Raw genomic sequence first — 288,358 nt, 5'->3', positions numbered from 1 at the left:
TAAAGTAGTACCCAATCGAATGAAGGAAGTTTTGATCAGCTTAATTGAAGATCACATTGCAGAGGGTTCCATTGTAATTTCAGATGGTTTTTCTTCTTATAGGGATTTAGTGGAAAGGGGTTATCGGCATCTCGTAGTTAATCACAATATTGAGTTCAGATCATTATCCACAGGGGCTTGCATAAATAGCATAGAGGGTTATTGGTCAGCTGTGAAATCTCTTGTAGCGGAGGGGAAACGCCGGATTTCCACACTTCAAAGTCATTTAGACGAATATTCATGGAGGCGCAGTATTCCCCAAACATATTGCCAGTTTAAATGTTTTGTTAAACGTGTTGGGCAGATGTACCGTCCGAAATATGTTAGCTAATTTCACATTAGGATGAGGGGTGAAAGCGGGTGTGTGTGTGTGTGTGTGTGTGTGTGTGTGTGTGTGAGTGAGTGTGTGTGTTTTCGTAATGTTTTGTTTGTTGTGTATGTGGGTATGTGATTTTTGTTGATGTCTTTCTAGGCGATCTTCGGTTCTTTCAAGAAGTTACCGTGTGGTAAGTTCAGTTTTCCATTTTTTCTTTTACTGCATTGCACTATTTTGACTATTTCATTGTTGTATTTCACCATTACGTATGTTTTCGTGTACTCTAGTATGTAATAGAAATTTCGGAGCCGTCGTTCTTCTTCCGTTTCCCAGCACTATTATCAGTACGATTTTTTCGAATCAGTACTAGCAATATTAAAGGCGATACGCCCGACACAACTAAAATTTGTTTCCCGTCCTTCAGTTGACTTTTACACTGACACTACCTATTCGAAAAGAACGACATATGTAACACTGATGAGATTTACCTATACATGTCAACTGGAGAACAGGATACAAATGTTTTGTGTAGCTATATAGCTCAACTAAAGAATGGGATACTATTGTCACTGCTGTGATCAAATTATAACTTTCAGCATCGAAGGCGAAAAAAAAAAAAACTGTAGTGAAGTACGGGATACAAACTGTGTATCTGCCGTCTTATTGCCTCTTCGCGTTGTTCGCACAGGTTGAAAATGTAACGTACGTCCATTTCCACGTTTTCGTTAACAGTGTACATATATATAGGTCAACGGAAGTATGGGATACAAATATTATGTACGTAGCTCCTTCTGCCATCGATAGTACTACTATCTACGTAAGAAGAGACTATTAGTGGTAGCGGCGGAGAAAGAAACAACACATGAAAAATTTGTATCCCGTGCTTCAGTTGACCTATATAGTTCAACTGAACAACAGGATATTAATGCTAACGAAAACTAAGAAATCGATGTACTCTAAACTTGAATCGTGTACTGCAGTTAACCAATACAGTTGGAATGAGTTTCGAGATACAACCCATATATATGAGACGTGAGGTGTTCTATGCTACCAATATTTCCATCCATTTTTCCCCTTCATTTTCCACAGAAATAATACGATACAAATACGCGATATCCTTAACGTGAAAATACTACTTGCCTTGATTATGTCAACCATATTTTTTGTCTCTCGTATTCCTTTGTTTCTGAACACACTTGTCAGCTGTTACATCTGTGTAATAAATATTCTCTGGCAAATTCTGATGACATTGGCCAAAGCCGACGGGTTGTATCCCGTGCTTCGCTAGACCCGTGAATCCTCGTTTCTTGCCAAATTTCATGACTCGGGGCCATCGGGAAATACGCTATATGTTTTCGTGGGTGAGTTTGCGAGTATCAAAATACGTGGCATAAATGGCCGTATCTTTTGGCTGCAGTGACTAGGAAACTTAAATGTTTTACATTGCCAAGGGACTAGAGCTTAATATAGGAGATAAATGTCAACTTGATACGTGTGCCCGTTTCTGAGAAGAGGGGCTCTTAGCCGAGGGACGGATAGACAGACAGCCAGACCTCGAATGACAAAAATTTCTTTTCGTGTGATATAATTACAAATGAACAATTTTCGTATTTTTGTCCCTCTTAGTTGTAGTGTGAAATCTTGCTCCTTGCCAAATTTTATGATTATAGATCAATGGGAAGTGCCCCATAGATTTTGAAGATGAGTTTGCGTGTATCAAAAAATGTGACATAAATGGGAATTGCATTCACTTATAAGCTTACATTTTTTTACAGTGCCAAGAAACTGTGAATATCAGTATGTGACGTAAATTTGAAACTGATAGGCCTACCCGTCCGGAGAGAAAGGGATCTTAATAGTACAGAATGACAGGCGGATTTTCAGGCAGACAGACAGACAACAAAGTGATCGTATATCGTTTTTGTCTTACCGACTGAGGTACGAAAGCGTAAAAGCGATCCGGCGACGATAGAACGGGCTGTGGTGTCTGAGGCGGTGCCCCCAAGGAAAGCAACAGAAAAAGCAACAAAACATTGAAAAGGGAAGGAAAAGTGCGAAAATTCGTAAAACTGATCAATCAAGGGAAGTCTTTTCTAATGTTAAAATAATTAAAGGTTTTTTGGAAACTTCTGAGTTTAAGGTGTGGGAATCATTTGTCTCCTGCGTACAAGTCAAAGGTCAATCTCGAACATCAGTTACACTCCTGGAAATGGAAAAAAGAACACATTGACACCGGTGTGTCAGACCCACCATACTTGCTCCGGACACTGCGAGAGAGCTGTACAAGCAATGATCACACGCACGGCACAGCGGACACACCAGGAACCGCGATGTTGGCCGTCGAATGGCGCTAGCTGCGCAGCATTTGTGCACCGCCGCCGTCAGTGTCAGCCAGTTTGCCGTGGCATACGGAGCTCCATCGCAGTCTTTAACACTGGTAGCATGCCGCGACAGCGTGGACGTGAACCGTATGTGCAGTTGACGGACTTTGAGCGAGGGCGTATAGTGGGCATGCGGGAGGCCGGGTGGACGTACCGCCGAATTGCTCAACACGTGGGGCGTGAGGTCTCCACAGTACATCGATGTTGTCGCCAGTGGTCGGCGGAAGGTGCACGTGCTCGTCGACCTGCGACCAGACCGCAGCGACGCACGGATGCACGCCAAGACCATAGGATCCTACGCAGTGCCGTAGGGGACCGCACCGCCACTTCCCAGCAAATTAGGGACACTGTTGCTCCTGGGGTGTCGGCGAGGACCATTCGCAACCGTCTCCATGAAGCTGGGCTACGGTCCCGCACACCGTTAGGCCGTCTTCCGCTCACGCCCCAACATCGTGCAGCCCGCCTCCAGTGGTGTCGCGACAGGCGTGAATGGAGGGACGAATGGAGACGTGTCGTCTTCAGCGATGAGAGTCGCTACTGCCTTGGTGCCAATGATGGTCGTATGCGTGTTTGGCGCCGTGCAGGTGAGCGCCACAATCAGGACTGCATACGACCGAGGCACACAGGGCCAACACCCGGCATCATGGTCTGGGGAGCGATCTCCTACACTGGCCGTACACCATTGGTGATCGTCGAGGGGACACTGAATAGTGCACGGTACATCCAAACCGTCATCGAACCCATCGTTCTACCATTCCTAGACCGGCAAGGGAACTTGCTGTTCCAACAGGACAATGCACGTCCGCATGTATCCCGTGCCACCCAACGTGCTCTAGAAGGTGTAAGTCAACTACCCTGGCCAGCAAGATCTCCGGATCTGTCCCCCATTGAGCATGTTTGGGACTGGATGAAGCGTCGTCTCACGTGGTCTGCACGTCCAGCACGAACGCTGGTCCAACTGAGGCGCCAGGTGGAAATGGCTTGGGAAGCCGTTCCACAGGACTACATCCAGTATCTCTACGATCGTCTCCATGGGAGAATAGCAGCCTGCATTGCTGCGAAAGGTGGATATACACTGTACTAGTGCCGACATTGTGCATGCTCTGTTGCCTGTGTCTATGTGCCTGTGGTTCTGTCAGTGTGATCATGTGATGTATCTGACCCCAAGAATGTGTCAATAAAGTTTCCCCTTCCTGGGACAATGAATTCACGGTGTTCTTATTTCAATTTCCAGGAGTGTAATTTTTGGCCTCAGCATTCTACAGTGGTGAGAAACGATATGAAAGCGACTTTCTGTTATTTGGGAGTGGGGTGGAGTTGATATGCAGGATGGAGAGGGGATCTCATGTACTTTCTCAGGGCCCCCAAGACTTAAGTTACGTCCTTGTGGTGTGCGATAGGCTTCAAGGAGTCCACAGTTGTGAAGACCCCTTCGATTACTACCACAGATCCCATGGTAGCCCAGGTGAAAGTCCCCCACCGGCACTACACCCCAACGGCCTGTATACCTGGCGAGCTGCACGTTTTGACCAGCTATTCGCTTGTATGATGGCGTATCCATACACGCCCATCGACCGTGTGTGACAAGAGACGTGATTCATCCAGCCAATCGACACGTTTCCATCGACTCACTGTCAAACGTCAATTGCCCCACACCCACTGCAACCGTAATATACTATGTGTCTTCTACGGAGCTCCACGTTCAACAATATGTGCTGAACGTTCTGCTCTGGAACATTTGTGTGTCCATCAGAACCGTACTCCATCGTCGGATTCGCCACAGATTGCCGCCTATCCTGTTGTACAGAAGAACCAATCCTATGACTTCCTTGTTCCGTTATGTAGCCTGAAAGTCCACCACATTTCACCTACTCATGATTTCACCATCCTTCAACCACTTTCCATAGATTCTTACGACAGTAGCACGAGAACAGCCAACTAGCTACGCCATTTCCGAAATGCTTGTCCCCAGGCGCCGGGTCATGACAATGTACCCTTTGTCAAAGCGCTTACGTCGGTGGACTTCCCATTTGTGGTCGTATCGTCGCTAGAATCTTCCCCATTCGTTCCTTCTCCACTTACGTAGTTTCCTTGCCGCATCACGTGCACGTAATGCACTGGGAAGCGATGGGCAGTGGACACAATGTTTCGGCTCGTCAGTGTAATATAACAGTTGTCAACTCGCCAAAACGCGTCGTATCATCGTGTAACGTTCGCTGGCCTCTGCCACAGCGTCGGAATATCTATGGAGCCGGCGTAGCCTATTACGCATGTCGTCAATATCAAACTAGAAATATCGTAAGACTTTAACATAGAATATAACACTACTTGTTTACATTTTGCCGAAACTTAAATGTTGCACTTATGTAACCTTTTCCTACACATTTATTTATTCGTAACAGCAGCGGCCAACAATTCGTGCTACTACGGATGCAAATCGAAATACACTATTGGAGAAAAATTAGTGCACCGTTTTAAAGATTCTCAATTCACTCAACATTGATTGTTGCAACAGTGTACATGGAGTACATGGAATGATTACATTTACAGATCAATAGCACAAGCGGTTCTGAGGTACCAGGTATCGACCCATGTTGAAACACCCAAATTAGGACGTGGCGTAGCATCCTCGGACGGCAGGGCAGATGGAAATTATTGGTTGGTTTTTGGGAAAGAGACCAAACAGCGAGGTCATCGGTCTCATCAGATTAGGAAAGGACAGGGAAGGAAGTCGGCCGTGCCCTTTCAGAGGAACCATCCCGGCATTTGCCTGGAGCGATTTAGGGAAATCACGGAAAACCTAAATCAGGATGACCGGACGCGGGATTGAACCGTCGTCCTCCCGAATGCGAGTCCAGTGTGCTAACCACTGCGCCACGATGGAAATTATTGTCCTGGGATAAGTTACGCCAAGCCTGCTCGACCTGTTCACGTGGTTCTGTACGAGTTGGTTGACGAGTCGCACGAGTCACCTCTCGTTCCATCATATCCCACATGCACTCGATTAGAGACATGTCCAGAGATCGTGGTGGTCACGGAAGTTGCTGCATATCTTCCACAGGACGTTGAATGGGTGAACGTTATCTTTTGGAACAACACTTCACCTTGCAAGAACGGCACAAGAACGGGTCTAACAAAATTCTGCACTTACCGGTCGCTGTTTAGCGTCTCCTCTAGAAACACCAAAGGTGAGCGGCAGTTGTAGCTTATCGCATCCCAGACTACACTACTGGCCATTAAAATTGCTACACCAAGAAGAAATGCAGATGATAAACGGGTATTCATTGGACAAATATATTATACTAGAACTGACATGTGATTACATTTTCACGCGATTTGGTTGCATAGATCCTGAGAAATCAGTACCTAGAACAACCACCTCTGGCCGTAATAACGGCCTTGATACGCCTGGGCAATGAGTCAGACAGAGCTCGGATGGCGTGTACAGGTACAGCTGCCCATGCACCTTCAACACGATACCACAGTTCATCAAGAGTAGTGACTGGCGTACTGTGACGAGCCAGTTGCTCGGCCTCCATTGACCAGACGTTTTCAGTTGGTGAGAGATCTGGAGAATGTGCTGGCCAGAATAGCATTCGAACATTTTCTGTACCCAGAAAGGCCCGTACAGGACCTGCAACATGCGGTCGTGCATTATCCTGCTGAAATGTAGGGCTTCGCAGGGATCGAATGAAGGGTAGAGCCACGGGTCGTAACACATCTCAAATGTAACGTCCACTGTTCAAAACGCCGTCAATGCGAACAAAAGGTGACCGAGAGGTGCAACCAACGGCATCCCATACCATCACGCCGGGTGATATGCCAGAATGGCGATGACGAATACACGCTTCCAATGTGCGTTCACCGCGATGTCGCCAAACACGGATGCGACCATCATGATGCTGTAAACAGAACCTGGATTCATCCGAAAAAATGACGTTTTGCCATTCGTGCACCCAGGTTCGTCGTTGAGTACACCATCGCAGGCGCTCCTGTCTGTGGTGCAGTGTCAAGGGTTACCGCAGCCACGGTCTCCGAGCTGATAGTCCATGCTGCTGCAAACGTCGTCGAACTGTTCGTGCAGATGGTTGTTGTCTTGCAAACGTCCCCATCTGTTGACTCAGGGATCGAGACGTGGCTGCACGATCCGCTACAGCCATGCGGATAAGACGCCCGTCATCTCGATTGCCAGTGATACGAGGCCGTTGGGATCGAGCATGGCGTTCCGTATTACCCTCCTGAACCCACCGATTCCATATTCTTCTAACAGTCATTGGATCTCGACCAACGCGAGCAGCAATGTCGCGATACGATAAACGGCAATCACGATAGGCTACAATCCGACCTTTATCAAAGTCAGAAACGTGATGGTACGTATTTCTCCTCCTTACACGAGGCATCACAACAACGTTTCACCAGGCAACGCCGGTCAGCTGCTGTTTGTGTATGAGAAATCGGTTGGAAACGTTCCTCATGTCAGCACGTTGTAGATGTCGCCACCGGCGCCAACCTTGTGTGAATGCTCTGAAAAAAATGGTTCAAATGGCTTTGAGCACTATGGGACTTAACATCTATGGTCATCAGTCCCCTAGAACTTTGAACTACTTAAACCTAACTAACCTAAGGACAGCACACAACACCCCGTCTTCACGAGGCAGAGAAAATCCCTGACCCCGCCGGGAATCGAACCCGGGAACCCGGGCGCGGGAAGCGAAAACGCTACCGCACGACCACGAACTGCGGACTGAAAAAGGTAATCATTTGCATATCACAGCATCTTCTTCCTGTCGGTTAAATTTCGCGTCTGTAGCACGTCATCTTCGTGGTGTAGCAATTTTAATGGCCAGTAGTGTATAAGGCCTGGCGTAGCCAGTGTGTCTTGGACGAATGCACTCAATGAGACAGCGCTTACCAGGTCTCCGTCGTACGTGCAAACGACCATCACTTGGGTGCAGGCAGAGTCTTCTTTCATCGTTGAAGACCATGGCGCGCCATTCCATTTTCCAAGAGATCCGTGGCAGCACCAGTCGAGACGTGCACGTGGATGCTGTGACACGAGTGGAAGATGGGCTAGAGATGTGCATGCCCGCACACCCACAGCTAATAACTAGTTCACAACAGTTCGTGTTGACACGTCTGGTTCAAATGGCTCTGAGTACTATGGGACTTAACCTCTATGGCCATCAGTCCCCTAGAACTTAGAAATAATTAAACCTAACTAACCTAAGGAGATCACACAACACTCAAAAGCTCTCTTACCAATGTTGTGGTAGTTGTACGATCTGCCATTGCGGCCCTTGCAGTTTGACGATCCTGGCGGATATCTGTGCTGCGTCCAGAACCTCGTCTATGGGTTTGAGAATTTTCACAGAACCTCTGATACCAGCGTCCTTGCGCATCTGACGCAGCACCTCACCTTGTGCGGTAGTTCTCCGAAAGAGCCACACCATTACTCGGAAGGCCACTATTTGAATCCTTTCAAACTCGATCGATTGGTTGTAGGAAAAACGAGTGCGTCTCCGCGGCATGGTTGCGTGCTTACTTCAAACGTTTGCACCACACTGAGTCTTCCGGCTGTTAGCATTTCCTGTTCAAGGTAGACACAGATGGAGCTTGGTAGTTACATCACAACGCTATCCGTGTCGGACAGTACCATTACGAGTACATCAACCATCACCCAGGTGGCACATGCCGTCATCGAATCAAAACTGACGTGTCTTTCCAGGGTCACTAATTTTTTTCCGGCAGTGTAAGTCAAAGCAAGGAAAGATACTAATTTTTATGTAACTAGCAGATAAACCTGGCTTTTACAGCATGAACAGCAGAAATGTAGTAAGCGATAAATATTTTTCCTTTCGTCAATGCGTGGGGGTTTTCATGGATAAAAAATGTTGTAAACGTTTGAAATTATGTGTAAAGTTCTTTGCAAGTCACTAAGTGCTCTCGTTCTCAGATAATTTATGAATGAAGTCTAGTAATTCACAAGTCACAGACTACGCTTCATTTTCACTCCCCCCCCCTACCCCCACCCCCCCTTTGCTATATAGATGGTTCTTGCCCCCACAGAGGTTGTCGCCTGACATAAGATATATATGTATCAAGTTTGGTGGAAATCCATCGAGTAGTTTAGGAGGAGATATGGAACACACACACACACACACAAACACTCTCACACACACACACACACACACACACACACGAGCGCGCGCGCGCGCGCGTGTGAAGGTATAATATTATAGTTATCATAGTAGTAAGAGACGCTGTATGTGTTAAAAAAAATCCATGACACTGTGTAATAAAGAGTTAAGATTTTTTTTATTAATGGGGAAAGACTCATAGACTTCTGTAAACAATTTAACCTAAAGCTAATGTCGACATTGTTCAGGAAACTTGCAAGAAAGAAGAAAACGTGGGTATCCCCTAATACAAATCAAGGGGAATATCAATTAGACCATGTGGCAACAACGACTCGTAACTACAAAGAAGAGGAACGGCCTAAAGATAGACTCAGACCATTATCTGACTGTAACAAAGACCATGTTCCAACAGAACAAACCTAAACCAAAGCCCAAAAGATTTCCAAGAGTAAACACTAAATGTCTTACGCAAAAACAGGACAAATCCTGTGATATATTAAACACAAGAAAAATGGATGATTGGCAAGAAATTAAAGAAACAATGCCAGAGTCAGTTAAAGAAATTGAACAACCACGAAGAATACCAAGACACAGATGATGAAACGAGCTGTGTGATGAAGCAATCGACAGTCGACTAAAGGCATGGAAAAAACGGAACAGTAATAAGAAACATGAATATTGGGAAGAGTTTAAAGAATAAAGGAAAAAGACAGCAAAATCATCAGATCAGTGAAAAGAAAATATGACAAAGACAGATTAGAAGAAATGGATTCAGACTTTAAAAGGAACAACACTAGAGACTTCTATAAAACTTTCGAGGAAGTATTAACAGGATTCCAGTCACGAAGTTTACATTTTAAAGATAAAAATGGTTTTAAGCAATAAAGAGAACTACCAAATTTTAGCTGAATACTTTGAAAATCTATTAAACTGTGAAGAGCCTAATGACAGTTTACAATTTCAAAAACCACAACATGAAAATCCACCATCGGAACCACCTACAGCAGAAGAAATAGAAAAGATTATGAAAGCATTGAAGAATAACGAAGCACCAGGGTAGTAGTAGAAATGTGGAAACTTTTGTATCGCGCTCTTGTTCGGCTTGTGGAAGCCAAACGAACACTTTTGGCAACGCCGTCTCTGGCAGGATTTGGCTGACCAAACGTCGCGGTTTTGCCTCGATAGTCCCGGTTTTCACATAAATGTCCTGACATATAATTGACATATAATTGTCCCTATTTTTAATCTAGAAATAAAATGCGCACAATAATGTTTCTCATTTGATTAAATATTTGTGAAAACAAATTTCCTTGAAATAAAATGCGCACAATAATGTTTCTCACTTGATTAAATATTTGTGAAAAGCAAATTTCCTTGAAGTAGAACGCTGCAAAAATATATATATATTCTCAATACCACCTACAGGTCTACCGCATTTGGTTTAACTGATCTTACACATAAAGAAAGAGCTATGTTGAAAAGAAAAGTCCGCAGCTCGTGGTCGTGCGGTAGCGTTCTCGCTTCCCACGCCCGGGTTCCCGGGTTCGATTCCCGGCGGGGTCAGGGATTTTCTCTGCCTCGTGATGACTGAGTGTTGTGTGATGTCCTTAGGATAGTTAGGTTTAAGTAGTTCTGAGTTCTCGGGGACTAATGACCTCAGCAGTTAAGTCCCATAGTGCTCAGAGCCATTTGAACCACTTTTTGAAAAGAAAAGCAGGTGTTACCTACCGCCGCACCTAACTTGCCAACCTTCCACTTTATGGATCTCGAGACAAGTAAGTCAAAACATATGGTTCAGATGGCTCTGACCACTATGGGACTTAACTTCTGAAGTTATCAGTCCCCTAGAACTTAGAACTACTTAAATCTAACTAACCTAAGGACATCACACACATCCATTCCCGAGGCAGCATTCGAACCTGCGACCGGAGCGGTCGCTCGGTTCCAGACTGTAGCGCCTAGAACCGCTCGGGCACTCCGGCTGGCAAAGTCAAAACAAAAAGATGTATAAAGCAGCATCACTTATATCATTTCTCCTACTGGGACCGCAGCCATATGGTAGTTATGTAATTTTGTGAAGAATGTGAGAGATGCGACGCGTGTTGGCAGTGCTTATTGAAAAGTATTTGGCATGTATGCACGCTTTCCCTAAGGTTCTGCAGTCATACGAAATCTTAAATTTTGATATGAAGTGTATAATTTGTATGTTATGAGTAATATTACACTGGATGTTCCCTTCCAGTTCACAAAATGAAGCTAAATCCCTGCTACGGGGTTCTCAGCTGCTACATCGTCATAGACCTATTATCGATTTCAAAGTATCACGATAATTGATACGAAAGGTATGTTTAAGTGTAGTAATGAAGTTAAGTACTAGGTTTAAACGCAAGTGTCCCGGTTTTTTCTCTCTGAAATCTCCTCAGCCTAGGCAGGGTGCTTGAATCTGCACGTGCAACGACCTGACTCGCTAACTTCAATGCTAATGACATTGGAAACGATCCAATGTACCGAATTTTTTTTCTTTGCAATTATTTATCAGCACATCCTACGCTGCAACATCTTTAAAAGGTGTTCAGATTGTTTCTGACCACCGCGTATACACGTTTGGAAAAATGTTCACCTACAGAGAAGCTCTGCATACAGAGTCCAAATTAGTTAAACCAACAAACTCTAGGAGGTTGCATGGGACATCAAAACAAATATTTTGTCTAATGTCATAATTACCTGTGAGCATTTTTAATCCGGAAGAAGGCGCAACCGCTCTCAGCAGTCGCGCAGTTGCGCGTAACACGGGAACGAATCAGACGAATTAAGGAACATGAGTAATTTCACTTACTGCGCGTGCGCAACCTGGAACTAGATGGTTATCCACTCAGAGCACAGTTTCAGCAGTTGTACCCGTAACAGTGTCAAATGCATCCTATATTGAAATCCTTCGTGCTGTTAACAGATGAAGCAACGTTAGGGCGTGTGGGGTCTTTACTCGCGCTCAGTTGCGGTCCTACGTGAACGTGTGAGCAGATGTCGTTGCTGGCTGTTTAACTGGGCTACGTTTCCTACCTACGCCATTAAATGGCAGGCGTCATTACCATTTCCTCACCAGATCATGGTCAGAGTTGTACGACGTGCCACTCGCTACAAGACAGGGCATGTGGTTTCAGCATGACGGGGCGCTGGCACGTTTCAGTCGCCCCGTGCGTCAATTCATGAACCGACAGTTTCCAGAAAAGTTGACTGGCAGTAGTGGTCTTGTACCGTGGCCTACTCGATTCCCTGCTTTGACCCCTCTGGACCCTTCTATGTGACGAGAGATGTGAAACCTTGTTTACAAAATGCCTGTTGAATCAGAAGACGATCTCGTTGTCCGGATAGAAGTAGCAGCAGAAGGAATTAAGGACACTTCTGCAGTCTTTGACCGTGTTAGATAGAACATGAACCATCGCTGGAATCTCTGTTTACGTCGCGTGGTCTGGGCGCCCTGCCACGGTTCGCGGGGCTCTCTCCCCCCCTCACCCCGCCCCCCCCCCCCCCTCTAGGAGGTTCGAGTCCTCCCTCTGGCATGGGTGTGTGTGTTGTCCTTAGTTTAAGTTAGATCCAGTAGTGTGCTTGCCTAGGGACCGATGACCTCAGCAGTTTGGTCCCGTAGGAACTTACCACCACCTCTGTTTACAAGTCAATGGAAGCATTTTCGAACCTCTACCGCAACTGAAATAATTGTGTTGCGTTGATGTTATTGTCTCTTGGTAATAAAGAATTGCCGGCCGAAGTGGCCGTGCGGTTAAAGGCGCTGCAGTCTGGAACCGCAAGACCGCTACGGTCGCAGGTTCGAATCCTGCCTCGGGCATGGATGTTTGTGATGTCCTTAGGTTAATTAGGTTTAACTAGTTCTAAGTTCTAGGGGACTAATGACCTCAGCAGTTGAGTCCCATAGTGCTCAGAGCCAATAAAGAATTAAAATCTGTTCGCGTTATTTTTTGTCTTCACAGGAAAACACATTAGAAAAAGTGTTTTCATTGTACCGCACGGCATCCCAGACTTTGTTGGTTTAGTTAATTTGCGTCCAGAGAAAACTCCATCTACCTATTTAAAAAATCCTGATAGGAAAATATGATATTACAGAAAAAAAATAATTTTGGTATCCTGAACAGCCTCCCAGAGTTTCTCGGTTTAAATAATTTTCACCCCTTATGACAATCTGGGTCATTACACAGCTTCAAAACTTTTGTGCTAGATTCAAATTTGTGTAGGAAACTGTAGCAGCAGAGGCTATGACGTGAAGAACGAGTATGTGTAATTAAACAAAAGGTACCAGAAAATGAAACTGGAAGAACTCCGTTTCTAAAATTATTTCACAGTGAGGTAAATCGCTAATTTGCAATATGTCATGGTTAAAAATTAAATGTTTTTCGGGAAACTTTAACTTCGTTGTACTAGCAATTCTTTTCAATCCTACCGCATCATAACTTAGTAAAACAGACTCTGTAATATGATGTCGTTCATTATGAAACAAAAAATATAGCTTCCTTTGGCATAGCAAAAGAAATGAAATCTAAAGTGTACTTCTTTCGTGAACAGGCGAAATGTCCCTATGTTTTCTCGTTGACGTTTCATGGTAAGTTCTTCCCAGGTATCAGCTGTATATTAAGAACCTGCCTATGAAAGGTGAGTACAAAATCCACGGTACTTTTGAATGGGATCCACCTGTACTAGCGGGTTGTTGCGGGTAAACCTCACCCTGTACTGTAGTCAGGTGACTAGAGGCAATACTTGGTGTACCAGGAGGAATAGTCAATATTCATGGATGTGACAGAAAGGATAATTCGAAACAAAGGAGTCTTATAAGCATTAGCCCGAAAATACATACGTTAAGCGCTATGAGCAGTTATTTCTTTATCTTCGACAGTGTTAAACAAATCTCTTCTACTGCAAGCTCTTTGCTTTCCATATTTGTATGATTATAGGATGATGGCATCATCTTGGGTAAAATATTCCGGAGGTAAAATAGTCCTCCATTCGGGTCTCCGCGCGGGGACTACTACTCAAGAGGACGTCGTTTCAGGAGAAAGAAAACTGGCGTTCTACGGATCGGAGCGTGGAATGTCAGATCCATTACCGGATCCTGGATCCCGGATCGGAGCGTGGAATGTCTGATACCTTAATCGGGCAGGTAGGTTAGAAAATTTAAAAAGGGAAATGGATAGGTTAAAGTTAGATATAGTGGGAATTAGTGAAGTTCGGTGTTAGGAGGAACAACACTTTTGGTCATATGAATACAGGATTATAAATACAAAATCAAATAGGGGTAATGCAGGAGTAGGCTTAATAATGAATAAAAAAATGGGAGTGCGGGTAAGCTACTACAAACAGCATAGTGAACGCATTATTGTGGCCAAGATAGGCACGAAGCCCACGTCTGCTACAGCAGTACAAATTTATATGCCAACTAGCTCTGGAGGTGATGAAGAAATTGATGAAATGTATGATGAGATAAAAGAAATTATTCAGGTAGTGAAGGGGACGAAAATTTAATAGTCATGGGTGACTGGAATTCGAGAGTAGGAAGAGGAAGAGAAGGAAACGTAGTAGGTGAATATGGATTAGGGCTAAGAAATAAAAGAGGAAGCCGCCTGGTAAAATTTTGCACAGAGCATAACTTAATCATAGCTAAAACTTGGTTCAAGAATCATAAAAGAAGGTTGTATACATGGAAGAACCCTGGAGATACTAGAAGGTTTCAGACAGATTATACACTCCTGGAAATGGAAAAAAGAACACATTGACACCGGTGTGTCAGACCCACCATACTTGCTCCGGACACTGCAAGAGGGCTGTACAAGCAATGATCACACGCACGGCACAGCGGACACACCAGGAACCGCGGTGTTGGCCGTCGAATGGCGCTAGCTGCGCAGCATTTGTGCACCGCCGCCGTCAGTGTCAGCCAGTTTGCCGTGGCATACGGAGCTCCATCGCAGTCTTTAACACTGGTAGCATGCCGCGACAGCGTGGACGTGAACCGTATGTGCAGTTGACGGACTTTGAGCGAGAGCGTATAGTGGGCATGCGGGAGGCCGGGTGGACGTACCGCCGAATTGCTCAACACGTGGGGCGTGAGGTCTCCACAGTACATCGATGTTGTCGCCAGTGGTCGGCGGAAGGTGCACGTGCCCGTCGACCTGGGACCGGACCGCAGCGACGCACGGATGCACGCCAAGACCGTAGGATCCTACGCAGTGCCGTAGGGGACCGCACCGCCACTTCCCAGCAAATTAGGGACACTGTTGCTCCTGGGGTATCGGCGAGGACCATTCGCAACCGTCTCCATGAAGCTGGGCTACGGTCCCGCACACCGTTAGGCCGTCTTCCGCTCACGCCCCAACATCGTGCAGCCCGCCTCCAGTGGTGTCGCGACAGGCTTGAATGGAGGGACGAATGGAGACGTGTTGTCTTCAGCGATGAGAGTCGCTTCTGCCTTGGTGCCAATGATGGTCGTATGCGTGTTTGGCGCCGTGCAGGTGAGCGCCACAATCAGGACTGCATACGACCGAGGCACACAGGGCCAACACCCGGCATCATGGTGTGGGGAGCGATCTCCTACACTGGCCGTACACCACTGGTGATCGTCGAGGGGACTCTGAATAGTGCACGGTACATCCCAACCGTCATCGAACCCATCGTTCTACCATTCCTAGACCGGCAAGGGAACTTGCTGTTCCAACAGGACAATGCACGTCCGCATGTATCCCGTGCCACCCAACGTGCTCTAGAAGGTGTAAGTCAACTACCCTGGCCAGCAAGATCTCCGGATCTGTCCCCCATTGAGCATGTTTGGGACTGGATGAAGCGTCGTCTCACGCGGTCTGCACGTCCAGCACGAACGCTGGTCCAACTGAGGCGCCAGGTGGAAATGGCATGGGAAGCCGTTCCACAGGACTACATCCAGCATCTCTACGATCGTCTCCATGGGAGAATAGCAGCCTGCATTGCTGCGAAAGGTGGATATACACTGTACTAGTGCCGACATTGTGCATGCTCTGTTGCCTGTGTCTATGTGCCTGTGGTTCTGTCAGTGTGATCATGTGATGTATCTGACCCCAGGAATGTGTCAATAAAGTTTCCCCTTCCTGGGACAATGAATTCACGGTGTTCTTATTTCAATTTCCAGGAGTGTATAATGGTAAGACAGAGATTTAGGAACTAGGTTTTAAATTGTAAGACATTTCCAGCTGCAGATGTGGACTCTGATCACAATCTATTGGTTATGAACTGCAGATTAAAACTGAAGAAACTGCAAAAAGGTGGGAATTTAAGGAGATGGGACCTGGATAAATTGAAAGAACCAGAGGTTGTACAGAGTTTCAGCGAGAGCATAAGGGAACAACTGACAGGAATGGGGGAAAGAAATACAGTAGAAGAAGAATGGGTAGCTTTGAGGAATGAAATAGTGAAGGCAGCAGAGGGTCTAGTAAGTAATAAGACGAGGGCTAATAGAAATCCTTGGGTAACAGAAGAGATACTGAATTTAATTGATGAAAGGAGAAAATACAAAAATGCAGTAAATGAAGCAGGCAAAAAGGAATACAAACGTCTCAAAAATGAGATGGACAGGAAATGCAAAATGGCTAAGCAGGGATGGCTAGAGGACAAATGTAAGGATGTAGAGGCTTATCTCACGAGGGGTAAGGTAGATACTGCCTACAGGAAAATTAAAGAGACGTTTGGAGAAAAGAGAACCACTTGCATGAATATCAAGAGCTCAGATGGAAACCCAGTTCTAAGCAAAGAAGGGAAAGCAGAAAGGTGGAAGGAATATATAGAGGGTCTATACAGGGGCGATGTTCTTGAGGACAATATTATGGAAATGGAAGAGGATGTAGATGAAGATGAAATGGGAGATATGATACTGCGTGAAGAGTTTGACAGAGTACTGAAAGATCTAAGTCGAAACAAGGCCCTGGGAGTAGACAACATTTCATTAGAACTACTGACAGCCTTGGGAGAGACAGTCCTGACAAAACTCTACCATCTGGTGAGCAAGATGTATAAGACAGGCGAAATTCCCTCAGACTTCAAGAAGAATATAATAATTCCAATCCCAAAGAAAGCAGGTGTTGGCAGATGTGAAAATTACCGAACTATCAGTTTAATAAGTCACATCTGCAAACTACTAACGCGAATTCTTTACAGACGAATGGAAAAACTGGTAGAAGCCGGCCTCGGGGAAGATCAGTTTGGATTCCGTAGAAATGTTGGAACACGTGAGGCAATACCTTACCCTAAGACTTATTTTAGAGGAAAGATTAATGAAAGGCATACCTACGTTTCTAGCATTTGTAGACTTAGAGAAAGCTTTTGACAATGTTGACTGGAATACTCTGTTTCAAATTCTGAAGGTGGCAGAGGTAAAATACAGGGAGCGAAAACTATTTACAATTTGTACAGAAACCAGATGGCAGTTATAAGAGTCGAGGGACATGAAAGGGAAGCAGTGGTTGGGAGGGGAATGAGACAGGGTTGTAGCCTCTCCCATATGGTATTCTCTCTGTATATTGAGCAAGCAGTAAAGGAAACAAAAGTTCGGAGTAGGCATCAAAATCCAGGGAGAAGAAATAAAAACTTTGAGGTTCGCTGATGACATTGTAATTCTGTCAGAGACAGCAAAGGACTTGGAAGAGCAGTTGAACGGAATGGACAGTGTCTTGAAAGGAGGGTATAAGATGAACATCAACAAAAGCAAAACGAGGATAATGGAATGTAGTCGAATTAAGTCGGGTGATGCTGAGGGAATTACATTACGAAATGAGACACTCGAAGTAGTAAAGGAGTTTTGCTATTTGGGGAGCAAAATAACTGATGATTGTCGAAGTAGAGAGTGTATAAAATGTAGACTGGCAATGACAAGGAAAGCGTTTCTGATGAAGAGAAATTTGTTAACATCGAGTATTGATTTAAGCGTCAGGAAGTCGTTTCTGAAAGTATTTGTACGGAGTGTAGCCATGTATGGAAGTGAAACATGGACGATAAATAGTTTAGACAAGAAGCGAATAGAAGCTTTCGAAACGTGGTGCTACAGAAGAATGCTGAAGATTAGCTGGGTAGGTCACGTAACTAATGAGGAGGTATTGAATAGAATTGGGGAGAAGAGGAGTTTGTGGCACAACTTGACTAGAAGAAGGGATCGGTTGGTAGGACATGTTCTGAGGCATCAAGGTATCACCAATTTAGTACTGGAGGGCAGCGTGGAGGGTAAAAATCATAGAGGGAGACCAAGAGATAAGGAGATTCAGAAGGATGTAGGCTGCAGTACGTACTGGGAGATGAAGCTTGCACAGGATAGAGTAGCTTGGAGAGCTGCGTCAAACCAGTCTCAGGACTGAAGACCACAACAACAACAATTTGGAAGTTCATTCCGTTTACTCCTTCCCTTCTTCGATACTGTGATACACATCTCCTCTTTGGAACAAGTGCTTATAGCTATTGAGGTAAGCATTTCAAGGCCAGTGCTTATTAGACAACATTTTCTAGCTCAGTCCATACTACCTCCTCCCTAAATATGGAAACCAAGACCTTGTTGTAGAAGATATCTGATTAACAATACTGAATATGAAGACGTTCTCATAGCTCTTAAGGTAAGCAATTTAGAGCTCATGTTTACTAGACTTTTTGGCTTAGAGTAATCGTCCCTCTCAAGTCTCTGAATATTGACTTCTAGCTCAGTACCTGGCATTGACCGGGTGTGTGTTTATTTCAGTTCCGTTGGTCCATCTCCACCTTCCCTCTCTCTCTCTCTCTCTCTCTCTCTCTCTCTCTCTGTCCGTCACCTCTGCCCCCTCTCTGTCGTCTCCTTCTCCTCCTCTCTCTGTCTATATCTTCCTCCTCCTCCTACTCCTCCTCCTCTCTCCATCCATATCCTACTCCACTCTCTCTGTCCACTGCTCCTCCCTACTCACTCTGTCCTTCAGGTCGATCCTTCTCAGCCCATCTGCTCCTTACCCTTCTGTCCATCTCCTCCTGGTCCCTCCAAGAACATCTCCTCCTGGTCCCTCCGTCTCCTCTTCACCCCCACTACCTCCTCCTTACCTCTCTGTATTCATTTCCTTCTCCCTCATCTATCTATCCAGTTCCTCTACACTCCATTCTCTGTCCATTTCCTGCTCCCCGAAATCTGTGTCCATTTTCTCCTCCTCCGCTCCTCCCATCTCTGTGTACCTCCGTCGACCCTGCCCTCTGTCCATCGTCTCATCCCAGCCCTTTCTCTGACTCCCCCACCCTCTCTGTCTGCCCAGCTCTTCCGGCCCCTCCCGCCAGAGGTTCGAGTCCTCCCTCGGGTATGGGTGTGTGTATGTTGTTCTTGGCATAGGTTAGTTTAAGTTAGTTTACATAGTGTGTAAGTCTTCGGACCGATGACCTCTGTAGTTTGGTCTCTTAAGAACTCGCACACATTTGAACATTTTTTTCCAGCTCTTCCTCCCCTCCCCCCCCCCCCCCCCCTTTTGTTGCCATGTTATTACCCCCGTTTAATATTAAGTTGCTGCAGCATTTCTATCCAAATAGTAAAAATACGTGTACTACGTCTGTTTGAATCGATCCAGGGGTTTAGGATGAGTTTTTTATCCCATGCTTTGCCAGCTTACGGGCATGTCGCATATATTTAATATATATTTAACCTGTTTCGCACGTACTTGTACACATTTTTCGGTGTATGGCTAGCCAATTTCGCTTTGCAGTTACGTTCGCATACAGCTCAGTGTTTATGACGTCTTATCCCCTGAACTGTGTCATACAACGACATAATTTTGTAGGTACATTCATCGGCATATGTTGATACTGTCTGCAAAAGGCATTGCGAACGGAGTTAATGTCAATGAAGTAATAAAGTTAAACGTCATAAATGATGCGGCAGTTTTTCACGCAAATCAGTGTATATGACGACATATCTCAAGCGCTATCTATAATACAGTGATGTAATTTTGCAAGTACATTCAGTGGTATAAGTGATACTGTCTCTAATGTGTGTCGCGAATACAGTTAGCAGTAAAGAGGCAATAAATCATAACGTCATGTTGCGACAGAACTGTCTCTTAGTCCACCGTCACTGAAGCAAGCTTCAAATTGATATTCACCTACCTCAGATTGAAGTCTGCTCAGTGTCCCTTCACTCTGCAACATAGATACTTACAAGGTGATGAAAAAGTAGCGTTGATGAAAACAGCACCTAATATCTACAATTACTGAGGCCGCGTAAATCTCGTTATGATTGTTCCTGTAAATATTCATAATAAATTTTCGGGTGGAAAAGCGGAGTCCTGATCTTCATTGAAAGTTCGGAAATCTGGTAAAAGTAGGTTTTATTTTCTTTGCTTAAACATGTATTATCAGCCCACATTTAATATGCAAAACTGCTATTGTAAGTTCCCAGTTTACGTCACACGTAAAGCAATCAGAATTCTCCTAAGTCCATTCCGAAAATAATCACGCGAATATACAGTCACTTTCTACATATAACGTTGATTTCTTACATAAGTCATTCAGTGGATTTCTTTCACATAGATTGTTCGCCGAATATATTCTGTAGTAGAACACAGAACATCGCCTCGCAGAATTTTCTAAGTCCAACAAGTCACACGAGTGTGTCTTCCGAACAAAATATCCCACGACTCTCAAACTTTTACAAAATGTTCGTAGCAACAAAAGCTACCATTTCAAATCCACGAAGGACCGAACATTTCTTCATCTTACACATTTTACGGACGGACACATTAACATGACCTTCGTGTCTGAAAAACTAGTCCACGAGTCCTTCTCTCCAGCTACTGAAGCAACCTAAGTATCTCGCAGTGCGCGGGGACCTTACTGACTTCCGACTGGCTGTTCGAAAAGACCAGCCAATCCGATCATACCTTCAAGATCTAGATCTTACTCGCGCCAAAACTGTTCTGAGCCAATCACTACATCAGATTCATTGGCGTCCCTTCGACAAGCAAATTATTACTATAATGTTTATTAATTGAAACTAAACGAAAAATAATCTTGAGATAACTTTAGGAAACTGATTATATCGTTACCGACTTTCTGGCTGCTTCATTACATAAGCAAACACTCATGGACATTCGTCATCCGCCAGTTAGGATGTTTTACAACTTCCATGACACCCTGGTGGCGTAACACTTGATAGTTACTTAAGGTGTATTATCATTTAAATTTGAAATTTGACGTATGTCTCCCATACTCACTCACATTCACTCTCATTTACTCTCTCCCTAACACAAAATATAAATATTAACTTTTAAATTGTTATTTTCATTACGAAAGAAAAATTATCGAAAGTTTAGAATTGAAAATCTTTATAAAATAAATCGGCACACTGAGAGTGCTATTACTGTTTCCAAATAACAAAAGAAAATATAAATTGTTATGGTTCCTATCTGAATTTACTTTCTTGAGTTTCGGTTAAGTACTTTTTTAATTGGTTTTTCATATCTCCGAAACTATTATAGGTAACAGTATCATATTAGTTTCTTAGGTGAGGTGAATAAGTGGACTCTATGCGTGACACACAAAAACATTCCCACACTCGGCGTGAAGGGCAAGTGGCTGTTGGAATCGGCAGGCCACAGGTCTGCCGCCGCTGGATGCTACTACACTGCGGGCTTCCAATACAGTTTGTCATAACGTAACAAAACGTACTGAAATAATGGCGGTCGTGGATGAACCCGCGACGCTACAATGTCTGATGCAGCAGTATTACTTCATGAACAGCGAAAATGTAGTAAGCGGGATTTTTTTTCTTTTCATCAGTTATCTAAGCAGGGAAGTCCTGTGCGCCGCCTGTAATTAACTACGCAAACTTTGCTCTGTGTGCTATCGTATTTTGCGTATCACATTTTCTGAGGGGGAAATTAGAGATCAGCCCAGCATTTGTCGAACTGAGCTTGGGAAACCGCTTGGAAAGCGACCCACGTTGGGCGGTGCACTAACTGCGGTCGTTAATCCCCCATGATTCGATCCAGGTCTGGCTCACCTTCCCGTCTCACAAGCTAGATCGCTGCACGTTACACAATGCGAGCAAGTCGTGCACTCAACAACAAAGTACAAAAACAATGTGCACTGGCGAAAAAAAAATCGCAACACCAAATAATAATTCACTTAGAGTAATGAAATTTCTGAAATACGTTTGTTTACGTAACATACGTAAATGATTAGTAATGCAAGATCGCAGGTTAATGTAGGCACGAGATAAGCCATTGCAAATGTGACATGCTGGTATATTAATAACCTCTGCAACCGCCAGAATGTTGAATGCAAGCATGAAAACATGCATGCATTGTGTTGTACGGATGCCGGATGTCAGCTTATCAGATGGAGTTCCACGCCTGCTTCACTTGTTCAGTCAGTACAGGGATGGTTAAAGCTTTTGTGGATGATGGTGGAGTTGTTGTCTGATGACGTCCCAAATGTGCTCGATTGGAGACTGATCTGTGATCGAGCAGGCCAAGGCAACAAATCGACACTCTGTAGAGCATGTTGGGTTACGACAGCGGTGTGTGGGCTAGTGTTATCCTGCTGGAAAACATCCCCTCGAATGCTGTTCATGAATGACAGTACAAGAGCTCGAATCACTAGATTGATGTACATATTTCCAGTCAGGGTGTGTGGGATAACAACGAGAGTGCTCCTGCTGTCATATGAAATCGCACCCCAGACCCTACTAACTACGGTCGTAGATCCAGTGTGTTTAGCACACAGACAGGTTGGTTACAGGCCCTCACCTGGCCTCCTAACCAACACACGGCCATCACTGGCACTGACTCAGAACCAGCTTTCATCATAAAACATAACATACCTCCACGCTGTCCTCCAATGAGCTCTCGCTTGACACCACTGAAGCCGCAAATGGCGGTGGTTTAGGGTCAGTCTAATGCACGCTACAGGGCGTCTGGCTCAGAGCTGTCCTCGAAGTAACCGATTTGTAACAGTGCGTTGTGTCACTGCGGTGACAATTGCTGCTGAGACCGCTGCTGCAGATGCAGCATGATGCGACAGAGCCAGTCGATGAAGACGATGCCCTTCCCTTTCGGTAATGCCATGTGACGGTCTGGAGGCCGGTTTTCTTGCGCTTGTACATTCTTGTGATGACCGCTGCCAGCAGTCCTATACAGTCACAACACTCCCCCCAAGTTTTTCTGCAGTACCGCAGAAGGAACATCCAACTTCTCGTAGCCGTATTACGTGATCTCGATCAAGCTCATTCAGGCGTTGATAACGTCGTCTTTGTCGCCTTAAAGGTATTCTTAACTAATATCATCTCCCCTCTTATAGTCTCAAAGGTAACTGACGCCCCCGAACGCTACAGCGTGAATTTAATGGAAACCTGATTTGCATCCTCATAGTGACGGCAATAGCGCCACTCTTACACGACTGAAGCGAAATTTTAACAGTCACCATCTTTCGGATGAAGAAACTCGCCTAGCAACTTTCGTTAATGTCGCACAACTCCTTCTTGGTGTTGTGATTTTATTCCATAGTGTATTTGGTTCTATAAATACGTTAAAGACCTGTTCAGCGTAAATAACACAGCATTTTAAATCCAGTGTGCCTGGTGTACAAACCGCGGGTCGGTGCTGTACGTCACGAGACATATTTGTGTATGTTCTTTTTTTAAAAAAAATATGCATTCGGTCCCAGTAGTTAAAGCAAGACCGAGATGCCGGTAGTCTGGTGTGTCTATCAGAGTCTTAGTATTTTTATGGAGCGTAACATGTAAAGGTAGCAATACATCTCTCTCATTTTAAAATGGAGACGGAATTACTCGCCTAATCACACGTCTCCAACCGCTCCGTCACTTTACTTTATAGTTACATCAGCGCGGCTTTTTAATGGACAATCAGTGCTATATGAGTAGTTTGTGCCTTTAATTTCACTTAAACTTTATCTTACTTGCTGTCGTAACATCTGTAGATAAGAGCGCAGACGAGTGACTAATACCATGTGTAGTATCTCACACGTATGTCGTAGTAATCTTAAGGATAAACAATCGTCAATGAGTAGCACGCGAACGTGTAATCTCGTAATAAAGCAATCTCAATTATTAGCGATCTGTGGTATAGATCTGATACCTCAAGAGATCTGTTACGATTCCTAAAGATAATTTCCTCTCCTTAATTAATACAATAAGTTTTATGCCAGGAAAATGTAACAATTAAGGCTGAAGTATTGCAGCTTAATCTCAGGTGCCTTTAATTAACAAAGGCATGTCACTACCCGTCACTTTACTTTTTTTTCCTTCTTTAAAGATGGTTTTATTTGCCTTAATTTATCCTATATCTAGTCCTGCAGGAGGGAAATTCCCTCAATTTCGGTTATTTATTTTGCCATCTAAACAACTTCACACGTTGTCGGATCAACATTTACTTATAAAGATAGTGCACGAACGTGTGCAGATGAACCTACGTACTTGCTATTGTATAAAGTACAGAATGTTTACCAATAACAAAAAATTAAATGGCTCTGAGCACTATGGGACTTAACATCTGAGGTCATCAGTCCCCTAGAACTTAGAGTTACTTAAACCTAACTAACCTAAGGACATCACACACATCCATGCCCGAGGCAGGATTCGAACCTGCGACCGTAGCGGTCGCGCGGTTCCAGACTGAAGTGCCTAGAACCGCTAGGCCACACCGGCCGGCTTACCAATAAAATTGCAGTACAAAAAGCGAAAGACCCACAAGACCCACAGTCGGAACAAAAAAAATTAAACTGTACGTTATTTCAAAAATAATTGTTAATATATTTATCCCATCGTGGCACAAGACGGTCAAAACCTTCACGGAAAAACGTTTGCTGTTGCATACGGAACCATGGTTATAACCAAGTGTGTATCTCTCCGTCCAAAGAAAATCCACAGCCACGAATGTCTTCCTTCTGGGCTCCCAAAATATTGAAATCACATAGGGAGAATTCGGGACTATGGAGAATGTGTTAGGCATTCTCAGCAAAACGTCAGTAGCGTAGTCTCGCACCTAAAGAAAAACTCGTTATAGTTTACTAAACGAAAAGAATGATGAAATTATAGTTATCTTACGTGGAAGACTATTGTAAACCTGCATAGCAGTGTCTGTAGTGGATGATGTCCTTACTGAGTGGGCATTGAGGTTACCACTCTTGCCTTCTGTTATTTTCGTGTATATTGAAGTTATGATTTGTGTCTTTTAAATTCTTTCTCATACACACACAGTTTTCTAGTATATAGCTACGCAGGAATGGGAAGATTGAAGGCTTTTGAAAGAGGGGCTTGCAAGAAACTGAAGAATCTCTTTATCGAACAAGTTCCATTGCTCTTACATTCTCTTCTGTGTCAAGAAGATGTATATGCTAGTTGACGAATTAGTTCTCTGAACATAATTCTGTGTGCTGAAGAATGCTGTGTAATTGAGCAAGTTAAGCAAATCGGAAGGTGTGAAAACTTTTTTTATCAGAAAGTGAAGGTAGGAGTAAGATATTTCATTACGCTACATTTATTGGCTTATTTGTGTGTCATTTGAAGTCATTTTGAAACCAGATGCATAAACGTTTCGTTTCCAGTGAGGGTGTAATTCTTCTTGAGTTTATTGTCACATTTCTGTAGCATCTGTCATCCATCAAGCACAAATTTAGGAATGTTGTTTTCTTTTTTGTTTATCTGTAACTTATATCCCTCAACCCAGGGGCTTAGTTGGTCTGTAGCTCTTTTTTTTTTTTATTTATTTATTTTTTTTATTTATTTTTTTAAAGCAGCTTGTATTTTATTTAGGATGATTGCCATAAGAATGATGCTGACGTTGCCTACAAACAAGGTATTTGCTTGTGTCTCAGTGTTCAGTTCCAGCTCATTTATATACTGAAGGAAAAGGATTATCCCACTACTGGAAGTTCGTGGAATTCCTTTGTCCTCAGATGTACTGCATCTCAGAAACATGTCTTAGTGCTTACTTTTAGTTCAAATTTTATTCCTGGTTTCTGGTTCCTATTTATCAAGTACAAGACGAATCATTTCAATCCAGTGCCTCTATACTTGGAGCTGTTCCAACAACATTTTGTGGTCCCAAAGGTCGAAAGATTCACTAAAGTCTAAAAGAAAATACCAGTGGCATTTCATTTATTCATCGCTCTTCCTTTTTATTGAGAATCATAGCCAGCACAAGTAGTACATTTATTTTTCGTGGAATCCTTTGGTTTCTATTTTTGCCCAAACATTTCACCAAATTGTTGCACAGTAATTTTTTCTGTTATTTTGCCAAACGCTGATATCAAGGAACGCAGTCTATAATTTTCTCCAATTGATTTGTCTCCTCAATTTCGGTAATTAGGAAATGTGCTTATCGGGAAAGGTGAGTTTAGTCTACTGTATCTGCAACAAGTACTGATATAAAATTGTTTGTAATGCATCACTTCATGATGAAATCTGGAAATCTATTATTTCTTGTAGACTACTTTGGTTTTTAATCAGACTGGTAATGGTTTGAGAAAAACGACCTGTAGGTTTCTTGAAGGTGTTTACTGAAAACAGCAAAGGAAAATGTGATATTTTGTAATCATAAGTCTAATTTACAACACTTCACGTATGTCAAGGACCTGTTCCCTTCAAATTTTATTTTCGCGCTATCTAATGTATTTGATTTGCTGTAGGTACATATATCTGACTACACCATACGGTTTTATAGCTATTTTCGGGTTTACGTCTTATTCGACTTCCAGAGTGTTAGGTATCTCGCCAAACGTGAAACTCGAAATCAGGAACAATTTGCTTTTCTTCATTTTTAATTTTTGTTTAGTCTGTATTTACTTCTTTTACAACAGCTGGAGTGCCAGAAATATCCGTACTACTTGTACTCGAAATCGAACCAGCAACATTTATGCGAAGAATTTATTTACTCTGCCAAGCGTTGTTAGAACAGTGGCTTCTCGTTCTCGCCTTTCCTTCGATAATTTCCGAAATGCCGTCCCACTTAATTTTACACGTTTGCTTTGTTATTCATGTTAAGGCACTTACAAAATTGTCAACCAACAGTCAAAACAAAAGAAAAAATTATAAAATTAAAGAAAGGAAGACTGTATCCAGTTCCAATCGTACTGCACCGCACATGAGCACAGAGCTTCCTACTTTAAACACGACAAGGCACACGAGCACAAAGATTTTTCCTATAAACACGGAGCGATGAAGTGACCAACTCGGATTACTCGACTTAACTGTGCTATGAAACAACGACACTGGATAATAATTTAATGTTATTGTCGCATGTTTCTCTGTAGTCAGTAAACAATAGAAGCACACCTGCCTGCTGGAATTCGTCTCGTAAAGAAAACGGGACAGTCCCTTTTTTGGTTTCTGTTTCCCGCGTCGCCGGAATTTTAGCTGGGATGCAAATACGTTCTGAATGTTACTGAAACTGTCTTTCTAATTTAAAAATCAAGTAAGTTCTGCAGTTTCTTGCAGTGAGGTGTGCTGGATCCTGCAGTGAGGTGTGCTGGATTTGAGCGGTTTCTGTGGGAAGAGAAGACAGACTACAAATTTTAAGTAGTCTTGTTGGCAGTTGATGTGTGTTGTCATTTATGTGAACACTGCTGTTATATCTACTCGTAAATGCAGCTTCTATTCCAACATAAAATAAAAATAACCTTTCCTCGAAGAAAAAAACCTTAATCAAGAAGTTTAATATAAAATTTGCAATGCCACGTACTATTCGATTTCACAGAGTGGGAACTTTGATATCGTGCAATCTGCAGCACAATAAATGAGACAAACGAAAGTTGGCTTCTTGTTCTTTTTTCGCCAAAAGTAACTAAGTAAATAAATAAATAAAGTTTTAACTATTGTGAAGCGTATTTGACACATGATTAGATGTTCTTTTCGTATAATGTGTTTAAAAATGTAAAACATTCCCAGTATCAACATGTCCTGTTAAACGGATGTCATTAAATCAAAGCTCAGATATTGAAGACCACAGAGCTTTCACATTAATTACAGTAATGGAGGGTCGACTTGATACTTCCCCGTAATTTCTACAAGAAATTTAAGTAGAGTTGGGTTTTACATACTGAGGCCCACATATGTTACAGTATTTAAGAAATTGCTGATTAGTTTATCACAGCCGGCCGCGGTGGTCTAGCGGTTCTAGGCGCTCAGTCCGGAACCGCGCGACCGCTACGGTCGCAGGTTCGAATCCTGCCTCAGACATGGATGTGTGTGATGTCCTTAGGTTAGATAGGTTTAAGTAGTTCTAAGTTCTAGGGGACTGATGACCACAGATGTTAAGTCCCATAGTGCTCAGAGCCATTTAAAAAAAAAAAAGTTTATCACAGCTTTTCAGGGGTCTCGGTATTTTCACGGGGAAAATATGGTAGGGTTATGTAGAAGCCGAGAACACTTTCGAAATAATAACGTTTCAAACATTGTATTGTAGATTGCCGTCCCGACAGCTTACTTCAAAATATTTTGAACAATCATGAAGATGATACGAGACAGAAACCAAGTGTTAAATTTCCATTCAGTCACCAAGTAAACTATGTATATTTCCAGGCTTGTGTTGTCAAATTTCGTTCTTAAGGCTTATTTAAACTAGCAAGTTGTTTAACAATATCAAAATTTTTTGTCCGTTGTAAGCGCAGTTATTTTAAAACGTAAAAGGTTAAAATGAGTACAGAACAAATAATGCCGTCTCCCTTAAGGTGCCGCCCCTAGGCCCGGGCCTAGTGGGCCTGTATGTAAATCCGCCACTAATCTGGAGTACATCATCGCACAGCAGTAAATCATGCACCATGGGGATACTGGTAAAGAAGAGAAATGAAGCGTTTTAGAACTGGTGTTACAGAAGGATGCCCACAATTAAATGGTCTATTAATATAAGAAATGAGGAGGTTCTACAAAGAGTCAGCGATGAAAGGGATAAATGTAAAACTCTGTCTAGAAGAAGGGATGGGACGAAGTGGCAGGTGTTAACATATGAAAGTGCAACTTCTGTGGAACTAGAGGGAGCCACAGAGAGCACAAATAATTGAGAACGTTGGGTGTACGCGCTACTCAGATATAAAGTGCTTGGCACAAAGGAGGAAATCACAGCAGGCCTATCAGACCAAACAGACGACTGATGGCCGCACCCAGCCCCTCTCCCCACCCCCCACCTCACAGAAAACCTGTTTCGTTTTAGTTCCATTTGATCCATGCCAAGTCCATATCCATAATGTGTTTGCAGGGCCAGTCCAGTGCACAAGAGTCGCAAGCCGCCACTTGGGGCGCCACTGGCGCCCTCAACTGTAAGATTTTTATACAAGACGTTCACAGTTACACAAAACAATGTATGAACAAAAACAAGTTGTTCTCGGATATTCTACTAACACGTGATCTTCGTTATTTCTGTTTTTATACCCGCAAGTTTATCACTGCAGAATCATTCTTTCAATTTTCATCCTGTTTCGCATCAAAGTCTCCACTAGTTAGAGGCTGTGCTGAAAAGTAATGCCTCCGATTTTTTTACGTGAAAATTCTCAAAGCTTTTAACTAAAAAAAACGTTACTTACATTCTACATCTTTATTCTACGAGTCTATATTTTTCCTGACGTAATCACCCTGGCAACGAACACATTTCTCTCAACAAGGGACTAGTTTATTGATTCCGTCAGTGTAGAACGTTTGACTTTGTTAACGGAGCCACAACCTCTTCTTTGCTTGTACCGCTTAATAAGTGAAGTCCTCGAAAGCATTCCTCAAGTTTTGGTAACAGTTCAAAATCGAATGGTGCCAAGTAGGGACTTCAAAAAATGGCTCTGAGCACTATGGGACTTAACATCTGAGGTCATCAGTCGCCTGCAACTTAGAACTACTTAAACCTAACTAACCTAAGGACATCACACACATCCATGCCCGAGGCAGGATTCGAACCTGCGACCGTAGCGGTCACGCGGTTCCCGACTGCAGTGCCTAGAAGCGCACGGCCACACCGTCCGGCCAAGTAGGGACTGTATGGAGGATGGTCAACGACTGGGAACCCAAGACGTCGGATTGTTGCAGATGTCGCAGCCTTCGTGTGTGGTCTGGCATCGTCCTGCTGAAGGAGTGCTCCATGTGTGGACGAACTGTTCCAGTTAGAAGCGCGATTACAGCACGCTGTTCCTCACGCACCGACATAATACGTTTTACATACCGCCATGTTACAAGCTACAATTTGGAGCCCTGTAGCGGGAGGGGCTGCAAACTTGTGGACATGAAGAATATAGACATTTATGGTATTTAAAAAGGTGTAAGTGTTTTCACATAAAAAATTCGGAGGCATTACTTTTTAATAGGACCTCATCTTTTTAGTGCAATTTGCTGGCAATTAAAGTGCGCGTCATTTATGTTGGCGGCCGAGGTTCGTTCTGCGCATCTGACGTCACAAAACACAGTCAGCCAATGAACAGAGAACGACGTTGCCAGATCTCGACTGCAGTGCAGACCATGGACGAGTGTCTTCAGTTTTAGAAACGTTCAGTCATAAATAAAGTAATAGAACAAAAGCAATGTCTTGATAGCAGACTTTCTTTTATAGAAAGTTTGGGAAAAGCATTCTTTATACCAATTGCTTCATGTTCTATTAATTAATTAAACCAAAGAAGCAATAAGACTCCTAATTCAGGCGATAGCTAGGAAAGGTGTTTGTATCAATCTCACGAACCGATTTTTCGCAATAAAGAACAGCAGTAATTGTTTATTTGCTATTGTACTTCGACGAAGTGTGAATATTCATAGTCATACCAACAGTGTTTGTGAGTATTTTGCGTGACGTGTTATACTTCTCAAGGAGTAACGAACACAGACGAGCTGCGTTAGCGTAATGGTGAAGGTGTTGGGCTTCTACGCGAAAGGTTACGAATTCTATACTTGCGCGGTGCGTAATATTTTCTTTATTTAAAAACAATATTGAAGTGCCATACTTAACGAATTTTATTCGTTTGAATGCAATTTTTTGAAATTTCTAGTGCTTTGTCTCTTCATTAACCCTTTCGCTGCTGCAGACACGTGCTCCCCGCATTCCGCGCTGTGCGCGATTTTGTCATCACTGCACTGCTCGCCTGTGCAAACACATCGTGTTCCCACTGCTTTGACACACTTATCATTCGATTTCACAAAAACTATTTCACCCAAAAATTTGATTTTTACACGTCTTCTTGACTGATACCTTCTCCCCATAAATGACTTAATTTTGTTTCGATGTTCAACGCAGTTATTATGCAGCATTAAATATAGTAAACCATTGCACGAAATTTTGAAGAGTTTGCAGAGGTAAAAGTCCATAGCGTATACTTTCCGTATGGTCGATTTTAGTTGCCACAATGTTGAGAATGAAATGTGGACAAGATACCTAAATTTCATATAAAATTTACTGTATAACAATATCTCATTTAATTTAAGTACCACACAGGTGTCGTATGTAATATTGAGAAATATTCTGTCTTTCGCGACTGTAATAAAAGTTTTATTTACACCGGGCGCGTTTGGCTTTATTTTAAAGCACTTCAATCAATGAAGGGTATGGCACATACACAATGGTACTCATGTTCTCTTTCTTGTTTTTGTTCCACAGTCGCAGTTTTACCAATGGCATTGAAATATATTCCTCTTCTGCAGCTGTAATAAGCGACTTATTTAGACCAGACGCGTTTCTCTCTTTTGAAGCATCTTCAGCGAACAGTATTTTGTCTCCTCTATTGCCAACTCACCTTTCGTAGTTTTGTGCTGCGGTAACACAATATTCAACGTTTGTGTTGGCTGATCAGTGTTTTAGCAAATAAATGTTGTTTGTGTGTGCCACACACAAAAATTATATTTGACATAGCTGAGAGCACTTCACTGATAGACGGTATATTCAAGTCCTAATGTTTTTGTAAGTCCACAGTTTTGTTTAGTGTATTTTGTGTACTGCCTTTTGATTGATTGAAGTGCTTTAAAACAAAGCCAAACGTGCCCAGTGTAAATAAAACTTTTGTTAGAGTCGCGAAAGATGGAATATTTCTCAATATTACATACGACACCTATGTGGTACTTAAATTAAATGAGATATTGTTATACACTAAATTTTATATGAAATTTAGGTATTTTGTCCACATTTCATTCTCAACATTGTGGCAACTAAAATCGACCTTACGGAAAGCATACTCTATGGACCTTTACCTCTGCAAATTCTTCAAAATTTCGTGCAATGATTTACTATATTCAATGCTGCATAATAACTGCGTTGAACATCGAAACAAAATTAAGTCATTTATGGGGGGAAGGTATCAGTCAAGAAGATGTGTAAAAATCTAATTTTTGGGCCAAATAATTTTTGTGGAATCGAATGATAAGTGTGTCAAAGCAGTCGGAACACCATGTGTCTGCACAGGCGAGCAGTGCAGTGACAAAATCGCGCATAGCGCGGAATGCAGGGAGCACGTCTTTGTGGCAGCGAAAGGGTTAATGCGGCCGTGGTGGATTTACTTCATGTACAACGCGCTCCCCACTAAACGTAAGCTTGCGAACTATGCTATATTATGGCGCTGCTTCTCTTGGCGCGTGTGTCGTGTGCAACTGGCATCGCAGCAATCTCCCACGGTTGGGCGGGCATGCGCGAGCCACCAAGATAAAAGAATCGAACTATAGCAGCGGCTGCAACTCTTCACAAAGATTTTTTATATCATGTGAGCAGGTTGGTTATGGAGTTTAAAGATTTCCATGGAATGTAATTTGTTTCTTTTAGAAACAAGGCTTGTAATTCTCTCTGAGATTCCTACGTTTCTTGGTCTAAAATGTACTGTCAGATGTGAAATTAACAAAAATGACAAGAGTACATGAATTTTCGTTGTACTGATCATCGAGTGTCGAGCCAGACATTACAAAAAGAAATAACCTCGTTAGTGATGATCCTGCAGAATGGTGTGTCAATGAATCAACAATCGACATTCTCTTACAACGTGGCATTAATCAAAATTGTAAGGGTGATTTTTCTAATTCAAGAAGATCAATAGGTGATACAACCAGATATTTGAACAAAAATGTATTTTACCATAAACTTTTTAAATGGTGGATCAATTTTGAATTATTTTCTAGTATACTCCTGTAGCACCGGTGCCGTTTTTTGTGCACCATGTAAATTGTTCGGGGGTAAGGCCGCGATTGCTACTAATGGATGCAGATTGAAAAAATATTTCTAATATTTTACCTCATCATGAGAATTCACTCGAACACAAAAATACTGAGTTATCTCTCTTAACAACAAAAAAGTCACTTGGAACAATAGATAACCATTTCGAGTCATATGTCGAGACGCAAAAAACGTATTGGCGCAGTCTGTTGAAAAGGGCGTTTGCAGTAGTTAAGAAGCAAACAGGTCGTGGACTTCCCTTACGTGGTCACGTAGAAAGATTCCATTCATTAAATAATGGTCAGTTTATGATGTGTCTTGAACTTATAGCCGAGTTTTATCCTTTTCTAGCAGAGCACACTGAACAATATGGAAATCCAGGGCAGGGACATACAAGTTATCTTTCTTCAACAATCTGTGATGAAATAACAGAGCTTCTTTCTGAACGAATGAAAACAATTATCATAAATGAAATAAAACAGCTCAAATATTTCTCTATGATAGTAGATTTTACTGCGGACATTTCACATATTGATCTATTATCTTTCATGTTAAGATATGTGAATGAGGATGTTGAACGTTTCCTATTGTATTTACCAAACCCGGAAAACAAGTCCGAAAACTTGGCTGAGGCCGTACTAAAAGTCCTGTCTACAGATTCCATTGGTGTTACTGACTGTAGAGGCCAGTCATATGACAATGCATGCAATATGTCAGGAACCTACACTGGTTTGCAGGCACGCATTAAAGAACGAAATCCGAAAGCGCATTAAGCGCCTTGTGCAGCACATTCTTTGAATTTAGTCGGCACTAGTGCTGCAAGCTGTTGTTGGGAAGCATGTTCATTTCGCAATGTAGTGCAAAACCTTTATAATTTTTCTCTGCTTCTACACAGCGCTGGGATAATCTTTCATTCATGAAACCAGGAAGCAAAACGTTAAAAATTTATAAAAAACACGTTGATCAGCAAGAGAGGAAACGTGTGTAAGTCTGTATGACAACTAGGAGGGCGTTATCAATGCCCTCACACATATTGCCAATAATACGTTTGAAAAGCCACCTGTGCGAAATGAGGCTTCAGCTTTATTCAATCAACTCAGCAGACTAGAAACAGTATTCATGACGACAGTTTGGAAGGACATACTCCGGAGATTTAATAGTGTAAATCTGAAATTCCAAAGTGTAAATATTGATACTAAAATAGTGCATGAATTATATGAATCACTTGTAGGATTTATTGCATCTATTCGTGGCATGTTCGACTATTATAAAAATAAATTAATGGAGATTGTGACTGATAAAGACTATGAATGCATCTATAAAAGATCACGAAAACGCAAACTTCATAATGATGAAGAAGCGGACTCTGAAGAAGTTTTTCTGAGTGGAAGGCAAAAATTTAGAGTTGAAACATTTCTCCCAGTGCTCGACAACTTGTACGCTGAATTAGTGAGGAGGAAGGAAAGCTATAGAACACTGTTGGACTCCTTCACAGTTTTCAGTAACGTTAAGAACAGACCACATGACGATATTGCTGAACGTGCAGCAAAACTCAAAGCGTCGTATGACACAGATTTAGAGACTTCCTTTCTTAGTGAATGTGTAAATTTCACGGAACTTTTGAAATCTTCTGGGACTAGTGGTATACCACTCGAAATGAGTAAATTTTTACGAAAAGAGAGTATACAGTCCGTGTTTCCAAATGTTGACATTGCTCTTAGAATATTTCTATGTATGGCACAAATTGTTCAGCAGAACGCTCGTTTTCGGCTCTTAAAAGACTGAAATCGTACCTACGTTCTACGTTGTCGGGGAAGATTGAACGCCTTGTCCATTCTTCACATCGAAGCCAACCTCCTAACTGATAACAACCTGAACTATGAAGTTTCTGCCGTCAACGCCTGACGCAAACTTTGCAGACTGGTGAGTTTGTTTATTTATTCATATTAGTTTAAAAAATTTAAGATTATAATGTGATTTTTATTACAACTTGGAGCACATTCATTGGATTTACAAACTACGTATTGCCTGTTTATTTTACAATTGCCGATGGCAGAACGGGGAACTAAACCTAAACTTTAAGTGCAGACGTGACCGAAGGCGCCCGACGATACTAAGCAATACCCAAATGACCCAGGCCGCTCGGCGCTGTACAGTCAAGTCATACTGATACTGTAGTATATTACAACATGCGTATCCTTGGCGTCTGCTGAAAAGTATAGTTATCGCGGAAATATACGTTGTCGAAGAGTACGCTCAGATGAAAAAGTGTTAATAAATAACGTAGTTCAGTTCTGCCGACAAATACGTAAAATCTTTGCTAATACCGTTAGAAAGAGCTATGGTGAGAGCAGTAGGTGCAGTACGAAACTGTTCAGCCCTTACGTGGATTAAAGGTATCGTGTAAACTTATTATGCTGCATCTAGCTACACAGACACTAATGCTTTACACGTTAACTATTAGATTATAAAACAAATTTATTTTTCTTTTTTTCTGTAAAATTATGTAATAGCAAATCCAGTTCTGTGTTAATTTCGACTGTATTTAGTTATTAGTTCTTGCACCGAAATCTCTATTTCATTTTCATTTCTTACGCTTTCCTATAGATAAAAGTATTAAAATCGAACGTGTTTTTTAAAAATCTCCTATACATTCGAGTTATTAGATCGTAAAACGACAGTTTAATTTTGATTTTGAACGATCTCTGTAAAAGTACGAATTAATTTCTAATGTATGACATGTTCGCTTCAACTTTTAGATCGTAACACAACTTTTTTATTTTCATTTTCAACGGTTTCGTGTAAAAGAATATATTGGAAGTGAATGTATAACAAAACTCCGTTGTCTCCTACAAGCTCTGCTGAACTTTTAGGACATAAAAGAAAAGTTATTTTCCTTGTGTTCGTTTCTGTTGTCTTTCGACAGAAGAATGTGTTAACACAATGCAGCTTTAAGTTTGTTTTATCCGCTGCCGTACACCAAGTATACTTCAGGAGTACGGAAACAGCACACAGCGCTCCCACCTAAAATGCTAATTGTGAAGTGATCAGGTAATAATTATTATTTAAAACATGTTTTTTTTTGGGGGGGGGGGGGGGCATACAATATGGTGTGCCTAGGGGCGCAAAATTTTTAAATCCGCCACTGCTCCAGATGTATATACTTAGAAAGTTCTTCCTTAAATTAGGGATTATGTTTGATACTAGTGGGCTATTTGCGAGGAATGCCCTCTTCGCTTTGCTAGTCTGCTTTCTGTATCTTCCTCGCTTCACCGTCGGATGCTATTTTGTTCCGTAGGAAGCAGAATTCCTGCACTTCGTCTACAACATGATAGACAATTTTGATGTTACGTTTATAGCTCACTTCACTGCTGAAACGCCTCATAACCGTCCTCTTCATTTAGCTTGTGAGTTGTCGCAGTGGTTAGCACATTGGACTACCATTCTCAAGGATGACGATTCAAATCCTCATCCAGCCATCAAGATTACGGCTTTCCGTGATTTCCTTAAATCGCTAGGGACCGATGGCCTTTGTAGTCTGGTCCCTTCAACCCCACAAACCAACCAACCAATCGAAATCGCTCGAGGCAAATGATGGAATGGTTCCTTTGAAAAGGGTATGGCCGATTTCCTTACTGTAGCAGCCCTTTTCCTGTTTTCGATTTTTCGTCTTATGGGTGAAAGTTTGATTTTATTTTTTACACATTGTCATTGAAGGGTTTTACTTTTATTTAATATGGTCTCGGCTAAGTATCAGTTTGATTACTTTTAAAACCCAATGTTAAACGTGGGTCACAACACGTATAGTCTTCCCAACTCTGAAGACGACGATACTTTAACCTTTCGTTCAATTGTTTTAGTTACGAATCTCTAGTTTGTTCTTGGCATAGATCACGTAACCTTAACGTTTATTAATCTAAGTTAAATTAATGTTCAAGACTTGTATTATGTTTTAAATTAGCAACGTCAGTTTATTGACAAGAATTATTAATAAACGGGTTTAGTCATACGATCTCATTCGACGAAGTTCTTTAATTAGATGTATAAGTAGGATTCCCGCTAGCATAAGAGATGTTAGATAATATCCTGTCACTTTCGGTAAATAAGTTATTTCTATTTAATATCCGTAAACTGTCATTAACTATGATCACTAGTCGCGTGAAGTTAAAGTTTCCCACTATCACAATTCAAAGTCCAAATCCGGATAAAATTCTCAATTCAGCAAAACATTTAAATATTCACACGAATTGACATTAAAGCCAAAGAGATTACTATTCACCTTCCCGTTTACCTAATCTGATAAATGTCCAAATGGAAGTCTTCAATTGACAATCCTCAAAAACAATCTCGTCACGATCTGTTCTTGATTCCAGTTTAATAAAGTCCCAATTGTTGTTCTCTAAACTTGTGCGACCTAAATAACTTCCGAGCTAGAACAGACGAGAGACTGGAGTATCGTAATTACAACGTATGGCTATTTATACTTTAATAAACACTATCATTGGTGGCCCCTACCTACGTTCTATGACTATAATATTGATTTTCTTACGTATTGGAATAACTAATATTTTAATATTTTCTAGTGTTTTTCCCCCTTCACATGTTTCTAAAATTTATAATTAAATTTTCCTTTTCTTTTCTTTTGCTTTCTATACTAGATATTTCCCTCTGTTTGTTTTTTATTTATGTTTCGTAATTACTACTTGTGGAGAGACTTGGGTCATTTTGTGAATTGATATTTTAAGGACATGGGAGCTAATTTGGGAGCTATTTTTGTTTTTTCAACACCGATAGGCGCTGTAGGTGTTAGATTACCCATCCTTTATAACCTGCATTTGTGCTCCATCACTAAAAACCATGCTATTAAAGTCTGGTCTTCCGTCGTCTTTCTTTGGTGTACTTTCGGTGAGGCATGGCTCATAGTTAATGGGTCTAGGTGAAGCTGCTCCAAATATGCACTAAAATACATTTTTCAAACATGCAGTATATACCCTTAAGCCTGAGCCCTGAAATGCCGGTTGTCTCCATGTAGCAGACATTTGGAGGAGTGGCTTCTTTGGAGGATAGTTGTTACGTACTACTAGGAGGCTCAAGAACCTGAGCTTAAGAGAGTCGTACTAACCTCCACATGATTTCGGATTCAACTACTTACAACAAAAGGGGAATCAGCAGACTAGTTGAACCTCACTCTCAAATACTGCCTCTGTATCTCTTAACTGTGCTCCGAGACTTCATTAATGTCGTTTAATTTTCCTGTTTTGATACGATTAAAGGCACTTTTTTATTTATGGTATTCGAAATTCCATTAACTGTAGTACGTGCTTGCCAAGTTTTCAAATGTCTTGCTGTAGAGCGCACCCAGAGAGGATATCACGAGACATTAGATGAAATAAGGGCGCAAGACATGTGTCATTACTTCCGGTTGCTAACGAATTCTTTATTTGCTGATTTGTTATGCTTCATAAAATACGTTATCTACAAGTTTCTTGTAATACATTTTGACGAGTTTTCGACGTTTGCGGTGGATGAAACTGCCAAAACATCTATTTTGAAAAGTAACTGAAGAGGACAAAAACAATCGGTGGAACGCTCTAGTAGTGTAGCTTTAAGGGTTCTGGTCCAGACCTCATTTTTGCCAGATTCCCCCCTCCCCCAGCTAGGATCACAACAGTTATGTATAGTCCAGACGAAAGAGTAACGGTAAACAACAGATCTGATGCAAAAAATGAGGCACTTACGTAAAAACGGTACTGTATTAGCAAAAGCGAATGGAAGACAGATTTGCTGCAATGGTTCTCAGAAATACCATATAATTTAAAGGAAACAGCATAAAAGACGCTACTACAATCAGTTCTAGAGTTTTGCTTAGAGAGCTTATGAAGTAAGCAAGACAACAGATATCACTTGAAAATAGTCATAGCCTGCTAGGATCATGACAGGTATGCATAGACCAAATGAAATTGTAACAGTAGGGAACATGTTTGACATAAAATTATTTGAATTGGGTATAATATTCATTCATTTCACCGCAAAATTTAGCCTATGTAAAAATTCAGTGATTTGTTGTATGTATGGGCTGTGCTGTATTTATGTTCCACATTGCCCAGCAACATAATTATCATTCTGCACCAAATAGTTAAGAGCACCAAACCCTTCTACAACCAATAGCGTTCAAGTCCTATCACACTGCCACAAGATGCTGCCACCTCACATTCTTAACCAGCAGATCGCACCCCTAGTCATGAGGCAGGCTGCTGGCATGCAGAACATCAAGACAATGGTGCGGTGAGGTGCATGGGGTCGTTCTCAGCATGAGTGGCAGTGGCCATTGTTGGTTGTTGGTCTGGCAGGCTACCTGAAACTGGCCCAGCCCTGGCAGTTGGATCTGTTTATGTGCCGGCCCTGTTGTAGACTGAGGTTGCATTCTGGACCACTGCATTCTTCTCCCCTCCATCAGATGGCGCTGTATTTACCTGCAGGTAGCAGCAGAATTTTTTTATCATGGAATGTCTCACACTAATAGGTTACCAAGGTATACTCTTGTGACGTTGTCTTTCTTTTAGACATCTGTATTTGTGTCATTTTGATGGTTACATATCGATGTGTCACTTTGTATAAACATTTCATCTTTTCAATCTACTGTGATCACCAAGGCTGACCTTGAGATCGCAGATGAAGAAGTGGCATCTGAATTAAACAACCATCTGAATTTAGATGTCTGAAGAGCAGTTCCGATCAACAATTACTTGGCACCACACAATTCTTTCCCATTTTTTTCTGCACCAGCTGCCCCCATAGATCTTCTCCTTAAAGAGGGAGCCCTCACATGCCACCAATGCCATAAGGTCCAATCCTCCAAATCCCTTCCTAGCCTCCCAAAACCCCAAACCCTTAGTCTGGTTCCAATTCATTCATGACATCTTCATGATCTGGAACCCTCTGCCAGGCACTTTATTGTGAATAAAAGAGTAATCACGTAGATGTAGATGTAGACTCAGGACCAAATCAACCTATCCTCATTCCTTCACAACCTCAATACTTTCTCTGCCGTCTGCTTCACCTAGTCATCCTCACTGCAGCATGCCACCTTCCTCTCTGATGGATTCATCCATTTTTCTGTCCATATTAAACCCACCAACCAGCACCAGTACCTGCATTTTGACAACTGCCATTCCTTACATATGCTGAAGGTCTCACAGTGGCCTTCACAGACAGGCAATATCCCCCAGACAAACAGATTTCCCATACCTTATCCCCAAACACCCCAAATCCTCCCACCACCCCCAAGAACCAGCTTCAAAGCAGTGCTGCCTTCATCACCAAATACCATCCCAGACTGGAACAACGGAACTACATCATTCTTCAGGAATTTCACTAGCTTTCACCACACTCTGAAATGAGGGACATCCCACCTCTCTTAAGTGGTGTTCCTTCACCTCCCAACAACCTCCACAACTTCCTGGCCCATCCCTATGCCACTCCCAACCCCAACCCTCTGTCACTGGAATCAAATCCCTGTTGAAGACCGCCCACCCAGCACTTCCTGTTCCAGCCTTGTCATAATCTTATTCTACCCCATCAAAGAATGGGCCACCCATGAAAGCAGCTCTGTCACATACCACCTCTGCTGCAATGATTCCACATCTTTTTATACTGGTGTGACTACCAAGCAGCTGTTCACCAGGATGAATGATTACCACTGAACCGTGTCCAAGAGAAAAGTATACCACCCTATGGCATGACATACAGATGAGCATAACATACTTCATTTTAGTGGTTACTTCATAATGGAAGTTGTCTTGGTCCTCACCTGAACCACCAGCATTTCTTAACTGCGCAAATGGGAGTTATCCTTACAACACATTCACTGCTCCCAAAATAATGCCAGCCTCAAACTATGGTAACCTACTGCCACACCCTCCACCCAACAGTTTCTGGCCCCTTTGTCTTACCACCTCTTCTCAAGTAACATCCGCTCACCCTCATTGTGTGCCACTCTCTGCCAACACACCCACCAGTCTTCTCCCCTTCTCTACTACTCTGTGTTCTCCATTACCCTCCCTTCACCATAGCCACCTGACACTGTGCTTGGCGGCCTTGCCCTGCCACCATCTCTCTGCCAGGCAGTGATGACTTCTCTCCCCCCCCCCCCCCACCCACACCCATAATCTGCTATCCCACCCCACCCCCCTTTTCTGAGATCTCTCTGGATTGTTGCTTCTGTAGGACATGACACAGTTGCATTCTAACTGGAGTGACCAGAGATGGTGGTCATGTGTGCATGTGGTGTGTCTGCTTATGTTAATGTGTGTGTGTGTATTTCCTTTTCTGAAGAAGGATTTGGCCAAAAGCTCAGATGTGTAACAATCTTTTTGTTGTGCTTCTTGCAGCTCAATGTGTCGTCTTTATGGTGAAATCTATCCTTTTTATAATATTGCTGGTATTCTAACATGGACTTTCCATTGTTTGATTGGACCAGATGACTATTTAAGAAGGATGCTTAGGCAAATAGCAAAAAATAATGCAGTTGTAAAGAATGCCAGTGAAAAGAATATTTCGAATAGCTAGGGCAGCTATTAGATAGCATGTTAGAAATTGGGTCCTAAACTGAGTTTCAATAAAAATAATATAGCATATAACCAGTATGTCAAAAAGACAGCAGTACAAAATAACAATAAAGTTTGACAATAATTTGGTGAGTTTTTCTATTTAGTGTAGTTGAAGGCAATGACTGGATGGACAGGAAAGAAATAACTATTAGATAATGTTTTCAAAACTAAATTTCCAATGTTTCTGAGACAAAATGTTTACAATCTGTTATATTATCAATTTATGATTCGATTTATTTCCAGCAGCCAATTCATAATGGTTATCACCAGCACATTAACAACTTAACACACAAACACCACAACATCTCAACCAATGCCATCTGCACAATATTTCATTTGTTCTTCTAGAGCAGAGCAAGGAACAATTCAAATCTCAGCTGCCTTTACAAACTGCACATTGTTATTCCCAGGAACTCCATATCTTTTAGTCCTAACAGCTTTGTACATTCTGAGCATAGTTTCTACAGACCATAACTTCTGAATGTTAGGTGACATTCTAATTAATAATACTATAAAGTCCATTGATTGAGCTGTGTCCTATCCTTCCTCTCCCCCACATCTCACTCCCCCACTCCCTTCCCCCCCCCTTGCACATAGCAGGATGGCACAAAAGGTAACAGACATAATACAGGGTGGTTATAGTTTAAACATTTGCTACTTGAACCAATGTAGACAGAAAACTATTTACAATAAGGGTATCCAACTTAATAGGAAAGACAACTTAATAGAAATGCTGTTCAAACTATGCACTGCAGGATTGCATTGTTAGTAATGTGGGTCTAATGGCTTGCTGTTAGGCACCAGTACTGGTATTACAACGTAGGAGTGACTCAAACCTTAATGACTAAGGACATGCACCATGTACAGCACATGTTACTTTGATCTGCTTTGCCAACAAGTGATCCCTGCTCTGTGGGAGAGAGGTGCTTTGGGCTCAACGTTTTCATGCATGATGGAGCTCTGCCTCATATTGCTCAAGAGCTTGCTTGGTTAATCTGTAACACATCTGGGGAAAACCAAATCATTGACTGATTGTGCCAAATTGGGTGGCTGCCAAAATCAGATTTGAAACCATGTGATTTCTGGTTGAGGGCTTATCAACAGGACACTAACACAGTTTGTAGGTTGAAGATGAGCATAGTGAGGGAGGTAGTCAACATCCAATCTGATGTTTCAGACAGCAGTCAAGCAATGTATAATGTGGTTCTGGGGAGTTGCGGATGCAGGTGGTTGTCAGATTGAGCAACGTTTGTAACCTGTAACATAAAAGTGATGCACTATTAACAGATATTACCCTCTCATATGGAAATTAAAATGTTTTTCTTTCAATGAGTTATTTGGATTTTTATTCATCCACATGCCCTTACAAATGTTTCCACAAAGTTTCAATGTCCTACAATACTCGTTTTTCATGTGGGCCCTCTTGAGGAGTGAGAGTTTAATTATAATCCTCCTGTACATTTGGATTTTTCCATTAAAACAAAAGAATTATGTTAAATAAGAGATACGAGCTTCCCATATTTCTTTAAGAAATAATAAAATCGCAAATTATTTGTATATATGTGTTATGTTAGACAGAAAATCATCAGACGGATGCTTCTCTATGGATACAAGTTAGCGTCCTATTACTGTAGGCATAACATAAGGAATGAGAAAGTGACTATATACTGGGATAATGTTCCAGGCCATAAACCAAAATGTGTACCATATTAAACAGCCCTGCTTCAGCAGTGGTCTTGGAAACTTGAGAGATATTGGCTGTGGCAGTGTACCAGCTCACAACAGGAAAATTTTTAAACTTTGTTAAGCAGTTAGAGGGAATACAAATAAGACCTAATAGAAATGAATTAGAGATTTCAATGCTGACTTCAACTTGGATAGTACTGTTATCTAAAATGGTCTGTTCCCCATACTAAGATTCACAACAAAAATAGGACATAGTGCAAAAGTGATTGATAATTTCTAAATTCAGCTGTTTCTGTGAAAGAAATGTTATCCTCCTTGACCATGACGGACATATGGTGAGGAAAAATCCATTCCCATCAATAAGGTTTAGCTAAGAGGGAGAAAATACACTTTCAAAGAAATAAAATGTTGTCTTGGTCATGCAATTCAGGGAAAATGAAGTGGCCATATGAGAGGAAGAAGTTTATTAAGGGAATACATTTGATAATTGTTGGATGCAACTATTTTAATTGTACACAACTTTGGTGGCTTGTGTGTCCCTGATCAACACTTGTTGTCAACTGAGGGAAGCAGAACTAGACTTTAATGTGAGATCCGAACCACATGTCATGCCAAGTGACTATCTGTATCATTGAGAACTGAACATCAGATTAAACACATACTGAAAATTTCCGTGGACTAACAGTGGTTGACACCATGACTTCACAGTTTCCAGGCACACGTTGTACCACTGGACCACCAGCCCAGACTACGTAGTAGATGATAAATTTAATTATTTCTGAGACTTTCTTACAATGTGATAAATCCAGTTTTTCTTTACAACAGATCAAGGACAGTTAGAATGACAGTTGGGAGAGGGTGGCAAAGATCTGGGATCATAGTATCTTGGAGCAAGAAGGGAGCATTATTTAGTGGTGTGGGACAGACAGTATTGAAACATTTTTCACTTTGTCATTCAAAAGGTAAAAGTGTTGAACAATGGAGAAATAAAATCAAAATTTCAGCATAGTCAGTTTGGAGCATTGTTAGACATTAAACTAATAAACTGAATAAGTCAAATGATATTCAACTCCCTAATGAAAGTAACATCAAGAGAGATGATAAATTCAAACCATTTATCACTACGTTCTGTGAACTGCTGCCAACAGTAGCTGAAAACAAAGGGGAAAAATAAACCTTTGAAAGTATATTTATTACATTTTCTTAGACATGCACCGCATAATCCATCACACACAAGTTATGCCAAATCAGCCGCTAGAGATCTCAGAGCTCACTAGGTCACTGAAAAGCAGTAACTGTCCTGCTTACACTGATATTTCAAACAAGCCATCTTGAGATGATTTGATAGTGCCCCCCGGAATTACTTTTGTAGTCAGTGAGCCAGGCTGTATTCCCTGTGAAACTGGAATACACAGCAGTGACATCCATTTACAGATGTTGACATAAGCAAGTGATCTGTAATTATAAAATCATCCCCCTCCTTTTTAGTGTTGTCAAGAGTATTTGAGAAGGTAACTCAAGACAGAGTGCTGAGTCATCTTTCTGACAATATTCTTTCAACACCTCACTTTCATTCCCATAAAGGCTTCCCTACATAGAAATCAATATATGACCACACAAACTCAATTCTGGTAGAACTATGTAAGTAAAATTACCCTCTTAGCATTTTCTGTGATTTTGCCATTGCTTCAGATCTACAGATCTTAAAATTATATTAGGGACCATACTATATTATGGCTTCAAAGTCACTCCTTTTGCATGGAAGGAATCATACCTCGACAATAAAAAAAGATGTAACAGTAGAAAACAGAGGGTCACATTAACACTGATACTGCAAGAATAAGACTATATTTGGAGTGGGGAAACATTAAATATAGTGTCATATATTGTTTAGTACTCAGCCCACTCATGTGGTTGAGCTTCTGTAACAGAGTGAGGTGGAACAATCCACAGGAATATAATTTTTTCGTTAACTGATTTTATTTTTTGAGTGACATATATACAATAATTACATAATTATAATAAAGAATTTCTGGCAGAATGTAACGACTTTAGGAGTAAAAGAAAGCAATCTCTGAATAGCAGAAGTGTTGAACTGTTGACAGACATATGTAAAAGAGAATGAAAACTTTGCTAGCTTTTGGAAGAAATCTTTTGATAAGATAGAATACAAATACACAAAATAATGGGATTGCAGTTTGGCACGTGGACTGGAAAGAGGGTTGTATTTGATGGTATAGGGAGAAAGAGGCAGGGAGCATGATGAGAGGTTAGGGATGGGTAGCTAACATTTTGGAGGGAGGCCGCCAATGTGGAAGACAGGAATGTGATAGTGAGGGGTGGTAGGTGTATTGTCTAGACAACTGTCACAGATGTACCGGATTTGGTGCACAATGATGTAGTCCCATGGATTGAGAGGGATGACAGCACAAAGGAAGGGCAAGAGGAAACTGTTGTATGGAGGGTGTGGGTACAGTGGATTAGCGGAGAATGAGACCACGAGGATTACGGGAGTGAAGAATGTGTTGAAAGGTTAACTCCAATCTATGTAGTTCAGAAAAACTATTGCTGGTGGGCAGCTGGTTAGTGGTCATTTGGCATACAGCGCTGTGTAGTGATAGCAGCAGAGCTGGTATATGACATGACTGCTTTCACAAATTGCTCTGATTGGATAGGATGAACCTCATGACATGACTGGAGTAGGATGTGCTGAGTGAGTGAATCAAGCAGAACTTACATCTGTGTCTTCCACCAGGATATGACCCCTGTGGCAAGGGGTTAGCAGAGAGTGTAGCCCTTTGCCATGCTGTCTGGAGCCTTCTATCCAGCACGAATTTTTCTGAACTATATAGATGGGAGCTATACTGGCAACAAAACCTTCACTCACATAATCCTGCTGGCTTCAGTCACTGTTAACACTCCCCCCCCCCCCCCCCCCTCCTCTCATGTAGCAGTTTTCTTCTTCCTCTGATCATCACCCACTCCCAGTCCATGCCTCCACCACTACACAACTCCCCATCACCAGCCCGGTTATCCATGTGTCACTTGTCTCCCCCATACACCTACTGCCCCTTGCTCCCACATTACTGTCATCCACACCTGCTGCCTCCCTCTCAGCCATTATCTACCCAGCCCCAGCCTCTCCTCCTGCTTCCTGCCTCGAACTTCTCGAGATACAACACCAACGTCAGTCCATCTGCTGTACTGAACTGCAATCTCGCCACTGTGTGTTCTGCCAGCACAATGTAGGGGTGCATATGTGTGTGTGTGTGTGTGTGTGTGTGTGTGTGTGTGTGTGTGTGTGTGTTTGCACTCTAGCTAATCAAAGGATTTCTTCCAAAAGCTAGAAAAGTTTTCATTCCATTTTGTGTGTGCCTATTGTAACTCAAAACATTTGCTATTCAGACAGTGCTCTCCCTTACTCCTAAAGTATTTACATCCTGCCAGGATTTTATTTATTATATTTATGTAATTATAGTACATATGTTACTCAAAAATGAAATAAAATAAATATATTATTTTATATTATATTACTGTCAAGAGTGGTGCAAGAACAAGTGGATTGTTCCACTTCACTCGGTTACACTAAGTCAACAACAGGAGTGGGCTGAGTACTAAACAACATATGAAACCTTATATTTAATGTTTCCCCACTGCAAATTTAGTCTTATTTTTGCAGTATCATTTGTTTATGTGAGCTTTGAGCCTCTATGTTCTGTTGTTACATCTTTTTTACTGTTAAAATATGATTCCTTCCTTGCAAAGGGAGTGACTTTAAAGCCATAATGTGTTACTATACCCAGTACACTTTTAAAATCTGTACATGGAGGAAATAACTGATTTCCTAAAAAACCAACTAGGGATATTAATACAAGAGCAAATAATGAAAACTCTAGAAAAGGAAAGCCACCTAGACGCAAAGACAACCAAAACTGATGGAAACAACATACAAACTAAATACAACAACAAAGTTAAACCAGAGGGAGCAACAGTATACAGAAATCCTCTGCTCCAGCAACAAAATCAGCTACAAGTCCAAATCAATGCACATGAGCAACATAATAAAACCCAAAATCAAGTTAATGAACTAGAGGAACCGACTTGGAGTACTGTGGTAGGGAGGAGCTGGTACAGAAGAAACCAGAGTAATTATAAAACCATAAAGGGTACAAAAAAAGACGGAGAAATGCAAGCAGCAGAAACAACAGCGTGGCTATACATCGGTAACTTAAAGAGAACCACCACAACTGCTACAGTAGTGAAATACCTTAACAAGAACGGAATACTGGGACAACTAGAATGTGAAGAACTGCGGACACTGGGCGACAAAAAAGCTTTCAAAGTAGACATTCCGCTTGAGAAGCTACAAATCACACAAGAACCAGAATTCTGGCCAGAAAACATTAAAGTACGTTGATTTCGTTTCCCAAGACAATCAATGGAAGAGGGAGCAGAGCTCAACTAAACTAAGAAGAAAACCAGAAGAGCAAGAAATAAAAGCAGTCTTGTGGAATACAGAGGGAGTACAAAGTGCTCTTAACCTAACACCAACAGACATTCTGCAAAACTCGGATCTTGAAATTCTAACAGAAACCTTCCTGATAGAGAGCTGGCAACATAAATATTTCTATAATTATCACCTAATGGCAAAGAAGGGAGGAAGAGGATGACCCATGGGAGGAATATCTATCCTACTGATACCCTGGATGACGCCCACCAAAAAAATCATAAAACAAGAAAATAGTATGCTAATAGAAGCGGCAAATATAAATATAATTGCAGCCTATTTCAAACTGCACACAAATGCTGTAGAAATAATTGACGAAATAGTCACACTCATCAAACAATGCGACAGCAAACCCACCATTATTGCAGGCGATCTCAACTTCAGAATAGACACAGAAAACTATAAAACAAAACTAGTCATTGAAACCCTAGAAGAAGATGGTTTCACCCTACTTAACGATAGACAACAATTTAATTTTTTAATTTTAGGCCAACTTTTGCCTGTTGTTTAGGACTGTATTTATTTATTTATTTATTTATTTGTCCTTGTAAATCTCTTTTTAAGTACATATATTGTACACAGGATATTGGACAGAAAATCTTTTTAGCTATTGGATTTTCAAATGTCAAACATACATTTTATAAATTTTTATGACAAATTGGATCTTTACAGTTAATAATTACAAATTTTTTAAATACTGTATATTTATAACTTATTTCTACAATTAAAGATAAAAATTAAATTTTTATTGCATAAGATACTGTGAGATTGAATAGTAGCAGTTTTTCAGAAGGTAGGATGTTACAGACTTTTTAAAGCTTTGTAGTTCAGTAAGAGATTTTATATGTCTTGGTAAACTGTTGTAAAGTTTTGTTCCTGCATGATATACACCTTTTTGGCATAAGATACCTACATACATATGTCACAATGGGAAAAGCACCATTGATATCACATTAACAAGAGGAGACATAGAAGGAAGTATTCAACCAATATTGCATGACTCCATTACTCCTATATGAAAGCACATTCCAATGAAGATAAAATTAATATCGTCACGTCACCGCCAGCAAGAAAGACCCACCAAATCGCACAAAGAAAAATTGATATAGAAAAATTAACAAACCAGCAAGAACAATTAACACAAATAGAAACTTTCATAGAGGAAGGAGACCTTGAAAAAGCAACAGGCCAAATAGAAGACCTCCTAAAAAATTCAGTGATACAAACAATCTCCAAAACAAGGATGGCCAAAAGATGGTTCGATGCTGAATGCTACAGCACAAGGAACGCTGTTCTAAGAACCCTCCACAGACTAGGAAACCAGCATGACGAGGAAACATACAAACTGTACGCAGAAGAGAGGAGAGTCTACAAAAAAACTAATAGAAGAGAACAAAAAAGAATACATAGAAAGAGAGGCAAAAAGAGAAGCAGATGAAGCAGAGAAAGACCCATACATAGCTGCAAGACCAAGAAAAATGGCTCATACACCAAATATAGACCTGAAGGAATGGGAATACCACTTCAGTAAGATACTGAACAAATGAGGACTCAAAACAACCCCAAAGGAAGAGAAACAACATCAAACTAAGGAAAAAGACAATACATGGGAACCTCTAAATGAAGAAGACGTGAAAGAAGTAATAAAAGCACTGAAGAACAAGAAAGCAGCAGGACTTGATAATATATATAATGAACATATAAAAGATGCAAAAGAGGCCCTCCAACACATATGGACCAAACTGTTTAACAAATGCCTGGAACTTGGAAGAATTCCGACACAATGGAGACACTCGACAATAAAAGTTCTCTACAAAGGCAGAGGAGACCCAATGGACCCAAGTACAGAGGCATAGCCCTGGAAAATACTCAATTCAAGATGTTTTCAAAGATAATAACACAAAAAATCCAAGCCTCTGTGGACATTCATCTCCCAGAACGACAAATGGGTTTCAGATCTGGAAGATCAACACTTATGGCAGTCAGGCTTCTTCTAAACAACATCGATGAAGCGCTACAAAAGAAACAAATGTTCTACACAGTGTTCATAGACTTTACCAAAGCCTTTGACCTATTGGAAAGAGAGCTCATAGTCCGAAAACTGGAAAACACAATGGGAGAAGAATAATCAAGTCAATCCTTGAATACAACTTAATTACATTATCAGACAACCTCTCTTTTTCGAACCCCATTCTGCAATCGAACGGAGTGTTACAGGGTGACCCAATGAGCCCTTTGCTGTAAATTCTTGCCACTGAAGAAGTACTCCGAATTGGAGAAAATGAAGAAGATGTGTATGTATATGCATATGCTGACAACATAGCCGTAGGTTCAACAGATATACAGAAGCTGCAGAGAATCATTGAGAAAATAGACAGATGGTGCAGTGAACACAAACTACACATAAACATAACAAAGACAGAAATGTTAATTTTCAGAAAAGGAGGCAAAACACCCAAGAAGGCCGAAATCAGCATCAGAGGACAAAAATGTTATATCCTAGCCAGTGATGCCACCCGAGCCCGCTGCCAAAAAGGTTGGCAGCATCAAAGTCCGGACGCCGTCCGCATAAGCAGCGCCAGCGAGACAGGAAATCGCCGCAAGTCTGCGCGCGCCACCGCTGGCTTCTGGGTTCTTAAGCGCTGGAGTCGCGAGCGCTAGGACAGTTCTGTATTCGCCGCTCAGTTGTATCCTCGCCACCGAATTGTGTACTTCCTAGTCAGTTGTGTGTTCATCGCAGCAGAGTTGTTGTTTGTCGTCAGCCGACGCTGACCTAGCCGCTCCGACTCGAACTAGACAGATCTCTGTAGACACGGAGTTTACTACTGTGTTCTGTATCTTCGTTAATAAAGATAAGTACCGACTTTTATTTAATCAGAGTGTTTGGGTTTTCATCTTTCTGTTCACTGTTCCAGCGGACCGGTCGGCCCGCTATTAAAAGTGTGGGGTGACTTCGTAAGCCGTTTCTACAGCGAATTGTTTGGCGCTACGAACGCCGCCACAAAACTGGCGACGAGGGCTTCCGAACTCGTGTGCAGGGCTGGTTCAACTTGTTTCTGGTTATACTAATTATAGCGATAAAATTTTGGGGGCTGGTTTAATTTGTGTTCACTATGTCTGCCGAATTACAACAGTTGATCTTGTTACAGAGTCAGCAAATACAAAGTTTGGTGGAAGCAATCGCCAAACAAGCGGCTAATCCTCCAACACAAAAGGAACAAGCACAGGCAGCACCACCTTTCCGTGCTTTTGATGCATCAAGAGAAGAATGGCGAGAATATTTCGCGCAGTTGCAGGCGCACATGACAGTCTACAAAATCACGGGTACTGAGCGGCAGCTTTATTTAATTTCCACTGCAGGCGTGGAAGTCTATCGACTACTTTGTAAGTTGTTCCCGGAATCCAAGCCAGAAGCTTTAGACTATGACGTTGTTGTTAACAAGCTTGCTGAGTATTTCGAGTCGCGAGTTCATGTGGCAGCAGCCAGATTCAAGTTCTTCAGATTAAAGAAACTGCCACATCAATCTAATAAACAGTGGTTAACAGATTTACGGGGCCTCACCCGTCAGTGCCGATTTAATTGTGTGTGTGGAGCTTCCTACAGTGATGTCATGTTACGAGACGCTATTACTCAAAACATTGCAGATTCTCGTATTCGTGCTGCTATCTTAAAGTTGCCTGTGCCGTCATTAGAGACTGTGATGAACATCATTGAAGCCCAAGATACTTTTGACTATGCTGAGTGTGAGTTAGATCAGCCATGTATTTCTCAAATTCCCTGTGCTAAGCAAGTTATGTCACGCCCGCGGCCCCACCGGCAGAGTCAGACTGTAAACACTAGCCGGCCGCGTCGTGTTAAACACATTCGTCAGCCGCGTGTGCAAAATGATAGGGTTAAGTCTTGCCCTAAGTGTGTTCTTGCTCATCCTCGTGAACGTTGCCCGTTCAGAAACGCGGTTTGTCACTTTTGTCAAAGGAAAGGACGCATCCAGACTGTTTGTTTGCGTAAACGCAAGAACAATTCTAGTGCTGCCCAGCCCATAGATATTCATGTTCTTCAAAGCCAGCCCGCCCAGAAGGTCGCGTTTAAAGACTCTTCCACGGTTCGTGTGGGTAATAAACTTGTTCGCAATAAGCCACCCACCCAGCCCTCTGCTATGCGACCCAGGCGTAATTCAAACGCTGTAAAAAGTAATGTACAGACTGCAAGTGAAGCGGGAGTTGTTGTTCCACCCGTCCAACCCACGAGTTGTCGTAAGCAGCGAACACGCGTTAAACGCGCTGATTTTGTGTCTTCCGCCTCCACTGCACCGATCCAGAGACAGTGTAATAAACTATTTGTGAAGCTACGCATCCAGGATAAGACCTTCAATTTTCAATTAGACACTGGTGCGTCTGTGACTCTCATAAATAGTGCTACGTATGCGGCTATCGGCCGCCCTAAACTTTCAGCGGCAAAACATTCTTTGGCTACTTATAGTGGAGAACAAATTCCTGTGTTAGGTGTATGTAGCGTGCCAGCCACATTCCGTGGCAATACAAAAACAGTTTCATTCACAGTGCTCCGCGCTACAGACAGTGTAAACATTTTCGGATTAGACTGTTTTGACTTGTTTGGCCTGTCTATCCAAGACAATGTGTTGCAAATTAATTCTGTTGTTGTTCCGCAAGACAGCATAACCGATTTGTGTAAACAATACAGTGACATATTTAAAGACGAACTAGGTTGTGCTGCGAACTTTGCCGCTCATATTACGTTAAAAGATAATGTTCAGCCTCGATTTTGTCGTGCTCGTCCAGTGCCTCCACGCCCTCCGGGCACCTGTAGAAGATGAACTTCGTCGTTGGCAAAACAACGGTGTTATTCAACCCGTTTCAGCGAGCCAGTGGGCTTCTCCCTTAGTTATTATAAAGAAACCGTCTGGCAAGTTACGTTTGTGTGCTGTTTTTAAGTCGACAGTTAATCCTCAGACTGTCATTGATTCTTTTCCTTTGCCTAGACCGGACGAGCTGATGGATAAGTTAGGGGAAGCTCGTTTCTTTTCCAAAATTGATCTCCGTGAAGCATATTTGCAATTGCCCCTCGACGAGCAATCACAACAGTATTTTGTCATAAACACGTCGTTGGGGTTGTTCCGTTTTCTGCGTTTGCCTTTTGGTTGTGCGTCAGCTCCAGCTGTTTTTCAGCGTTTTTTGTCACAACTTCTGGCTAATGTGCCATCGTGTTGCAACTATTTAGACGATATTGTTGTGTCCGGTCGGACGCCTGCTGAACATTTCCGTAATTTGGAGTGTTTGTTTAAAGTGTTGTCTCAGGCAGGCCTACGTTGCAACATCGATAAATGTTCATTTTTCCTTACGGAGCTGGAGTATCTGGGACATGTTATTAATGCTCAAGGCATTCATCCCTCCCAGTCACATTTAGCAGCTATTCGTGATTTGCCCGCCCTCGCAATCTGCATGAATTGCAAGCAGTTCTTGGCAAATTGACATATTATATTAGGTTTATACCTAATGCATCACAGATTGCTGCACCGTTGTATCGTCTCCGCCGTAAGAATGTTCCGTTTGTGTGGTCAGCTGATTGCCAATCAGCCTTTCAGCAGCTTAAAGAGGCTTTATTGAATGATCGTTGTCTGGTCCATTACGACCCTAACAAGCCTCTGGTGTTAGCTTGTGATGCCTCTTCTTTCGGCCTCGGTGCTGTGTTGTCTCACCGAGTCGGTAACACCGAACGTCCTATTGCGTTCGCATCTAAATTGCTAAACAAAGCTCAGTGTAATTATAGCCAATTGGACAAGGAAGCGTTGGCTATTGTGTTCGGTGTCACAAAATTCCATCACTACCTCTATGGTAGACCATTCTATTTAGTAACAGATCACAAGCCCCTGACGTCACTGTTTCATCCGTCTAAACCAGTTCCTCAGCGGACAGCTCAGAGACTACAACGTTGGGCTCTTTTGTTATCACAATACCAGTATGAGATACTGTATCGCCCTACAGCTCAGCATGCAAACGCTGACGCGCTTTCTAGATTGCCGATTGCTGCGGATGATGTCTTCGATTCCTCTGACGACTTTTGCCATCAGATTGACGCCGATGAGCATCAATCCCTCCGGGATTTTCCGATTTATTATCGTCAGGTGGCACGTGAGACAGCTACGGATCCTCATCTGAGTTTACTATTACGTTTTGTTCAACGTGGTTGGCCGTCCAAGGCAAAGGACATATCGGATCCTGTGGTTCGTCGCTATTATCCGCAACGTCATCTGTTGTCTGTTTCGCACGGAGTTTTGCTGTTGCGCACCGAGAATGACCAGCTTCGTGTAGTGGTTCCCCAAGTGCTCCAATCCAAGGTCCTCGACTTGTTGCATCAAGGTCATTGGGGAGTGGTCCGCACCAAGCAGCTTGCCCGCCGTCATTGTACATGGATCGGCATTGATAAGCAGATTACGCAGATGTCTACAGATTGTTCGACGTGTGCCGAACACCAAGCTGCTCCGCCTCAACGCTATTTTGAGTGGGCACGCCCTGCCGGTCCCTGGCAGCGAGTACATATTGATTTCGCTGGTCCATATTGGAATTCTCGTTGGCTCATCGTGATAGATGCATTTAGCAATTTTCCGTTTGTTGTGCCCATGCAGTCTACAACGTCTGCACAAACTATACAGGCGTTGACTTCAATTTTTTGTATTGAGGGTCTTCCAGAAGTTTTAGTGTCTGACAATGGTCCACAATTTACCTCTGCTGAATTTGAAAGTTTTTGTTCTGCCAATGGCATTCGCCATGTTCTTACTCCGCCGTTCCACCCTCAATCGAATGGTGCAGCGGAACGTTTTGTACGCACATTCAAGGATCATATGGACCGCCTTCGTGCTACGCACTCTCGTCAGCAGGCCCTCATCACGTTCCTGTCGTCGTACCGGACCACGCCACGCGACGGCCCTTCGCCTGCGGAGCTTCTCCACGGCCGTCGTCATCGCACCCTACTACGGTTGTTGCACCCCCCGGATCGACCCGCCGCTTCTGAGCATCGCACGCGTTTTCAGCGCAACGACGCCGTTTTTTTCAGAGTTTATCACGGTCGCCGTCGTTGGGAACGTGGTACCGTGATAAGTGTCCAGGGTCGCGGTTTTTATACTGTTCAAGGTGCTACTGGGGTGCACAGGAGGCATCAGAACCAGTTGCACCGCGCTGGCCGCCCGGATTCTGCCGCTCCTTCTTTGTCCACAGATTTGGTCCGCGGCGGGTTCCCGCCGCGCCTTCCGACTTCGCTGCCGCCCCCAGGGCAGCAGCAGCAGCCGTCGCCGCTACCACGCCGACAGCCCGTCCCGCTGATGCCTCCCGCGCAGCTTCATCCGGGAGCGCCCCAGGTGGTCGCTCCGGCGCCTGCGGTCCCTCTTCAGTCGCCACCGCCTTCGGAGCTGATGGACGTCGACCCCTCCGCCGGGCCGCCTTCCCAAGCGGTGGCTGTGCAGCCTGTCCTGCAGCCGCTTTCCTTGGGCACCCCCAAGGAGTCTGACCCCGCAGCGCCTTGTCCGGCGCCCACTCAGCAGCCGTCGACGCAGCGTCAGGAGACGCTGCCTCTCTTCGTGGGTCCCGACGCCTCGTCGCGTCCAGTACCAGAAGCTGCGCCCGTGGTCACAGGCGTGCACCCTGACCTCGGTTTTCAGTCGGTGTTTCCCGAGGCCCCGCGCAGCCAATGCTGGGGTGCGGACCGGGGACTGCCACCGACAACAGTCTCCACCCCGGTCTCTTCTGCTACGCCTGCGGCCAGACCCCTCCCCCGCCGTCGACGCTCGCCACGTCATTATTCCACGACGGTGCGGCGATTTGGGGGGGAGGAGTGTTATATCCTAGCCAGTGATGCCACCCGAGCCCGCTGCCAAAATGGTTGGCAGCATCAAAGTCCGGACGCCGTCCGCATAAGCAGCGCCAGCGAGACAGGAAATCGCCGCAAGTCTGCGCGCGCCACCGCTGGCTTCTGGGTTCTTAAGCGCTGGAATCGCGAGCGCTAGGACAGTTCTGTATTCGCCGCTCAGTTGTATCCTCGCCACCGAATTGTGTACTTGCTAGTCAGTTGTGTGTTCATCGCATCAGAGTTGTTGTTTGTCGTCAGCCGACGCTGACCTAGCCGCTCCGACTCGAACTAGACAGATCTCTGTAGACACGGAGTTCACTACTGTGTTCTGTATCTTCGTTAATAAAGATAAGTACCGACTTTTATTTAATCAAAGTGTCTGGGTTTTCATCTTTCTGTTCACTGTTCCAGCGGACCGGTCGGCCCGCTATTAAAAGTGTGGGGTGACTTCGTAAGCCGTTTCTACAGCGAATTGTTTGTCGCTACGAACGCCGCCACAAAAAAAAAAAAAAATAAATAAATAAAAATCTCATCAGACTTTAAATACGTAGGAGTGACATTGCAACCAACAGTCAAATGCTTCACAAAACATACAACAGAACGTGCAGCCCAAGCGATAATAGCAATACAGGACATCAAGAACATCCACCTACTCAGTCTAGAAACAGCCATGAAATTATTCAACACAAAAATCTTGCCAATCCTGGCCTATGGGATGGAGGTTATATGGGACCACCTGACAGAAAAAAATCTGAAACACTAGAAAAGGTAAAAATCAACCTATCTAAAAAGAGCACTAGGTCTCTCAAAGACAACAAGATCTAAACTAGTGTACCTGCTAGCGAGAGAGACATTCCTAATTGAAGACATCAGACTTCGATAAATGATGCCGCACACTAGGGCTTCCAGAAAGCAACTGAAGATTATGGAGGACAAATGAGAAAAAATATGGCTGGAGTTCTATGGCACAGAAGCAATGACGAACTGCTCATGGACAGCACGAAACTTCGAACAGTGACATGTCGTAACTAGACTTTCTATTCGCAGCTTTCATCATCTAATCTGCAAAAACAAAACTTATCATGACCCAACCACAACATGTGTATGTGAACTGTGTAACGGAGACTGTGAACGATATCACATAGAACTGTGCAGTAAAAGAGTGAAATCGATAAATAAATATGCAAAAATGTAAAATGTAAATGTAAAATGTTAAGCAAAGTAACTATATATGGCTATTTGGCGGCAATTTTATTAAATTAAAAAAATCTGTACATCTGAAGCTCTAGGCAAAATCACATAAAATGCTAAGAGCATAATTTTTCTTATATTGTTCTACCAAAACTGAGTTTGTAGGGTCATATATTGATTTCTATGTAGGGAAGCCTTGATGGAAGTGAATGTAAAATGTTGAAAGAATATTGTCATAAAATGGCTCAGTATTCTATATTGAGCTACCTTCTCCAAAATTTTTTTGAGAACACAGGAAGAAGGGGGATGATTTTACATATAGAGATCACTTGCTTATGTCAGCTTCTGTAAGTGCATGTTAAAACTGTGTATATCTGTTTCTCAGGAAACAGAGCTTGACACACTGACTGCAAAAGTGGTTGCAGGGGGCACTATCAAAACAGTTCCAAGGGGTACTGTCAAATCATCAATGATAATAAATCAACCAGACACTATTCATACCACAGCATTAGCCAAAGAGTGTCATAGCACTATTCAGTTTTCAGATGCTACAACCATTTTAGTTAGTGGGAAGACATCAGAAATGTTGCAGGCAAACACATCTGAGACATTAACTAGTGTTGTGAACTGGTTCAGCCAAAACAAACTTACAAGAAATAAAAACAAAATTTTAGTTTTTATTTCAAGAATGTCAAGAGGAACTATAAAGAGGATAAAAAATGCAAATATCAGACACAGATATTACAAGTATAGCAAATACAAAATTTCTGGGGATCTGGCTCAAAGACAGCATATTTTAAAGTCTAAGTACCATGTGCTATTTAATGAGAGTCCTTTAAACTGTTGTCATAATGACAGTCTAATGACTGTTTATTATGCTAATATACACTCTACTCTGAAGTGTAGGATCACTTTCTGGGGTAACTCGCCATTCTGCCTAAAACTCTTCAGGACGCGAAAAAGAGTAGAGAGAATCATGGCTGCAATAAAAAAGAACAAACCGTGCACACCACTATTTAAAAGTATGGGGATTCTTACTCTTCCATGTCTTCACAGCTTTGAAAGCACAATGTTTATTAAGAAAACTACAATAACAAATCCTAGTGACCTCCTCAGAAATGAATATCTGTATCAACATAACACAAGACAGTAAACTGACTTTGACAAGCTTCAAATAAATACCAATTTGTGCCAAAAAGGAACATCACACAGTGGTAAAATTATTGACAGTAAGTTTCTAAAAGAAATTAAAGTAATAAATGATCCAAGAAATTGAAATCATTACTAAAGAAATATCTATTAATGCATTGCTTCTATAGTTTGGAAGAGTTCCTCCAAAATTTTTGAAAGCCTAAGTAAGCTAATGCTATGTGTATAAGCCACATTCTTTATCATTTACAAAATTAATGTGGAACTATGACTATCTACTTGCAGCATGTAAAGACTGTAACCGTTAATATTAGTTTATTCATATTTTCAGCTGTATTGTTGCTTAATTATAAGCCAGATGTGAAAAAGATATATTTGCACTGACCTATCCAATATCTGATATGCTGTGCTGTAAAAGGAAGATTTACTGGACCAAATACATAGATGCACACAAGATAGGTTGTTCGAAATACTGTTGTAAGCAGGACAATTACTATCAGTGAACTAGTGAGATCTCTTTGCTGTTGATTTGGCATATCCAATGTCTTATGGTGAATAACACATTGGCTGTCTAAGAAAATATATAGGATCTACTTTCAATGGTTCATTTTTTCCCTTTGTTTTCAGCTACTGTTGGGAAGAGAATGTAGTGATCAATGATTTGAATTTTACCTCACTTGCCTTGCCGTTATTACCATTAGGGATCTGAATATCATTTAACTTATGATCTTTGTAAATTTAATGTCTTATGATGCTTCAAACTGACTATGCTGAAGTTTTGAATTATTTCTGCATTGTCCAATATCTTTGTCTTTCTGATGACGTGTTGATAAATTTTGTGGTGCTGGCTATGGTACACCTTTAAGTCTTGATGAGCTAGACCTCTACATTAAATAATGTTCCCTTCCTGGCTCAAGACACTGTGACCCAGATGTTTTCCACCCTTTCTTTCAACTTCCACTGTACTTGTCCTCACTCCACTGCAAGGAAAAACTGTATTTACCATAGGCCCTACTGTAAGGGGTGCTTTAGGAAATAATTAAATTTCTCATATATTCTGTGAGGAGTCACCAGGAATGACATGAGATTTTGGTTTCATGTTAAACTGCAGGTCTCCTGTCCTTGGTTGGATAACTGGCATAGATTAGGGACACACAAGTCACCAAAATGGCTTTCTATTGACAGACTTAAACATAGTCATTGAGATGGACAAAATCATTTGTCTACTCTGTGCCTTTAATAAACTTCTTCCTGTCATTCAGCCACTACATTTCATTCACTACATTTTCTGAGTCAACTTTTTAGTTCTGTCAATCACAATTTTCTCTTCTCAGTGAAACCTTATAGATGGGGATGTTTTATTTTTACCATTTGTCTATCATAGACAAATCATTTATTGTGGGGATTACATTTCTTTCAGAAGAAACAGTTGAATTTAGAAATTATCAATCACTTTTGCACTGTGTTCAGAATCTCACAGTGGGGAACAGTCCAAAGTAGACATCAGTACTACCCAAGATGAAATCAGCATTTATATCTCTTACTCATTTCTATTAGGCTTTATTTATACCCTCTCCAGTTGCTTAACAAAGTTTAAAATTGTTCCTGTTTCAGGTTGTGCACTGCCACAGCCACTGTCTTTGAAATTTCCCAGTCTTCTACTGAAGTGCAGAAGTAAAAGAGCTGTTCAGTGTGCAATACTCATTTTGGTTTACAAGCTGGAACATGATTGCAGTACATGGGTATATACAACAGTCACTTTCCCATTTCTTACATTATGCCTGCAGTAATAGGATACTAACTTGTATCCATCAAAATGCCCATGTGTAATGAAGTTCTTCATGCTTAACATATAATGCACAAATACCTTGTGACTGTCTAAGTTTCTACAGTGAAATGGAAAGCTCATCTTTTTTATTTAATAGGCTTCTTATGTGGGGAGGATTCTTATGTGGGGAGGAATATGGGAATAGGACACAACTGAAATAAAATACCTTATAGCATTACGCATGTCATTTAGATCTCTCCTAAAGTCAGAAACCATGATCTGCAGAGGCTATACTGAAGGCTTACAAACCTGTTAAGAATAAAAATATGGAATTTCTAGGAATAAAAATATGGAGTATTTCAAGGTAGCTCAAACCTGAATTTTTCCTTGCTTCACCCTAGATAATTACATGAATCACAAATATAAAACTACTGAAGAATTTCTTGGTATGAAGTTAGGGGGAATGTGTGTTATATGTGGAAACCTGGAAGTTGAACAAATGAACTATTGTGCAGAAGTTGCTTATTGATATGTTGATGATACAGGAGATGCTGCTAGTGTTTGTGGTACTATAGATGACTGGTGCTGGAAAGGCTGTTAGTGTTTGTGGTGTTGGTTCATTAAGGTGTTGATGCACTGGCGATGACAATAATTAACTGGGTGCTGGAAATAAATCTAACCCTAATCTGAAAATAAACACAGATTGTAAATATTTCATCTCACAAACAGGGGAAAATATTGGTTTACTGATTATTTCTTTCCTGTTCATCCAATATTGTCTTCAACTGCACTAAGTGTAAAATCTCATCAACTGGTTACCAAACTTTATTGTTACTTTATATTGTTGTATTTTTGGTATCTCATTATCAATATGTATTATTTAAGTTAGTGTGTATTAATTTAGTATGTCACAAGATTTGCATAAAAGTGCAGTGAAAAATAATGTTAATATATTGCATCAGAACATCAGGGGATTAAAAAACAAAGTAGATGAGCTTCTTGTTTGTTTAGAAGATTTAAAACTGAGGGTGGAATAGATGTACTCTGCCTGTCTGAACACCATAGTCACAGATGTGGAAATGGTAAATGTAGGTGGATATAAGCTTTCAGCACATGTAAGTAGAGACACTGTGGATAGAGGAGAAGTTGCCATATATGTTAAAATCTGTCATAGTGTGAAAAATTTGCAAATTAAAATTTTTTGCATAGATAGAGCAAAATATAGCAACATGTGCATGTGAACTTCAGCTAAATAATGGCACTTTTGTAATTGTAGCCATGTGTAGGTCCCCACTGGTGAATTTTCAACTATTTTTGAAAAACTTGGATTCTTTGTCATGCCCTCTGTCAGTCAAAGGAAAGCAAATTATTGTTTGTGAGGATTTCAATGTAGATTTTCTGAGAGAGTCCAATAGAAAGCTGGACCTTGAAGTATTACTTGGTTCTTTTAATTTGATATCAGTTATTGATTTCCTACTCAGGTGGTACAGGAAAGCAGCACACTGATAGATAATGTTTTCATAGACCAAGATAAATTTAATCAAATAAAAACTTTTCCTGTTGAGAATGGTCTGTCTCATCATGATGCACAGCTAGGTACAGTATATGATATAGCTCCATACAGTAATGCAAAACAGTCCTCCAAAATAATGAGTTCAATTAACAATTCACAAATAAAAATTTTAGGGAAAGCTTGCAACAGTTAGACTGGGATGAAGTGTGCAAGGAACATGATGCTAATTTAAAATTTAACCTGTTTAATGATACCTTTGTGAGTGTATTTGAAAACAGTTTTCCTAAGAAAACAGTGAAATATAATTGTTAGAAACCATATAAAAAGCCATGGCTTACTAAAGGGATAAAAATATCTTGTAAACAGAAAAGGGATATGTATCTTATAGCTAGGAGGTGTAATGATCCCAAAACAGAGAAACATTATAAAAACTAGTGTGCTGTATTAAGAAAAGTTATTAAAAAGTCCAGAAGTATGTGCATTATGACTAAGATTGGCCATTCTGAAAATAAAATTAAAACAATTTGGAATATTGTTAAAAGGGAAACAGGGCAACCAAGAGCACAGGAAGAGTGTATTTACATCAAACATAATGTAATGTTTGTTAACAATAAGTCAGAAGTAGAAAATGTTTTTAATAATCATGTGTCGAACAGAAAATAGGATGCAGCTATTCATTAGAAAATGGAAGGCAGTATATGGAAGAGGCAGTACCTTCGCAATATGATAAAATTGAAATTCAACCTACCTCTCCTCGTCAAATTAGGACAATAATAAATTCACTCAAAAGTAAAAGCTCACATGGACTTGATGCCATTTCCATCAGAGTGCTAAAAGCTTGTTCTCAACAAATAAGTAGGATTCTCAGATATATATGTATCAGCTCACTGAAACAGAGCATTTTCCAGATAGACTGAGATATGCTATTGTTAAACCATTGCATAAAAAAAGAGATAGATCTGATGCTAACAACTACCACCCAGCCTCACTTCTGACAGCTTTATCCAAAATTCTTGAAAAAGAAATGTATTCAAGAGTAGCATCACATATTTGTAAAAATGAAGTACTAAAAAAGTCAGTTTGGCTTTCAGAAAGGCTTTTCAACAGAAAATGCTGTATTTGCTTTCACTGATCAATGCATTGAATAACCGAACAGCACCCACTGGGATATTATGTGATCTCTCAAAGGCTTTTGATTGTGTGAATCATGAAGTTCTTCTCGATAAGCTTAAGTATTGTGGTATGAGTGTGACAGTGCACAAATGGTTTAATTCATACTTAACTGGAAGAATGCAGAAGGTTGAAATTAACAGTACAGATGGTCCACAAAAGCCAGCAGAGTCCTCTAACTGGGGAGGTATCAAGAATGGTGTCCCACAGGACTCAGTCTTGGGCCCCTTATTGTTGTTGTTGTTGTTGTTGTTGTGGTCTTCAGTCCTGAGACAGGTTTGATGCAGCTCTCCATGCTACTCTATCCTGTGCAAGCTTCTTCATCTCCCAGTACCTACTGCAGCCCACATCCTTCTGAATCTCCTTAGTGTATTCATCTCTTGGTCTCCTTCTACGATTTTTACCCCCAACGCTGCCCTCCAGTGCTAAATTGGTGATTCCTTGATGCCTCAGAACATGTCCTACCAACCGGTCCCTTCTTCTAGTCAAGTTGTGCCACAAATCCCTATTCTCCCCAATTCTATTCAATACCTCATCATTAGTTATGTGATCTACCCATCTAATCTTCAGCATTCTTCTGTAGCATCACATTTCGAAAGCTTCTATTCTCTTCTTGTCCAAACTATTTATCGTCCATGTTTCACTTCCATACTTGGCTACACTCCATACAAATACTTTCAGAAACGACTTCCTGGCACTTAAATCTATACTCGATGTTAACAAATTTCTCTTCTTCAGAAACGCTTTACTTGCCATTGCCAGTCTACATTTTATATCCTCTCTACTTCGACCATCATCAGTTATTTTGCTCCCCAAATAGCAAAACTCCTTTACTAATTTAAGTATCTCATTTCCTAATCTAATTCCCTATGGCACCACCCGACTTAATTCGACTACATTCCATTATTCTCGTTTTGCTTTTGTTGATGTTCACCTTTATCCTCCTTTCAAGACACTGTCCATTGTGTTCAACTGCTCTTCCAAGTCCGTTGCTGTCTCTGACAGAATTACAATGTAATCGGCGAACCTCAAAGTTTTTATTTCTTCTCCATGGAATTTAATACGTACTCCGAACTTTTCTTTTGTTTCTTTTACTGCTTGCTCAATATACAGATTGAATATCATCGGGGAGAGGCTACAACCCTGTCTCACTCCCTTCCCAACCACTGCTTCCGTTTCATGTCCCTCGACTCTTATAACTGCCATCTACTTCTGTACAAATTGTAAATAGTGTTTCGCTCCCTGTATTTTACCCCTGCCACCTATAGAATTTGAAAGAGAGTATTCCAGTCGACATTGTCAAAAGCTTTCTCTAAGTCTACAAATGCTAGAAACGTAGATTTGCCTTTTCTTAATCTATCTTCTAAGATAAGTCGTAGGGTTAGTATTGCCTCACGTGTTCCAACATTTCTACGGAATCCAAACTGATCTTCCCCGAGGTCGGCTTCTACCAGTTTTTCCATTCGTCTGTAAAGAATTCGCATTAGTATTTTGCAACTGTGACTTATTAAACTGATAGTTCGGTAATTTGCACATCTGTCAACACCTGCTTTCTTTGGGATTGGAATTATTATATTCTTCTTGAAGTCTGAGGGAATTTCGCCTGTCTCATAAATCTTGCTCACCAGATGGTAGAGTTTTGTCAGGACTGCCTCTCCCAAGGCTGTCAGTAGTTCTAATGGAATGTTGTCTACCCCCGGGGCCTTGTTTCGACTTAGGTCTTTCAGTGCTCTGTCAAACTCTTTACTAAGTATCATATCTCCCATTTCATCTTCATCTACATCCTTTTCCATTTGCCTAATATTGTCCTCAAGAACATCGCCCCTGTATAGACCCTCTATACAGGGTGTTACAAAAAGGCACGGCCAAACTTTCAGGAAACATTCCTCACACACAAATAAAGAAAAGATGTTATGTGGACATGTGTCCGGAAACGCTTACTTTCCATGTTAGAGCTCATTTTAATTGCGTCAGTATGTACTGTACTTCCTCGATTCACTGCCAGTTGGCCGAATTGAAGGAAAGTAATGTTGACTTCGGTGCTTGTGTTGACATGTGACTCATTGCTCTACAGTACTAGCATCAAGCACATCAGTACGTAGCATCAACAGATTAGTGTTCATCACGAACGTGGTTTTGCAGTCAGTGCCATGTTTACAAATGCGGAGTTGGCAGATGCCCATTTGATGTATGGATTAGCACGGGGCAATAGCCGTGGCGCGGTACGTTTGTATCGCGTCAGATTTCCAGAACGAAGGTGTCCCGACAGGAAGACGTTTGAAGCAATTGATCGGCGTCTTAGGGAGCACGGAACATTCCAGCCTATGACTCACAACTGGGGAAGACCTAGAACGACGAGGACACGTGCAATGGACGAGCCAATTCTTCGTGCAGTTGACGATAACCCTAATGTCAGCGTCAGAGAAGTTGCTGCTGTACAAGGTAACGTTGACCACGTCACTGTATGGAGAGTGCTACGGTAGCACCAGTTTTTTCCGTACCATGTACAGTGTGTGCAGGCACTATCAGCAGCTGATTGGCCTCCACGGGTACACTTCTGGGAATGGTCATCCTACAATGTGTCAATCTTCATTTCAGTGCAAATGTTCTCTTTACGGATGAGGCTTCATTCCAACGTGATCAAATTGTAAACATTCACAATCAACATGTGTGGGCTGACGAGAATCCGCACGCAATTGTGCAATCACGTCATCAACACAGATTTTCTGTGAACATTTGGGCAGGCATTGTTGGTGATGTCTTGATCGGAGCCCATGTTCTTCCACCTACTCTCAATGGAGCACGTTATCATGATTTCATACGGGATACTATACCTTTGCTGCTAGAACGTGTGCCTTTACAAGTACGATACAACATGTGGTTCATGCACGATGGAGCTCCTGCACATTTCAGTCAAAGTGTTCGTACCCTTCTCAACAACAGATTCGGTGACCAATGGATTGGTAGAGGCTGACCAATTCCATGGCCTCCACGCTCTCCTGACCTCAACCCTCTTGACTTTCATTTATGGGGGCATTTGAAAGCTCTTGTCTACGCAACCCCGGTACCAAATGTAGAGACTCTTTGTGCTCGTATTGTGGATGGCTGTGATACAATACGCCATTCTCCAGGGCTGCATCAGCCCATCAGGGATTCCATGCAACGGAGGGTGGATGCATGTATCCTCGCTAACGAAGGACATTTTGAACATTTCCTGTAACAAAGTGTTTGAAGTCACGCTGGTACGTTCTGTTGCTGTGTGTTTCCATTCCATGATTAATGTGATTTGAAGAGAAGTAATAAAATGAGCTGTAACATGGAAAGTAAGCGTTTCCAGACACATGTCCACATAACATATTTTTTGCTTTGTGTGTGAGGAATGTTTCCTGAAAGTTTGGCCGTACCTTTTTGTAACACCCTGTGTACTCTTCCCACCTTTCTACTTTCCCTTCTTTGCTTAGAACTGGGTTTCCATCTGAGCTCTTGATATTCATGCAAGTGGTTCTCTTTTCTCCAAACGTCTCTTTAATTTTCCTGTAGGCAGTATCTACCTTACCCCTCGTGAGATAAGCCTCTACATCATTACATTTGTCCTCTAGCCATCCCTGCTTAGCCATTTTGCATTTCCTGTCCATCTCATTTTTGAGACGTTTGTATTCCTTTTTGCCTGCTTCACTTACTGCATTTTTGTGTTTTCTCCTTTCATCAATTAAATTCAGTATCTCTTCTGTCACCCAAGGATTTCTATTAGCCCTCGTCTTTTTACCTACTAGACCCTCTGCTGCCTTCACTATTTCATTCCTCAAAGCTACCCATTCTTCTTCTACTGTATTTCTTTCCCCCATTCCTGTCGATTGTTCCCTTATGCTCTCCCTGAAACTCTGTACAACCTCTGGTTCTTTCAGTTTATCCAGGTCCCATCTTCTTAAATTCCCACCTTTTTGCAGTTTCTTCAGTTTTAATCTACAGTTCATAACCAATACATTGTGGTCAGAGTCCACATCTGCCCCTGGAAATGTCTTACAATTTAAAATCTGGTTCCTAAATCTCTGTCTTACCATTATATAATCTATTTGAAACCTTTTAGTATCTCCAGGGTTCTTCCATGTATACAACCGTCTTTCATGATTCTTGAACCAAGTGTTAGCTATGATTAAGTTATGCTCTGTGCAAAATTCTACCAGGCGACTTCCTCTTGCATTTCTTAGCCCCAATCCATATTCATTTACTACGTTCCCTTCTCTTCCTTTTACTACTGTCGAATTCCTGTCACCTATGACTATTAAATGTTCGTCTCCCTTCACTACCTGAATAATTTCTTTTGTCTCATCATACATTTGATCAATTTCTTCATCATCTGCAGAGCTAGTTGGCATATAAACTTGTACTACTGTAGTAGGAGTGGGCTTCGTGTCTATCTTGGCCACAATAATGCGTTCACTATGCTGCTTGTAGTATCTTACCCGTACTCCTATTTTTTTATTCATTGTTAAACCTACTCCTGCATTACCCCTATTTGATTTTGTATTTATAACCCTGTATTTACCTGACCAAAAGTCTTGTTCCTCCTGCCACCAAACTTCACTAATTCCCACTATATCTAACTTTAACCTCTCCATCTCCCTTTTTATATTTTCTAACCTACCTGCCCGATTAAGGGATCTGACATTCCATGCTCCGACCCGTAGAATGCCAGTTTTCTTTCTCCTGATAACTACATCCTCTTTAGTCCCCGCCCAGAGATCCGAATGGGGGACTATTTTACCTCTGGAATATTTTACCCAAGAGGACGCCATCATCATTTAATCATACAATAAAGCTGCATGCCCTTGGGAAAAATTACGGCTGTAGTTTCCGCTTGCTTTCAGCCATTCGCAGTGCCACAACAGCAAGGCCGTTTTGGTTAGTGTTACACGGCCAGATCAATCAATCATCCAGACTGTTGCCCCTGCAACTACTGAAAAGGCTGCTGCCCCTCTTCAGGAACCACACGTTTGTCTGGCCTCTCAACAGATACTCCTGCGTTGTGGTTCTTCCTACGGTACAGCTATCTGTATTGTTGAGGCACACAAGCCTCCCCACCAACGGCAAGGTCCATGGTTCATGGGGAGGTGAGGGGTGTGAAGTGATAAAATATTTAATGTGACCCTTATTAACTAAGTCAGGCATAACAGAAAAATGTCTTCAGAAACCAGCCCCTGTTATTGGTCCTGTCGCATAAGCCATAATGAAGGTCCAGATTGGCAAGAAACAAACCTCACAATGCAAAGCCTTCATCCATAAACTCCTTTACAGCCATACGCTGACTGTTGTCAGCACTTGCAATAGCCACTTCATCAGCTTTCCTAGCCAACTCATGTCGAAAGACCAGTAAAAGTCCACCGAACTGCCGTCACATTTTGTGGTGGTCTCCACATCCAAAACATGTTTAAAGATATCTCTGCTAGAAGTTCAGTACCTGCCAGAGTGCGTAGAAACTGATAAGGGGATTCATCCAAATAAGTCTCACTGTCAATGATTTTCTGAAGATGCAATTGCGGTGTTGACACAAACAATTGAAGAGTAGCCTCTTTAAGAACAATATAAGAGTATTGGACTGTTGATGCAAAGAGTCAGCCAATGGTTCAATCATATTTATGTCCAATTGAGAAATGATGAAGGTAAATTGCTATGAGGCTGACATGAGGCAATGTAACCTACATATGGACTCAAGTTGATTAAACCACAACTATGCTCCTGTAGGCCAAAATGGAGGCAGGTTTGTGTTGAAATTCCTGTTGGAGTCAGCAATTCAGAGGTGTCAGGGATAGTATCTGGTGGAAAAATAGTGTTGCTTGCACTGTCAGAACTTACGTCCGCACGGCAGAGTTTGCTCGTGGAACAAAGTGTAACGGACGTTTGGCCGCAACTGAAACATACCATGCAAATCGTGAACTTATAGTATTAGAAACACTGCAGAATGATCTGGAAGCAACAAGAGAACATGTTCAGTTGTTGGAAAATATTGTTAAAAGCCCATCTGATCCACAACTTAAAGAACTCGGACAATTTCAGGAGCACAATGAACCAAAGAAGTGTACAAAACCTAAATCTGCTTCAATCAATTTTAAAGTTCCGTTAAGAAACAGATTTCAGTGTCTCATTAAAGACTGTGAAATTAATAATGACAATTCCGTCAACTCGCACCAAGATTATTTATCTGAATTGGCGGGAAGTGAACGCAAACGTCGGAAAAACGTAAATCCCGCGACGATGCAAATAAAATGACGAAAATAAACTTTAGTAGGTTACAGCTTTGCTTGCTGACAGCCAAGGGAGAGGAGTTGCGGGTATTCTTCGCCTCCAGCAAGATCTCTCTATTACAAGTGTTGTGTAACCTGGAGCAGGTCTGACAGAAGTTTTAAAAGACTGTGAAAACTATAACTGCTTGTCGCAAAGTGAATGTATAGTAATAATAGGAGGCGCAAATTATATTTATAAGAATGAACTAATAGTGGTAAACAGTGTGTTAAGAAATGCGCTATGTACATTAGTGAATCAAACGGTGATCGTGGTAGGCACACCACACCAGTATGATCTTTTTGAATCTTCTTGTGTCAACACAGAGATCCAAAAAGCAAACAGAATGTGCAAAAAGATCTGCAAGGCCTCTTCAAATGCGTTTATCCTTAATATTGATGACCTGAAGAGAAAGTACCCCAGTACACATGAAACGCATTTAAATAAATGGGGCAAATCGCTACTCAGCCAGAAGATCAAGGCATTAGTGGAAAGTGTTTCTGCTAGAAGTAAGAAATGTAATCCAATCCCATTGCCGATGGTGAAGGAGAGCTGCAATGTATCTTGCCTACCAACTACTCCAGCCGCTGCCGTAACACAACTTGAAGAAACATTGATTACAGAAATAAGTGTTGGGAGATAAGCAGGCATATTAACAGCTACAACAGATGGAACAACACAGCAAGGAACAGAGAAAACAGAAACAGCAAGCCGGCCGAAGTGGCCGTGCGGTTAAAGGCGCTGCAGTCTGGAACCGCAAGACCGCTACGGTCGCAGGTTCGAATCCTGCCTCGGGCATGGATGTTTGTGCTGTCCTTAGGTTAGTTAGGTTTAACTAGTTCTAAGTTCTAGGGGACTAATGACCTCAGCAGTTGAGTCCCATAGTGCTCAGAGCCATTTGAACCAAGCCAGAAACAGCAAGGGTGGCAGCATACTCACCTACAAAAACTATTGCTCCATCATGTGGTACAGGTATCCATTCTGTAGCAACATCTGAACTACCCACAAGGAGAACCTAGTTATCGAGATCAAGACATGAACATGTAGAACGCAAGAGAGCTCAACGAGCAGTAGCAGTGTCAAGTGTTGTGGGTAAGCTAAAAACAGTTCCTCCTCTCTGTATAAACGATTTTTAGTCGAAGACAGCAAGGAGAAGAAGCCCACAAGGTAAATAGTGCAGAAGATTTAATAGCCCCTCGCCATAATGGTACATCTCTGAGGAAAGACAGGTTTGATCTTAAAGTATTCTATCTCAACATTCAAGGAGTGAGGGATGAGGAACTTATTGTCAATGATCTTGGAATAGAAAATGTGTTTGATATTTTGTGTTTGAGTGAACACTGGGCTACTGAGAGTGACCTAACATTTGTTAAATTTGATAATTATAATATAGCCCATAGCTACAGCAGAAAATTGCATTTAAGAGGTGATGTAGCAATCTGTGTTAACAAGTCACTTATATGTTCAATCAATAGATTGGATCTAGATTTTTTGTGTGATAAACTGAACTTTGAAGCTGCTGGTATAGTTTTAGACCGTTTTAAGTTATTGGTAATATCCCTGTACAAATCACCTAAGGGCATCATCAGTGCATTTCTAGAGAAACTGGACCAACTGATATATGTACTTGGCAAAACTAGATGGATAAATTATGATATTGTAATAGGTGGTGATACGAATTCAGATTTTGATGTAACAACACACAAACGTAGTGTCACTGAACTTCAAAATCTACTAAGACAATCCAACTTACATTGTGTCAATAATAGGCCCACAAGAGAACAAGCATCTCTTGACAGTATTTTTGTGAAATTTAAAACAACAGACGAATCATGTTATGTGTCAGAGTTTGCATTTTCGGATCATAGTTCTGTAATCTTAAATTATACAATTAGGTTCCCTCCTGATAAGACTAGTATAACTAAGCCTGTCCCAGAAATTGTAATCACCAGACCTGTCTCAGATGAAAAGATTCATAGATTTTGTAATTCCCTTGCTGATGGAGACTGGTTTGGCCAGTGTTATGGAGACACACCCTATACTTTAAGTAATGATTTGCCAGCAAGTATACTATTTGATAGGTTTTTGAAGTATTTTTGGCGTACTTTAATGACAGCATTCCAACAAAGAAATTCAAAGTAGGCCTAACTTATCGAGTCCTTAAAAACTAAAGTTCCAAAAAGACAAAATACATGGTATACAGAAAAGCTAACCACTCTGAAAAACCAAGTTATGTTGTTGCACAATGTTTATTTTAGATTGAAGACTAATCAAGCTAAACTAGCCTATGTTACATGTAGGAATGAATATAAAAAAGTGATCATAGAAGCCAAAAAAGCACACAATCTCAGAAGTATTGAGAAATCCACCAATAAGTGGAAAGCTGCTTGGAAGCTAATAAATAGTGTTGCTAAAGATGAAAGAAATGTTACAATTAATATCTCTCCCCCAAAATTCAATGATTATTTTGTTAAATCAGTTGAAGAAGTAGGAAGTAGTATTTCCAAACCCGAAATCAGGTCATCACAGGTACTGTCAAAAAATAGTTGTAGATCATCAACAAATACAAGTGTTTTCAGTTTCTCTGAGGTCTTGCTAGATATTGTATTAAGAATATTGAAACAGTGAAAATCATCAGACAGTGTAGGCATATATGACTTATCCTGTAACATACTGAAGAAAGTCATAGGCAGTATAGTGTACCCCTTAACACACTGTATAAACAAATGTCTAGCTGAAGGATATTTTCCTGATGAACTTAAACTGTCTGGGGTTGTTCAAGTTTATAAAAAAAAGTGGATAAAGACTCTGCCTCAAGTTACCGGCCAATTTCCATAGTCCCATCTTTTTTTTAAGTTCTGGAATGCACAATTTACAAACAATTATCTGATTACTTTGATAATACAGGAATTATTAGTGGATCTCAATATGGTTTTAGGAAAAACATGTCAACAATTGATGTGATAGATGCTGCTGTAAAATACATCGTTCAAGTATTTGAGGATAAAGAAATTGCTCAAGTCACTTTTGTGACCTAAGCAAAGCCTTTGACTGTGTAGAACATACACTACTGCTTGAAAAATTGGATGTCTATGGTGTTAGAAATAATAGGCTTAAACTGTTAAGATCATTTTTACAGAAACGTAAGCAGGCTGTCTGTGTTGGCAAAGAACTATCCAGTGTCGAACTAGTTCAGGTAGGTGTCCCACAGGGATCTCTACTGGGCCCTTTCCTGTTCCTAATAATGATTAACGACCTTCTGTCATGCATTAAATCAAAAACTGTACTATATGCAGATGATACAACTTTTCTGAACAGCAGTAGTGACCCCACAGCCTTAAAACTTGTGTTCTAGAGACAATTGTTCAAGCATCATACTGATTTAAAGCAAATGGATTTTTGCTTGGTGAAAATGAAACTCAGCAGATAGTATTTAATAAAAAAAAACAAGCAACCATCTGATGATTCTAGTTATGTTAAGTTTTTAGGAGTACGTTTGGATGACAAATTATCTTGGGGTCAACATGTCAAGTAGCTTAGTGGTAAGCTGTCTAGGGAAATCTACCTGTTAAGGCGACTAATGGATTTTGTAGCTAAAAGTTATGGTAGAATATCCTATTTCTCATTCTTCCAAAGCAAAATAACCCATCTTATCACTTTATGTGGAAACTCCAGTTATGTGTGTGAAATCCTTCTACTGCAGAAGAAAGCTATTAGGGTAACTACAGGCTCATCAAAGGCACACTAAACCTTTGTTCTCTGAGCAAAAAATTATGACAGTAGTAAACCTATATATATATATATATATATATATATATATATATATATATATATATATATATATACTATGTCTTAACCTACACAAAAAAGAAGCTATCCAAAGCTAAACACAGAGAAAATATACATTGATGCAACACTAGGATGAATAGATGTATTTATACTCCATTCCATAGACTCTCAAGATCACTGAACAGTTATGAACTAATGGGGCACAAATTATTTAATAAACTTCCACTAGTTATGCAAGATTTACCAAAGCAACCATTCAAACAAGCACTGTATGACTGGTTAGTTGCCTACCCCTTCTACAACAAACGATTTCTTCAACTATAATACTATACTGTAATAACAAACCGATTACTCTTTTACAACAGGAATTATATAGTGATATAAGTATGACTTTGTAGGATTTAAACAATCGTTATATTACACTGTAATAACAAACCTATTGTTCTTTTGCAACATGAATTATATTGTATTATTTGTATGACCTTGTCAATTGTAATATTATACTGTAATAACAAATCTGTCAATTGTAATATTATTCTGTAATAACAAATCTATTGCTCTTTTGCAACAAGAATTATATTGTGTTATAAATATGACTTTGTAGGATTTCATCAGTTGTAATATTACACTGTAATAACAAACCTGTTGTTCTGTTGCAATATGAATTATATTGTATTATATGTATGACTTTGTCTATTGCCTTAATGGCCTAACGACAATAAAATTATTCTATTCTATTCTATTCTGTGGCAGGTTCCATTGTGTCCATTGGATGCTGCTGAACAGCTATACACTGTTCAAAATCAAAGTCACCACTTTGTGGTATTTAGCACATCCACCATGAAACATGAATTAGCTGAAAACACTACACATTATTGACTATATTATATAATATTCTTCAGAGTAACAAAATATGGAATATTACACTCACAAAAGCCAGGAACGATTACAAATGTATATCATTTTACTCTAAGTTCTCTCTGGTCGAATCTCTGAAACTTGATTTGACTGTTAATCACAATGTCTACTCGGTATAAGTTTCTATTTTGTGTTCCCCCCATTCTTTTTTTAATTTACTTTCGTAATATCTTCTCGTACCATCTCAAAGACATGGCTTTGTTAAATTCAGCGTACTGTATGATGTTACAGTTATTGTATGCGTGAGATCCTGGTTTCTCTTCAGTAGCTGCCTTTATCAATTCAAGATATTCTTTTCGCTGGCCTTCTTCACATCTGCAAAAGTTTTTGTTGTTTCCCTAAGAATTTTTCTTAAATAGTTGCCTGTTCCACCTTATCTGCATTTTCCAAGATGTGAAATTGATGCTTAATGTAAACTAGTGTAACTTTCCATTAGTAAGTAAACTTCTGATTGCCTGCCTAGTTTCATTTTTATAGCTTTATGCATAGTTTTACACTGCACCATACTAGTTGTAGCCTACGAACAAGTGAAGTTCTAAAGTTCTTTAGGACCACCAGCTGCACACAAACGTCAGTTGTTTGCAGGACTGTATGCATCAGCCCACTTCGACATGTCCAACCCCTGTGATGCCAGTGACTCCATGGTCCAGAGGGTGCAGCACGCAACAACAGCCTTCATCCTTGCAGTCATCTTTCCTGCCAACACACAGATATATTCATTACGCTGCAGTGTACTTACACTAACGACCCTCCCCCACCCCACGAACCATGGGCCTTGCTGTTAGTGGGGTGACTGACGTGCCTCAATGATAGAGATAGCCGCAGCATAAACGCAAGCACAGTGGATGGGTATTGAGAGGCTAGATAAACCTGCGGTTCCTGAAGAGGAGCAGCAGTCTTTGCAGTAGTTACTCGGACAACAAACTTTGTGATTGACTGATCTGGCCTTGTATCATAAACTACGATGGCTTTTCTGTGTTAGTAGTGCGAATGGCTGAAAGCAAGGGAAAATTACCAGTGTAATTTTTCCTGAGGGCATGCAGTTGTACTGTATGGTTAAATGGTGATAGCGTCCTCTTGGGTAAAATATTCTGGATGTTATGCACACTGATAGAAAAAAATCACAACACTACAAATAATTAATGTTGAGTAATGAAATTACGGGAATACGTTTGTCTAGGTACATATTTAAGTGACTGACACTGCAAGATCACAGGTTAATGTAAGTACGAGGTACACCATTGCAAATGTGAAATGCTGATGTATTAATAACCGGTGTAACCACCACACAGTTGAATGCAAGCAAGCAAATGTGCATGCAGTATGTTGTACAGGTGCCAGATGTCAGTTTGTGGAATGGAATTCCATGCCTGTTGCTCTTGGTTGGTCAGTACAGGTATGGTTAATGCTGTTTGTGGACGATACTGGAGTTGTTGTCCGATAATGTCGTGTATGTGTTCGATTGGAGACAGATCGGTGAATCGAGCAGGAGAAGGCAACATGTCCACACTGTTGAGTTACAGCACCGCTATGTGGGCGAGCGTTATCCTGATGTAAAACACCCCTTGGAATGCTGTTCATGAATGGTAGACTAAGTACAATTTTGCAGTCAGAGTGCGTGGGATAACCATGAGAGTGTTCCTGTTGTCATACGGAATGACATTCCAGACGATAACTCCAGGTGCCAGTTCAGTAGGTGGGTGCTCGGCGTCGACTGAAATTTCGGCACCTACCTCCGCAATTGCTTAGGCACTCCTCAGTCCGCCGTCGTGTCCCATCTCCGCCATCTCCATACTCGCCTCTGGGGCGAATGATTTGGAATGGAAGGGGGGGAGCGGGAAGTAGGCTAGGCGGTGTCGTCGAGTATGGAGAGCGGCGCAAGAAGTTTTGACAACCGCAGAGATACTGCACAGCAGCGTGGTATCACGAGGTGGCAATGAGACGCTAGAAAGAAGCCATGCCTCCAGCAGTTCTAAGGTGCCATGAAATAGCGTCACCAGAGGCCAGGAGGGCAGTTCTCTTCGAGGTCGGATCCTGCCCATTTTCAGGAAGTTCCTGTTGAAGTAGCGTCGATGTGCTGCTTACTCGCTGTAACACAGCCCGTGTCAATAATCAGGAAGTGAATATATTTCTGCCTCCTCGGAACTACCTAGCAGAACTGTGTCAACAAGTGTTTTCGTGTGTTTTCTATTGGCTGTAGTGGAGCTACAGTACCGCCATTCCGAACTTATATCAACTGGCCACTCAAAAATCGTGGCTCATTTAGTGTATTCTGAACCACAAGTTCACGTGTGCAGTTTCATAGCTACACCCGGGCCTTGGCGAGCGAACGTAAGTTTTATTGTAAGTAATAATTGTTGTTGTTGTTGTGGTCTTCAGTCCTGAGACTGGTTTGATGCAGCTCTCCATGCTACTCTATCCTGTGCAAGCTTCTTCATCTCCCAGTACTTACTGCAACCTACATCCTTTTGAATCTGCTTAGTGTATTCATCTCTTGGTCTCCCTCTACGATTTTTACCTTCCACACTGCCCTCCAATACTAAATTGGTGATCCCTTGATGCCTCAGAACATGTCCTACCAACCGATCCCTTCTTCTAGTCAAGTTGTGCCACAAACTTCTCTTCTCCCAAATCCTATTCAATACCTCCTCATTAGTTATGTGATCTACCCATCTAATCTTCAGCATTCTTCTGTAGCACCACATTTCGAAAGCTTCTATTCTCTTCTTGTCCAAACTATTTATCGTCCATGTTTCACTTCCATACATGGCCACACTCCATACAAATACTTTCAGAAATGACTTCCTGACACTTACATCTATATTCGATGTTAACAAATTTCTCTTCTTCAGAAACGCTTTCCTTGCCATTTCCAGTCTACATTTTATATCCTCTCTACTTCGACCATCATCAGTTATTTTGCTCCCCAAATAGCAAAACTCCTTTATTACTTTAAGTGTCTCATTTCCGAATCTAATTCCCTCAGCATCACCCGACTTAATTCGACTACATTCCATTATCCTCGTTTTGTTTCTGTTGATGTTCATCTTATATCCTCCTTTCAAAACACTATCCATTCCGTACAACTGCTCTTCCAATTCCTTTGCTGTCTCTGACAGAATTACAATGCCATCGGCAAACCTCAAAGTTTTTATTACTTCTCCATGCATTTTAATACCTACTCCGAATTTTTCTTTTGTTTCCTTCACTGCTTGCTCAATATAAAGATTGAATAACATCGGGGAGAGGCTACAACCCTGTCTCACTCCCTCCACAACCACTGCTTCCCTTTCATGTCCCTCGACTCTTATAACTGCCATCTGGTTTCTATACAAATTGTAAATAGCCTTTCGCTCCCTGTATTTTACCCCTGCCACCTTCAGAATTTGAAAGAGCGTATTCCAGTCAACATTGTGAAACGCTTTCTTTAAGTCTACAAATGCTAGAAACGTAGGTTTGCCGTTCCTTAATCTAGCTTGTAAGATAAGTCGTAGGGTCAATATTGCCTCACGTGTTCCAACATTTCTACGGAATCCAAACTGATCTTCCCCGAGGTCGGCTTCTACTAGTTTTTCCATTCGTCTGTAAAGAATTCGCGTTAGTATTTTGCAGCTGTGGTTTATTAAACTGATCGTTCGGTAATTTTCACATCTGTCAACACCTGCTTTCTTTGGGATTGGAATTATTATATTCTTCTTGAAGTCTGAGGGTATTTCGCCTTTCTCATACATCTTGCTCGCCAGATGGTAGAGTTTCGTCAGGACTGGCTCTGCCAAGGCCGTCAGTAGTTCTAATGGAATGTTGTGTACTCCTGGGGACTAGTTTCGACTCCGATCTTTCAGTGCTCTGTCAAACTCTTCACGCAGTATCATATCTCCCATTTCATCTTCATCTACATCCTCTTCCATTTCCATAATATTGTCCTCAAGTACATCGCCCTTGTATAGACCCTCTATATACTCCTTCCACCTTTCTGCTATCCCTTCTTTGCTTAGAACTGGGTTTCCATCTGAGCTCTTGATATTCATACAAGAGGTTCTCTTTTCTCCAAAGGTCTCTTTAATTTTCCTGTAGGCAGTATCTATCTTACCCCTAGTGAGATAAGCCTCTACAACCTTATATTTGTCCTCTAGCCATCCCTGCTTAGCCATTTTGCACTTCCTGTCAATCTCATTGTTGAGACGTTTGTATTCCTTTTTGCCTGCTTCATTTACTGCATTTTTATATTTTCTCCTTTCATCAATTAAATTCAATATTTCTTCTGTTATCCAAGGAGTCTACTAGCCCTTGTCTTTTTACCTACTTGATCCTCTGCTGCCTTCACTACTTCATCCCTCAAAGCTGTCCATTCTTCTTCTACAGTATTTCTTTCCCCCATTCCTGTCAATTGTTCCGTTATGCTCTCCCTGAAACTCTGTATAACCTCTGATTTAGTCAGTTTATCCAGGTCCCATCTCCTTTAGTAAGTAAGTAATAAAGTATTACTTATTCAGAGCGTTACAATTAACTACACTCCTGGAAATTGAAATAAGAACACCGTGAATTCATTGTCCCAGGAAGGGGAAACTTTATTGACACATTCCTGGGGTCAGATACATCACATGATCACACTGACAGAACCACAGGCACATAGACACAGGCAACAGAGCATGCACAATGTCGGCACTAGTACAGTGTATATCCACCTTTCGCAGCAATGCAGGCTGCTATTCTACCATGGAGACGATCGTAGAGATGCTGGATGTAGTCCTGTGGAACGGCTTGCCATGCCATTTCCACCTGGCGCCTCAGTTGGACCAGCGTTCGTGCTGGACGTGCAGACCGCGTGAGACGACGCTTCATCCAGTCCCAAACATGCTCAATGGGGGACAGATCCGGAGATCTTGCTGGCCAGGGTGCTTGACTTACACCTTCTAGAGCACGTTGGGTGGCACGGGATACATGCGGACGTGCATTGTCCTGTTGGAACAGCAAGTTCCCTTGCCGGTCTAGGAATGGTAGAACGATGGGTTCGATGACGGTTTGGATGTACCGTGCACTATTCAGTGTCCCCTTGATGATCACCAGTGGTGTACGGCCAGTGTAGGAGATCGCTCCCCGCACCATGATGCCGGGTGTTGGCCCTGTGTGCCTCGGTCGTATGCAGTCCTGATTGTGGCGCTCACCTGCACGGCGCCAAACACGCATACGACCATCATTGGCACCAAGGCAGAAGCGACTCTCATCGCTGAAGACGACACGTCTCCATTCGTCCCTCCATTCACGCCTGTCGCGACACCACTGGAGGCGGGCTGCACGATGTTGGGGCGTGAGCGGAAGACGGCCTAACGGTGTGCGGGACCGTAGCCCAGCTTCATGGAGACGGTTGCGAATGGTCCTCGCCGATACCCCAGGAGCAACAGTGTCCCTAATTTGCTGGGAAGTGGCGGTGCGGTCCCCTACGGCACTGCGTAGGATCCTACGGTCTTGGCGTGCATCCGTGCGTCGCTGCGGTCCGGTCCCAGGTCGACGGGCACGTGCACCTTCCGCCGACCACTGGCGACAACATCGATGTACTGTGGAGACCTCACGCCCCACGTGTTGAGCAATTCGGCGGTACGTCCACCCGGCTTCCCGCATGCCCACTATACGCCCTCGCTCAAAGTCCGTCAACTGCACATACGGTTCACGTCCACACTGTCGCGGCATGCTACCAGTGATAAAGACTGCGATGGAGCTCCGTATGCCACGGCAAACTGGCTGACACTGACGGCGGCGGTGCACAAATGCTGCGCAGCTAGCGCCATTCGACGGCCAACACCGCGGTTCCTGGTGTGTCCGCTGCGCCGTGCGTGTGATCATTGCTTGTACAGCCCTCTCGCAGTGTCCGGAGCAAGTATGGTGGGTCTGACACACCGGTGTCAATGTGTTCTTTTTTCCATTTCCAGGAGTGTATATTGTTACTAACCATCTCAGTGTTCAAGAAGTCGGACATAACAATAAGAATTATAATTTAAACAGTCAGAGTCACAAAAAGGGTCTACAAAAGTTTGTCCAAACAAACCATTACCAGTTTCGGATTTATTACAAATCCATCTTGTAACGGCTCTTACAAGTTTCCTTGCTATCCTGCTAGAGTCTCGTTTTGTACTCGGTACAAAAATTTACTGTTCAAACGGTAAACTTTATTTTCTATTTGATCCTCACAGAAACAAACATCCCTGAATGATTTTAACGTTAATGAAACAGGAAATGTGGCGAAACTTACGAATTGTATACTTCTGCGCGACGAAACCGTCGTTTATTTATGTGTTTTACAGCTAACACATTTCTGCACGGGCAATATGTGAGTACTGTTAATCTCTTCGTTCTCTCGGTTGACAAACGTGGACATTTGCTTATTATTTTTTTCTCCAAAAATACTCGAATTTTTTCCACTTGTAGAACGACGATCCACAAGTGTCGATATTCATGTTCATAGTCTTAATACTAGAACGGAGCATGTTGCAAAAAAAGATTCATGTGTTAATTTAGATTTGGTTGTATGCTGAAAGTGGCTCCTACAAACCAGAGAGATTTATAAATAATTGTTGTACCCAAATACAGTATTAGACTTCGAATCTTTGTTTATTATCTGAAGTTCGCTAGATGGAGACAACTAGTTCACAGTTGCATAAATTTAGTTCATTACTATGAAATACCACACTTCTTGAGTGTCCTCGTATGTGGACCTTACGTCGTAATGCAGATAAGAGAAGAAGAATTTAGATGTCCCCAACCAATGATATTGAAACTCTATAATGAAAATACGGGAGATGTTGATATCTGTGACTGGTTTTTACAGACGTTACATTTGCACAGGAAAACGACCGGTATGGATTTTACAATGCTGAGAATCTACCAAAATTTCTTGATGCAAAGAATGTATCAAAATTCAAGAAACCTAGCTGTAATTCCAAAACAAGAGTCATATGCATTAACTGTGAAATTTATTTATGTATTGTCGAAAATAATTGTTTTGAAGCTTACACTAAAAATAAAGATTTTTTTTACTGGGAGTATTATTGTGTGATTCTTATTTCCATGCATTTATAAGCTATTTCAGAGCATGAACAAAAACATGTACTGGAAATCATGTATTTAGAAAATGTTAACGTTAAGAAACCTATTTTCTGTGTACAATGGGGTACGCAGTTGACTATTTCAAATAAGGTAAATATTTTACTGTAATAGGAAGAGAAAATTCAAAGTAAATGCTTATACATTTTCATGGTAAGTGATACTGGAGGTCCAGACACCTGGACTTCTATCTATACATTAGTGAATCATAAAAAAAACTTATTCTGCATGTCTCTCATGTTTGTGGATTGATTTGTTGGAAAATATGAAGAGAAAAATCTCCTGTGAGTTTTTTTAATCTTCGGAGTGACGAGTTAAACTCTCTGGAAACTGCTTTGATAGCAGCTATTACAGAAGCCTGAAATTCTATTTCGTTTATACATGTTCGTGGTGTCAATGGAATTCTCTACCGACGTTATTACGCTCAGTGTCTTTTACGACCCTTACTAAACTTTTTAAATACTTTTTAAGTGCGATGGATAATGACGCAATCAAATCGAAACTGGCAACATTTTTACAAGAAACAGAGACCGAGGTGTGTACTATAGAGTAAATATCTTTGGAGTGAGCATTGCGTTCTGCGCATGTTGTCAACATTAAATCAGGATTGTACGTGTTTTCGGGACTTCGCTGTGCGTGTGTGCTTTCCGCAGCGTTTGAGGTTTATAATATCAAGAGTTTTTGTTGTGTTTCACCGTTTGTTGATAGTGTAATAGCGATGGTGAATTACTGTTGTTGCTACGGATGCAAAGAAAAATATGTGAAAGGAGGGATGGTAACTTTTCAACGGTACATACCATGTAGCTCTAATTATAGTTGTCATATTAGTAAAAGACACTGTATATGTTTAAAAATTTCGAGATGCATTATAATTAAGGCTTGATTCTGTAGACCTATTTTTCTACGATTTTATGACTATGTAATAGATATTACGGCTCGTACAAATGCTTACAAACAAACGCTTCCTCTCCTAAATTTACTCGTGGAAGTGGAAAGGGAATGGTTAGTTGTTTCAGCAAATACTATCCTCCATGCATTTATCAGTGACTTGTCGATTATGTATATAGATTACACAGTCTACTATTTATTTAATAAACTGGGAGCAAGTACGTAAAATGCGTTAAATAATTACTTCAAAGTGTCACCAGTAAGAAAAATTGTGCTTTAGGTCGCAAAAACGAGAGAATAAAAACGCAAAAATATCTGAAAAAAAGGACGAATTAGCAGGGATATAATCGCTAATGTGTGACAAATTCGGTGTTTTTCGGACACTTGCAAAAGTACTAGCGTACTGTCAAGTCGTTTTGCAAGACTATCGCTGCAAAAATGTACGTCAGGCTCTGTAATACTATAAAGTGCTGTATCATACCGAAAACTACCAAAAATCGAGTGCATCTGAACTGTGACACCTATAGCAAAGAAGCAGAATGCAATATCACTTGCCCTTAAAAGTTACGTAGCTGGTTTATTCCCGGTGTCATATGGATACTGTTAAAATGTCTGCGCAACACACATAAATTATCCACGACACGTACGGAAAGAATCCGTCTGTGCTAGGGATGTAGTGACATTCTAAATATACAGGGCGCTATACGGACAAACACACGACGTCCCGAGAACACGTGACCAGGCCGGCAATGTATGTTGACAACACAAAATCTGTTCTGCGCATGTGAATGCTCACTCCAGAGATATTTACTCTATGGTGTGTACTAACGACGTACTTTATTAGCATCGATCACTGTTTGTTCCCATAGACAGTGATGTGTTGCCTGTCGAAGTTTTTCTCTGGACTCCGTTCGTCCTTTGTTTAATGGTTTATATGATATTTCACCAGCAACATCGTGCACCACTAGTAACTAAGAGGATTCATTGACGAGGGCAGTCACTCGTGTTGCGAAAACAGTTAAGCAAACATAGGCCGAACTTACCGAGACGAACACCACCGAGCGAGGTGGCGCAGTGGTTACACACTGGACTCGCATTCGGAAGGACGACGGTTCAATCCCGCGTCCGGCCATCCTGATTTAGGTTTTCCGTGATTTCCCTAAATCACTCCAGGCAAATGCCGGGATGGTTCCTCTGAAAGGGCACGGCCGACTTCCTTCCTCATCCTTCCCTAATCCGATGAGACCGATGACCACGCTGTCTGGTCTCCTTCCCCAAACCAACCAACCAACCAACCAACGAACACCAACAGGCAACACATCCACAAGTAGCCACCAAAGTTGCAACGATTCCAGTGGGATAATGTAGTAGAAATCCTGACACGAGCATTGATATTGCCTATCAAGATAAATCATCCACAGTTTATACTAAGATCCTATTGCCATATAAACCTCAGCCGTCCCCATGTGTTCAGTTAACTGTGACACACCGTATCTAATACTTCGATATTTCACAACAACATAGCACAATTACACTGCCAGCTTTGCACATATTTTCGCTTGTCATTGGAGGAAAATCGATCATCTCCAGTGTGACGAATATAGCAGCCAGACACCGGAACACCAACCAGCAGACTTTGGTTAACGCTGTTCACCGCAGAGCGGACTATCGTTTTTAAAAACTGCTTATGTTTGAGTCTGTGCCCGCGGCCTCATTCTGACTTGTGGAGGAAGATCACAACCCCGCCTGTTCCTGTAATCGACGAATTCGAACAGCAACATGTGGTTTAAGACACAGATGCAAGATAATTATCTTTGGTGCATCTATTCAGCACCACTATTCCTTCGTGAAGTTCTTTTCTGTATAGTAGTATTTATGGAAATACCTTTCTCGACTGTCGGATAAGGCAAACGAGTAAGGCAGTGGGGCATAACCTTTCCACTTTCTTGGAAAGAATATGCATATAGCTTTGTGTTCACTCTGCTGACATTCGACTAGTTTGCGTGTGCACAGTATCGGGCGTCGGCTTGCGCTATTGGTGTATGGTGTAACACATACATCAAAAAAAGTTTTGCATCACCCTGGTTCCCAGAACTCCTAAAGATAAACGTTGACTGTGGATGTTGTATCACAGACACAGTTCCTTTGACTGTTCAGAGATGTCACTAAATCCGCCCAAAGATGTAAGCAACCATGCATGAGCAGCGCCTATTGGAGGGGGTCTAACAGCTGGTCAGTTCCAGTCATTCCACCAGGAAGGAGGTACACAGCTCGTGTTGTCTGTATTTCAACCACGCCTAGACAGTCAATACATCGGTTCGATCGCATCCGCATTGTTACTTTGTGCCAGGAAGGGTTCTCAACAAGGGAAATGTCCAGGCATCTCGGAGTGAACCAAAGCGATGTTGTTTGGACATGGAGGACATACAGAGAGACAGAAGCTGTCGATGACGTTCGTCTCTCAGGCCGCCCAGAGGCTACCAATGCGGTGAACAACCGCTACCTACGCATTATGGCTAGGAGGAACCCTGACAGGAACGCCACCATATTGAATATTGCTTCTCGTGCAGCCACAGGACGTCGTGTTATCACTCAAACTGTGCGCAATAGGCTGTATGATGCGCAACTTCACTCCCGACGTCCATGGCGAGGTCCATCTTTGCAACCACAACACCATGCAGCGCGGTACAGATGGTTCCAACAACATGCCGAATGGACCGCTTAGGATTGGCATCACGTTCTTTTCACCGATGAGTGCCACTTATACCTTCAACCAGACAATCGTTGGAGACGAGTTTGGAGGCAACCCGGTCAGTCTGAACGCCATAGACACACTGTCCAGCGAGTGCAGCGAGGTGGAGGTTCCCTGATGTTTTCGGGTGGTATTATGTGGGGTCGACGAACGCCGCTGGTAGTCATGGAAGGCACAGTAACGGCTGTACGATATGTGAATGCCATCCTCCAACCATATGGGCAGCATATTGATGAGACATTCATCTTCATGGACGGCAATTTGCGCCCCCATCGTGCACATCTTGTAAATGACTTCCTTCAGAATAGCGACATCGCTCGACTAGAGTGGCCAGCATGTTCTCCAGATATGAACCTTACCGAACAAGCCTGGGATAGACTGAAAAGGGCTGTTTACGGACGACGTGGCCCACCAATCACTCTGAGGGATCTATGCCGAATCGCCATTGAGGAGTGGGACAAAATGGTTCAAATGGCTCTGAGCACTAAGGGACTTAACTTCTGAGGTCATCAGTCCCCTAGAACTTAGAGCTACTTAAACCTAACTAACCTAAGGACATCACACACATCCGGCCCGAGGCAGGATTCGAACCTGCAACTGTAGAGGTCGAGCGGTTCCAGACTGTAGCGCCTAGAAACGCTCGGCCACTCTGGCCGGCAGGAGGGGGACAGTATGGACCAACAGTGCCTTGATGAACTTGTGGATAGTATGCCACGACGAACACAGGCATCCATCAATGCAAGAGGACATGCTACTGGGTATTCGAGGTACTGGTGTGTAAAACAATCTGGACCACCACCTCTGAAGGTTTCACTGTATGGTAGTACAACATGCAATGTGTGGTTTTCAAGAGCAATAAAAAGGGCGGAAATGACGTTTATGTTGATCTATATTCCAATTTTCTGTACAGGTTCCGGAACTCTCGGAATCGAGCTGATGCAAAACTTTTTTTGATGTGTGTAGAATGACTCATGCAGCCTTCACGCTATTCAGGCTTAGTGCTCCCGTCACTGAGCAATGTTTTACAGTCTTAACAGCCCTACTCAACATGTACCGGAATCAATAGTGAATTCCTTATTCCCGCCACGGCGGGGATAATCACTTACAAATCACTGTTTCCGGCTGTGAACACAAATTACGATCAGATTGATCACAAACACTACTCAAAGAAATAGCCGATGTGCACCGTAAGTAGTAGCAAACGACGAGAATCCACATAGCATTCGTAAGCATCCAGCATCAGGTAGTACAATATACATACTTACAAGTACGTTGAGGGCCATCACCACCAGCCCGCCGCCGACACACTCCTCAAATCTGAACACAGCGCCGCGAGCAACGAACGCTCCTCCGTAACGGCCACTCCGAGACTCGCCGACACAACATATGTCAAAGCAAAGGGCAAGCACGGCCACTAGGGCCCCGGAGCGGAAAACCAAGAGTGCCATAGACGGAAGCGCCGCGCTTAAATAGCGGCCAAAAGAGGAAAACCAAAGAGAAAACGCGGATGCCAGACCGAGTGGATTACTGCCCCTACTAGATAAGAGAATCACTGGCGCCAGTGACTCACCCAGGGGCTACTTTCTTTGATTTGGCAAAAGCATCTGATTGTATAGATCACGTAATAATTCTGCATAACTTGAAGCATTATGGGATCAGTGTAAAGGCTCAACAACGGTTCACTTCTTGTCTGAAAAGTAGGAAGCATAATGTTGTCCCCCATGACAAACAGGAAAGAGGTTTGAAACTGATCGGAGTTCGTAAAGTGAGGCGCGCCAAAGTGTTCTCTTTGGGGTGTGTTCTTGATATATATCAATGATCTGCCGCTAAACATGGTAGATGACTCAAATATTTTTCCTTCCAGGGAACACAAGCGTTATTGTGGAAAAGATGGTACGTAATGTAAGTAATGTAGCTAGCAGCGTAATCAGTAACGTAAGTACGTGACTTTCAGAGAACAGTTTAACCCTTAATTGCAACAAAAAGCAGAGCATACAGTTTCTAACACGTTATGCAACCAAGACTGTTTTTAACCAATACTGTTAAGCACTGGTTTGCTGTATGCCACACATGGACTGGGAGAATTTTGAAATTCGTATGACTGAGGGTCAAAGGAGGACTCTCTTGGAAGTATCACGTTCATCATCTTGTGCAGAAACTGAACGCTGCTGTCGAAAATATAACAATGATCTCTGCTGTCTCTGAAAGCGAAACGCAAAGACTTGTCTACTCTGCTTACTTTTGGGGTAGCTCAGTACAATCACCGAGAATATTCTTAGCTCAAAAAGGGTGGTCAGACTGAAGTGCGTCTTCAGTTCGCGAACTTCATGTAGGCCGTCCCGGTCCATGTATTTTATTATGAGATTCGTTATTGACCACACTGACTAATTCAAAAGAAGCAACTGCAACATTCATTCAATGAACATTTGACAGAAAAGCGATATACACTTGACTAATACTTCCTTCAGCATTGTACAGGTAGGTGTGCTCTATTCATCAGGTTTCATTTTCAGTAGGCTTCCTTTGAAAAGTTTGCGTCGTAAATCCGAAGTATTCAGGTCTCATTTGAAAGGTTTCCTTGTGGCACACTCCTATTCTGTACTGAAATTCCTCGCATAGTTGAAAACTTTTCTCTGTAATGTGTTATTTATTCGCGCAATTTAGTTTGCAAGCTTTCTCATCGTCATTGCGTGAACTATGTACTGACTCGCGATACGAGGTGGTTTGTACCCTTTGAGGAGACTGGTAGCTTTGTATCGGATTAGATTATAAAAGTCTTGGTCACACAGAATTTTATTATAAACTTCGATAAATTGATCAGTTTTAATAAATATTATGTGGCCAAGACAATGTCTTTCTATAATCTAATATTTACTACCTCGCTCCACGAATAAGTAGGTGTGGTTCGTATAGTCCCACGGCATCTGTGAGGTAAATAAAACACACTGAAAAGCCAAAGAAACTGATACAGCTGCCTAATGTCGTGTAGGGGCCCCGCGAGCAAGCAGAAGTGCCACAACACGACGTGGCATGGACTCGACTAATGTCTGAAGTACTGCTGGGGGGAACTGACACAATGAATCGTGCAGGGCTGCGAATAAATCCACAAGAGTACGAGGGTGTGGAGATCTCTGCTGAACATCACGTTGCAATACATCCCAGATATGATCAATAATGTTCATTTCTGGGGAGTTTGGTGGCCAGCGGAAGTGATTAATCTCAGAAGAGTGTTCCTGAAGCCACTCTGTAGTAGTTCTGGACGTGTGGGATGTCGCTTTGTCCTGCTGGAATCTCCCAAGTCTGTCAGAATGCACAATGAACATGAATGGATGCAGATGATCAGATAGGATGCTTACGTACATTTCACATTTCAGAGTCGTATCTAGACGCATTAGGGGTCCTGTATCACTCACTCCAACTGTACACGCTCCACAAGATTAAAGAGCTTCCACCAGCTTGAACATGCCCTTGCTGACATGCAGGGCCCATGGATTCAGGAGGTTGTCTCCATACCCATACACGTCCATTCGCTCGATATAATTTGAAACGAGACTCGTCCGACCAGGCAACATGTTTCCAGTCATCAACAGTCCACTGTCGGTGTTAATGGTCCCAGGCGAGGCATAAGGCTTTGCGTCGTGCAGTCATCAAGGGTAGACGAGTGGGCCTTCGGTTCCGAAAGCCCATATCGGTAATGCTTCTTTGAATAGTTCGCACGCTGACGATTTTTGATGGCCCAGCACTGAAATCTGCAGCAATTTGTACACTCCTGGAAATGGAAAAAAGAACACATTGACACCGGTGTGTCAGACCCACCATACTTGCTCCGGACACTGCGAGAGGGCTGTACAAGCAATGATCACACGCACGGCACAGCGGACACACCAGGAACCGCGGTGTTGGCCGTCGAATGGCGCTAGCTGTGCAGCATTTGTGCACCGCCGCCGTCAGTGTCAGCCAGTTTGCCGTGGCATACGGAGCTCCATCGCAGTCTTTAACACTGGTAGCATGCCGCGACAGCGTGGACGTGAACCGTATTTGCAGTTGACGGACTTTGAGCGAGGGCGTATAGTGGGCATGCGGGAGGCCGGGTGGACGTACCGCCGAATTGCTCAACACGTGGGACGTGAGGTCTCCACAGTACATCGATGTTGTCGCCAGTGGTCGGCGGAAGGTGCACGTGCCCGTCGACCTGGGACCGGACCGCAGCGACGCACGGATGCACGCCAAGACCGTAGGATCCTACGCAGTGCCGTAGGGGACCGCACCGCCACTTCCCAGCAAATTAGGGACACTGTTGCTCCTGGGGTATCGGCGAGGACCATTCGCAACCGTCTCCATGAAGCTGGGCTACGGTCCCGCACACCGTTAGGCCGTCTTCCGCTCACGCCCCAACATCGTGCAGCCCGCCTCCAGTGGTGTCGCGACAGGCGTGAATGGAGGGACGAATGGAGACGTGTCGTCTTCAGCGATGAGAGTCGCTTCTGCCTTGGTGCCAATGATGGTCGTATGCGTGTTTGGCACCGTGCAGGTGAGCGCCACAATCAGGACTGCATACGACCGAGGCACACAGGGCCAACACCCGTCATCATGGTGTGGGGAGCGATCTCCTACACTGGCCGTACACCACTGGTGATCGTCGAGGGGACACTGAATAGTGCACGGTACATCCAAACCGTCATCGAACCCATCGTTCTACCATTCCTAGACCGGCAAGGGAACTTGCTGTTCCAACAGGACAATGCACGTCCGCATGTATCCCGTGCCACCTAACGTGCTCTAGAAGGTGTAAGTCAACTACCCTGGCCAGCAAGATCTCCGGATCTGTCCCCCATTGAGCATGTTTGGGACTGGATGAAGCGTCGTCTCACGTGGTGTGCACGTCCAGCACGAACGCTGGTCCAACTGAGGCGCCAGGTGGAAATGGCATGGCAAGCCGTTCCACAGGACTACATCCAGCATCTCTACGATCGTCTCCATGGGAGAATAGCAGCCTGCATTGCTGCGAAAGGTGGATATACACTGTACTAGTGCCGACATTGTGCATGCTCTGTTGCCTGTGTCTATGTGCCTGTGGTTCTGTCAGTGTGATCATGTGATGTATCTGACCCCAGGAATGTGTCAATAAAGTTTCCCCTTCCTGGGACAATGAATTCACGGTGTTCTTATTTCAATTTCCAGGAGTGTATAACTGGGAGGCAGCGTGACAGGCCCAACAGGGCTGCTCTTGACCACGTATAAATACTTTATCTGCATGGAGCTGTACAAGCCTTGTGTTTGCCACGCCACGCTGAACGATTCTCTTTCGACCGTCGTACGGGAAAAATCCCAACTTCGTCGCTACCTCGGAGATGCGTCCCATCGCTCGTACGCCGACTATAATAGCACGTTCAAACCCGCGTAAATATTGATAATCTGCCATTGTAGCAGCAATAACCGATCTAACAACTGTTCCAGACAGTTGTCTTATATAGGCGTTGCCGTCCGCAGCGCCGTGTTCTGCCTATTTACATCTCTTTGTGTCTGAATACGCATCCCTATACCGGTTCCTTTGGCGCTTCTGTTAAGTAAACAGTCAATATGTTACCAGCAGCGCGACGGGCCCAACAGGGCTGCTCTTGGCCACGTATAAATACTTTATCTGCATGGAGATGTACAAGTCTTGTGTTTGCCACGATATCTGGAGGCGGAAATATGTACCACAAAAATAAGAGCGGCGTTCAATAAGTAACGCAGCACATTTTTTTCTCGGCCGATATGGGTTGGAAAAAATGTGGAATTTGTTGTGGGACATCGTGGAATATTCCCGTTTCAGTCCTTACAGTATCATCAAGTTCCAATTGCTGGCGGTGCTATCGTAGCCTTCAAAATGGCTTCTGTAATGGAAGTGCGTTCCAAGCAGAGAGCAGTCATTGAATTTCTTTTGGCATAAAATCAGAAACTGGCAGATGGTCCTAGGCGCTTGAAGAATGTCTACAAGGACCTGGCAGTGAACAACAGCACGATGAGCCGTTGGGCGAGACGTCTGCGGTCATCGCAACAAGGTTACGCAAACCAATCCGATCTAACGCGTGCCGGCAGGCAGCACACAGCTGTGACTCCTGCAGAATTGAGATGTGAAGACACTCCCATTCTAGGGTGAACAGCGGATCACAATTGACCACCTCGTTGGTCAACGGAATGTCTCTGTTCTTGTGCTGACACATTCGTCCACCAGTTGGAGTACTCGAAAGTATGTGCCAATTGAGTTCCTCGCCACGTAACACAAGACTACAAAGAGCAACGTAGGACATACGTGCGCACCACAGGATTAATATGTGGATGATGAGGAGGTTACAGATGCAGCAGAACATTCGCTCCAATGTCCATCAGTCGAGTCGTATGCGGGTATACGGGCCCTCCCAGTAAGATGGCGTAATCCCATCGTGTTGAACTGAGATTATTTTAAAAAACAGTGTTTTGTAGCCGAAAAAGTGGGGAATAACAAGGTGTATTAGAATCCTGAACAAAACCAACCTGCTTTCAGAAAAAAAAAAAAATGTTGCATTGCTTGTTGAATGCTCCTCGTACTAAGGCCGCCATCTCAGAATCTGTCTCCATATCTCTAGAGTGATGTGATATTACAGTACCGACAACCTGATCTGCCGTTCTGCCATATTCCTCAAGTTTTGAACTACACAGGAGGACGGAAAGCTATTACTCCATAAGATAAACGAGATGTCTGGGCGTGCATTCCATTGAGAGCCAAATCATTTAGAAAACGTGTATTGCATAGAAGTAATCCGTAAAGAGTGCATAAAAATAAAAGCGAACTGTGTGTGCTTTAATGGATACCAGATATTCAAATTACTGTCATGTAAATGTGCATCTGGCCTTCTCTTCTACAGCAGCACTGACAGCCCGTTATCACGACGAAATATTAATAGTAATTTTTAGAGCAACAAACTTTTCTTAACTTCATCATCCTTCCAGTAGCATGCTCACAGCAGTAGGTGACTCGATCCAATTGCTGAACTTTCACGAGAAGCAAATGACGCAGTGATCCTGTCGTCGAATTGCTCATGTAGCTACTATGAGGCGCAAGGTTTTCAGAGATATGTTACTCACTCAGTTGCCTGTTTACTGGGAGTCAGCTACTCGACAGAACTGCATTTCTTTACAGCCACAAGGCTTCGAATTATGAGCTAGCCTGCACAACTTATTATGAGTCGGGGCCATTCCAAATAAATTTCAATTGAATTCATGAAAAAGATACAGACATCGCGTTTTCATAAAAAAAAGTAGTGGATGTGAAGATAAAACTGAAGCACTGGTTATGGTGAGTGATTGGTTTGATAGTAAATTTTAATTTAGTACGAAGTAACTTGCTGGACATTTTTTATTTACGTGCTCTCAAATAGAAGACAGATCTTCAGTATTACACAGCATTGGTCCATTAACAGGAGTGTTTTGTGGACAGAGGTACTGGTAGAATGGAGATTAATGCCTCGACCTGGTTGGCAGGCCGAAAAGTCCACGGATCAAGTCAATGAATGCGTCGACGTCGATGCCGGCGTCCCTCAGTTTCTGGAGCAGCTCCTGGTACTCTGGCAGCGAGTTCAGAGTTTCCACAATCGACTACAACAGATGAGCAGGACAAATTTTAGGTTCTAAGTATAATCCAGGATGGTCAGCTAACTATTGATCAACACATGATGACTCACCTGGAATTCGGGAGACCTAATCCTGTCATACAGTTCCTTGAAGTCAGGGCTGGTTTCCAGCTTCTCGTCGAACAGAGCCCGGAGTTCGTCCAGTGGCAAGATGGCGAGAATCTCGTCGACCATGGAACGGATGCTCCTGGTGCGTCTCAGCTTGGAAGGAGGGGTAAGCTGGGGCAGTCCCAGGAAGTCGTGTAGAGCGTTCACATATTTGTAGACATCGAGGCCGGACTCTTGCAGGTAGTTGAGGAACTGGAGGAGAAGAAGATAACAGTTGAACGTGTTTGTAATAAAGGTATATTGCAATGTCTACAACTGGCATAGGTATGGGATCCTTACATCAATGTACTCTGGGAGAGCGTCGATGGCCAGGACAATGCTCTTGAAGTCATCAGAGAGCACGTATTCAACGGCAGCCTGCACCTCAGGGTCATTGGCCAAGTGGTTAAGCACAATGTTCACAATTTCGTCGATGGGAATGAGGGCGAGGAAGTCGTTGAGGTCATCCTGGAGGTTGCGGTTGGCCTTCTTGGCAGTTACATGGAAACGAATCTTGTTGCTGGAGCCTAAGAGAGGATAAAGAGAGACTCTAAGTACTCTAGAAGCAAAATGGTGCAATCGTCTCTCAAATGTGACAATCTTCGAAAGTATGCCTGTGTAACACTCATGCTTTCATTTCGTGTGGTACATATAGTGAATTACTTACTTGTTGGTAGGCCGAAGAGACCGCGAATCAGATCAATGAATGCGTCGACGTCGATCCCGGCGTCCCTCAGTTTCTGGAGCAGCTCCTGGTACTCTGGCAGAGAGTTCAGAGTTTCCACGATCGACTACAACAGATGAACAGGACAAATAAACTTTAGGTACTAAGTATCCTCCAGGATGGTCAGCTAACTGTTGATCAACACATGATGACTCACCTGGAATTCGGGAGACCTAATCCTGTCATACAGTTCCTTGAAGTCAGGGCTGGTTTCCAGCTTCTCGTCGAACAGAGCCCGGAGTTCGTCCAGTGGCAAGATGGCGAGAATCTCGTCGACCATGGAACGGATGCTCCTGGTGCGTCTCAGCTTGGAAGGAGGGGTAAGCTGGGGCAGTCCCAGGAAGTCGTGTAGAATGTTCACGTATTTGTAGACATCGAGGCCGGACTCTTGCAGGTAGTTGAGGAACTGGAGGTGAAGAGGATAACAGTTTAACGTGTTGATAATAAACGTATATTGCAATGTCTACAACTGGCATAGGTCTGAGATCCTTACATCAATGTATTCTGGGAGAGCGTCAATGGCCAGGACAATGCTCTTGAAGTCATCAGAGAGCACGTATTGAGCGACAGCCTGCACCTCAGGGTCGTTGGCCAAGTGGTTAAGCACAATGTTCACAATTTCGTCGATGGGAATGAGGGCGAGGAAGTCGTCGAGGTCATCCTGCAGGTCGCGAGTGTGTGCATTCACACGGTGAACGGGAACAGCCTTTGCTGAAATTAATCAGCAATCCAGTGTGATTTATACATCTCATCAACGAATAATTGCTTTGTATCATACACTGAAGGTTAAAATTAACATTTGTCGAGGTGTGTTACCTGCTGTTATCCCTAGGATAGCGAATAGGATGAAGAGCGTCTTCATCTGTGAATTTAAAAAAAAGTAATGGTTTTTAGCTGGTCTGACTTTGTTGTCTAATTGCTTCATGGGGTACGAATAAGCGTATTACGATATCTGCATTCTGATGTAAGCTTTTGAATAGGATAGTCGCTGGCTGTGTCTTACCTCGAGCACGTCTCGCCGTTTTGCTTCCAGCTGTGTACTGCCTTCCCAGAGGCTCCGCTACTTATACTGCTTGCTTATCTCGATTTTGAAACATCTGACTGATATCATTCACTTATCAGCTATGTGAGTGGCTCGCAATTGATCCAATTATGGCACCTACCAGACTTGTTCGGTTAGATTTATCGTTTTTTATCCACATGTCTAGGTAAATGTCAAGTGAAATGAGTCACTGAACCTGAACTATCTCAAAGGATTCTTGTAGATGCCATCACGTAATCATTACGATAATGGCAGTCTTTCTATGCATGTAGCTTGAGCGAGACTGAGCTTCTAGCTTTCTCTCGTTTCTATTCTCATTAGCAAGGTGAGTGTTGGCTTGCAACTTAAAAATGTTTACAAAAAATAGTAATTATTAATGGTTTAAACTGGCCTACCAGTCACGTTTTTGTAAAACCGTGTATTTAAATGGTGTATATGTCGAGTTTAGTAGAGTTTTACTTCAACGTAGCTAACATCGAAGAACGTGTTTGAAATGTCTTACTTTTTTCAAAGTTAGCTCAAAGTCACTAACACTGTAGTATCTGCCTAGCTTCAACTTGCTGTTATTTAAGAGGAAATTAAGAAACGTAAGCCATAACGACAGGTAACAATGTGAACTGCGCTTCTATAAAATACAAGCAAATATTATCAGTGCGCGTCTTTGTATGATTCTAAGAACATTTTATCGGTGAATACAAACTTTGTCTTCACCTGACTGACATTCTTTCACACAGACCAGTTTGCGGAACAATTAACACAACAGGAAGGGTTTTTTCGTGGAAGTGAAAAACTTGAGATCTGGATGAAACATGAAGATTACTGATGCCATTCGTATAGAAAACAAACGAGAAATATGACAAGAATTAAGTTTCATGTAACTTTCCTACCTCGTGAATCATTCTCCAAGATGTGCTATATCCGTAAAACATTTAAGGAATGCTCAAGCGATGCCTGTCGACTTGAAAGACAAACTCAGTTTCATTTAAGACGATAGCGACTGATACGAATTTTTTTACACCTAAGAATATTTTGATCATACGTAGCAGTCCCAAAAAATACAACATGGACACTGGAAGTGTTGGTGTGGCGAAAATAATTGGGTCTGTCGATGTTATTCTTTAATCAGGATGTCCAGCTTTCCTGTTGCAAGACGTGCCGTAACATCCACCACCAAAGCTGAGTTCGTCATTAACGCATGATAGTGTTACAGCATTCGTCTTGAAGGAAATCAGTCAGAATCGCGGAAACAGAATAGATTTTTATCCCCACAGTGTGCGCAAACGTTACGGGTGAAACCTCAAACCTCTCTGAAGTCTCTCACGGAGCAACGGCATGTGAGACGGTTTATGGTGATGGATGGTGATGCGGCTCTGTTTAGTGTTATTTGCGAGAAGTAGACTATGTACCAACGTCGACCTTTCTTTTCATTTATAATGATGTCGAGAACAACACAAATGCAACACTACACTTTATTCGTGACAATCATCTTTGAGGACTTGGTTGTCGGCAGGACGTGAAACGTTTCCCTTTCTTCCTACACAGATACCCAGCATGTCAAATGAAACAAAGGCCGCCAGTCTCGGTGTTTCAGTATCTCTCAAAACCGTCCATGTAAAAGCGCAACAATGTTCATCTTTGATGAAACGACTGGGCAATGTAGTTACCACCCCTGCACGGAATACTCCACTACGTCTCCCTCACCGACACAAATTTCAGTTCACGCCTCAGCCCCTTGCCATTCCTTCTCGAAACTCACGTCACTTTCGCCAACGCTCTCCGATATTGGAATAGCATCACAGCAACTAGTGAAATGGGATTAATCCTGCCTCTGCCTCAGGTGTAGATGATATGTTAATCATATATGATTGGTATTCCTGAGATATTGAGTCTCACCTTTATCTATGCTAGTAATGTAGGCCAAAGCAATGAATTAAAATTCGTACCACAACCGGGATTCGAATCCAGGCCTACTGCCTACTATGCTGGATTAAGACCATTTCCCTCGTTGCGAAGGGGCTTTTCCAGTATTAGAGAGCGTTGGCAACACTGATGCGAGTTTAGAAGGAACAGAAAAGGGCTGGTGCGAGTTGGAATTTGTATCGGTGAGGAGACGTACTAAGGCAGTCAGTGCAGGGTGGTGTCTTCAGTGCCAGAGTGGCGTAACGGGTAGCGCATTTGCCTAGTAAGAGGGAGACCTGGGTCCAGATCCCTGATTTTGCTTCACTGCTTTGGTCTACATCATCATCATCATACGTGTAAGTACAGTGAACCATATTAAGAGATAAATTGTGTTCTGGGGGTGTGACGGAGTGGTGGAGGGAGTGGAGGGGTCGTTGGTAAGTAACTGCTTGACGGGAGGCAGGCCGACGAATTGCGGTCATGCACTTCCCTCTTCCCTACGTTTGCAAACTGAAGAGCGAGCAAGCGAGTCCCATTCTCTACATCCCACTACGCCACAAGGAGCAACTATAGGGTTTTTCACAAAGCTTCTACAGCTAGCTTTACCAGCCAACGCAGTGCGCAGACACGTTCTGGGAGTTTATTTTCCAGAATGTGCGTTAACAATAGATAGAATACAGATATTAGGTACTAGTAATACTAACGCAACTAATTCATATGAACAGAAACTATGTAAATGTCTGTACGCTGCTCTACACCGCTAGAGACGAAATTGTTTCTTAACTATCCTACATGGCAGCCCCAGCTTTCCTCTGGAAAAGACAACTTCCCCCACCACGAGTGATGTTTCCAGACTATACCTCTCCAGTATTTCCTGCCCAGTTACCTTATATGTATTGTATTGTACGTAACTGGGGACCTAGAAACGACGGAGAGGCTTCGCCCCCGCCGGAGCCCGCAGTGGTACACAATCCCACAACAGGCTACAGCAGTCCACTCACCCCACCGCCGCCCCGTGCGGTTCGGCCCCTAGTGGACACCCCCCCCCCCCCCCCCCCCCCCGCTTCCAGGGAAACATCTCACACCAGACGAGCGTAACCCCAATGTTTGTGTGGTAGAGTAATAGAGTAATTATGGTGTACGCGTACGTGGAGAAAGTGTTTGCGCAGCAATCGCCGCTATAGTGTAACTAAAGCGGAATAAGGGGAACCAGCCCGCATTCGCCGAGGCAGATGGAAAACCGTCTTAAAGACCATCCACAAACTGGCCGGCACACCGGACCTCGACACTAATCCGCCGAGCGGATTCGTGCCGGGGAGCGGCACGCTCTCCCGTCCGGAAAGCAGTGCGTTAGACCGCACGGCTAACCGGCTGGCGCTATCTTACATGGGTAGACAAAATAGCTTCTCTGAGTTTATGTTGATATGGTGGCGTCATTTTCAATTTACTGAATGAGTACTTCTTTGCAGTTGTTAAGTGAGCTTTTATGTAAAATACATTCCCGTAAACAATGGCGGAAAGTGCGTAATTCGTAATTGTGATGTTGTCAGTGACCTACGTAGTATTGGTGGGAAGGGATTGTATTGGTAAATGTGGCACCTTGCTGCAGTCTATCGTTGACAGCGCATAGTAAAGCAGTGTAACTGTGTTCCAGACACTTGGCGATGAATTAATGAATAATCAGAAAGTTACTGAACTTCTCTCATCATTAATTGAGTACTGGTAAAATCCATAAATCTCTTCCATTCAGGAATTGCTGGCACTTACACAGAGTGTCCGAGGAAGAAGATTCAGTATTTAGGGATACAACAAGAACGATCACTCGAAGCAAAAACGTCTAATAAACACAGGCTTTACAATGCTTGCCTTAAGGGCTATGACCACTTCTTCGTTTTGGACACTCTGAAGCAAATCTCTTCCGCTGCAATATCTTTACTTTCTACATTTGGAGAGGTGGTAATACGCACCAAAACAAGAAAAAATGTCCATTAGACATGGAATCTAAAGTACATACGAGTCATGTTCATTTCGTTACTGTTACTCTTCTATTGAGCAAGTACTCATAACTTTTAAGATATGCATTATAGTGCTCTTATTTACTGCACTTTTTTTTTCTTTTTGTGGTCTATTTTTGATATGTGTGGTGAACTGAAAGTAATGTAGAATACGAAAGAAATCGTGTAAAGCGAGCGACACATGACTGCGTGACCTCATTAATAATTAATATTGTTTCCTTCTTTTGTCCAGTGAACAAAGATTAACTCTTGCTCTCTTAAGATTACCTCTGGCTTAGACGGATGTTAATTTTGATAGTCTTATTAAAATACAGGCCTGTTAACAATAACTGTATCAATTATGTACTTAAGCACTTACAGAATACAGTAGTATATTTGTCAATTACAAAACACTTTTATTTGAAATATAATGCCCTCACCTGAGATACTTAAGTAGCTTTAGTTCTCTAGTGTTGGCCGCCATTGCTAACGGCCTAATTAATTTTGTCAATTACGGCTCTTCAAGCCTACTTACTTATAAAAAAGTTCATTCAGTCTTCATCCAATGTTAAAGTTAAATGCTTAACAACAATCCTTTTGTGTGTAAAAACAGTAGTCGCACCGAACATAGGCTTCCGATTAAGTTCAGCTTTATTTTAGTTTATAGGTCCGTCTTGATCATATAATTCTTCTTCTTTTTTTTCTTTTTTCTTTTTTTTACTATGACTGGTTTCGGCTACTGCGATCTTCAGATCTGTTACAAAAACAAAAACAGTGTGTAACCAACTAAGTTAGTTTTCTGACGCCAAATCTATAAAAGTCCTGCTGCTACATAAGATGTTTACATGATTAACAGCCATGTATACCAGCCATACATACCATAAAATATTCTGATGTAATATCAACGTCAAACTAAACATGTAAGTAAGTGCTGGTGATTATCAGAATACGTCTGGTATTTATGCCAGGGAACATAGGCCAGCAGAGGTCAATACAGCTAGGCTACATGATTAACCAGTATCGCAATTGTAATGGTTAAAATGTGGTATGCGTAGTCATTAATTAAAATTACTTCACATAGCAAAACGAGCGCCTGACCATAAAACATGTACTGACGTACTCCACGTGGAATTGGATCCATACTTAAAATCCACATAAAAAGTTCGAATATTAATAATGTGAAGCTTCTTGCCTGGCAAGGTAAAACATACATTAGTATAAAAGCCAGTATAAAAAGTATAAGATTAAAAACACCTACAAAATAAAATCTTCCAGCCTAACAGATCAATTACCGTAAACGTAATTGTAAGATAATTAACGAAATAGTGACTATTAACTAAAAATTAAAAAATCGATGTTCGATAATACATCCGGATTGTGGTCTCAATGGCGGCACGTCGTAGCTTCTCTATATGACGTTCTTGTTTTCCTGCGGCGCTCGACGCTGCTCAAACCAGTAGGTTTATGAATACATCAAAATAAGCATTTAGGTTAAACTCACTCTGTTCATACAGCAGTAATTCCGGTTGCCGTTTTCTGTGCACATAAATCTCCATTTCTTCGGGTAGGTTCAGTAACTGTCCCTTTGGCACCCTATGCAACACTTTCATATTATTCTCTATGTTAGTCGTCTTTGATCGGGAAGAAACCTGCCAAGATTTGCGGCAACATTCGAAGTATGTTACAATCTACTTTCCCAGCGTGGCAAAGTAATAACCTGAATAGAGGATGTATAATAACAGTGCTGAACAAGGGACTGTATCCATTGCAGTACGGCACACACCTTTGTCACAACCGGTTTATGAACCCTTGCATGGAAATGACATGATAACCATGCATGCCAGGAAGTACGTAGGAATTACTGGTTCAAATGGCTCTGAGCACTATGGGACTTAACATCTGAGGTCATCAGTCCCCTAGAACTTAGAACTACTCAAACCTAACTAACATAAGGACATCACACACATCCATGCCCGAGGCAGGATTCGAACCTGCGACCGTAGCGGTCGCGGGGTTCCAGACTGAAGTGCCTTGAAGTGCTCGGCCACATAGGAATTAGTTAGCCCCGAATAAGGAGTGACTACAGTGACAAATCTTATGCAGAAAGAAAGCCATATAAAACCCAGTGAATTTCAAACATTTAATGAAGACAGTAAGAAAAATTTCTACCTGATAGTTTCCATAAAGAAAGAAGTTTAATACAGCAGTCATGGACAGAACGTCAGAAGATACAGTTTGCAGTACCGCACATCATTGGAGATGCGCCGTTGTGGCGCTATCCCTAGCGGAAACATGTAATACATTCACGGAATTTGAAAGAGCGTTCTTGGGACGTTTCTGGTCACCTTGCGTACAAGAAAGTCTAAGACAATTAGTTTTTCAGCCCAAAACGTTACAATCCAAAGATAGGAAACCTTAGACAGTGCCGGCCGGAGTGGCCGAGCGGCTCTAGGCGCTACAGTCTGGAACCGCGCGATCCCTACGGTTGCAGGTTCAAATCCTGCTTCGGGCACGGATGTGTGTGATGTCCTTAGGTTAGTTAGGTTTAAGTAGTTCTAAGATCTAGGGGGCTGATGAGCTCGGAAGTTAAGTCCCATAGTGCTCAGAGCCATTTGAACCATTTGAACCTTAGACAGTAGTTCGAGAAATACATTAACCTTACGAGATACTGGGACTAGCCTATCTCGCATAGGGACCTACTACGGATACTTAAGGCACATTTTCCAGTAAATATTAGAGAGAAATTGGTGAATGTAGCTGACACGGACGTAGAAAGTTTCTTACCTGTGATAGACTTACTAGACTTAATACAGGAAGATGCTAGATAGTCGTGTGATGATAATAGTTCAAACCAATCTAATAATGAGAATAATTTGAATCACGCTAACCATCTGAATGATGGTAGACCAAGAAATGGTGGTTTTAGATCACAGAATACAAGTAATCATAGTCCGAATCATAATAATAGGCCACATTTCGGTTGCAGTGGTAATAGTTGCTACAATAATCTCAAAAATAATGACAACTATCAAAATAGTAGTAGCAATGACTTTAACAGGAAAAGAAAGAACGACAACATCTATAACAATAATAACCGTAATAAAACATGCGAACAACGACTGTGGCGTGGCAGAACACAGGACCAAGTGGATGGAATCCTAGCGCAGGACCACCATCACAGCAACAACTTATATATACCAAGTATCGGCTGTTCCGCGGCCTGATGGAAATTATCAACAGCAATGGCAATCGCCGCAGCAGAATGCGCAACAAAGGCAAAATCCAACACATAGCGTGCTTGCTATAGATGTGACAGACGCCGAGAAAAAAGCGCTACAGCAGGCGTCAAACTTTACGCGACCTCTGTAGGCCGTCGTCAAATGGTTACGGCACTAAATAAGGCACTGACTAACTACAAGACCTACGCCTGTTACGGTACATGCTAATTCTCTTCCTTGCAGGTTGTGCAGACTGCTGCGTATACTAATGCTATTGTTCGTTATTTTTTGATTATCCGGCAACGTGAGACGCAGGGGAAGCTGCTGCCTGAACAGCAGAGAACGTCAAGCGGCATGAATTCCTAACCGCCGTCTCACCGCCGAACCGCGCTGGTACCAGCTGCAGGAGTGTTCCAAACCACCACACGACGTGAGCTGAATACCGTCATCAGTACAGTAACTGTAATCAAGAAAGAAGGATGTTAATCAGTAAAACTTCATTGTGAATTTGTAATCAAAACATGGACCCTATTGCAAAAGAAGCAAAATGTAATAAACCAAAGACAATTCAAAACTGTAGACGAATGATATTCGAGGAACGATCTATAAAACTTGTATGAAACTGTACAACTGAACCAATGTTTATTTGTGTCTTTTTAAATCTATTGTGTAAATAGATCAGTGAAACTGTGTATCTTAATGATGATAACGCAATGAAAATTTATAAACATATACGAAGTTAACGGACACCGCACTAGTCTGGTGAATGTAGTCTGAAGGCTGTGGGGTGGTTTTCTTCCTGAGTCTACCACGCCAGTGAATCCAAATGGGGGAGCAAAGATAATTTTCCCAGCAAGTCTACAAAGTATATTCCGGATTATACTCACTTATGCTACCCATACACTATGTAATCAAAAGTATCCGGACACCCCCAAAAACATACGTTTTCATGTTAGGTGCATTGTGCTGTCACCTACTGCCAGGTACTTCACATCAGCGACCTCAGTAGTCATTAGACATTGTGAGAGAGTAGAACGGGGCGCTCCGCGGAACTCACGGACTTCGAACGTGGTCAGGTAATTGGGTGTCACTTGTGTCATACGTCTGTACGCGAGATTTCCACACTCCTAAACATCCCTAGGTCCACTGTTTCCCATGTGATAGTGAAATGGAAACGTGAAGAGACAGGTACAGCACAAAAGCTTACAGGTCGACCTTGTCTGTTGACTGACAGAGGCCGCCGACAGCTGAAGAGGATCGTAATGTGTAGTAGGCAGACATCTTTCCAGACCATCACAAGGGAATTCAAACTGCATCAGAATCCAGTGCAAGTACTATGACAGTTAGGCGGGAGGTGAGAAAACTTGGATTTCATGCTCGAGCGGCTGCTCATAAGCCACACATCACGCAGGTAAGTGCCAAACGACGCCTCGCTTGGTGTAAGAAGCGCAAACATTGGACGATTGAACAGTGGAAAAACGTTCTGTGGAGTGGCGAATCACAGTACATAGTATGGCGATCCGATGGCAGGGTGAGGGTATGGTGAATTCCCGGTGAACGTCATCTGCCAGCGTGTGTAGTGCCAACAGTAAAATTCGGAGGCGGTGGTGTTATGGTGTGGTCGTGTTTTGAATGGAGGAGGCTTGCACCCCTTGTTATTTTGTGTGGCACTATCACAGCACAGGCCTACATTGATGTTTTAAGCAGCTTCTTGCTTCCCACTGTTGAAGAGTAATTCGGGGATGGCGATTGTATCTTTCAACACGATCGAGCACCTGTTCATAATGCACGGCCTGTGGCGGGGTGGTTACACGACAATAACATCCCTGTAATGGACTGGCCTGCACAGAGTCCTGACCTGAATCCTATAGAACACCTTTGGGATATTTTGGATGCCGGCTTCGTGCCAGGCCTCACCAACCAACATCGATAACTCTCCTCAGTGCAGCACTCCGTGTTGAATGGGCTGTCATTCCTCAAGAAGCCTTCCAGCACCTGATTGAACAGATGCCTGCGAGAGTGGAAGCTGTCATCAAGGCTAAGGGTGGGCCAACGCCATACTGAATTTCGGCATTACCAATGGAGGGCGCCACGAACTTGTAAGTCATTTTCAGCCAGGTGTCCGGATACTTTTAATCACATAGTGTACCTACACTTACCATACACCATGTTCAACAGTACGCAAAAAAGAAATCAGACCTTTTGCTTAGACTACACATACATACATATAGCATACACCATGTTCAACACAACACAAAAAGGAACTCAAACCTTTTGCTAAATAACAAGAATTCTTGTACTACACAATAACATGAAAACAGTTCTTTTGTAACTATGTATAAATTCTTTTACGTGTCTACGTAATGAACTAATTAACAATTCATATTTTTTTACTACAAATGATTGTGAATTTATCGAACTACTATAACAGTCGACAAGCAGTGGCCTGTTAAGCCACGAACATTTAACGTTACTGACATTAACTGCCTGGGGAGCAATGTTTTGTCCTATGGTTGGGATTAACTGAAAAACCGACAGAAATTTTTTTTATTTATATGATAAACTGAAAGTGCTGTAGAAAATGAAAAAATCGTTTGAATCGAGTGATGAAAGGTGATTAGCAACGCTGATGAACAATTACATATGACTGTCTGATCCCTGAGTCGGATTACAAAAGACATTAATAATTACTATTATTATCTTCTTTAATCCAGCGAACACAGACTGACTCGTGCTCTCTTAAGATTGTCGCTGGCATACACGGATGTGACTGTAATAGCTATTATTAAAACACAGGTCTGTTAACAATAACGGTATGAACTATTTACTTAAGCTCTTTCAGAATACAGTAGTATATCTGTTAATCGTAAAAACACTTCTATTATTTGTAATGTAGTGCCCTCACCTAATATATTTAAAATAGTTCTACTTAGCTTCAATCTTCTAGTGTTGGCTGCCATTGCTATCGGCTTAACTAAATTTATCAATTACTTACGAATAAGTTCATTCAATCTTAATCCAAGGTTAAAGGTAGACGTTTGCAACAAAATTTCTTTTTTTTTTTGAAAAAAGAAAAGAAAAAGAAAACAGTGGTCGCACCGGATGTATGCTGCCGAGTACATTCAGCTTAGCATATTCGGCATCACAGCGATTACGGAATATTAATATTTCCTAGTGAAATCCCTGAGAATTTTATTAATTCAGGCTCCACTGAAATTTATTGCTCTGATGCCTGTAAAAGTATTAAGCGCAACCCTTTTGCGCTTTTTATCTACAAATAGTTAAAAATATTGACATGGAGTCAGAGTGTTGTTGGGGTCATAATTGTGTTTGAGTATTAATGTGGTTTTCTCGATATAATGTTAGTTTTAAACGGAAGGATTAACGATAGTAACCTTATATATATATATATATATATATATATATATATATATATATATATATATCCTATCGCTAATCCTTCCGTTTAAAACTAACATCATATATATATATATATATATATATATATATATATATATATATATATACTCCTGGAAATGGAAAAAAGAACACATTGACACCGGTGTGTCAGACCCACCATACTTGCTCCGGACACTGCGAGAGGGCTGTACAAGCAATGATCACACGCACGGCACGGCGGACGCACCAGGAACCGCGGTGTTGGCCGTCGAATGGCGCTAGCTGCGCAGCATTTGTGCACCGCCGCCGTCAGTGTCAGCCAGTTTGCCGTGGCATACGGAGCTCCATCGCAGTCTTTAACACTGGTAGCATGCCGCGACAGCGTGGACGTGAACCGTATGTGCAGTTGACGAACTTTGAGCGAGGGCGTATAGTGGGCATGCGGGAGGCCGGGTGGACGTACCGCCGAATTGCTCAACACGTGGGGCGTGAGGTCTCCACAGTACATCGATGTTGTCGCCAGTGGTCGGCGGAAGGTGCACGTGCCCGTCGACCTGGGACCGGACCGCAGCGACGCACGGATGCACGCCAAGACCGTAGGATCCTACGCAGTGCCGTAGGGGACCGCACCGCCACTTCCCAGCAAATTAGGTACACTGTTGCTCCTGGGGTATCGGCGAGGACCATTCGCAACCGTCTCCATGAAGCTGGGCTACGGTCCCGCACACCGTTAGGCCGTCTTCCGCTCACGCCCCAACATCGTGCAGCCCGCCTCCAGTGGTGTCGCGACAGGCGTGAATGGAGGGACGAATGGAGACGTGTCGTCTTCAGCGATGAGAGTCGCTTCTGCCTTGGTGCCAATGATGGTCGTATGCGTGTTTGGCGCCGTGCAGGTGAGCGCCACAATCAGGACTGCATACGACCGAGGCACACAGGGCCAACGCCCGGCATCATGGTGTGGGGAGCGATCTCCTACACTGGCCGTACACCACTGGTGATCGTCGAGGGGACACTGAATAGTGCACGGTACATCCAAACCGTCATCGAACCCATCGTTCTACCATTCCTAGACCGGCAAGGGAACTTGCTGTTCCAACAGGACAATGCACGTCCGCATGTATCCCGTGCCACCCAACGTGCTCTAGAAGGTGTAAGTCAACTACCCTGGCCAGCAAGATCTCCGGATCTGTCCCCCATTGAGCATGTTTGGGACTGGATGAAGCGTCGTCTCACGCGGTCTGCACGTCCAGCACGAACGCTGGTCCAACTGAGGCGCCAGGTGGAAATGGCATGGCAAGCCGTTCCACAGGACTACATCCAGCATCTCTACGATCGTCTCCATGGGAGAATAGCAGCCTGCATTGCTGCGAAAGGTGGATATACACTGTACTAGTGCCGACATTGTGCATGCTCTGTTGCCTGTGTCTATGTGCCTGTGGTTCTGTCAGTGTGATCATGTGATGTATCTGACCCCAGGAATGTGTCAATAAAGTTTCCCCTTCCTGGGACAATGAATTCACGGTGTTCTTATTTCAATTTCCAGGAGTATATATATATATATATATATATATATATATATATATATATATATATATATATATATATATATATATAGTGGTAAGACGGAAATTTAGGAACCAGGTTTTAAATTGTAAGACATTTCCAGGGGCAGATGTGGACTCTGACCACAATCTATTGGTTATGAACTGTAGATTAAAACTGAAGAAACTGCAAAAAGATGTGACCTGGATAAATCGAAAGAACCAGAGGTGTAGAGAGTTTCAGAGAGAGCATTAGGGAACGAATGACAAGAATGAAGAAAGAAGTACAGTAGAAGAAGAATGGGTAGCTTTGAGAGATGAAATAGGGAAGGCAGCAGAGGATCAAGTAGGTAAAAAGATGAGGGCTAGTAGAAATCATTGGGTAACAGAATAGATATTTAATCTAATTGATGAAAGGAGAAAATATAAAAATGCAGTAAATGAAGCAGGCAAAAAGGAATACAAACGACTCAAAAATGAGATCGACAGGAAGTGCAAAATGGCTAAGCAGAGAGGGCTAGAGGATAAATGTAAGATTGTAGAGGCACTTATCACTAGGGGTAAGATAGATACTGCCTATAGGAAAATTAAAGAGACCTTTAGAGAAAAGAGAAGGACTTGTGTGACTATCAAGAGCTTAGATGGAAAACAAGTACTAAGCAAAGAAGGGAAAGCAGAAAGGTGGAAGGAGTATATAGAGGGTCTATACAAGGGTGGCGTACTTGAGGGCAATATTATGGAAATGGAACAGTACGTAGATGAAAATCAAATGGGAGATATGATACTGCGTGAAGAGTCTGGCAGAGCACTGAGAGGCCTAAATCGAAACAAGGCCCCGGGTGGAGAACTACTGATAGCCTTGGGAGAGCCAGCCATGACAAAACTCTACTATCTGCTGAGCAAGATGTATGAGACAAGCGAAATACTCACAAACTTCAAGAAGAACATAATAATTCCAATCATAAAGAAAGCAGGTGTTGACAAGTGTGAAAATTACCGAACTATCAGTTTAATAAATTCTTTATAGACGAACGGAAAAACTGGCGGAAGCCAACCTCGGGGAAGATTAGTTTGGATTCCGTAGAAATATTGGAACACGTGAGGCAATACTGACCCTACGACTTATCTTAGAAGCTAGATTAAGGAAAGGTAAACCTACATTTCTAGCATTTGTAGACTTAGAGAAAGCTTTTGACAATGTTGATTGGAATATTCTCTTTTAAATTCCGAAGGTGGCAGAGGTAAAATACAGGGAGCGAAATGCCATTTACAATTTGTACAGAAACCAAATGGCAATTATAAGAGTCGAGGGGCATGAAAGGGAAGCAGCGGTTGGCAAGGGAGTGAGACAGGGTTGTAACCTATCCCCGATGTTATTCAATCTATATACTGAGTAAGCAGTAAAGGAAACAAAAGAAAAATTTATAGTAGGAATTATAATCCATGGAGAAGAAATAAAAACTTTGAGGTATGCCGATGACATTGTAATTCTGTCAGAGACTGCAACGGACCTGGAAGAGCAGGTAAACGGAATGGACAGTGTTTCGAAATGAGGACATAAGGTGAACAACAACAAACGAGGATAATGGAATGTAGTCGAATTAAATCAGGTAATGCTGAGGGAATTAGGTTAGGAAATGTGACACTTAAAGTAGTAGATGAGTTTTGCTATTTGGGGAGCAAAATAAGTAATGATGGTCGAAGTAAAGAGGATATAAAATGTGGACTGGTAACGGCAGGGAAAGCGTTTCTGAAGAAGAGAAGTTTGTTAACATCGAGTATAGATTTAAGTATCAGGAAGTCTTTCCTGAAAGTATTTGTATGGAGTGTAGCCATGTATGGAAGTGAAATATGGATGATAAATGCACACATGAAAAAATGTTTTACATCACCCTGGTTCCCAGAACTCCTGGAGATAGACATTGACTGTGGATGTTGTATCACAGACACAGTCCCTTTGACGGTTCAGAGACGTCACTAAACCCGCTCAAAGATGTAAACAGCCATGCATGAGCAGCGCCTATTAGACGGAAGGCGTTCGACAGCCGATCATTTCCAGTCATTCCACCAGGAAGGTGGTACACGGCTCGTGTTCTCTGTAGTTCAACCATGCCTAGACGGTCAATATCGCGGTTCGATCCCGTCCGCTTTGTTTCTTTGTCTAGGAAGGGTTCTCAACAATGTAAGTGTCCAGGCGTCTCGGAGTGAATCAAAGCGATGTTGTTCTGACATTGAGGAGATACAGAGAGACAGGAACTGTCGATGATACGCCTCGCTCAGGGCGCCCAAGGTCTACCGCTGCAGTGTATGACCGCTACCTACGGATTATGGCTCGGAAGAACCCTGATAGCAACGCCACCATGTTGAATAATGCTTTTTGCGCAGGACTTAGTGTTACGACTCAAACTGTACGCAACAGGCTGCATGATGCGCAACTTCACTTCCGATGTCCACGGCGAGGTCCATCTTTGCAACCACGACACCATGCAGTGTGGTAGAGATGGGCCCAACAACATGCCGAATGGTCAGCTCAGGTCTGGCATCACGTTCGCTTCACCAATGAGTGTCGCTTATGACTTCAACGAGACAATTGTCGGAGACGTGTTTGAGAAAATCCGATCAGGCTGAACGCGTTAGACACACCGTCCAGCGAGTGCAGCAACGTGGAGTTTCCCTGATGTTCTGGGGTGGCATTTTGTGGGTCCGACTACGCCGCTGGTGGTCATAGGAGACGCTTTAATGGCTGTATGATACGTGAATGCCATCCTCCGACCGATAGTGCAACTATATCGGCAGCATATTGGCGAGGCGTTCGTCTTCATGGACGACAATTCGCGCCTCCATCGTGCACATCTTGTGAATGTCTTCCTTCAGGATAACAACATCGCTCGACTAGAGTGGCCAGCATGTTCTCCAGACATGAACCCTATCGAACATGTATTGGATAGATTGAAAAGAGCTATTTATGGAAGATGTGACCCACCAACCACTTTGAGGGATCTACGCCTAACCGGCGTTGAAGAGCGGGACAATCTGGACCAACAGTGCCTTGATGAGGGACATCTGGCCAATAGTGCCTTGATGAGCTTGTGGATAGTGCCACGACGAATACAGGCATGCATCAATGCAAGAGGTCGTGCTACTGGGTATTAGAGGTATCGGTGTGTACAGTTATCTGGTCCACCACCTGTGAAGGTCTCGCTGTATGGTGGTGCAACATGCAATGTGTGGTTTTCATGAACAATAAAAAAAAGCGGAAATGATGTTTATGTTGTTCTCTATTCCAATTGTCTGAACAGGTTCCGGAACTCTCGGAACCGAGGTGATGCAAACCTATTTTTGATGTGCGTAGTTTAGACAAGAAGAGAACAGAAGCTTTTGAAATGTGGTGCTACAGAAGAATGCTGAAGATTAAATGGGTAGCTCACGTAACTAATGTGGAGGTGCTGAATAGAATTGGGGAGAAGAGGAATTTGTGGTACAACCTGACTAGAAGAAGGGATGTGTTGGTAGGGCACGTTCAGAGGCATCAAGGGATTACCAACTTAGTATTGGAAGGCACCGTGGAGGAAAAATCGTAGAGGGAGACCAAGAGATGAATACACTAAACAGATTCAGAAGGATACAGGTAGCAGTAGTTACTCGGAGATAAAGAGGCTTGCACAGGATAGAGTAGCATGGAGAGCTGCATCAAACTAGTCACTGGACTGAAGACCAAACAAACAAAAATCAATCTTAACTCTCATTTGCATTTGAAGCATATTTTAAGATCATTGAAACACAACGCAGTGCACTGTGCAAACACGATACGACACATCACACTGCTCCCGAAATGTAGGAAGCAAAGAACATGCAGTACAAGAGATATATTTCACAGTACCAAAGATAAAGTGCCCATAGCTCTTAAGGAAAGGGTTTTAGAACCAATGTCCACCAGACTTGTTTCCTTCGAATGATCGTTCCTGTCATATCCGTGAATACTAACCATTCGCCCTGAGACATCCTGTGGAGTGGGCTGCTTACATCCACGGTGTATCTTCTAATATAAGTGAGAATGTATCTGATGCTCTGGGACTGATCACGTACACGTCTAGCTCACTAAGTGCTTTAATGCATTGCTTCAGTTATGTTGCAGTGTCTGAAGTACTGTAACACCTAAACGATCTACTTGTATTGCCGAGGGAGACAAGCCTCTGGGCCTCTTCAGATGTTGGGGGAGCAGCGGCTTCGGTGATGCATTTGATGCCCCTCATACTGTGAAAAATACTGCAGGCAGTGATAGCGGAGACAATTAAATCGACATTGTCGAATACATATTGACAGCATATTACACTTAGGACAGCCTCTTAACTGCAGTAGACTATTTTGAGAGCTCAAACTGTTGAGCTTTTTGACATACGAGCGCACTTAGCGACTACAAATAAACATTGACCTAACTAACTGAAAGTAACTCTACTATAAAAATATGAGTTCAGTTAAGTTATTTTTTCTACTCACATAAGAAAACAGGGGAGGCAATGCTGGAGAAATACATTCTGTCTGTAAACTGAAAAGCGAGCAGCGTTCGTGGTGCAGGAAGTTACCTTTCTCGGAAGAACACTACAGCTGCCGTACATGATGATTAAGAATCAGTTTCCCGTCATCAGCGTAGAACAGTCATCAGAAATTTACGTAGATTCTGTACAAATGCGTTTCTTGCATTAGTGTTACTAATGACTCATATCTCTATTCCACGTCCAAAGTCTGGCAGGCAGCGAAAAACTTTCCGATGCGCCGATCGCAAGACCTCCCCAGTTCGTTTGATGAACATGTTTCGGGCGTCATCTATAGCTGACGATGTCTCTAAGCCGGATGCAGTCGTCCATCCCCTTCTCGGCTCGCAAGGTCCGGCATTCACAGAGGGTGGGTTTGCTGGTAGTTGGGAGCTCCAACGCTAGGCTGTTAATAGGGTCCCTGAGGAACATGGCTGCCAAGGAGGGGAAGGAAACCAGAGTGCACTCCGTGTGCATACCGGGAGGAGTCATTCCGGATGTGGGAAGACTGCTTCCGGATCCCATGAAGAGTACAGGGCGCAGCCAGCTGCAGGTGGTGGCTCATGTCGGTACCAATTGACGTGTGTCGCTTTGGATCGGAGGAGATTCTCTCTGGTTTCGGGCGGCTAGCGGAAATGGTCAAGACTGCCAGTCTTGCTTGCGAGATTGAGGCGGAGCTCACCACCTGCAGCATCGTCGATAGAACCGACTGTGGTCCTTTGGTGCAGAGCCGAGTGGAGGGTCTGAATCAGAGGCTCTGGCAGCTCTGTGACCGTGTAGGCTGCAGATTTCTTGACTTGCGCCATCGGGTGGTGGGTTTCCGGATTCCGCTTAATAGATCAGGAGTCCACTACACACATGAAGTGGCTACACGGGTCGCGGGGGCTGTGTGGAAGAGACTGGGCGGTTTTTTAGATTAGAGGGTGTCAGGGAACCACAGAAAGGGCGTCCGCCTAAAAGAGGGCAGGTAAAACACAGTAAATTAGTTGTAGTAACGATCGGTATTGTAGTTGTAAATTGTCGTAGTGTGTTGGGAAAGAACCAGAGCTTCAAGCCCTAATAGAAAACACTGAAGCTCAAATAGTTATAGGTACAGAAAGCTGGCTAAAGCCGGAATAAGTTCAGACGAATTTTTTTCAAACGATCTAACAGTGTTGAGAAAGGATAACTTAAATACAATTGGCGGTGGAATATTTATTGCTGCCAGAAGTAGTTTGCCTTGTAGTGAAACTGAGGTAGTGAAATTGTATGGGTAGAGGTTATACTTGACAATCGGACTAAACTATTCATTGGATCGTTTTATCGATCCCCCCGACTCAGAAGATATAGTTGCTGAACAGTTCAATGAAAATTTGAGTCTCATTTCAAATAGGTACCCCACTCATACGATTATAGTCGGTGGTGACTTCAATCTAGCCTCGATATGCTGGAAAAATTATACGTTTAAAGCCGGCGGCAGGCATAAAACGTCATCCGAAATTGTACTGAATGCTTTCTCAGAAAATTATTTTGAACAACTAGTTCATGAGCCCACTCGAAGTGAAAATGGTCCCGAAAGCATACTTGACCTTCTAAAGGCACATTTGCAGGTTGGGCGTGGATATATAGCAAAAAATGTAGATATAAGTTCAGAATAAAAATAAAGAATTACATGAGATATTAATTAGTAAAAGAGGTTGTACCGATTGTGGCTTGCAACCGCCGAAACATTAGAATAATTATGCAGTTCAGTTCTCTTCTGTTCTGGAAGCCGTCTGATCGGACGCATATCTGCCATCGCTGCAGATAATTATTTCAAATGGTTCAAATGGCTCTGAGCACTATGGGACTTAACATCTGAGGTCATCAGTCCCCTAGAACTTAGAACTACTTAAAACTAACTAACCTAAGGACATCACACACATCCATGCCCGAGGCAGGACTCGAACCTGCGACCGTAGCGGCCGCGCGGTTCCAGACTGAAGCGCCTAGAACCACTCTGTCACAACGGCCGGCGATAATTATTTGGCACATCGCCATTATTATGTATATATTAAGACGCAATCTCACTAGGCGTACTCATAGTTGCACACAGCAACAGAATTAATGTGTCTATGTTATTTAATTTAGTATAATATTTTGTGAATAGATTGATATTATTTAATCTTGTGTTTCATTTATGTTCCAAGCTGTCGTTCCATTTAAACGCCGTCTTGGCAAGGCTAAAGGTTCCGTGTTACAAAATGTATCAAAGGTCCAGTACGAACGAAAGCTTTGGAATTATTAAAACTACGAAGTCCGATATTTTCAGAAAAATCACGGTCAGACTTGACAATGAACGGACCTTACGCAAAAAGCCATTGTCAAGCGCGCAAAGTTTGTATAAACTGATCACATACTATTATTATTACTTATTATTACTTGTCTGTTTTCTGATAATCTCAAACCAGACAGGAAAACCCACGATAAATCAAAACCTCTTAGCAACAAAAAAACCTGGACTAATAGTGAGCATCGTGACGAATACAGGGATTAGCGACCACAAGGCAGTTGCTGCTAGGCTGAATACCGTAACACCTACAACCATCAAAAACAAGCTTAAGGTATATCTGTTTTAAAAAACCTAATAAAAATGCTCTTAACGCGGTTTTTAGAGACAGTCTCCACTCATTCCGATCTGTTCACGTAAGCGTGGAAAAGTTGTGGAATGATTTCAAAGAGATAGTATCGACAGCAATTGAGAGATATACCACATAAATTAATAAGTGATAGTACTGATCCCCCATGGTACACAAAACGGGTCAGATCGCTGTTGCAGAAGCAACGAAAAAAGAATGCCAAATTTTAAAGAACGCAAAATCCCCAAGACTGGCAACTTTTGCAGAAGTTCGAAATATAGCACGTACTTCAATGCGAGATGATTTTAATTGTTTCCACAACGAAACTCTGTCTCGAAATCTGGCAGAAAACCCAAAGAGATTCTGGTCATACATCAAGCACACCAGTGGCAAGACGCAGTCAATACCTTCACTGCGCGATAAGAACGGTGAAGTCACTGATGACAGTGCCACCAACGCAGAGTTATTAAACACGGTTTTCCGTAACTCCTTCATCAAAGAAGACGAAGTAAATATTCCTGAATTCCAATAAAGAACAACTGCCAAGATGAAAACATAGAAGTAGATATCCTCGGTGTCGCAAAGCAGCTTAAATCACTTAATAAAGGCAAGGCTTCCGGCCCTTATTGTACGATGTGCGGCTAGAAAAAAACCGGACTGATGCTGGAAAAAACATTTATTTACAATTATTTACAATTTCATGTTATCTCCTTCAATGTACTCTCCTCCTCGGTCTCTACACCGCTCCATACGAATTTTCCACTGTTCATAGCAATGCTGCAGATCATTTTCGGTAAGTCCATACAGTACTTCCGTCGCTTTTTCTTTTACTGCTTCAACAGTCTCAAATCTAGTTCCTTTCAAAGCTGACTTGACTTTAGGGAAAAGAAGAAAGTCACAGGGGGCCAAATCAGGTGAGTAGGGTGGATGATCTAAGATGGGAATGTTGTGTTTTGCCAAAAACGTCTTCACTGACAACGCACTGTGAGCTGGGGCATTGTCTTGGTGAAGGATCCATGACTTTTTTCTCCACAAATCGTTCCGTTTTCTCTGTACTCGCTCACGTAGGGTAGCCTGGACGCTAATGTAGTAATGCTGATTCACTGTTCGTCCCTCTGGTACCCAATCAATGTGCACAATCCCTTTGATGTCAAAAAAAAAAAAAAACAATCATCATTGCCTTGAATTTCGATTTTGACATTCGTGGTTTTTTTTTTTTTGTCGTGGAGAACCAGGAGTTTTCCAATGCATCGATTGGCGTTTAGTTTCGGGATCGTAAGTAAAAAACCACGATTCATCGCAAGTAATAACATTTTGTAAGAAGGTGGGATCACTTTCAATGTTTTCCAGGATGTCAGAACAAATCATTCTTCGGCGTTCCTTCTGTTCAATTGTGAGACACTTTGGAACCATTTTTGAACACACTTTGTTCATGTTGAAACTTTCATGAAGAATCTGCCTAACACTTTCCTTGTCAACTCCTGTTAACTCAGACACTGCTCTGATTGTTAAACGGCGATCTTGTCGAACAAGTTTACCGATTTTTTCAATGTTTGCATCAGTGCGAGTGACATCACTGGTGTCTTCTCGGCCATCTTTAAATCGTTTAAACCACTCAAACACTTGTGTTCGCGATAAACAATCATCGCCGTACACTTGTTGTAACATTACAAACGTTTCACTTGCAGATTTTCCTCGTTTGAAACAAAATTTGATGTTAACACGCTGTTCTTTCTGTACACTCAACATTTTCCGACGCACAGACAAAACGTCAACTACTTAAAACAGACGCCACGGGCAGACTGAGTGCAGGAGGCAGATGAAACTCGAGCAGTAGGCGGAGCGAGAGTCACGTGACAGGCCACGCGACTTTCAGCCTTATTGCATTCGTTTTATTGTTTCACCAGTACTAGTCCGGTTTTTTTCTAAAAAAATGGCTCTGAGCACTATGGGACTCAACTGCTGAGGTCATTAGTCCCCTAGAACTTAGAACTAGTTAAACCTAACTAACCTAAGGACATCACAAACATCCATGCCCGAGGCAGGATTCGAACCCGCGACCGTAGCGGTCTTGCGGTTCCAGACTGCAGCGCCTTTAACCGCACGGCCACTTCGGCCGGCCGTTTTTTTCTAGCCACACCTCGTATACCAGTCATGTTCCTCTCAGAGTGTGCTGATACAGTAGCTCCATATTTAGCAATTATATACAACCGCTCATTCATAGAAAGATCCGAACCTAAAGACTGGAAAGTTGCTCAAGTCACACGATAACCCGAAAAGGGAAGTAGGAGTAATCCGTTGAATTACAGGCCCATATCACTAACGTCGATTTGCAGTAGGGTTTTGGGACATATACTGTATTCGAACATTATGAATTACCTCGAAGAAAACGATTTATTGACACATAGTCAGCACGGATTCAGAAAATATCGTTGTTGCGAAACACAACTAGTTCTTTACACTCATGAAGTAATGAGTGCTATCGACAGGGGATGCCAAATTGATTCCATATTTTTAGATTCCCAGAAGGCTTTCGACACCATTCCTCACAAGTGTCTTCTAACCAAAATGCGCCCCTATGGAATATCGCCTCAGTTGTGTGACTGGATTCGTGATTTCCTCTCAGAAAGGTTACAGTTCCTAGTAATAGACGGAAAGTCATCGAGTAAAACAGAAGTAATATCCGGCGTTCCCCAAGGAAATGTTATAGGCCCTCCATTGTTCCTGATCTATATTAACGATATAGGAGACAATCTCAGTAGCCGTCTTAGATTGTTTGCAGATGATGCTGTCATTTACCGTCTTGTGAAGTTATCAGATGACCGAAAGGAATTGCAAAATGATTTAGATAAGATATCTGTATGGTGCGAAAAGTGGCAATTGACCCTGATCAAAGAAAAGTGTGAAGTTATTCAAACGAGTACTAAAAGAAATCCACTAAATTTCGATTACGCGATAAGTCACACAAATCTGAAGGCTGTAAATTCAATTAAATACTTAGGGATTACAATTACTAATACTCTAAATTGGAACAATTACATAGATAATGTTGTGGGTAGAGAAAACCAAAGACTGCGATTCATTGGCAGAACATTTACAATGAGCAACAGGTCTACTAAAGAGACTGCTTACACCCGGCTGGTCTGTCCTATTCTGGAGTTGTTGTGCGGTGTGGGATTCGTATCACGTGGAACTAACGGATGACATTGAGAAAGTACAAAGAAGGGTAGCTCGTTTCGTATTATCTAAAAATAGGGGAGATTGTGCCACAGACATGATACGCGAATTGGAGTGGCCATCATTAAAACAAAGGCATGTTTCGTTGCGACGGGATCTTCTCATGTAATTTCAATCACCAGTTTTCTCCTCCGATTGCGAAAACATTCTTTTGGCACCGACCTACGTAGGGAGAAATGAGCATCATGATGAAATAAGAGAAATCAGGGCTCGCACAGAAAAATGTAAGTGCTCTTTCTTCCCGCGCGCCGTTCGAGAGCGGAACGGTAAAGAGACAGCTTGAATGTGGTTCATTGAACCTTCTGCCAGGCACTTTATTGTGAATAGCAGAGTAATCAAGTATATGTAAATGTAGAGATGTAGACATGTAGTGTTAATACACTTTGTAGAAAGTTAACATCCTCCCAGGCATGCCCGGGCACGGATTCTCCAGTAGTTTGATAAGGTGCGCTGTGGAGGAACGGTACAATTTTGCGAAACGCTCTGTCGTTGCTTCTTGTGACGTAGTTGTGATAGTTACATGGAGTATCACCTGCTTGATTTTCCGTTTGCAGTTGTATGAAGAAGGAAGATGCATGGCAGAATCCCGCCGCCCCCCTCCCCCCCCCCCCCCCACAGCATGTTACACCCCAGAAACTATTAGTACACGGACGCACCTCAACATTTCTAACCACGCCTGCGACGGCGTGTGACTGCTCCTGGTTGATACACAGCAGCGCCTGCAGTCAAGGAGGAAGGGTGAAAGGGAGGGATGGGTTAACACGCCAGTCAGTTAGTTACTTCAGCAAGTAGCTGACATGCTTAGTACACAGGCGTCAAACTTGTCACAACATACAAACAGCGAAAATGAACGAAAGTCTTAATGTTTGGAACATTTTAAATACTGTGTCGTCAAAGTTAAGGCGTTATCCAACCGAAGAAGGTGTAGAACAGGATGATAACATTTTTGCAATGTTTTTTTGGATCTGATCATATAGAAAAATGGATATTCATTTTAAGGCTCAACTGAAGTTACATTGTATAGGATAGTGGATGAAGAAAACGACTTTATAGACGGTAACGCGATTAAATAATGTTCAAGATTGTAGTGTTAATTGCAGTGGCGGAAATGGTACTTCTCGAAGAGAAGACGGCAGTTTTCGTGACTGCGAATCTTCACCAAAAAGAAAACTAATACCGTTAGTATTTTAACAAAATTTTCGGAAGGCGTTTTGAACGTATTTTTGATGGTTATCACACATCTCCTAGTAACGTTGCTACCTACAGCTCACTATTTAAAATACGTCCATCTATAAAACCACATCGAACATCATTTGATTACACGTAGAAGAAAAACAGGCAAAGAACATCCATTTTGAGGACACAAGGCAGTCAGAGAACTGGAGGTAAAGCAACACGTTCTATCCCAATTTGGCATAGCAAGAAAGGAAGGAAAATGTGTCCATTACTGGCACCTGAAATTTTGGGCAACGCAAAAACCAAGAGAAATCGGATACACAAAGTTTAAATGTTCTACAGCTTTCATAGCACGTCTCGAGAAAGAATACAGAATTTGCCGTACACACATCACTGGTTTCATGACAGCCAAGGATACACAGGAAGACGAAGAAGTAAACTAGAAAACTGCAGTTTTCGAGATACATTCACACTGCATTTGAAACACTAATCAAAGTGGATTTAAATATGAACTAACTTCTGGAGCGACGCTAGCTAAAGAAAAGGAGAAAAATCAATTGCCTGGGTCCATCTGCAAACAATACAACTCATAGTTACACAATAGATGTTGGAGTTTCAGTAGGTGGGCGTCTAGCAACAGAACAATATACACTCCTGGAAATTGAAATAAGAACACCGTGAATTCATTGTCCCAGGAAGGGGAAACTTTATTGACACATTCCTGGGGTCAGATACATCACATGATCACACTGACAGAACCACAGGCACATAGACACAGGCAACAGAGCATGCACAATGTCGGCACTAGTACAGTGTATATCCACCTTTCGCAGCAATGCAGGCTGCTATTCTCTCATGGAGACGATCGTAGAGATGCTGGATGTAGTCCTGTGGAACGGCTTGCCATGCCATTTCCACCTGGCGCCTCAGTTGGACCAGCGTTCGTGCTGGACGTGCAGACCGCGTGAGACGACGCTTCATCCAGTCCCAAACATGCTCAATGGGGGACAGATCCGGAGATCTTGCTGGCCAGGGTAGTTGACTTACACCTTCTAGAGCACGTTGGGTGGCACGGGATACATGCGGACGTGCATTGTCCTGTTGGAACAGCAAGTTCCCTTGCCGGTCTAGGAATGGTAGAACGATGGGTTCGATGACGGTTTGGATGTACCGTGCACTATTCAGTGTCCCCTCGACGATCAGCAGTGGTGTACGGCCAGTGTAGGAGATCGCTCCCCACACCATGATGCCGGGTGTTGGCCCTATGTGCCTCGGTCGTATGCAGTCCTGATTGTGGCGCTCACCTGCACGGCGCCAAACACGCATACGACCATCATTGGCACCAAGGCAGAAGCGACTCTCATCGCTGAAGACGACACGTCTCCATTCGTCCCTCCATTCACGCCTGTCGCGACACCACTGGAGGCGGGCTGCACGATGTTGGGGCGTGAGCGGAAGACGGCCTAACGGTGTGCGGGACCGTAGCCTAGCTTCATGGAGACGGTTGCGAATGGTCCTCGCCGATACCCCAGGAGCAACAGTGTCCCTAATTTGCTGGGAAGTGGCGGTGCGGTCCCCTACGGCACTGCGTAGGATCCTACGGTCTTGGCGTGCATCCGTGCGTCGCTGCGGTCCGGTCCCAGGTCGACGGGCACGTGCACCTTCTGCCGACCACTGGCGACAACATCGATGTACTGTGGAGACCTCACGCCCCACGTGTTGAGCAATTCGGCGGTACGTCCACCCGGCCTCCCGCATGCCCACTATACGCCCTCGCTCAAAGTCCGTTAACTGCACATACGGTTCACGTCCACGCTGTCGCGGCATGCTACCAGTGTTAAAGACTGCGATGGAGCTCCGTATGCCACGGCAAACTGGCTGACACTGACGGCGGCGGTGCACAAATGCTGCGCAGCTAGCGCCATTCGACGGCCAACACCGCGGTTCCTGGTGTGTCCGCTGTGCCGTGCGTGTGATCATTGCTTGTACAGCCCTCTCGCAGTGTCCGGAGCAAGTATGGTGGGTCTGACACACCGGTGTCAATGTGTTCTTTTTTCCATTTCCAGGAGTGTATTTATATTCAGAAAAATCTTTTGGCCAGAAAATTATGTAGACTATTGAAGACACTCTTTCACCAGACATCCATTTGGAGCTAACACAAATGGGAAAATGTTAAAAGACCATTTAAAATCCTTTTTCGTGAACGTTGTTCATCACAACGTTGCAAATAACCAGAACTGTGTACTACTTCGAGATTCTTGGAGTACTCACAGAGACACAACAATAATAAATGATTCATTTGTGGGTAAAGACACTGAATACATGATCATTCCGCCAAAAACAACACAAAACGTACAGCCTTTAGCTGTATATTTCTTCCAGCAATATAAAACGTGCAAGAAGGATAAAAGACTCTATAAGGAGTCTGTGCAGTGACTTCGCCACTAAATTAGGAAATAGACTTTTCATAGTTCTCCAGTGTAACAGCCTATGCTTCAATATCGCTGGCATGCAGCTGAGTACTCCAGCATGTGTTACTGAATTCAAGAATGTGATTCGAAAGGCATTTCATTTTGCAGCTCAAGATTATGATTCTGAGGACTGTTTAGATATTGCTTTCGCCAAATGGGCCTATTGTGATTCTGCATACAGTTTCATGCACTTTGTTGAGAAACCTCATGTAGATTTTTAAACTCCGATAGTGGGCAGACTAAGAGTAACGCAATCGAATGTTTTCACCATCCTTTTTGCAGTGCTACGGAAAGCTTCTGAACACAACTAGAACACCGAACTCCTGTTCCAGCCGAGAGATTTACCTTGTTAGTATTATCACCCTAAAGGAGAAGCCTATTTGCATTGAAGTGTTTATTTCCCGAAAGATAGTTCCTCTCAGTATTGAAGCAAGCATTGTCTGCAAGTCAGTCTTATGTCAGACTAGATAGCACCGAAGGTCTTAGATAAAGTTTTCGACACGTCTCGCACTTGATACCTGAAGCCACCTGACATTTACAGGTGGCCCACGAACACAAATGGTCGCAGTGGTGTGACCGGAAACACGTGGCTTTGTGGTCACACGCCGCCCATGCAGCGGGGCCAAAGAACACGCCGCCGAAACTGCGAGCATTTGAAATGTGATCCTGCAGAGGAGTACAAAAATTAAATTGGCAGGTCAAATCTGAAATTAACAAATGATAGGAAGACTAGACCCGACGGTATGTCGAAAGAAAACCATTGTCAGAAGAAAACGATATGTTACTAGAGCGTTTTCCAAAGCGTCCAAGAGTAATTAACATGGTACCTGAAAGATGGATGGAGGAGAAAAACTGCAGGGGCACGAAAACGTATGACTACATATAATGCACATATGAAAGAAGAGGATATCGGGCATAGTAAAAGAAAGGTTAGAGCTGAACCTTCGATTACTTCCTTAGAAACGGAGCACTAACTCGTGTCGGTGGCACTTTAAAACCTAAGCTCCTTTCTTTTTACAAGCTCGAAATCGAGATGGGTAAAGTAAGGAATCAGCAGTGGGTTGTTGAAGGAACCATGTCTGCATTCATCTCAAATGATTTACCAAAAGCACAGAAAACCTCTGTCTGGGTCGTCGAATGGGAATTTCAAGAGCACTCTTTACGAGTCTTGAGCTTATGAACAACTTCGGCAATCAATTAAATCGGATACCGTGCATATTGCAACAGAAAAAAATATACCGTATTTAGGATTGACGAGGCGACCGTCTAATCATCGTGTACCGATGACTGATATAAGCTGTTAACCTCAAATTTTTCCAAAAGTGTTGAAAGTAGTCACCTACTAGGGGCGTTTGAAAAGTCCGTGCAAAGTCCGAGAGATGGCACCACTGGCGCATATCGAGGTCGTGTTTAGTTAGTAGCATCTTTGGATAGAGCGCACACCAAGTTTCAGCCATATTGGTCTATTTCTTTGTGTTTGGCATTCGTGTGAATCAAGGAAATCGAGTGATTGTCAAAAAATGGACGAAAAAGAATTTCGTGTGGTGATTAAACATTGCTTTATGAAAGGCAAAACGCCTCAGGAGACTAAAGAGAAGCTTGATAAACATTACGGTGACTCTGCACCTTCGATTAGAACAGTTTATAAGTAGTTTCAAAATTTTTGGAGTGGCCATATGGGCACGAGTGATGCTGAACGTTCTGGACGCCCTGTGGAGGTTACGACTCCAGAAATCATTGATAAAATCCATGGGATGGGGATGGATGACAGAAGAGTTAAAATGCATGAGATTGCTAGTTACTGTGGGCATCTCGAATGAACGGGTACATAATATTTTGCATAAACATTTGGACATGAGAAAGGTATCCGCAAGATGGGTTCCGCGATTGCTCACGCTTGACCAAAAACGCAATCGTGCGAAGTGTTGCAAGGATTGTTTCCAGCTGTTCAGGAAGAATCCATGGGGCTGTAAGCGTTGTTTCGTCACTACGGATGAAACATGGATACATTGCTTTACTCCTGAGACCAAACAACAATCCAAACAATGGGTTACCAAGGGAGAATCCGCACCAAAAAGGCGAAGACCATTCCTTCGGCCGGAAAGGTTATGGCGACTGTCTTTTGGGATTCGCAAGGGCCGGCCGGCGTGACCGAGCGGTTCTAGGCGCTCCAGTGTGGAACCGCGAGACCGCTACGGTCGCAGGTTCGAATCCTGCCTCGGACATGGATGTGTGTGCTGTCCTTAGGTTAGTTAGGTTTAAGTAGTTCACAGCCATTTGATTCGCAAGGGATAATCCTCATCGACTATCTGGAAAAGGGTAAAACTATTACAGGTGCATATTATTCATCGTTATTGGACCGTCTGAAAACCAAGCTGCAAGAAAAACGCCGGCGACTGGGGCGCAAAAAAGACCTTATCCATTACGACAATGCACCAGCACACACCTCAGTAGTTGTGGTCGCAAAATTAATGGAAATGGGATTCCAACTCGTTTCACATTCCCCCCCCCCCCCCCCCCCCCTCCTATTCTCCAGACTGGGCTTCCTCAGACTACAATTTGTTCCCCAATTTGAAAATGGCTGGCAGGACAAAGATTTTATTCAAACGGGGAAGTGATTGAAGCAACTAATAGCTATTTTGCAGGCTTGGACAATTCCTATTATTCGGAAAACATCAACAAATTAGAACAGCTTTGAACGAAGTGTAAAAGGAGACTATGTCGAGAAATAAAAAAGGTTAACCCAAACACCTAAGCAGTTTTTATTTTTGCACGGATTTTTCAAACGCCCCTCGTAGGTGACAGTACGCACACAGGAGAGTATTTTTCTGTGTGGTCATTGTTCATAACATTTTTGTCTAATGGGTGCTAACTAGTGAAATAACAATATTTTCTTTCTAAGTACTTGTTGATGGTAGTGTGCATATATCTAGCGGAATTAAACTGTATTTAAAAATGAGAGTATAGTGATGCGATTTTCGGTTAAGCTTTCCCCAAAAGAGGCCTACTGATTTGTTGCAATACTGTCCAGTATTTATCCTGTTGCTCTACAGTGGTTGTTTAAAATAATTACCACGTACGAACAGCGTGGCATCATGCACGTCACGAAGATTCCAGTGTCCCCCAAGACTGACGCACAACCGTATCAATGGCTGCGACAGTCCTAGCAAACAGAATACATCGGCCGGAGTTTCGTAACACAGGCCTTTATGGTGACACCGTAAAGAGAGCTTCATGTGTATCGTATATGGTGAGTCATGTGGTCGTGAGATAAGGCCACCACGACTAATCTGCTATTGACTAAATTACGCGGCAGGATGGTCCGTTACATCGCCTCTAAATTTTTTTCTGTTCCGTCCTTTTCAAACCACACAAGACTGAGAATAGTCAACGGCACATATTTGATGAACTATCGGGAATTTTTTCAAGGAACACTTTGCAGACATATCTATTCCGTCTTTTGGGAAAGAGAAGCACTTGATATAACGAGTCAAACGAGACCATGAGTTCCTCGTGTCAAATCTTGCAAAGGAGGAACGAGGACATCGTCTGAAAATTTGTTGGTGGAATTTATATTTGTCCTGTGTTCTCTAAGGATCCGTGGATAATCCTCTAATCGACTGCCGTATCCAGGTACGCCTCACTGCCTGCATCGTGGCTTCATTTGCCCCTTACTCTCTGCTACTTCGTAAGCTCCACAAAGTTACTGCTGCATATCCTGCTCAACTGGCGTCCCTGGCAGACAGGATACAACGGCTAACGGCTCAGCTATTGTACTTTCATTCCTTACAGTGTCAAATAGTTCAAGACAATTCAGTTCAAGCAAAATGGATGTATTTTGTAGAAAATCGTGTCACCCTGGCAATATGTGGTGGAGTGGAACCCAATGAATCGGATTCCGTTAAGCGTGACCTGAGAAGCATCGCACTCGACTCTACTTACGGGCATGAAGCAAGCACCCAGATGATACACTGATAGATGAAAGTCAGTCATTCGGATGTAGATGAACAGGAAGGGACAGATCATCATCGTAACATCGTAAAACGTCCAAATTTGACTCAATAATTTAATGTTGATGAACGGGGAAGAGACAAATCACAAACGTAACATCGTGAAAAGTATAAATTTGACTCAATAATTTAATGTAGATGAACAGGAAGAGACAGGCCACAATCGTAAATCATGAATAGTCCAAATCTGGTTGTCGTAAGGTCTTATGGGACCAAACTGCTGAGGTCATAGGTCCCTAAGATGACACACTATTTAATCTAACTTAAACTAACTTGCGCTAAGGACGACATTCACACCCATGCCCTAGAGAGGACTCGAACCTCCGAGCCGCGCGGACCGTGATAAGACGCCGTAGACCGCGCGGCTACCCTGCGCAGCCGTCCAAATTTGACTCAATAATTTAAATATATCCTGCACTAAAGATTTACATACAGAGGAAAGTGTTGTACCCTGGAACAATTTACAGAGTTTCACCACAAGCCAGACCTGTAACAAGAATTTCGAAATAAAAACTACTCCAGAAAAATACACTTTATCCATATGTGAAATATTGTTCCAAGGTACAGGATTGTCATGTACCGAGGTACAAACATGTTATTCAAATCTGGAAGTGTTGCAATCGAGAATTTCTTGTTAGTACTGTGTTTGGCTCTGAGCACTAAGGGACTTAACTGCTAAGGTCATCAGTCCCCTAGAACTTAGAACTACTTAAACCTAACTAACCTAAGGACATCACACACATCCATGCCCGAGGCAGGATTCGAACCTGCGACCGTAGCGGTCGCGCGGTTCCAGACTGTAGCGCCTAGAACCGCTCGGCCACACCAGCCGGCCAGTACTGTGTTTAATAGTCTATGTGTGACATTATTAATGTGATACACACCAATGAATCAGTAAGAGAGATCAAATTACACTGAGATGATAAAAGTCATGACATAGCGATGTGCACACATACAGATGGCGGTAGTATCGCACATACAAGGTATAAAGGGGCCGCGGATTAGGGGTGCTGACATTTTTATTCAGGTTTCTGACGTGATTATGGCCGCACGACGGGAATTAACAGACTTTGAAAGCGGGATGGTAGTTGGAGACAGACGCATGGGACATTCCATTTCGAAAATAGTTAGCTAATCCAATATTCCGAGATCCATTTTGTTAACAGTGTGAGCCGGCCGCGGTGGCCGTGCGGTTCTAGGCGCTGCAGTCCGGAACCGCGGACCTGCTACGGTCGCAGGTTCGAATCCTGCCTCGGGTGTGGATGTGTGTGATGTCCTTAGGTTAGTTAGGTTTAAGTAGTTCTAAGTTCTAGGGGACTCTTGACCTAAGATGTTAAGTCCCATAGTGTTCAGAGCCATTTGAACCATCAACAGTGTGCCGAGAGTAGCAAACTTCAGTCATTACCCCTCACCGCGGACAACGCATTGACCGACAGCCTTCACTTAACAACAGAGAGTAGGGGCGTTAGCGTAGATCTGTCAATGCTAATAGACCTACAAAACTGTGTGAAATAACAGCAGACATCAATGTGGGACATACGACGAACGTATCCGTTAGGACAGTGCGGCGAAATTTGGCGTTAATAGACTATGGCAGCAGACGACCGACGCAAGTGTCTTTATTAACAACATCACTTTGGTTGCAGCACCTCTCCCGGGCTCGTGACCATATCGGTTGGACCCTAGATGACTGAAAAACCGTGGCCTGGTCAAAAAAATGGCTCTGAGCACTATGCGACTTAACTTCTGAGGTCATCATTCCCCTAGTAGAACTAATTAAACCTAACTAACCTAAGGACATCACACACATCAATGCCCGAGGCAGGATTCGAACCTGCGACCGTAGCGGTCGCTCGGCTCCAGACTGTAGCACCTAGAACCGCACGGCTACTCCGGCCGGCTGGCCTGGTCAGATGAATTCCGATTTCAGTTGGTAGGAGGAGACGGTAGGGGTCGATTGTGGCGCAGACCCCACGAAGTCAAGGAGCCTAGTGGGTGCTTTGGTTCAACTGAGCCGATCATTGACTGTAAATGGCTATCTTCCGCTACTTGGAGACTACTCGCAGCCATTCATGGACTTCATGTTCCCAAACAAGGATGTGACCAGGCCATAATCATTGCCGATTAATTTGAAAAACTTCTGGACAATTCGAGTGATTGATTTGGCCACCCAAATCTCATCGAACATTTATGGGACGTAATCGAGAGGTCAGTTTCTAAACAAAATCCTACTCGGAAACACTTTCGCTATTATGGACGGCTACATGGCTCAATACTTCTGCAGGGACTTCCAGCGACTTGTTGAATCCATGTTGCACTACACTGGGCAGCACGACGTCCGACACGATATTAGGAGGTATCCCATGAATTTTGTCACCTCTGTGTACATTCCACCTTGATAAGTACAACAATACGTACAGACCACGGCAACGTGAATTTTCAATTATGAGTGCTAACAGCAGTGACCATGAGGGAAAGGGGTGTAAAAGGGAGGGAAGGAGGACTTTGATAACACACAATTAAAGAATATGAGGGAAAACAAGATGGCGTGACTCAGAAGGAAAGGAAAAGAGAAGGAAGCATAACTGGGCAAGATAGGAGCATTGGCTTTTCTGTTTGACAGAGGGGAAGTTGACCTTATAGCTTGTTCTAGAGGCAGACAGCAGCGACAGCAATGGAGTTTGCGGGTGTAGTATCTAACGACAACGTAATTGTAGCTAATGTTATTATAAATTACCAAATTTAACGGAATTTTATTTTATATAATGACGACGCGGAACTGTTATCTGGTCCAGCTAGAGTGATTTCGGTTTTCCGAGATCATTCCAGGCGAAAGCCAGTTTGTCAATAAATAAATGAATATCACCTTCCAATTTTCTCCGCATTTACTGCGAACTTGAAATTAATTTTTTATACTGTGAAATTACTATTCATATTATCGCCAGAATGAAAAATGCTTCTATCGTAGCACAAAAAAGGCGATATGTCCTGGGCAGGGTTAGGGATCTAAAATAAGGGAACCAGATTTTCCACTTAGCTGCTTGAAAAACATTTAAATCGAAACATCTCGACATATTCGTGATTTTTTACTTGTTAGTATTAGCATCCATGTCCTGTAACATAATGCATAGTGTCAAATAAAGTAACATGATACATGATGTCATCCCCTTAGGAAAAAAATCCATTTCCAGAAATTTTATCCCTCCAGAAAAACTGTTTTACCTACTACATGTATGCTTTTCAGCGATATACAGGGTGGTCCATTGATCGTGACCGGGCCAAATATCTCACGAAATAAGCGTCAAACGAAAAAACTACAAAGAACGAAACTTGTCTAGCTTGAAGGGGGAAACCAGATGGCGCGACGGTTGGCCCGCTAGATGCCGCTGCCATAGGTCAAACGGATATCAACTGCGTTTTTTTAAAAATAGGAGCCCCCATTTTTTATTAGATATTCGTGTAGTGCGTAAAGAAATACGAATGTTTTAGTTGGATCACTTTTTTCGCTTTGCGATAGATGGCGCTATAATAGTCACAAACATATGGCTCACAATTTTAGACGAACAGTTGGTAACAGGTAGGTTTTTTAAATTAAAATACAGAACGTAGGTACGTTTGAACATTTTATTTCGGATGTTCCAATGTGATACATGTACCTTTGTTAACTTATCATTTCTGAGAACGCATTCTGTTACAGCGTGATTACCTGTAAATACCACGTTAATGCAATAAATGCTCAAAATGATGTCCGTCAACCTCAATGCATTTGGCAATGCGTGTAATGACATTCCTCTCAACAGCGAGTAGTTCGCCTTCCGTAATGTTCGCACATGTATTGACAATGCGCTGACGCATGTTGTCAGGCTTTGTCGGTGCATCACGATAGCAAATATCCTACAACTTTCCCCACAGAAAGAAATCCAGGGACGTCAGATCCGGGAAACGTGCGGGCCATGGTATGGAGCTTCGATGACCAATCCTCCTATCATGAAATATGCTATTCAATACCGCTTCAACCGCAAGCGAGCTATGTGCCGGACATCCATCATATTGGAAGTACATCGCCATTCTGTCGTGCAGTGAAACATCTTGTAGTAACATCGGTAGAACATTACGTAGGAAATCAGTATACATTGCACCATTTAGATTGCCATCGGTAAAATGGGGGCCAATTATCCTTCCTCCCATAATGCCGCACCATACATTAACCCGCCAAGGTCGATGATGTTCCACTTGTCGCAGCCATCGTGGATTTTCCGTTGCCCAATAATGCATATTATGCCGGTTTACGTTACCGCTGTTGGTGAATGACCCTTCGTCGCTAAATAGAACACATGCAAAAAATCTGTCATCGTCGCGTAATTCTGCCCAGTGGCAGAACGGTACATAACGTTCAAAGTCGTCGCCATGCAATTCCTGGTGCGTAGAAATATGGTACGGGTGCGATCAATGTTGATGTAGCATTCTCAACACCGACTTTTTTGAGATTCCCGATCCTCGCGCAATTTGTTTGCTACTGATGTGCGGATTAGCCGCGACAGCAGCTAAAACACCTACTTGGGCATCATCATTTGTTGCAAGTCGTGGTTGACGTTTCACATGTGGCTGAACACTTCCTATTTCCTTAAAGAACGTAACTATCCGGCGAACGGTCCGGACACTTGGATGAAGTCGTCCAGGATACCGAGCAGCTTACATAGCACACGCCCGTTGGGCATTTTGATCACAATAGCCATACATCAACACGATATGGACCTTTTCTGCAATTGGTAAACGGTCCATTTTAACACGGGTAATATGTCACGAAGCAAATACCGTCCGCACTGGCGGAATGTTACGTGATACCACGTACTTGTACGTTTGTGACTATTACAGCGCAATCTATCACAAAGCGAAAAAAGTGTTCCAACTAAAACATTCATATTTCTTTACGTCCTACACGAATATGTAATAAAAAATGGGGGTTCCTATTTTTAAAAAACGAAGTTGATATCCGTTTGACCTTTGGCAGCGCCATCTAGCGGGCCAACCGTCGCGCCATCTGGTTTCCCCCTTCAAGCTAGACAAGTTTCGTTCTTTGTAATTTTTTCGTTTGACGCTTATTTCGTGAGATAATTGGCCCGGTCACGATCAATGGACCACCCTGTATATTATCACTATGGCTGGAATCTTCTCGATTTGGGGCACAGGAACCGGGACTTCAGCCTATAAATTGCATGATACCGGTGTGCCAACAACTTGCTGCTGAGAATGCTCACTGCGCCGGGAAAGTAGTACGTATTAACTCGTAAAAAAGCACGAATATGTCGATGTGTTTTGATTGACATGTCTCTGAAGCTGCCAGATAAATCTAAAAGCTGGTTCCTTTATTTTACATCCCTAAATATGCCCAGGACATATCCGCCTTTTTTGTGCTATGACAGGAGCATTTTTAATTCCGGTTGCCAACTTTTACTTACCATAATTTTGAGATAGACCGCCACAGCCTGACAACTGATGTAGATTTTTGTTGACTCGGGTGACGACTGATCCGGTATAGTTTTTTTTACTGTCTCTCAAACCGTGTTGCTTCATCGTGGAAAAGGATAAAGCTTTTACAAAACATCAGGACAGCCATTAATTGCATGTATTTGTGTATCTTCTTACAAAATTTGAGACGATTTGTACAAGTCTGAAACATGTAAATGGCACGAATAACGTGACTCAGAAACATTAGAATGCAGTTAGATTTTTGAAAGCAGGTTTTCAATTTTATAGTCCGAATGCATTTTTTATTTATTTGAATCGCTTTAAACCGCTTCTGTCGATTCAGTTCACGTAAGAATGAGTTTTATGTGCTACATTCAGCTCGCGTTTAAACCATCATATTATGCCAATGGATAAAGATTACTGAATAAAAAAGTTCGTTTTGACTTTATCCATCTATCTATCATAGTGCAAGGTTTGAACTCATTCGTTAAGTTTAAAGAATAGGAGCGACGCGCTTCAAAAATCTAGAAAACCGCGTTTTTGCACGTAATTTGAAACGGAAGTGACACACATAAAAAAACATAAAAACGTGTTTTTTTCACGTAAAATCCGAATGAAGCTAGATTACTGAAAGCGAAATTTCAATTTTATCGTGAGAAAGCATTTTTTAAGTATATTTGTATCACTATAAACCGTTTCTGCGCATTCAACTCACGTTAGAATAAATGTTACGTGTCACATTTAGCTCGACTTTAAAGCATCGTATCTCGACAGAGGATGAAGGTTATTGAAGAAACAAAATTTCGTTACGAGTTATCCACCTTAGTGCAAAGTTTGATGCGATTCGTACAAGTATAGAAGCGGCGCGCTTCAAAACCCACCCGGAAAAAAGTGTTTTTCTTTAGTTTTTACACGTAAAATCTGAAAGGTGCACATGCAGATCGTGCCATTAGCGCAGCATAAATTTCAGACCAATTGAAATCTTTTCAAAAAGAATTAATCGATTCGCACAACTGTTCTGGGCTCCAACGCCGGTCCGTCGTTCAAACCTTGCTTAATATGTTGTAACAGAGCTGCAGTAAGGCAGATGTGCGAGTGGCTATGCAAATGGTCGTTGGTCTTGGCTAAACCAAAAACGTTTTACCACATGTTCCCAGGTCAAATAGGAACCGGGCACCAAGATCTCCACAAACGGCGATTCTGCGCACGGCCTTCTCAAACATATTTGTTATAGAGCTTCCGTGCTGTAATGATTATACGCACTGCATAATTATTCACTTCCTTTTTTAATTATCCATTTAATATACTGTTACGTCCCATGGGTATCTGCCCGTCTTACAACGACCGCGAGAAATAAAGTGAATTAAACTTCTACTGAACTTTGCCCTTGATTATTTCGATGTTGATGGACGTTAAATTCTAGCCTCTCTTCTTATTCTCGATTAAAATGAGGCTATGAAATAAGCAATGTTGTGGCATCGCAACAACGGTAGGAATACTTAGTGACTACAAATATCCGTAGGCGTGGCGCGGGGGCAGGGGGGGGGGGGGGGGGGAGAGGGTACCTTTAATGTGGGACCCTTAGTAACTGATAGTGTCAGCAATCTCCGTTCGATCGTCAGTTTACTCTTTCCGCTGTTATCTCCCAGACGGACAGGGTAAGGATTTGATACTAACTGATCTGATACGAGAAGGCATACACCTGCGTCTATGTGGTAATGTCTTTAATGTGGCACGTCTGCTCCAGCTAAATACGAGATTAAGCTTACTTTCTGCCTCTACTGACACATTGTGAAATTAGGCAATCTTATCTCTAGCGAACAGGTGTTCAGTTAATGTAAAGCACAGATGCGCAACCGGACCGCGGAAGGAACTTGTGGGAGAGAGAGCGAGGAGCTCACATTGTATTTAAGTATTTTTTGACAAATATTTTAAAAGTAACTTGATGACAGTGTTTGCGTACATTAACACACTAAATTTCAAACACTCGAATGAGCTTCCTGTTGTCAAAAATCGTAAAGCTACTCCAAAGTGATTGTCGAGTGGAATCGTTTCTCATTGCTGTAGTTTGTTTTTCTGCCCTTTCTCGTACTTCCGTTAATAAATCATTCTTGTCCGTTGTGGACATGTGAGAACACTGCAACTGTTAAAACTGGACGAAATTTATAATGAACTAGCCGCAACCCGATGCTTTTAAAGGCGTTTCTTTTTCCATGATGACACTTCAAGATACCTGGAATCCCATCTTCAGATGTTCACATTTCTTTACGTTTCGTGAAGACTGTTTCCTTACTAACGGCGTTTCAGAATTTTGCAGCGGAAGTGTTTAACATAGTCATCGTAAAACGTTGTACGTAAAGAAACAATATTCACAACGAGTAAATATATGTAAGCATCTGAATCCAGGGTGAACATAAATTGAATACACCTTAAACAAAGCGAATTTTGAGACGTAATTTGTTACCGTGGAATGTCGGGAGAGGAGCGCCACTCGTATCAGCGCGTTATCCTATAGAAATTAACGTCACGGACTCAATAGTTTTCATTTTAAGCTCTAGGCGTGCTGCTGTTGCGTAACATGACGAGGCGGTCCCCGACCTTTAGAAAAGGTGTGTACGAGGCCCGCGCTTGGGCCCGCAACTCATCTATGCTGCCCATGACTGATGTAAAGCAATGAGCGTGGACGGCTAAAATATTTCATATTACATTTGATAGGTCATTTCCGGTTCCAGACATAGATCAAATTTGATGTCACATAGACCCCCAAATGTACTGTAAGTTTCATTCTGTACTAATGGAATTGTTCATCGAGCTATACTTAGATACCTTTTTCGTATGTCTTCTTTGCGTACTGCTCTAAGATTCCTCCTACAGGCTACAGGTAATACAGAAATCTCGAAGACAAACTAAAATTGCAAATACATTTCTCGGGTTTTCAAATCCCACAATACTTCATCGATACAACTGTTCGATATCTTCAGATGGTGGTGGATGAGTCTTGTAGCAGTGAAAACAGCATATACCACCATCTGAAGATGTCGAACAGTTGTATCGTCGAAATATTCTGGTATCAGCACGAGATGATCCGGCGGCAAATCCACATATCCATGAGGAAAGCCTGAAAAGTCATAACAAATTAAACTTGAACATAAAAAATACAAGAACTCTGACAATAATCCTATTTTTGCAGATAAGGTGCGGTAGTGACAGTTTTCAAAGTTTTTACCAGCTCTACGTAACAGCGCTTAATCGGACGATTAAGTGTAGAATTAACCATCGTTTATTAAACTGCATTACCCAAACACAGGAATGCGATTCTCTCCCGTTCTTACTAGCGGTAAGATTAGAAGGAGACACGCAAATCTGAGATATCGTAAATTCATAATGTTTACACTAAGAATTTAATGTGCCTCTACTTAGATAGTAAGAAGAAATTATGTTCGATCTCCCCAAAAAAATCCGCTGAACATAAATATTCACTTCTGACATCGTCAGCGTGGGAGCGATCTGTAGTATTATGAACACTTAATAAATTTTCAACTGCCCATATCACTAAAATCATTTATTCATATAGATGACAGGGATCGAAAATGCTAGGATCCAGCAACTAACGTAACAGCACACATAATTATATCGAAAATTTGCAATTCATGGAATAGCAACATACCCATGTATACATCATTACACAACATTCTCCTTCAGTACAGTATGTGCTGTTATACAATGTCTGTCCATGTTGGTATCATGAGCTATACTAGAAGACGGCATGACAATTTTAACATTCATCACCACTTTACAACTGACAGATTCCAGTGGAAACGTTCTTAATGACACTTAAGTACATTAGATGGTTCAGTGGTAATAGAAATCGATACTATTATCTCACATTAGATTACGGCATGGATCTACTATTCATTAAGACATGGATCTAGTATTCCATATAATTACATATTCCTAAATTATTATCGTCGGTATTTTACATTAAACAAAATACTGTCTGTAAAATCATGAGCAACATTTATAAAATATAATTTAGACATAATCGTTTTTTTTTTCATTTTAGAAAATTAAAAATAGCATTTTATAATCATTCTCAATAGTTCTTTACCAAATTTTCCTTCATCCAGAATCACAACCAATACATCATATAACCACTTAAAATCTCTCTCTGTACAGCTAATGGTATCAATTTTTAGAAATGTTTTTAGAAACAGTTTTTTAGATAAAGATTGACATACAGTATAATTCTGTATGAAAAACTCCCTCAAGTATTTGTTGTAAAAATGTTTTTAAAGTTACGATGATTTGGACACTGGACATATCCTGTAACGTTATGTCATTTTGACATTAGTCATCTAAGATGAATATCACATGAACATATTTGTTCTAGCTCAGGCATATATGTATACATAAAGAGTGATGTGGAAATCCTAAATCATTTGTACATAGGTTACATTAAAAGTTGGAAGAGCGTTTACCTAGGTGTCAGGTGATTACATTGCAAATAGGCGTCAACTGCCGAGATTCCACATACACCTCGAGTGACGTATTGTCTTGGATAAGCTCATGTAAGTATCGTAATTAACAATAAAAGTACAAACATAGTAAATAGCTCCTTTGTTAGTACCCATAACTTGAATGTATTCTTGATGAAATATCACATCTGTGCCTGTCAATACCGAGCTATTCATGGATGTATTAACATCAACCTACATAATCATTAGCTGTAAATAGAGAGCTTTTAAATGGTTATATGTTGTTGTATTCGTTGTGATTTTACACATTTTTATATCACTTATTCGCTGAGTTTGAGAACGGTCATGCCCCTGTGACTGATGAAATAACGAAATAAAAATAGACAATTTATACAAAACAAGTTTTTGTAGCCTCATAATGGGATATAAAACGAAAATTAAAAACCTGAAACAGGCGAAAAGTCAGATCCTGTTGGATGTTAAAAAATATAAGCAGCATTAACACCCCTCGAAATGGAGGAAGAGCTTGTAAACTATGAAAAAAAGGCTTATTAGATTTGATGTCATCTGAAACACTTTCTTTCCTTACTAAATATACCTGATCACATTAATGAATTTATTCCATTAGTTTCGTGCTTTCTCCTTTTCGATGTTGACTAACAAAACTAAAACTGAACAAATTGGACTTGAAAACGACATTTGTTTGACTTAGTTATGAAAGGTGTAGCCTAGGGCCTCTAACTGATTAGACGAACGTGAGAAATCTTCCAAAACCACCATCAAATTTTCCCATAGAATCAGGGTCATTTTAAGGTCCAAGCGACACAAGCTGCCTCTTGGGGACGCCAAGCTGAGAGATTCGTATATACTGCGTATCACAATTAGCAGCGGAAACTGACACGGCTGAAAGCGTACGAGGTGAAACGGGCGCAAAATGATATTACAAGTCGCTTGTGCAGAGGAATGCTTTCTCGCCGGCTCTGCATGGGGTCCACATTTAACAGCCTGCAACTAAACCGACTTACTGCAAGAAAATGAAAAACAACTACAGCCGATCTTAAGATGTCATTTATTGTGTAGCTACCAGTTTCGGCGCTTCAGTGCACCATCTTCAGGCCTTAGTTGACGCTGAAGGGATTATCACGATCCATATATATGATGCATCAGAGGCCAAATTAACCGTTTCACGGTTCAGCTATCAACTGTCAAGTTCATTACTACCATCACTATTTCGTAATAGTGTAATACTGATTACATAAGTTATCAATAACAGTATTTTTTCCCAAATACAGTAGCGTCTCGGTATTTCGATTCTAGGAATTACGAGTGTCCCATAAATCCGAGCCACGCAAAAAAAATTAAAAAAAAAACTACTGTACAGTGCGTCCCCCAGCCGCTGACGGCACAACATCTGTTCAACGACACCACACATACGCTTCTCCTGGTTTTTAATGGTTCACAAAACTGCCACAGTGGGTGCTTCAAGTGGGATTTGCTCCTTCTCAGGGAGGCAATAAGAATGCAGTATTCGACCTCCATCATCTGAAAATTGGAGTAGACCAATAGCAATGTAGGAATGCTGCATCCAGTCATGCGATCGTGACAGGTGGCGTGATATAAGGCGAACGGGTCAGTCCACCAGTCTCAGTCAGTGGAGTAGTACTAGCCATGAATTGTCAGCAGCAGCCGAGACCCTCATCCACCTCTGTCTCACAGAGGAAGCAGAAGAGCAAGTACACATTACATGTCTTTGCTACTGTTACCACATGTAGCAGTTCACTCTTCAACTCCATGTCTTGGTGTGTGGATGCTTATTGTTTCTTCCACTTCTTTGTTCAGCGGGTTTCTGCATTTTAGAACCAGCAGCAACACTCATCGGTTTGTCAGAACCTGCAGCGACCTCTACAGAGTCCAGACAAGCACCAACCATGTTGTCAGAACCTGCAACAGTGGCAGCCACAGCTTGTCGGGACCTGCAGCAGCTTGGGATCCTATAGCGCACCTGGCTAGCATGTTGGAGCAGCACAACGAGTTGCTCTTATTTGCCCCACTCGTCGATTTTTGTAACAAAGATACCCAGCCACTCCGTGAATATCTAAAGAAATGTGCTGGTGGTCCTACTCCACACAGTACCGGTCAGTACTGGTCTTCAACATATGCACCATCCCAGAACATGCCGGCATCATTGCAAAGACAGGGTGTAAATGTCGTGGATGAGACACCGTCAGCTCTTCCTGGTGCTTTAATGCTGTTCATTTCATTATTTTATTTATTTATTTATTTATTTATTTATTGTTCCGTGGGACCAAATTAAGGAGAAGTCTCCATGGTCATGGAACGAGTCAATACATGAAATTATAACACGATAGTAGAAACAGATAAAATGAAATATAAGAAACATATTCAGGCGACAAGTCGTAAGTTTAAATAAAGAAAATAAACAATGTAACACTGGAATTTGCTTAATTTTTTAGCTCTTCCAGGAGCTCCTTGACAGAATAGAAGGAATGAGCCATGAGGAAACTCTTCAGTTTAGACTTAAAAGAGTTTGGGCTACTGCAAAGATTTTTGAGTTCTTGTGGTAGCAGCAGAATACTGCACTCCCTTCTGCACAAGAGTTAAGGAAGTGCATTCCACATGCAGATAAGATTTCTGCCTAGTATTGACTGAGTGAAAGTTGCTAACTCTTGGGAATAGGCTAATATTGCTAACAACAAACGACATTAAAAAAAATATATACTGTGAGGGCAATGTCAGAATTCCCAGACTATTGAATAGCGGTTGACAAGAGGTCCTCGAACTTACATCACATATAGCTCGAACAGCCCGTCTTTGAGCCAAAAGTACTATTTTTGAATCGGGAGAATTAACCCAAAAGATAATACCATACGACATAAGTGGATGAAAATATGCGAAGTAGACTACTTTTCGTGTTGAACTGTCACTTATTTCAGATACTGTTCTAATGGTAAATAAAGCAGTATTTGGTTTCTGAAAAAGATCCTGAACATGGGCTTTCCACGACAGTTTACTATCTATCCGAACACCTAGGAACTTGAACTGTTCCGTTTCGCTTGTAATATGCCCATTCTGTCTGATCAAAATATCGGTTCTTGTTCAATTGTGAGTTAGAATCTGTAAAAACTAAGTCTTACTGTGATTTAGCATCAAATTATTTTCCACAAGCCACGAACTTATTTCATGAACTACATTATTTGATACTGTTTCAATATTACACACGAGATCCTTCACTACCAAGCTGGTGTCATCAGCAAATTGAAATATTTTTGAATCACCTGTAATACTAGAAGGCATATCATTTATATAAATAAGAAACAGCAGTGGCCCCAGCACCAACCCTTGGGGAATGCTCCACTTAACAGTGCCCCATTGGGACTGAACATCACTACCACTCTCAATATTGCGGAGAATTACCTTCTGCTTTCTGTTCTTAAAGTAAGAGGCGAACCAATTGTAAGCTACTCCCCCTACTCCATGATGGTCCAACTTCTGTAGTAATATTTTGTGGTCAACACAGTCAAAAGCCTTCGTTAAATCAAAGAAAACACCTAGCGTTCGCAACCATTTATTTAATCCGTCCAAAACCCCACAGAGAAAAGAGAATATAGCATTTTCAGTTGTTAAACCATTTCTAAAACCAAACTGTACATTCGACAGCAAATTATGTGAATTCAAATGCTCCAGTAACCTTGTATATACAACCTTCTCGATAACTTTAGCAAACACCGATGGCACAGAAATAGGTCTAAAATTGTCATCATTATCCCTGTCTCCCTTTTTATAAAGTGGCTTCACTACCGAGTCCTTTAACCGGTCAGGAGACTGATCACTCTTAAAGGAAAAGTTAGAGATATGGCCAAGTACTGGACTAACGTACATAGAACAATACTTCAGTATTCTGCTAGATACCCCGTCATACCCATGAGAGATCTTGGTCTTTAGTGATTTAATTATGAACTCAATCTCCCTTCAAGTTATAATGTCACAGCCAGGGCCTCGAAGCACGTAAATATTGATATAGGTTCATCAATGGACAGTGACCGGCGTGTAGTGCTAGACATCGAAAATGCAGCAAGAGGTGTTAAAGTGAGGTTTGCGGAGTCAGTGTGGGATGAACTGTGTAATGCAGAGCCCTACATTAATTGGCAGGTGACCACACAGCATGGTCCGTCCTGCCCTATCCTGGAAATTTGTTGTGGTGGCCTGACGCTATCAAGAACATCGCTGTATGATGGCGCAGCACGCATGATGAGATCAGGTTGTCGGTTAATTTATTCACAGCACTCCACTATTTTACATGTTTGGTGTGCTACCCATTGCACTGGAAAGATTGAACGGATGGTTACCTTAAGTTCAAAATACATATAAAGACAGTGTAGACTATCTCTGAGTGAATGGTATGCATGCTGACGATTTGCAACAGTGTATCAATACAGTGCCAAAATAAACTAAATTTAAACCGATAAGTTTGAGAGAAAATCGAACTGAATTCCGCACATAGAAGAAAACTTTATTTGTTAAACTCTGTACTGCATTGAATGTATGGTTATTGAATAATAAAAACAATATGTTTACTACCACAGACTATGTATTATTTTTCTGTATACCTTTCATATTAATTACAATAGTGTCACTGTTCTCTGTAATTTCAATCCAACTGCACCAACAGCACGCTGTGTGAATCTTGAATCATACCAACATCTACAGCCATTGTTAAACTGTACGACAGACAACACTTTCAGGTGTAAATACCGTGTAGATTAATTGAAAACATAATTTTTTCCTATAAAAGCCTTTTGCGCGCCAGTACCCGAAGTAGTCTGTACCGTGGTGGGGTGGATGAGAACTTTATTGTAAGCGACTGGTGCTGTGTGGAAGAAGAAGACCAGAAGAACAAGAAGAAGAATGGGATACTACTCCCTGGTAATATACAAGTGATAATTGTAGGTCCACCCAGTTGCAACAAGACAAATGTGCTAATTCACTACTAATACATCCTGAGGGAGTCCAATTTGAGGATGTATGCATGTCCTCAAAAACTCTATTTCAACCTAAGTACCACTTGTCGCAGAAGATACTACATGGTGTCAATGGTGAAACATACACAACATTCAGTCAAAGCAGTGAAATCCCTCCAACAGAAAAAGTAAAGCCAAACATGATGTTCATATTTGATGATGTTGCTGTGGAAAATCAGGATCGAATTCTACAATATATCAGTTTTGTTCGTCATACAGGTGCTGAAGTATATATTATTTGAGTCAAACATATTCCAGAATCTCAGAACAGTTGGTGAAGGATAACGTAAACCTCATTATAGCCTTCGAACATATTTACCAAGCGCATGCAGGAACTGATATGTCATTCAATGAATTTCTAAAGATATGTGGCGACTGGTGGAATCACACACAGTATGGGTTTCCTGTTATTGATAAACAAAGAAAACTGAATTGTGGTAGGTACGCATGTAACTTAAGGGAGTTTCTGTATATACAACTGTGAAAATGGTGGTTATGTGAGTATACATCACACCATACACAAATTTGCATGCATGTCAGATACTCCAGCTGAGAAGATAGGAGTGCATAAACATAGAAATCGTCTACACATAGATGGAAAATTTCAACCTCTCGAACATAATGGACCTAGAGATATATTCCTTACATCTTCTGAGACTGATCAACCAATTAGATGGCAGGATTATCCCACTTAAAAAGAACGTAAAAGAATTAACCGTAAAACTTTACGAAGGTAGGATGTATATAAGGCACATCCTGCAAAGGAGTTTACTTAGTATATAACAAGGTGTCGAGTAAGCATAAGGTCATCGTGGCATGGAAGGATGTTCGGGAAAAGCTACAGTTATTGAAGTTGGGACGTTTGGATCGAAAGAAAAGACTGATAGAAACCTTTAAACCAGTTACTGAATAATTTGATGAACTCGCAGCGAAATTACGCAAAGCTACAAGGTTGCTGATTTCATTAACTGCCACAGCAACTATAGGATAGACAAAAGGTTCGATGTCAGTGGTGAAAAACCATACATGTTGGGCATAAATTTAAAAGAAAAAACAGTGCAGATATGTGATAGGGAACTGCAAAGCAAAGGACACCTGGTCCAATGATTCTCATTCTCCAAAATTCAGCAAAATGTGTAAATTATTCACTCAAATATCTGTAGATGCACGGTGAAATCTTCAAAAGACCGACATACGTAGGAAATCTAGAAACTGATGTAGTTGGAAGTACAGAACCATTATAAAATTTAACATTAGATGATTGATATAGCACCAGTGATGGTACTGAGCTCCAGCATAAAAGAGTCGACAATCGACCACTGCGGTATATATACGATGACGATCCCAATGAGCACCAAGTGGTTCTAGGCGCTTCAGTTCGGAACCGCGCTGCTGCTACGGTCGCAGGTTCGAATCCTGACTCGGGCATGGATGTGTGTGATGTCCACAAATTAGTTACGTTTAAGTAGTTATAAGTCTAAGGGACTGATAACCTCAGATGTTAAGTCCAATAGTGCTCAGAGCTATTTGAACCATTTGAACCCAATGAGGTAATAGGTCGATTGGTCCTGCTCATGGCATCAGTTGCTGCTCGTAATACCTATCGTTCAGATGAGGTTATTTGAATAATTTCAGAGCTTAGAGAGAGAGGTTTAATCGAATAAGAATGTAGACAGTAGTTGGTAGGGCACTTGCCCGCGAAAGGCAAAGGTCCCGAGTTCGAGTCTCGGTCGGGAACACAGTTTTAATCTGCCAGGAAGTTTCATATCAGCGCACACTCCGCTGCAGAGTGAAAATCTCATTAATGTAGACAGTAGTTCGAGAACTGCACAAATCAGCGCGCATAGCATACCTTCGTAGATGTGTTACCATTAAAGGTCTGGATGACTTAGGCAGGCTGATTGTGTAGATATGAGGGAGTATTCGCATGCAAACAATGGGTTCAAATATATTTTAATGGTCATTGATACATACTGCAAATTCTACTGGGCGTTACCTCTTAAAACAAAAACGGGGAGGGATGTTGCACAGGTGTTTGAACATTTTCTGCAGACAGAGACTAATCGATGTACTGATAACCTTCAAACCGATCACGGTGAAGAGTTTTACAACAGGTATTTCACGACACCAATGCAGAAGTATGGAATACATCGCTACTCAGCATACACCCACCTGAAGGCGAGTATCGTGGAATATCTGAATAGAATAACAAAAGGTCAAATGTGGATGAATTTTTATCTCTGTGGTTCATACGAATGGATAGACATCCTTCCAGAAATAATTGCACAGTATAATGCAACCAAACATAGCACAATATAAATGAGACCAATCGATATTCGTAATAATGGAGTCATGGATATGGTACACTACTGTATTAAAATGCTGGATCCACATAAACACAAGTTTAATGTAGGTGATCTGGTACATACCTCAAAACACAAGGCGGCGTTTGAGAAGTCATACTTACCCAACTGGTCGAGTGAGCTATTCACAGCTTCCGAAGTGCAGAGAATAAATCGCAGAACTTACATCTTAAAGCATAGCAGTGGCACTGAAATTTGAGAATGCTTTTACTCAGAGGAATTGCAGAAGAGCTCGGAAACACAGGTGTTCCTCATAGAGGATGCCATCGAGGGAATGTAGCACCAGTTAAATGGCTTGGTTTTCCTGTAACACAAAACAACTGGATAGACGCTGACGATTTGCTATATAATAGGGTGCGAAGAGCACAACGGGCACAGTAGTATAATATACACGATAGAAGACACATTGTAGGAAGTGCTAGTATTCTCGACAAACTTCCGGTTGAATTGCACTATCCGGGGCACAACTACTGTGAACCTGGTACAAAACCTGAAAACCGATTGGCTCATGGTGATAAAGGGATTAACCTGCTTGGCGAGGCATGTTTGAAACACGACATTGCATACACAAAACATAAAGATCTCCCACGACGCCACGCTGCAGATGGAATTTTGGCTGATGAAGCCAAGGCAATAAGTGCGAGAAAGGAAATCGGTAGTGCATTGCGGCATTTGTAGTTGATAAAACCATGCATGGTAAAATTCAGTTGGGCTTGGGTGTGAATTTCAAGCAAGTTATGAACGCCGCATCTCATTTACTGCCGGCCGAAGTGGCCGTGCGGTTCTAGGCGCTGCAGTCTGGAACCGCGAGACCGCTACGGTTGCAGGTTCGAATCCTGCCTCGGGCATGGATGTGTGTGATGTCCTTAGGTTAGTTAGGTTTAACTAGTTCTAAGTTCTAGGGGACTAATGACCTCAGAAGTTGAGTCCCATAGTGCTCAGAGCCATTTGAACCATTTTTTTTGTCATTCACTGAAGAGGAAGAAGAAGAAGAAGACAATGATGATGATGATGATGATGAAGCCAGGACATGGGCGTTTAAAAAACTGTATCCTGACAGCGATGTATGTGGCTAAAAGCTTTCTGAAGCATTGAGGACTGGTTAAAGCAGCCTGGGCTTTATTAATACCTAAGGCATTAGATGGAATTATCCCATTCCTCATTCTTGCCCTCGTTAGTTCAAAAATGGTTCAAATGGCTCTGAGCACTATGGGACTTAACATCTATGGTCATCAGTGCCCTAGAACTTAGAACTTCTTAAACCTAACCAACCTAAGGACATCACACAACACCCAACCATCACGAGGCAGAGAAATGCCCTCGTTAGGTTTTCAGCAATGGGTTCACTGGTTGGTTGTGCTGCAGCTGTTGTGAGAACAGTCAGGAACGCCTAGAACTCTCAGGAGAAGCTACAGGAAGCAAGAAGACATAACCACATCATAGAAGCAGCAGCCATCGGAAAAGGACAATACCTGACACCATACAAGAAAGGACTAGATCTCTCCATAAATATAAAAAGAAGCCTGTCGGCTATTCTATCAGATAGAGCGCTTACAAATACAGATCCGCTCAAGATTGTTAGGGGAAAATTCAGTATTCCAAAATTCTGCGGTGCGTTTATGCAGGATACATTACCGAAGAATACGTAGAAGTCCAGAGAATTTGGTATTTAGATGTTACTGTGGGACCCGGAACCCACTGTGTAGGGTATGTTAAAAAAAAGTAATGTCTACTACTTCGATTCCTTCAGTGAACTATACCCATTGGAAGAGTCACTGTGATACTTCACTGGCACAAGACACTTGTTCTACAATTATCTTCACTGCCAAGGCTTTATTTAATACCTACCTATGTGAGTATCTGTGCGTCAAGTTCCTCCTAATGTTTATGAAGAAACATGTATATAAGGCGGTGGATTAAGCATCCACTCGTAAACTGAGGTTCAGATGCAATGTCGTATACTCTGACTTTAAAAGAACGATCGTCAGTATTACGTGCGAATTACTTACCGCCGATTGATTTAAGCATCGGGGAGTGGAGTATTGTGCTGATTGGACTGGAGGCATACAACAGCATTCCAAATATCGCAGAGGCTAACAATAAACTTCATCTGGAAATTAATTGTGGAAAAGAAATTGTGGATATAGAACCTGGTGACTATGATACTGCCGATTTAAGTGAAGTTTTCAAATGGTCTGGAAAATGGATTGAGCTGAGGGGTGACAATTATTGAACTATGTGAAATAAAATCGTCATATCTTTTGAACGGTTTGCCATAGGATATTCAAAATGCATGGTTGGCCGCATGGCGTGATGGGAATTAGTATGCGCATGATGGCTTGGTTTAGCGACGAAGCCCACTTTCATTTGGATGGGTTCGCCAATAAGCAAACTTAGCGCACTTGGGGACTGAAAATCCGCACTTCGCGTTCGAGAAGTCTCTTCACCCTCAACGGGTGACTGTAGTGTGCAATATCGAGTCACGGAATAATCTGTGCGATATTCCAGATGACATGGCGACTACTGAACAATGTGTCAAGGTTTTGGAAGATGGTGTCATCCCCATTATCCAAAGTGACTCTGATTTCGACAAGATGTGGTTAATGCAAGACGGAGCTCCACCCCATCGAAGCAGGAGAGTGTCTGAGTTCCTGGAGGAGCACTTTGGGGGCTACATTTTGGCTCTGGAGTACCCAGAGGCCATTGGAATGGGCCTCGATTGGCCGTCATATTCTCCGGATCCGAACACATGGGACTCCTTTTTGTGGGGCTATGTTAAAGACAAGTTGTATAGCAATAGCCCCAAAATCATTGCTGAGCTGAAAACAGCTGTTCAGGAGGTCATCAACAGCATCGATTTTCCGACACTTTAGCGAGTCATGCAGAATTTCGCCATTCGTGTGTGTCAATGATGGTAGGCATAGCGAATAGGCTATGTCATAACCTAAATCCGAATATGTGTACGCACTTTATTCAACGTGTACAAGTCAGGAAAAAAAGTTCGATTCCTGGTACTAGCACATTTTTTTCATTTTCTTTTATTAGTCGCAATGTCAAACGATTGATTATAAAATTTAAATACACTTGAACAGTTCAATTTACATATATAAAATTAATATATTGAATTTAGTTATGATTACCACCCTTGCAAGTCAAAAGGCTATAGGCCACTACACTGTAGAACATTGGTAAAATTTTGTACGAGGTGCCACTGGCGTAAACGATAACTGTTTACAGTGGACCAATGTGGCGTAGGTGAAGTCGAGACGAACAAATTCACACAGAACACTTCTGGTATATCAGTCCGGGAACCAGCCTCAGATTGGCCTGCACTACTGTGCTAGGTTGTAAACAGTTATTGTTTACATCCTATATACCTGACATGTAGGACACTGAATAAATTGAAACACAGAGTAGCTTTGAAGTATTAGCACATAAGAGACAACCAAAGACGGATAGCTCTCTAAGATCCTGCAAATCTGTATGAGTATTAAGGCGGAAGTCTTAAAAAGGTGAAGAAGCACTGGGATATGTGATGGTCTGGGCAATTATATTCAACTAAATGTGTAGATAATGTCATGTGAATTGTTAGTAGAAAATTTATGACGACCTTGATGTCGTTGATTCATTAAAATGATCGTGGCAGAATGACAGCAGCCTGGAACGATTCACCAGATGATACTTTACTTCTAGACTTAGGGATAATTGATATCAACAGCACTGGGGGTGGCTATGGCAGCACATTGAGGAGTCAGACAAGAATAATAGGATTCCGATCCCGTAAAATGAAAGTCGTTAAGCGTGCAAGATACTAGGACTTGATGGGATTGCTTCAGGAGACAAATAATCTCCTTGCTAAGGATCGAGTTAAGTCCTGCAAGGCAAAATTCTGACCGTTTGGAGGAATCCTGCGGCCGTCATAACAAAGAATGAGGGGGAGAAAAATCTGATATCAATAACACCTTACCGACTAACATGTCTGTCAAATACTTTGAACAAAGTGCAAGAGGTTGCTCTCGTTGGCTGGCTAACAGTACATATAAGGTGACCTTCATGAAGCCTTAATCCCCATGGTGTAAAGAGAGATAAGCCACAGGCAATCTCACTAATTAGATCACAAGCATCGTGAGCAACTTCAGCTGATGCGCAGAGTGCTGTTTCTGTCATGGCTGCTATAATTGGATCCAAACCTTACAGGATACTAACATTTAGCTTTTAAATACAGCTGCAAAAACACGGCAGTAGAATGGACTACCTATCAAGAGAGCGATAGAGAAGAATGCTATACATACGGTCAGTGGCGGCTCGTGAGCATGCATTTTGGATGTTCACAAATTTTTTCATTCAGATAAAGGTGAAAATGTGAAATAGCAACTGCTGTATAACAGTTATTATTATGAACAAATTTATACAATTGCAGTCACTGCCAATAATAATAATAATAATAATAGCAGCAATAATGTAATAATGACGTCCGATTTAATTCTACTAATAGAGAGTAAGTTGGCATATCTGAGGAGTGTGCTACCATCTAACAGGCATTCTGCCTGTGAAGTGAAATCGTTAATTATAACACCCCCCTAGACGCTGAAGCTATCTTAAAAAGGTAAGTTGCAATTTCTCCAGTTTATGTAATGCAACCTACTTGAAACCTAGGAAATTATCCCTACAACATGAGACACATTACATACCAATGTTGTTATGAAGAGCTAATATACCATATTTATTGTGGAACATCCTAGGGAGGTTCATTACAACTGAATACCGCCCAAAAGACATCATGTGTGCTTAGGTATACTATCCTCTAGGGTACAACACACTCCCCTAAATAGAACTGTTGCCTCTGGTAGCAACAAAGACTCTCACTTGACTGCGTATCGAGTCAAGCTGATATTAGATGACAGATACGGCTCTGGACTTCGGTGTTGCCTCAACTATATTTGAGAAATCATCACTCATACTGACTAGCGAGTGGCGGAGTGCCAGTCTCCCTGCATCCCATGACAAGATGTTTCCAACGGCTGAGATATTTGGAGAACGTATTGGCCACGGCAAGAGCCGAAAACCCTTGGAATCGAAGTAGGAGAGGCCAGTATGCTCACCATGTTGTCTTGCGTTATCTTGTTGAAAGATAACATCGCAGAGACTTGGATGTTGAGGCACATACGTCATTCTTAAAACATGAGTAATGTAACCAATGCCTGATCTCCCAATTATTGGCTTTGAGAACCAGAGTTGATCGTATTGTGTACCCAGTGACAACCCATAGCATCAAGCCAAGTGCTAGACACGTAATACAATGACGAATGGAAGATGGCAGGGGTCTTATTTCTTGGAGCTCCCACACGTGGACACATCCTGAGACACGTCTGAAAGGACAATCTGGTGCCATTCCTATGTACAGTGTTGTCGTTGGGCGCACCATTATCAGCGCAGCTAGGTCCCAAGCCGCATCACAGGAAACCGCAACTGTATTACCTGCGCTGACAGTCTCTGGTGCTCCAAACGTCATTGCTCTGTCCCTGTAAATAGGCTATTTACCTTACTGCGATGGAGCCCATTTCATCACTCAGGGTACATGACGTCCTTGGCTGTAGATCTCTGTATGGCTGAGGAACGACATGTCTGTCCTCCCCAGCGCTAGTCGTGTGGGGCTGTTGAGACGCTTCATGGTGTTCAGCCTGGTGCTCCTGAGTCCACCGATTCCACTTTCGCAAGACAGTCGTCAGTCGTGGGTTCCCAACTAACAAGAGCAGCAATATCGTGGAAGGAATAACTGCAGGCTCTAAACGCCACAGCCTTGCCACTGTCAAATTCCGATTCGTGTTGACAGATATTCCTCTTTTTTATACAAGATCTTCTCGCATCCAACCAACACTCAAACATCATTTATGAATAGGAAACCGAGTGCATAAATTTTCCTTATATGCAAACTGTAAATTTTCCTTATGTGTAGAATGTCGATGGCGTTACTCCTAGCTTCTTTGTGCGTTTCTACAGATACGCTAATCGTTTGCTTGTCGATGCATGTAGTATCGTTCATGTCAACAATATGAGTTTTGTTACATACCGCTTTCATGGTGTCGCAATTGTCATGGCCAGCAGTGTATTTACCATCATCCCCCATGATGTTTGTATAGAAATGTGCAGATGAAAAGTAATTTGACAGTAATTTAGCAACGACTTTTTCTGTACAGGGTCGTTCCAGTGGAACCAGTAGACTGTTCACTGGCGTAGTACAGTTCAGTGTACTATACATTCACTCTTTCATTAAGCGAAATTTTTGCAAGTAAAAGATGTTTCACAATCAGGTGACACTATTTAGTGTCTGTACCAGTCAATAAGTTTTGATAAAACTACACCGCCACCTATCGGTGCAAAATTCGACAATTTAAAAATATTTTTTTCAAAACTAAAAAAAAAAGAAAGCCAATGTCTTTCTGAGAATTTGTGACAGAACCGCGCCTTGTTACTGACAATACTTCTCGAGTTACTGATTTTTTCGAACTTTCTCTTACATTTGTACCAACCAGTACATAGAGATCATCCTTCCTGTTTCTGCGTTTATTTTTTATTTTAGATTGGGAATCAACTTTAGTAAGAAACAATGGAAAAATTAAACTTCTTCTCTTCAGAACACGCTGACCACCTGTCAGTGGTAGGGTATTTCTAATTACAGTTTGAAAATAGCTCGTTTCACTGAAGGTGATAATGCTAACTATTCCCTCACACGTGTGCGTATCTGCATTAGAGTGAATTGAGATGTTTGCAGTGATAGAGGTCGATTGTTTGCGTGGAAACGCCAAGGCAGTCACCGCTTCTGACGCTGGGCGCTGCCGAGATAACGGCCGCGGTGTCGTCACAGCAGCAGCGCCGGGCCGGGCCGGGCCAACCAATGGGCTCCTATTTCCTGTGGCTTGTGATGCTGATGTAAGACTTCCTGTCATCAACCAAATAATCTCGTCGTCGGCGTCGACTACCTTGGAAATACAAACAATCCTGTCGGAGGAACATCCGCAACTGAGAATTATACCAGAGGCTGAAAACACCGCTACGGTTGTAAGGTTCTTTTATTTAGAACACGACCTGTTTCGGGCTCTTATACGCCCATCTTCAGGTGTCGTAACTTGGTGCTGTAACCCCGAGAGCGTCTTTTACTCGTCCATCTCGGCGCTCGGGGTAACTTGGTGCTGTAACCCCGAGCGCGTCTTTTACTCGTCCATCTCGGCGCTCGGGGTCACAGCACCAAGTTACGACACCTGAAGATGGTCGTATAAGAGCCCGAAACCGGTCGCGTTCTAAATAAAAGAACCTTACAACTATAGCGATACTTTCAACCCCTTGGACCTTGGAAATAATCGAGATTGGATTCTCGTAATTCAAGTTCAATCGTCTTACTCGTTAACGTATTCTTCACGTGTGTCAACAGTTTCAGAAAGTTGCGTTTCTTATGTACTAGAAGGAGCATTATGTTGGGTTGGGGAGGGATTTTGGCCGTGTCCATTCAAATGGAACCGCTACAACATTTTCCTCGAACGATTTAGGAAAATTACGACAAACCCAAATCTGGATGGCCGGACGGAGACCTGAAGCATCGTCCTTCCGAATACGAGCTCAGTGTCTTACCACAAGGCCTGCACCAATTCACATGGTGATGATGGACTACAGATACAGTGTAGCCAATCTACACCCTCTACTGTTTATCATGGAACTGTGTTATAACTTCCTCCAATAATTCTTGATAAATTCGGTGGATGTGTTGTAAGTTCCATAAATGCAGCAAGAAATACTAGTTCGGCTGCTAATTCGCTGAGAAAGTGATGTCACTTTAACAACATTTTCATGTTAAATATGAAAAAAATAGTATCTATCTCATTACCATGAACTGCTGAAGTAATGGAAAGATATAATAGAATACTGGTGATTTTCTTGTGCATCCTAAAAGTTAAATACAAACCTTCCATCTTTTAAGGCGCTATGAAAATCAAAGTCCATGTTTAAAATCGAAAAAATAATATAAGGGGCGTTCAAAAAGAAAAGAGCCAGAGACATAATTACAGAAACCAGTACCTGTATGTTAGAAGTGTTGACCTTGGCTGTTGAGACGATTGTCCCACTGTGACACAAGGCGGTGAATGGCTGTCTCATAAAATTACCGGGGCTGCAGTTTTAACCAGTTCCGCACGTACAGCTGGACTTCGTCGTCCGAGGTGAATCGTTTGCCCCTCAGAGCCTTTTTAAGGGGACCAAAAATGGCGTAATCACAGGGAGAGAGGTCCGGACTGTATAGAGGGTGGCCGAGAGCCTCCCATTTGAATTTCTGCGGGAGTGCCGCGACGGTGTTGGCTGTATGAGGCTTTGCACTGTTGTGGAGCAGAATGACCCCATGGGTGAAACTGTCTGGTTGTTTTGATTTGATCACTTGGCGAAGGCTGGTCAAGGTTAGCGAGTAACGCTGGTCATTCACTGTTGTCCCGTGCTGCAGGACGTGAATCAGAAGGGGGTCATCTTTTCGTCGCCTTAAAAAGGTTCTGAGGGCCAAACGATTCATCTCGGACGACGACGTCCAGCTGTACATGCAGATACATGCAGAACTGGTTAACATCGCAGCCCCGGGAATTTTATGAGACAGTCATTCACCGTCTTCTGTCACAGTGGGACAAGTGTCTCAACAGTTAGGGTCAATACTTCTAACAACAGGTACTGGTTTCTGTAATTATACCTCTGGCTCGTTTCTTATAAATATAAGGCTGTTGGCGACAATTGCCAATACTTCGTTTTTTTCAATAACTTTATTAGTCATCAAATCCAATGCAACTTATGATCTCATAACCAGTAGTCGTTATGAGTTCGTCAGAAATACGTAATTGTTTTGCAAGGTGTCACGTCTTACATAAGTAACTCACACGATTACAGATCTGTAGATTGTTCTACAAAGCGATCCATATAAACATGAACTACTTTAATGAGCCGTAACATTTGAGCCAATAATGGGAAACATTTGCAATTTTGGGAAATGATAATATACAACTGGAAGATTACATACATACATACAAAGTCCTCAAAACTGCTGGAAGTACCCTCTACCAGCATCCATGCACAACCATACTCTTTTCACCATATCCCACGACGTTCTATGAAGTGTATCCGCGTCAGTGTTTCGTATTTCGTGTGCAATAGCCACACGGAGTCCTACAGTTGTCTCTTCTTGTACACTCAGCTTTTAAGATACCCCAAAATGAAAAATCCGGGGTGGTACAAATTTTTTGAGATTAGTCTGTCACCAAAGGGACTGCTTACAAGTGTCATAGAAGCGTAAGACGTGTGACACGTTGCTCCATATTGTTGGAAATAATTTTCTGTAAGTTAGAAGTCATCCAGTTGCTCTACAAATTTAGTGAAGATGACCAGATAAACTTTAGTGTCTACGGTAATATCAAAGAAAATGAAGCCATCACTCTTGGAAGCTGACACTGCTCACTGCACCCCAACATTTTCACGCAATGGTGTTTTGTTGATGACATGGGAGTTTACACCAGCACGGTATCTGCTGTTTTTCGTGTAGATGTTACCTAACAGATAGAATCATGCCTCATCCGCAAACGAAGTTATTGAGAGAGTTCCTGTTCGTTGAATAAGAAACCCGTGAAACCATCGACAGTAACGCATTTTTTCCCCATGATTTGTTTCTTTCGGTGTTTGCATCATGTACGCTCTATTTGTCGTAACGCTGGTTTCTTTTCAGTTCTCTAACTTGTGCCTTATGAAATGCCTGTCTCCTGGCTCAATCGACGCAACGATTTCCTTAGAAAATTCTCGAAGCTTCTTCGAACCTTATCGATAACCTCTGCGTTCAAGGACGGTCTACATTTACCACTGTCACTGTTTAGTATATCAGTTGTTTCCAGCTTTCTCACAATTAATTAAATGTTGACTTCGCTGGAACAACACGCACACTGTACTCTCTAGTCTACGGAATGTACGTTCTGTTGTAACCGGCGAGAATGTCTTCCAATTTGTTTTCACAATAAAATCCCGCTCTCGAATGTGTACCGCATGTCTCCGCCAGCCAAGAACCGCGAACGAATAACTAATTTTCTCGTTATTATCACGTGGTCCGAACTACACACTCAACAGACTTCACAAGCCGCAACCGACGACGCTACAAATGAACTGCTATGAACCGAGCAAGCACGGCATTATATCGGACAGAGGACCTCATGCTCAGAAGCAACTTTCAATTTCCAGAATGAGATTTTCACTCTGCAGCGGAGTGTGCGCTGATATGAAACTTCCTGGCAGATTAAAACTGTGTGCCCGACCGAGACTCGAACTCGGGAACTTTGCCTTTCGCGGGCAAGTGCTCTACCATCTGAGCTACCGAAGCACGACTCACGCCCGGTACTCACAGCTTTACTTCTGCCAGTATCTTGTCTCCCACCTTCCAAACTTTACAGAAGCTCTCCTGCGAACCATGCAGAACTAGCACTCCTGAAAGAAAGGATATTGCGGAGACATGGCTTAGCTACAGCCTGGGGGATGTTTCGGGCACACAGTTTTAATCTGCCAGGAAGTTTCATATCAGTGCACACTCCGCTGCAGAGTGAAAATCTCATTCTGGAAACATCCCCCAGGCTGTGGCTAAGCCATGTCTCCGCAATATCCTTTCTTTCAGGAGTGCTAGTTCTGCATGGTTCGCAGGAGAGCTTCTGTAAAGTTTGGAAGGTGGGAAACAAGATACTGGCAGAAGTAAAGCTGTGAGTACCGGGCGTGAGTCGTGCTTCGGTAGCTCAGATGGTAGAGCACTTGCCCGCGAAAGGCAAAGGTCCTGAGTTCGAGTCTCGGTCGGGCACACAGTTTTAATCTGCCAGGAAGTTTCAACTTTCAATTTGCCAACAACAGGCGATATTTTTGATTATTTCAGAGCAACTGTGGTCATTAAAACAACTTTCCCGTTTCTACGAGCTTTCGGATATATGGATTGCCCTAGTCCTAGCCAAAACCGATTAAATAGTATTGCCAGAACGTTATTGAAAAAGTAATGTCATCACTGCACCTTGTGAGGTTACACTCCTCACGTCCCTGTCTTACTGTGGTAAATCAATGGAGTCATTTTTCAATTATAGTGGTGTTTCGAATAACATTTTTTAAAGAGGATCAGTTGATCGTTGTGTATATCAAAAACAAGAGAGTAAGACATTTTTCTGTTTTTAGTTCACTATAAAAATCTTGTTTTAAGCACAGCAGCTTCATTTGTTAATGAATTTTGTATATTTTACCTGGCGAGATTAGTTCCATCAGGACTTCTCTTAGATCTGAACAGATGTCCTTTGTGATATTGTCTAGGGGTTGCATTTCAATGTCACCTCCGATAACATAATACCAACAGTAGTAATAACTGTAATAAAGCACTGAACGAACAGTTCTTGGAGGAGAATGAAGGCAAAGTGAACAAGGCAAAACCCGGTTGTGGCTAAACAATGGAACCATGAAAAATGATAGTGGAGGACTGATTCTGGCAGCACACTATAAAGTCATCGGGAGGTTTTCTTTCAAAGCCAGAGTTGAGAAATAGTCAAGGGACTCGAAATGAAGACCTCACAATGACACTGATGAAACAACCGATTACATCACGGCATAACGTTGTGGCGCCAATGATGCTCTGGAACTCATGCCAGAAATACTATTTGCCACTGGCAGAGAAATGGTAGGATCGTGTCAAAAAAAATTATCGCCAGTGATAAACCTAAGTACTGACTTAAGACTGAACGAACAGTGGGCTGCAGAAGATCACAATCGTGGAGAGAAAGGAAGCATTGATCGCCGACAGTGCTATCCAGGCAATAGTACTATCCACAAAAAAGTTGAAAAAACGTACAAGATAAGAAGACCTGAAAATACAATTTCAAAGGTTGTGGCATGAATTAGAGAAAGCGTTCCCAGCGATTGTTGGCACACTGGGTATGTTCCAAAAGACCTCCTCGGGCTGTCAACAGTCAACATTATTTGAATCTGCATGCACAATCTATCGACATATTACACAGTCCTAGGCACTTTGGAAATGTCAGACTAGTAGTAAAATATGAAGTCCTCTATAGTGGTCTCGTCTACTATGTTATCGTTGTTTTCTGTGTCAATAATAATAATAATAACATAGTGATGGAAATTGACATAATTATGACAACTTTGTCAACTCCATTAAGATTTTGATAACTACATATGTAATCAAATTTCCTTCCTGAAAAATACTGGATTCCAGCAAGACGGAATGAGAACGGTAAAAGCTTTACTCTCCTCTAGAACGCAGCCTGGTTTTGGAACAGGTGCAGGATACTGGGTAGTGACGGCTATCTTTAAGAGTTATGGGTAGGTATATCCAAGATGTTGGACACATCGGCTCTTGTGCTGCGGTTATGGAATGATGAATGCTGTTTGGTAATGCGAAGAGAACTACTGAGAAGTTCAGTAGTCTTAATCCAATGAAGAAAACATAGCGTTTGAAAGTAACGTCGCGTATCTGAGCGTATTCAGTCTAACAGAACATAAGGCCTGACATGATCAAATGACCGAAAATTACAAACGCAAGCATCAAGGGTTAGCTCGAATAGTTTTTGGTTTCCACTATTTTAACCCTATTAAATATCACAGCCCTAGAACTATAGCACGAGAAATTACTTAACTAGCTATCCATACTGGCTAGTTATCCATATTAAAATGTGGTGTTTTTACCGTAGACGTCATAGCATTTCGTAATTTTTACATATTTAGAAGCTGCACGTCAAATAATAGCCAGTTTTTTGCACAGACGTATCACCACCGTCGTCCCGGTGTCAGTAGTCAACGTGCCGCCACTGACAACTTCTCGTGCTGGTAGTCGTTTCTTATGCAAACCAACTGCACTGATGCCGCCAGACGTGTCATGTCGATTCCATCATTTCGTTATTTCTGTTCAGTGCTCACAATGGATATCAAAAGTGCCTTCTCGATATTTTAACCTTATGTGCTTTCTGTTCTTTGTTTGTCAAACAAAAAGTGGTGAGGAGATATAAAAAGTTGGAGTAAGGAGAATTCTTCTAAATTAATCAACTAGACGGAGCTCAGAGAAACAAATCCATTTGTATCGCGAGCATCTCTCCATAATCGAAATTAACAATTTGTATACTGATGAATTACGTGTGGTGGTATAGCTACAGTGGTATTATTTATGTAGGCCTAATACCACTCTGCAGAATTCTGGATTTAAAAAAAAAACCTAAATTCTACAAATAAACAACAAAATTTAAGAAAATTTGAAATAATTATAATCAAACATTAGGTGGTGCGCTCCTTACATAGCAATGGAAAGTGTAAAAAATGATTTTACATTCCGCCATATTATATCAAATGTTTGCCCCAGGGAAGAGTGATTTGACTGCTCTTCCTCTCTATATACTTACATGATCTGAGGAACAGGGCGAGCAACGGTCTGCGATTATTTACCATTGCGGGAAGTATCGTCGTTGGATGGCTGTAGATGGAAACTAGGTGACAGATTTCTGTTTGGTGTGATGAATGGCAGATTTCCCTAAATGTAGAAAAATATCTAAGTTACAACAGATGAGTAGGAAAAACAATCCTATAATGTTCGAATACAGTATCAGTGGTGTGCCGCTTGACGCAGTCACATCGACTGAATACCTAGATGTAATGTTGCAAAACGATATGACATGAACGATCACGTAAGTATGGTAGTAGGGGAGAATGCATGGTCGACTTAGGTTTATTGGGAGAGTTCTAGGAATGTGTAGTTTATCTATAAAGGAGACAACGTTTTTTAGAACGCTAATGCAACCTGCTCTTATAAGTACTGCATGAGCGTCTCGGATCCCCGCCAGGTTGGATCAAAGAAAGACATTGAAGCAATTCAGATGCACGCTGCTAGGTTTGTTACACGTTGGTCAACACAAGAGTATTCCTGAGACGCTTCGTGAACTCAAATGGGTATCCATGGCGGCAAGACGACGCTCTTTACACAAAACACTAGCGAGAAAATTTAGATAATTGGCATTTAAGTCGACTACAGACGATTCTACGGAGGCCAACGTACATTTCGCCTATGGGCCGCGAAGACAAGAGAAGAGAAATAGGGCTCTTATGGAGGAATACAGACATTTTTCCCTCGTTCCATTTGTGAGTGGGTCAGGAAAGAAAGTAACTATAGTCGAAACAGCGCAAGAATATCTCTGACAGTTCGCAGTGCTGTTCCCAGCTTTCATTAGCGAAACGGCTAGGCGCAAATTGAGAAGCGTATAGCATGTCTGACGTGACACGACACTATAGCGCGACACGCATGTGCCGCACGCGTCGCGCGGGTCCAGCGCATATTGCGACGCGTATACCAACTTCGTACGCGCCGACTGGCGAAGCTCTGCGCTGACTGAATCGAAGCGCGTGCAACCTCTTATCTTTCTCAAACGAGTTTACAGAAACTATTCTCTGAAAATATATGATTTTTTCCTTACTTGTAGCGTTATATGCCAGCTTCGTGACGAAGTACCCATCACCTCGCTAATGACCATTCTTATTGTGATGTACACATTTTACACTACGCAAAACTCTAAAAGTTTGCAACGAAAATTAGGGGTCGCTATGATCTTGCGTTTGGTGCGTATTACACCGTATGTTGCTGCGTATGAAATTTAGCTAACATGCTGAATTTTTTTTTTAGACTTGGGAGGAGATTTCTATCTGCCTCCGATCTCGAGAAAATGGATCCCATGTAGCACGCTCACTTCCGATCTCACGCCCGCGAGAATGAAATACTCGCAACATCTCTCGTATCTCCTAAACCGCTCGAGACATCGAAACGAAAGCTTGGCGAATGATAGCACACAAGGAGGAGAGTCTTTTTCCAATTATTAAACACACGGAACTTTCTTATCTATGGCGATATATCACTACTTATACTTCTTTTTTTATTTATTTCACTCCAGTGACTGTAATTTTTTAAGAGTTATCGACAGCTAGCGAAACAAGAGCTTCCTAGTATGAAAATAAACATGAAATTTCTTCTTTTACGTTACTGCAAACCGATACTATGAGGTTTTTCGTAACCTATTAAGCTCTGTGATTGCCAATTACTTGTTTAATGAGGCCCTCCGTTTCGGAATTCTGTCTCAATAGCTGCTGTGAGATGAGTTTGGCAAATTACATTGTGACAAAGGAAGTCCAATTAAACCAGTCACCAAGAGAAATGTGGCCTTTACTCATAAATGGTGATGCTTCTTCGAATGAGAAAAGGTTAACAACTCAACAAAAACAGATTGGCAATTCTGTTGGAATTTTGGTGGGATCCCCGTAACCCATCGTATTTTTAACACTGAACGACTGGAATGGAAACTTACCAAAGGATTTTATTCCTTCTCTTGATCTGAGCAGTATTAAAATAATGACGATCGTTCCTTCAGGCGGAATGATAGGCACATGCCAGATACTGTTTACTCACCTAGGGCTTGCCAAACTGACAATGCGTGATCGCGAATAAAATAGTTGTTATTGAGAAAAATAAACAATTGATCTGTCGCACAACACAATGGTCAGTGTATCGTCAGCAGCGAAGGATAATGCGCGCGACGGGAATGCAGAAGCTACCCATGTGTGCCTTGTGAGATGGTGTTCGAAAAACATTGTCATGAAAGTAGATCTGCCTTTGTCAGCAGCACATTTCAACAAATTAAATATATCTAATCATAACACTCTTTTAGGACATTCCTACTTTCGTAATAATACCGACCATTTTCTTCATTTGTGTAGCCTGTTGTTGTATAATTGGTTTATTCATGCTGATAATGTCCATGCAACAATTGAAATGCTTTTTCTCAGCACGGCGAACCAATTACAACATTGTTATTTGTGACTGCTTTTCGACTGTTTCTAGCTTGCAGTGGAAATATGTTGTTCACATGCATGTAGTACAGTATGTTGTATTACATTATTACACCCATATCAGAGTAATCACAGTGAAACTTCTATACTTCAGATCTTGGACGCTTTTTACCACAAGCACAGAGGGAACACACCTGTAGAGATTATCCCTCTCTAAATTTTTGTAACAGATCGTACAGATCCGCTAGCTTACTAGGCAGCGAGAATATAACCTTGCTTTACTTTCCTGCCTTGATTCTTAATCACATGATTTTATATTATTCCTTGCTTCCTTATTCACTACACCCTGTCCCTTCTTGCGAGCTGAAAACATCGCGGAGGCATATGGTGCAATTCCAGCGGCCAATGGCTCATCAGTTACTGAAGTATACATTTTTCTTGACAGAAGAAAAACAAAACAAAACTATGCAGATATAAATAACAGAAAAGTACACTCCTGGAAATGGAAAAAAGAACACATTGACACCGGTGTGTCAGACCCACCATACTTGCTCCGGACACTGCGAGAGGGCTGTACAAGCAATGATCACACGCACGGCACAGCGGACACACCAGGAACCGCGGTGTTGGCCGTCGAATGGCGCTAGCTGCGCAGCATTTGTGCACCGCCGCCGTCAGTGTCAGCCAGTTTGCCGTGGCATACGGAGCTCCATCGCAGTCTTTAACACTGGTAGCATGCCGCAACAGCGTGGACGTGAACCGTATGTGCGGTTGACGGACTTTGAGCGAGGGCGTATAGTGGGCATGCGGGAGGCCGGGTGGACGTACCGCCGAATTGCTCAACACGTGGGGCGTGAGGTCTCCACAGTACATCGATGTTGTCGCCAGTGGTCGGCGGAAGGTGCACGTGCCCGTCGACCTGGGACCGGACCGCAGCGACGCACGGATGCACGCCAAGACCGTAGGATCCTACGCAGTGCCGTAGGGGACCGCACCGCCACTTCCCAGCAAATTAGGGACACTGTTGCTCCTGGGGTATCGGCGAGGACCATTCGCAACCGTCTCCATGAAGCTGGGCTACGGTCCCGCACACCGTTAGGCCGTCTTCCGCTCACGCCCCAACATCGTGCAGCCCGCCTCCAGTGGTGTCGCGACAGGCGTGAATGGAGGGACGAATGGAGACGTGTCGTCTTCAGCGATGAGAGTCGCTTCTGCCTTGGTGCCAATGATGGTCGTATGCGTGTTTGGCGCCGTGCAGGTGAGCGCCACAATCGGGACTGCATACGACCGAGGCACACAGGGCCAACACCCGGCATCATGGTGTGGGGAGCGATCTCCTACACTGGCCGTACACCACTGGTGATCGTCGAGGGGACACTGAATAGTGCACGGTACATCCAAACCGTCATCGAACCCATCGTTCTACCATTCCTAGACCGGCAAGGGAACTTGCTGTTCCAACAGGACAATGCACGTCCGCATGTATCCCGTGCCACCCAACGTGCTGTAGAAGGTGTAAGTCAACTACCCTGGCCAGCAAGATCTCCGGATCTGTCCCCCATTGAGCATGTTTGGGACTGGATGAAGCGTCGTCTCACGCGGTCTGCACGTCCAGCACGAACGTTGGTCCAACTGAGGCGCCAGGTGGAAATGGCATGGCAAGCCGTTCCACAGGACTACATCCAGCATCTCTACGATCGTCTCCATGGGAGAATAGCAGCCTGCATTGCTGCGAAAGGTGGATATACACTGTACTAGTGCCGACATTGTGCATGCTCTGTTGCCTGTGTCTATGTGCCTGTGGTTCTGTCAGTGTGATCATGTGATGTATCTGACCCCAGGAATGTGTCAATAAAGTTTCCCCTTCCTGGGACAATGAATTCACGGTGTTCTTATTTCAATTTCCAGGAGTGTATATCGTGCTAACGAAGAAAGCTGGGGCGTTTAAATGGCGAAAGACGAAACACTACCCAAAGGCAATAAAATTCAGGACACAGTAAGGCAAAATTTATCGTATTGGCAATACTACCAATGCTGATATGCGCCGTTCCGATGTGAGCATATGGCCGGGCTACTTTTGCGCTCCCCGCCTCAAATTTCCCACGGTGCTAGCGAGGCAAGCGCGACGTGCGGCGCGAGAAACTGTGCCTCAACCACAACGCCGCGCGACCTGGCGCAGGCGCGTGTCGCGTCCCAGTCGCGTCGCGTCACAATTTGCGCGGTCCCATTTGAACCTGTGATGTTACAAAAACGCGCGCTGCGCTGCTTCGCGCCACACGCGCTATACGCGTCTCAATTTGCGCCTAGCCAACGGCTGTAGCCGAAAACGGTAGCCGACTACAGAGCTGTGACAGCACTAAGACGTTGCTACAAAGACGTTTACAAAATAGTTCGGGTAGTCCCACGAAGCTGCCGCTCACAGTCCACTGCAACTGTCAGATATCAACTTACACTGACTTTCATTTTTTTACTGTAGTAGAGGTACAGGGTACCCTCTGTCATGCACCATACGAAAACTTGTGGAATATGTAAGTCGATAAAGATGCGTGCGTCAAGCACTGCTATGTTGCAGGAGATACTACGCATGCTTGTCTTCATGGGCCTCGTTATGATAAAGTGGACACACTCAAGTACATCGTTATTCTTCAGGTTGTACAGTGGTTTCCGCAGACGACCGTAATCTGATGACATAATGCCAAGGCACTCTGTGTATTAGACAGACCACCTGGTGTTATCAACCAGTATATCTCTGACTAAGCCATCGTGCGAGACCGATCTGGATAAGGCCTTATTCTGATTACTGCGGAACAGGTGTTTCCTTTCCATCTCAAGAGCTCAGTGATCGAAAACCTCTTGCGAAAAACGATAATATGCATGATGGAAGGTGCCCACCCTAAGCACTTAGCATCCGGGAAGAGAATAATTCTTCGTGTGTAGCCACTTATGAGGCACAGTAGACACACTATTGAGATATCTTGTCACAAGGGAGTTACACCGGATACACACATAGTGTCTCTACCATTATCCTCCTTTCTTTACTGCTCACAATAAAAGACACTTCTTTCTATGGATATCTCACGGGAAAATCGATAAGGTTTATCCATCCAACGGAGCCCTGGATGAAATCTTGTGAAGCAAGCTACAGTGCAGGCCATTAAAACTGCAACACCGGACTGGATAGCAAACAACGAAATTTCAACTGATTTTTGTCTACTGTATAGCAGATAGAACATATGATTAAATTTTTATGTGATTTTTGAGTGACCAGTGGGCGAAATTTAGCACATAGAGCTACCATTTCTGGTAGCAGTTAACGACCTACCTTAACATCAATTCATTCACAACTGTTTGTGGCGTCCATCTAAAAACTATATGCAGACATGCTTCTCCCCAGCAGTTTAGGGGGTCTGAGATCACAAAAGCTAAACATAAATATGTAACGTAAAAGGACTAACTACAACCAGTTTTTGAGGTTCTCTATGAATTTTAATGTGAAGATGTAAATCAAATGTTGTGACCAAATAAGAGATCGTTCTCCATGGTATATTATTAACTGTCAGGACACTTTCGTTTACTATATAAAATTTTTAATTGTGGTCGAAGTTTCCCAGGAAGTGGGATAATTTCGGCCAGCAACGAAATATCACGGGAACACGAAGCTACATGCGCCTGCGTTAGTATCGGACACTTAAAACGAACGCTATAAGCTCGCAGTAACATCCTCTAATTGTGTGTGCGCGTGTGTGTGTGTGTGTGTGTGTGTGTGTGTGTGTGTGTGTGTGTGTGAAGTCTTATGGGACTTAATCCTCTAATTCTCTTGGACTAAATGTTGTATAAGGAAATGAAATACACAATAATTTTATTACTCAGTGTTTTGGAACAACATCATAGCCTATAACTTAAATATGGTTCACTTCGTCGCAAGACCTTTAGTTCGTTAACTGCGAACACTCGTATTTAAATTTCAGTATGGTATTTCAAAATACCGGGTGATCAAAAAGTCAGTATAAATTTGAAAACTTAATAAACCACGGAATATTGTAGATAGAGAGGTAAAAATGGACACACATGCTTGGAATGACATGGGATTTTATTAGAACAAAAAAGTATTGCAAGACGCGTGAAAGATCTTTTGCGCGCGTCGTTTGGTGATGATCGTGTGCGCAGCCGCCACTTTCGTCATGCTTGGCCTCTCATGTCCCCAGACCTCAGTCCGTGCGATTATTGGCTTTGGGGTTACCTGAAATCGCAAGTGTATCGTGATCGACCGATGTCTCTACGGATGCTGAAAGACAACATCCGACGCCAATGCCTCACCATAACTCCGGACATGCTTTACAGTGCTGTTCACAACATTATTCTTGAAGAATGATGGTGGACATATTGAACATTTCCTGTAAAGAACATCATCTTTGCTTTGTCTTACTTTGTTATGCTAATTATTGCTATTCTGATCAGATGAAGCGCCATCTGTCTGACATTTTTTTGAGCTTTTGTATTTTTTTGGTTCTAATAAAACCGTCATTCCAAGCACGTGTGTCAATTTGTACCTCTCTGTCTACATTATTCCCTGATTTATTCAGTTTTCAAATTTATACTGACTTTTTGATCACCTGGTATGTCCAATCTGTCTTTTACGTTCTTGAAAAGATATATCATGAAATTTAAGCATTTCAGAACATAAACCTCTAAATAAGAAAGTAATGTAAAATTAACAAACCTCCGCAACAAGAACGCAAAGACGCCCATTTTTCCTGTATGAATTTCCTTCATTTTGTCCTGGAGGGTTACTGAAGGTACAGCATATATTTCGGGGGTCTGCCGTAACGATATTTTCCTTTTCCGAGATTCTTCCAACGCATTTTTTGAATCAAGCTGATTGTAATTACAATAGGCGTCCACATTTTAAGGTATTTCACAGAAGAATTGAGCTGCCTGAATGGTTCACACTACCGCATTTTATTTTAGTTTTTACACAAAAGGGTTTGTCCTTTGTATATTAAAGCAATCGGAATGCATACAAAGTGGTAGCAACAATATTTGAGTCAGTTATTTCTTCCATGGCTCATTCTGCTATCTTAGTAAAACAAAACTTCAGAATGACTGTGAAACGATGTGTAATATGTCTAATATTAAAATATTAATGTGCTGATTCCAAAAGCGGTCTTAGATTTTGCGAACATGTATTTCGAAAGTTACGGAGAATTTAATATTGCGATTATTCATATTATGCGTCTGTATTCCATTTATAAGTGTAAAATATTATCGTATCTCCTCTAGGATAAGTTGAAGGAACTTTACTTTTGACGAGATCGTTTAACTGACTTTCGATACGGCACACCAATAACTTATCCGTATGTCAATATGCGATACGGGTTCGGAATTAACTAAAACAGTAGGTCACCCACGAAAACTGTTATCCTATTATCATCTTCAGTTGTTATAGATCCTCAAACTCAAGGTAACAAAATATGAGGTAATTATTTTACTCGAAAATTGGGATACTACAATACAGTTTCAGAATGGTTGCATGGTATCTAAGGAATCAACACTCAATCAGCAATATTGTGTTCTAGTTAAAAACACGTCTTATGTATAACAAAAACAGATTTTAGGATATATCAGTTTAGGATGGGGTCAAAGAGTCTGTTGCAAGGTGACTCTACTCGGTAATTGGTTACTTAAATTATATCTCTGTTGCAAGAATGATCGCCATGCTAGCAGTTTGTGGTGGTCCAGATGACACCACATTGTCCATGTGGAAACGTGTCTTCCTGCAAACAAACCCATTTCCTGACCCGAAGTATGTGACATGGCTGCAGAAGATAATGTTTTCTTATTGCGATTCTTACCCTGAACTTCACTTTGTTGAATTTTAGAAAATTTGCAAATTTTTTGTGACCTATATTCTTGAAAACTTCATATCCCATTTTTCATTTCTTGTCCTCTCAGGCAGTAGAGGCTGACACCTAGTGGGGTTGGGCATGGTCAGGCCCATATTTAAGATCTCTGACACTCTGAGGGTGAGGGGGGGGGGGGGGGAGGGGGGGAGGGGGAAAGAGAGAAAAAAAATTCTGTTTTCACACCCCCCCCCCCCCCCCCAGAACCTTGAAACACAGAAAATTAATTCTTAGAGTTCCCATAACATGTGGGCATATGTTTTGCCTGTGTAGTACTTTACTATGAGATGCAAACCTAAAACCATGCTTTTGTAAAAACTACAAGTAGAAAAACTTAGTAAAGTGTCATACAATAAATATAAATGAAAACACTATTATTCATGTTTTTATTGACATTAAATAGAAACAATACAAACAAGTACATTACAGAGTGGGATTTTCACACTGCAGTGGAGTGTGCGCTGATATGAAACTTCCTGGCAGATTAAAACTGTGTGCCAGAGACACATACTCAGAACCTTTGCCATTCATGGGCAAATGCTCTAATAACCATCGTTTGCTGTTGTTGCCTTTTTTTTTTTTTTCTTCTTCATTGTTGATCAAGTACCTTGTCTCCTACCTTCCAAACTTCACAGAAGCTCTCCTGCGAACGTTACAGAACTAGCACTCCTGGAAGAAAATATATTGTGGAGACATGGCTTAGCCACTGCCCGGGGGATGTTTCCAGAATAAGATTTTCACTCTGCAGCACAGTGTGCACTGATTGTGCACTTGCCCATGAAAGGCGAAGGTCTCGAGCTTGAGTATCGGTCAGGTACACAGTTTTAATCTGCCAAGAAGTTTCATATCAGCGCACTCTCTGCTGCAGAGTGAAACTGAAGCTGTGAGGACGGGTCGTGAGTCATGCTTGAGTAGCTCAGGTGGTTAGAGCACTTGCCTGCAAAGGCAAAGGTCCCAGGTCTTGGTCCGGCACACAGTTTTAATCTGCCAGGAAGTTTGAAGTAACATTACATTTAGAAAGGTAACGTGGAGCAAAACACTGATTTTTGAAATAACACAGTTTTTTGTCTTTACCCTGTCATTCGCAAACAAGTTTCTGATTTCTTCATATTCCAGTTTCACTAGCAAGTATGATTTAATAGGAAGAAAACCAAGGCAAGTAAGACAATCCTTTTTTGTGATGTCATTAACAATTATTAATGTGTCTTACAAAAGGAAATGACTTTTCTATTAATCAAACGGAAGCAGGAGTACCGAAGTATATTTGAAGAGCTGCACTCAAATTTGGGTAAACATTCTATAATTTGCTACCACTTAGGATCTCGCATATTTCTGTAAGAAAGTATGACTCATTTTCATTCTTTACATCAGAAGGGTAGCTTTTTAAGTGTAAACATTCAAGTACAAATTCTGATTCTTCAAGATCTGAACTGCAGACTTGCTGAAGCCTGGACAACACTTCCTGGATTTCAAGTGCACTTATCTTCTTCAGGTCTGACTAAAACATAAATGGTTCACTGAAGTCCTTATAAGAAAATACTCTCTTGTTCACTTATTCAATCAAGTCATCCGAAATCAAAAGGAAAGATATCTGCATGTCATCTGATTCATTAATTTCTTTAATGCTCAGATTTTTCGTTTTCTTATACCACATTTTCACATCCTGTAATAAACCAACTATGGAACTGTACAATTTCAGAAGCGTGGCTATGTTCATGAGTACTTACTTAGAACACTGAATCTTTTAGGAATTGAATCCCAAATTGGATTCATAAAAGATATCTCAAAACTATACAATTACTCATTATGCTTCTAGCTTCAGATTTCAACAAAGACTTTTCACTTTCATTCCTAATGATTGACAACAGTGCTCTGATGACTGCCTAACCATCTTTGCTCAAGCTTCTGCAAGCTTCTTCTCTAGCAGACCATCGTGCTATAGAGAGGGATTTAGCAGTCCGCTTGCCTTTATTGAAAAATGTGCTTAAATGATTTTATCACTGATTACAATCACTGAATTAATTAAATATTTCTTGCAAAATGTTGTAAAAAAGGAGTTGCATTGCGCTTGAATCCACCAAATTCATTGTGTCCACTGAATGAGGAGTATAGTAAACATAAGGAGAGACAGCTTTGATTCTAGCCTCCAACCCAGAGTAAATACATACCTGACATATTTGGTGCATTGTGGTAACTCTATCCTCTACAGTTTCTTATATCCAAGTGTCTCAAGAAAGCTGGGTAAGCCTACTGCATCCACCAGGTCCTGTCCATTACCTGGATTGAATTTCAATTCAACAAATCACCCACCTGATAGTTCCAGTTTATTCTTATAAAGAGATACAGTCACTGTATTTACTTTGTATAACAAACTTCCTAACCTGCTACATGTATGTCACATCAGTGTCTCGCCCATAATCCAGTGTCATACTCTGGGGAGGGGAGGGGAGGGGAGGGGAGGGGAGAGGGGTGGGGGGTATATAACGTAGTAGAATGAGGCAGTACATAATGAACAGAGTGATGTCAGGTATTTTGGATACAGCAATACTCCCATACCTGCATATGTGAAGCACATTCTGTTTTCTACACTTTATGACAATATGATTCAGATAAAAAAGACAGACTGGGAGGTAATTAGTAAACTTATTACATCTTCTCTATGAAATAGGATGAATGTTGTACTGTAAAGATCTTCATAGTTGCCATGTGAAGTAAATGAACAGATTTACTGCTATACTTACGGTATTACCTTTATGCTGGCATTAAAAACGTATTAAATAACTTATGTTGACATTACAGTGAAAACATGTAAGGAAAAAATACTTTAATGTAATAATGAAACAATTAAGATTTTTATATGAGGCATTGTGTTGACAAATAAAATCACATATTTACACAAGTTGGGGGATATTTCGGTTAAACAGTTATCATACACAAAGTTCATACAAAAGCAAATATGGAATTACTACTCAGCTTTCCAAAATTTTAAAACCTCAATTGTAATTTATGAAATGAACTCAAATAATGTCTATGTTCAACATTCATTATTGCAAAATTATAAAAGAATCATAATGGTAGCTATCATTTTCTATTAAATGTCTCCAAGTTAAATTCTTTGTTGCAAGTAAGAATTCCTTAGTTAGCATGTCATAAATTGCCTGACATTGCAAGGAAGTGAACATGAAGCAAGTGTTTAACTGAGAAGCTATAAAAATTAGAAGTTACACCACCATTTATTTTGTAGACAGACAACAGAAACAAATTTAAGTATTTGTCTGTTCTCATCTACCTGGAAACATTTCACCTACTAAAACTTTTAGGTTCAGCTACTTTTGCCATAAAAATAATTGCCAACAATGGTATACAGAAGTAATTAGTAAACAGATTTCACATATTTTCATTCACTGATATCTCGGGCTAACTCGTCTCTTAGACAAAAGATGTTTACTGGATAAAAGAAAGTGAATAGAATTATTTGTAGAGTTCACACCTGTACATCTTGCAGCTATCTCTTTCAGTAGCTAGGAATATTAGCAATGGCCTCACAATCCACTCATTCACTTAAAGGAAAAATGATCTCACCATCAATTAATAAATGTAAGATGTGAAATATGCAGCTATGAAACTCTTTGACAATCTACCCACAGAAATAAAATGTCAGACAGATAGCAGAAACTTTTTCGGATGTTTAGTAAACAAGTTTAACAAGTACTTCTATACAACAGAAAAAATCTTGAGCACAGTTAATTATTTTTTTTTTAAGAATAATATCCTGTAAATGGCCAGCATGTAACCATATAAAAATAACTTATTTTCATTTTTTCAGTTGTATATGTTTTCTATGTTTGATCTGTTGATGTGTTCCCCATTGTGAATCTGATCTGTGTATAAAGTTACTAATTAACACATATTGGAAAAATATTTAACTGCAATGCAGATATTGTTGACATAGCATAGCTGTCATAGTTTCTTTTATTACAAACAGTTACATACAAAAGAAATTCAACATATTACTTATTCACAGGCTGCTGCACTAACAATGTCATTTTCAACATGAATTCAAAGACCTGAATCTCAAACCAAAGCAAATTAAATGTTAATGGCACCTTGAGGGTCAGGATGGGGAACTTACATTTCTAGACTTTGGTGACTTCATGGAGTCAATGTGAAAACACCATTAGATTAAGGACATAAGCACAGGTTTGAAAAGTCAGAAAAAATTAAAATTTTGTCCTCTTTATAGAATAAGGCCTTTAAACGAGAAAAATTTAAGAGGACATAGGGTAAGTCCATATTATAATAGTTATTACACGAGTTGAAGACAGAGCCTGCCCAATAAAGATAAAAAATTTAATGGATGTGCCACTACAACAAGAAAGAGGCAACAGAGAGAGAGAGAGAGAGAGAGAGAGAGAGAGAGAGAGAGAGAGAACACTTTTTCAGGTGACTTGGCAATTTTCTTACAGCCTTTGAATTTAAAAAAGAAGAAGAAGAAGAAGAGCTCGAAGCTCAAGACACCGAATTCGAATCTTAATATTTTTATTTTAATACAATTTCAATTTCATGTGATTACAATAGTAACCAAGGTTACAAAACTATTAATAATTTTATAATAGAGTGTACATATATTTCTTTAGCTACTGGACAGTTTACAAACAATAATTTTGGTCAAAAAATTTACACAGTACAAACAAAGGCTTTCTTTCACAAGTAAATAAAAGAATCATTAAGACACACATGATAAAAAACTAATTTTTGTCTGGAATATAAACATATGTATACTGTGCTCAAGAACCACTTCCTGGTCTCAGTCTCAACATGCATGAAGTTTTAAACATCACATGGCAATTAATAGTTGTGGTGTTAGCCATTGCCAATATCTCTCACTCCAATATTTGATATCTAAAAAAATAATAATAGTACTGCTGTAACACACATAAAATAATAAACATGCTGTCATACTTCTAAAAATATCCTTTGGGGTGAAAATTTGAAACAATATCCACTTGGGAAGATGTATGACGGGAAATTAACTGCTAACCAAAAAATAATATACAAGGGTTATTCCAAAAGAAATGCACACTATTTTTTAAAAAATCCATCTTTTATTCTACATGCTTGAAAGTTTTACAGTGTGTAGATACACACTTTAGGAACAATATTTTCATTTCTACACATAATTTCCATCCCTCTCAACTGCCTTATGCCATCTTGGAACCAGCGCCTGTATACCCGCACGGTAAAATTATGGACCAACCTGTTGGAGCCACTATTTGGCAGTGTGCACAGGGGAGTCATCATCTTCAAACCTTGTTCCACAAAGAGTGTCTTTCAGTTTCCCAAAGAGATGATAGTCACATGGAGCCAGGTCAGGACTGTAAGGTGGGTGTTTCAATGTTGTCCATCCGAGTTTTGTGATTGCTTTCATGGTTTTTTGACTGAAATGTGGCCATGCATTGTCATGCAAAAGCAAAACATCCTGCTTTCGCAGACGTGGTCGAACACGACTCAGTCGAGCCTGAAGTTTCTTCAGTGTCGTCACATATGCATCAGAATTTATGGTGGTTCCATTTGGCATGATGTCCACAAGCAAGGGTCCTTCAGAATCGAAAAACACCATAGCCATAACTTTTCCAGCAGAAGGTGTGGTTTTGAATTTTTTTTTCCTTGGGTGAATTTGCATGATGCCACTCCACTGATTGCCTCTTCGTCTCTGATGAAAAATGATGGAGCCATGTTTCATCACCTGTCACAATTCTTCCAAGAAATTCATCTCCACCATTCTCGTACTGTTCCAAAAGTTCGCTGCATACCGATTTTCTTGTTTCTTTGTGAGCCACTGTCAACATCCAGGGAACCCACCTGGCACAAACTTTTTTTAACGCCAACACTTTCAGTATTCTGCAAACACTTCCTTCCCCTATCCCAATGTAGCGTGACAATTCGTTCAATGTGATGCATCTGTCAGCAGTCACCAATTCGTTAACTCTCTGCACATTGTCTGGAGTATGTGGAGTACGAGGCCTGCCGCTGCAAGGACAATCCTCAATATTGCCGCGCCCGCTTTCATCATGTAACCTGCTTGCCCACCGACTAACTGTACTGGCATCGACAGCAGCATCTCCATTCACCTTTTTCAACCTCTTGTGGATGTTTCCCACTGTCTCATTTTCACAGCACAGGAATTCTATGACAGCACATTGCTTTTGATGAACGTCAAGTGTAGCAGCCATCTTGAAGACATGCTGTGACGGCGCCACTCACAGGAACAGGTTGAACTACCGTATTTACTTGAAGCTAAGCGGCACTTTTTTTCCGGTTTTTGTAATCCAAAAAACCGCCTGCAGCTTAGAATCGAGTGCAAAGTAAGCGGAAGTTCTGTAAAATGTTGGTAGGTGCTGCCACAACTAACTTTTGCCGTTGAATATATGTAGCGCTACACAGGCATGCTTTGCAGGCACAAAGATAAATACTGGCGCCAAAACCTCTGTGTCAGTAAATAAATTAAAAAAAAAAAGGTGGAAGACAAGCTTTTTTTCTACGCCCCGAGTTTCGACCACTGCATTTTCATACATTATCCAACAAAGTTATCCGCATTGTTCATCTTCGAATGTAGCAGCCTTTCAACGTACTACAAAAATCCGACTGGCAAGACTGTTTGGGATGTTTGTGAATATGCCCAACTCTACGTTCTGAATTTTTTCCTACCTGTGACAAAAGATGGTTGCTAATAGGAACTTTTATGAATTGTGAATCACATGCAGTATTCTCTTCATCATAAGAATAATACGAATATAAACATTTTGCCATGTGTTTGCTGCTATCTCATTTAAATCCTGTCTGCCTAATAAACTACGAAACTAGAGTGAGACAACAGCAAACGCGGAAGAATATACATATTATGCCATGTTTATATTAGTATTATTCCTACGCCGATTAGAGATACAGTCAGAAATGAAGCACGACAACTAACTAGATTTTTAAATCTAAGATGACTAATTTCTGTGCAGAATGTAATGTACTAAAGAGGCATCTGCAAAGATTTTCAAACGGAGAAAAATTTTCGCTAAACTCTCCTTCACAACATCTATCATACACAGTCTATTATTTGGTTCTTGTTGATCATTATCAAAGAAAGCAGCAGTGTAAGTAACAACAAATAGCAGTCTTTTTTTGCCATTGTTTTGCTAATGAGATGATTCCTCTTTTTTTTTTTTTAATTGGAAGCGGCGGTAGTGTGTACAAAAGCAAGCCATGCCGCGAGCGGCGACAGGTCGTAAACACTCATTATCAGAATGCGACAAACAATGCATTACACAGTACAATAATGCATTTTCAGCTTAGAGTGTCGTAAACACCTATAACAAAGTAACAGCACTTATCAGATCAAAGAAAAATAAGCAATCAATTCAAACCAGACTAAGCACGTGAAAAAGGAAGGGTATCCGTATAAATACGGATGGAGCACCTGACGCATAGCAATGGCTACCTGGTGAAGCTTAACTGCTAAGCTTACGACTCGAACCGAACTACTGTAGCTGTATCGTCATTCATTCGACCTAAATTGTGTCTCATATTACAATGGACCAACTTTGTTTCGATTTGGAGGTGCGGCCTAAAACTTCTCTCCCCTTGAATTTCGAGTCTCAAATTTCAGGTGCGGCTTAGATTCGGGAAAAATTTTTGTTTCTTGATTTCGAGTCTCATTTTTCAGGTGCGGCTTAGATTTGAGTGTGGTTTAGATTTGAGTAAATACGGTAAGTTTGAAAACAAGCAGGAAGGATGAATCTACACACTGTAAAACTTTCGCATATGCAGAATGAAAACTGAGTTTTTACAAAAATAGCATGCATTTCTTTTGGAGTGACCCTCATACATAGGTTGGAACTTAAATAGTGGCAACACTGCTGTGGAGACACTATGCAATGGAATCTACTATTGTCGCTGATAGCACACGTTGACAACATACCCACCTTACCTCTGAGCAAGTGTACTCGCCAGTCCCACGTCACCAGCATGCGCACAATCGAGGGAAACACATTCACTTGCGAGTGAGCAGTCTAACGTAATGGTGTCACTACGTTTTCGAAACAGGAACAATGGAGTTCGATCAAGACTGAATGTGCCAGAGGTCTTACAGCATGACAGTGTCATCAAGGTCTTCAAGACGCGTGCGGGGAATCAGCATTGCTGTACAGAACAGTGGCACGCTGCATAAATGAAGGTCGGCAAACTGTGGCAGACATGCATTGGGCAGGTCATCCTAGCATCTCTGAAGAAGATGTGCATGCTTTTGGTGTGTTAGTGGACAGTGATCGATGCCATATGATTCGTGAGCACGCCCACAAAACTGGATTAGAGCATACAACTGTGCTTCACATCCTGAGCGAACACGTGGGCATGCGAAAAACTGCATCACGATGGGTTCCACATGACTTGATGGAAATGCTGAAATGAATGCATTTCAATGCTGCTCAGATGCACTTGGAGCTCTATGAGCGCGAAGGAGAGGATTTCTTACGCTGTATCGTAACACTGGATGAGACATGGGCCACATCGTACAAGCCAAACTGAAACACCAGTCACGAATGGTGTCGTTATGGGTTGCTGCGAAAGTCAAAAGTGCGTCAGAGCCCCAGTATGGTGAAAGTTAAGTGATTTTCGTGTACAACTGTGATGGTGTTATTGTAACGCATTTCATTTCTCCATGGCAGACAGTCAAACTTCTATATTACCGTTCGTTTTTGGAGCATCACCTGCGACCAGCGTTGAGAAAGAAGCGGCAACACTTTCTGCACAACCCACCCATCATTTTGCACAACAATGCGTGGGCGCATACAGCGCAAGCTGTGGCTGCTCTTTTCGGTCGATGGGACTGGGAAGTACTACACCGTCCACCACACTCCACCGACTTAAGTTCTTGTGACTTTGATTTGATTCCCAAGATGAAGGAACCACTTCGTAGCATTCGCTTCAGAATTGTTACAGAGAATCAACAGGCAGTAGACCGCTCCATTCACACCATCAACAGAACAGGCTCTGCTAACGGTATACTATGCCTTCCACATGACTAGCAACAGGTTCTACACAACACTGGTGACCACTTTGAAGGACAGTAACAGGTGCAAACATGTAACTCTCTTGTATCGGTTGTGAATATATAGTTGCCACTATTTTAAGTTCCAACCCTCGTATGAAAGGTATAATTAATAGCATAAAAGCCAACAGTGAATTCACAGTCACACATGAAAGACAGACAGCCCCTGGTTTCACAAACAGAAGCATGTTTATAAGAAAAGGAGAGAGGAAAAGGTATGTAGATTTTGTGATGTAATGGATACTGAAGTAAGCCAACAATCAAAGTGAAAAAGAGATGTTATATATTAAAATGTTCTGCTGGTGATTTCATTAGATGTAATACAACCTCATGTTGGACATGGACTGGCAAAGAAACTTGCCTATCTGTTTCAAAAGAACAATCCTAGCATCCATTTGAATGATGATTTTGATCTTTCTTGAGATATGTGTCAAACATGCTTGTTTATGGTTCATAAAACAAAAAGTTTGTCAACTTTACATATTACACTGTGTAGCTGCTTATTTCTGTATTTATAAGTAGATCTACCATCACCTTTATCTGGTTTAAAACTACAAACTATTTTGAGACAGTCAGATACCTGAAAGCCGACAGAAGCACATGGGTACACAGCACTTTTCAAGAGCACTGCTGCAAAAGTGCCACCTCTCTCAGCTCCTAACATGATGCGATGACTGATACGGTGACCAAAACTTTCTCCCAGTGATGGAACAACTTGTGAGGTGCCATCACCAAAGACTTTTGTAGTCAACTGATTTGTTACAACGACCTATGTATAAATTCCACAAGAAATGAGCATATATTTTATAGAGATCAACATGATAGATACAGTCACTGAGTTATGTGAAAACCCAATACTATCACATATGGTTCATTTGAGAAGTAAACACTCACCGCAACTTTGAATTTTTTAGCACACAGATGCAATTCATCAAGGATCTGATGCAACAGTCTTGTTCTCTGGATGCTGCTCAGTTCTCCATATAGGAGAGGGAATGTAATACTATCAATGACAATCAATTTTACCTGTATGCCAGAAATGAGCAAAATTAACAAACACACAACATTTACACAAAATAAATTTGATGCAATGTTAAAAAAATCCAAGGTTGAAAATAATATGTATGTGAGGATAAATCCATGCTCACTGGGTGCTGAGCAACAGAATGAGCGGGAGGGGGGTGGGGGGGGGGGGTGGGGGGTGGGGGGAGAATATGACTTATTGTTAATTGTGTAAAAATCAAACAATGGAAAATCCAAGATGAAATGCAACAATATTACACACACACACACACACACACACACACACACACACACACACGTGTGTGCGTGCAAACACAACTCACACACATGACTGCAGTCTCAGGCAACTGACAGTTGGCAGAGACTGCAGTCGTGTGTGAGTTGCGTTTGTGTGACAGAGTAAGTGTGTGTGTGTGTGTGTGTGTGTGTGTGTGTGTGTGTGTGTGTGTTTTGTCTATTGTTGACAAAGGCCTTACTGGCCGAAAGCTTTATTTGTGACAGTCTTTTTTGTTGTGCCTATCTGTGGCTCAGCATCTCCGCTATATGGTGAGTAGCAACTTTCCTTTTCATAATACTGTTATTGTTAATTGTTTCATTTACGAAGATGGGAACTCTTTCTTCAACATATCCTTAACTCCTGCCACACTCTTGCCAGAAATATCACTCTTATCTGTTCTCCACCTGGCCTGTTGCCTCCTGTCCCCCAACCTATTTCCATCTTACTGCCAGTACATTATCCTCTCCACTCCCCTCCCCTCTTACTTATCTACTGAGTGACAGTTCACTCACTCTAGTGGTTTGTATCCCTTTGTTGTTCTTATCCCATTCTCTCTGTACTTCCATTCTTTTTTCCACTACTTTCTTCCCAACTGTACCTTTTTTCCTACTAATTGTTTCCAAACCTGACCATATAAGTATTTAATTGTTTGACCCAATAAGATATTTCCCAAACCTGTCACATTCCATCTGCACTATCACCTTACTTCCATTGTCTAAATACTTAGCAACTTTTCATTTTTTATATATTCCTGCCTACTACAACTGTAACCATCAATTTGGTGAGTACTGATCTATCCTGATTTACACAAATCTTTTTCATAACTCATACATACCAACAGTAAAAGCTTAATATTTACTAACTCTTGGGAACAAGTAATTCTCTTCTACAAAACTTACATTTCTTTTTTCTAAAATGTCACTGAGTTGAAAGACTGCAGCCAACAGCTGTATGTGGTTTGTTACTGATAAATAAGATATGCCATTTTTTATTGCTTCCATTGTGAAACTTGAGGCAGGGGGTTTACCTTGTTGTCTGGCAATTAAAGAACAATGACTGATGCAAGCATCAGCCATATCTGAAAAAAAAAGAAACATGAAACAGTAGTTGATTACTACAAAGTTTAGTCCAACTGTATATACCGAGTTGATATGATAGAATAACCAATATATTGCAGAAAAAATCTCATTCAAAATAAAAAAGAAAGATGACAAGCAACTGATATACCTGACAATCTAATCAATGTGAAACTGCTTGATGTGTCTATATACACAGCTTCTGCTTCATGACCACCAAATATGCTCGGAATCTGCACATCAACACAAAGCTGCAAGCTGTGATAACAAAAGCACTATAATATCATAAACTTGAAACAGAAAGTCAGTTTATGTAAATGAAACTGGTAAATGAAACTGTGTGCAAGAGTGAAAGCTATGTGCTTAGGGATAAGCCAGAGTCTTTGAACATATCAGTCAACTTTCATCAAAGATATCACAAAAAGATACAACACAAACCTGATTTCAAAATGGCAAGCAATTAGATCAGTCTTTCATATGGTGTGAAAAAATAAACCAAGTACAGGATTGTACTAAACTTTAATAACAAATATTGAAGCTAAATGGGGACAACTGCATGAAATTGTGGGTCTTACACAGGGACAAATTCAAATATAAAACAACAACAAAATCACATCAACAGTAAAAGAAACAACCAGATAAACATGACATAACAGTTTATTTAAAAGGTGCAAACAGACAAAATTACCAAAAACCAACTATAGCTGGTACCAAAACAATTTGATCTGAAGTGAAAATGGCGATGGTAATACAGAGAACCCAAACCCCAGAAATTAAATACACTTGATATTCCCCTTAGACAGCAATTAAATTAATATATAAACAGAAATACACAACACAATACAAAAAAGCCATAACAGCTCCAATTACAAACTTCAAAAATTGTAAATTGCACAAAAAAAAAGCCAATTTAACAAAACAAAGACACAAGCTGTCACACATCATAAAATAACATCATTTAACAATTAATTAAAAAAAAATTTTTTTTGAAGAATAACAAAAACATACCTAAACATGAAAAAACCCTAAAGACAATCCAATGGCATGCATGAAACAAACTCAACCAAAGCCACTTGCCACCACCTCCCTCCGTCTCTCATGCCTCAAAAAACAAAATCAATTTAACTAACAAGCTGGGAGCTCTACACCTTACCTGTTATCAATATGAACCCAAGAAAAATACAAAAACCCTGAGGTATACTCTTCTACAAGCAGCACTTATCAAAATGGCCTGCTGCACAGAAGAGTGCCTTCTCCTTTCACCCTTCTCAATAACAGATTTCACAACTTCTCAACAGTATTTGCAAAGTTCCCAGTTTGTGGTTAAGCACAAGGCAGTTCTAGCTCTTCCTGCCCAACTCCTCATAAGATGCAAACACAGCTGCCAGAAAAATACAACCCTCTGTAATATATTCCCAAATAAGTGAAACCAAAATTGCAATTTTCCATCACCAAAAACTCGACATCGAAAGAAAAACCACTAGAAACAGTCCACCCGCCACCCACACAAAGTCCTACATCATCATGCCCCTCCCATACTATTACTTCTCACCAAACTATGATTCAAACGTTTCAACTGCCACCCTGTGGAACCCCCCCCCCCCCTGCCCCTCCCCAGAGGACCACTATATTTCTATATTTAATCAGTTCCCCACACACTTCTCTGCATAAAGGAAATCTATAGATTGTCATATTTTCACTAAGCCCATTTTATGCATGGGATATCTTGCAGAGAACTCACAAAAAATAGTAAGTTAACATCACTAAAGACCACAAAACTTAACTCTCAAATCAAGCACCACAAATTATTGACCTCCACATATTATCACAGCAACATCTCCACACGTAACTATCAGACGACCAATCAAATGCAACAAGACTATCACATACGTGACACTTAACAATATTCTCAGATTACACCTTACATTTGCAAAAGTTTAATAGTCATCTCCTGATCCTCCATTTCCCACCATGACAAATGACTATTAAATACAATAGAAGGACTCATTTAGCAAACACTACAGTGCAAGGACAGGAACAAATAAAAGAAGGGAGTAACAGTTTCTCAATGTAAGACACAAACTGAGCCTTGAGATCTTGAAGAAAGTAGCATGCTGGTCAAGAAAATGTTTTCATAAATAATTCCAAGTTCATGTAAATTGTAATCACTGTTTTGCTCATTACTACAACAACAAATCTTTGACTGATTAGAAGCCTAAGCTCATTAATGAATGATGTCACCCATCACAACAGAACTACATCATGGTTCAAAGCTAATGGGTAGTATTGTATGCCAAGTTGTGCCTACCTTACACCAATCTCCAGAATTAATTCTTTTTTCCAAGATGTAAATTAAAATTTATATGATATAAACACGAGTATAGTACATAAGGGCAGATAAGAATTTTACCTGTGAAGTGACAACAAGTACAGCTGCACAAAGATAAAAAAAATTGAAGCAAAGGCTCCTGCAATTAGCCAAATACAGAAAACAGTTGGAAGAAACATGACCCTTTTCCTGTTCCACCATGTCTCTCCTAACCCGAGTTCCTATGTGATTTTAGCTGTTTGACTTCTCCAAACAGTTCCTCTGATTCTGACTGATGAAGGAATCTCTCGTTCTGGAAGGTGGCATTTTTAATAACTATCTGCATGCGCCTGTCTGCTATACCGAAAAATTAGATTTTTTTCTGGTTACATCTGACTGAAGTTTGATTTAGAAGATAATTTTCTTATGATGTTGGCAGACTAGTCTGTTGATTTTCATAAAAAATGTACAAGGAAGAAACACTTCACAAGTGAGTGATATAAAATTTATGCCATTTTCCCCGTCTGTATGATATTATAATAATAATAATAGCAAGGCTTTCATCTTTAGCATTGTCGTGCAATTCAATTAACTTATACTGATTCATTTACCTGCAGAGAAAACACTTTACCAGTGAAGTGTAAATGATCATGTTGCAGTTTCCATCACCATATCTTATATCTAAAGGTACCGGAAAGGAAAAAAAAAAAAAAAATAAATAAATAAATAATTAATTTCATTCATGGAATTCATACAGACAGGGTGACAGTTATTGAACTATATGAAACAAAAACATAAATTAGTTACAAACCATAGCATGCACACACTTTATTCAACATGTAAACGTTGCTACAGTGGTTTGGATTTAGGTTATGACATGTTCAATATGCCTGCAATCACTGATGATGATGTAGCGCAGACGAATAGTGAAATTCTGCATGATCCACTGAAGTGTCAGAACATCAAAGTCGTCAAACTCCTGACTGGCTGTTTTCAGTTCAGCAATGGTTTTGGGGTTATTGCTGTACACCTTGTCTTTAATATAGCTCCACAAAAAGGAGACACATATGTTCGTATCTGGAGAATATGGCGGCCAATCAAGGCTCATGCCATTCGAGTCAGGGTACTCTAAAGCCAGAATGCGGTCCCCAAAGTGCTCCTCCAGGACATCAAACACTCTCCTGCTTTGCTGGGATTGAGCTCCATCTTGCATGAACCATATCTTGTCGAAACCAGGGTCACTTTGGATAATGGGGATGAAATCAGCTTCCAAAGCCTTCACCTATCATTTGGTAGTGACAATGCCATCTGGAATGTCGCACCGATTATCCCGTGACTGGATCGCACAGCACACAGTCACCCGTAGAGGGTGAAGAGACTTCTCGATTGCAAAATCTAGATTCCTGGTCTCTCAAAAATGCACCAATTTGCTTCTTGATGAATCCATCCAAATGAAAGTGGGCTTCATCACTAAACAAAACCATGCATGTATATACTAATACCCATAATGCCCATGGCCAACCGGGCAGTTTGAACGTCCTGAGCAAACCACTCGGAAGTTATGATGAATTTTTCAACAATTGTCACCCTGTAGTAAAGTGATAGTTATCATGATGCAGTCAGCTATAAAGACACAGGATTTATTTTGGGAATTAAAATCACACTTTGCTCATAAAGCAATTAACAAAATTAATTGAGACACTGTTATGGATTTTATTTGAGGTGATTTTTGTATGTGAATTGTAATATTTCGACATGATAAAAGGGTTCAGAAACCACTGATTTGCAAAGCCAAATTCCATAACCAGTTTTGGAAAAGCATCAAAATATAAATTGGAAATTCGGATGAGTTTGACTGAAACATTGCATAATGTAACTTTGGAATTGTCGAAATCTATGTACGGTAAGCAGTAATGGCAATAGCCAAGTGGAGTTAGTATTGCTTTAGTTTTTGCGTCAGTTCTACACCATGTTCACCCACTTTTATCTGTGTTGTGATGTAATAACCATGTTTAAAAAAGACTTTGACTGGTTCTACTATGTTCTCTATTTGATAATCGACAAAAATTGCCTGACTTGAGTTACATACCTCAATCAAGATGAACGATTTTCAGTGAGTTAAGTAACTGAAATGTAAGCATGAAATCTAGTTAAGTTTTAATGGTGTTAGGAGCTGGGATGTGTTGAAAACGTCAGGAGATTCTAGTTATAACCAGGTTTTAAGTTTCAGGTACCTATGCACCACAAAAACCAAATTCAAAATTATGGACATGGACAGTGCCGACAACATTACTGATCAAAAACGAAATGGTCAGATGGGTAAGGAATGTGGGGAACTGAACGAATGTAAAGAAGTACACAGGCCATCAACATCGAAAAAATAAGAACTATGCATTTAATTTTTTTTCCTGTGCTGTAGTGAAAGACTGGTTAGGATGAGTGAACTATGAAGCATTTTTTCTTTCTTTTTTTCTATGTTAGGCAAGACTTCAGCATAGAAAACCAAAAAGAGGACGCTAATCAGTTTTTACATAGTTATTACAAAAATGTATTTAATAGCAATCTGAAACAAACAAATGACATGACGCCTCAAGGAATGATTTGAGTGATCAGAATAAAGAGTCAAGGAGTAAAATAGAGTCGAGAAGTAAAATAAATGCAACGGCAACTGAACTAATAATTTAGGACAGTCATGGAATTGACTAGATCAGACACAGGGGGGTAAATTTGCTATTATGAAATTTGAGAAACAAGATTTCAAACTTTAGTAATTAGGTCGCAGATTTAAAAAAAAGCAACTTATGGTAGAACTATAGCACAATCAGATGCACAGTTTGGCTTTGTTGAAAATATTATAAATGTAGATTTAGATCAGATAAATGAAATGAGAACATTTATATTGAAGAAAATGAGATTTTTTCAGAAGACACTGAAAATTTAATTTTTAATATGGATGGATTGCCAGAAGTGGATGATTGTCAACAAACTGTTACGAAAGTCAGAAATAAAATTCGCTGTACTGATGTTACACCCACAATTTACGCAAATGTTAACAAACAGAATTAAAAGCACTGTAAAGAAGTTAAAATATCAGAAATAAAAGAAATATACTTAATCAGACCACATGTGTAATCTTTGAAAGCTATAACAGGTGTGAACTATATTTTATATGTGTAACTTGGTGTGTGAACTGGAATAATGTCTGTAAAGTATTTGAGAAAAGGTTTTCTCATTTTTGAAACTACTGAAAATGTGCTGGATGATTATGATTTGAGAACTCATACACAATGGTCACCATATCTTATAGTGGGGAGATGGTAGGTTTTACATTTATGTTGTGATACAAGATGTTTACCATGAATATGATGTTATGGTGATGTAGGATTATATTTTCTTCATGATTTGATGAGATACTGATGAAACACTGGATATACTGTAGTATTTTGGAGATGATGATTGTGATGCTATGTATTACAGAAATTTATTCTCTACTGGGGTTTGTGGTGATCAGTTCTGTCATGTAGTATATGTCTGTTCCTGGAAATAAGATGAAGTTATTTACTGTGTTTACTGTAGGTCTGATGGTGATATGAAGACATGTACTAACTACGTCTAATGAGTTTAGAGTAAAACATATCTTAAGAAAACAGAAGTAGTAAAATAGTTATTTATGGACAATGTTTTGGAAGAAAACAATGTTGCTGACTAGTATTTTGCACCAACTGAGTATTTATTGTAGCAAATCAAGACTATTTAAAGAAAATAATGCTCAAAACTGAATGAAACCAGAAAACTATTTTTGACATAAATGAGATTTGGGGGTAATATTCATCGGTAGTACACCAAACAATTTTGTTGCTATATAGCAATTTTCTGGGAAGCAATAAATTCAGTGGAACACTACTATCTAGAAGTACATTCTCTCTAGGGAATTTGAAACTGCTTTGGATTTATACTTAGAGTTTTTGTGCCATTAGTTGTGAGAAATGTAAATGAGTTATCAATACTTTTTTTTTTTTTTGGCGGGTGGGGGGAAGGTAACACAGTAAAGAACAGGCTTAATCACTTTGTCATGCTGTCAAAGATACATTTTTTCCAAATATGAGGTATACAAATGCACCTGAATTTTGTACATACTCTCTAGTACTTTGAAATCAGAGAACGTATTCCTGTTGACATCAAAGAATGCCAAATAGTATTTTACCTTCAAATTATATACAACAGTTCTATTATACATACAAAACTATACAAAGAATAAGCAAATATATTATTACTGAAGTATACTTTTGTGAAAGCAATACTAAAAGAGTCTATACGCACTGAAACAACTGATTTATGCACTAATTTACATGTACACAAGCTTGATCATTCACATGAGATGGTTTGTATCATAAGCACCAAATTACACAAAAAGTGATCGAAGGAAATTGTTATAAAAGAGTGACAACTTGTACTAACTGTAGACGATGAATCTGATGTAACATTATCAAATGATCATTATACTACCCTCTATTCTTGTATGAGCTAAGGAACTTGCACTAATTGAAAATGCACTCTGATACTCACTTGAATTTGCTATCTTTTTACAAAAATATTTCATAACAATGAAATCTTACATCTTTTCTAGATGACAAAACGACCACTTTAATTTGAAGTACATTATTTTCCCAATGACGGTTTGTTTCTGGAAGGTGCTGCTATGTCATTTACATGAAAGAAATGTTATATACAAATACCAGTAACATTTTGAAGTGATTTGCTATGCTATTGTACGGGGAAAACTACCTGATATGTGGACAAAATACCTTAATTTATTCTAATTAGTAACGAATTTAATTGACATCTTATTTTGCGAACTTGGCTCCACATACACTACATGTGTACCTGATGCCAGAACAAAACATAATAATTACTAAGAATATGTATACATGATTGGGCTCTGTTATGTGACACACAAAAGATTAAACTATATACTTGCACTACTTAATAGTATACTTACCTGAGACATTTAACTTTTAATTGTATAATATTAGAAACTGTACGGCTTAACTGTGCATCAATTGTTTAAAACTGTATATATTTTATGTAGTTGTTTTTTGACTGAACATTAGTAATTGAGACTGTGTCTTAGAGAAAGACAAAACATCTGAATGAAATAAAGGAGGAGTGGGATACTAAACGGTGATGCTTCAAATACAAGTTTTGGCAGTGCTTGCAATTCAGGGCATAGAGGACGAACATTGAGAAGGCATTTATGAAACGGAATATACATTCTTTGCATAAAATTTCTATGTAATATGAATAATAGAATAGAATTTGTCACTACTTTGTTTCACAAAAGATACAGACACCACAATCATTTTGTATAACGAACTTCCTATTCTGGTGCATGCATGCCATGACAAAGTCTCGTCCATAATTCTTACGTGCAATACTTCAGGTGAGGGGGCAGGATACTTAATGTAATAGAACAGGAAAGCATTTCACGAAAACTACAATTCCATATATATCAACGAGTACGATACCAATGAACACAGCTTGTGCAAAGCTACATAAATGCAAGAGCTCATTGCAACATTATTGGATTGCTGTATTGTTGGGAATAAGGCAACTTAAAATGAACTGTGATAAACTAGCTCGATTTTTAATTAACTAATAAAAATGTCAAAAATAACGTAAAGAAAGCCCATTTTATCATTCATGGAATTCATATGAAGAGAAATGATAGTAATTATGATGCAGTCAACTGTAGAGCCACAGGATTTTTATTTGGAACCAAAATCACATTGTATTTGTGCAGCAACTAACAAGTATAATTACAGCATTGTTGTGAATTGTAGCATTTCAACATGATAACTGTCACAGAAGCACTATAATGATTTGTAAAGCCAAATGCCATAACCAGTTTGTTAAAGTATCTAAATCTGAATTAAAAAATCAAATAAATTTGATTGAAACAATGCATAATGCAACTTTGTAATTGTTAAAATCTACACTGAAGAGCCAAAGAAACTGGTACACCTGTTTAATATCGTGTAGAGCTCCCGCAAGCATGTAGAAGCATCACAACACGATGTGGCATGGACTGAGCTAATGTCTGAAGTAGTGCTAGAGGGAACTGACACCATGAGTCCTTCAGAGCTGTCCATAAATCTGTAAGAGTACAAAGGGTGGGGGGTGGGGGTGGAGGTCTCTTCTGAACAAGCATGTTGCAAGGCATCCTAGATATGCTAAATAATGTTCATGTCTGGGAAGTTTGGTGGCCAGGGGAAGTGTTCAGACTCAGAAGAGTGTCCCTGGAGCCACTCTGTAGCAATTATGGATGTGTAGGATGTTGCACTGTTGTGCTAGAATTGTCCAAGTCTGTCAGAAAGCACAATGGACATGAATGGGTTAAGGTGATCAGAGAGGATGCTTATGTTCATGTCACCTGTCAGAGTTATATCTAGACGTATCAGGGGTCCCATATCACTCCAACTGCACATGTCCCACACCATTACAGAGCCTCCACCAGCTTGAACAGTCCCCTGCTGACATGCAGGGTCCATGGATTCATGAGATTGTCTCCATTTGAAATGAGACTCATATGACCAGGCAAAAGGTTTTCAGTCATCAACAGTACAATGTCAGTGTTGACAGGCCCAGCCGAGGCGTAGTTTTGTGTCATGCAGCCATCAAGGGTACATGAGCGGGCCTTCAGCTCCAAAAGCCAATGTCGATGATGTTTCGTTGAATGGTTCGCATGCTGACACTTGTTGACAGCCCAGCATTGAAATCTGCAGCAATTTGCGAAAGGGTTCCACTTCTGTCATGTTGAATGATTCTCGTCAGTTGTCATTGGTCCCATTCTTGCAGGATCTTTTTCCGGCCACAGCGATGTCAGAGATTTGATGTTTTACTGGATTACTGATATTCACATTATACTCGTGAAATAGTTGTATGGGAAAATCTCCACTTCATCACTTGCTTGGAGATGCTGTGTCCCATCACTTGTGTGCCATCTATAACACCACATTCAGACTGACTTAAATCTTGCTAATCTGCCATTGTAGCAGCAGTAACTGATCTAACAATGCACCAGACACTTGTTGTCTCATATAGGTGTTGCTGACCGGAGTGCCGCATTCTGCCTGTTTACACATCTCTGTATTTGAATACTATACCAGTTTCTTTGGTGCTTAAGTGTATATAAGATACAATGTTAGTAGCCTACTCGACTGACGTTAGCAATGCTTTAGTTCTTACGTCAGTCCTGCATACGTTTTAGGCACAAAACCCGTGTCCTTTTTATCTTTATAGGGCTGCAATAAACATGTTTAAAAGTATTTTGATTGACTGGGCTATGTTATTTATTTGATCAAGACATCTGACATATGGAAATTCGACCTAGATTATATTTCAGGTGGAGGAAATGCAACAAATCTGAGTTGCAGGCGTATACCTAGATTGGCGTTTATCAGCAAATAAAATAAGTGAAATGTAGTGACAAAAGCTGGTTACATTTTAAGGAAATAGTTCATCTCAAACTTCCTCTGAATTCCATATGATTGGTCAGATGTCTCACTAAAGCTTGTAGAGGATAGTAATAAGTTTATGTAGACTGACTTGACACACAAGGTATGATCAAAAAGTAATGGGTGTTTTTTTAAGTTCGCAGGCATTCTATATTTGATTCTCAAAACGGTTTTACCTTGTTGGTAAACATGTCCCTGATGTATGTTTGCATTTCCAGCTGTCTTGAATATTTAGTTCACAGCTGACGGTCAAAAGGATTACATGTGTTACGGGCCGATTCATTAACTCAAGCACAATTTTCACTTTAAAACCATTACATCAATGGTCTTGCAAGAAAGGCAACTGATAAAATAACTCAGGCTCTCGGCACAGCAGACATATTATAGACCGATCAAAAATTTAATATTATGTTGTAAAATTTACAAAACTATTCTACACATGTATTTCATACATCAACGCATTTCTTAAAAAATGATACTGTCCTTAATGACTAGTAAATAGCAGCTTTATAACTACGTTTCTGTTATAAAAGCAATCAGCTCAAGAAATAAATATAAAATTTTGATAATGAGAACTTTGAAATTGTTGTGGCTTACCAGAGCTGTGTCTTCCCTGAACCTGGAGCTCCACAAAATTCTGTGATGCTCTGCAGTGGAATACCTCCATCTAACATGTCATCAATTGCTTTGCAGAAAGTCACAATGCCAAACAGCTGACTCTCCTCCTATTGCGTGAAAAGAAATAATGAAATAGCCAACTAATCAACTTTTATTGCTGATAGGAAGGAACTTGTCTGGTGAATGAAACAATAAAAATATAGAAAGAAGTCAAACAACACAAAGGGCTGTTCATGCGCAGTGATACTGTATGATGTGGAGCACATATCTTAACTCTTATAAAGTATCTAGTTAGAGGGAAAGAATAGAGGATAGTGAAGTGTAACCAATGACAAGATCTTACGAAGATGATATTTATATTTCTGAAAATCTGAGTCAATGATTGTGCTGATGACCCTCTCATGATTTTCTGCTTATGCCACATATTGACATTTTTGTTGGCAGATAGGCTTTCACATTTGATTCTTATGTTAAAATAGTTTCAGGAGTTTATATACGATCAAAAGTAACGATAAGGTTTTGTCCTATTCTTGTCACTCTACACCTGCAAGTCTATAGATGCCTGTATACACTAATTAATTTTTGTTGTTTCTTAAATTGTAAAACCAAGACATATCCAATACCTTTGTTAAAGAGATCCAGGGATAAATCTAACTACTGCAGCTGCTGCTGCTACCACAACCACGGCCACCACCACCACCACCACCACCACCACCACCACCACCACCACCGGTCACGTGTTTCCTAACCTGTCAGTACCATTTGTTGTTTTTAGCTGCAAATTTTCATGTGTCATATATGCAATCTGCTTTTTTATTACCTGCCAGATGTCAAGTGCCGTCTTTACTTCAGGTGGTGACATAACAGCTTTCCAAAACAGTTTTGTATTACTTGCAAATTTTTTAACTATATTATCAGCTGGAGAGCCCTCTGAAAAACAAAAACAATATACCATATGCATAAGGTGTTCAAAAAATAGCATTAACTGAAAATAAGTATGGATAGGATGCAGAAGAAACAGATTGCACATTTTGAATGACTATAGAAATTGAACAGAATGAAAAGCATGGCTTTCACAAATGTTCAATAATTTTTTAGGGTAAAATTGTTCAGCTGGGCATATTGTTGAAGCTTTTTACAGAACAGGTCCAAGAGGGGTGGGAGTGGGGCTGGGGATGGGGGCTAGAAGGAGTTGGGAGAAGGAGGAAGGGGAAGGTGGGCATCATGATAGTTATGACCAACAAAGGGGAAAAAAGCACTGTACTTAACACTGAACAAATCATAATGATTACAAAATTTTAAACATGGCTGATACAGCAATTGTTAAAAATCTTCACAGTAAATGATAACAACCAAACAGTTGCAGGATAAAGATTTATTAAAATCCTTGACCATGGTTTCGGTATATCTAAATATACCTTCATCAGAAGCAAAAATACACCTGAACATGAAGACACCTTCATTAGCGAAAATCTTACATTAAAACTTTTATATATTTTATTATAATTAAAATCATAGGCCCCTGTAGAAAGTTAAATGTGGGTGTGATGGTAACTTATATCTGGGAGGGAAGAGTAAAACTTGAGACTCGCCTGCCCCCCTCCCAACCCCGTCCCATCCTCTTCCTCTCCCCAAGAACTGAACCCAAGGATCCCCAACTTTTTTATTAAAGTTCATCATGGAAGAAAGGAAAAATTAGGTATTAATCTCCCATCAATAACAGGACCATTACAGATGAAGCACAAACAGTTTCAACAAGGATGGAGAAGGAAATCAACATTGTCTTTTGCAATGGAACCCTCCTAGAAATAGGTTGAAGTCATTTTGGAGAAAAAAAAATACTATAGTTTGTTTCAATTGTGCAACAGATGCTGTGGGATAAGCATAGATACTAGCTTCTAGATATTTGCAGAGAAATAGAATGAAGGGTTGACAGAAGTCAGCATGTGATCCACCTGATGTCACCACATGCAGGTGATACAGGAAAATTTCTCTCAAAATCAAGAACAAAGAATGAGAATTGTGACTGAAGAGAGAAAATCATATTTTCTCCAAGTTCACTCAAATTATGTTGACGAAACTTCTATGACATGTATCAGTATTGAACCAAGATGGTAGTACAGTGTTATTTATTAAAAAGTATAAATGCACACAAGTTAAGCTGTAATGCATCAAACAGCTGCACGAGTGCTATGCAGTAGATGTTCATGATGGTACTTGCAACCCACCATTGGAGGCATACTTGTTAATTTTTATTCATAACTAAACATTAAGTTATACAGCCAGTTGTCACCTTTCAAGGCTCTGGCAGGATGTTGACACACCACATGTAGCATGTCACTTCCAACATATTATCTAAATGTTACACTACTACTTTATATTGTGCTACTGTCTCCATAATATTAATGCTGTACATTCTCCAGTCTGATTCAATTTCTCACATAGATTCAAAGTGTGAAAACTCATAGAATGAGTCCAACTAATTCCTGAACTAAGTAACTGAACTACTACTATTCTCTAGTTATAATCCATATGGCAGATACTCAGAGAGAGAGAGAGAGAGAGAGAGAGAGAGAGAGAGAGAGAGAGAGAGAGAGAGGGGGGGGGGGGGGTGAACCTTACAAAAGGACAGAATTTTATTAACCTTTAGCATGTTGTGCACAGATTGTCTGTAGTGTAGAATACAAGTTTTCAGCCTCGAGGACCCTGTGCTAATTTGGAGGGAACTGAAAAATGTGAAATTCTGGCACTTTTTCAGTCTTTTGTCTTTAACCTTTTCAAATTTCAAACTTTTTTCAAATTATAAAAAGAAGTCTAAAAGTGCAGGTTCTTAGCAATATAACTTTAATTTTATATCGATAAAGGCATAATGGTGCATGCCCCTGATGATCAACATTTATCAATCCCAAGAAGGCTCTGCCTATGAATGGGATTTTTATTTCAGCCCACCGTGGAGAGTCGCCTGGCCAAATGGGCAGGCGTCCTTGGGAGACCTGAAGCCGTCGGTAGCCTCCAACCTCTATCTCTGCCTAGACTGTTATTGAAAGCAGGATATCTTCACATATTATCGTGGTCTCACTGCTGTGCTATGAAGTCAGTGCTTCCACAATGTAACCTAATGAATTATTACAGCTCAATGAATTAGGATTGGAATCTGCATGTCAAAAGTGTCAAAAAATGTTCTCAACTTCCATGCAACAAGTCATTTGAACTTTGTTAGAAGCACACCTCTGTACTAGCATCACATCATCAACATAAAAGACAAAACAGATCCTTTGGAATTTCTTTAAGTGATGACTGAAGGCTGCTTCACTGTTTGTTACACTGAGATATTCTGGTCTGGTGTCAGATCAGATATGACCACACAAAGTCCTAACAGTGGTGATGAAGAGAGATGGAGGGTTGATTCCTGGTCACAGGATAACAGATGGTGTACTGCCTCAACAGACTTTGGAAATGGTATGCATCCTCCAAGTCTGAGAACTAATAGAAATGTTCACTTATAAACATTCAGGAATATCAGAACACCATGCAGATCTTATGCCTTCCCATGCAATAAGGGATAATCTTGATACTGAGAAGCAGAGTGCAGGGTTCTCTAAGCACACCCCTTCCTTGAGACTTAAGGAGACAGTGTCACCACAGTAACAATTGGTCTTAAAGAGCTGAATTGTTATTTAGCTCAAGAAATTAGTATCAACTGCACAATGAAAATACTGGAAGAAAATGCTGATGACACTAAGCTGAAATAAAAGATTAATACTGTTACTCTAGCCTCAGTATGTTGTGCCCTGAAAATTGCGACAAAAAAAGGCACGGATGATTCTATTACTCTCCTCCAATGAGTTTGCATAGACAATCAGTCGCCATCCTTCCCAGTGCACCTCTTCACTGACAGTGGTATATGGAAGAGCACAAAGTCAGAGCTGTATGCATCATGCACAACGACACAAGACAAAACAGACTGTGGAATGCAGAAATATACAATAACTGATGGCATATACCTTCTACATAAAGTGTATGGAGTATGATTACAACAGTGACAAAATGCTATCAGTTTGGGGCAGCACACTATCACAAGGGAGGACGATTCTCACAACAATGAAAATGGCAGTTACAAACTCCTTCCTGAAAATAATGCCTTACAAATGTACTAAAGGGTGTAGCACAGGAATCTGCAGCTGCAAAGAAGCCACACTCTGGTACTGTGCCATTTACAACCACTGTCACAGCTATGTGTGTGAGTATTTGTCCAAGTCAGACATCAGTAAGGAGGATGGTGACATGGATTACAAAGACTGGAAAACCCTAACTGATGTTTTGTTTCTCTGTGATTTTTTACTGCATTACATGTTTTTCATTAATAGTATTTTTCAATTTTTAAGTATACCTTTAGCTGGTAAGGCCTTGTGTAAAATATACATTGTATAGGTATAAAATTGTGTTTTTTCCTGTTGTTACATGCTTCTACTCAATGAAGATTCAACTGAGGGCAGGGGGGGGGGGGGGGGGGGTCTTGAGGTAGTTAAAAATTGAAAATTGGAAACAGCTACCATCATGAGAAATTCATTTTTGCCATTTTTATGTGGTCTTAAGAGAAATGAGTGCTCTATTGAGTGTAGGGAGGAGGCGGTGGATGGGTGGGTGGGTGGGTGGGTGCGTGCGTGGGTGGTGGAGCAGGGGATGGTAGTTCTTGACACAGGTGATATTATCGCTTAAAAAAATTATACAATTAAAATTGTAATACTCAAACCTGTCCTGCAGTTTTTTTGATAATTGGAGAATTTTTCCATTCTTTTCAACCTCCACATCTTGGTAACTGAGGTGTAAGAAACATGTTTAAGCTTTGAAAATGGTAGGAAATTTAATGCCCTACAAGAAAGATCTAAGCATTTTTGTTGTAGGATGCAAGAGAAAAAAATTATAAAGAAAAGATTGGGGTGTGGGTGGGGGAGGGTCAGGAAGGGGGGGGGGGGGGAGATTGGCACATTTTTGTAATTTTTTTTGGCTCCTGCAGAATCAGGCTTTTCAGAGTAAAAAACTTGGATTCTACAGTACAGAGCATCTACATACAACATACTAAAAGTTCACAAAATTTTGACCTATCTATCTGCTGGTTGGATTACTGACAGCTAACAAGTAGGGAAGAATGGTGTATATGATCTCACAGGCATCACAATTCAGTTTATTAAGATAGTATACTTCACAGAAGTTGTCTGCAGTGGTTATTGGGTTGATAATTTGTAGCTTGTTTCACATTTCTGATAGCACTTCTTCATTGAGAGATTTATGGACCACAATATGTAAATGAATGAATGATGTTATACTACAATTTGGTTCTACAGAGCCTGATACTTGCAGAAATGACCAGAAGTGTCACATATTTTAATAAAGCAACAAAATCAGTGTAGTACTCGTCAGAAATGAACAATGGATAATAGAGCTGAAATCAAACAGTAATATTGTGGGTAGAGCAAACCAAAGACTGCGATTCATTAGCAGAACACTTAGAAGGTGCTACAGGTATACCAAAGAGACTGCTTACACTACACTTGTCCGCCCTATTCTGGAGTATTGCTGTGCGGTGTGGGATGCGCATCAAGTGGGACTGACGGATGACATCGAAAAAGTACAAAGAAGGGCAGCTCGTTTTGTATTATCGTGAAATAGGGGAGATAGTGTCACAGACATGATACGTGAATTGCAGTGGCAATCATTAAAACAAAGGAGTTTTTCATTGTGACGGGGTCTTCTCATGAAATTTCTATCACCAGTTTTCTCCTCCGATTGCAAAAATATTCTGTTCTCACCCACCTACATAGGGAGAAATGATCATCACGATAAAATAAGAGAAACCAGGGCTCGCACAGAAAAATTTAAGTGCTCATTTTTCCTGCGTGCTGTTCGAGAGTGGAACTGTAGAGACACAGCATGAAGGTGGTTCATTGAACCCTCTGCCAGGCACTTTATTGTGAATAGAAGAGTAATCACGTAAATGTAGATGTGGAACATCTATTGTCTTCCTGAAAAATTCCATGGAACTCTCCGAGTCACTCTTCCAGAATGTCACGAGTAGGCAGCTCGATAGATCCTGCCTTGCTCTTCTCACACTTAGATCAAAATTACATAGATAGTACTGCTTTTTTGTCTAGTGGCAGGTATCAGAAACTGATAAACTTAAATCCTACCCATCTGATGATTTTCAAGTTTATAATTCTCATTCTGAAACTCGTAGCAGGATAATATGTTACTTGGGAAGTTGAACACATTAATTAAGCCAAACGTGCTTGAATAACACACTTTGCATCACTAACATAGTTTCTACCACTCTACAAACCACTGTGAAGTGCTTGGCAGAGCATATATCACACTTTACCAGTTATTAGGGTTTCTTCCTTTTCCATTCATGTGTGGATGCAGGAAGAATTATTGTTTAAATGCCTCCACAAGTGCTGTAATTAATCTAATCTTGTCTTCCTAATTCCTGTGTGAACAATACATACATGTTTGTAGTATAGCCATAGAATCATCAATTAAAGCTGGTTCTTGAAACTTTGTGAGCAGGCTTTCCTGGGATGTTTTATGTCTATTTGTCAATTCAGTTTCTTCAGCATCTTTGTGACAACCTCCCATGGATAAAACAAACCTGTGACCATTCATGTTGCCGTTCTCTGTACACATTCAATATCCTCACAAATTTCACTTGATGCACCATATCATCATACTCTGGACAATAGGTGCGGATTTTCAGAAATCAAGAACTATTGCATGTATCTGACTGCCTTGATCCAAAGTTTTCATTATGACAGGTGAGAAATGTGAGAGTTGGATTTCACATGATCAGAACTCAATATGTTTGAACTCAGAATATGTTCAAAGATTCTACAACAGATTAACGTCAAGGATATTGGGTGGTAGGTTTGTTGATCACTTTTACATCCCTTCTTGTAAATGGGTGTACCTATGCTTTCTTTCAACTTGCCTCAGCCGAAAATTCAGTATAGAATCTGACAGAGATTCCATTAGGCCAATGGCCTTGCCCCAATGGTAACACTGGTTTCCTGTCAGATCACCAAAGTTAAGTGTTGTCAGGCTCAGCTAGCACCTGGATGGGTGACCTTCCACGTCTGCCGAGCACTGTTGGCAAGTGGATTGGACTCAGCCCCTGTGAGACCAACTAAGGAGCTACTTGATTGGGAAGCGGCAGTTTTTGTCATGAAAACTGACAACAGGAAGGAGAGTGGCATGTTGGCCGTGTGCCCTTCCATATCTGCATTCCATGACACCTATCGACTGAGGATGACACACTGGTTTGTTGGTACTGTTGAGCCTTCTGAGGCTTGTTCGGATGGAGTTTAAGAGTTTTTTTAGGGATTCCATTGGGGCCTGAAGCTTTGGTTAATTTTAACGATTCCAGCTGTTTCTCAACACCACTGACACTAACACTTATTTCACTCATTTTTTCAGTGTACAAGGATTATATTTAGATAATTATTCTTAGTTTTCTTTCAAAAAGTAACATTTGAAAATGGTGTTAAACATTTCAGCTTTGCTGCCATCAGTTTCAGCTCCTGTCTCATTCGTGAATGACTGGACACTAACTTTGGTGCCAATAACACCCTTTACATATGCCCAGAATTTCTTCGGGTTTTGTGAAAGATCAGTTGACAATATTCTGCTATGGTAGTCACTGAAGGCTTCACGCATTCCTCTCTTCACAGAAACTTGGTTCATTCCACATCTCTCTCTCTCTCTAGTCTTGTGCTTTGTTTTACACCTATTAAGCAGTTTCGATGTTCATGATAAACACTTTAAGAATGGTTTACCACAATGTTAACATAACAATAAAATAGTGTTAACTGCAAATGGCAATACTGAGGAAACCAAAAAGATACCTCCGAAAAACTGCCTGACACAAGCGGTGAATCTTCCGCATTGTTGTTGATGTGGTCTTCAGTCCGAAGATTAGTTTAATGTAGCTCTCCATACTACTATATCCTATGCAAGCCTCTTCATATCCTAATAACCACTGAATTCTACAGTATGCAGGACCGAAGCCTTGTTCCCGGACTAGAAGGACGTAACACCGAGATGCTGTTCTCTTAAGGAGGGAGCAATGTCACAGAAGAAGCTGAGTAGCAGTCACTGTGGTGTAGTGGTTACGATACTGTTGCATGGAGGGTTGTGAGTTCAACTTACCTGAATTGTAAAATTTTAATTTCTATATTTTGTTCGAGGACATTCTATAAGTATCCACAAATATCAAGAACTATTGCATTGGAATGTTCTGTAACCATATATATACTGTAGGGCCTATGTGTTCTGGCTGGAGGCAGTTCGCTCCGTGCTCTTGTATGTGCAAATGCTGAATAAACCGTTGTTAAGTGAAGTTAGTGTTTGTCATACATCTTATTACACATTCTTCTATGTAACGCTAAGATCTACACATCAAATTTTCAGCACTCTTCTGTAGCACCACATTTCAAAAGCTTCTATTCTCTTCTTGTCTTAACTCTTTATCATCTCGAATCTTCCACATGTGGAATTTATTTCTGCCACATACTGCATTAAAACCATATTTGCATTTGGTAACTGCAGTAGATAAAATCATTAATAACTTTATTAATAAAGCCATTAATTATGATGTGAATCTTTCATCAGATTGGATGGTTACTGCTGCAAATGAATTCATCAGTCGCTTCAAAACATTTATTCTGTCTGCAGTTAAGTATTGTTATTCTACTATGGTAGATTGCCATTTTCAGTAAATTGTGTACTAAATCAACTAAAAGGTTGAAGTCACTAATATGCAACAGTGCAATGGCACTAAACTAAAAGATGACTGTCGAAATCCTTATTCAAGTGTGAAATTTTATCAACATGTGAAGGCAAGGAAAGGGGAGATGATTGTGCACAATTTGCAATTTTCTGAAAGTGTAACAATGTATTTAGGTACATTCACAAACCAAAGTGTATCAGCAGGTAACACCATGTGATACTATCTGCTATAACCCACCTCTCTAACGGGCATTTTAAGTAGTTAGGCTCCAAGTTGTCTGCCATTTCCATTCCATTTCTGTATTCATTTCCACTACTATTTACTGCAAAACAAACATAACACCATACTGCACCACACAAATACTCGTCACAGCCATCCACATGGCACAACTATAAATGTAATCTAAATACTGGAGAGCTGTGTAAATGACTGCTAGAGTGCTCAGGCCAACAGCCAGTTTGCATCAGTTGTAAGATGGTCACCAAGCACAATAAAGTTTTGTATGTTCTTTAGGTTGAAAGAAGTTAATTGACAATTTCTGTGCAGAGGGCAGTTTGTCTCCTATTCATGAAAAAAAAAAAAAGAAAGATAGTGGTTTAAGCATATTCGACAAATTGGATGCCTCTGCAAATGAAGAAGCACGGGCCAACAATATGTGCCAGTTATTATACACATTAGAGAACGTTTTTTATGTACTACAAGTTGACCAATAGGGGCAGTACAGAACTATGAATAGCTCAACCAAATGTAGGCCACATTTTAAGTCAAGAGAAATGTTCATTATTTGTGCCATCAGATTTGACCAGTGACATTGTTTGTGGCATATTTCCTCTGTCGCTTTTAAAAGGAATGACTCACATCGAACATTTCTCTATACTCTGAATTTTGAGATACCATTTGCTGTACAAGACCAACTGCTTACAACTCATGTAGGCTATTTTTGAAAATGGCAAAGAAAAGAATCCCGAAATTTGTGGCAACACTGTATAATGTGGATAATGAATCATTTCTCCACATTTAATTTTTAACAGCAAAGTAACATTTCATCTCTATGGAAAGATGACTGGACTCAATGTTCACATATGGGATCTGCAAAACTTTGTGAAACATAAGAGAAACTCAATGAAGCTAAATGTGTTTTGTACCTTATTGCAAAACAAAGTTAATGAACCATTCCTTTTTGGAGAGGGAACAGTTGGTACAACAACACACCTCGACACATTGGAACATAGGCTGTTTCCTTGTCTTACCAAAGATTCACAAGGTTTCATTTTCAATAGCATCGAGCTCTGCCGTAATGGTACTTTGATGTTCAAATATTTTGGAAAAGAAGACCTGGCCGCTTCTATCTACCCAAAATCTGATAATACAAGCAACGCAAAATCTGCATAACTTATACATCTAAGAAGATCATTAATAAATGCTACTGATTTCTGGTGCTGAAGTTATTAACAGAGATTCATTCCTGAATTGTTATTAAATTTAAATATAATTAGGATTACTACAATTTATTTGGCCATAGTTATTTTACATTGATAAAGACGTGTCAGCTTAATAAAGGGAAAACACAAATAATATACACAGTCATATGCATAAATGAGCGTATAATTGCTCTGCCATAGTGTTGCAGAAGGAAGCACCCCAATGTTTGTCTTAAGTGATTTTGGAAAACCACAGAAAATCTAAAATCAGGATGGCTGGACAGAGCATACGCCTCCAGGCCAGTGTCTTAACAATTACTCTACGCCCAGTAGTTACATCTTTATATTCCTGTTCTAGTATAGTTAAACTGATGTTGCAATAGCCAGTAGTAGATCTGGTAGAATGTTAGTGGTTGATCTCACGTATAAGTGTCCACCGTCTCCGCACTACTCCGCCTACGTGTATTCCCAGTGAATCAGAGCAAAAGTGATGGTTCACTTCACACATCATGTCAGTCGTATCAATATCGCATAAGTTGACAGTAACCTTCTTGTTCGATGTCTTCGTAATAAAGGTAACCGGCAGACTGGAGACATGAAAGAATGTCTCCTGGTATTGGTAGTGCTACTAGCGGTATTAAACTTGGTGTTGTCATCGTAATAGTCCACTGTATTGAGTCTGCATAGTTCTCACGTGTAACCGATATATCTCAATATTTACGCCCTATTCAACAGTTTTTGGCGTAAATTCGGTAACATCTTCGACTTATGAAATATAAACACACTTAATTCCCCTCCTGACAGCTGATACTCAACCCAGTCATAAATGATTCTTATGTTACGTCTCGGACTAACAATTTATAAACATTTAAACAAACTTTATTTTCCCTCTCTTCACTCTTGACTTGACAGTTGACAAGCAGTCTACTCTGACGACAGTTATCTTTGATGTTACTGATGTTCAGTGAACTCAAACCAAAGATAATTAAAGACACTAGTGTAGCGTTTGACACTTAAGCAAGTGGTTGTAGTTGAGTGTGCAGGAATGGTAGATTGAAAGGTTTATTTTTATTTTTTTTCCCCGCACAGGTATTATGGTTGATAGTGGCAGCGGGACGAGCGACCTGTTGGCGCAGTATAGGAATATATCAAATAAACTGAAAAAGTACGGAGAATATGCGTCTTGTGCATTGCCTCACGGAACTAATCTTACAGATATACAATATGTTGCATTTTCTTCCATTGCAGGAGGTTTCTGCGAAAGCCAAATGTAACAGAAGCTAGTGAACAGTTTGGTAAGCTCTATTTGTAAGCAGTATAGTTAAACTCTGTAGAGAGTAAAGAGACATATTGTTTACTTTTGAAGCGACTACGGTGGAGGTATGTGTTCTGACCGTTGTACTCTATTAAAAAGTCAGTTCTTTTTATACAGCATATCAAATAATGCTGTAGACATATGTCTGATTACTTGTATTCATAGCGAAACGACAGTAAGGAAAAACGTGTATTAATGATGTGTGCTCACCGGCTAATAATAATTTATCAAATTGTCGCTTATTGTAGGCAGTAGCAATCAGTACCTGAATATTTGTATATGTACATTGGACATTTTCAGCGATTTACAAATATTTAAAATGCGACTGAATTGTTAATGGTTAGGTTCTGCCGTTGGTTTAAAACTGGCCGATGCATTCATGTTTTGCATACGTATTTTCGTTTCCTCCTCCACGCTGTGCATTTAGTGCAGGGTCAACGTGAATTTTTTCTACCTATTTTCGTATCAGTGGCACCTTGGTCAATGGAAGCTTCCGATTCCACCCGTTTCCTTTGACCCTTGACGCAAGACTGTTATGGCGTGTGTCGTCATTACGGCGCGGGGTGTGCGAGTCGGTTTCGTTTGTCGATAGTTTGCAGTGTGTGTCATGTTTGTAAATACTCGTGTTCCATCCTCTCAAAGTGTTTGTTGTTGTTGACAGTAGTAATACCGTCTTTATTCTTCATCTTCAAACTATGTTTGGTACTGCTCGGTCCTGAGTCATGTTGTTTTTCTGTCAGTCTTAGTTTTACATGAAAAGTGACACACAACTGTATGGATAGGCTTGTTGACGAAGTGTTGACTGGTATGTCCTTTGTTTGTGGGTTAACTGATTGCAAGAAAAGGATGGCACAGTGACACTGTGCTGAACAACCATGTCACAGTTCTTCTGCATTTTTTTATTTTTGGTTATTGTGTATTACTAGCTTTATCACTGTTGTGATATTATTGGTAATGAGCCACTGGAGAGTGCATGTCCCGTATGTCAAAATACTTGGAAAAGTATTCAATCTCTCTACACTAATGTAAAATACATTACAGTTTTGGAAAAGAATATATGATCCTTTCCAAACATAGGACATCATCGTCAAATGTTACGATATATCATAGCATCTGTGACACCCATATGTTTGTAAGCTCTTTGTATGTACCAAAACATGTGGTGCGTGGTTGGAATGAACTCAGTGACAAATCTAAAGTGTACAGTGAGAACTATTACGTGTGCAACAACGTGGATGCAGTGGGAATGCATTTACATCGATTGGATGAACGTTATAGAAACAATCACTCGAAACCGACGTTTCACGTAAGTCACATGCAACGAAAATCTGCAACGCAACCATCTGTGTGTGGCGTGTTTGTAATTGTGTTTTATTTATATTTTAGGACAATTAATCTGTAAAAAACACACAAAATGTAGAAAGAAAGCGTGTAAACCGTCTGATGATGAATCGCAACGATTCGAAACCGGTAACGGTTTCCTTTGAATAAAGGAACTCAAAGTAAATTTGTGGCTGGTTGCTGTCCTAACACGATCAACACTTGGAAAAGTCTATGAACAAACTCCAGAATTTTGTCAGTGTAATCTGAGTTCATCCTGTGTAATGGGAATTTCAGCAGACTGAGTATGTTTTTGTCAGTAATCAGTAAGTGAATACTGTAATTTAGTTTAAACAAAAAAGTTACAACCATCCTTATCTTTGAATTAAAAAGTGTGGTTATACCTGCCCTGAACTATAGAAATCTTTCTTGGACATTGTGGGATCTTAAACCAGAACAATCCTGTAGCCAACACACAAAGATCAGTACTTTATGTGAAAATAGACTCTGTGAAATTTTTGGAGGTACTGACCTCGTCTTCCACAATATTCTCTTAATTTACTGTAATCCTCTACCAAAAATGCAATCGTCACTGAATGCAACCTTCCTACTCTGAGTTGCTTGACTAATATGGAGAAGTCAATTTATATTTTTTTATTACCAAGCAGTAGCCTATCATCTAGTAGTCAGGATTGCATTAGAATTACGTTGAAACCAAAGGCAGTCATAAATAAATAAAATGATTACTATTATAGTGTTTTTGAAACCATATCAGTTTCTGCACGTATTTTGTTACTGAGTTTCAGTTCAGATAGCCAGTGGTTCTGTCACCAGGAGGAAAAAAAGTTGTGCACTGAGTATAAGGCTCATACATTTTTATTGTGAAAACTTCCACTGGCAGTGACTGAATGTTGTTTGGTAATGCACAAACATTCCAAGGATTACTGTTGAAAAGCTGTCATTTATTTCGATTAGTTGTCTTGTCACGTTTCATGTTGTGCTATAAACCTAGTGAATTGGATGCCCTTAATGTGAACTGACACCTTCAACCATAGACATTAAATTAATCATCACAGAGCTAAGAATATGGACAATACAGAAAGGTCAAGATATTCATTAACCAAGACAACAACTGTGAATAATTACCCAATTACTCAACTACATAAACACAAGCTCAGTGAAGTTATTTTGCTTGCCCATGTAAGAGAACTGGAAAGGAAACACTGGGGAGGTATGGTAGAGACTGTCTGTAAATGAAAAACAAGCAGCGCTTGTGTTGGAGGAAGTCGCCTTTCCCAGAAGAAAGCTACAATTGCCACACAGGTGCCTAAGAAAGAATTCAATTTTTTTATTCAGTAAATCTCTGCAGATTGTGGGATGTCATTTGCACGAGAGCGCATGTGCTAAAAAACACACACACACACACACACACACACACACACACACACACACAAGGTGGTCAGAAAATGTGTGAAATGCTTGTAGGGATGTTACAGGGCAGGTTTTACTGAGACATAAATGTTAAGAAAGAAATTCGATATGTTGCGCCGTTTCAGAGTTATTTAGCATTGAAGTTAGCCAATCAGATCATCGCGCGTGTAAATTCAAGTTTCAGCTAATGAGACAAAACGCTCGTTGGGCAACACGTCCCCTGGCAGGCTGCTTGAATGCGAGCGCGCGATGCCCCGATGGGCTAAATTTTATGCTAAATAACTCAGAAACGGAGCAACGTATCGAATTTCTTTCTTAACATTTATGTCTCAGTACAACCTGCCCTGTAACATCCCTACAAGCATTTCACACAATTTCTGACCACCCTGTATTTTGATCTTGCCTTAGGAGCTCTAGCTCTGTAGAACAGTTTGCAGAGATTTATGTAAAATCTGTCCATATGCTTTTCGTGCATTTGTATTATTATCAGTGCATATCTGTGTTCAATCTAGTGTTAATACATTTTTGTGAAAAATAAACCCTACCTTCCCCCCATCCCTCCCCAGGAGTGTCTGCACACTGTGTCACCAGTGACTAATAAGATGAGCTATGGGAGGTTCAATAGAACTTTGTAAAATACCTTATAATTCCTTTTTATGATGTAATGCAGTAGAGAGAATGTGGAGTTGCCTACTCACTCTTCATTTTACACACCTATGAAGGAGGGAAATGCGTGACCACAATCCAGTGACTTACCTTCCTTCACACATCTATCCTCCAGTCCCATCCATCCTATTACATCTCCGGAACACAATGTATCCTTTAATATGGCTTGACTGCACGTAGGAGTTCAGCTCCACCCCTGATCATCTCTGCTGAAATGTCATCATTACCTAGAGTCTTATTATTCTTTAGGTTTTTTATTGGATGTCTAACTTCCTCTGCTGTGGGGGGGATACAGGTATTTCATCCTGAGTAACATTTTGCGGGTCTAGTGTAGCAGGGGATACAACCTGTCGGCTTTGGACAATGACGTCACAAGTCGCCAGAGAGCAGTTTACCATTTTCGCTTTTGCTGTTATGTTTCAGTTTCGTTTTTTTACTGATTGCTTAATAAAGTGGATCTGTTTATTCTATCTCGTGAGATTTTTTTTTTTAAAGCCAAAAAACACTTATCAGCCACTGAAGGGTGCTACAACACTAAGAAGAATCGCTTCTCGATTAGCGACTTGTGACGTCATTGTCCAAAGCCGACGGGTTGTATCCCCTGCTACACTAGTCCCCATTTTGCTATGGTTGGTCGCTCTGTTCATTTTCTTCCAGTACTTTTCTCTCTGTAGTGTTGTCCAGCAGCTCACTGAAGTATTCACCCCACCAGTCTAAAACCTATTCATCTCTTCCTATAAAATATCCTTCTTTATCTCTACAGAATACAGTATGTGTTTGAAATCCTTTCTCAATCCCTGATCTCTGTTGTAGAATTTCCCGTACTTCTTGGTCATTATAGTTGTCTCGTAGCTCAATAATCCATTTCTATCTGCATTTTTCCTTTTCTTTACGAATTCTTCTGTGTTAGCTATTGTTGCCCTGTTTATTATTTTCTTTCTTGCCTCATTTCTCTCAGCCACCTTCTCATTACAATCTTTATCAAACCATCCTGCCCTTTCCACCCTTTCTTCTGTAGGCTATCTAAAATTACGTCTACAGTTTCTTGTAAAGCATCTTTCGTCATACTCCATGTCCCTTCGCTGCATTCCACAACCCAGCTTTGTTTATGGTCAAACTTTTTCTGCAGTTCTGTTACACATTTTTGGGATACTCTTTGCCTTTACATATGTCTGCTTGTGTCTGTATATGTGCGGATGGATATGTGTGTGTGTGTGTGTGTGTGCGCGCGCGCGCGAGTGTATACCTGTCCCTTTTTCCCCCCTAAGGTAAGTCTTTCCGCTCCCAGGATTGGAATGACTCCTTACCCTCTCCCTTAAAACCCACATCCTTTCGTCTTTCCAGCTCGTTCCCTCTTTCCTGATGAAGCAACCGTGGGTTGCGAAAGCTTGAAATTTGTGTGTGTGTTTGTATGTTCTAAAAGATGCTTCTTTTCCCACTTTTGGATTGAAGTTGCATGTCAGTGTCTTCATATCTTGCCTTGGTAATCTTCTAATTCCTATTCCAGTTGACCATAAAAATCATCTTGCACTTTTTCATCATCATCTGCTGTAGGTGCATGCACACGTACTAGAATGATGTTGAAGAAGTGGGCCTTCATTCTCCAAGTGCACATCCTTTCATTTCCAGGGTTAAAATTTATGACTGCTTCTTTATACTTATTGTATTCAAGAAACTGCGTACTACCTACTGTACCACTGTTCCCTCCACTATACAGAATTGTATAATTATCACTCCCTGTGATACCATTTCCTTTCCATCTGAACTCTTGGATTGCTTCTACTCCTATGTGGTATTTCTCCATCTCTTGTTTGATTCTACATAGAGCTCCTGGTTCACTCAAAGTTCTTACATTTGAAGTAATAAAGTATAAATCATTTTTCCAATTACCATGTCCTTTTCCTTGCATGGGACGTTAATTGCTATCATCAGTCCTGCTGTTCCTGCCTTTGAATTTCATAACAATGTTTTTTCTTACCTGGTGGACCAGGGTTTGTGTAGAGTTTGCTCACTCAGGGAGACTGGCTTCATCACACCTCTAGAGCCCTCCCTGCCCTATGTTGTGGGACACATTTTGTCTGACTCCTTTGTCAAGAGCACTCCAGTGTGGGGGTGACCCTGCCAGTAACTACGCTACCACTGGAATAGCTCTTGACTTTGTCAGAGCAAGCAAGCCTTCCCGTCCCCACTGAAAGTGCCTCTGACAAGGTGGCATCCCCTGGGAGGACCAAATAAATAACAGGGGGGGGGGGGGGGGGGGGACCAACAACCAACAGACTTTGCAATGTTACACTGTTGTAAACCTGCAGACTGTAAGGCAGAAAACCAAGCGCCAAATTTTTCAAGTGATCAGCCATGGTGGAGCCCTTGGCAACAATATCATCCGGATAATTAATGCAACCTCGTACAGGCATAGTCAGTTGCTCTAAAAATAATTTAAAAGTAGCAGAGGTGCTAGCCACACCAAAAGAAAGGTACAAATATTGATAGAGACCAAAAGGAGTATCCAAAACCAGAACTCGCTGAGGCTTTTTGTCCACAGGAACCTGCAGATACGCTTCAGACAAATCAATTTTAGAAAAGTACTGATATTTTCGCCAACAGTTCCTCCTGGTTTGGGAGAGGATACATATCCATGATTAACTGTGCATTGCCAGTACTGCTGAAGTTGCCACAGAGGTGAAGTTTCCCCTTCGGCGTAAACGTCCGTTTACGAGCCATAACAGGTTGTGCCACCCATAGAGATTAAAGTCTGTGCAATCCTGCTTTTACTGATCTTTCGGGGCGATAATAATAGGACATGCATGATGAAAAAAGGCTGAGCTGTGGATTTTAAAGAAATATGAGCAGAAAAAGTTGCAGCAGATGCTATACTTTCTGAAAACACCTTGCAAAGTGTTTCCACTTTGAACAAGTTCTCAACACTGGCATCAGCAATGACCAAAAATGCAGTGGAATGAACCACTGACTTATAAGAGGCAGATGCCATACACTGTCCCCACAACACAATGTTCTGTTTGGTATAAATGAGCAGCTTCCATGTGACTGGTATCAACAGTGGTGAGCCTAAACAAACATAGGTTTGGGAATTCAATAACATCACTGCAGCACCTATGTCAACCTGTAGTCAGAGCCTTTGCCAAAAAACACTTAACTCAATAAACAACTTGGGAGAAGTCACAGATGATATATGTGGTACAAACTAAAAGAACATAGTGAGATTGAGTCAGCACTGATCTGCACGTATATAGTTGCAAGTCGCAGGTAGATGGCGCAGCGGAGACCAAACCATGTGCAAGCTCCCTTCAGGTGACCTCTAGTCGCCAACCTGCACTTATACAGTTTGCAGTTGATTTAAATACACACGTGCAATGACACTCACACTCACATGCACTAGGATACAGCATTTGCTAACAACATTGCCCCTCCATTTGTGTGCGTTGGAGTGGGTGCGCATGCGCGTGTGTGTCTGAAGGAATGATTTAGGTGCCATTCTATGATCCTAATAAGGGGCATACATGCCTGTAGCACTGTACTAATTAAGAAAGATAACAATAAATAATGGGACATGCTGGAAGAGCTGCAGGAGCTGGTTTGGAGATATTACAGTATTCCTAAAAGCTAACAACTACAGTAAAATTTTGTAAGTTACTACCTCTTACTCAAGGAGATCCCTCGCTTGTGGTGGCATCTTGGGACAGGGCGGACTATGAATGGCGTACAGCCTTTGTTGGGTGTCTTCTGGTGGTGTGGGAAAACCCACTTCAGTGTCAATCTCGGTGGTTAAGGGATGCCAAAACGTATAGAATGGTACTCCTGGCACACACTGCACTTCACTGCGCTATTTACACCACACTGCACGCAATATTCCAGGTGCTGATACCGACGGAATGAACCAGGCATCCGCCATCAGGGTTTGTACAGCCACAGTCAATGGGAGCACCTCGAGGGAACGCGGCTTGGGAAGATAATGCAGAAAAGGCGGTAGCAATTTTCTTGTTGAATATACCGTGACAAAACATTGACACTGGACATGGAGTAAGAATCATGCTGTTCGCACATAGTCCGACCAAGTGTGAGAGATGATGATGGGAGCCGTGTTGCGTTGTGCGGGACAAGCTGCTGAGAGCACAGCTGGGACGTGTTGCCACGTCGAAGTGGACGAAGAGACTGCTTGAGTGATGGTTCAGTGTATGTGGCATCTGGAAAGCATGGCTGTCTAAGCTGCACCTCTATCGGAAGTGACCAATGAGGGTGTTGAGTGGATGCGGTATTACTTCAGCCGGCAGGTGCTTCGCTGATCACTGGTTTTTGGTCTGTGCAGCCCGTTGTCTTGCTGAGGTCTTCTTGTCTTTCTGTTATCCAATTGTCTTTAATTTGCTTGCATTAATGATGTTAAACAGTTTCTTAGTGAGTCTGTTTTCATCCATCCTACACAGATATCTGTAGAAATGTAGGCATCTTTTCATAAAGTTATCTATAATATTGTCTGTGTGTTCATAGAGTTCAGTACCATAGATTTTTCTAATAATGTTTTGTTCCTGTTTCTTTTTGTCATGAATTTTTGTCATCTGTCTAATAACTGTAGTTTTTGTTACATACAAGGCATGTAATAAAACAGCCGTGTTGTAGTGCCCTAATTTTGCATTACAGGATATTGCTCTTTTGTTATAGTGATTCCATGTAAGTTTGTACAACTTTTGCAGTTTGAATATTCTTTCAGTGTTGGAGATTGTGTTCAGTCCTTTGGGTTGGGTGGTTTCTCCTAATTACTTGAAGTGAGTGATCTGTGAGATTTCTCCATACTGTGTTTTCAGTGGAAGCTTTCCAGTTGACTTGATGTCCATGTAGGGAGTTTTTTCATAGGAAATTTGGAGTCCAACTTTGCAGAAGATTTCATGTAGTTTATCTAACACTAGTTTGGCTTCATCTTTGTTGTTTGTTAATATAGTGAAGTCATCAGCAAAGGCCAGGCATTTCGCAGTGACTCTTTTTCCCTTTCTCTTTCCTAATTAGAATGCCTTTGACAGACTTTCCCTATTCTCTAATTATTTTTTCCGGTACAGTGTCGAACAAGAATGGTGATAGGCTGTCTCCTTGTCAGACTCCTGTTTGAATTTTAAATAAGAGTGGTGATAAGCTCTCCTTGTCAGACTCCTGTTTGAATTTTAAATGAGTTTGAGATTTCCCCCATGGATTTCACTTTTGAGGTGGTTTTTGATGTTGACCCTGGTCTTTCTGTTGACTCCTAATTCGTGTTGGCTATTAAACAGCATTTGTCTGTCAGCAGAATCTTGAGCTTTTTTTGAAATCCACAAATATGACTACAGTGTTCTGGCATTGTCTGACATGTAGTATGGTTTTGGGGTTCCAAATCTGTTCAGTACAGGATCTCCCTTTGCAGAATCCTGCCTGATACATACCAATCTGTGGATCTGATTGCAGCTCAAGTTGTTCCAGTAAAACTTTACATAGGATTTTAAAAGTTACTGGAAGAAATGAGATTCCTCTCTAATTACTCAAATCTGTTTTGTCTCCTTTCTTGTGGAGTAGGTGTATCAAGGTGCTCTTCCATTCTTTTGGGATTTTCTCTATTCTTCAGATTTATGATTTTATTCTTTGAATTTTTGGCGTTATGTTTTTGTGGTCCAATGTCCATAATCCTCTAATAATAATTCGCCAGGTGCTCTATTGTTTTTTAATGATTTGATTGTTTTTACTATTTCTTCATGTTAAGGTGGAAGCGATTCAGTATTTGGCGCTGGTTTTACAAATCGGAGTTGTTTAGGTCTCTCTTCACAGTTGAGGAGTTTACTGAAATATTTGGCTAAAATTTCACAATTATTATTTGTATACATTTATAGGGATCCATCAGATCGTTGGAAGCATATGGTAGAGGATTGTAGCCAGCAAAATTTTTTGTGAAGGTCTTGTAAAAATTGTGGGTGCTGTTCTTTGTAATGCCTTTTTCTGTTACAGTTGCCCTCTTATTATTGTATTTTTGTGTTTTTATTGTTACAAATTTTTGAGGCATTTTCTCGTATCTCTACAAACACGTGCCACTTTTCTGCTGATGTTTGACTATTGAAATCATTTCATGCTTTAATCCTGTACTTGACAACTTGATCGCATGTGGCATGTCACCATCTATGTTTTTTCCTTCTCGGGGATTGACCGTTTCTCTGCGAGTTCAGACCAGTTTCTGGTACCCACCCTATGGATTTCTTCAGTTATTGTCTTCTTGTTGAGTTCTAATTATTTGGGATCAGTCCAGAAACTCAGGGTTACTCTGTCTGTTTTTTGTTGGCCTGAAATTTTTCTTTGATTTGGAGCAACCAGTAGCGTGACTCAGAGAAGCCTACCCTGGTTTTTACAGTGAAGACTTCTGTGGTGTTCCTCCTGGAGATAGCACTGTGGTCAATCAGGAATTCTCACTGTGTTTGTAATAACTTCAAGTTGAACAAATATATTTCATGGAAGACACAATACATGAAAGTCACGGATCAAGTAAACAGAGTTAGACGTGTATACACTTTAACAGTCAAATCATAACTGAGTCCAAGTGTAGTGTCCGCTGGCTGGCTGGCCTCTTAGGTGGCGCTGCTGCTGCTGCATGGCTGGCAGACAGCGCCGCATGTAGAGGACGCGCGTAACTGTGCGGCGGCACTTTGAAAGATCGGTGAGTCACAACACTTTTCCCCCCTTTGAATTTTTTGCACAGGTCTCGATGGAGGTGGCCTGTAGATTGCTAACGTCCATAGGTGTTGTTTGACTGGCTGTAAAGTCTCGAGGAGGCGGCTTCCTGTATGGATGGAGGTGTCCTCGATGATAATGGGTCGAGATGACAGGAGACGTTGGAGTCGAATCTGCTGGGGCCCCGTGCACCAATCTGCCCGTTGCAGCAAGTCCGGTTGTTATAACAGGAGACGTGGGCGATGTGTCCGTGTCCGTAGCAGAATGAGGTGAGTAGAGTTGCTCCGACAGATGATGGTCATCTGGTTCCTGCATGGGCACGTCTCCTGGTGGCGTCAGTCCTTGTGCTGGCACCAATATGATGGTGAGAGGACTGCGTTGTGGGTAATGAGAGATTCCAGTGTCCTGAGCGTCAGGTAGAGCCGAAGGTGGTGTAGTGGCATCCAGAACAGGCATTGCCGGCACACGAGGCCAAAGCTGGTCCGAATGACGCACTGCAACACCCGTGTCGATCTGGATTTCATACAGGCGTTGGTCACGGTGTCGTAAGATGCGGCCAGGACTCCATTTTGGCCGCCTGCCATATCTCCGTACCCATACAAGGTCGTCAATGGTGAACCGGCCAAGCGAAGGCACCCGCGGCCGTGAGGTGGGAGGCCGCAGAAGATGAAGTAGCGTGCGGGGCTGTTGGCCGTGTAAGAGCTCAGCCGGGCTGTGGTCGCCCATGGGGGTGAAACGGTAAGAAGCCAGAAATTGGAGAAGCGCATTATCAGCAGCAGAAGAAGTCAGGAGTTTCCTCATCTGAGCCTTAAATGTGCGGACCAGCCATTCAGCCTCACCGTTTGACTCTGGATGGAACAGAGGGGCTGTGACATGCATGACGCCGTGACAGGCACAAAAATCTGCAAAATCGGAAGAGGCAAATTGCGGACCATTATCAGTAACAAGAGTAGAGGGAAGGCCTTCCAAAGAGAAAATGCGAGCTAGAGCATTGGTGATTGCTGCAGTGGTAGGTGATGTGCAACGGACAATGAAAGGAAAGTTAGAGTAGGAGTCAATAACGAGAAGCCAATAAGTACCTAAAAAAGGTCCCACGAAGCCAGCATGAATACGCTCCCAGGGCTTCTCAGGCGAGGCCACGGTGACAAAGATGACTTCAGGGCGGCGGCCTGTGACGCACAAGGGCTGCAGCAGCGACCATGTGTGCGATTTCAGAGTCGATGCCGGGCCAGTACACGACAGCGCGCCAGAGATTTTGTGCGAGAGACACCCCAGTGCCCTTGGCGAAGGAGGCGCAAGACCGAAGCATGCAAAGACGCAGGTACCACAACATGCGGCTAAGCATTTTTGGTGGAAAGGAGGATAACACCATCCGTAGCCGTGAGGCGGTAATGCAAAGTGTAGTAGTTCCGCAACGGATCAGAAGTTTTAGCGGACGGACAATCCGGCCAACCCTTCTGAATACAGCGTAAAACCCGGGAGAGGGTAGGGTCAGAACCCGTAGCAGCCGCCAGCCGGTCCCTGGTGATGGGGAACCTGTCCACAACCTGCTGCTCGACAACGTCCGGGTGGAAACACAAAAGTTCGTCCCTATCGAATGTCAGATCAGGACCCATGGGAATGTGAGACAGTGCATCAGCATTCGCATGTTGAGCCGTCGGCTGGAAATGAATCTCATAATTGAAACGAGACAAGTAAAGAGGCCAACTCTGGAGGCGGTGTGCAGCCTTGTTGGGAAGTGATATTGATGGATGAAACAAGGAAACAAGTGGTTTGTGATCCGTAACAAGATGATATTTGGATCCACTGAGAAAAACACCAAACTTATGAAGAGCATAAATAATTGCCAAAGCTTCTTTTTCAATTTGAGAAGACTTTTGTTGGGCATCCATGAGCGTTTTGGGGGCATAAGCAGTGGGTTGTTCAGAACCGTCAGAAAAACAGTGCGCAAGGACTGCACCGACCCCGTATTGAGAGGCGTCTGTGGCAAGAACAAGATGTTGGCCAGGTTGATAAGTAGCCAGGCACGGGGCCTGTTTCAGCATAGTCTTCAATTTCTGGAAAGCCGCATCACATGACGCGGACCAGTGAAATGGCATGTTTTTATGCAAGAGGCGATGCAATGGCTGAGCCACCGAAGCAGCAGACGGTAAAAACTTGTGATAGTATGCTATTTTCCCCAGGAAGTCCTGCAGTTCCTTAACAGATGTAGGGCGAGGAAGGGCATCGATCGCAGCGACAGTTTGCTGAAGCGGACGAATACCATCCTGAGAGAGTTGAAACCTAAAGTACGTGATAGATGCCTGAAAAAATTTTGATATCTGAAGATTACGCTTAAGACCGGCAGTCTGTAAGACATGAAAAAGTGTGCTGAGATTTTGAAGATGTTCGTCAGTGGTGGAGCCAGTGACAACAATGTCATCCTGGTAATTTATACACCCAGGGACAGTGAGCAATAATTGTTACAAGAATCACTGAAAGAGAGCAGGGGCGCTGGCAACCCCTAATGGCAATTGTTGGTATTGATAGAGGCCGAAAGGCGTGTTAAGGACCAGAAACTGCCGGGAAGCAGCGTCGAGAGGAAGTTGATGATAAGCTTCTGACAGGTAAAGTTTTGAAAAATACTGGCCTCCAGCAAGTTTAGTGAACAATTCTTCAGGTCGAGGCATAGGGTAAGTGTCAATAAGGCATTGAGCATTTACAGTGGCTTTAAAATTGTCACAGAGACGAATATCACCATTTGGCTTAGCAACGACAACGACAGGAGAGGACCACTCACTGGAAGTGACAGGAAGCAAGACCCCTGAAGCAGTGAGACGATCCAGCTCCCGTTTGACGTGATCACGAAGGGCCACAGGAATGGGCCGAGCCCGAAAAAACTTAGGCCGAGCAGTGGGTTTGAGCATGATACAAAGGGACAAAAATGTCGTCGACAAGGAATCCAATTGAGCCTAAGGAATAGGATCAGAGATGATATTGACAGAGTCAGCTATGGAGAACCCAAAAACGTGAAAGGCATCGAAACCAAAAAGATTCTCCACGTTACTATGGTCGACCACAAATATGGGAACAGTGCGAACGACAGATTTGTAAGATACCTTAGCATCAAATTGTCCCAAGAGAGAAATCTTGTGTTTATTGTAAGTCCGTAATTGCCTAGTGACAGGTGACAGGATTGGAGAACCCAACTGAAGATACGTCTGAGAACTGATGATAGTGGCAGCAGAACCAGTATCCACCTGCATGCAAACATCGCGACCAAGTATTTGGACAGTGAGGAATAACTTCCCTGAAAGGGAAGAAGTACAGTTGACAGACAACACAGAATCAGAATCAGCGTCATGTTCATGAACATCATGTATGTGGTCGGATTTGCAAATGGATGACACATGACCTTTTTTTTGCATTTGTGACACACGGCCCAACGTTGCGGACAATCTTCTGATGAATGTTTCGTAAAACACCGCGGACATGAAGGAAGTTCCTGTGGGTTTTGCTGCAGTTTCTTAGAGGTTTGTTTACGGTTAGGCCGAGGCTGCGCTTGGGAGCATACTGCGGCCACATCGGCCAGCGGGGACACGCCACACACTTCGTCAACATCGCACAAAGGTTGTATTTCCCCAATGTCGCCCAATGCCTCTATTCGCTCTCCAGCGGCGCGAGAAATTTCAAAAGACTGAGCGATGGATAGGACTTCATCTGGAGTCGGATTTGCCAACTGAAGGGCACGTTGCCTAACTTCTTTGTTGGGTGCCGATCGGATAATAGCATCTCATACCATGGAATCGGCTTAGGATTCTTTGTGAACTTCAGTAACAAATTGATACTTTCTACTGAGGCCATGAAGTTCAGCAGCCCAAGCGCGATAGGATTGATTTGGTTGTTTTTGACAACGATGAAAGGCAACGCGAGAGGCTACCAGATGCGTTTGCTTTTGCAAATAGACGGACAGAAGTGAGCACATTTTAGCAAAGGACAAAGACGCAGGATCTTTCAAAGGAGCCAACTGTGACAACAACCGATACATTTGAGGTGAAATCCATGAAGGGAACAGAGACTTACATGTTTGTTCGTCCGCGACATGAAATGCCAAGAAGTGCTGTTGGAGACGTTTTTGGTAATCAGATCAGTCTTCCACCATCTCGTCGCAAGGAGGAAAAGTAGGTAGAGACGACAACGAGAGACGCCCCGCATTTGATGCTGCGACGAAATCACGAATCGCGTTTGTGAGAAGCGTTTGCTGTTCTGTGAGACCTTGCAATAGTTGCTCTAAAGTAGCCATGGAAACACGTGGGTCAACGATGGAAAAGAAAAATCCCATCCTCGTCGCCAATTGTAATAACTTCAAGTTGAACAAATATATTTCCAGGAAGAAGCAATACATGAAAGTCACGGATCAAGTAAACAGAGTAAGACGTGTATACACTTTAACAGTCGAATCATAACTGAGTCCAAGTCTAGCGGCCGCTGGCTGGCTGGCTGCTTAGGAGGCGCTGCTGCTGCTGCTGCATGGCTGGCAGACACCGCTGCATGTAGAGGATGCGCGTAACTGCATGGAAGCACTTTGAAAGATCGGCGTGTCACAACAGTGTTCTATTGGGGATTTCAATGTCTTTAGTTATGTGTTAGTTTCTTGAATTGTGTTGACATAGTTTTTATATTAAAATTTTGGCTGAAGCTTATGAGGTGACACCATTTTTATTGTTCCTGTTATGAGTGGTGTACAATACTGTGATTCTCCCATGTTTTTCTTTTCCTAGCTGCCCACTGAAATCACCCAGCAGGATTTTGATGTTTAGGAATTTTGTTCATGGTTTCTTCCAGAAGTTCCTGGAGTCATGTAACACCTGTAGGTCTTTTCTGTGGTAGTCATTTGTTGGTTGTGACCATTAATCAGTGTGTGTGCGCCTTGTTTCCTGATTTTATTGATAGTGTTGAGCGTCTTTCTGAACATGACGATAAAATTAGTGAGTGAATCTGTGATGGACCTGTGCCCTGTGAAACCTGTGCCAAATTGTTTCAGTTCTGTGTTGATATGTACTGGAGGTATTCCTTTATAGAACCTGTAACTCCCAGAATCAAAGTGATTTTCATCTGTAAACTGGATTCTTACAGGACCATAATTTTGATCTGAATCTGTGTAGTGTATTTGTTAGGTGTTTAGTTTTCCTGGTTTCAGTAAGGTGTTTATGTTCAGTGTACCTATGAAAAATTTTGGTTTCCTCAAAGAGATTTTGAGACGCTCTGATCCTTCACTATGTGGCATGTCTGGTCTCCCAGAATCCTATGACGAGAAAGGGAATCCATTCTATTGACTGGGACCTGTGGTAGTAGAATTCTTTCTTGCTGTTCTGTCATGGTTGCTTCAAGTTGTAGAGTGTTTTTGGGTAATCTCTGATGGAGGTTGTGAGAGTGTAGACTTAATTGTTGAGATCAAGCTGTACATCTTCAGCCACGTCAACGAGGTGAACAAATGCTTACCAACAGCTGTTGAATACCAGATCAGATGCTGATTGGTTTTGTGATAATATCTGGTCCACATTGGTTTCCCAGCGCTCCTCATATCTGGGAGGCTTTCCCATATCTGCCACTCAGGGAGGTGCTCAGAAGTATAAATTTAAAGTAAATGGCTCAAGATAATTTAGAGATTTTTAGTAACATTGTTTTTAAACATTGATTTTTCTTTGTATGGTAGTATAGATAATAAGTTTAGGTATGGTACTGAGTCAAATACTTTTCAGGAATTGAGGATTACTGCATCTACTTGGTCTTAACCCAATGCCTGCAGTAAGTCATTTCAGGAAAGTGCAAGCTTGGCTTCATATGATAGATGTTTTAGGAACCTGTGCTGGTTGGCATAAAGAAAGTTATTGTGTTTGAGATATCTCGTTACATTTGAGCGTAAGTGTTCTAAAATTTTGTAGATCACTTCCCTTTTTAGATAGGTGTGATCTGTGCTTTCTGGACAAGGTTTTTTTTATTCAAGGTATCTATGGTAACTCAGCCCTGGTATAGAATGTGATTGGGATTCGATTGTGACCTGAACCTGTGATCAGTTTTAATCATTTCAGCTGTCAGACTTTGACACTTACGTCAATTTCACTCATCTTTTCAGTGATACCAGAATTAAACTGGAGCATATTCCTGGGTTTTGCTTTGCAAAGGAACGTTTGAAAACAGTATTTCAGTTTCTGCTTTGGTACCCACAATTTCAGTTTTTGTCTCATCTATGAATGTGCGGACACTAACTTTTCTGCCACTAACAGCCATTGTGCGAAACAAGAATTTATTTGGGTCTTGTGAAAGATCTTTTGACACTATTCTGCTACAGTAGTCATTGATGGCTTCACACATTGCTCTTGACAGCTAAATGCATTTCATATAGCATCCCCCTATCTGTAGCACTATACTTTGCTTTACAGCTATTGTGCAGTAATCTGTTACTTTAGAAGTTTCTTTACAGTGACTGGATACCATGGAGGTCCCTTCCATTTGCGAACTGTTCTGTCGAGTGCATATCTATCCATTGCATGGTAAAGTAAACTATTCTTTTAGACTTGAGCCATAGCTCCTGAGCTAAAAGTTTCAGATTCCTCACTGAGGTATGCCACTATTGCTTCTTTATATAATTTACTGGACAAAAAAAACTACTTGTTTTAACTGTTCTTTGTTCTTAGGTATCATTGTTACTGTAACTGCCTGAGGTCACTGATATGTTTCTATGTGGACATTCTCAAAAAGGTCATGTCTCTTGTTGCCATTATATCCAGTTTTTAAAATCATGTTTGAGGTTCTGAACTATTTGCCCTACGTAGTTTTCAGAGAAGACATTTAGTAATGTTTTACATGATGTCACTAACAAAACTGTAACTATCCCAATTGATTGTTGGATGATGGAAGTCTCCTCCAATGATTACAATATGGTAGGCGTACATACATATTACAGACGTGCAGTTTTCTCCAAACTTTTCAGACACATCACAAGATGAGTCAGGTGGTCGATAAGAGGACCCGGTCATAGTTTTACATCCAACTCTGATGCTGAGTGTGGTACAAACAGTCTCACATGCAGCTACAACTTCTGACTCAGAGGTTTTGACTTTCTTGTCTACTACGTCAAATACACCACCTCTGTTTCCATTTATCTGTTATTGTTGTGGTCTTCAGTTCAAAGACTGGTTTGATGCACCTCTCCATGCTACTCCATCCTGTGCAAGCTTCTTCATCTCTGAATAACTACTGCAACCCACATACTTCCGAATCTGCTTACTATGTTTGTTTCTTTGCCTCCCTCTGCAGTTTTTACCCCCCCCCCCCCCCTCCCACACACACACACACACACACACACACACACACACACACACACACACACACACACACTCCCCTCCCCTCCAGTACTAAATTGGTGATCTCTTGATGTCTCGGAATGTATCCTACCAATCGATCCCTTCAATCAGGTTGTGCCACAAATTTCTTTTCTCCCCAATTCTATTCAGTACCTCATCATTACGTTATTTGATCTACTCATCTAATCATCTGTAGCACCACTATTCAAAAGCTTCTATTCCCCTCTTTTCTAAACTGTTTGTCGTCCATGTTTCACTTCCATACACTCCATACAAATAGTTTCAGAAAAGACTTCCTGACACTTGAATCTATACTCAATTTTAACAAATTCCTCCTCTTCAGAAACACTTTTCTTGCCATTGCCTGTCTAAATTTTATATCCTCTCTACTTTGACCGTCATAAGTTATTTTGTCACCCAAATAGCAAAACCCATCTGCTACTTTAAGGATCTCATTTTCTAATCTGATTCCCTCAGCATCACATGATTTAATTTGATTACATTCCATTATCTTTGTTTTGCTTTTGTTGATGTTCATCTTACATCCACCTTTCAAGACACTGTCCTTTCCTTTCAGCCACTCTTCCAAGTCCTTCACTGTCTCTGACAGAATTAAAATATCATTGGCAAACCTGAAAAGTTTTTACTTTTTCTCACTGGACTTTAACATCTACTCCAAACTTTTCTTTTTTATTCGTTTACTACCTGCTCTATATACAGATTGAGTAACATCAGGGATAAGCTACAAACCTGTCTCACTCCTTTTTCAACTACTGGTTCCCTTTCATCCCTCTCTACTCTTATAACTGCCATCTGGTTTCTATACAAATTCTAAATAGCCTTTCGCTTGCTGTATTTTACACCTGCCACCAACAGAATTTGAAAGAGAGTATTCCAGTCAACATTGTCAAAAGCTTTCTCTAAGTCTAAAAATGCTATAGATGTAAGTTTACTTTCCTCAACCTATCTTCTGTGAGTAGTCATAGGGTCAGTATTGCCTCGCAAATTCCCACATTTCTTTGGAATTCAAGCTGATGTTAGCTGAGGTTGGCTTCTACTAGTTTTTCCATTCTTCTGTAAAGAATCCTTGTTAAGGTTTTGCAACTGTGATTTATTAAACTGATAGGTTGACACCTGCTTTCTTTGGACTTGGAATTATAATATTATTCTTGAAGTCTGAAGGTATTCTGCCTATCTTATACACCTTGCTCACCATATTGAAGAGTTCTGTCATGGCTTGCTGTCCCAAGGTCATCAGTAGATCTAACGGAATGCTGTCTTCTCCTGAGGCCTTGTATTGAGTTAGGTCTTTCAATGCTCTGTCAAATTCTTCATGCAGTACCATATCTCCCATCTCGTCTTCACCTGTGTCCTCTTCCATTTCCATAATATTGCCCCAAAGTACATATCCCTTGTATAGTCCCTCTATATACTCCTTCCACATTTCTGCTTTCTCTTCTTTGCGTAGGACTGGCTTGCCATATGAGCTCTTGATTTCATACTGATGGTCCTCTTTTTTCCAAAGGTTTCTTTATTCTTTAATTTTCTTGTAGGCAGCATCCCCTAGTGATACACACTTTGTCCTCCAGCCACTCCTGTGTAGCCATTTTGCACTTCCTGTCATTCTCTTTTTTTTAGGCGTTTGTATTCCCTTTTGCATGCACCATTTACTGCATCTTTATATTTTCTCCTCTCGTCAATTAAATTTAATATATCTTGTGTTATAAGGATTTCTTCTGCCCCTCCTGTTTTTACCTACTTGATCCTCTGCTGCCTTGACTATTTCATCCCTCAAAGCTCCCATTCTTCTTCTACTGTATTGCTTTTCCCTGTTCTTGACAATCATTCACTAATGCTCCCTCTGAATTTCTGTACAAGATTTGGCCCTTTCAGTTTATTCAGATTCCATCTCTTTAAATCCCTACCTTTTTACAGTTTCTTCAGTTTTAGTCCACAGTTCATAAACAATAAATTGTGGTCAGAGTCCACATCTGTCCCTGGAAATGTCTTACAACTTAAAATAGGTTTCCAAAATCTCTGTCGTACCATTATGTAATCAATCTGTAACCTTCTGGTGTCGCCAGGTCTCTTCGACGTATACAGCCTTCTTTTATGATTCTTAAACCAAGTGTTCACTATGATTAAATTATGGTCTGTGCAAAATTGTACTAGGTGGCTTCCTCTTTCATTCCTTTCTCCCAGTCCATATTCACCTACTGTTTTATGTTCTCTTCCTTTTTCTGCTATTGAATTCCAGTCCGTGATGACTACTAAATTTTTGTCTCCCTTAACTATCCGAGTAATTTATTGTACCTCCTTGTCCATTTTTTCTATCACTTCATCATCTGCTGAGCTAGTTGGGGTATAAACAATTTGTACTACTGTGCTGGGTGTAGGCTTCGTGTTTATCTTGGCTACGATAACGCATTCGCTATACATTTCATAGTAGCTTATCCAAATTCATATTTTTTATTCGTTATTGAACCTACTCCTGCATTATCCATATTTGATTTTGTATTTATAACCCTGTATTCACCTGACCAGAATTCCTATTCCTCCTGTCACACCGAGCGAGGTGGCGCAGTCGTTAGCACACTGGACTCGCATTCGGGAGGACGACGGTTCAATCCCGTCTCCGGCCATCCTGATTTAGGTTTTCCGTGATTTCCCTAAATCACTTCAGGCAAATGCCGGGATGGTTCCTTTGAAAGGGCACGGCCGATTTCCTTCCCCATCCTTCCCTCACCCGAGCTTGCGCTCCGTCTCTAATGACCTCGTTGTCGACGGGACGTTAAACACTAATATCCTCCTCCTCCTCCTGTCACCGAACTTCACTAACTCCCACGATATCTAACATTATCTTATCCGTTTCCCTTTTTAAATTTTCTAACCTGTCTGCCTGATTAAGGGAGCTGACATTCCATGCTCCGATCCATAGAATGCCAGTTTTGTTTCTTCTGTTACTGACATCCTCCTGTGTAGTCCTTGCCCGGAGATTCAAATAGGGGACTATTTTACCTCCGGAATATTTTACCCATGAAGATACCACTGCCATTTAACCATACAGTAGAGCCAAATACCCATGGGAAAAATTATGCGTGTAGTTTCCCTTGCTTTCAGCTGTTCACAGTACCAGCACAGTGCAGCAAGACCATTGTGGTTGATGTTACAAGGCCAAATCAATCAATCATCCAGACTGTTGCCTCTGCAACCACTGAAAAGGCTGCTGCCCTCCTCAGGAACCACATGTTTGTCTGGCCTCTCAACAGAAGCCTCTCTGTTGTGGTTGCACCTACAGTGCAGCTACCTGTATCTCTGAGGAATGCAAGCCTTCCCACTCCGCACCAACAGCAAGGTCTGTGCTTCACACTTTGGTGGCAGTTTCTTATGTTTGCTGCACACTTGACCCTTTTAAGGGCACTTCACAGTTCTCGACCCTGTGGCACAAATCCAGGAAGTGACAGCCTAGCTTGTCACAGAGCCTCCACAGTCTCTGGTTCAAGCCTTCTGCTCAACTCAAAACCAGGGAGCAATGATCTGTTGTGGGGGAAGTGCTGCAAATTGTGAGCTGTACTGAAACTCCAAGAGCTCATCAGATGTTCTTAGTCTTCTCAGCCAGTTTTGGAGTGATCCAAATGTGATCTTCGAACCCAGACAATAGGAATCATCTGTCCCAACATGCGCCATCTGCAGTTGGTTGCACCTTGTTCCCACAATGGCAGCTGGAATAGCTTCTTTAGTAAGTTTTATCTGGCCAGGCTAAATAAGCACTGCAAAGGGCATTCAAAAAATTTTGCACAGTCATCTCTAATTTTTTTTTTTAATTTTTTGTTGGAGGAGAATGAAGTTTTCTGTGAACAATTTGGAACATTTAGCTGTACATCGAGCCTACTTAATGTAGCCTCCATCAGCTGTGATGCATCTGGTCCAACATTCTTTGCACAATGTAAATGCACTTTGGTGAAATTCTGGGGATTCTTTTACACCATTGCTTGACACAGGAAATAAGGTCTTCCTCACTATCCCATGTTTTACTGTGTAGGTAGGTCTTCAGACGACCAAAGAGCTAAAAATCAGCCAAGTCCGGACTGTGGAGAGGATAAGGAACAAGTTTCCAACCCATTTTTCTGATTTTCTCCTGCATCATAAGGGATGTGTGGGGTTTGGCATTGTCATAGTGTAGTCTGATGAGCTGACCCTGAAGCTGTGGTCTGTGGGTCTTGATGGCACGTTGCAGCTTGTCCAATGACAAACATTAATGGTCCCAGTTAATTGTGGAGCCAGGTTCCAAAAAGTCAATGAAAATTATACCACACTGATCCCAGAAGAAGGAGACCATCACCTTTCAGCCTACTGTTCGTGAAAGTCTTGGTTTCTTCTTCTGAGCGGAACCCAGATGACACCAATCCATGGATTGGTTTTTGCTATCTGGTTCGAATAAAAACAACCGTGTTTCATCCTGGGTCCCCTCATTCACATCACTCACTGCTGTCGATGGTCTGCCGCATCGTAAATTGTCCAGTACAGCGAAATCACTTTCTTTAAACCTCTGCAACCATAGCTGGATACTGCTACGATCCACTGTGTCCTCCACATAAACAGGGAGCAACTTCCTGTGAATTGATGTGGCAGAGTCATTGCCGGTCTTGAAGAGGAATTCCATCACCAACCATTGTTGCAACCTTACTTCTACTTCACCGTCCATTACGGCTCACATGTAAATAAAAGAAAATGCTTTTATATACCAACTTGTAGCTAAGTGTTCCAAGTATGTTCACAAAAAATTTCGTTCTTCCCCTGCAAAAAAATAAAAAAATTAGAGATGACTGCAAAACTTTTTGAAAGCCCTTTGTAGATAAGTAAATAAATAAATAGGTAATGAGACCCCCAGGCAAACACACTGACTGTACAGTGTTCCTTCCCATCCTTTGATACAGTTTTGCTGAGGGGTACCACTGTTTGCCATGTTTTAAGCTCTGGTAATGAATAGACCCCTACCCTTTTGTGTTTCCCTCCCCTTGACATGAGAGATAGTACGTTTCCCCAACAGCTGAAGTGAGTCTCACTAGCTCAGTTTTTGTTTCAGTGGAAGACAGTAACTGGAACTTGTTGGTTATAAGGATGAGCTAACACCCTGCATACTCTGTAAACATTGTCTTCTGTGAACAGAATGATCTATACCTACCACTGACACTCCACTCACAGCCAAGTGGATGAGTAGTGATGGGTTCTGTATTTGCTGCAGAAGAGACGGTATCCACACGAGAGAGAATACTTGAAGTAACTTTAATATCTTTACCTGATATTCGGTAACCCTCCCAACACACCCAGCTTCCAATCACTTGGGAGTAGTCAGGGCAGTTTTGAATTGCTTACAAATAGCAACTAACTCATCCCTTGGCCCAATATCAGCCTGCACAGTGGACATGCATTGTGCCTGTGCAATATTTTACAGAACAGTAAACAAATAACTTTAAACTGAGTTCGTTAATTGTCATTTAATTTAGTTTATGAGTTTGATGTGCTACAACTATTACCAATAGTGTTTTAGGACTGAAGCGATTAGCAGCCAAAATGAGATATCTACAGTATTATGATAACAGAAAAACTTTGTATAGAATTTACTGTTTCACTGATTTGTTTTTTGGGTTATTATCACTAACAAACTTGACAATAGCATTAATCTATGACAAATACAGACAAAATACACTCATATTAAAAGATAAAACTAATGTAACATAAGTTAGTTACTTGAAGTAACTGTAAATCACAAACACCAATTTACTTGTGAAATAGACTATGCACTACACTCATAATTTACAGAAATTCTGGATAATAGATGTTTGCAAGCATCTGAAAGTCCTCAAAAATATAGCTTTCTGACATAAATGATTGGTTTTGAATGAGGATGCTGTAGCCAAAAGTTTCTAAAATGCACAAGTGAAGCTGACAACTGACGATACAGCAAGAGTTATTTGCAGCAATCGCAGATGTTTGAAAACGCACATTGTATTGTGATACACTTGGATATTGACACAATCAGTGAAAGATTATGTGAAAAGACACAACTGGAATTGTAGAATGTTAGAATGTAGAATTTCTAATTGGATCTATGTGGCACCCGTGGTCTCACACAAAGGAAAATAAAGTGTAACTGGATAGTGGCAGCAGGAGATTATCCAATTACGTTATATTGTCACAAATTCATTTTTGTCATTGTTGCAAAGCAAAATATGTAAGTCAGCTTGTATATGTAAATAAATGTGAGAATTTCATGGATTTTTTTACTTGGCTGTATGACCAGCAAAAGACTCAACATACTGAAAGTTACTTGTATTTCTGTTGATGACTCTCCATCGAAGGTAATACTACTTCCTCCCTACCACAAATTCCTTAACCTGCTCACAAATTTAGTTGGATAGTTTCATCAATAAATGCTGCTGTGGTACCAAGTCAATTTTTTTGAAGTCAAGAAGTATTCCATCTACCAGTCTGCCTACATTCATTGCTTTCAGGATGTCATGTGATAAAAATGTGAGTTAGCTTTGATATGATTGTTGTTTATTCATTCTATTTCAGACATCTCATTATGTTTGAGCTTGGGATATTTTTAAGAATCTACAAATGATGGATACAAGTGACACTGAACTGTAGTTCTGTGGGTCAGTTATCAACTCTTCTTGCAGATGATGAGTATGACCTGTTCTTTCTTCAACCACTACACCATTTGATTGTTTGGGGGATCTTTGGTATGTTACTGTTGAGAGGAGTCAGAGGGGCAAGTTTTAACTGGGCGGTACTCCTGAATCATCTTCGTACAGAAACATTTAAGAACATAATAGAGAAAATTTGAAAGTAGGTCTGAAATCATTATAATAAGTCAAAGATAATGTATAGTCAATACATTAAAGGGAAAACAGTACAAATTAACACTGATGTCGTCGTAATTTAAAGGTGTTTTTTATTTTCAAGCTGCGCACTCTGATCATGGCTGTTATTTTGTAAAGGTGCTTTGGCATTAAGATGCGAACGAGAAGAACTCCCTCAGTATGCTGGCTTGTGCTGGGCTGCAGCTGCTAGATGTGAAGGTTCATTGGGGAACAATCCTGCAGAAGCCTGGGCTCTGGTACGTGCTGCCAGGCAATTCCTGTCAGCAGAAACCAAAGCAGCATCTCTAGGCTGTACTGGTCCTGGTGCTGATTACCTGCAGGTACTTACACATCAGTCATCTCCACAGAAAAAAGTCGTTCAGCTAAGTTTATTGTCACATATTAGCAAATAAGTTTTTTTTATCAGTTGCTAACTGTTCAGATTATTTTTACAGATTTTTATTGTTTGCCTATGTATTGTGACTGACCGACCTAAAAGTTAAACTGTATATAAGTAAGATTACCTTATATTTGCTTAATAATCCATATGCCATTCTCTCTCAATTTAGTGTTTTCACGTGAATTTCATACCTGATTTTTTTTTAGATGTTTATGTAAAATGTCTGATACATGTGTACCAGAATTTCTCAAATTTTTTCAGTGGGAGCTCCTGTACAGAGACATTCCTTAGACACCCACCTCACTGTTATAAATGTAATTAGTAGTGATACCATATAAAAACAACAGATATGTTAATTTCCACGTGTATTTTTCTGTAAGATCACAATGACACTCATTGCTGAAACATGGAGTAAATTTGTAATGACAGACAATAAATACTTGAACCACATCTGTATATCATTAAAGAACTATGATTAAAATAGTGAATTAGAACACTAGTAGTGGAAATGAAAATTCATTCACATAATCATCTTCTGTAGATCCCTTCATTAAGGAGAATCTTCAGGGATGTAGAATGAGCCATTCCAAGTGTCGTACATGGCAGTCACACTCATATTTGATGAGGTACATAACTTCATCGGAATCAGGGCTTAACAACTCGTTTATATTGAGCACGGGCACGAGCATGAGCACTTGCACCTGCTCAGGCTCTTGCTCACGAGTACTTGCTGCATGGTGGTGATAAGGGGGAATGAGTGTGCAAACTGCAGTGGCAACAACACGGGAGAGGCACCAACTCTGAAATAGGGTAGAGTCAGTTTTGATAGCAGTTCTCCCTAGTAGCAGAAATGGCGAGTCAGCATTATGTAACACCAACACTGTCTTCACATTTCGATTTGCAGAATGAGATCTTTTTACACAAAAAAATGGGTAGTTGCAGCTGAACATTTATGTCCATTTCAGGTAGAACAGTTCATTTGGTGCCGTTATAAAACACGAAAATCATGTCTCACATAGGCTATGGCAGATAATGTTAAGAGCTAGCTTGGAAAATCGTTGTTTGGAGTTTATTGTGCATTCTTTACAGGTCTGTGAAAGTGTAGACATCACTGGCACAGAACTAGATTTGACTTTCTTAGCACTGTTGAAGGAAATGTAAAAAAATGTGAGTTTTTCATGGAATTTATTAGTTTGTGCGTGTGTGTAAGGTCAACCATGTCGGGGAAATGAAACAGGATTCGTAGTCCAACTGAAAGGGAAAATGAAAAAGCTTCCAGTACCCAATTCATGCTGAATTGTAACTAGAAGTAATTGATCTGTAATGTGACAGGTAACATTAAGACAGTTTAGATTTCTCCAAGTATTTCCTTCAGGATCGAGTTCCTCATTTAGAAAGTCTTGTCACAGATCTTCTGCCTGTTCCGTATGATGATGGAGGGAGATACAGTGGTTGTTGCTCACAGGCATATGCTCACAGAGTCCATTTCCTGTGAAGCCCTGTTCTAAATGATGAATAGTGCATTCAGACAGAGATAATTCATGAAAGAACTTCCTATCTTAAATTGTATTTAAGCTGGAAAATTAAAGGTTCTGTATGGGAGATTAAAAATTTCTTACACTGCACATGAATTTATAGATTCCAGAAATTGTGTGAATGTAGTTGAATTACTAACCTGCCACCCCTCCCTCCCTCCAACTTTTTTTTTAAATACATGCACATGAAGAGTGAAATACTTTATTCATGAAAGTTCAACCCAAAACTTTAAATTTTGCCTAGATAAGTATTAAATACTCAAGATGTGTGGGACACTGTTGGTTCTGTACAAGACTTGTGCAAATTCTGGCATTCTTAATGTAGATTTGATACTTAACAGAAACTACACACAAATTATACAGTTTGAATACTTTAACAATTTTATAATTTTTTGTTAGGTTTTTCTGTTGAAAATTAGGATTAGTTAACTTGCAATCAGAGATCGAGGTCAATTTTAGACAAATCTGTAGTAATATGTATTGTCTTTTTGAATAGTCTTTGCTCATTCATTAGTTTTAAAGCTTGTTTAGTTTTAACAAAAGAAATGTCACTTTCATGTGGTATGAATATATTCTTACCTTTCAAAACGAGTTTCAGAAACATCATACTGGCTTCTCCATTTTCAGCACAAATGTCATAAAAATATTTTAAAAAGTTTTGACTTAAAATTTCACCTTGTTCCACACACCTTGCAATTGCACTATCAATAGCATCTGCCGCACCTTTAACATGAGATTTGGCGTAGAATAACAAGTCTGTATCCACTTCAGATACTTTCTCCATCAAACACAAATTGAATATGGTATACTTGTTTTGAAATTGGGAAGTACAGCCTTCTGAGCAAACTGTCAACTTGTTGAGGCATGGAAGCTTTAGGTTTAGATCAGCTGTAATTTTATTTGCAAGAAAATCATTTTTTGTACCAACAGCAGTTCAATTTTATTTATTCTCCATCAGTTTCGATAGTGGCTACTACCTTCACAGGAGATACTGCAAGGTACAAGACAGGATAATAGAGGTATGTGATTTCCTACAATCTTGCAACATGAAAATAGGTTGAAAAATTTTTGAAGCATTGGATGCTTACATAATGTACATCAATTGATCAAAAATGCATCTCTTCCAGGTATGGCAACATCAAGTATAAAATGTGACAAATTATCACAATAATTGTTTCATTGAATTTCCATTGTAGTAGATTTATGCCATAAATAACTTTTTGAGTTACTAAGTTTACTGTTTCATTTTATTTATTTAATGAGTAATCGGGGATTAATTTGGACATTTTAATTAAAAAACTTCAACTGTATTGGCTATACACGCCTAGAGAACCAAAAATTCTATGTTATTTGTGATTGACAAATGTGCAATTTATGTAAAAGTTTGTATTGATTTCATGAATGTCATGTTTTGAAGTTAACATAGTTTTTAGTTAATGTAATGAAATTTAGCTGTTACAGCAATGTACATAATTGATACTGCAATACATAATGTACTTTAACGAGTTCCATAGTGTGCAGATAATATGAGCTCCTATACTTGATACACCTATGGCATAGGGTTAATCAAACCACCTTCACAATACAGCACATGGAAAAATAAAATACCTATTATCTTTCCATGTGAGCTCTTATTCCCTTATTTTATTATGATGATCATTTCTGCCTTTGTAGGTTGATGTCAATAAAATATTTTCACATTTGGAGGAGAAAGCTGATGGTTGAAATTTCGCGAGAAGATTCCACCACAACGAAAGACCCATTTATTTTAATGATGTGCATCCCCAAATCCTGTATCATGTCAGTGATACTGTCTCTCCTATTTCTCGATAATACAAAATTTGCTGTTCTTCTTTGAACTTTCTCGGTGTACACCATCAATTGTATCTGGTAAGGATCCCACACTGTGCAGTGGTATTCCAAAAGAAGATGGACAAGCGCAGTGTAGGCAATCTCTTTAGTAGATTTGTTGCTCCTTTTAAGTGTTCTGCCAATAAAATGTAGTATTGTAATTTGCTACATTACATGCACTTGAAAGTAAATGATTCTCTCCTTTGGTTAGCAAATAATTGGGAAGTTGTGTCTTGCATACATCTGATGACAGTATTACATTATATTAATAATCTTGGTAGTATTACACTAGATTGTCCCTCACTCAAGCATTTTATTTGTGTTTTGTGAAATAGAAGACACACCTAGTAATAGCGTGATGGATTGCCCGAGGTCTAGGTTTGTGGACAGTTATAAGTACCGTAAGGACAATATAACTTCTTGAGTAAATAACTTCCTGAATCACCAAGTCACAGAATGATGATGATAGGATAGTGATTAGGAGGGAAGGAAGTAGAAGGCGGGAGATGAAAAATGTTTGCAGGTAAAATTTGAAGTGAAATAATTTGATGTGTTCCACTGACGGTTATGGATGGCCTTTATAAATTTCATGGGTTTGGTATTTGCTAATACTTTCACTGCTATCACACATTAAACTTGTTGCAATTGCAATATACTGCATCACACTAGATTGTATTTGTATGCTAATTTCACGACTGTCAGGTATCCACGTATAGACCAACTCTCTACACAATCTAGTAACATTAATTTAATGACGTTATTTTAATAAATGTTTTCCAAATAAAATTAAAAATAAATGAAATGTATTCACAATTGTGAATATGGACAATCATCAGCTGTATAACGACGGTGAAAATTTGTGCCAAACTGGGTCTTGAACCATGATTTGCCGCTTCTCGCGAGTGATTGCCTTATCATTAGGCCATCCAAGCACACTTTGTGGTCAGACTCGAACTTCTGTATGTCATCAAACATGTATCTACAACCTGCACCTGTCTATCCATTATTTATATTCCCATACAGGGAAGATATTTTGATTGAAAGTCACTTGCCCGGTGTTGGCGGATATACATGGTCTGTTCAAAAAATTCCAGAACATCCGTAATTTCACACCGGAGGTGTGTCAGAAATGAAATGCGCTCTGGATCCCTGCACACACCTGTGTTTAATGTGTAACTGTAGGAAGTTTCATTGTTGTGTGTCTGTTAGATATTGTTCACTGCTGTATTGAGTATAACATTGTGTCGCACAGGTTGCGAATGTCGATATGGCAGATTAGAGGAGCAATGCTTCTGCATTAAATTTTACATGAAACTCCAGAAAACCTTTACAGAGACACATCAAACGATCCAGGAAGCCTATGGTGATAAGTGCTTAAGCTGTACTCAGTATTATGAGTGGTTCACACAGTTTAACCCCCCCCCCCCCCTCCCCCCAACAGGCTCGCCACTTTTTGGCAGGTTCGTGGTTGGCTACCATGGGGCTCCAGCCTTTGCATTATTTTTTTTCCTTCCATGTTGCATGTCTATCCTCTTGCTATTCTTTTTCCCCCTCCAGTGGGGAACATGTCTGGAATGTTATTAGAAATGTTCTGCTTTTTCTGCCACTGACAGAAGAACAGTCTCACCATTGTTTTTCGCTCCCTTTTCCTTTCTTTGTTTCCCTTTTCCTCTTGTTCCTCTGCTTTGGCATTTGAGGTTCCTCTTTTTCTTCTTCCTCCCTGTGCACTCCTGAAGGCCAGTCCATGCATCTAATGCGTAACAGGTGACTGGGTAACGTGTAATTCCCCTCCTTGGGTCGACAGTAGGGGTTCGCACGTACCCCCTGGTACAGGCCAGGCCCAGGGAAGGGTGATTGCCTGAGCTGGAACTTTCCCAAATTGCCAATTGGTCCCTCTGTCAGGTGTTCAGGAGGTGTGACCTGAGGTGTGAACAATCACCTAAGGTGGGTGCGCCCCCTTGTGAAGGGGCCTCCATTTGGAAGGAGTGCGCCATCGGAGATGCTGGCAATGATGGGGGATTTTCTTACAATGAGTCAGTCATCTTCACAATCAACATCTTTGAAACATAAACATAAGCAGGCTAACGATTCAAAGACCCTTCCTGCTACATCACGGTTCCTCGTGGTCTCACGCACTGAAGACACTCAGTCCTTCGCTACAGTAAATCTCATTTATTGTTCAGAAAAGTGTCAATGCAGTTGCTGGCCCTGTGAAATCATGCACTCATTTACGGAATGGCACTTTGCTTTTGGAGACTACTTCTGAGTCTCAAGCACAACAACTGCTTGCTGCCTCGCTTCTCCACAGCTACCCAGTTCGTGTCGAGCCCCATAGAATTTTGAATTCTTCCCTTGGTGTTATTTATGCTAGACTGCTCCAATTCAGCTCTGAGGTTGTGAAATCGCCCAGTGTCAAGGTAGCAGCGCTCAGCTAGGACCAAGATCCATTCGCCAATCTCCATCCCGACAGTAGCAGACGATGTTATTGTAGACCCTATTGCTATTTCCAATACCTTGGGCTGCCATTTTGCAGAAGTTTCGAGCTCTTCCCACTGTCACCCTACCTTCCTCCTTTGGAAATGAGTGGAAGAGCTCAGGTGATACCGTTCTCTTCTCAGAATCATGAATGCTACAATGCTGCCTTTACTATGAGGGAGCTAGATCATGCTCTCAGTTCATTTTGATCCTCCACCCCAGGGCCAGACGCTGACCTTATTCAGATGTTGCAGCACCTTTCACTTGCGGGCAAGCACTTTCTGCTTAACACGTACAGAGCACATAGACTTTGAAGGGTGCTGAGTGAGTCTGGACAGAGGACACAATTGAAAAATCTGTGTTACCGGATGTACTCTGTGGCCTGATACAGGGCGAAGAGCTCGGCTGTGAATACTAAGCAGTGTGCCAGAAGCTGATATCAAAAAATACAGGCGCCAATGATGAAGGCACACCTGACCCCATGGTCAGTCCGGGAGCCATCAGTGTACACAAAGGTACTATTGCGAAGTTCTATGCAAAGCTTGTGAAACTTACTGCAGTAGAGCAGCTGGGCAGAGGGCACATTTCCCGGACTTTGGCGTGAAGCCACCGTCATACCCATATCTAAGCCCAGTAAGGACACAAACCTCCCTTCTAGCTACAGCCCCATCTCTGTCACGAGCTGTGTTTACAAAGTGATGGAATGTATGGTTTATGCCTGGCTGGTATGGTGGCTTGAGTTGGAAAATTTACAAACGAATGCACATCGTGGATTTAGAGTGCAACGTTCTGCAGTTGATCATTTTGTTACTTCGTCCACCCATGTCATGTCTGGTTTTCTGCAGAAATCGCACACTATGGCTGTGTTTTTTGATTTGGAGAAGGCCTACGACACCTGCTGGAGAAATGGTATCTTCCATACTCTTTACATGTGGGGCTTCCTTGGCCGCATGCCCTGTTTCCTTCAGGAATTTTTAAAAGACTGACTTTTCTAGGTACATGTGATTTCTGCCTTGTCGGACACCTTTATCCAGGAAAACAGTGTGCCTCAGGGGTCCGTCCTGAATGTCGTCTTCTTTGCAATTACCATTAACCCTATAATAGCCTGTCTCCCTCCAGGCATCTGTGGCTCCCTTTTTGTTGATGATTTTGCCATCTATTGCAGTTCTTCACAGACCTGTCCCACTGAGCAGTGTCTTCAGTGATGTCTTGATAGTTCTTTACTCCTGGAGCATCGACAATGGCTTTCATTTTTCCACTGACAGAAATGCCTGTATGAATTTCTGGCGGTGCAAGTGGTTTCTCCCAACATCTTTACATCTTGGGCCTGTTGCCCTTCCATTCGTTGAAACTATGAAATTCCTGGGGCTCATGCTCGATAGGAAACTCTCCTGATCCTCCCACGTGTCTTACCTGGCAGCCCACTGTACATGATTCCTCAATGTCCTACATGTCCTCGATGGTATTTCCTGGGGTGCCGATTGAACCACCCTTCTCTATTTGTACTGGTCCCTTACTGGTCCCTTGTCCATTTGAAGCTTGACTATGGGTGCTTTGTTTATGCATCTGCACGTCCATCCCTCTTACGCGGTCTCAACGCTAACCACCATCATGGCATCCATTTGGCCAATGGCGCCTTTTACACTAGCCCGTTCGAGAGTCTGTATGCTGACGCTGCTGAACTACCACTGTCCTACGGCCATGACTTTCTCCGCAGCAGGTATGCATGCTATTTGTCTGCCAAGTGTGGCCACCCATCGTATGCCTCCTTCTTCGATGATTCCTTTGATCACAAGTATGGGGCGTGTCCCTCTTCTGTTACCACTTTCAGCATTTGCTATGACGGCTTAAATTCACACTACCTGCAACTTTCCCAGTGGGTGTGAACCTATCAGTACCTTGGCTTCGTGAAGCGGCCCATTTTAACTTTGGCCTTCATTCGCTTCTTAAGGACACTACTCCAGCCTCGCTCTATCGCCTTAAGTTTCACAACCTTTGCATGGAACTTTGTGATACTACCTTTCCTTTGTGTACACTGTTGGCTCTCGGACTGACCGTGGGGTAGGGTGTGCCTTCATCATTGGCGCCTGTGTTTTTCAATATCGACTTCTGGCACACTGCTCAGTATTGACAGCTGAGCTCTTCGCCCTATATCAGGCCACAGAGTACATCCAATGACAGACTATTCAATCGTGTCCTCTGCTCAGACTCACTCAGCACCCTTCAAAGTCTACGTGCTCTGTACACTGTCCATTGCTTAGTGCAACGCGTCCAGGAAAACTGCCACTTGCTCACTCTTGGTGGAGCCACTGTGATGTTTATGTGGGTTCCTGGTCATGTCGGTTTGCCAGGAAATGAGGCTGCTGACACTGCTGTCAAGGCTGCAATTGTCATACCTCAGCCCACTAGTTCCTGTATTCCCTCTGATGATTTCTATCTTGCCGTCTATCAGGAGGTAGTCTCCCTTTGGCATTGCCAATGGTCCTCCCTTCACAGGAATGAGCTCCGGCTTATTAAGCCTCTCACAGAAGCTTGGACGACCCCCTTTGGCCCTTCCGCCAGGAGGAGGTTATTTTAACTTTCCTGTGTGTTGGGCATGCCTTTTTAGCCATCATCATTTGATAAGTGGCACTACCCCACCACTTTGTATGTATTGCGCCCAAGTTTAACTGTCCACCACTTCCTGACGGAATGCCCATTTTTTAACCGTTTACGTTCCCGCTTGGATTTGCCGTCTGAGTTATAAGCCGTTTTAGAAAATGTCGCACAGCTTGCCGACCGCATTTTACTTTTTATCTGCCAAAGCAATATGATGAAGGCTATTTAATTTTTAGTTTTGGACCTCCATTCCTGTATGGTGTCTTTTTTAGCCCTTTTTTCTCCATGTCCCTGTGTTTAGTTCTTTCCTTATGTCACTTGGGACTGATGTATAGCTGTTTTTTAACTCCTCTCTGTCTTCGTGTCCTATAGTTTTGACTTGGGTGTGTATGACCCCAGTTGTTTTTGCACACTAAAGCAAAACAAATAAAGCAAAACAAAATAAACAAACAACCATTTAAAAACAACCAGATGGGTGTTAAAGATGAGCCTCGTTTGGGACCTCCTTCAGTATCTACTGATGACGCTCGTGCCAGGGACATCATCAAAATTGTGCATGCCAGCCAAAGGTTGACTGTCAGAGAAATTGCAGAAGAATGTAACATTTTGGTTGGATCTATTATGAAATCCTGACACAGCATCTTTGAATGCATGATGTTGCTGCCAAGTTCATCCCATGGCTTGTGAGTCAAGACCAGAAAGATCTTCACCTTGCAATCTGTGAAGAGCTTTTGGCTTGCACAAATGAGAGGGAGATGTGCCTTAAGAGAATCATAACTGGTGATGAGACTTGGGCTAACGGTTACAATGTTGAGACCAAGTTTCAGTCTTCACAATGGGTCAGGAAAGGTTCTGCAAGATAAAAAAAAAGTTCGTCAGGTCAGGTCAAATGTCAAAGCCATGCTGATAGTTTTCTTTTACTTTGAAGAATTAGTTTATCATGAATTCGTGCCACAGGGACAAACTGTTAATTGATGGTACTACCGGGACGTGTTGTGACACCTGCGAGAAAATGTGAGAAGGAAATGGCCTGAAATGTGGCGAGACAAATCATGGCTCTTGCGTTATGGTAACGCACCTGCACATTTGTCCCTGTTGGTGTGTGACTATTGCACAAAAACTGAAATTACTGTGTTGCTTCATCCTCCGTACTCCCCAGACCTGACCCTGCAGACTTTTTTTATTTCCAAAGTTGAAAACCCCATTGAAAGGACAAAGATTTGCAACAATAGATGAGATCAAAAAAATTTGCAGACGGCTATTTCAAAGGAGACCATGCACAAGAAGCAAAAGATAAGTGTAGAAAAAATTTGTGGACAAAAGTTCCAGAAGTTTTTGAAGAGATCTTGTATATGATATTGCAACATATTTCTGAACAACACAGGCACTGAAATATTGTGAAATTAAAAATATTTTTTGTGAAATGCTGTCTAATGTAGTAAACACTAAATAGGTATGGAGTATTTGACTACTGTAGGTTCCTCCAGTCAGGGAGTGAAAAACATCTATGTTCAGGGTTTATTTAGTTTTGTATGCAAATGTGACATACATTTTTGGGAAACGTACCCGTATCATCAATACTAATAGATGCCATCTTAACTTGAATTTTTATCTGCTTCGTCTGTGATGAAAGAAACAACACAGAAGATAAACCAGCAACCCATGAATATAGCCTGATGTTCTTTGATAACCATGTAATTTCTTCTTTTAATATTGTAATTTTATCTTTGGACTGTATATGACCTGTGTATATTCTTTGATGAACCTGTATGTCTTCTCTTAATTTTGTAATTTTATCTTTGGGCAGTATTATGACCTGTGTACTGTATATCAATTAAATAATGTCTCCTTGTATAGATCATATTCTGTCTGAGCTTGTGGTGGTTATTCAATGTTAAGATAAACTGTATACAAGTTATCGCACAAAAGTGGTGTAAATCTACTACAGTGGAAATTCCGTGAAACAGTTACTGTGATAATGTATCACACTTTGTACTTGATGTTGCCATATTTGGCAGAGATATATTTTTCACCAATTGATATGCATTGTGTGAATGTCCAATTTTTCAAAAAGTTTTTGCATCTATTTTCATATTATAAGATTGTAGGAAATCACATACTTCTTTTATCGTGTCTTCTACCTTGCAGTACCTCCTGTGAAATTGGCAGCTAGTATTGAAACTGGTCGAGGGTAAATAAAACTGTACAGTCGTTGTCACAAAAAATGATTTTTTCCAAATATTTATCGGCTGCAGATAAGCAGTTGAAGAAAGCTTTATTACAATTTTGTGGCTTTTCAAGCATTCTGGATGAATCTATTCTAAATGCTGTACTTGGGTTTGCCGCTGAATAACATTGTGCAAGTTCTACGATATTTCATTGAAACAACTGTTAGATGTCTTCAGATGATGGTAGTTGCTGTCTTCACTGCTGCAAGACACAACTGGTGATAACTGCATGGGAGCAATGAAACTTATCAGGTATTACAAGCACTGCTTCCATCCAACTGGACTCACCTCCCTGTGAATTAGTAATTCCTGCTCATGGCCTGATAAATTTCAGCACCACCGCGCAATTGTCATGTGTCGCATTTTGTGGCAATGATGACAGTAACTACCACCATGTCAAGATGTCAAACAGTTGTTTTGATGAAATATTATGGGAGGCAAACAATGTTATCTGACATTAAGCTTGATAAGTGTATTTGTAACAGATTTGTCAGGAAAGACTGAAAAAGTCACATGTGACACGTCTATGGGGAAGAAACAGCTAACTATGTACATGAGTTTGACAAATTACATAGTAAGGGAGGTGTATTACAATGCACAGTGGCCATTTTAGATGTCATGACAAGCAAACCATTCCTAAGTTTTCTAAATTTAAACATTATACTGACTTGCCGGTGCTGTCATTAGAACTAAACGACAAGCAAGTGATGGGGAGAGAGAGAGAGAGAGAGAGAGAGAGAGAGAGAGAGAGAGAGAGAGAGAGAGATTGGAGATTGGGGGAGAAGGGGTTATGTCGTATGCAATAGGAACTGCACATGGTGTCCATGAAATTATCATAACATGTAAAGATCTCTTCTGAACTCTCTGTTGCATGCTGGGACTGGGTAGATAGCACTGCCTGGGTACTAGCATGATGGATTAAACAACAAGCTAAGGTTCGCCAAATGTCAAAATACACGCGGCTGGAATACTGAATGCAAGAAGCAAATGCACTTTGATGACACAACATGTTTAATCCCACAGATAAGGTTCTGGATAACACAGCAGTTTTAGTGCTCAAGAAAGTATTTTGTGGAAGACTTTGAGGAAAAAGCACTGTGGTTGGGTTATGGACCTCAAAATAGATACACTACCTATGTTTCTCCAACATTTGAACTCACTCTATTTGAATATTCAGTTCACCAAGGAAGTGGAAAAAGGTGACAGCTTGCCATTCTTGGATGTCATGGTTAGAAGGAAAGCCAATATAATATTTTGGGGTAACTCTTCAAGTCAAGCAAAAGTTTTCAGAGTCCAAAAGTGTGTAATACGTATTATTTGTGGAGTAAATTCATGGACATCCTGTAGAAACTTCTTCAAAGAACTGGGTATACTAACTACTGCCTCTCAGTATATTTATTCCTCAATGAAGTTTGTCCTAAATAATATATCTCTCTTTCCAACAAACAGCTCAGTTCATACATACAATACCAGGAACAAAAATGATCTGCACAAGGACTTAAAAGCACTTACTTTAGTTCAAAAAGGGGTCCACTACTCAGGAACACTAATCTTCAATAATTTTCCAGCAAACATAAAAAATTTAGTTGCAAATAAAGAGTAGTTTAAAAGGAGCCTGAAAGACTTACTAGTGGCCAACTCCTTCTACTCCATTGACGAATTTTTTAATAGAAACAAATGATGTATTGTATATATTCATATTATTAGTATTGTTATTTCAGCTTAAAAAAAAAATAATAAAAAAATGACATGTTCCACATCCACGAGGATCTCCTGAGCATGGATCTATGGAATGGAAAACTAATCTAATCTAATCTAATCCAGCAGAATGCTGGGACTTAGTGTCTACTGCAGACAGATTTGCACAGAGTTATGTTTGTATTATGCATGCTGTGGTATTTTGGTGAAATGTCTCAAGAATAGAAAGAATCTTCAAAAGACACAACTTCTTTCTTTTTTTTTTCCCCCACCAGCAAAATTGAGAAATTTTTGAAACTTCCTGGCAGATTGAAACTGTGTGCCAGACCGAGACTCGAACTTGGGACCTTTGTCTTTTGCGAGCAAGTGCTCTACCATCTGAGCTGCCCAAGGCTGTGGCCAAGCCATGTCTCTGCAATATCCTTTCTTCCAGGAGTGCTAGTTCTGCAAGGTCCGCAGGAGAGCTTCTGTGAAGTTTGGAAGGTAGGAGACGAGGTACTGGCGGAATTAAAGCTGTGAGGACGGGGCGTGAGTCATGCTTGGGTAGCTCAGCTGGTAGAGCACTTGCCCACGAAAGGCAAAGGTTCCGAGTTCGAGTCTCGGTCCGGCACACAGTTTTAATCTGCCAGGAAGTTTCATATCAGCGCATACTCCGCTGTAGAGTGAAAATTTCATTCTAGTAAAGTTTGGAAGATAGGAGACGAGGTACTGGCAGAAGTGAAGCTGTGAGCACGGGGCGTGAGTTGTGCTTGGGTAGCTCAGATGGTAGAACACTTCCCTGCAATAGGCAAAGGCTCCGAGTTCGAGTCTTGGTCCGGCACACAGTTTTAATCTGCCAGGAAGTTTCATATCAGTGCAAACTCTGCTGCAGAGTGAAAATCTCATTCTGAGAAATTTTTGTTTTGTCAAGGATGATCTGTGTTTTGTCAAGGACGATCTTGGGCTTAGAAAATGCAGCGCGTATAAGATCCCATTTCATTGTCGGAAATCTTATATGTGGCACACACATTGCGCCTTGCGAGAACATTGTGTAGAACACCATTGATATGCATGCCTTAGCCAATACATTTGTGGTTCTGGCGCATTGCTTGAACGCGGGCCATCACATGTTTTATGAGAAGATTGAAGTTTTATCCACAGCATCATCATTTTGGGATTGGTTTTTAAGGAGGCTACACACATCTGGTGGACAATCTTATCAACAGAGATGCGGGGTTTCAACTAAGCACTGCTCATAATCCTGCACTGGCTACCATTAAATTCAATCAGGAGAAAAAAGATCTTCGTATTTGGGACCCGATGCAGTGAGCTGCAGAGAGCAACTTGAGCTTTTAAATACTGGAGCATTCAGCAACACAGTCATTGCCCACTACAAACACAGAAGGAATTTCTTCAGTTCCTGGTAGGGTGCAGTAAGAGCAGTGCTTCCCTCCACCTGTGATCACCTCACTGTGCGTGCATAATTCCTACACTTGGCCTGACGAGTTTGGTTGATGACCTGTAATCATCACTAGTCTCGCCTTGCAGTACTGGAGAGAGCAACTACCACCGCCTGAAAATATCAAGCAGTTATTTTGATGGAAAAATTGTAGAACTTGCACAATGTTACACCAAGTAGTGCTTTTGCAGCTATGTAAAAACACAGCAACAGAAATCTTTCTAGGTGTCAGTTTTCCCCTGGTGGTGGTGTAAGAAAATGTTTTATCAGCTCTTCAGGTACAAGCTGTAAAAACTGTTGTTTGCTTGTGTGACAAATGAGCACTCTGAATTTTATCTTGCATGATAAGAGAGAAATGTTCCACAAAGTCTGTCTGTCGCTTTCCAGTTTCTGTTTCTGGAGCTTCATTCTGCTTTCTTGTCTCAGCAGATTAAGAGTTGGATGAAGCTGTGAAATTGGAATTTAATAATTTGTTTCAAAGTTTCTGATGCTACATCTGACTGAGCAAGATGGTGCATTGGTTAGGAGACTGGACTCAAATTTGGGATGACGATAGTTCAAATCCCTGTTCAGCCATCCGTATTTAGGTTTTCCATGCTTTCCCTAAATTTCTCCAGGCAAATGTTAGGAAGGTGTGCTTGTAAAGGTCATGCCCTATTTCCTTCTCCTTTCATAATCAGAGCTTGTGCTTTGTCTCTTATGACCTCACTATCAATGAACCATTAAACTCTAATCTTCCTTCCTCCACTACATATGCAATGATACCATTCATTTATACAAGTTTCAGTTGTCTATCATTATGAATCTGTTGTTTCCAATTGACTTCTTTTTAACTTCATTATTTAACCTAGATTGAAGCTTAGACCTAAAATTTCTAAATTTTATGTGTGAGTAAGTGTTATTTTCCTGTGCATTTTTCAGATTTTTCAAAGTTAGTGTGATATCTATAGATGTATACATTTTGCAGTGTATCAGAAACCAATAAAATATTATTTGACTGTAATGCATAAAATGTAGCCTTCCTTATGTGGTCCAATTAGTCTTTCTAAAACTGCTCATAAGCTGCTTTAATTGAGAGAAGTACGCAACATTTCAGCAAAGCTTCTTGTTCTCAAGATCTTTAATTGATTTTGTATCCCTTCTGCTGGGTGTTGATAGGCTGTGTAATCTCTGTTATACACATTTTCAGCTGTTTATTTGTCCTCACCAGAAATCATGGTATACAGTTTAAGCCCTGACTTTGTAACCATTAATTTCTTCACTATGGCATACTCAGTAGTTGGAGTATCTGGAAATGACTTTTTTTTTTAGTCTTCTCAATGCTTTTTCTAAAGTTTGTAGAGATTTGTATGGAACTAAATAAGGTTCTGATGACACTACACTGGCTTGAGTGGTTAGTCTTTTTTTGTACTATTTCTTCCTGGTTCTTTCTTCTTCTCATTTCCTTTCTTTTAAATTTAATTCTGCCACCTTACCTCTCCCTTGTAGCACCAACTTTTAGAAAAAATGAAAACTCTTAGGTTAAAGTTGTCTATAGGTCTGGGCAGGCATACTGGCGGGTGGCTGTTAGTGTGCTGTTTCCAATCCATGAGTCACAAGCATTTGACAGTCACATGCAGTTCTGTTACTCGTTGTAATAGTTTCTGCTTTGGTCAAAATCAGTATAATTGCATATCTGTGGTGAAATGTTGACTTTTGAGTATGTCAGTTATATCATTCTGTAAGCAGTGTACGAATGCATTATTTTAATTTGGAAACATTCAAAAGTCTTCTCATTGAATTTGTTATTTACCATCTATAGTGTGTAAAATTCTTATAGACAGCATTAGATATTGTATGTTAATATAAATGTACACAAATCATTGAGAAAAACATTTATGATAAGAAATATAACTAGTGAAGTTCAAACAAATTAGCACACTAACAAAATTGCATAATTGGTCAGGTAGTATGACACATTCTAAATGCAATTATGTTAGCTTGATAGCTGAAATCTAGATCAGTACTAAAACTGTATGGGTATGATTACTATAAATACCTACCTCATTTTCCAAATCATCTTACAGCTGCTGAACACACCAGTTCCCCATAATCAATAAAAAATCACTAATGATACTATTTGTTTGCAATAAAATTTTTATTAAATTATTACTTATAAAAGCCAATGGCCTTGCCATAGTGGTAACACCAGTTTCCATCAGATCACTGAAGTTAATCGCCATCAGGCTTGGGTAGCACTTGGATGGGTCACTGTGTGGGTCTACCATGTGTGGTTGGCAAACGGGGTGCACAAACAGCCTGTATGAGGTCAATTGAGGAGACACTTGATTGAGCAGTAGTGCCACTGATCATGAAAGCTGACAACGGGTGGCATAGCAGTGTGCTGGCCACCTGCCCCTGCATATCTGTATCTGGTGACTCCTAAGGGCTGAGCATGACACAGTGGCGAGTCAGTAATGTTGGGCCTTCAAGGCCTGCTCAGGTGGTGAAAGTGTTATAACTGCACAATAAATTACAATGTAAAATGTTGCACATGTCCCATCTCAGTTGCTCTCATTTGGCGTTCTCCTCATCACAGTTTTCTTATTTGTCTGCTTTACTGCTTTCCTCTGTGGTTGTTGAGTCATCATTCCAGTTGATGATTATCGGCTCAATTACGGTGTCTCAGATGACTCTTGAGCATCGGGGGCTCAAGGATGCAACAATTTGAAAAAATTAACAAAGCATAATGCTGCACTGCCTGCTGGGCGCCCAGCCGGCCGGTTATGCAACCTGCCTGGCTTGGCGCTAGGCCGGCGCACCAGCAGTAGTGCGCTGTTAGTACGACCACAGCGCACGTACGCTATTTTGCTCGCCTGCTGGTGCCTGCAGAGTCTAAGTCCATTATCAGCACCTTACGTAATCAAGGTCACGCTGTGTCTATATAAGCGGGCAGTGCATGCCAGCGGAACCATTCCGCTGTGAGCTCTATCTGCAACAGCATTGAAGCACTATGCCACGTCAACATGTGTATCGTCATTGTCGCCACTGCTTGCCAGTTTATAAACACATAATTAGTTTTGAAAATAAACTTGGAGGAAATGGGACTGCACAATCTGTTATTCTTAATGGACCAATTTTTTTCCGTGGTTGTTGAGTTAATTTTTCACTTGATGTCGCAACTGGAGCAGCAGCCTGGGGGATGTTTCCAGAATGAGATTTTCACTCTGCAGCGGAGTGTGCACTGATATGAAACCTCCTGGCAGATTAAAACTGTGTGCCAAATCGAGACTCGAACTCGGGATCTTTGCCTTTCGCGGGCAAGTGCTCTACCAACTGAACTACCCAAGCACGACTCACGCCCCGGCCTCACAACTTTACTTCCACCAATACCTCGTCTCCTACTTTCCAAACTTCACAGAAGCTCTCCTGCGAAACTTACAGAACTAGCATGCCTGGAAGAAAGGGGGCTGTGGCTAAGCCATGTCTCCGCAATATCCTTTCTTCCAGGAGTGCTAGTTCTGCAAGTTTCGCAGGAGAGCTTCTGTGAAGTTTGGAAAGTAGGAGACGAGGTGCTGGCGGAAGTAAAGTTGTGAGGTCGGGGTGAGAGTCGTGTTTGGGTAGCTCAGTTGGTAGAGCACTTACCCGCGAAAGGCAAAGGTCCCAAGTTCGAGTCTTGGTCTGGCACACAGTTATAATCTGCCAGGAAGTTTAATACAATGATATATATTTGCAGGTATCTTTAGTGGCGTATGTGAGTACTGTCTGCAAAATAGATTGTGAATAGAGTTATTAGCAAAGAAGTAATAAATTAAAGGCCATGCCTGATGCTGCAGTTTTACTACACAGACAGTGAAAATGTAATAAGTGATAAATTTTTATCCTTTCAACAATATTATGAAAAAGAAGGTTGCTACTCGCCATCTAGCGAAGATGCTGAGTCGCAGATAGGCACAACAAAAAGTCTGTTACAAATAAAGCTTTCGGCCATAAAGGCCTTCGTCAAAAAACACACACACACACACACACACACACACACACACCTGCAGTATTGGGCAACTGAAACCATACTCACTGACTATTATCCTTTCATCATTGTGTGGGGGGTGTGATTGATAAAAAAGTGTCATCAAGTAAGTGAGAGAAAAGTATCATCGATTGATTTTTAACCCCATGTGTCCTTTTTCTACCTTTGTATTTTTTTCTACCTTTGTATTTTTTTCTATCCTTGTATTTTTTTCTATCTTTGTTTTTTTTTCTATCTTTGTTTTTTTTCTACCTTTGGTTTTTTTTTCTATCTTTGGTTTTTTTTTCTATCTTTGTTTTTTTTCTCTCTTTGGTTTTTTTTCTCTCTTTGGTTTTTTTGTCTCTTTGGTTTTTTTCCCTCTCTTTGGTTTTTTTCCCTCTCTTTGTTTTTTTCCCTCTCTTTGTTATTTTTCCTCTCTTTGTTTTTTTTCCTCTGTTTGTTTTTTTTCCTCTCTTTGTTTTTTTCCTCTCTTTGTTTTTTTTCCTCTCTTTGTTTTTTTTCCTCTCTTTGTTTTTTTTCCTCTCTTTGTATTTTTTTTCTGTCCTTGTATTTTTGTTTCTGAATATATCCGTGTGAGGTGTGATGCATAGCCGCTGGTTTTCATTATTATTTATATTTTATTTTGATCAGCTTGATTAAAAGCTTTTCAAAACCTATAAAACCGATGTAGGCTTAAAGATAAAATTCTCTTTGTTTATCTATAGTCATTTTATTGTAAATGTATTGTGGCTACATGAATGTCCTTTCCTAATCCTCTGTGGTCTTCTTGGAGAAGTACCTCAATTAGTACTCTATTTTATTGTTCATGATTTTTTAGTAGCTCTTCTATGCCACATTTAACAGAGTAATGCCTAGTTTCCACTTTTGCTTCTATTGTGCTTTTCGAATAGGGAGATAACTTCTCCTGTTTTTTTTTATGTTGGAATTGCTTTTTTGCTAGGACACATTTATAAGATATAGGAATCTGAGATGAACAGAGTTTCCTGCACATCTGATTAACTCTGCATTTATTCCATCTATTCCTGCAACTTTCCTAATTTTAAAGTTTTTTTCACACATTTTTAGTGGATCCATTGTTTTATTGTCAGTATTACGAAATTTGTTTTCCTCATTGACACTCACATCTTCCCAACATCATCCTGTTTGCACCATAACTTGTGGTAGTGTCTAACCCATTGAACCTCTTCAGTTATATTCAGTTTTTCTGTATCTTTTTCTGATTGTTTTATATGTCTCATTACTGTGTATGTTAGACTTTGTTTTTCATGTACATCCTGTTTGATACAGGAAATGAATTGGTCCCAAGATTTTTGATGGTCCTGTCATACACGTTGTCAAGCATAATTCGTTTTACTTTTGTTGACAGTGATTTTCAGCTTCACGTGTGTTCTTTAGGAGCTCTTCATATGACTTCTGTGTTTCTTATACAGATGCTTGTACGAGGGCAGTTCAATAAGTAATGCAACACATTTTTTTTTCTCGGCCAATTTTGGTTGAAAAAACTGGAAATTTCTTGTGGAATATTTTCAAATATTCCCGCTTCGTCTCATGTAGTTTCACTGACTTCCGACAAGTGGCAGCGCTGTACGGAGCTGTTAAAATGGCGTCTGTAACGGATGTGCGTTGCAAACAATGGGCAGTGATCGAGTTTCTTTTGGCGGAAAACCAGGGTATCTCAGATATTCATAGGTGCCTGCAGAATGTCTACGGTGATCTGGCAGTGGAAAAAAGCGCGGTGAGTCGTTGGGCAAAGCGTGTGTCATCATCGCCACAAGGTCAAGCAAGACTGTCTGATCTCCCGCGTGCGGGCCGGCCGTGCACAGCTGTGACTCCTGCAATGGCGGAGCGTGCGAACACACTCGTTCTAGATGATCGACGGATCACCATCAAACAACTCAGTGCTCAACTTGACATCTCTGTTGGTAGTGCTGTCACAATTGTTCACCAGTTGGGATATTCAAAGGTTTGTTCCCGCTGGGTCCCTCGTTGTCTAACCGAACGCCATAAAGAGCAAAGGAGAACTATCTGTGCGGAATTGCTTGCTCGTCATGTGGCTGAGGGTGACAATTTCTTGTCAAAGATTGTTACAGGCGATGAAACATGGGTTCATCACTTCGAACCTGAAACAAAACGGCAATCAATGGAGTGGCGCCACACCCACTCCCCTACCAAGAAAAGTTTAAAGCCATACCCTCAGCTGGTAAAGTCATGGTTACAGTCTTCTGGGACGCTGAAGGGGTTATTCTGTTTGATGTCCTTCCACATGGTCAAACGATCAACTCTGAAGTGTATTGTGCTACTCTTCAGAAATTGAAGAAACGACTTCAGCGTGTTCGTAGGCACAAAAATCTGAACGAACTTCTCCTTCTTCATGACAACGCAAGACCTCACACAAGTCTTCGCACCCGAGAGGAGCTCACAAAACTGCAGTGGACTGTTCTTCCTCATGCACCCTACAGCCTCGATCTCGCACCGTCGGATTTCCATATGTTTGGCCCAATGAAGGACGCAATCCGTGGGAGGCACTACGCGGATGATGAAGAAGTTATTGATGCAGTACGACGTTGGCTCCGACATCGACCAGTGGAATGGTACCGTGCAGGCATACAGGCCCTCATTTCAAGGTGGCGTAAGGCCGTAGCATTGAATGGAGATTACGTTGAAAAATAGTGTTGTGTAGCTAAAAGATTGGGGAATAACCTGGTGTATTTCAATGCTGAATAAAACAACACCTGTTTCAGAAAAAAAATGTGTTGCATTACTTATTGAACTGCCCTCGTAATTCTTCAGTCCATATTCTTAGTTTGATTTGATTTTGTACTTTCTATCTTTCTCCCACTGCTTCTTTAGCTGCATTTTCTGTATTTGTTCTGTGCCACTCTTCATCAGTATCACTGCTAAGTGTCACTTTTTCTAGGTGTCAATCAATTTTGATATAGTGTCCAACAAGAGTGGAAATTCCTGGATGGAATACTGTGAAGTAAGGGAAAGGTAACCAATCACCTATAGCTGACTAATATGGTGCATAGTAATTCTCAAAAAAATACAGTATTCTCACTACCTTTCAAACTCTTGTTGTTTCTCTAGCAAAAGTACACACATTCACAAACACAACCACACAGACACCTGAACGCTCACACCCACAGTCGTGGCAAGCTGACTGTTGATTATCAGTTATTGAAGGCAGTTGTCTGGGTAAATGGAGGTGAGGAGGGGGTGGGGAAGGATGCATGAGATGAGAGGGCATGGCAGGATGATGTGACAGGTATGAGGCAGGTCTTTCAACAGATGAGTCAGGGGTGCAACGGAGCACCACTTTAGGAGGGGTGGGAAGTATCTTTGGTAGGATGTCCCTCATTCCAGGGCATGATGGTAGGTGGACTGCAAACAAATCTTCGGCACCATTTCCCTTCACACCCCCCAATCCTCCTACCACCCTCAAGAACCAGCCAAAAAGAGGTGTCCCATTCATCAGCCAGTACCACCCAGACTGGAACAGCTGAATCACATCTTTTGTCAGGACTTTAATTACCTATCATCATGCCCTGAAATGAGGGACATCCTACTGGAGATACTTCCCACCCCTCTTAAAGTAGTGCTCCATCACGTACACAACCTCCACAACATGCTAGTCCATCCCTGTGCCACTGCCAGTGCAAAACCTACGTAATCCACCCACCCAGCATTTCCTATTCCAGTCCTGGCAAAGGTTTATCCTACCCCATCTGGAGCTGAGGCACCTCTGAGAGCAGCCATGTCATTTCCAGCTGGGCTGCAATAATTGCACAGATTTTTATATTGGTATGGCTACCAACCAGCTGTCCACCAGGATGAATGGCCACCACTAAACTGTGGTCAAGAGCAAAGTAGACCACCTTGTGGCACAATAGCAGCTGACCATAACATACTTGATTTCAATGGCTGCTTCACTACCTGAGCCATCTGGTTCCTTTCTTCCACTACCAGCTTTTTGGAACTGCCCAGATCGGAGTTCACTTACAACTTATTTTCCACTCCCATAATTATCCCGGCCTGAATCTACAGTAACTACTGTCCCCGCACCCTCTGCCCAACAGTTTCCGCCCTGTTCATCCTGTCATCACCTCCCCATTCTCATCTCCCACACTATCTATTTGCCACCCGCTACCAACAATTTCGCTTGTCTTTCCCGGTCCTCTCCTTTTTCCCCATCTCTCTGACCCACAATCTCCTGATGCTGCGTCTGTTGCCTGTTTAGTCCCTGCACTCTCCACCAGAAAATGTTTGTCTCTCACCCGATATCTGATTTATTGATGTGCTCTTCTAAATTGTCTACACTCTTTGGTCAGCTAATGTGAAGGGCTTTCTGCTAGATGTGCTCGATACATTTTTACATCCGTTTTTCTTAAATGTGTTACTATTTTCATGGGCCTTTCAGATTTGTGGATGCCTATACTGGTTTGAACAACATGGTACGTGATCACTAACGCAGGAAAAGTTTAGATGATTGAGAAGTGCTAAGTGGCACAGGATACGATTTCATATTGATGATCTTTGAAATTTACATTTTCCTCGAGGTACAGGACATTTCAACTTGTGCTGGTGAAAGTTCCACTGGATGACTCAGCTTCAGTGTTTGGATTGCCTGTAATATACATTATCTGTGAAAGACAATTTTTGAACATATCTACTAGAAAAAGTCTCTGTGGTGCTGCTGGCTCTAATAAATTGAAGTCATCTGAAAGAGAAGAAGACTGAAGAACATGAAATTTTGAACAGAGATACATTTTGAAACAAGAATTTAGATCTCCATTTCCAGAGAAAACAAAAAAGAAAACTGGACCGAAGTGGTTAGATGTTCAGGAACAACATCAACCCCATTGAACGAAAAATTATTGGAAAAACTAATTCGTAAATCAGAAGTAGTAATTTATGTGGTTCATAGGAGACCCAGTTGACATATTCTAAGAATCAGATTGGTATAATTTCACATGGTGGCACCTGTAATATGGATTAGTTTTTTGGCTGTCTCTTCTTTTAGTGTCAGGGAAGGTTCATTCAGTTGTTGCATGATCTGTTGTTGTTCCTTGATGATGGAATGCGTAAACAATGTTTTTGTCTCATTCTGTTTTAAACTGTTCAGAAAGATAAAAGACGTGCCAAACATGATAAAACACAGTCTCATTCTTCCTTAAAATTGTAACATTTCTCTTGGGAGTATGGAAGGTGGTATATTGACCAGTCCAAACGTATACTGTCAGAATGTTGTGCAGAACACTTATGCAGGATTAAATATCAAAATTTGTATGCATCAGTTTCTTAAAATTCTCTCATGCACATCAAGCATAGAATTTTGTTTGATAAGACAATAACCTTGCCCGATGAAGTGACGAACTAAGAGTTTGTCATCAAAGCTATTAAGATCATCTTGTGTAACCAAATACCACCATAGTGTCAGCCATGGCAATCAGTTCGTGGTGGTGGCGGTGGCGCTGGCAGTGGCGGCTGTGGTTGTGCTGCTGCTGTTACTGCTGCTGCTGATGATGATGATGGAAGAAGCTATCAAAAGTTTGATGGACCAGCACAGAATCAGTTAACAAATCATCTTCTAACAACGTCTGTGGAAGAAGTTGTTGAAAGCTTGAGATATTGTATGGCAAGAAAGCAGAAGGAATTCTATCCAAGACTGTACTCGTGGAAGAACTACATTCTATTAGTAGTATTTTCTGTTTACAAACTACTAATAACTTTTGTAAACTAAAAAGAACATCAGTGAAAGCAAGATGTACAAGTAAGGTAACATTATTCTGAATCCAAAAGTAACTTGAACACCACAGTGTTCCTATTGGAGATGATATACCCTTGTATTCCTCTAATGCTTGAACTGATTTTCCCAACCAGTTGTAGAGGGATCTACAGTTTAACATGAATTTTGAACTGAGATATAACTTAGGATTTTCCATATTAAGAAATGGTAGACAGAGATGAAAGAAGTAAAATGTGACAGAGGGGAAAAAATCCTAGGAGCAACTGGGGATTGAAAACTGAGCTTCTACGTTTTGTGGTCTGGCAGTTATACTTTAAGAATTAACTTAAAGGTCTGTTTTGACAGGACTGACCACACATGCATTCCATACTAGGAAAGAACCATACAAAAAAAAGTCACTTATTTCATGTGTGTTGTAATCCAGATATGAGAGGGGGAAGGGGGGGTGGGGGAGAGAGAGAGAGAGAGAGAGAGAGAGAGAGAGAGAGAGAGAGAGAGAGAGAGATTTGTGGCAAAATTAGTCATATGACCTCCAGTCTTTTAACTGCAGTGTATTTATTGTACATGGTATGTGTTTCAGGCTGCTGCAAGCTGCTATGGACATGCTGCAAATAGATGGCAGCAGCACCATACAGCTGAGCAGCCCCCTATTTCAGGTGCAGCAATGCTTCCTTGTCCACTTTCCACAGGATTAGCTGTTGAACTGGGTTTAGCACTGAAAAATGACTTGCGACGTGTGGCAGAAGCTGCTACACAGTTCAAATTAGCTGCACAACAAACTACAAGTCCACTTGACAGACTAAGCTGCCTAGGGCATCTTGCATCCTGCCGAATTGAATTAGGTATGTAAGTAACCTAATTTTATTAGACCAATAAACTGCCATCAGTTGCTGTCATTACTAAGTTACAGTGGTTAGTTTTCTTTCCGGAATGATCCTATAATTTTTTATCAAATAAATTAGAAGTTAATTTAAGGGAACTGAAGTTTGAATACTTCATGTCTCCACACAATCTGCATGAAAAATAATCAAATGCTTAATATCAAATGAAACAAAGCCTGATGAGTAAATTTTATAATTTGCTGTTCAAGTATTATACATTCTAGCTCAGTCACTTATGGGATGCTATAGGTACTTAATAAACAGTACATTTCACCTAAAGATGGGACTCTATTGGTTTGTAGAACAACAAGATAAATTACTACTATCACATAGTATACTATTAGCATCCCTCGGGTTATTTTACGTAATGCGCTTTTGACAACCACAAACACTCTAATCCTCTGGCCATGGCAGGTAGTGATGTATTGTCTGCTGGAGAGTGTGCTTTCTCTAGTGTTTGTCATTCACAATGTTACAACTGGAGAAGTATAGCTTGACCTGTGAGCCGAGGTTGCTACACTACTCACCCACAAAGAAAATAGTTAATTTTTTCTACTAACTTCAGCTAAGAAATGTCAGTTGTATTGAAACGAAACTGCAGTTTTCATCTGTAATGCGTTTCTATCGTGGTTGAATACTGGTGAGCCAGCTGGTGTTGTGAGATGGCTGCTGCATCTGGGTGGGAAGCAGCTGAATGGTTTCCAGGCGGTGGCTCTGCTCCGTGTGATGATGTGGTGCACATTGTTGCAGTTTGGTAGGTGTTCTGTGTCCAGTGGTTGCTACTGTATTTTAGTATTATTATATTAGTATTGTTATAGCAGTCTTTAAGAAACAGTGTAGGCACTCCACAATGCTGTTTGCATCTGTGCGATGTGGTGATGTATTAAGTCATATAAATAAAATGGAGAATATACTTTATACTCAAAATTTTGCAGAAAGTTCACATGTCACTTGAATAAAGCAAGTCAAAAAATGTACTTCACCTGAGAATGTTCTCAGTGTTCAGAAAAGGTGGGGGAAGTTGCTCAAAACAAAGAACATACTCTGAATTCTTATGAATAAAACTAATGGAGCTTCTCACAAGCAGAGAACATCTTCGTTGTTGTTGTTGGTTTTTTGCTCTGTAGCATATTTCAAGCTGAGTAAGTTCTGTTGAGGTTAAGTTTTACTTAATTTTTAGTAGCAGTATTAGAATATTTGTTGTTTGGAATGAAGAAAAGATATACCTAGCCCAAAGAAATACTGGAGAGAGAAACTGTAGAAGTTTATATGGGTTTAACAATAAAAATTTTATATTCCTGGTGAACTCCCTTCCTGAAAATCATGAAAGAAGAGTGGGCGACCTTTCAAATGAGGTGAAAACTAAAACATGTTTTTTGCTATTTAGCAGACCCAAGTTTTCAGACTGATGTATGAGAAGACTTAGGTATTCACCAAACAACAGTGTCACTGACATTGCCAGATGTTCATCGTCATGTTTTATCACAGCATAAATCTTATATTTTGTTGGTTTAGCATTAAGTAGGTGGATCAGAATAATCAATAACTGGTGTATATCAAATCTAGTGATCTATTTCTTGTAACGAATTCCACAGACAGGTGCTTACATAACTGATGCATGAGCAGATCGTTATGCATCATATTTAACCAAAATTATCTTGTTTTAGAAAACTTGACCAGAGTTCTGGTTTTTAGTAGATGAAAATGTCCTGCAATCTTAAGATTTCATTTGCATAATGTGTTCACCTAACTTCAGTAACAAAAAAGTTTCCCACATGTTGAAAATTCGGTAACATTGCAAGAAAATGCATTTTCGTAAACTTTTTGTCGTAATAATTTGTTGCCACACATAAAAGTAAAATCTTCCTGAACGCAATGATGCCAGTTCCATATTTGTACACTGAATAGTTTGCCTGTTTGAGCAAGCTAAATGAAATGTAATATTATGTGTGTGTTCTGTGCTGGACACGATAAACGACACACAATAACAACCTTCTCAAGAAGGAGGTCAGGAAGTGAGAAGGAGCTCCCTCATCAGAGAATATGCTTTGAACTTTTTGTTCATACAAAATTGAGAACTTACTCAGAGAAAGTTCTTTTGCTCTGAGGATCTTCTCTGGAGAATGTTCTCCTTTTTTTATTCATGTGGCAGTTCTGTATACTGAGCTGCACAAAGTGCTGCATTACTAGTGCCCTCCTAGTGTGGATTCTATGATGTCTGAGTGTGTGTAGAGACTTGAAAACCTGTTGTAAAAGGGCATGCACATACAGCTGCTGTCAGTCTGCTGACTTGTTGCAGTATGCCAGATATTTTGTACTGCTGCCAGTTTGGCAAAATGCACTGTGTGGAAATGCTTTCCATTCTAGACAAAATGTTGGCAGTGAATATTTTTTAAACCATTCACATGCTGAATGTTTTGTTTTAAATTGTGAAACAAAATTTAGTTGATTGATTGGCACTGGGGATAGTTGTTTCGAGGCTGCAAATACTTGAAAGTCAGTGGCTAATGGTCATGATCTGTATATATAGTGACGGTGTGTTTTTCCAACTTGATGGTAAGTATCTAACTGCTTAATAGGCTGTTAAAAGTTCCATGTGAAATGGTGACCAAGGGCACTGTTTCTGTGGTTCTCTTGGAGAAGAAACCCAGGGCTTCCAGGGCCTAGTTACATTCTGTTGTAACATGGCACTGACAGCACAGGATGATGTGTCTGAGAAAGTCTGTAGTGGGGCATTGGCGATTGGATGTGCACGGAGGTAGCTTGCATGAGACTTGCCTGGCAGGCTTCAAATGCTGCCTGTAGTTTTCCAGTCCAAAGAGAATGCATGAAACCATGGACTTGGGACCGACAAAGGCACGTGAAGTGGCACCTGGCTTCCTGCAACTTAACCTTAGATACCGTCACACTTTGCGCATCATTTTTGGAGACTGATAAGATGTAATAAATTTGATGTGCCCAGCTGGTGGATATCTACCAGTAACAGAAACTCAAAATCCCAGGGACTTCACTTCGTTAGTACCAATGAAACATTTAACCAGATATTTGATTTTATAGTCATCAGAGCTTCAGAAAACTGTGTAGATGAATTCCATGTTGTTAGGAGAGTGCCAATGTTGGCAACACATCGACTATGTATCCAGAGCAGAAATCTAGTTTTTAAAGAACATCAATAAAGCACAGAAAGGTCTGTGGTGTGTTCCATAGGCCACAGAACATGTCCAAGACTTCAAAAGGTTCAGAGAGCGTAGTTATTGCAGGTTTATAAGTGACCTCTGTTGTCACAGAATTTTGGTTGTAGGCTTTTACAATGTCCAACTTCGAGAAAATGGTGTGCCTCATCAGTTGGTTCCTGAAATCCCTGATGTGGTGCACAGGATGCCAGTTAACAATTGTCTGAACACTGAGTCCTCTGTAGTCATCATTATGATGTCAGCCACCCGCTTTTTTTGGTGTGAGAATAAAGGTATAAGCCCAGTTGCTATCTGATGGTTGTGCCTTGTCTGCCTGGATCATTTCTTCAAAGTCTGCTTTTGTAATCTACCGATTGTTTGGGGCCAACATTCTGGGCCATGAGAAAATAGCAGTAGTAGTAGTAGTTCTGATGTGGTGTACTGTTGAATGGCAGGGCAATTATGATGCTCTGGCAGGTTGCTTGACTGATCAGGACTTGTTTAGCAGGTGTGCCAGCGTTGGTGGCTCAACAAGGAAGTCTATTGATGGATCACCGCACTGTTCGTGCTGGCGTGCAACTTTCAGTGATGTGACACAGTCCAAAATGGGAGCATTCTTCTCAGCCAGGATGAGGTCAAAGAAGCACAGGAAATCTAGCAGGCAACATTTGAGACTATAAATTTCCCACTGAACGATCTTCATAAACTGATATTCAAATTTAAAATCACATGTCTGTATGAAGCTATGAATGGACCATTTGCAGGTGCTTGGAAAACACACCCAGTCTGATTTGGTCTTCACCATAAACTGTATCTTAGAGGTCCTGTCTGTTACCACTAAACATTGTGGTAATTGCTTAGTTTGGTCCTGCTGGCAGATTTGCAGGCTAGGCATGGGTGGCTACCATTCGTGTTTTCCACCCAGGAATGCAGTGATTTGCACCTATGTGCTCTATCACTGAAACAGTTTCCGTCTGGTGAGGGCAAGGAGTGCATGCTATATCATACATATGATGGCATGCATTATCTTCATTTGTACACCCTGATGGTTGTGGCCTGCCATGTCAACTCCTCAAGATGAGAGGTAATGTTGGTCATCTTGTCCCTGGTGGGCATTGTAGCAAACACCTGTGGAGCAGTCACACTGGAAATGTTTCCCACTGTCTCTGCCAGCTTGCTCAAGTTTGCCTCTTGCATTACTGAGAATAGGGCATGATGCATCTCTGGCAAGTGAGATATCTGCACTTATCTTAGGAGTGGCTTCAGGACATTTGGTCCAGCCAAGATTTGGAGGTGTTGTTGGAACTGTGATCAGTTTTCTCCAGATGCAACAATTTCCTAAGGATTGCATGTTAGAGAGGGAGAGCTGCTGAATGAGCTCGCTTTTTTGTTACTAATACTTTCCAGAAGGAGGCAGGTTTGTGATAACATCGTTAACCTTGCTAGTGAAGTGGCTCTCCAGTAGTGCCAGCACCTGTGCGTATTTGGTGGAGTCTTGCATCATCCTGTTAGTGGTGATACGGCTTTTGATGTGTGTGAACCGAAGTTACAGACAATACATTCAGAGGGCTCGTGCTTTAAATCCCGTGCATTTCACTTGCACTCCTAGAATAGCCCCAAGAGGTGGCTCCTGGGTAAGGCTCATCGGACTTGCAGCTGCAGGTACGTGCAGGCAGGATGTCACTAGGAGCACTTGTAGAACTGGTGTTAGCTGCTGGCTGCTGGGCGGGAGCCAGCAGGCAATGCCAAAGTGCCCAGATATACCCTTTGCTGGCTGCATGACTATAGAAACTCTTGTAGTAGTGCTGTAGGTGGTCCCTCTGCTTCCAACCATATTGCTCCTAGTGTCACTATTGCAGTGCTGCCGTCTCTTTCACGTTCTGCTGCTGCCGATCACACAGTGGCAGCAGGTGCTGCCATATCATTCTGTTTGTCCTTGTTGCTGTTGTAACTATTGTAGCTATTTCATAATAGTTTTGTTGGGATCACCACTTTGTAGGTATTTAATAAATGGTACACTGCACCTAAAGATGACATTTTATTGGTCCGCAGAACAACAAGGTAAATAACTACTATCACCTGGTGTACTATAATTGTCCCACTGGTTATTTTACGTATTGCTTGACCAATGACCATACACACTCCCATCTTCACACCATGGCAGGTAGCAATGCACTAGCAACTGAAGAACGTGATCATTCTGGCATTGGTTGTTTGCAACATAATCACCATAGGTGTAAAGTGACCTGTGAGCTGAGTTCAGTACAAAGCTTTTCCAGGTTGTCAGTTGTCTTGCTGTATCATTATTTTCTTTTCATGGTCTGAAGTTTCATCTCTTCCAAAAGCTTTTAAGTTATAAAGAGAGAGAATGCAATACTGTCTCTAAATCTAAATGCTGAGGGCCATGTCATTTTCATAATTAGTGGATGAAAGTATTGCTCTGAGAGAACCATCATTCGTCACTACTCATAGCTATTCACAAAAATGTTAGAAGTGATCTGATTTCATACTTTCCACTATCAGCTGCTAATCTGTGTTCTACTTATTGAATGCTATTCATATCGCTGCTAAGTACAATTCTGTGGTGTTGACACATGTAATCAGATCTGCTTCCCACTTCCACACTTGTCAGGTAAGAGTAATGTAACCGTCAAACAATTCCATGTTTGTCATATGAAGTCATTTTTCCTGCATCTGGCTATATTTGTATTTGAAGCTAACACTTTGTTTCATGTGTAATTAGCTAATTTTGCCCCACTGAGCATTATTAGCCATCATCACCTCCTGACACACACACACACACACACACACACACACACACACACACACACACACACACAATTAAAAAGAAGTATAGGTTTTTATTTACCATGTGACCCACACAGGAGTCTGCAATACTCGTATAAGGGGCATTCAAAAAGGAACGAGCCGGAGGCATATTTACAGAAACCAGTACCTGAATATTAGAAGTATTGACCCTGTCTGTTGAGACACTTGTCCCACCGTGACACAAGGTGGTGAATGGCTGTCTCATAAAATTCCCTGGGCTGCAATGTTAACCAGTTCCGGGCATACAGCTGGATGCCGTCGTCTGAGGTGAATCGTTTGCCCCTCAGAGCTTTTTTAAGGGGACCAAATATAGCGTAATCACAGGGAGAGAGGTCCAGACTGTATGGAGGGTGGCCAAGAACCTTCCGTTTGAATTTCTGCAGGAGTTCCACGACTGTGTTGGCCGTATGAGGCTTTGCATTGTTGTGAAGCAGAATGACCCCATGGTGAGATTGCCTGGTTGTTTCGATCACTTGATGAAGGGTGGTCAAGGTTTGTGAGTAACGCTGGTCATTCACTGTTGTCCCGTGCTGCAGGAAGTGAATCAGAAGGGGGGGACTTTGGTCAAAGAAGAGTGTCAGCATAACGATTCACCTTCGACGACGACATCCAGCTGTATGTGCGGAGCTGGTTAACATCGTAGCCCTTGGAATTTTATGAGACACACCATTCACCATCTTGTGTCACAGTGGGACAAGTGTCTCAACAGCCAGGGTCAATACTTCTAACATACAGGTACTGGTTTCTGTAATTATGCCTCCGGCTCATTTCTTTTTGAACGACCCTTATATATCAAAATGTAACGACTTCCAGTATTAGAATCTAATGGTGTAATGTCATACCTTCACAGATATCAAGCTCTAACCGAAGACAGGTAAGTGTAACACATACGTAAATACAGTCATGGCACCAGCACAGATAGTATATTATAACAGAATAAGCAGTGTTTGCCTTGACTTACTAACAATTACATGAAGATGTCCCAGTGCAGGAAAAATGACTTTGTACTGGAAATTCAGTGAGGCAGAGGACCCCGGCATTAAAAAGCCTTGATTTCTGTTTGTTCTGACCCTGATAGGCACTATTGTGTTAAAACTTTATTTTTTACTCTGTGTGTAATAAATAATTTTTCAAGTTGTTCTCTCACATTGGAGCAGACTAGAAATGGACTTGCCCCTCAGAGCTTTTTTAAGGGGACCAAATATAGTGTATCCTTTTGCTATTGTACTCATACATTGTAGTATCATTTATCTGCAAAATTACTTTTCAGAGGAACACCAAACATGCTGTTTGAAAACTATTTCAAGTCTTTGTGATGAAAAATTCCCTGCCATTTAATTATCCCTTGCTTCATCTTTAATGGCCAATTATGGTGTTAAATGGTTAATATGTAACACAATTTAGTCTTGGATGGTGAAGTTAGATGATATTAATGTAATGAAGTTTTATGTAGATTAACTAAGGCTCATTTCCAGGCATCTCTATACAGCTCAATTTCTTAGTGCATTGTATCGACTGTTGTTACTTGAAAACTGGTAATCATTTCAAATGTTCCATCTAATTAGTGCCATAGCTGTGTAAATCAAATGAGTAGATAATAAATGTGACCATAATAATTACTGGTGTTCTATCCACCTGCATTCCATCTCCTCAAATGCTGCCTGGAATGACTCCCTTTATCTTTCATTCACCTGGAGCCTTATAACTCCACATTTAGTGAATGGGAATTACCAGTGTTTTTGCTCTCTGCCCCAACACAGCTCCTGGTCCAGACCAAGTTCACAACCAAATGCTTCACACTTATTGGTGGTTAGCCAATGTCATATACTTGTCCTTTTCAACTGTCTCTGGAGAGAGGAGGAATTCCCTTCCCAATGGCAAGAAAGTGTCATTCCAGTTTTGAAATTGAGTAAACCACCTCTTCAGATGGACAGCTATCGTCAATATCCTCTGCAGGTTACTTGAATATATAGTGAGTCGAAGGCTATATTGGATCCTCAAATTCCAGGATCTTTTGAATTTAATGCAGGGTGGTTTTCACTGAGACCACTCTACTGCACATAATTTAGTCCACCTGGAGTCTGCTGTCGTAACGGCTTTTGGCCACCATCAGTGTCTTGTTGGAGTCTTCTTTGATCTCCATAAATCTTATGATACCACATGTTGCCACCACATCTCTGTAGTCCACTATTGATTTTTATCCAGAACTTCCTTTCATGTCACACTTTTCAGGTACAGGTTGATGCCACCCATAGCACTTCCCATATGCAGGAGAATGGGGTAACGCAGGGCTCTGTTTTGAGTGCCCCTCTCTTTTTAATGACTATCAATGGTCTGGTAGCAACTGTGGGACCTGCGGTGCCCCCCTCTTTGTATGCTGATGACTGTTGCGTTTCTTTTTATTCATCCATCATGGGAATTACTGTTTGCAGACTGCAAGGACCAGTACACTGTCACTAACAGCTTCCAATTTTCAGCTACCAAGACCTGTGTTAGGCATTTCTGTTGTCGCTGTACAGTGCATCCCCATCCCCATCTGGATCTGTACTTTGATAGCGAGCCCCTCTGTGTGGTGGAATCCTTTGATTTTTTGGGACTGGGCTTCGATGGCCAGTTGACATGGCTTCCCCATCTTCATCAGCTAAATCAGACATATTGGTTGCATCTCAGTGCCCTTTGATGCCTCAGCAATACCAAGTGAGGTGCGGACCATTCTACTCTACTATAGCTGTACAAAGTATTGGTCTAGTCGTGTCTAGATTGTGAAAATACCACATACGGCTCGGCAGCACCTAAAACTTTACAGATGCTGGACCTGATACACCATTGTAGGGTAGGGCTGGCAACTGGCGCATTTTGGACTAGTCCTGTGATCAGCCTCTAGTGGAGGCAGGGGTTCCACCATTGTGGGTTCTGCACCAGCAACAGTTGATAGGTTGCATCTGTTGCTCTCTGGAGCACTTGAACTACTGTCTCCTCCATCCAGATATAGAGATCCGCCTGCCGCAACAGCAGCCCAGGTCTGGGGTTACAATCACCATCTGTATTCAGTCCCTTTTTTCAGAAGTCAAAATTTTCTCTCTGCCGTCTCTTCTCTGAGCCTGTTTGGTGCATCTCCCTTCCTGATCTATCACAAGCTCCGAAAGACTCTGCTCCACCTCAGGCCCTCTCCACCAATTCTTTTTCATTCTCATTGTGTTTTGGGATTCAAAAGCAGTCTGTACTGATGGCTTGATTGTTACTGGTCACACTGGCTTTGCTTACATCCATGCGGGATGTAATGAACTCTGCTCCTTGATGGGTGACTCAGTGTTTTCACTGTGGAGTTTGTAGCCATCTCTCGTGCTCATGAGCAGATCTGTTCCTGCAACAGTGAGTCTGTTCTTATTTGTAGCAACTCCTTGAGTAATTTACAAGGTCTTGACCAGTGTTTCCCTTGCCATCCCTGGTCCTGTGTCTCCAGGATTCCCTTTTTGTCCTCAAACATGTCGACATTTGTTGGTCATTGTGTAGACCCTGGGTCACATTGGGATCCTGGGGAATGAACTTGCTGACAGGCTGGCCAAATTGACTACCAGCAAGCCACCTTTTGGGATTGGCATTCTGGCACCGGACTTCTGATCGGTATTATGCCATCAAGTTCTAAAGCCTTAGAGTACAGAATGGCATACTCTTGACTTCATCAAACAAATTACCGGCAATAAAGGGGACCACAAATTAATGGAGGTCCTCCTCGTGGGCCTCTTCAAGGACTCCAACATCCTTTGCTACCTCCACATCAGCCGTTCATGGGTGACCCATGGTCATCTTATCCATTGCAAGGATCTGCCCCACTGTCATTGTGGTGCCCATTTGATGGTGATCCATATTTTGCTGGATTGTCTTAACCTAGTCACCCTGTGGCAGACTTTTAAATCTTCCTGACTCACTACCCCTTGCGTTAGCAAACGATTCCTCAGTGGCTGAGCTGGTTTTATGGTTTACTCGTGAAGGGTGCCCTGTTGCCTCCTCTACCCTGATAAGGCAGTGGCTATGCAGACTTGGTTTGCCGCAGCCCTCGCCCTATCTGTTTCTTTGCTCCCCTTGCATGTTCTGTCTGACTTGGTGTCTTTCCTGAGCTTTTTTTTGTCCTGGCCTTGTCACAGTGTTCACTTTATATTGTTGGGTGGGGTGCCTCTGGTAAGTGGCAGAGATTATGTCCCCTGTCACAGTTTCTGCCTGTGGGGGCCTCCAGCTGTTCCCTGGATGTGGTACCTCACCTGCCTTTTCTTTCTCCTTTGGTAGATGTTGAGGTTTTCTTTCCTTGGGTTTTGTGCACTGGGCTCTTCTTTGGTGCATAGTTTTGATGCCTTACCTCTTCCAGTAGTAAAAGTTTATACGCCAACTAGCTCCGCAGATGACGAAGAGATTGATGAAACGTATGATAAGATAAAAGATATTACTCAGATAGTGAAGGGAGATGAAAATTTAATAGTCATTGGTGACTGGAATTCAATAGTAGGAAAGCGTTTCTGAAGAAGAGAAATTTATTAACATCGAGCATATATTTAAGTCTCAGGAAGTCGTTTCTGAAAGTATTTGTATGGAGTGTAGCCATGTATGGAAGTGAAACATGGACAATAAATAGTTTGGACAAGAAGAGAATAGAAGCTTTTGAAATGTGGTGGTACAGAAGAATGCTGAAGTTTAGATGGGTAGATCACATAACTAATGAGGAGGTATTGAATAGAATTGGGGAGAAGAGGAGTTAGTGGCACAACTTGACTGGAAGAAGGGATCGGTTGGTAGGACATGTTCTGAGGCATCAATGGATCACCAATTTAGTATTGGAGGGCAGCGTGGAGGGTAAAAATCGTAGGGAGACCAGGAGATGAATACACTAAGCAGATTCAGAAGGATGTGGGCTGCAGTATGTACTGGGAGGTGAAACAGCTTGCACAGGATAGAGTAGCATGGAGAGCTGCATCAAACCAGTCTCAGGACTGAAGACAACAACAACAACAACAACAACAACATCATGCAGACTGTGGAAAAGTAGTGATAACACAAAATTACATATTAACTTTTGGTACCAGAGAAGCATTTTGATTTGTATTATGCTTCTTTTGAGGCATCACCCATCTCTATACCAGTAATACAATAAAAACTCTTAATTTTCTTAATTTATGGTAAAATATAAACTTGACAGCCCAAAAATTGGCCAACAGAAATCACTGCCATAGTTACAGTACAGTACAGCACTGACACGAATGCAATGCAGCATGCCGCATTTTTCTGTTTACTGTGGGAACATGCAGATGAGGAAATATTACTTCAAAAATTACGGAAAACTGTTCTTGTCAGTATTACGATCTGGTCTAGGAAGGATCAAATTTTTTCCACAAACAGAATAGGCTGCTATTATCTGTAGATTTAGTGCATCTGAACTGAATAGATATAAGTTCTTAAATGGTCACTGTAGCTGCATAAAAATCTGCAGGCTTTATGTGTAAGTTTTCTCGTGTTCCAATCTGTGTAATTTTTATTTTATTTTTACTTTTTCTCCCTACCCTCACCACAAGACACACATCCTCCTGGTTCAACAATTCGTTGTCTATGACCCCCTTTATCATATTAAATGAAACATATTTCAATGACATACAGTTAATTTTCCACAGCAGATGTGATGGAATTTTGGATATAAATCAGTGAGAGGTCTTCAGGTGCAGAGTGACCTCCTCACTGGAGTCAAAAACGCAAATTCAGTATTTCTATTTGACATAACATGAAGGAATTATTAATGCAGTTTCATTGATATTTCATGGCAGTAGACTGTGACAGTCTGGTGAGGCAAGTTAGGTCTGCAAGCACACTATTTTGTTCTGTAACAGCCAATGACGGTAGATGAGCAAGGTCAAATACCTGCACCACTTCACTTTCAGTTGAGTCACATTATTCATGCACCATGCCTCATCATTAACAGGCTATTTGTGACCACATCATTGCTCTTGTGGAGGAGGAGAATTCGATGGTGTCGTAGACTAGAGATTATACGTCGTTCCTTATCGCTCTGTGCAATGATGGATAAAATGTTTTCAAGATACTGCAAAATCAAGTAGGGCAGGACTTTGGCTTGTAACAACACCAGTCCAGGATAATGAACTTGTCAACATGTCACTGCAAAATTCTTTTTTAAACATGGTACAGGTGAAACATACCGCTGTCTTTCTGAAGTTAGTGGATACGGCTTTGGGAATCCATACTACTTAGCAGATGTGCAGCCATCAAGAAGAGGCTCTTCAATGATCATCAACTCCACTGATCAGCATTTGTGGGGGACAGTGTCAATTGTGACTGCTGGAATGTGACATTCTCCAATGAATTGGTATTGTCCTCAATTAACGATGGTGCAATACTAGTACACTGCCTGTAAGGTGCCTGTTTCAATCTCAAATATGACCATGAGCCATCTTAACTGTGGCTCTGTGTCTGGCAGTTTGAGGTTGGATGTGTTCTTGTTGGCTTGGAATGCTTCACAGGGTAGATGGCTGACTTGATGCTGCTCAGCATACCCACATTATTGTCCCATCAGTGTCACAAATATGTCCTGAGGCAGTAATCTGTTTCCAGCAGGACCAGTGTCCTATACAAGTGTCAGTGATGGTGGAGGAGCACGTGCAGGACGGAATGAGATTTTCCTTCTCGATTGGCCTTCTTCTGCACCGTACCTGCACCCTATGGAAAACTTACGGGAAGAAACCAGACCATGCAAGAAAATTGGCCTCACTCTATGCCAGGAATCCATGATAACCTTTGGGAACTCGCATTAGCTACTTGGTACGAGGTGGCAGAAAGTGAGAGATTTGTTGCCCACCTCATAAATGGCTTTCCTCACAGATTGTAGGCAGTCATGGTAGCTAAAGGCCTTTGGACGGGGTATTAAGTAATAGTGAATCCACTTGCTATGAAATATTGAGGGCCAAAAATATCTTAGTAGGAACTGTGAACTGTTCATTGTATTAATTTTGTGTGTCCTACAGATTAAACAAGTTAACGGAGTAACGCAAAAAAATTTTAATAAGCCAGATACAAACCAGAGCTTGTTGCCAGGTAATTGCAGGCTAGATCACCAACTGTGCCACTGACCTACAAATGCATTATGCTATATGTGATGTACAGACGGTAGCAGAGGCAGGATTGGTCCAAGCCTTGTTGACACAAATTTATTATTTAACAATAATTGGTTATACATCCAAGTTAATACAATTAACAGCTTAAAAGGAAATTTTAGCAACAAATTTTTTTTTAAACATTCTCTAGAAGAACATGCAGCCCCATTCTGAAACATTACATAAGGTACTGTTAGTGAAAGGTATATTACATTGTACAATAGTGCAACATGTACAAATATTAACAATTACACCAGAAACATATTGAACTACTGATATGTACTACATGTAAATAAAACCTTAAAAAAATCCAATTTGGCAAGAGTGCAACAAATTCCCTACTGCCTGCTAAAAAAAATGTGGCAATGATAACCGGGTGTCGTTTTTTTTTTACCTCCTGATTTCACTTAAGCTTATGTAAACCCTACACAAATATCAATGTCATGTGACATCAGTTCGTCTTTCGTGACAAATACACAAAATTTCTAAATTATTTTATATCTGTTAAGTAAGCTACAAGACAAGAATAACATTAACGACTGGTGACATGAGTAAACACTGTCAAGTTTTCAATTTCACGATGGTTGTGTGATCTAGCAACTTATCATTTAAATACTCCCCCCATGTGTTCCAAAATCAATTCAGTCAGTCTCAAGAAGAAACACAACTTAATACACAAATATGGCAATATCAAGAAATAGATTGGTTTATCCCAAGCAATATTAGTAGAATTAGGAAATTTACAGTTTAAATGCACCAATTTTAACAAAGTCTAATGTAATAATAATTTGGACAGAACTTTCATAAAATGATTGATGATAGTGGATACCGTGCCATACACTATGAAACAAATTAAGAATTATTCACAGTAGACACCTGGCACATGATAATATTCTCTGAAGTATTTCAAATCACAAAATGTTGGCTACAAGTACCAACCCCATAATAAAGTAATGATCATGAAATATAATAAAAGTGTTTGAAAATTTCGGCCTTAGCCAGGTGACGAGAACCACACTAACACAGTTTCCTGTTACACTCGAGTGCTAGGCCCAACAAACAACAGCTGGTCATGGAGAACCACGCTAAGCAAGCGAGCATTCCGTCCTCCCCACATGCTCGCAAACAGCCACACTCATCGTAGTCCTTAATCGGCAGGCACCAGTTGACTCTCCCCTGCTTTTGTCCTGTCACCATCTACCGACTGAGCCGTCCTGCCAAAACTGTTGCTTTGCACAGCGCCAACAGCGCTCAGCGATCACGCCCCCTATCGCCGCGGCGAAAACAAGTGAAATAATCTCGTGGGTAAATCAAAAATGCTGAGCCGTGACACGGCTCACTATAGCTGCCGGCATTTAGGCATTCCTTATCATTCGACTCCACATTACAAAATAAAGTGGCTTTATTGTGTCTGCAGTGCTATTAATGACATAGTGCAGTTTTCTTGTATGTTTTTAAAGGGTATGTCCATATGATAAATGTCAAAAAAGTGTTCACTCTTCTACTAAATTCACAATTACAAGTGTTCTTTTCTTTCGTGAGCATGTGTGTGCATCCGGTAATGGGATAGGCTTCTGCGTAACATGCTGAGTAATTCACATTTCAGTCACAGCCAATTTGCACTTACTATTTTGACTGTAGTTTTGAAATGTCCATTAGGCTGCTGTATGCTTTCATAGCAGGCACAAAATATTCCCACCATACTGCATATTTCCAATAAATTTTGGTCAACACCTGTCTTCCTACCTTGACAAACATGTCCATCGGCAAAACAGTTTGGAGAGGCACATGAAGTATACAGTTGTCTGTAGGCCAAGCAGTGAGCTACCTCCTAGCTTCTGAGGTGTGATACTTGTGTCTGCTCAGAGAAAGCTTCTGTGACCATGCCCTATCAGCTGTTAGAACTCACAAGAGCATTCATGTGTGTGATTTGTTCGGTGCCCGAAAGGTGTACCATTATTGTATGATTTTATTTTCATTAGATTTGTGAAGAAAGACCTATTCTACATGTAATTATAGTATTTTACTAACTATTTCTCTCATGGCCTTTTATATTTTCTTCCTTATTTGTTTATGGGTACTCAGTGCCCGTCTCTGTATGTAATTCCTAGATGCTTTCAAGATTTGGAAATTTGTTGATGTACAGTATTTATTAACTGATTCTTCTATCACTTCATGGTAGAACAACAAACTAATAAATAAAAGCACAATATTTTGTGTGTTATACAGGATTAATTCAGTAGTTAAATGGTTTTCAGCTTACAAAGTCATCATCAGACTTGAGCTGACTGTTGTCATCAAAGAAGTTACAACATTTCCAAACAACAATGGAAAAGATGTTACTAATGTTGACTAACACACAATAAATATCGTCTTTGACTGTGTGTTTGTGCCTCAGTCTAGATGAGTAACATGATATCCAGTGTTGTTCACAAATATTGTAACTTCGTTGATGATGACTAGAGACCGAATTATATGCACCATAAAAACCTTAAAATATACATGCAAATATGCATGGAAAAATGCTTAAAATGCATGAAAAATGTCGAAATACCAAGATCAAATAATAAAAAGACATGGTAGTTTCTGCACGCATTATATCTCAAAGATTCTGGAAATATTTTTCTAATACTCTCATTCACAAATCTGGTGATTGTAGAATGATATACTTTTTCAAGTTCTTTGCAGGTTGCTAAATATGAAGAAGAAAGCTCTTCTTTTAAAGCACCAACAATAAAATTTGCAATTTAACGGCCACAAGTGTCTGTAGTTTCATCAACTGAAATCCAGATAATGCTGTCTTTGAGTTCAATGCATATTTCTTCCAGAACATTTACGCAAGTTGTCAGTAAGTAATTTTTGCGCAATGTTGATTCATCTGGTATATTATGATTTAAGCAATATTTGTGCAGGAAGCCTTTGAGGATAGGGTTTGTAAGCTTGTGAAGAGTTATACTGATTGCAATGAATGCTTCACATAGATCCATGTTAAATCGACTTTTTTGGTTACTTTTGGACAAATCCCTGCTAATGCAACTTCTGTTGGCAGAAGTTGTTGTTGTGGTGCTTTCTTCTGCATTCCTGCAATCGGAACATATTAAAATTCTGGTCTGTTTGAAACATATGTATACGAAATGTTTGTCTTGTAAACTTGACAATATAAAACAATTCCGTCATATGTAAATGTTCCAAAATGATCAGCTATCCACGAAACAACGTTTCTTTTTTCGGCCAGCATGGCGCACAACACTATATACACTACATGTTGGAAACACATTCAACTTTGTACAAATAAATAGAAAGCTAAACTGAAACAATGGCTGAGTGACTAAAAGCTTGTGTAGTTAAATGTAATTGTTACTGATGCTTACGGTGTGACAGCGCAGGGGATTAACAAGGGGGTGCGGGCGCAGGAGCATTGACTCTGTCTGCCTGTTCCTGTTCCTTTTCTGTAATGATTTCACTAGGCAGTCGCCTCTCGGTTAGTGATTGCACACAGTTTTAGGTCACGGTCAATCTGTGAGACATAGAATCTAGATTGAGCTAGAGACTGTCCATATAATTTTTTAAAATATTGTAAACATAGAACAAAAATATGCATTGTCACTAGTGTTTAGGTAAAATATGCAATAACAGATGAAAAGCAGCAAAATATGCAATGGCATATGCAACATGCAAATGCATATAATCTGGTCTGTAATGATGACAGTCAGATAGTCTGACAATGACTTTGCAAGCCAAAGACTGGTTAACTAAATAAATTAAAGCTTTTTGTGGGTAATTGTTTATGGCAGACTATTTGAATAAAAGCATTTTTAGCCACCAGCTGTATATACACTGTTCTTCTTAACCAGTTTCAGTTTTAGTAACTGTTATTATGGAGGACCATAAAATAATGAAACAGGAAAACATATGTAGTATACACAGACAAGCTTTTAAAATGAGGAAAGTACTTACAAAGCTGTATACTGATGGATCAAAAATACATTACATTCAAACAGGATACAGCTATGTGTCTAGTACAGACTTTTTCCATAACAACATGTGTAAGCTCAATAACTTTCAAAACACAATGTACCATAAAAATACTTGATGACTCCTAGCTGTTAAGAACTAGTAAGTTCAGGCTTACATAGGCATATAGTACAGATTAACTGTCAAAGACAGTAGTGTCAAAGATTACAGAAACGTACGAAGATCTACAACCAAATAATGTAGGATCTGTGCTTTAGCCAAGGTTGGCAGTAATTGTCAATATTGTCAGTAAACAGCATCCATAACATTGATGTGTTCTAGAAGCCTATAGTGATAATTTGTTTAAGCATAATAAAGCATTTAATACAATCAAGATTATTTGAAATATCACAATTTTTGCTTCTTTTATGGAAGACAACATGTAAAAATCATAATTGTGGTGTAATGTGAGATTAGATTTACAAATTCTCCAAACAAACATGCGCGCACACTCACAATCACTTTTTCTGGTAAGCCATATTCACACACACACACACACACACACACACACACACACACACACACACACACACCACCATGGCGTGAAAAGCAGAAAATATATTTTTAGTACTCTCTATATTTCTGTGATACATGTTCTAAAGTACTCTAATTATGGTTTGGTTGCTACAGGTGATGATACCCTCCAGTAAGTTCATGTGTGAACTTGTTTTGAGAACTGTGACGAGAGACATTTAACAGTGTTACACGCAAAATAATAAAGTAAATTTGATTAACTTTGGTACAGGCACTCACCTCTCACTTACACTGCTCATCACTAAATGGAACATTAAACCTTTATCTTCCTTCCTTTGTGTGTGTTTTATATCACTATAAATTGATACGTGTCAATAATGGCAGAGGGAGTTCAGCAAAGCATTGTAAGTAGAAGTTGCATGTACAATTGAAAATCAGTGGATCAGTGTACTGAGTCATTGGTTTGCTGGTTCCAACTGGTGGTGGATATGGTTCATAAATGGAAGAAAAATGGACTACACAGCAAAAAGGACCACACAACTGCTCAGAATGTTCAACCTGTAAATATGATATAAGTACTACTAATAAAAAAGTGTCATTTTGTAATCACTTGAGTACTTAATGATTAATGTAAATCTCTTTCCAAGCTACTGTTGTTAATTTACTCAGTAAAGAGCTGGCAGTACCTTGTGTCTGTGTAATTTTAAGCTGTTTGCCATATGAGATGTCAGTTCAGTATCTTTTACTATAGAATCATGTGTTATCTTTTACAGATAGTGAAATGGTTTCAAAAACTAGTTTGCAATATGAGGAGCATTGTTTCAAATTATATTATGTCCACCACTGGAAAAAATTGAGTTCGATACATTTTCATACAATTCCCAAAGTGAACATTCATGCTACAATGTTGGATTGTCACAAATTGTATTCATGAACAGTGTAATTACAGTTGCTGCTCAAAATTAACTGTTGTTTCAAATCTTATTCAGTCCTCTATATTGTGTGTTTTAAGTCATATTGTGTGCAACGTTAAGACTACATGATGCTGATAGTTACTTTGCTCAGCTGACTACACTGACAACAAGCACCCTTTTTCTCGACAAACTTTTAAAAATGTCAGTTATCTTTCATTTGTATATTATATATAAAGGAACGGCTTTTTCATTTATGGAGGAAAAAACTGGTATAGGTGATCATTTAAGGGGAAACCGTAAGACAGAAAAGAAAACCAAACATCCTCATCAACTTAAATTCACCATACAGTAGAGTGAGTGAAGCATAGATGACTGATATGGATATTTGGCTACATAAACATTTTGGGGATTGTTGGAGTAGGATAGGAGATTTAGATTCCTAAGATGTCATCATTGATTCAGTTGCTGTGATAACTGGCAATGAGGAAAATTTTGTATGTCAGTTTGTAGTTACTTGGAGGAAGGAAGAGGGTTGAACCAAGTTTTAAGAGAATTCTATAGGATGCTCATTCCAAACATAATATAAATAAAAACTTTTAACCAGAATATTTAGATTTTGGATTAAGTTTTAATAATAGTAGAAGGAAAAGACATTTGAGATTTTTGCAATATAAAAAGTATTTCGTGAAGCAGCTGTATTCCATAGACTTCTTCCCATGATGTTTCATCTGACAACCATTCAGCCATCTTCAGGTAAGTGTTTTGCTCTGGAGATTGCTAGTTCACGTTGATAACTTCATACCAAAAACTGATGCAGACACACATGAGCAAAGGCAGCCTCTTCCATGGAAGAATAATCTATGAAATGTCCTATGGAGATACAATGCTCAGCTATCGCTGATATACTGAGCTGCGAAAGGCGGGTGTGGTGATCATATTATAAGTGGGTGGAAGATTACTTTGATATAATGTTTTCTTAAGATTCTGCCACACTTTGACGAAATATTGCAACATACTGTAGGAACACCCTGGTCTTGAACTGCCCCTTCTCCTCTTGATATTGTGGGTGGTCACATTTCTTCTTCCTTAAGTTATGCTGATTGGATGTGGTAAATACCCATTATCACTGAACACAGATTGTGGGTGTTCCAGTTCTTTTGCAAGGCTGTCTCCACCAGACACATGTGCCCAGCAAAACAATGTGCAAAGGATGTACATAGTTTATGATGAGTGGTAGTAGCTAGGCACTTACAAATACAGATTTGTTCATGTGGGCTTACGATAAGTGAAATGCCCAGTGATCGTTCTGCTTTCTGATTGACAAAAATGTCCAGAAACTACACACAGCTGCCCTTCTCCACTTCCATCGTAAATTTTATTTTCTCTTGAATAGAATGCAGATGGTGCAAAAAGAATAACAGTTCTTCTTCACATTGGGCCACACTATAAAATTGTCATCTACATATTGCCAGAATTTTTTAATTTCTACTGAATCAGGTGCTACAAGTGGGGGGAGAAAACTACCTATGGCAACACTGTAAATTTGCTCAAAATATTCACTGTTGAATAAATAGTGGGTTGAGGAAAGGGCATGATGAAATAGTGCTGTTATATCAGTTTTAGACTTACTGCTGATGAATGATAATGAATCCATGAAAGGACCCTAGTGAAGAGTGAGATGATATCGAAGCTTAAGAAGTGAGTTCAGTCTGTTAACAAAGTCACTGGAGTTGCAAATATGATTCAAGCACTTCCCCGCAAAAAGTCTCATCAAAGACATAAGTTGTCACAAAGAAAACATTTTATTCCTAATGACACATCTAACAGCAATTAATTTTATAATTTTGATATCTGAATTTTAACTCCACAAGTGTGCATTCCACCAGAGAGCATGCATGTAGTATCAGCATTACACATGCTCCTGTGGGCTGTAGATGAAGCAATATTCGAAGAGGATCCAAAACTTGACAGAGGTCTCTCATGTAGCAGCTGCCTTTGTGCATGCGTCTCCACCGATGGCCTTTGTAGTCTGGTCCCTTCAACCCCACAAACCAACCAACCATGCAACACCTTGTCAATTTTTGGTATAAAGTTAGTGATGTGAACTAGCAGTCTCCATTGCAAAACACTCATCTGGAGATGGCTGAATGGTTGTCAGCTGAAATACTGTGGCTAGAAGTGATGTAATCTGGCTGCAATCGGAAACTTCAATGAATACAAACAAGGATTTAAACTATATGGCATATCATTAAAGAACTACAGCAGAAAGACATCGCGAATTGTGTATCAAAATGGTTACTATGAATATTTTTATTGTATAATAATAACATGATTTACAATAATATGTTAGTTTGATAGAAATCCTAATGAAGTCTGCTGGGAGCGGGAAGGATAATACGAATACTTTATACATTAGAAGCCTTTGTGAAAAATTTAATTTCATGTTAAAAGATAATGTTCTTCAATAATAATAATAATGAAAATAATTTTGTAGAAGTAAGCCTCAAACACATTAACTTCATGATGAAATTTTCACTCTGCAGTGGACTGTGCGCTGATATGAAACTTTATGGCAGACTAAAACTGTGTGCCAGACCGAGACTCAGAACTCGAAACCTTTGCCTTTCACAGGCAAGTGCTATACTGTTTGAGCCACCAAAGCAAAGGATGTGTAGCTCGATTGGTAGAGAACTTACCCACAAAAGCAAAGGTCTAGAGTTCTGAGTCTGTCTGGCATACAGTTTTAATCTGCCAGGAAGTTACAATAACTTCATATTTTCCAATTTGTGAAAAATTTCACAGATTAGGAGTAATTAGTTTTTTCTTTCTCCTGTAAAATTTGGTTTTTCAGGGATAATATAATTTGAAATGTTGCTCCTAATATAAAGCAATTACAGCTTTCTCATTTGGTATTGAAAGTCCTGATCACATATGCAGATTTTTAGAAAGAATTTGTAAGGATAATTTGTTATTTGTTTGCTACAGGTGATTATGACGGTGCTTTGAATGTATTCAGTGAGATGGTTCGTGTTGCAAATCAAGGGAGTAAACCACCAATGGGTGTATACAGTGATGTTCTGCACAGGCAAGTCATATGTAGCTTAGAAATTAAAATCAATTGTCTGTGCCCAGCAACTGTAGAATGCATGCAGCCAGATATTTATCTCGAAAGTGAGAAAGAATTGTGATGTTACTGCAATGAAAATCTTTGATTTAATGAATATGTAGGCTACACTTTTTGCCATAATGGTTGATTCATATCATTATTTGTAATACAATTAATATTTCTAAGTGGCTCAGTGGTAGACTTCTGGTGCAAAGAACCAAGGTTCAATCCCTAATTTCTCTTGGAGTATTTGTCACTTTCAAGTCTGGCAATGATTTGTAAATGTTGAAAATGCCAAGTTTCATCATGATTTGTAATCCCCTGTAATTGTTGTCCTAGTATGTCATATTCGAAGATTTTCAGGAAGGTAAGGGCTCCCTCCAGTAGGTCAATGCTTAGTAAAGCAGTGTGACATTCAAATTTACCTACGGGTTGAGAACAGATTGACTTTACTTATTTTTCTACTCACCTCCAGAAAGTAAGTGAATGTTCTACTATTAGTGACCATATTTCTGTCTTCAGATGTGAAGTGACACGTGTACTTCTACTACTCATTCTTCAGCCTGCTGCCCAACGACTTCCACCTGATTTGGGACAAGTGCTGGAAAAGTATGCATGGGAAGCTGGTGGAAATGTACCTGGTAAATGATACTACTCAGTGTTTTGATTTGTAGTGGCCTTAACAAAATTTGCTTTTTTGGTCTGCAGTAATGAAAATACAATTATTTTCTAAAACTACATTTTACAGAAAGAGAAAGAAAAGAAATCTACATGCACAGTGATAATAAAGGACTGCACAAAAATTGGCTCCTCTTTACATGAACAGTTTTTCGGAGAAACCTTATCCCATCAGGAAATCAGTAATGCTCATATACTGTTACAGACTGAGATAAACATAGAACTTGAGGTTGTTATTAGCAAATCCTGTATATTTGGAATGATGGGTTAGAATTCCTGGTTGGGAGAAGGTTTCTGGCACAAAGCAGCAATAGGTCTACTAAGGTCAGTATTTGAGCCTGTTGGTAAAGTTATTGAAATGAAAGCAACTGACCAGTGTGAACTATAATTAATAACTGGAAACATTAAACACATCATAGTAAATTAACAGCATTTGTAAGCCGAGAAATATGTAGCTCCTACAATTATAGGAAACTTTGTTTTGCTGAAGGTTGATTGTTGAAACTATGCATTCATCATCGGACAAAATACTATTGAATTTTCAAAAACATGAGAAGAGTAACAGCACATGACAAGAGAAACATGACTGACAAGAGATGAATAGATATGTGGGAAATTAAATCTGTACTTCATGGCATCTAGTATGAAAATAACTGATTAACTGCATGACTTTCAAAACTGAGCACGTTCTGATCACTTGCATTAACTCCAAGGAGATTTGGAATATCTCCGTGACAAGTCCTATCTGATAAAAATTAACACATGTCTAATGGCAGAAAGAAGACAGAAAGTAATGAAAAAATTAAGTCAGCATAAACTGAAGAATTACACCAGGAGAGGAGATCGATACTGAGGTCATTAATAGGTGAAAATAAAATCTTGAATACAAGAACAATCAAAATATATGTTCTGGTAATCTGAAGGAAGAATCTTTTCTGGTGGAATGAAACTCGTGAAGAAGTATTATAGAAAATAGTCAAATCATTAAACAAATTGAACTTGTCCGAAAAATTCTAAACAAGGAGCATTCTGCACACACACACACACACACACACACACACACACACACACACACACACAAAGAAAAAAAACAGTATGAATCAGAACCTCCAAAACATTTCTGAACTGCAAAAGACTTAAAAGAATGCTGACCTTTTGGGAAACTATATTACCGTCTGATAGGAAGGAAATAAATGTAAATTGAAAAGTATAATACCCTAGGTACAGGCTTTTGATAGTCACAGAAATTCTGAAATATCAAAGAGAATGTGTATTAAACAAGCTTGGAGTACTGTCTGATACAGAGCAGGGAGGGAATCCAGCAAACAGTATTCATCAGTAACACAAACTCACTCCTAATAGTCTAATTGTAGTATTTGTTGTCCCAAGGAAGTATATTGTTCGATAAACAGAACAGCATTAATCAACAATTTGAGGAATTTGAGATTGATGATAAAAATGAGTCCAGTTACATTGAAATGTGGAACAGGGGTGTGATTGTAGAGGTGTAGATTGGTAAATGTGTGTGTGTGTGGGGGGGGGGGGGGGGGGGGGGGGAGAGGATTCATGTGAACTTTAGCTCAAAGGATTGTCCAAAAGCTGGTGAAGTTTTCTGTCTTGTGTGCTTGTCAATGACTGAATGCATGTACTATTAGGTAAATTTTAAAATTAAATTTTAATGACAGTACATTGAAAATAGTGTGAAATAACAATCATAAGAATGTAGAGGAAACATCTTTGTTTGAAAAAAAAGCATATTAATTTTAAAGCAAAATTTTTTTTTATGGATTTTTGATATTATTCCGTCTATTTTGTTTCACTTTTTTGTATTGAAACAAAATGTATTTGTTACAAGTACAATGTTAAATTTGATCTATCTTTGCAAATACATAGCTAATTTTTATCTGTTTTTCCACTGTGTATTACATACATTTGTATTCTGTTTCAGTGAATTATCTGAGTGAAGATGAATTTATTCTCCTCCAGTCATTGGTAATGGCCTGTCAGTCAAAAGACTGTGAATCTTTGCAAGAGCTGGAAGCACAGTTGTGGCCATATCTAACAGCTGAACAGCGTGGTTTACTACGCACATTAGTTTGCCATATGACTACGTGAAGGTTGTGATTCAGGGCTGTTACACGTTGGATTAATCTTCTGTAAGAAGTTCTTAATTGTTGTTGAATGAGGTGCTGAATATACTTAACAAAAATAATTTGCGTGCAAGGTTGGTATTTGCACCAGAGAATGTATTCAAATGTTTAAGATGAAATGTGTTGCAAAAATATGAAAAAATTGTTGAGTCTGTATCATATTTATTATAGATCAGGTCTTATAAATGAATTAAAGATATTTTCATAGATACTCAATGAAATAGTGGTTTTAAAACCAGGACTGTTCTTTTTTTGATAATGGTAACTACATGTATAGTCTTCTCTCACATGACATAAGCTGCCTATTTGTACTGGTCTGATATTATGAAGCATATTGTGTTGGTTAGAAATATGCAACAGTATTTGCAAGATACCTGTCATTTACAAAATTCTTCATGTTCTTGTGCTGAGTATGTACTTCTATGGCAAGAAATTCACACATCTCCAGACTACACTATATGAATAAAACATGTTTGTACTTCCTGATAGTATGAGTGAGAAAATAATTTATAATAATTTACTCAGCTCAGAAATGGCTATGATTTGAATGTTCACAATTTTCCAATTTTTTCCTTGTCCCGAACTGATAATTTTATTGGTTTATCACAAATGCTATATTTCTTTCTTATGTGAAACGCTTGCTTTTTTGCTGTCATCTTGAAGAAATACAATAGGTATTAATAATGATAGAACATCGATGTATCTGTCTTACATGGAGCCAAGTCATTATTACACAATTTAAGGTTGTAGTAATACACTGAAGAGCCCAAGAAATTGGTACATCTGCCTTATATTGTGTAGGCCTCTCGCGAGCACACAGAAATGCTGCAACACAATGTGACATTGACTTGACTAATGCCTGAACTAGTGCTAGAGAGAATTGACACCATGAACCCTGCAGGGCTGTCTATAAATCTGTAAGAGTACAAGGGGTTTGGAGATCTCTTCTGAACAGCATGTTGCAAGGCATCCAAGATATGCTCAATAATGTTCATGTCTGGGGAGTTTGGTGGGCAGCAGAAGTGTTTAAATTCAGAAGAGTGTTCCTGGAGCCACTGTGTAGCAATTCTGGATGTGCGGGATGTCGCATTGTCCTGCTGGAGTTGCCCAAGTCTGTTGGAATGCACAATGGACATGAATGGATGCAGGTGATCAGACAGGATGCTTTCGTGCATGTCACCTATCGGAGTTGTACGGTGACATCAGGGGTCCCATATCACTCCAACTGCATACGCCCCACACCATTACAGAGCCTCCACCAGCTTAAGCAGTCTCCTGCTGACATGCAGGGTCCATGAATTCATGAGGTTGTTTCCATATCCGTACATGTCCATCTGCTCGATACAATTTGAAATGAGACTTGTCTGCCCTGGCAACATGTTTCCGGTCATCAACAGTTGAATGTTGGTGTTGATGTTGGTGTTGGTGTGGACGGGCTCCGGCAAGGCATAAAGCTTTGTGTTGTGCAGACATCGAGGGTACACGAGTGAGCCTTCAGCTCTGAAAGCCCATATTGATGATGTTTCATTGAAAGGTTCACAACCTGACACTTATTGATGACCTTGCATTGAAATCTGCAGCAATTTGCAGAAGGGTTGCACTTCTGTCACACTGAACAATTCTCTTCAGTCTTCATGTGTCCTGTTCTTGCAGGATCTCTTTCCGGTCACAGCAGTATTGAAGATTTGATGTTTGACCGGATTCCTGATATTCATGGTAAACTCATGAAATGATCATACGGGAAAATCCCCACTTTATAGCTACCTCGGAGATGCCGTGTCCCATCGCTCGTGCGCCGACTGTAAAACCACATTCAAACTGACCTAAATCTTGATTACCTGCCATTGTAGCAACAGTAATCAATCTAACAACTGCGCCAGCCATTTTTTTATTTATTTACATGTCAAGTTCTGTAGGACCAAATTGAGGAGCAAATCCCCAAGGTCATGGAATGTGTCAGTACATGAAATTACAATATAAAAATAACAACAAATGAGAATAAAAATTTTATGAACCTGAAAAAAGTCAAGCCATAATTTTAAGTAAACACACTCAACTATACAACAAGAATCAGCTTGATTTTTTAAGGAACTTCTTGACAGAATAGGAGTGACCCATGAGGCAACTCTTCAGTTTTGATTTGAAAGTATGTGGATTATTGCTAAGATTTTTGAATTCTAGTGGTAGCTTACTGAAAATGGATACAACAGTATACTGCACTCCTTTCTGCACAAGAGTTATGGAAGTCCAAATGCAGGTTTGATTTCTGTCGAGTATTAACTGAGTGAAAGCTGCTTATTCTTGGGAATAAGCTAATGTTGATAACAAGAAATGACAGTAAGGAATATATATGTAGTGAGAGGTCAGTGTCAAAATACCCAGACTCGTAAACAGAGGTCGACAAGATGTTCGTGAACTTACACCACTTATTGCTTGAACCACCCGTTTCTCAGCCAAAAATATCGTTTTAGAATGGGAAGAGTTCCCCCAAAATATACCATATGACATAAGCAAAGTAGACTAATTTTCGTATCGAATGATCTCTCACTTTAGATACGGTTTGAATAGTAAAAATTGCAGCATTAAGTCTTTGAGCAAGATCCTGAATGTGGACCTTCCACAACAGTTTACTATCTTTCTGAATACTTAGAAATTTGAACTGCTCAGTTTCACTAATCATATGCCCATTCTGTGAAATTAAAATGTCAGGTTTTGTTGAATTGTGTGTTGTACTGTGATTTAGCATTAGTTTATTTTCTACAAGCCATGAACTTGTGCCATGAACTGCGCTATTTGAAACTTTTACTACCAATCTAGTGTTATCAGCGAACAGAAATATTTTAGAGTTACCCATAATACTAGAGGGCATATCATTTGTATAAATAACGAACAGGAGTGGCCCCAACACTGATCCCTGGGGCACCCCCCACTTGACCGTACCCCAGTCAGACCCCACACCACAGCCATTCTCAACACTGTGAATAATGACCTTTTACAGTCTGTTGCTAAAGTAAGAGGTGAACGAATTGTGAGCTATTCCCCGTATTCCATAATGGTCCAACTTAATGCCTTAGTTAAATCAAAAAATATGACTAGCATTTGAAACCCTTGTTTAACCCATCCAGGACCTCACAGAGAAAAGAGAATATAGCATTTTCAGTTGTTACATGACTTCTTATGCCAAACTGTACACTTGTTGTCTTCTGTATGCATTGCTCACTGCAGCGTTGTATTCTGCTTGTTTACATATCTTTGCATTTGAGTGCACACATGTGTACCAGTTTCTTTGTCACTTCAGTGTATATTTTGTGTTGGTAAGATTATCTGGATTATTGGTCTTGGGGTGTTATCAATGACATTTAAGAAGCTTATCTGTTGTTTTACAATAAAATAGGCGGAACTTTGCACTGCCATGTCAGTAAATGAAGCATTTTATCATTACCACTATAATTATTCAATTTTATAGAATTTATGGTAGTAATAACTACTTTAGGTGTGGTAAGGGTCATTTTAATGTTACTGAAGTTAGCTGTAACGGCTGGTGTTAAGTTTTCCAGAACAGCATTAATTGAACCTGGCAACCCCATCAGTTATTGACAGTTCTGCTGTTCTTGCAGCTAATACTGCTCACGGACCTCCAGTGATGTATTAAACCTTACACTACTGTATATCCCAGGTATGTTTCTAAAATTTAAGCCCTTCATGATTCTTCACCTCTTCTTCATTGCCTAGATGGAGAATGTACACTCATCACACTAGAAATGTATTGTAGTCAGTGGTGTAGTCCACACTGAATCATTTCAGCGTTGTGAACAAACCTTGTGAACAAAGTTTGTCAACTCCCCAACACAAAGAGACCACAACATCATGTCTGCCCCCGATGACTCCCTGACCCACCACTGAAAACTGCTCTCTACAAAAATAACTCTTCCCTGGAGTGCAGTTCTCTGCTCCTGTTGGTCTGCACCACCTTACCCCTTACAGTGGCTTGTCATGCTACTGTTGCAAAACTACATATTTATAAGTGCACTTCATTATTTACATGAAGCACTTGAGTGCACTAGTCATTTTAGTGTCTCACACATCTTTCAGTAAAGTATAATTATAATTAAAATAAAAGTTAATGTAAGTTTTGTGCAAAGTGCATAAAATCTAAATTATGCTACTGACACACATTAAAGTGATATTATCTACACATCCAACAAATTATTACTGATTGTATTTTATCTAGTGACTTCATCATTTATAATTGGCCTTGCTGCTTTGAAACTGCCGCCTGAATTAATTATGCAAATGCTACTTGTGGTAATTATAGCTAAATATAATTACTTATTTTCTCAGCAATATTTTGTTAAGTCTATTCACCTTGATGTTACACAGCAGCTTTTCTTTGTGATAGTGTAACACATGAGTGTGGCATGACGATGCTTTTGGATAGCAAAAGTCATATATTCTAATACTACTCGAATATTCTTACATGTATGCTGTATATTTACTAGTATAATATTATATCATAAATGATACCCAATGACATCTCAACCAGTGTTGCTGGTGTGTGCATGCACTCATAATTGGCCTAATAAAATCTGATTCTTGCATCACTCAATTAAAAGTGCTGTTGCACACATGACAAAGTTGGTACAAGTTTGTGTTGGGTATATATTGCGGATAATATCTTTGGATATCATCTGACGAGCTGCTGGCGTTCAAATCATGTTCCATTACATAGTATAAACGTGCTAAAAATAAGCTAATTCAATTAAACTGCTTGTAATCCGCAGAGTTTTTGCAGTAAAGATGAATTATTAATATCCTCAGAGTCTTTTGCAGTGGCATGTCTGGATAAAATCTCCCTGGTTTTCAAGCTGTGTCAATTCAAATAAAATTCTCGAGCTTACTCCGGACGATGATGGCAGAGAGAGCCATTGAAAGCTGGAGAATTTTATTCAGATTGATGTGACTTGTAAACTGACAAGATTTTATTCATGAATTCTTAGTGTTGCTGCACTGGCCACATTGGTAGGTGAAACTAGTATGTTAAACACACACACACACACACACCACATAAGTTCTGAAATTTACATATGGTTTGGATCTCTATAATGTCTCTACAAATGTCAAAAATCTATTTTTAATTTTAATTAGGGCCAAAACTGTGTTCTTTTCTTGAAATAGGCAAAATTTTTGCAACAGTTAAAGTTTTATACTGTAAAACTGAGAAGCATGATAGTTCGTGTAGCAGAAGAGGGAACAGAGTGGGAGCCAACAATGCCTGGTTCCAATTAGTGTATCGCTGGCAGGAACAGTCCGGCCTGTTTGCCTTCAAGTGGAAACTAATTTAAATGGGATTAGGAAATAAGTACAGTTCGTTATTAGAGCCTCACTCTGGTGTTTGGTTAATTCATTTCTTGAACTATTGGGAAGTAGTAAAATCAAATGGGTAAATTATCAGAATACAAAACTGAACAAGTAAATCTCAACTACACTGTTTTGTGCCACCACAGAATGAGCAAAATGAAGTGGAAAGCTGCCTTTAGACAGCAGACTGGACACATTCTATATATTAAATGACTTGACCAGAGCTGTGATATGAGTGTATATAGCAGCAGGTTGGCTGCAATGAGGATGCAAATGAGTGATTGTCACACAACTAGACATGATCATTTGGAATTTTACTTTACTTTGTACCAGGAGTGGTTCATGCACCAGTACATTCTCTTACATCAGAGTGGAAACCATTTGTATAATTCTTGTTTAGGTGGTGGTGATTTAGCATTATTTACATCTTGAAAATAAGAAATAAAATACCTATTCAGAATCTGTTTAAGGGCTACTTCAGTGAATCCTTCGTTGCTTATTCCATATTCAACACACATTTTCATTGCAGCAAGAGGAGGTAGGGTTGAACTTAAATTTGGTTGCACAATTCCTATGTACAACCTTACACACAGCCTGATTATTGACAACATTGTTTTATCTACTTTCTTCTTGGTGTGCCCCTCCTTGCACAGTAGTGTTTATTGGAACAAGCCATCAAAAGAATATTTACAACTAATTGAAGGATATGGCAACGATGTGGCTCATAATTAAAATAGTTTCACAATATCAGTCCATTCATTATGGCTAGGTGACTCTACACAAAATAACAAATTCATTTTGCCCATAATTTTACACATGGCAGTTAAGGAACGTTGTTTTCTAATTATGTTCCTCAGAAAGTGTACAATTTTAATAATCAAGTCTACTATGCTGCACGCTACAGGTGACTTAGTGTGATGAAACTTATAGCAGACTGAACGTCATCATAGAAAATCCCAGGAATGAATGATGATCTACCAGAGGCAGAAGTTTATTCTGTTGATCATTGTTTGTATAAATCTATGCTAAACAAGCCATGGTGAAACATTTGTCATTATAATAGTGAATATGTGGGGTGTTGATCATAACATTTCTGGGGATAATAATTCGCAGGAAAGTTACAAACAGTTAAAACTGACAGTCTTTCAACAAGCGTTGTAGTTCATGAGTTTCAGGATAATAGGATAATTTTTTTCATTGAATTAGGTGATGCACTGGACTCTAGCTGCAAGTTTTCTCAAATCAGAGCATACAGATGGACCCACCGAAAATGACACAGCCTATTTCCTTCTTCGTTCTTGTAGTGTCTAAGCTCATACTCTCTCTTATGGCCTTGTAATTGACATGGTTCTGAATTTTAATCTTCCTTCTTTTTTTTTATGGCCTTCTCCACATTAACTACTTAGTTTGGAAGATTTCAAACAAGCATATTGGTTTGTCTAGCCATTAGAGAGAGAGAGAGAGAGAGAGAGAGAGAGAGAGAGAGAGAGAGAGAGAGAGAGACGGAGGGGTGGGGCGGGGGGGGGGGGGGGGGGGGGGGAAAGGAAGGAACACGAGCACTTTTGATTTTGTAACTGCCATAGTATGGAAGCTTATGGACCACAATGAATACAGCCCACCACATATGCTATGTCACTAGCTGTTTCCCATAGTGGGACTGCACTTTTAAGGTTTTCAACAATATAGTGCTTAAACTAGCACTTTGGCAAGTGAACTGCCATTAGCTTTGTCTCATACTTTTCTTAACTCCATTTACACACTGCATACAAAAAAATTTAAACGCCCAGAAAGTACAGTTGGATTTCAATGTAGATCTGTACATGTTCACACCATTGTTTGATATAATCACTGGATTATCAGAAAAGCCTCCTTATATAGTACCAAGCTGTGTTGTAACTCCATTCTCAATACTAGTTAAGATATCACGTAATTTAAGTTTCACAACATTAGTTTGTCTGCTTCTCTCTGTTCTCTATAATGTTTATAAACCATCTCTCCCTTCCTGATCTGGCTAGTGGTATAATTCCTTTACCTGTAGCTTTACATTTTCTAATGCTGTCTTTGAATTTCAACTTACTTAGCATATTTTCTACGTTAGTTTCTACTCATGGAAAATTCTTCTCATGCATTTTGCTGCAACAGGATTTAACTTCATTCAATGAATCTGGTAATTTCTCTCTCATGACCTGTATCCTGTCATTAACATCATTCTTAATTTCACTATTGCTTACCTGTACGTCATTAATAGACTTGGTCTTAAAATCTGTTATTGCTCTCGCTTTGTCTCTTTGATATAGGTGTATGCCTTTCCATATTATCACCTTTCCTGTTATTCATGCCGTTTTATTGTTTTGCCTATCAGTCATTTCTTTCATTTCACCTAACTTTTCGTAATGTTAGCAACTAAACTATCAGTGGTTTATTTTTTGTGTTATATGTCAGTAAAGTCTAACAAGTCTCCCAGTGTTTCTGAACATAAATATTAAACAATTAAAATTATTAATTAAAAATTTTATTATTACCCCACAATAAAATAAATTTCTATTACTAAGTCAAACTGATAGCCTGTATCATATGGTGCAGTTTTTGATCTACGGGTATGCCTTTAGTTATATTGGAAAAGCCTCTTTAGTCCCTGAATGTTAACAAAATGTTTGCGTCAATTACTCTGACTCTGAGTGTTTCTGATGTAGTAGCTGCTGAACAAAAACCATCAGTATAAATTTCAAATGATGTTTATTTTTCTGGTATTGGGTTTGTCATAGAAAGATCATCTTCAGACTAGTATGTAACTCCACTGGTAACTCATGAAACGGATGTGCAGAGCCATTGTATGTGCTAAGAGGAACCTTTCGTCAGCTGCTGCAGTTGACAATAGGTGCTCTTAGCATGTACAGCAGCTTTGTACATTGGCTCCATGTGTGACCAGTGGAGTTATTTACTGGCCTGAAGATGGCCTTTCTATGATTGAAACTGGTTGCCAAAAAAATAAGCACAATTTGCAGTCTCTGCTGATTGTTTTCGTTAAATTACAGGAAAAGACTGCTGCTGTTCACTCTATGAACTTCAAAAATTATTAGTACCTGTTGGTTGTTGTTAGCACTGTTGGTTGTTGCTGGAGCGAGCCGACAGAATGCTCTAATGTCTCTTGTATTGATGTGGTGCTGATACATCTATTCAGCATTGCAGACTGACAGCATCAGTGTGTAATGCCATTAGTGTTGGACATATTCAGTATTTGCCTAACACTGGTCTTATCACCAACTGGAAAAGAGAATTAAATTCTCCCTGCCCTAAATGACTTTGTCTTCTGTTTTTGTCTTCTGTTTTTGTCTTCAATTTCTTGCTTGAATTTTCATCTTGAGGCCATAATGGAGGTGGTTTGCCATTGCCTTCCTCCAACCATAATGGGGATGAATGATGCAGACGACACAACACCCAGTCATCTCGAGGCAGGGAAAATCCCTGACCCCACCGGGAATCGAATCTGGGACCCCGTGTATGGGAAGCGAGAACGCTTCCTCAAGGCCACGAGCTGCGGACATGTTACATAGCCAGCCAGTGATTATGTTTAATAGAGCACTTGCCTCAGTACACAGTATTTCTGGTGTTTCTTTCTTTTTTTTCTGTTCAAAGTGAAATTTAATGGTTTAATTTACTTCATAAGAGTTTTCAGTTAAGTGCAGCTAAACAGTTTTCACTTGCTTTCCAATAAAGTTCATACTTGTCTTTAAAAACATGTCTTATTTAGTTAAAACGATATTCTGTCCATTTGTTTCAGGGATCAAAGATGTTAGTAGCTTTCACTTTCTGCAATATTAACTATTACAGTGCTTTCTCTTTTCAAAGTCAGCAGTTGTCACATTAAATAATAATAATAACAATGCAAATGAAAATAATGCTTTTCTTAGCTGTATATATTATGAAATTTTCACAACTCAGGAATATTTTATCATCAGAAATAGCTAAATATATTAACTGCCACATGTGTAGTGATGGCTATTTCACCAGCAGGCGAAGCCACAGCATCAGTCTTGAGGTATTTCTGCGGCTACTAGCATCCTCATGGTGTCACGTGTGGTTCTGCTGTTTCCACTAGCAGCCTCTTCGCAGTCAATGTGTTAAGCGGGTTCATTTATCACCATAGAATACAAATGGGGCCACGTATTTAAAACATTAAACAACTTGAATACATAGATATGTACTGTATAGTGATCAAATGTAAACTGATAACAGCATTATATTCAACATTACAGTTTGTTTCAAACTCATTTTAATTTCTTGTTATTGAGAGTAGTGGCAGAAATAGTTTCACAGCTTCAGGCTTCTTGTGTTAGATGGCTATCGACCCATTGAGGATTTAATCCAGTGACATAAAATTCTCATTGTGTGTGAAGAACGGCTGTCGGCTCTCGCCCAATCTGTACATTGCCCGTCAACAAAGAAAACACAAAAAGGCACTTTGTAGTGTAATATAAAATAGTTAATACTCTACAGCCGTTAACATTAATATATAAAATATTATATGGCATACTTTGTACTTTACTTGTGGCTTCATACAAAAATGTTAACCCAGCTTAAGGGGAGCCAGAGACTACTTCTCTGAACCCATTTAACTAGCTCTCAGCTGGTGTGTCAATGTAATGGGAGTAGGACAAATTAGTGAGTGGCTAAGATATGCTGAGGACCCAGAATTGTAGGGTATAACACAATCACCATGTCTGAAGAGACAAGCAAAGACCACAGTGGTAGCAAAAGTGGAGGAGGAGACTTCGTTTTGGTGGAGCTGGCAGAAGTGACAATCGTTAACACATTGACTGCTGCACTCTCAGTGATGGGTTTCAGTGCCAGTCCAGGCCAGGCGCATAGTGTCAGACATAATGTGTTGGGTTGTTTGGGGGAAGAGACCAAACAGCGAGGTCATTGGTCTAATTGGATTAGGGAAGAATGGGGAAGAAAGTCAGCCATGCCTTTTCAAAGGAACCATCCTGGCATTTGCCTGGAACAATTGAGGAAATCATGGAAAACCTAAATCAGGATGGCCAGATGTGGGATTGAACTGTTGTCCTCCCAAATGTGAGTCCAGTGTGCTAACCACTGAGCCACCTCACTTGGTCAGATGTATTGCACTGCTGTGGCTGGCAGTAGCAGTTACCTTGTTAAAAAGGAAGACTGTCTTTCTAGATTTAAGAAATCAGCCCAAGGGAAGAACACTCAGGCAGAAAATCACCTGGTCCTCCAAGTTGAGGGGGGGGGGGGGTTGAGGTGATGGGTTTGTAGCCCACGACCTGTGAAAAAATTGTGAAACACCAAATTTCTTAATAAAGCTTTACTTTACATTTAGGGATGTGGAATTACAAGGATATCAGCTAAAAGAGAAGTATTTAAAGAATCAGAAAGGTATGATACAGACTAGTAGCTTGCACAGTTGGTCTGGGGCTAGCATCTTTGACTACTAATGAAAACGTCCTCGGTCGCAGGTTCGAACCATGCCACTGCTTAAATTTTGAATAAAAATCAGCTGCGTTGGTGCCCAGAAACATTCTGCCAATGGCCATGTCAAAGAGGGCAGAGGGGCAGAGAGAGGTTCAGCAGACACTCTTGCCCTGGGAGAGGGAAATTTTAACGTGATAGGGAAGCTAGAAAATCGTAAAAGAGAAATGCAAAGGCTCAATCTGGGTACAGTGGTGGTCAGTGAAGTGAAATTGAAAGAAGGCAAAGATTGGTGGTCAGATGAGTATAGGATAATATCAACAGAAGCAGAAAAAGTTATTATGGGACTGTGATTAACTGAATAGGAGGGTGGGGCAGAGAGACTGTTAGTGTGAGCAGTTTAATGATATGGTTGTTCTTATCAGAATCAACAGAAAACCAACACCGACAACAATATTTCGGGTATGCATGCTGAAGTTGCAAGCCAGAGATGAAGAGATAAAGTATATGAAGGTACTGAATGGATAATTCAGTATTTAGAGGGAGATGAAAAAGTAATAGTCATGGGGCTGGAATGTGGTAGGGGAATGAGAAGAAGAAAGGGTTATAGGAGAATGTGGGCATATTACTAGGAATTAGAGAGGAGAAAGACTAATTGAGTTCTGCAATAAATTTCAGCTGTTAATAGTGAATATTCTGTTAAAGAATCACAAGAGGAAGAGGTATCCTTGGAAAAGGCTGAGAGATACAGGACAATTTCAGTTAGATTACATCATGGTCAGGCAGAGATTCCAAAATTAGACACTGGATTGTAAGGCATATCCAGGAGCAGATAAATACTCAAATCACAATTTAGCAGTGATGAAGAGTAGGCTAATGTTTAAGAGACTAATCAGGAAGAACCAATGAGCAAATAAGTAGGGTGCAGAAGTACTGAGGAGTGAAGAGAGACGCTTGAAGTCGTCTAAGGTTATAGACAGTGCAATAAGGAACAGCACAGTTGGCAGTTCAGCTGAAGAGAAATTGACATATCTGAAAAGGGCAATCCCAGAAATTGGAAAGAAAAACATAGGTTTCAAGAAGGTAACTGTGAAGAAACCATGGGTATCAGAAGCAATACTTCAGTTGATCAATGAAAGAAGGATGTAAAAAAATGTTCAGAGAAAGTCGGGAATATAGAAATACAAGTCGCTTAGGAATGAAATAAATAGGAAGTGCAGGGAAGCAAAGGCAAAATGGCTGCAAGAAAAGTGTGAAGAAATTGAAAAAGAAATGATTGTCAGAAGGGCTGACTCAGCATGTAGAAAAGTCAAAAGAACCTTTGGTGAAATTAAAAGCAAGGGGAATTCCACTGTAGAATGCAGAGGTGAGAGCGGATATGGGGGAAGAGTACGTAGAATTTCTGTATGAGAATGTCTCATATGATGGAAGAAGAAACAGGAGTCAATGTAGAAGAGGTAGGGGATACAGTATTAGAATGTAAAAGAGTTTTGAAAGGCTTAAGACAATATAAGGCAGGAGGAATAGATAACATTCCATCAGAATTTCTGAAATCATTGGGGGAAAGTGACAATGAAATGACTATTCACATTGGTGTGTAGGATATATCAGTCTCACATTATACCATCCGACTTTCGAAAAAATATCATTCACACAATTCCGAAGACTGCAAGACCTGAGAAGTGTGAGAATTATTACACGATCAGTTTAACAGCTCATGCATCCAAGTAGCTGATATGAATAATAAACAGAAGAACAGAAAAGAAAATTGAGAGTTTGTTAAGTAACAGAGAGCCAGTTCTGAGGTTTCAGGTGATATGGAAGCAAGACTAGAAAAAAATTGAGACACATTCATAGGATTTGTACCAGGTGTATCGGTATGAAATGAGCGTTTTTTGTGAAAATGAAACACTAATTTTGAATTGAAAAGTAAAAACATTTTATTCAAAGTACTGACCATTGCTTTCCATACCTTTCTGGCAATTTGTGAACACCACGCCAATAGAAATGTTCGTCTTTTGAAGCAAACCAATCAGACACCCAATTTTCGACTTCTTCATAGGAATCGAAGTGTTCCTCAGCCAGTGTGTGTCCCATTGATGAAAACAAATGGTAGTCAGAAGGGGCCAAGTCTGGTGAATACGGCGGGTGGGTAGCAGCTCCCAGCCAAGTGTTTTGATTGTATCCTGAACCAGTTTTGCTTTGTGTGCAGGTGCGTTGTCGTGTAAAAAAATTACTTTTCCATGTCTTCTGGCTCATTCTGTTCTTTTTTCGATCAATGCATAGTTCAAATTGATCATTTGTTGTCTGTAGCGATTAGTATTCACAGATTCACTGGGTTTTAGAAGCTCATGATCCCACCAAACACAGAGCATTGTCTTCTTGCCAAATCGATCTGGTTTTGCAGTTGATGTTGATGGTTGTCCCAGATTAACCCATGATTTTTCCCGTTTAGGATTCTTAAAATAAATCCATTTTTCATCGCCAGGAACAATTTGATGCAAAATTGATTTTCTTTCATGTCTTTGAAGCAAAATTTGACAAATCGTTTTTCGGTTTTCCATCTGTCCTTCTTTCAATTCATGTGGCACCCATTTTCCACACTTTTGGATGTTTCCCATAGCTTTCAAACGGTCAGAAATTGGTTGTTGTGCAACATTTAGCATTGCTGTCATTTGCTTCTGACTCAAAGTATCATCTTCATCCAATATTGCTTGCAATTCAGCATCTTCGAACTTTTTTGGTGGTCTTCCATGTTCTTCATTTCTTACATCAAAATCATTATTTCTGAACTGTTGAAACCATCTTTTGCATGTTGCTTCTGATAGAGCATGATCACCATATGCCTCTACAAGCATTCAAAGCGACTCTGCAGCACTTTTTTTCAAATGAAAACAAAAAATTAATGCTTTCCACAAATCATCATTTTCTGGTACAAAATTCGACATTGTTAACACGATGAAAACATATGATGTTGTTTGTTCCATGACTTGATGTATACTAAATATCTTTGACAGGTGTCATACCAACCAAAAAAAAAAAAAATAAATAAATAAATAAATAAATAAATAGGCTCGTTCACAACAAATGTTCCCTATCGACACATTTGTATCTTAACGCTCATTTCATACCGGTACACCTGGTAGACGTGGAAAAAGCATTTGACAATGTCAAATAGTGTAAGATGTTCGAAATGCTGAGGAAAATATGGGTTAGCTATAGGGAGGGATGCATAATATATAGCATTTGTGAGAGCCAAGAGGGAATAATAATAATAATGGGAGACCAAGAACGAAGTGCTCGGATTAAAAAGAGTGTAAGATAAGGATGTAGTTTTTTGCCCCTACTGTTCAATCTATAAATCAAAGAAGCCATGATGAAAATAAAAGAAAGGTTCAAGAGTGGAATTAAAATTCAAATTAGGTGGACTAATAAGATAACAAATGAGGTGGTTCTGCACAGAATGAGCGCGAAAGGGAATATGTGGAAAACACTGACAAGAAGAAGGGACAGGATGATAGGACATCTGTTAAGAAATATGGGAATAACTTCCATGGTACTAGAGGGAGTTGTAGAGGGACAAACTTTAGAGGAGAACAGACTGGAATACATCCAGCAAATAATTGAGGCTGTAGGTTGCAAGTGTTACTCTGAGATGAAGATGTTGGCACAGGAGAGGAATTCGTGGTGGGCCACATCAAACCAGTCAGAAGACTGATGACCCAAAAAAAAGGGTGCTTAAGAAGAAGAAGAAGAAGAAGAAGAAGAAGAAGAAGAAGAAGAAGAAGAACAAGAACAAGAACAAGAAAAAGATGATAAGGAACAAAGGGAAAAGATGTAAATGAGTTTATATAGTGGTGAAGAAGACTGAACCGAGGACGACTATTCCTAGCAGTTAAAAAGGAGTACAAAAAATGTATAAAATCCTGGGTTCAAATCAATCACAGGCTTTTGCAAATGGATATCAATGTTAGAAATAATTATTTGGTAATCAAAAGTAGCATATGCCCCAACAGACAATGCTGTAACTACTGAGAAGGGCAATTTCTTTGTTGATCTGATGACAACTTTTAGAAATATTGGAAATCGGGAGGATGAGGAGTTTCTGATTGGCAATTTAAGTGTAAGAATCATTTCTGAATTACATGAACCAGTATTAAAATGCTATGGAGAAGCTATTTTGAATAATAATGGCAAAAGACTAATTCATTCATGTGAATGACAAGAAGATATTCTTAATAGATAAGCTTTGTTCAAGGACATCCTCAGGTATGCATGGATGCTACCCACACATAACCTAAAATCCATCAATGTTAGACAACACTGAACTGAAAATCACAGATGTTAGTCTTGCATGGCCCAAAATGTGACTTAGATCATTTTGTAGTCATAGCAAAAACTGATTTTCCTTATGAAAAATACTTACTTTGCAACAATCCACCTGACAAAAATGGAACTCCAGTGAATAATATCAAGTACAATATTGAAAGTTTGAGGAAAGACAAAGTTTATGAAGCTGCAGATGAAGCCTTTGTACAAGAAACAGGTCTTGAAAAGTTTGGAAAGATACACCTCAGTGGAGTGAAGATAGAGAGAAGATTGTAGATGAGAAACCATTATCTGTGCAAAACACTCAAGACAGGTTAAAGTAATGACAAAAGAAGGGTACAGAAAGAAGTAATTAAGTCTAAGAATAAGTACTGGGAAGAGGCATGCCAAGGTGTTGGCCTAGAAGCCCTATCAGCAGTTTTAGAAATTCTGGTAGAAATATTTATTGATGTTCAAATCATGAAGAACGGGTGAATGAATCAAAAAAGCAATTATTTCATCCTTAATTAAAAAGAAAGCCGATGGGATTGTGCAACTTAAAGAAGAATTAACATGATATGTGCAATAGTCTGATTGTACAACAAAGTAATAAAGCATAAAACAGAAGGATAAATACAGGGTTGCCACAGGTTCTGGAAATCAGGGAATATCAGGGAATTTCAAACATGTCTAAGGAAATCAGTGAAATATGAAAAAAAAAATCTGGAAAAATCTCGTTTTTGTCTCAGTAGATGAAATGATTTGTTTACTCATGTGTCGTGCACCAGTGCAGCTGAGTATGTGTGCACTTACCTACTCTCTCATTACTAATCCTTCCTACCACTGCCCACAGCTTGAAGTCAGTGCTGCCACCACTTCTTGCCACTAGCATTGCAGGTGCCGACGAGAGGCAGGGAGGCATGAGGAATGCTTTGTGTGGATCTGATTCTCAGAGACTGTAGATGTAGTGGCCAGAGATGGTGATCATGTGTGCATGAGTTGTGTCTTACTGATTGTGTGAATGTGTGTGTGCTCTCGTTTTCTGACAAAAGTTATGGCTGAAAATTTTGTTGTGAGAGTGTGATTGTCTTTTCTATGTGCCTGTCTGTGGCTCAGCAATCATCTTTACAATGAGTTGCTAGCTATCCTCATTATTATTGATTCTCAGAGTATTTGAACAAGTTATCTATTGCGTGGATTGATCACTGTGGTCCCATTTCATCAACGTGTTGTCTGTAGCTCATGAATGGATTTCCGTGACGGGTCAAAACTGCAGGCCGTCTGTGGGTATCTGTAATGGATCAGGCCTGGCAATCTAAAGCCATTTGGTTGCCACTAATGTGCAGGCCCTGGCTGTTGGATCTAGTCTTGCCAATCTGCCCACAGGCTGGGTCTGTCTGTGTGTGTGTGTGGCGTAATGCGGTGGATTTTCATGGACCCGGGACTACGGTGCTCCTCAGCAGGCCAGAGGCCATTAGCGATGGATTTCAGGAACTATGACGTTGTATAGGTAGTGTGTCATTTTATAGACATTTTATTTATTCTAGTACATTTTGGCACTTCAGAAGTGGTTTACATGTTGGAAAGTATGGACAATAAGAAGAAGAAAATTGTGTCAGTCACTTGCGGTTTGTATGCTAAGTACCCATATACTTCTCAAAAGAAAAATCATGAAATACCTGGAAAAAATGGAAATGAGCGTACGGCATTGTGGGCCGGGCGTCGTCCATTTGGGGAAGTTCGGCCGCTGAGAGCAAGTACTAATTGCATTCAACGTCACATTGGGCGATTTGCACTTCGGAGGTGGGGATGAAATGATGATGACAACACAACACCCAGTCCCTGAGTGGAGAAAATCTCCTGCCCCAGTAAGGAATTGAACCCGGGCCTCTTGGCGTGGCATTACACCGCGCTGACCATCCAGCTAACGGGGGCGGACATGAAATACCTGTAGAAAAATAGATATAACACAGTGGGTAATAACCTACAATAACAAACATAGAAGATCAACATTTTATTGGTGTTGACCTATAGTGTTGGTTTACACAATTCTTCACCACCTTATGCACTTCTTTCAAGAGGCCTACGTTCTTCTGAGGTTATTTCTGAAAGCAGTGAAGGTATTTTAAATCTGTCTTGCAACTCCAAGAAAATGTCTATTTCGTTTTATTGAAATAAAAGACATCAGTGGTCTTAATGAAACACAAATCATTTGGCTTGCTTTCTCTATCTAAAACAGTTCATTACAAAAGATGTTTATGTCAGTACTTAAGATTTTTGCTCACATCAGGAAACACCATTTGCTTGCAAGTTGTTTTGGATATTTCCTCATTTGCACTATTGTTTCTGCATCATAGCTCCAAAGACAGAGTGTCAACTTATGTCTTAACTTACCCTTGACATCTCAAAATTTGTCAGGGAAAAATGCTAAAACTTGTCTGGAAATCAGGGAATTTCACCTGGGGAAACTTGTGGCAACCAAGAAATAACAGAGATAGAGGAACAAGTGGTTTCAGAATTTGACATTCACGTACAGACATCAGTATCACCACTTACAACAAATGGATGATAATCAGTGGCCAAAAGAAATCTGTGAATGGACACTAGCTGAGTGAAGAAAATATGGAAGACTGCATGGCAAACTTTAGCATAGATCATGAAGGCAGAATAATCCACAGTGGTACAACCCAAATTTTGAACCACTACACTTCTATGCCTTCAGAGCCCAGTTGGCAGACATTGTTTGTTGGAAGTCGTGCCATAAATTTGCAGTTGACTGCACGCTGTTCCCTCAAAAACTGCTGGTAAAACTCTTCACTGTGTCGAATGAAGCCTCCAGGTAAACACTCTAAATGTACCTAGTGTTCCTTCTCATCCCTTGTGTTGTGTACAGCTTCATACACAATGGTAAGGAGAGTGGGCTACTGAGCGGTGCAGAAACTGTCTTTCCAGGAAAACTATAGGAACAGAAATGATTACTGGACAAGTAATACAGCAAACAGAGGATTTACTTAACTTGTATTTCTCCAAACATATGAAGAATCATTACACATGATGCAGCAAGAATAGTCCTGCTCACGCAATAGCAACAATGGTGATGTTGGAGCAATGGCTAGGCAGTGTTTGTATGGTGTACACACAGAAGTGACTCCAAGTGTGAATGGGGCAGAGTCGCTACCACTACCCTCCTATATTGCGGCAGCATAGGGTGCCACTAGAAGCATGGCTCAGTAGGTGTGCTCTGTTAGCTCTTCCGGTTCCCACACAATCACTATTGGCATCTCATGGAA

General features: G+C 41.0%; 3 protein-coding genes across 5 annotated transcripts; 1 reads left to right on the top strand and 2 right to left on the bottom strand.

Moving 5' to 3' along the window:
* Positions 1-91,545: 91,545 nt before the first annotated feature.
* On the bottom strand, positions 91,546-93,673 carry LOC124595946. The gene is made up of 8 exons (XM_047134868.1): positions 93,652-93,673; positions 93,465-93,510; positions 93,142-93,359; positions 92,806-93,054; positions 92,592-92,715; positions 92,225-92,451; positions 91,889-92,137; positions 91,546-91,802 (listed from the first exon to the last, which is right to left on the bottom strand). Exons 2-8 carry the CDS (start codon positions 93,508-93,510, stop codon positions 91,665-91,667), a joined length of 1,251 nt encoding a protein of 416 aa, XP_046990824.1. The 5' UTR covers positions 93,652-93,673; the 3' UTR covers positions 91,546-91,664.
* Positions 93,674-166,828: 73,155 nt separating this feature from the next.
* Positions 166,829-195,848, bottom strand: LOC124593745 (DNA repair protein RAD51 homolog 3-like). Of its 3 annotated transcripts, XM_047132080.1 has the most exons (9): positions 195,535-195,652; positions 193,804-193,888; positions 185,608-185,717; positions 184,767-184,894; positions 174,499-174,605; positions 174,171-174,349; positions 172,866-172,997; positions 172,552-172,740; positions 166,829-167,776 (listed from the first exon to the last, which is right to left on the bottom strand). In XM_047132080.1, the coding sequence occupies exons 3-9, from the start codon at positions 185,647-185,649 to the stop codon at positions 167,738-167,740; spliced, it is 816 nt and encodes a 271-aa protein (XP_046988036.1). In that variant the 5' UTR covers positions 185,650-185,717; positions 193,804-193,888; positions 195,535-195,652; the 3' UTR covers positions 166,829-167,737. The 3 variants fall into 3 exon arrangements, with proteins under 3 accessions (XP_046988036.1, XP_046988035.1, XP_046988037.1); XM_047132079.1 differs by lacking the exon at positions 193,804-193,888 and having other exon boundaries at positions 195,535-195,848; XM_047132081.1 differs by lacking the exons at positions 193,804-193,888; positions 195,535-195,652 and adding an exon at positions 192,683-192,757.
* Positions 195,849-195,988: 140 nt separating this feature from the next.
* Positions 195,989-270,457, top strand: LOC124593744 (40-kDa huntingtin-associated protein). Its single transcript, XM_047132078.1, has 7 exons — positions 195,989-196,152; positions 196,236-196,282; positions 220,766-220,968; positions 245,183-245,444; positions 267,021-267,120; positions 267,664-267,782; positions 269,768-270,457. The coding sequence occupies exons 1-7, from the start codon at positions 196,082-196,084 to the stop codon at positions 269,932-269,934; spliced, it is 969 nt and encodes a 322-aa protein (XP_046988034.1). The 5' UTR covers positions 195,989-196,081; the 3' UTR covers positions 269,935-270,457.
* The last annotated feature ends 17,901 nt before the right edge of the window (positions 270,458-288,358 follow it).

This window comes from Schistocerca americana, chromosome 2 (genome assembly GCF_021461395.2).
Source record: "Schistocerca americana isolate TAMUIC-IGC-003095 chromosome 2, iqSchAmer2.1, whole genome shotgun sequence".
NCBI lineage: Eukaryota > Metazoa > Arthropoda > Insecta > Orthoptera > Acrididae > Schistocerca > Schistocerca americana.
Note: the sequence above shows the minus strand (reverse complement) of the source record. Positions and strands in the feature narration are given on the sequence as shown.

Bases quoted from the DNA above. Each gene is read 5' to 3' on its own strand.
- LOC124593745 (XM_047132079.1), bottom strand. From the start codon at position 195,643: ATGACAACACCAAGTTTAATACCGCTAGTAGCACTACCAATACCAGGA. The intron at 185,718-195,534 runs GTTACTGTCAAC...TTTGTTTTTCAG, and splicing joins CGAAGACATCGAACAAGAAG to AGGGCTCTCCAGCTGATAAT. The intron at 174,350-174,498 runs GTATATCAGTTG...TTTTTTTTTCAG, and splicing joins CACATTGATTAGATTGTCAG to ATATGGCTGATGCTTGCATC.
- LOC124593744 (XM_047132078.1), top strand. From the start codon at position 196,082: ATGGTTGATAGTGGCAGCGGGACGAGCGACCTGTTGGCGCAGTATAGG. The intron at 196,153-196,235 runs GTACGGAGAATA...CTTCCATTGCAG, and splicing joins ATATCAAATAAACTGAAAAA to GAGGTTTCTGCGAAAGCCAA. The intron at 267,783-269,767 runs GTAAATGATACT...ATTCTGTTTCAG, and splicing joins AGCTGGTGGAAATGTACCTG to TGAATTATCTGAGTGAAGAT.
- LOC124595946 (XM_047134868.1), bottom strand. From the start codon at position 93,510: ATGAAGACGCTCTTCATCCTATTCGCTATCCTAGGGATAACAGCAG. The intron at 92,452-92,591 runs GTAAGTAATTCA...ATCCTCTCTTAG, and splicing joins TCTCTTCGGCCTACCAACAA to GCTCCAGCAACAAGATTCGT. The intron at 92,138-92,224 runs GTAAGGATCCCA...CTTCTCCTCCAG, and splicing joins CTCTCCCAGAGTACATTGAT to TTCCTCAACTACCTGCAAGA.